The sequence below is a fragment of the Lepisma saccharinum genome, chromosome 27 (assembly GCF_977018435.1).
Source record: "Lepisma saccharinum chromosome 27, izLepSacc3.1, whole genome shotgun sequence".
In the NCBI taxonomy this organism is placed as follows: Eukaryota; Metazoa; Arthropoda; class Insecta; order Zygentoma; family Lepismatidae; genus Lepisma; species Lepisma saccharinum.
The window spans coordinates 36,803,176-37,091,533 of NC_139255.1; the positions used below are offsets into that span (position 1 = coordinate 36,803,176).

The 288,358-nt window shown below is 38.1% G+C and overlaps 5 protein-coding genes across 17 annotated transcripts in view; 3 read left to right on the plus strand and 2 right to left on the minus strand.

The window, feature by feature from the left end:
- Positions 1 to 6,534: 6,534 nt before the first annotated feature.
- On the plus strand, positions 6,535 to 135,427 carry Caper (RNA-binding protein 39-like protein Caper). 2 transcript variants are annotated; one of them, XM_083113007.1, is made up of 11 exons: positions 6,535 to 6,623; positions 48,720 to 48,775; positions 53,527 to 53,579; positions 87,662 to 88,102; positions 89,493 to 89,607; positions 108,535 to 108,627; positions 109,352 to 109,618; positions 111,492 to 111,696; positions 115,429 to 115,558; positions 129,162 to 129,346; positions 134,715 to 135,427. In XM_083113007.1, the coding sequence occupies exons 2-11, from the start codon at positions 48,722 to 48,724 to the stop codon at positions 134,825 to 134,827; spliced, it is 1,656 nt and encodes a 551-aa protein (XP_082969133.1). In that variant the 5' UTR covers positions 6,535 to 6,623; positions 48,720 to 48,721; the 3' UTR covers positions 134,828 to 135,427. The 2 variants fall into 2 exon arrangements, with proteins under 2 accessions (XP_082969133.1, XP_082969132.1); XM_083113006.1 differs by having other exon boundaries at positions 6,545 to 6,806.
- Positions 135,428 to 147,265: 11,838 nt separating this feature from the next.
- On the minus strand, positions 147,266 to 164,325 carry LOC145980406 (uncharacterized). 2 transcript variants are annotated; one of them, XM_083113481.1, is made up of 4 exons: positions 163,815 to 164,325; positions 158,058 to 158,165; positions 154,082 to 154,883; positions 147,266 to 148,633 (listed from the first exon to the last, which is right to left on the minus strand). In XM_083113481.1, exons 2-4 carry the CDS (start codon positions 158,161 to 158,163, stop codon positions 148,402 to 148,404), a joined length of 1,140 nt encoding a protein of 379 aa, XP_082969607.1. In that variant the 5' UTR covers positions 158,164 to 158,165; positions 163,815 to 164,325; the 3' UTR covers positions 147,266 to 148,401. The 2 variants fall into 2 exon arrangements, with proteins under 2 accessions (XP_082969607.1, XP_082969608.1); XM_083113482.1 differs by having other exon boundaries at positions 148,490 to 148,633; positions 154,386 to 154,883; positions 163,815 to 164,310.
- Positions 164,326 to 164,609: 284 nt separating this feature from the next.
- Positions 164,610 to 192,733, plus strand: LOC145980408 (uncharacterized). 2 transcript variants are annotated; one of them, XM_083113483.1, is made up of 5 exons: positions 164,610 to 164,791; positions 171,487 to 171,686; positions 179,334 to 179,448; positions 187,147 to 187,229; positions 192,524 to 192,733. In XM_083113483.1, exons 1-4 carry the CDS (start codon positions 164,740 to 164,742, stop codon positions 187,203 to 187,205), a joined length of 426 nt encoding a protein of 141 aa, XP_082969609.1. In that variant the 5' UTR covers positions 164,610 to 164,739; the 3' UTR covers positions 187,206 to 187,229; positions 192,524 to 192,733. The 2 variants fall into 2 exon arrangements, with proteins under 2 accessions (XP_082969609.1, XP_082969610.1); XM_083113484.1 differs by having other exon boundaries at positions 179,334 to 179,442.
- Positions 192,734 to 198,649: 5,916 nt separating this feature from the next.
- brn (beta-1,3-galactosyltransferase brn) lies at positions 198,650 to 230,003 on the minus strand. Of its 4 annotated transcripts, none has more exons than XM_083113392.1 (2): positions 229,900 to 230,003; positions 198,650 to 202,724 (listed from the first exon to the last, which is right to left on the minus strand). In XM_083113392.1, exon 2 carries the CDS (start codon positions 202,716 to 202,718, stop codon positions 201,444 to 201,446), a length of 1,275 nt encoding a protein of 424 aa, XP_082969518.1. In that variant the 5' UTR covers positions 202,719 to 202,724; positions 229,900 to 230,003; the 3' UTR covers positions 198,650 to 201,443. The 4 variants fall into 4 exon arrangements, with proteins under 4 accessions (XP_082969518.1, XP_082969517.1, XP_082969516.1 ...); XM_083113391.1 differs by lacking the exon at positions 229,900 to 230,003 and adding an exon at positions 206,336 to 206,431; XM_083113390.1 differs by lacking the exon at positions 229,900 to 230,003 and adding an exon at positions 205,958 to 206,321.
- usp (retinoid X receptor ultraspiracle) overlaps positions 206,346 to 288,358 on the plus strand; it is a 146,133-nt gene continuing 64,120 nt past the window's right edge. Inside the window, exons 1-3 of one of the 7 annotated variants that reach the window (XM_083113385.1) lie at positions 206,346 to 206,474; positions 257,408 to 257,461; positions 271,433 to 271,568. In XM_083113385.1, the coding sequence (XP_082969511.1) occupies positions 206,456 to 206,474; positions 257,408 to 257,461; positions 271,433 to 271,568 (209 nt within the window). In that variant the 5' untranslated portion in view covers positions 206,346 to 206,455. Of the gene's footprint in view, positions 206,475 to 238,532; positions 239,232 to 257,407; positions 257,482 to 271,432; positions 271,569 to 288,358 lie in introns of those variants that run through there. The other 6 variants (XM_083113382.1, XM_083113383.1, XM_083113387.1 and 3 more) reach the window with 6 other exon arrangements.

Below are 288,358 nucleotides of genomic sequence, written 5' to 3' on the forward strand. Positions count from 1 at the left end.
ATACTAATTACCATAAATAACTGTGACTGAAATTAAGTTATATGTAATATATAATTTTTGGTTGACATTCAATTTCCATGGGGGGGCGGCCCCCTTTTCCCCTTCCGGATGTCCATGCCGACTAATCAGAACTGGTCCTACATGTATTAAAGGGAAATGGCAACTAATGGCATGTGCATACTAGAAATCGAACCTGGGTGACAGTTTTGTTTGGGGCTGGTCGACCAGCACACGCTTTTTGTTCAGTGAACAAAGAAGTTTGTTTACATTAATTATGTGCATTTCTATCGGTCATTTCTTATCTGCACAGACAGCAACGCCTACACTGCATCAAATGACATAACCTAGGTAAAGTCCATCCCTCGCAGCATCACTTAATACTTTCCAACAAGGATCCAAAGACTTCAAAAACTAACAAACTTGAGACATTGACATCGAGCGACAGCGAGTCACGTCTTCGCACCATTCTTTCTCTTTCGCGAACCCGAAGTGTTTCCACCTTTAAGGAAAAACCTCTGAATGCATGCACGAGCTATTTTGCTAATGTATCTCCTTTATTTTAATTCATCGCATCTAATTCCAGCTTTTATTTGTTTCCACTCATCCATCTCTGCCACAATCTTGCATTTATTCCAAACAGTTCGGTGCAAAAATGATACAAAGAGAAGATTGAATATGTAATGTGTACGCTTCAAACTTGAACCCCACACAGCAACACTGGAAGGGAGGAAGAAGCGAGAATGGAGCCTTGTCCCACAGCTTCTGCGAGAGAACGAACTGCACATGAACGTTGGTTGGAGACATAGGTTCGCCAGTATCCTGTTCCATGTATTTTGCCCTATTCCCTCCTCGAGCTTCTGCTCCCGCACGAAGCTTTCACAACGGCACGAGCTGTCCTGTGGGGGTTCAACTGAGGGTCTGTATCAGGGCGGCCGATTCGCAGTTTCTTCTTCTCAGCAAAAGAGTTCGCCGTATTACAGACACAAATACATGACTTATTGTGTAGAAATTTTAGCGAAATAATGTGAAAATGAAAAGACATTGTTCTTTGTTCATTCTCGAGGTGATTATCATATATTACTGTGGGTTCACTGATCCTGTGCGCTATAGGGCCAACCGCACCTGGTATGTTCCATACATCATGTTGATATTGCTTCTGGTTGCTGGGATAGTAAAGGCATAGGTGATCCTCTGATTAGGGGGAGCAAAAGCCTTGATGAAAGTTCAGTCGGGAAAGAAAAACCTCATTTTGCCTCACTGTTTTAGTTTTATTGAATTGATGTGTGTGCGTATAATATATATATATATATAACATTTTATTTAAATACATTACAGAATCAATTCATCCGCCCATAAGAAACCAACAGCAAATGTTTCTGAAATGTGCACGCTCCTTTTCCTCCGAACAATTCTTCATGCATTTAAGAGAAAACTGTTCAGCAGCAACAGTTTGAAGTACCTAGTTGTTCCTAGTTCTCTCTTTGATAATTTACATTGCATTACAGATAACAATGAAATTGCAAGAAAATTTTTAGATCCAAATTCTTGCAAACTGAAAACAATAGTGATTTAATAGCAGTGGCGCAGGAACGGGGGGGGGGGGGTACAGGGGTACATTGTACCCCCGCAAATTTTTGAAGGGGGGTACTGTACCCCCCTAAATCCGTAAATCGAGTTGTACCCCCTGTACCCCCCTTTGGTAATTTGACAGCAGACGGAAGGTGCTACTGTTAAAATTACCTATTATCAATTCGCCCAATAAAAAATGTATTATTGTTTATAAATTTTAAGCATTATAGTCCTTACCACAGAAATTCAAAACATTTAATTGTAAACTTATTATACTACATTGTGCTTGCTAGTAGTTAGTTCATTGACCTATGTTCTTGGAAACCTCTTTAACGAGACGAAAATTGTTTAAAATGTGTGTGGAACGATGAAATCAGATTCACTCTCAGACAATTACGCTGCAGACGATTGCTGCTTTGCATAAGGGGGGGGTACACATTTCTAAAGCAGTGGTCGCGTCGATTCGAAGATAAGATACAAATCTTCATCAGAAGAGTATATGACTGACCCCATTTTCTTTTGAATATTTATAATGGAATTTTCCGAAACGAAACACTTTCACCATTCCTAGGTGAAATGAAATCTTTCCTAGACATTTAAACAGGGTGCAATTTGCGATTTTATCAGGGGGGGGACTATTTTTTACCTTTGTATTAGGTATACTTATAATTGGACATAAATTGCTTAAAATCTAATTGTGATATGGAATGCAACACAAAACACAACGCCATTTTATGTTAAACTCTAAAGTCAAATTGTAAGAAAATTACATTAGTCAGATGAATGTACGAGATAAATGAGACTCACTGCAGGTTCTATTGGTAGATTTTGGATTGGATTTACAAGGTCTCTGCGAGTAAGATGGGAATATTTGATTGATTGATTTGGTTTATTTTACTTCGCATTTCTGCCACTTTTGTCTAATCGCGAAGATGAAGATGAAATTGATGGACACTCAAAAATAACACCCATGGGCAGGCCAGGATTCGAACCTGGGACCTCAGGCGTCATAGCGCGCTATGCTAACCCCTCCGCCACGGAGTACGGCGAGGTGGGAATGTGTTTTGGATTTTCTTTGTAGATGCGAAAATCTTTAACTGTGACGCGCACATGCTTCTGCTTTGATTTGATTTTTGATTTGAATTTAAAATTTTGGGAGCGTCAGCACTTAGGCTATCTTGCTCCCGTCACATTATACGGGGGCCAGCCCCTTACCTTTACAAATAACAACTCTATCGTTGCAGAACTAAAATCATAAAATATTAAAATGTTCTGACTTCTGTTAAAAGCCGAGGCTGTATAGCAGCACTCAGCACAAATAAGGACAAAGAACAGGACAACACAAACAAAATTATACTGGCCATATTGCCAGTCGCCAGAGCCTCGTTAGTCTTCAGTCCAGGGTGTACTAACGTGGAAGTGAGGACATGCTTCTGCTTACATTAAAGTTTACATTTTCACATAAACGAGAAATTGACATGTCATCCTAAAACACACGCATGTATCTGCATTTAATACCACTACATACGAAAATAAACCTTGGCCGGCTCTTCACATTGTCCACCAAAAATTGAAAAGAAAGAATAAACTTTTGAGGGTATGGCTTTCCTTGCTACTTCGGTTTTGTAAATGAACCGAATGATATTACTTTCAGTACTTGAAGAGCGTCATTAGGTACAGCTAATTATATTACAAATAAATTATTTGTCATATTTTTCACAAATATTTCAAAGTTAGACTTCTTACGAGTTGATTGGGAACCATCTGAACTCATTTTTTTCTTTTTTAATACAACACCCTATAGATGTCTGAGAAAATACCAAATACATGGCTTCTAAAAGGCATTGGATATGGTACACACCTGCCATAAATTATTTAAAGATATTTTTATGCGTAGCTATGGGACTTTTAAAATTAGAAAGAACGGAACTGAAGTGGAACTCTATATACTGTAGTTTCTATATCCAGTGGGTGGGAGATGATTATTCCTGGTTGGGGTGGCTCAAGATTCCCCTCACTCCTGATTTTCTGTTCCGTGAAATCCAAATAAGCCCAGAATGAGGTCCAGAGCTTAGCCTTATATGTTTCAGAATTGTTATCCGATTTTAAAATCTGTTTTTTTTTTTAAACTTAAATTCTAACAAAAACAATGAAAAATATTTATGCATATTTTGCATTAAATAACAGGACATTCGTGTGTGCTGTTCTAAAAGAGAATATTTCTCATGGCTTCACATTACACCTAGGTATCAAGGACGTTTTTGTGGGGGTCCAGGGGGTCCGGACCCCTTCTCCCCAAAAGACTTACCAAATAGTAAAAGTAATTTATTAAAATATAATTGTTTAGAATTTGTTATACTCAATTTTCATCAATGCCAATACCATGCTTGAACAGCGTAACAATTAAAAGTTAGGGTGCGGCAGAAATATCTCCCGGATTTCATTTGTGAATAACAAAGCAACGATAGATCTTATGCAAAACTTTATTGCACAGTTGGAAAGAACAAGGTTCACCATTTTATTGCACATTTGCAAGATCAAAATGTTCCAATTATTTTTTACAAAATTGCCACAAGTCACCATTTTGGGTGACATAGTTGACTTTGTTTTAAAATGATATCGTCCAAATGCCGATGTGCACGGTGTACGCATTTCTATAATCTCGCCCTGAAGTTCTGCATTACCCTCTTAGTCATGCCTGGTCGGTATTGCCGCTCTTTCCTGTCTGATACCATCTTTCAGATCATTGGCTGTCCTCGGCCTTCCTTGGTAAACTTTAGCCTGCAGGTACTCCCACAGAAAGAAGTCGCAGGGTGCGAGCTCGGGGGAACGAGTTGGCCACGGAAGGTGACTTAAAAGTGAGATCAGACGCCCTGGAAACATTTCACGTAGCACGTTCATCGATACGCGTGCTGTGGCACCATCCTGTTGGAACCTCACAGCCAATTTGCCACGTTCATTCGATTGCGGCTGCAGGAAGTTGCGTAACATCCACACATAACGGTCAGACGTTACATTAACTGCGTGCCGTCTTCCTCAAAAAAGTAGGGGCATTCATGGAGTTGTCTCGGTACATATGGGAAACAAAATGGTAATCCTTGTTCTTTCCAACTGTGAAATAAAATTTTGCATAACATCTATCGTTGCTTTGTTATTCACGAATGAAATCCGGAAGTTATTTCTGCTGCGCCCTGTATACTCGATGGTTTTATCCGCTGAACTTATTGGAAGGCAAGGAATTTGGCTCAGACGGCTTTGAAGGTTTCCAAAGATTTATGCACACTACTAATGATAATATCCATAAAATATTAATCAGGAACTTTACTTTTCGTTAATTGGATCTAACTCCTTTTTTGTTATTCAATAAATATTCAATTCTTTTTCTATCTGACATTAAATTCCTTTCCAGGGCAGTTGTTTTTGTGCAAATCTTGGCGATCTTAACTACACGTACGCTAGATAATGAATACTTTCTGTTATATTTCTATTATTTTACTATCTTTTACCTATTCATGTAATAATAATACAATATTAATTAATGTACATATTTAATTAATTAATATATTAATTATTATTATTGCGACACTTGATTGGACATATATATATATATATATGGGAGGCTGAATTTTGTACCCCCCCAAATGAAAAACGTTCCTGCGCCACTGTTTAATAGGGTGCCATGGCATTCTCTTGCAATTTTTTTCATTTGGATCGTTCAGCGCCATGGGCCAACTTCAGATAAAATTTGATATCGAGAGCCAATTGCGCATCTGTGTCCCCTGCAGGATGCAGGCATCATCTTATGATATGCTACTGGGAACCACTAGATTTCTGTTTCAGATTGTTTTTTTGTTTTTTTACACGCGACACTTTCTTTTGAATATCTGGAAAATATATTAAAATTCAGGTGCAAAGAGAGAAAACATTGTAGTTCACCTACATTTCAAGGTATAAGGGGGGGGGGGGCGACCACTATTCCACTGCTGCTATTTAACCCTCCGGTAGCCTCACCTTTTTATGTAACATGAAGGGTCGTACTGCACACAAAGTGCGCCAGGTGTTATTTTTTATTAAAACATTTGATTTTTCATATTTGTATATGAATACCTTTACTTACATGAATATTAAATATTTCAGTTGTGCCTTTTAGAGTTTAAACATGTTTCATTTATTTATTTGTTTTCGCCATTCAATAGTAATGTAATGGGCAATGTATTACAACTTACAAAGGGGTGAAATTAAGGTGAAATGTATATGTAACAAGAGTAGTCAGGTGGCAATGTGCCTGAGGAAAATGTGTGGTATACCAAATGTGTTTCTACCAGTGGCGTACTCAGTACTTTTGATGAGGCTTGATAAATAAACCTTTTTTTCAGTAATCAGTTCTTATTTTGCCCTTTTCCCCTGACCTTCAAGTTTCTTTTAAGGAATACAACGCCAAAGGGGGGTCATGACCACCACCAACCCCCCTTGGGCATGCCACTTAGCACTGATTATGCCGACATCATACTTTCGACTGGACAGTGATAAAAATTTTAACAGACAAAAATAAGTCAAACATGACAGTTTCGTTTTCTTTCTTGACTGGTCGCGCGTCGCAAGTGCGCCAACGAAAGATTTTTTTTTTTTTTTTTTGCCTCGTTAGGAAATGGAGATATAACAAAAATGCCTTCAATACATGAAACTAGACATTCCAATGAAGGAATACAACTAGGAGGACGAAGAAAAATGTGGCGCGTATCACCTCTAAAAAAAATCTCCAAAGTTCTCGCCAGGGTTAACATAGAAATATTCTATTATTTTACCGTACACGGAATTTTCCTTTAATTTTAGATGAAAGCAAATTATATCCCGTGAATACAATATACATGTATTTTAATAATCGTTGATTTGCGATTTTATATGCCGCTCAATTTCCTCCCTCGGTAATACCAATTTGGCAACAGTGAACATGATTCTCTGCTGCGTAGAGTAGATGTCGCCACTCGCTTTCTGTGGTGATGTATTTAGAACTGAGGAAATAGTTCTATTTATCTAAAGTAACTTGTCTTAAGGTACGAAATTGTGTTATTATTAAATAATTTTGTTTAAAAATAATTATTTCCAGTGTAGTGGCTTGTATGTTATAAACAGTTAAAAAGAGCACTGGAAAGAAAGACTGGTGCAAAGTACATATTCGATCTTTTGTCGAGCTGACTTCGTAGAGGAGAAGCCATTTTGGTGTCGAAAAGAAATAGGTGAGTTCGATTTTCTAATTATTCCTTTGCATTTATGTCAAATGGTTCTTTCAACAGGAATAGATTTTACTGCTAAACAATGGGCGCAACCATTTCAGATCTGGGATTCCTGCAGCAACCCGTTGTTTATTTTATTGTATTCCAAGTATAGTGCATTTTCTACAGGTGGCAGGAAGTATTGCAATGCAGTTTTTGCGGTGAATTGCCGTCCTTGAAACATATACAGTAAAGATTTAATCACAGTGAGTGTTATTGCACAATGCTCTGCAAAGAGTGAATGCTGAATATAAACCATTATTGTTTTCGATGAAGTACTTAACACGTTTCTTGATTGTAGTGGTCTAGCGTACTGATTTGCATGAAGACCATTTAATCTCCACCCCCCCCCCCTAAAGAGAAGGAGGGGGCTTATTTTCACTTTCAAACCAGTTTTACAATGTAGATATCATGATAGCATAGGCCTATTCACAAAAGTGGGGTTGGATGACGATAATTTTTTTAACCCAAAACCCTGGAGACTAATCACGGTGCCTCCCACTTGAAGAACTTAAGGACGTCCAATTGTGAGCAAACTTGTTTTTGGAGTACCAGTTTCGGTAACAATTGACAATATAGAGAAAGTTTGTAATTTTGTTAATTTTCAGTATACTAACAGCCATTCTTTTTTAACGGACGTGACATGTACACAACGTAAAAGTATTAAAAAATACACTAAGATTTGTATCCATTTTAATTATTGAGAAAGGTTGTAGAGTCCAGCGCAGATAATTCTGCCGTGCGATGCGCGAAACAACTAAAGAAGCAGTGTTGCTAATGGAGCAGATAGAAAAATCGCTGCAGTGCGCCGATGCACAGCTGTTACGTACAACAATAAAATTAGAGAATTCAGGTCTATCTAACGTTGAGTTTTAAACGTCATGCATTATACCAGGACTAGGATTAATATGTACTAACAAGTGGCTTTGTATGTAGCTACATACATATGGACTAAAAATTCGCAAAATATGAACTAACACACAAGTAAAATTACCAAAAATGCTGCAAAGAAGACTTCTTCATACAATTCCTTATTTGAGTGATTTCAAACAAAATAAAAAATATATATATTATTTTTCATTGCATTAATGCACTGGTGGCGTTCTAACTTTTCACTCCCAAAACCCGTATACACTGGTATGGAACTGCAACGGCAGATAATAACATGCCAACGTGTTAAACCGCTACAATTGCACCATAACACTCCTCCTGAAGCAGTATTATTATTTCCTCTCTGAGATCGGAGACAGTCGGTTGCCTTTGTTGTACATTTACAAAGGATGCCGGCTTCCACAACAATAACAAGTACATATACTGCCACTAGACGATAAGCTGCACGGCTTTTTCTTTTGTTATGGACCAGGGCCGGCGCTAGTCATTTTGCCTCCCTGGGAGGTGGCGGCAGATGCCGCTCTACCCCCCCCCCCCCCTGGTCATTACGCAGCAACGGAAAATTGAAAATCAATATATTCCTAACGAAAACCTCAAAATATAAAATAAATAATAAGACTTCTTATGCTATTTTAATACTATTCAGCGCAAAAGAATATCTCGCTCGATCACAGTTTTCAATAGGCTTATTTTTTTCTTCTCTTCAAATTTTGCCGCTCTGGGCGATGGGACGGTTCGCCCTCCCCTTCCGCCGGCCCTGCTATGAACTTGGTCACCCATCAAAGCATGGCAATTTTAACACAGAAAACAATATGTATCGCATTAAGCAGCAAAAATGACAGCCTCCTCTATGCAATTTCTACAAGAACACGTGCCGGAGCCAGAGTTGAAATGATGTTGAAGCCACATAATTTATTTATTTTGAATAATTCCAAAATTATGAAATATGAACAATTTGTTGCTGCTGTTCGCTTCTCTCTTGCCAAAATGCTTTATTGGGTTGCTAACACCATGACTGGCTTCCTCCTTCATGAACTCGTGCACGTTGCTTAGAATTTCCCGAGCTTGGCTATGCAAGGTTTTTGATTTCAACTTCGACAGAACTGGAAGCATTATGGAATTTAACGTTCATTAGCAAACACACACTTTTACATACACACACGCAATACACGCACACAACGTCAAACCGGTCAAATACTTAGTATAAAATAAAAATATCGTGCTTCCAATCCAACAAAACTCACCGCCACTTTACCTGCCTTTTCCCCTTCCGTGACAGAAATAGTGCTTCATTATTACAGTTGGCAACACTAGTTACTAGCTAGCCAATGAACATGCACTGCATAAAAGAAGCAAGCACTACGCCGTGCTATATTGCCACATTAGCGTCCCTACCGAACGGTGGGAACCGCGAGCTGGAGTGCTATTCAATTGTTTTCAATGATGTTTGCGCGAGTGTGTCCAGGAATGGAATGACAATGTGGCAACAATAGTGAAGGTTTTTCGAGCAGGGTAGAACACATGATGCTAAGAGAGAGGGAGACGAAACGATAATTCGTTTCTACGCAACGGCAAATTTACGTGTGTGGCACTCTACTCACTGAAATGTACACTCACAAAAATTGTCATGCCAAATACTTAACTGCATTTGATTTTATCTGATATGAAAGAGGTGTAACGGACGTGACGTGTAAAACACCCTGTAATGAACATAGGGTTGGGTTTTCCATAGTTTCTGTTAATTGGACAGACAAATTAACTGGTAAATATTTGTTATAGTAATGTTAATATATGCTCTTTTAAGACTATAAAGTATGACCTGTTAAAAGTTTTGATGTCTTATTGAAAAATGTTTAACTTTGTAACGGACGTGACAAAAAAGTGCATCATTTATAATGACAGTTTTTATTTGAAAAAAAACCACTAATATTATGTAATACAACCTTGTATATAATAATAATATAGTTATACATAGTTACAAAAGTTTAATATTACAATTCTAGTGAATTAACATTAATTAACATAAAAGAAACAGGTCTGGGAAAGAGATTAGGCTACATTCTGCTAGTTATGGACTAATTCTGATTTAATAAGCAGGTTGAGTAACAAAAAAGACATTACACCTTTGTGGACACTAGGTCTTTAGACTATTTATGTTTTTCTCAGCACAGGTCGTAAATTATCACTTTTCTAAAATCTTAATTCTGCTTGAAAATTGGTACATAATTCTGTCTCCAACTTTCTTTATTTTGTGGTTCAGGCAGTATTTTGATTATATCCTTGAAAAGGATAATTTTGTCACCTTCATCACTGATTTTCAAAACTTTGCCTCGATTGTCATATGTTTTTAAGAAAGTTACATTAACATCACCATCTTTCACACTGCTTTGGCAAACAGCCACATAGAGACATTCATTTTTTTATATGACTAGTGAGTTTGACCAGCACATAAACTCCTGGAAAGATTTTATCATGAGAAAAAGAATCACTGTATTGTAAAATACTCAGATTAGTTTCATTGTCATACTCCATTTCATTGTCCAAGTCATTATTTCCAAAGCTTTCTTCAGTGTCAGATTCGTCACTGTATACATCACTGTATCTTCAACAGTTTGGCAGTTTTTTACTACTTTTTTCACACTCATCAGGCTTCAAAATATACACTTTTGTCATCAGGTCACCACTAGTTTTACCAATGAGGATGTTTTTGTTGTCATATGCCTGGAAATGGTGCATTGAATTGATAACAGTTATTTCAACCTTCTTAGTAGGACTGTTAGGTAATGCATTTTTTATTCTCTTTACTGCTTTGCCATTTGTTCTTGGACTTTTGTATGAACAGAGCTCACTCTGACCACCATTTTCAATCACCTTCTTTCTTGCTCTATACAACCGCTGTCGTTCTTTATCTTTCTGCCTTTTTTCAGCTAACAGTTTTTTATCTTTGGTCAATTCATTTTTTTCCTTCTCTCTTACTTTCCTCTTCCTCAATTTATCTTTCTCCAAATAAGCCTTCCACTGCTCTTGATTCTTTTCTCTCTCTTCTATACATTTAGCCATTCTTGTCTTGTTGGGAGTGGGAGCCATAATCTGAAACAAAACAATAAATTTAGAGCTAAATAACCTAAAAGTAACATTTATATTATTGTCATGCCTTTGCTAATAAGTTTCTGTTAGAATTGTGAATAAACATGTTGAAGTTGGTCAGCTCCAGCTGGTTTTGTTTCAAATAGATTTTAAACATAATAAAAGGTTGTTTTATTATCAAAACATGTTAAAAATAGGTACTATTGCTTTTCATTAACAGTTTAATACCATTTTGAAGTATGTGGAAAGTTTTATTTCTTTGTAGCATAATGGAATCTGAAGCTCTGCTATTAGTTGCACATGGTGTTTATATCTGAGTGTTGTTAATTCAGCCTCATTAGTTCTTGTATCCGAGTCGTTCCATGTCAAATCACCCAGAGGTGGTTGCTTGACCATTTTGTTAATTTTTTATATTATCACCGTAGGTGGTCTTGCTAGTGACCTGCTCAAAAAGATTTTTTTTTAAAAAAAAATCTTCCGCCATCTTGGATTTCTGCTCATTTTTCGTCACTGCGGGAAGCAAAAATGGGTGTTTACAAGGGTTTTGAAAAAAGGTTGCTGTGTGATTTCTATTACAGGTGGAATGTTCTAGTTTTCACTGCCTGAAAGTAGAGATTCTGGCCTTTCAGAAAATGTATATGAGTCATTCCATGTGAAATCACCCAATTTTAAATCAATTGGTTGCTTGACCATTTTGCTATTTTTTATATTTTCACCATAGGTGGTCTTGCTAGTGACCTGCTCAAAAAGATTTTTTTAAAAAAAAAGTCTTCCGCCATCTTGGATTTCTGCTAATTTTTCATCACTGCGGGAAGCAAAAATGAGCGTTTACAAGGGTTTTGAAAAAATGTTGCTGTGTGATTTCTATTACAGATGGAATGTTCTAGTTTTCCCTGCCTGAAAGTAGAGATTCTGGCCTTTCAGAAAATGTATATATATGTAAGGTAAGAATTAAGTAACTGGGACTTTAATGGGTTCCAATATAGCCATCGTAACGGGAAATTTTGCCAGTTTTAAAGGTCTGTAAAATCAAAAGGGCTTGAAACCACAGGATGGAATTTTTTTTTGCAAGAACTATGAGTGGAAGGCTTTTCAGCCATAGTGAAACAAATCCGGGATTGTAAGCCCTTCTGTCCGATTTTTAGTTCCAAAATCTGAAAATTTCCAAAATTTGTGAATTTCAAGGTCAAATATCTCTAAAGGGGGACCTGCCAAAAATAAGAAATTTTGGCCATGGATACTCCTACTAGTACTTAGTAAAACCTGTGAATTTCATTTTGGGGTTCACACCGATGTTCATGTTACAGGCTGTCAAATATCTCTAAAAATGACATCGTGAAATCATAATAATAAATAGGCTTAAAGTGACCTGATTTCCATTATTTTATAATCTAGTAATTTTATAAGGGTAAACAGAAATTAAAATAGATAAACTGATTATTTTGTGTTAGGCCAGTTAGGCCATATGCATTTCTACCCATTATCACATTGCAACTTTTCTTACACAATTGTTTCTAAAATTATATTTGAATCAATATTATTCAGGATATGCTATAAAATAACTGTTACTCTAACTAAAAATAAACTAAGACATACCTTTGTGTTTCTTAATCAACAATCGTATATAAGATAACCCATTTCTTCCTATGTGCTTAGTGACAGTTTTGTGTTTTTCTATGTACAGGTGAAGGTAGTCAGAATGTGCATGGGCTGACAGGCACAGGCAGGCATGAAGCAGATTCTTGCAAGTTGTGACAAACTAAAACAAGAAGAATTGTAGCCAGCTAATCACTGTGTTGTCAACCTTCGGAGAGTAAACATGTGTTCTGGAAATACTTGCTAGCTTTAATAGTTTTTAAAAACATCGTGAGGATAATCATGGAGTGCTCTGTAGGCTGTTATGTTGGTGATAGTTGTGAAAATGATTCCTATGGAAAATCGATCATTAAATCATCCTCAGATATAACTGAATCAGAACTTTTTCTTGTGAGGAAGAGAGTTGGACTTGAAGAAATAAACAGCATTTGTACATTTCATTATAAGAAGTATATTGAAAAATACCAACATTTGTTTGGAAAATCATGTTGTGATCCATTTTCATTCCATAAAAAAGTCATTACAAAAAACTTGAGAGAAGTAACTGTGGGAATGTGTGAAAAGTGGCCCATGTTAAAACTTACACCAGGAAAGTCTGTCTGTTCTTCATGCCGTAAAAAACTTGCCAGCAGTAATGAGACTGATGATGATGATAGTGGTGAAGAAGCTCCTTTCACAGCTCCTGAGATAGTTGTGGGATCTTTAAATGAAGCAGCTGGAATATTAGGAGTTTCACCTATCAAAATCAGGAAACTTAGTGATAAGAAAAAACATGTTGGAGTCAGGCACACAGTGAAAAAGTTTTCTAGTGCAATAAAACAGAAACTGAGTCACTCGTTTAATGAACAGTATGAGTTGGAAGATGAAGAGGAGGACGAAGAAAAAAATATGAAAAGATTACATGTAGCTGCAAAAGATATAGAATATTTAACACAGAGTCTAAAAGAAAGGATTAAAAGTTGCACATCTAAAAGTGAAAGAATTAAAGTCATCAGTGTAGCCCCCAAGAGCTGGTCAAAAACAAAAACAGCACAGGAACTTGGTGTGAGCGAGTATCTGGTGAAGAGAACACGAGAACTTGTGGAAAAACATGGAGTCATTCCTGAAGTGAATTTGATAAAACAGGGCAGAAAAGTGCCAAAAGAAACTAAGGACTTGGTAGTAAAATTTTACAACAGTGACGAAGTAAGCAGAATGTGCCCTGGGATGAAGGATACAAAGTCCATTCGTCTGGAGGATGGAAGCAAGGAATTGAAACAGAAAAGACTGTGCCTATCTAATTTGAAACAGCTCTACCAAATGTTTAAACAAGAGCACCCATCATTAAAATTAGGATTTTCTAAATTCTGCGAGTTGAGACCTAAGTGGTGCATTCTGGCTGGAGCTAATGGCACTCATTCTGTGTGTGTGTGTATCAGTCATCAAAATGTCAAGTTGATGGCTTCAGCAGCAAGGATTAATGACTGGAAATCTCTGCTTCAAAAAGTAGTGTGTGATGTAAACAATGAGCTGTGCATGATAGGTGAGTGTCCCAATTGCCCTGATACACAAGACTTAAAATTACATGAAATGAATCCTGATTTGGACAATTCTGATGATGACGAGGAGAAAAAAAATTACTTACAAACAATGGATAACAACAGATCGTTGCAATTTGATCACTGTTGTAGAAACAATTTTAGAGTTTAAAGAAAATTTAGCTTCGAAGTTACTGCAATTAAAAAGTCACCACTTTATTGCTCAGAGTCAATCAGAATTTTGCAAAAGAACGAAAGAAAGTCTTTCTCCAGATGAATGTGTAGTGATTGGTGATTTCTCTGAAAACTTCACATTTGTTGTACAAGATGAAATCCAGAGTTACCATTGGATTAACGCTCAAGCTACTGTCCACCCCTTGTGTGTCTACTTTAAGACTAATTCTTCAGATGATCTATGCATCAAAAGTCTTTGTATTATAAGTGACTGCATTGTACACAACACAACTGCTGTTTACGCTTTCCAAAAGCAGCTGATTCCATTTGTTCAAATGTTCATCCCAAATCTAAAGAAAATTTATTATTTCTCAGATGGCTCAGGGGCCCAATATAAGAACAGAAAGAATTTTTCTAACTTATGTAAGCATAAACAGGACTTTGGTGTGGCTGCTGAGTGGCATTTTTTTGCCACAAGCCATGGCAAGGGTCCTTGTGATGGGATTGGTGGGACGGTAAAAAGACTTGTGGCAAAGGCAAGTCTGCAGCGACCAACTGAGGGCCATATTCTTACACCAAAGGACATGTATGAGTTTTGTGGGGAAAATATTAAAGGCATAAACTTCATCATGGTGACTGAAAGTGACATAAAAAATGAGCAAGAGTTTCTGAATGACCGCTTCAATGAAGCTCATAGATTTGAAGGAACAAGAGATCACCACTGCTACATACCCAAGGACTCTTCAACTCTTCTCATCAGTAGAATATCTGCATCATTTCAAATTAATCATGTACAGTTCAGAATTGATGACTCACCACAAATATTTCATTTTGATGAAATAATTGAAAATGACAATGTCGTTTGCATTTACAATAACAGGTGGTATGTAGGTAAAGTAATTGAAATGTCAAAAGAAAACAATGATGTTAAAGTGATGTTCTTCAATCCTGGTGGACCATCAACGAGCTTTACTTTACAAAGAAATGATGTTGCTTGGGTGAAGTTGAACAATATAATTGATGTTCTGACATCATGTGACTTCACCACTGTTACTGGGAGAACATACAACATTACTCAACACAAAAACACAGAACTGTCACTAAAGTTACAAGCACATAAGAAGAAATAGTCCGTTGATCAGTCATCTCCGTGCCAATTAGTGTTTTCGGGGCCACGCACCAGTCAGATATTTTTTATCTTTTTTTCATGGCTCCATGGATTGAGAGACAGACAAGATCCCCTGTAACTTTGATGTCCATGTGTAGATAGTGTATATATATTGATGTAATGTTGTATTATGTGTAGTGATATATGGAATTGAAAATGTCATTGTGATGTAATATATTGAATTGTAAACTGTGTATATCACAGTGGTATATGTAACTGGGATACAAAAATAGAGGAAGAACTTGAATACGTATATTCTCAAGCGTTTAAATGCTTGTCATATTTTACAGGTAGCTTATGTTATATTTCGCAGACAATTGTTGTATATATTATGTCATATTTCGCATACAATTGTTATGTACCAGAGTGGATGTATTGAGTAAGGTTTGATAGTATTGGATATTCATAAACCTTTAAGAAACATGTGCATGCAGCTTGTATATACTTACTGACATAATAGTACTCTTGTTTGTTTACTAACATTTGTCTTCTCAATCCAAAAAGCGATTTTGATTTGATTTGATTTTTATTAACAAAAGCATATTAAGTATATATTGAAATATATCAACTAGTAACTAACTAGTTTATCTATTTTAATTTCTGTTTACCCTTATAAAATTACTAGATTATAAAATAATGGAAATCAGGTCACTTTAAGCTTATTTATTATTATGATTTCACGATGTCATTTTTAGAGATATTTGACAGCCTGTAACATGAACATTGGTGTGAACCCCAAAATGAAATTCACAGGCTTTACTAAGTACTAGTAGGAGTATCCATGGCCAAAATTTCTTATTTTTGGCAGGTCCCCCTTTAGAGATATTTGACCTTGAAATTCACAAATTTTGGAAATTTTCAGATTTCGGAACTAAAAATCGGACAGAAGGGCTTACAATCCCGGATTTGTTTCACTATGGCTGAAAAGCCTTCCACTCATAGTTCTTGCAAAAAAAATTCCATCCTGTGGTTTCAAGCCCTTTTGATTTTACAGACCTTTAAAACTGGCAAAATTTCCCGTTACGATGGCTATATTGGAACCCATTAAAGTCCCAGTTACTTAATTCTTACCTTACATATATATACATTTTCTAAAAGGCCAGAATCTCTACTTTCAGGCAGGGAAAACTAGAACATTCCATCTGTAATAGAAATCACACAGCAACATTTTTTCAAAACCCTTGTAAACACTCATTTTTGCTTCCCGCAGTGATGAAAAATTAGCAGAAATCCAAGATGGCGGAAGATTTTTCAAAAAAAATAATTCTTTTTGAGCAGGTCACTAGCAAGACCACCTATGGTGAAAATATAAAAAATTAACAAAATGGTCAAGCAACCACCTCTGGGTGATTTGACATGGAACGACTCATATATATGTAAGGTAAGAATTCAGTAACTGGGACTTTAATGGGTTTCAATATAAACATCGTAACGGGAAATTTTGCCAATTTTAAAGGTCTGTAAAATCAAAAGGGCTTGAAACCACAGGATGGAATTATTTTTGCAAAAACTATGAGTGGAAGGCTTTTCAGCCATGGTGAAACAAATCAGGGGTTGTAAGCCCTTCTGTCCGATTTTTAGTTCCGAAATCCGAAAATTTCCAAAATTTGTGAATTTCAAGGTCAAATATCTCTAAAGGGGGACCTGCCAAAAATTAGAAATTTTGGCCATGGATACTCCTACTAGTACTTAGTAAAACCTGTGAATTTCATTTTGGGGTTCACTCCGATGTTCATGTTACAGGCTGTCAAATATCTCTAAAAATGACATCGTGAAAACATAATAATAAATAGGCTTAAAGTGACCTGATTTCCATTATTTTATAATCTAGTTATTTTATAAGGGTAAACAGAAATTAAAATAGATAAACTAGTTAGTTACTAGTTGATATATTTCAATATATACTTAGTGTGCTTTTGTTAATAAAAATCAAATCAATATCACTTTTTGGATTGAGAAGACAAATGTTAGTAAACAAACAAGAGTACTATTATGTCAGTAAGTATATACAAGTTGCATGCACATGTTTCTTAAAGGTTTATGAATATCCAATACTATCAAACCTTACTCAATACATTCACTCTGGTACATAACAATTGTATGCGAAATATAACATAATATATAAAACAATTGTCTTTGAAATATAACATAAGCTACCTGTAAAATATGACAAGCATTTAAACGCTTGAGAATATACGTATTCAAGTTCTTCCTCTTTTTTTTGTATCCCAGTTACATATACCACTATGATATACACAGATTACAATTACAATTACACAAGACTTAAAATTACATGAACTGAATCCTGATTTGGAAAATTCTGATGATGACGACGAGAAAAAAAAATACTTACAAACAATGGATAACAACAGATCGTTGCAATTTGATCACTGTTGTAGAAACAATTTCAGAGTTTAAAGACAATTTAGCTTCCAAGTTACTGCAATTAAAAAGTCACCACTTTATTGCTCAGAGTCAATCAGAATTTTGCAAAAGAACGAAAGAAAGTCTATCTCCGGATGAATGTGTAGTGATTGGTGATTTCTGTGAAAACTTCACATTTGTTGTACAAGATGAAATCCAGAGTTACCACTGGATTAATGCTCAAGTTATTGTCCACCCCTTTTGTGTCTACTTTAAGACTAATTCTTCAGATGATCTATGCATCAAACGTCTTTGTATTATAAGTGACTGCATTGTACACAACACAACTGCTGTTTACGATTTCCAAAAGCAGCTGATTCCATTTGTTCAAATGTTCATCCCAAATCTAAAGAAAATTTATTATTTCTCAGATGGCTCAGGAGCTCAATATAAGACCAGAAAGAAGTTTTCTAACTTATGTAAGCATAAACAGGACTTCGGCGTGGCTGCTGAGTGGCATTTTTTGCCACAAGCCATGGCAAGGGTCCTTGTGATGGGATTGGTGGGACGGTAAAATGACTTGTGGCAAAGTCAAGTCTGCAGCGACCAACTGAGGGCCATATTCTTACACCAAAGGACATGTATGAGTTTTGTGTGGAAAATATTAAAGGATAAACTTCATCATGGTGACTAAATTTTCTTTAAACTCTGAAATTGTTTCTACAACAGTGATCAAATTGCAACGATCTGTTGTTATCCATTGTTTGTAAGTAATTTTTTTCTCGTCATGATCAGAATTGTCCAAATCAGGATTCAGTTCATGTAATTTTAAGTCTTGTGTAATTGTAATTGTAAACTGTGTATATCATAGTGGTATATGTAACTGGAATACAAAAAAAAGAGGAAGAACTTGAATACGTATATTCTCAAGCGTTTAAATGCTTGTCATATTTTACAGGTAGCTTATGTTATATTTCACAGACAATTGTTTTATATATTATGTTATATTTCGCATACAATTGTTATGTACCAGAGTGAATGTATTGAGTAAGGTTTGATAGTATTGGATATTCATAAACCTTTAAGAAACATGTGCATGCAACTTGTATATACTTACTGACATAATAGTACTCTTGTTTGTTTACTAACATTTGTCTTCTCAATCCAAAAAGTGATATTGATTTGATTTTTATTAACAAAAGCACACTAAGTATATATTGAAATATATCAACTAGTAACTAACTAGTTTATCTATTTTAATTTCTGTTTACCCTTATAAAATAACTAGATTATAAAATAATGGAAATCAGGTCACTTTAAGCCTATTTATTATTATGTTTTCACGATGTCATTTTTAGAGATATTTGACAGCCTGTAACATGAACATCGGTGTGAACCCCAAAATGAAATTCACAGGTTTTACTAAGTACTAGTAGGAGTATCCATGGCCAAAATTTCTAATTTTTGGCAGGTCCCCCTTTAGAGATATTTGACCTTGAAATTCACAAATTTTGGAAATTTTCGGATTTCGGAACTAAAAATCGGACAGAAGGGCTTACAACCCCTGATTTGTTTCACCATGGCTGAAAAGCCTTCCACTCATAGTTTTTGCAAAAATAATTCCATCCTGTGGTTTCAAGCCCTTTTGATTTTACAGACCTTTAAAATTGGCAAAATTTCCCGTTACGATGTTTATATTGAAACCCATTAAAGTCCCAGTTACTGAATTCTTACCTTACATATATATACATTTTCTGAAAGGCCAGAATCTCTACTTTCAGGCAGTGAAAACTAGAACATTCCACCTGTAATAGAAATCACACAGCAACCTTTTTTCAAAACCCTTGTAAACACTCATTTTTGCTTCCCGCAGTGACGAAAAATGAGGAGAAATCCAAGATGGCGGAAGATTTTTTTAAAAAAAAATCTTTTTGAGCAGGTCAATAGCAAGACCACCTATGGTGAAAATATAAAAAATTAACAAAATAGTCAAGCAACCAATTGATTTAAATTTGGGTGATTTCACATGGAATGACTCATCCTTATTTATTAAACAACTTATAGTTTTGAGTATATAATTTCATTTTAATTTATAGAAATATTTTTTAGGTTAGGTAGGCCTACCTATTTTATGAGACATTTTAGTCCTATCTTGTATGGTCTGAAAACTGAATTAAATCTTATCTCCCAACAACAAATAAATTTTGAATTACATAAATAAAGGAAATTTAGTTCTACTGTTACAGAAATATGAAAATCAGGCCAGAAATATGGACCCTGCTCTAAAAGTAATTAAATGAGAGGAAAATGAATATGAAAAACAAGCAAGAAATATAGTATTGTTTCTTGTCACGTTCGTTACACTAAAGTTTGTCACGTCCGTTACAGGATTTTCACAGGTAATGCTATTTTATAGAAAACAGAAAACACTAGAAATCAATAAACAATGCACATAACCCCACTTCTACCAAGAGTCACTTACATCACATTATTATAGTGCGCGTCAAATCTCCTGCATATGGCGATAGCCAATAGCAGCGCACTGCAGCGGTGCCATGTCGAAATCTCACACGGAAAAGAGACAGCGTGGTTGAGCGAAACGCCTTGTCACGGAGAGCACGGTACATTAGATAATATAACATATAATAAACTTAATGGGAGAAAAGAACATACCTGATTATGCCAGAGGGACTGCATAATTGTTTCAAAATTCTCAAGGTGGAAGTTGTACAGCCTTTGTAAGATATTTTGTCCCGTAAAGAGTACGTTATCTTTTTGGCAGTAGAAAATTCGCCACAATCGTAAATTTCAAAGACGGTTCTACGAACTACGTCTTTTTCAAAGTTATCTAAGTTTGTCGTTCTTTTTTGGTACGTTAATGTGCTTTCTAGGTGATTGAAACATTGGAGCAGGCCCCGATCCACACTGTTTTGCCCCCGATCATATCCGAGAAACGGTAGCTTGATTCACTACACGCTCGAGCTGTCAGAGCCGGGCACTTCTTAAAGTCAATTTTACTGCTCTCTTCTTCACTCGAACATTTTTTTTTAAAAAATTGTACACCTGAAAAATCACCTGTCGTGCCTGGCTTCGTACAACACTGTATTGTTCTCTCTTCTCTCGCTATCACTACCACTTGGTTTACTCAACGACATGCTGCACACACACACACTAAAAACGTGGGAAAAACGAACAGTGACGGTATCCTCTTCGTCAATTTCTCCTTCTACCATCACTGGGAACGAACCTGCCCTGTTCCCTTCGCTAATCGGAAAGTTTCGGAATGCAACAGGAACGAAGGGAGAACAAAAACGATACAATGCAAATACGTTTATAATAACATTGCTTCTACAGAGGGAACGGTATAAGCTACAATCACGCTTGTTTTTCGTACATACTCGCAAATTCATTATCTTTCCATCTGTTGAACTACTGACACTTGAAATAATATATTTATATCCGAGCGCCAGGTACACGATTTAGTAGCGAGGTGAAACAGGTTCTGAACTAGGCAACGCCGCACGTCTGTGATTCGCTGGTGCTGTTCAGCAGTTCAAGGCCATATGCAGGAGATTTGACGCGCACTTTAGGGTTGGTGTGATATAAACTTATTCATGTTTTTTGTAACGGACGTGACATTTGTTCTTCCCCTTCTTAATAAACAAATAAACAGCTTAATACTTACATAAATCAATAACTCTTGAGTGTAAATAATACTCCAGACATCAATATTTCTTCATATAACTGAGAAGAACAGCTCACTGGATGATTTGATTATGTTCAGCTGTTTACAAAGCAGCTGATTTTAACTAACAACTGATCACATCTCAGTGTTCCAACTTCAATGTAAGGAAATGTGATGAAAAATAAAATTAAATAAGAAATAAATGCTTGAAATAGTTATTCTAGATTATTTGCTGCTTAGCTATGCAGTTTATATGATATTTTAAACAGTTTTCAATTTTCGCTATGAGGTGTATGTTATAAAAGAATGGCTGCTAACTAATTTTGGCCTCCTAATCACGAATCTGTAGTAGAAAAATGGGGTCACGTCTGGAAATTGTACATTTTGAAGAAACATTGCTGGTTGGCCCCAAAAACCATCCACGGGTAGCCCCACAAACCATTCACACAAGGTTAGGTTAGGCCTGTTAGGTTAGGTTCCATTAGCATTCATTTCACCCCTAAATTGATCGATAAAATAGGGTTCGTACTGAAATTGAACATCATAAATCATTTTCTTGTAAAACAAAGGCGTGGTTGGAAACAATGACAAGAGATTACATTTTCGTTCGTAAAACTACGCATATATACACCTATATATAAAAAAATCAATCTGCTTTTTTTCAAATTTCCAGACGTGACCCCCGGTTTTTTACAACAGATTCGTGGTTAGGAGGCCAAAATTAGTTAGTATACCGAAAATTAACTAAATTGTAGACTTTCTCTATATTGTCAATTCGCTTCCCAGTTTTGTAGATCGGAGACATGGTTTAGCATGTTGTTTTTTTTCTTACCAATTGTGTATTGCGAACATAGTTCAAGGTGCCATTATGCTTTTTACACAAAAACAAACTCAATTTTTCACATTCTGAATGCTTTTTTTATTCCTTTCTTCGCTTCCGGAACACACAATCTTGACTCAAGTTGTGGGTATGCAGTGTTTCAACTTTCTTCACCGAAAAGTACCTACTATCGTGTTCGTCACTGGTGGAAATTATACATTATGCACAGGTAGTTGACATATAGCCCCACAAACCATACACGGATAGCCCCACAAACCATTCACGGAAAATGCCATTTCCAATAAGGTTAGGTTACGTTAGGATATTGGAACAATATCATTAGTAATTTATTGCATCATTTAAAGTGACTCCTAACCTAATTTTCGGCATAATCATCACCTTTGTTCTGGCATTTGTCATAGCACTGCACTAAATTTTGTATGGCCATGGCATGTGTGTCTGACAGCAAAGGCTTGAGCTATCTGTACCCCAATGTAGCTGTCGTAACATTGTCCTGCCAGAAACCTCTTCAGCTGAGCAAAGATATGTAAGTTGGTACATGCAAGGCGGTGGCTATACAGGGAGTGGTCCAAGATATTTTACTTGAAGGTATGCAAAAGAACCTCCATGTAGTCAACTGTATGGGGTCGTGCACATTGAATTGACCATTGTCACAACGTCTGGTCTGTACACCTCACAAGGTTGCTTGCCAAATTCTGCATGTTACGCTCAAACTACTTGCACCTTGTACATGTGCCATTGGAACTTTTTCTAGATGCCCCTCGTATATGATCTTTCGGAAGCTGTTATCAACAGCATGTTCCTGTTTTAATATTTGGTAACTTTACTATACCGGAGACGGATTTCTTCAAATTTACAGGAGAAAGTACTTACGCAAATCATTTTCTGCAGCGTTGTTGATATTCGGGAATGTAGTTTTGATCCATTTTAATGCGAATGCATGTGGTTTTCTACGAAAATCTATTTCCGAAGTGCTATTGCTGCTGCCGCCATTTGCTTTCTGCACGAGAGCAAAATATGCGCTATTGCTGCTGCTACAAGCCGATGTTGTCCGTATATGCTAAATTGAACGAAAGGAGTGCTAATGGAACCTAACCTAACAGGCGTAACCTAACCTAGTAGGCATACCTCGTCCCCGTGATGGTTCGTGGGGCTATCGTGAATTTTTGGGCTAACGTCAATGGTTTTTTGGGCTACCCTTGGATGGTTTGTGGGAAATAAGGAACAACAGTAAGTACTCGTTAATGTAAGAAATAGACATTATTTTCGTTCTAAATTCATTATTTCACCTAAGGAAATGTTCCGCAATGCAGAATAGTACGTTAGCAATGTAGAAAATTGCGAAATCATTGATAGGTGTCTCCGGTATCGTAAAGTAGTACCTATAGCTCGACCACAAGGAAAAAAACCTTCCGTCCAAAGCGTTCGCGCAACTTCCCTGTCATTATCGGTGTTCGGGGCAGTGTTGCCAGGTCAGATTTGAAAAATTCTGGAGATTGTTCCTTGGGAAACCAGAAGATCTGCTACAAAATCCGATCTATTAGTAGCGGATGAACGACATTCTTGGGGGCGGAGGGGCGGCATAGTCGTGTGCTCTGGGGGGGGGGGCAAGGGGAGTGGCGTGCATTGTTTACCCAGCACCCTGTGTTTGGTGAAAATATACTGAAGATCTCCATTTCAGGAGTGGACATGTTTCAAACAAAAGAATGTAAACCGCCCGAGGGAACCGACCAACATCTTTCATCTCTTCCGCATTTTCCGGTTAGAGGGTGTGTGGAAAACACCCTCAAATTTGCCCTTTCTCAGCACAAGGGGTTTGCGATGCCTATATTATCACGAGGAATTTTTATGATAGGAAATGGTAGAAAGTTGTGTTCACAGATGAATCTAACGTGCCGCCTTTCGTTGTCGGCGATTTTCCACAATCTTTCAAGTCGAATGCTAACAATAACAAATCAATTTGCCTTCTCCTGGTGTTCGGTGTACAGTTATCGATAGGGGTGGGCACGCGTCCTGCACCATAATGAGAAATTGCATTACGTATGTGAAATATATTTGGTGAATTAGACAGCGTGTCTTCCTCAATAATTCAAGATAGCAACGCTTATGCTAGGGTGCCACCCATCCTCCCCATCTGCTAGAAATACACACACACACCTACAAACGTGTTTCTACCTCGTAAGGCAAGAACGTTTCACTGTGTTTGTGTCACATTATCCATTTCATCAGTTTTTCATTTATCCATATTGTCGTACTTACCCGTAGAGGCACAAAAGCGACGTAAAATAACTAAAATAGAGTTTAGGGTGGGATAAAATACAGCCATCTAAAAATAGTAATGTAGTAAAAGTAATAAAGTAATGTCCTAGCACAATTGAGTAGCGTTTGACATAATTTCACAGTTCAAACAGCACTTTTCACGGCTGAGTGGAGTTCCACTCCACATCTCACCTCCATGTTCAAGTAAGATGAGCAGGAAACGTGTTTTTAAGCTGGCCGTTGGAGGTTCCATAGCAATAGTTTATTAAGGAATTCTCCCGAGAAGTCAATAGGCCTGGCAACGCTGACGTGAGCCAGCGTGAATGTTGCTCCCCCCTGCCCTTTCTCGCACCTGCCGGCGCGATGTGCTTCTGCGCAGGTTTTTTTGCTTGTGATTCCACTATAATAACCTTTTCACCAGCCATAATGCTCCAACTGCATATTGTTAGTTTCACAGTACTTGAATATACTGTGTGTTTGTACTGAAGGAGTTCCATTGATAATAAGGAAATATGACACTTTGTTTTGTATGATTCAATTGTTTCACTTGTGTGCAAGGGCTAAGTTGTTTGCTTTACATAGGAAAAAAAGAAGTAGGTTTGTGCATTGAGAAATGAGTCTGCACTCATGGTTCTTGCAAATAGAGGGTTCCAAACCTCAGTGGAAATTAAAAAGAAAAGGTAAAGTGCTCCCCTGTGCTTAGCATCACGTCGTGAAGTCGTATAGGGGGGTTGGGGGTAAAGCCCCACACTTTCTTGATCCGGTCATGAGTGGGGGTGATGTGATCAGTATCATGCTCCTGACTGCCTTTACCCCCAGGGTTTCCCCCAGGTACCCATATTCGACGCTGGGTGGGCCAACTTTAGAAAAGTTCCCGGATTTGAACCGGCCGGGGATCGAACCTGGTACCTTGAGCATGGTAGTCAGATGCGTTACCGACTGAGCCACCGCGTCAACATATAATAACAAGAAAGGCTAAAGAGATTGAAGAACTACAAAATTCCTTTTTGCATATTCAGGGTGGCGACACCTGGAAAACCGGGAAAAGTCAGGGAATTTGAGGTGTCAAAAAAAGTCAGGGAATTTTGTCTTCATTGACTTTTTTATTTTTTTTCATTTATTTAAAGATATCCTTATGGAACTCTGCACGGGAACAGGGTATCTCATTCATAAGTTTCGGCCTCAACTTTTAGGCTCCTTTTATGCGCAACACAACCACGGCGTCAGAAACCAGTGATGTCAGGAGGAGAGAGAGAGAGAGAGTGAGAGAGAGAGATCTTTCTCTCGCCTAGGCTTCTCGGCGGGAATTTAAAATTCAAACACTCTTTAGAGGAAAATTGTTATAACTCTGGCACTATGTGAGCAATCTACTTCGGATAACTTTTTTTTGCAGCTAAAACATCAGCGCATGCAACCGTGTACAATTCAGAACGCCGGACCAAGGGATAGGGGCTTCGGGAGGTGGGGGGGGGGGGGCAACCCCGAATTTCAAAGAAAAAATCTGGTGTTTGCTACCTCATCTCCAGATATTGTTTGTAGAAGGCGCAAACCTTAGTGTTCTCTTCAAAGAATGGACGTTTCCAAAGAGGATGAAACATATTTTATGTTCTTGGGTGCCATTCAAGTTGAATAATAAGCCAAAATGTGAAACTGTTTTTTACGAAAAATAGGTAATTTGCATATTGCTCAGAAAATTGTTATATCTCTGGCACTATAGAAGCAATCTACTTCGAATAAGTTTTGTATTGCAGCTAAAAAATCAGAGCATGCAACCGTGTACAATTCAGAACGCTGAACCGAGGAAAGGGGTTTGGGGGGCACGACCCCCGAATTTCAATGGAAAAAACAAAAAATCTGGAGTTTGCGCCCTCTTCTCCAGCTATTTTGGGGAGATTGTGCAAAATTTAGTATTATTCTCAAAGAATGGGCATTTTGCAAGAGAACGTAACATGTTTCATGTTCTTGGGTGCCATACAAGTTGAATAATAAGCCAAAATGTGATTTTTTTTTTTTTTACGAAAAATAGGTAATTGGCATTTTTGGAGGAAACTTGTTATAACTCGGACACTATGCACTATGGGAGCAATCTACTTCGGAGAAGTTTTGTTTTGCAGCTAAAACATCATAGCATGCAACCGTGTATAATTCAGAACGCCGAACTGAGGAAGGGGGGTTTGGGGGCGCGACCACCGAATTTCAATGAAGAAAACATAAAAATCTGAAGTTTGGCCTCTCTTCTCCCGCTATTTTGGGGAGAAGGCACAAACCTTAGTATTCTCTTCAAAGAATGGACGTTTCCAAAGAGATTGAAACATGTTTCATGTTCCTGGGTGCCATACAAGTTGAATAATGAGCCAAAATGTGAAACTCTGTTCGGAAATGTGGCATGGATATGTTGCGGAGAGGTGGGGGAGGTTGGTAATCAATATGAATTTCCGAGGCTTGCTCCAGACCTGTGTCAGAGTTTCCACCCAAACATAAGAGTATGAAGGTCCAAAAAGCACATTCATTTCGTAATCAGCACCATGATACCATATGGTATCATCGGAGGAGTAAAGGTTAAGCCTCTAAATATTACGTGGAAAATGCATTGAATTATCATTTTTTTCTTGTCCGTATGGGAGTAGTAAGGGGACTTGTCAACAGATGGAGGGGATAAGAGTGGGTGGCGCCGTCCGATAGTTGACTATTTTAAGTAGAAGTTTAAAAGCACAATGGAGTATTACATTTCGGTATATTTGACAGATAAATGTTCTAAAACAAAAATGCGAATTTTGGGAAACGTAACACTAACAAGTCAAAAAAAGATAATGCCAATTTTTGGTGCCATAATATATCGGTATCTGTCACTTGAGATTGATTTTTGGGTGCGTCGCCACTTATGGTCATTATGCACCCTTCAGTATATACGGGGAAAATTCCATTATCTAAAATCCTTACCTTAAAAATAAAAAAGGGGCATGGAAAATCTTTCCCAAAATAACTTTCAAGATATCAAACTCTCAGGAAGATGCGTAGGCCATGTTACTTACAATTTGAAACAGTAGTTTAAAAACACCATGAAGGTATAATTTCAGATATTTGCCAGAAAATGCGCTAAAATGAAAATGTGAATTTTGGGAAAAATATCCTGTATAAAAATTTTTTACTGTATAGTAAAAAATTAAAAAATAAGAAAATACACCAATTTAAAAAAAAAACAACAAAATATCAAGGTCCCTACCTATTAGGCATAAATAAAACAAGAATATCAGTTGTAATTTATTGCATTAGCAACAGTGAGTCCTAACCTAATTTTCGGCATAATCACCACCGTTGTTCTGGCATTTGTCATAGCATGGTACGACATGTATGCCCATGTTATGTGTGTGTGACAGCAAAGACCGGAACTATCTCTACCGCAGTGTAGCTGTCAAATCCTTGCCCTGCCAGAAACCTCTTCAGTTAAACAAAGATATGAAAGTCTGTACATTCAAGATGTGGTCCAAGATCTCTCACCTGAAGTGATGCAAAGGACCGTGTGTACTCAGCTGTATGGGGTTGTGCACATTCGATTGGCCTTCCGTGAATTGTCTGCACCATCGTCTGACCATACTATCACTCACAACGTCCAGTCTGCACACCTCACACGATTGCTGGTGGCTCTGTGCCAAATCTGAGCGTGCAATGTAGGCTACATCGCAGTCGGTGGGAGACTGTATGAGAGCTGAAATGTTTAACCTAGAACTGTCCTAAAATGGCTGCATTGCAACTGTACCAGATTACAGCTACATGCCACTTCTTCCTGCCTGCATGTGTGTGTGTCGCTCTCCGACCACTAGTGCTGCGTATAGACACCATTGGAGCTTTTTTCAGGATGCCCCTCGTATATGAACTTTCAGAAGCTTTTATTATTAAAGTGTTCCTGTTTTAATGTGTGGTTAGCTAAATCAGGTACCTATACAATGCAATTCTATAAATTCCTTGCATCAAATTTCTAATACCTACATACCCTTTTCGTCAGCATTAATGGTATAACTGCATGTTGTCAGTTTCACAGTACTTCACTTGGATATACTGTACTGAAGCAGAAATCCCATTGATAATGTAAGGAAATATGACACTTTATTTTGTTCGATTCAGTTGTTTCACTTATATGCAAGAGTTAAGTTGTTTGCTTTACAGAGAAGAGAGAAGTAGCTTTATGCATTGAGAAATGAGTCTGCACTCATGGTTCTTGAAAGCAGAGGGTTCCAAACCTCAGTGGAAATATCAACATATAATACCGAGAATGTATAAGGATACTGATAAATTACAAGTTGCATTTCTTAATCTTAATCTTCACTCTTATCTCATTTAGTCTTAACTTTAAAAATAATCAAGTATTTTTTTTAAAACTTACTGCGTATGACAAAATTCCGTAATCCTTCCCTAGCTTGTGAATTGTAATAATTTTCCAAATTCACTATTTTGTAGTTTGAATTCAAATCATAGCGAATAGAGAAATTAAGTCAATTTCATAGAAGATAATATTGGTACTTAACAAAACCATACATGGATCAGTGTGAGTTTATTATTTCTATTTGCAAAAACATAGATTTAGTTTAGTTTGTAATTGTCAGGGAAAAATGTAAATTTTGTCCTGGAAAACCTGGAAATGTCAGGGAATTTCATTTCTGCTTGTTTGTAGCCACCCTGATATTGAAGAATTACAAAATTCCTTTTTGCATCAATCAATTCATTCTAATCTCATTTAGTCGTAACTTTAAAAATAATCAAATTTTACTGAAAAACTGGTTCCTCTCAGGCTTGTGAATAGTAATAATTTTCCAAATTCATTGTTTTGAATGCAAAGGATAGAGAAATGAAGTCAATATATGCACTTAAAGCAATACATAGCTAGAATTTCTCATTTCCATTTGCAAGACATGGATTTAGTTTACGATTGTCAGGAAAAAATTGAAATTTTGTCCTGGAAAACCTGAAAAAGTCGGGGAATTTCATTTCTGCTTGTTTGTAGCCACCGTGTCAATGCACTTTTCCAATCGCTGCTCTAGGGCTTCAGTTCCAGGGTGGAAAATATCTTCAGACTACTGCTGAAACTATATGATTACAGTATCCATCCAATACTGTTTACAAATTATGTAAATAATATTTTTTTTAAAATTCTAACATGTGAAAGGAGTGTATTTATAAGTGGTTCAATTTCATATTTCCTTTCCATTGGTATAGAACCAGCCAAATACTATGAAAGGTTTTTAAAAGGTTTTTGTTTTTAAAAACAAATAATGCAAAGATTACATTATGGGTCAACATAATTAATATAAATGTTATTTTGGACATACATGTTTATTTATTAACCTGTAGCCTTACATGACTGTTTTTTTTTCTTGCCCTTTACTTATACGAGGGCCACTATTTATATTTTGAGCCTTGGCAACACTGATTGAAGTTAGGCGCAATTTCACGTTTGCACGGAATCGTCTGGCATTATTGACCATAACGTACTTCAAATGTTTTGTCAATAGCTTGATTTGTGTTGTTTATGTTGCCTTGGAGATTGCGCGACAACAATAAAATGGAATTAACTCGTGAACATTTTCGTGCGATGATTTTTTATGATTTTCGATGTGGATCATCAAAACAAGAGTGCATCGATCAACTTACTTCCACATTTGGCGATGAAGCCCCATCCTTTGCCACTGTGAAACACTGGTATAACGAATTTAATCGTGGTCGCCATTCGCTCACCGACGAGATTCGCGAAGGTCGTCCAAAATCAGTTGTTGTTCAAGAAAACATTGATGCTGTGCAAAACCTAATACTGCAAGATCGTCATGTGACATACTGTGAGATTGAGGCAACCATAGGCATTAGTTCCACCAGCATATATAAAATATTACATGATCCTTTAGCTGTGAGAAAGGTATGTTCTCGTTGGATATCACACAATTTGACAAAAACTCACAAAGACGCTCGCTCGGGTCAATTGGTGCAAACAAATGCTCAATAAATACAATCATGGTGCTTCAAAAGACGTATATAAGATTGTAACAGGTGAGGAATCATGGATATATGCATATGATGCGGAACGTAAACAGCAGTCGACTGTATGGGTGTTTCAAGATGAACCCAATGCAACAAAAGTTGTTCGCGCTCGAAGCACATCGAAACAAATGGTCGCCTGTTTTTTCGGGAAAACTGGTCATGTGGCAACTGTGCCCTTAGAGGAATGTAGAACGGTCAACTCTGAATGGTACAGAACAATTTGTTTGCCAGAGGTCTTTGGTCAAATACGGAAAGCAAACAAACACCGTCGGATCATTCTTCATCAAGACAATGCCAGCTGTCACACATCTCGTCTAACAACCGACTTTATGAACAGTCAAAAAATCGAATTGATGGGTCATCCGCCGTACAGTCCTGATTTGTCACCCAATGACTTCTTCTTGTTTCCGAATGTCAAGAATAAATTGCGTGGACAACGATTTTCATCGGCGGAAGATACCGTTGATGCATTCAAAAACCATATTATGGAGGTGTCTCAAGAAGATTGGAAAAACTGCTTTGACAAATGGTTCGAACGAATGCAAAAGTGTATTGACCATAAAGGAGAATACTTCGAAAAACAATAAAGCAGTTTTCAATGCCAAATTCCTGTTTTTTCATTGTTAGACTCAAAATATAAATAGTGACCCTCGTACGACCCCTACGTAGGTATATAAATAGTGACCCTCGTAGCCTACGACCCCTACGTAGGTAAAGTTGGAAATTAGCAATTAAAAAAATAAATATTTATTTAATAAGAAACCTCTACCAAAAGGCCAGTTCAGATGAAAACTGAAGCTTTATTTAAGGGCATGCGATACAATTTCCACGGAGTCTTCCCAAGCCCTTCGGTCCATGGCAGCTCTCTTGGAGTCAGATCTGGCTCTTTCGTGCACTCTAGCCGGAACCTGTGACAAAGGAAAAGAAGAAAAATGTTCTTCTTCCTTCATGCTCTCTCTCTATTCTTTCTCTTCCTCTCACACACTCTCTCTCTCTCTCTCTCTTTGTCTATCCACTGTTTCTTCTCTCCTTTAGTTAGAGAGAGATATGGGGGAGGGGGAGTCTTCCCCTCTTTCTCTATCTCTCTTACTTTCTTTTGGGGAGGGGCTGCAGATGAGAGAGAGAGGGTGGAGGTGAGGGGGAGAGTGGAGCTCCCTCTCTTTCTCCTCTCTTTCTGAGGAAAAAGATAATAAAGAAAGAAGGAAGGAAGGGAGAAGAAGGAAACAAGAGAGAGGGAGAGAAAGAGAAAAGGAGAACGGCAGGGGTGCCCAGAGGGAGGGGATGGGCGGGGAGAGGGGGCTTGACTTCTCCCTCTTTTCGACTAAAGAGAGAAGGATTGAAAGTTTTTCCTTTATTTTCTCCTCCTATCTGTACTCTCCCGTTCCAGAGAGGGAGAAAGAGAGGTTAGCACATCACGCTGCGATGCCAAGGGTCCCGGGTTCGAATCCCGTTCGGGCTTGGTTGTTTGCAAATGTCCATTCGTCAGTTTCATCACTCATCCCTATCTTCACAAATTAGCCAAGAGGCACAAAACGCGAAGTAAAATAAACTAAATCAATCAAGCAATCTTTCGTGCACTCGTTCGGCTGTGAACTGGGACGCCGACCCCCCGTGCCCCACTAAGATGCCATCTCTGGTTCCGACCCACATAGATCACCTTTCGTCATAATTATTCATTTTGCACGTGACGTGATATTGTTATATTGGCTGCGTTGCCCCACTCTCTTATCTCCCCAGCTACTTCTTTATAGCAATGTTAGATGTGAAATTGACAAAATATTGTCGTCAGGGAACTCTATACTTTCGATTTCATACCACCATCGGTGGATTATTGAGATGGGCGATGCCGCCGGATCTAGATGTTGAAAACTAAGAGTAAATTGTCATCAATTTAAAGTTAACGATAATAGCAGTCCCCCACCCCTTTGACAACTAACATTACACTAGAAGGCACTTTATCCAGCCATCGTAAATCTAGCTCCATGAGAGTCAGTTTTAACTCCATTTAAGGTGAAATTTAGTTCTTTTATGTGCATCAGGTTTGGCAACACTGCCAGGAGTCAAGGAAAAAAGCATTGATCATATGGGAGTATGATTTGATTTATTCTCTTGTGAATATAAAACTTCCGATGGAATAGAGAGATGTCAACGGGAAGAGAGCAGTTTGAAGATGAATTTCACCAGCGGAAAAGTCGAAACTTCCATTTGATTAGCCGTAACTTGATATTTTTCTATGTTATTGCAATATAAATATGCGGTGTATTATTTAAGTAAGTACCGTTTTGATACGTACAAGAGACAAGTAAACTTCTTGTAACAATTTTATTGTTACATGAAAGACCACGCTTTTTATCTACTTTTCCACATAATTGACACCAATATTAAGGCACTTATCATATCGAACAACAAGCTTTTGTATTCCATAGTCATAGAAGTTTGCCGCCTGAATTGACAGCCACTGCAACACGGTCGTCATCGTGGTGCTGACCTCCGAGATGCTTCTTCAGTTGCAGGAACACGTGGTAGTCACTTGGTGCTAGATCGGGGCTGTATGGAGGATGATCAAATTGTTCCCAGCCAAATGATGCGATGAGATCTTGACAAGAAAAGTCAAGGCGCTACCTAAATGTTTGCTTTTATGTGCCTCAGTTCACATTTTTGGTATAGTCGAACCACGAGCAAAACAACCTGCACAGGCCCGCGAGTCCTGTGCACCGTAGCCCCACGAGTAGGGGGAGGGGGAGAGTGGACTATGTTTCCTTATGGCCGGAGGTGGAGGGAAGAAGTGGAAAGTTGCACGGGGACTTTTCGTCCGAAGGTTTTTTTCCTTGTGGTCGATCTATACCCATGTTGAGCACAATTTTCGATAGTTTAAGCGTTCGGTAACAATTTTGTAGCTAACACTTCTTGAAACTTCAGGGAACTCCTCTGATAACGAAGAAATCGTGAAGCCTCTGTTCTCTTTCACTTTTTCGTCGACTTTCTGCACCAAATTGACAGTGATCACTGAGGGTTGCCCATTCCGTTCCTAGTCATGAACATTCTTTCGGCCATCTTTGAAAGCTCTTACAAATTTGCATACCATTCAGTACCATTCCATCACTCATAATGTTTTGTCCGTACACTTCACAAAACTGACAGTGAATTTCAACTGCTTTCACGCCTTTAGCTCTAAGAAAATGAATAACAGCGTGTATTTCACAGTCGGCGGAGGCATTTTAAATACGCAAAAGCAAATGTATACACAATCGATTGTTTCCGCAGTTGCATCTGTGGCTTGCCAATAGGTGTAGGTACACAGTGCGCATGCACAGGACACCGACTGCAGCGCTGCAGCGGTGGAATTTCAGAACAGTACTTTAAAAATATGCCTTGTAGTATCCTGAGAGATATTTCATACCGATGTGACAAACCACAAGTTTGGAAGCGAGCAGTCTGTAATCAATGCAGCCTTTCAAACTCTAGGAACACGAGCTCTGACTGCACAGTGTCCCCAAGGAGATATTAGACTAAAGCGGCATGCAATAAATTATATGGGGATTTCATGCCAAAGCGACCCGGGTTATTCAGTTCAAGGCAACTTTCAGACTGAAGTGACATGCGACCAAGTTAACATGTGTACATGTTAACGAGCCAATTGAGAGCAATGTTTCACACTGTAGCATCATGATGGGCAGCACAGGCCAGCGTTCAGTTGGTGAAATCCTCATGCGATAAGTTTTGCGTGCCACTTGTTACTTTGCTGCACAATCTCCCTAAACCAAGACACTCATTGCATCACGCAGGCATGAGCAACAAGCCACGGCAACACGTTGCAAGCTATTGAGGAAATTGCCCAGTTTGAGCAACATGCAAGCGACATGTGCAGCTTATCATGTCGCCTAGATGTGTTGTTGTAACGTGTAGTTTTTCATGTTGCCTAGATTTATTTGTTGTAACGTGCAGTTTATCTTGTTGCCTAGATCTGTTGTTCGGACAATTAGGAGCAAAACCTAGCTAATTGACTGAAGGCACCATGTCGATTGTCACTTCATTGGGAACTTACCCTGTGGTGCGACGTTTCATTCTGAGTACTCTTCCTTTAAGCAGCTTTCCGACCGAAGTAACAAATAGCATGCAAATACGATATATGAACATGTGCTGAAAGTGTCGCTTGCTGAACATTTTGCTGTTGGACCCTCATGCGCAATGAATGCTATTTTACAGTCTGGAAGTGTCTGTGTCACTACTCACATCAGTATGAACATCCCGTGTAACTTCTCCCATTGGTCTGAAACTATCCTTACACTCAGGTCGATGGCACTAAGGAAGTTTTGTGGGTTTCCCTTTTGCCATTTCAAGCAATCATCAGTTATCATCATCGCTGTGATGGTTTTCAAGTGGAAGAAAGAGTCAGTAAATATCAAAAATACAAATGCTTCAGGGTGTATATCTTTAAATGACATGATGATAATAATAATAATGAACTTAATTCATACACAAAAATTTAGTTACCAAGAGCATTCCACGTGTATATTTTTTCCCGTATTATTAATGAAAGTCACGATAACAGGATGTGGTCGACTGTCTAGAATGTTCATTAATATCTTCACGACCACTGTACCTGCCTCATGTAAAAGAAACAGCCGTTGCACCGAAAAGTCCATTTACTTCCATTATCAGCAGATGAATACTACATAGCGGGGCTGACACCAGCACCTGTTACGGTATCATATTCAAGTGGAACCTGCCAGAGAGCCCAGAACAGTACCGTTTTGCACACTACATATTCAAGGTGCTGTAACAGGTATGTCCAAAGCATAGCCTGCTACGATCCTTCCAGCCTCGGCACTCGACTAGCTCTCATGTTATTCCAAGAACTTACAATGTATGCCACATGGCGCTGATGTCGGACCAGTCTGCTTCTACCAAGAAACATCTAAAGCAAGTGAACTTTATGACTGAGGGACGTGTGAATTAAGTATTTGGATGTTTCAAACACTTTTGGAATGAAGAATCTGCAGAAAAGTTTACTTATGACTTGAGAATGGTCATTATTCGTGGAATGGAACAAGACTGTCTTAAAACCAGTAGTAGGCTCTATATTTTCTTGTAGCTTTCGCTTCCAAAATACCGGGTAAGGAGGCACAGCATTCCGAAAGATTTTTTTAAATGCCCACGAAACACCTATAAAGCTGGTCGATGCATAGCACATCATTCGATTTTTTGTTATTTTTTATAAATTAGATCCCTATAAATGCCGAACTACAGGATGGGGAAGATATTTGTGCAATGCATTTGAAGAAAATCTAGTTTACATCAGGGTGCAAAATCCTGGAAGGCGGGAGGTGGAATTCCACCCCACCAAACTTTTCTGTAGGGAGAATTTTTGTTCTAACAACAAACATAAACAATTATTTATTTATTGAGAAAATTTCAGATACAACACAGTTGGCCATTTTACACTGAAATTGTCAACAATGAAAATGCAAAGATGATGATGATAATAATAAGCAAAACTTATTTAAGAAATAATAAAAGTAACAAAATAACACAAAAGTGAGTAGCAAATTAACAAAAAAAAAAGTAAAAGATGGCACTATTTGATATTATTTTCAAACATTTCTTCTAATAGATGACCGAAAGGCAAACTCTGAGGAAAATATATCGATTCTTGATGATACATCATTGTATTGTGTGGGAAGTCTGTAAAGGATAGATCTTTTTTGAATTTCAAGTATAGTTCTTTCTGTATAAAATAATCTTGTATTAGGAGTTGAACGCATAGTTACTCTAAAGTGGAATTCCTCACGAAGTGTGTTGCAGCGAATTTTGCCATTCACAATTTTGTATAAATAACTGAAATCATTCTGCAAACGTCGCTGATAAGCAATTTGTAAGTTTAGAAAAGACAAGAGATGCGGAGATGAAAAATTGCATAATGAGGGAACCCTGTATCGAACTACGAGGACGTATCAAAAAGTTTCAAGACTAGTTCTGTAACATGCCAACAGATGGCAGCACAAGGCTGCATGCACAGGTACAGGGAGCACCAACCTTCATAAGTCAGTGTGCCAAGAGACATCATCCTGTGTACATCGTGAGCTGTGCAGCTGGTGCTCTTCTGACCATGTGCGTTACCACGTCTGCGATTTCATCATGGACAGCAAGTTAGAACAGAGCAAACGTGAAATTCTGTGTGAAACTGGGCAAATCCGCCACAGAGAGACATGTGCTTCTAGACTGGAAGAACATCACTGGAAGAGGGCATGCTGACGGAATTCTTGGCAGACTTGGACGCGGTGTTCCTTCTGCTCATGGGTACGAACTTGGCAGCAACACGGTGCATGTTCAAATCACACGTGAGGATTGCCTTCACTGTTCCGTATGACACACCAACAATGGCAGCAATGTTGTGGATTGTTCCCCGATGATCCTAATGCACAAGTTGCCGAATGGTTTCAACATTTTTGGCTGTTGTTGCTCGTTGAAGGTCGTCCTGATCTCTCGTCATCTTCCAGTGATGTTCTTCCACTCTTGAAGCATGCACACAAGTCAATACACCTCACACGACTCATTGCAGCATTGCCGTACACTTGCCGAATAATGTCGAACGTCTCTGTGGCGGATTTGCCCAGTTTGACACAGAATTTCACGTTTACTCGTTGTTCTAACTTGCTGTCCATGATGAAATCCCAGATGTGGTAACTCACATGGTCAGAAGAGCACCAGCTTGTTACGTCATTCTGAAGAAGATGAGTATCATTGGAAGTGGAGTTGAATATACTTTACTGGAATAAGATCTAAAGCACACAAAGAATGGACAACAAAGAGCCTAATCTCTAAGTACATTGAACCCAGCAATCCAACGAACAGAAGTTAGCCCTACTTGTTATTTCTTTTCCATTTCTCATAGCCTTTCGTCAGCTACCACAATATACAGGGTGTATCAAAAAGAATCATCCAATTTGTCAAGTCTATATATCTGAAACAAATAAACATATACAAATATTTTTTTTTGACCATGAAAGTGAAAGTCAAAAAGTTTTTGTTGCCTCTTCATAGGTGTTCAATATGCCCCCCGTGAGATACACGGCATATGTCCATACGGTATTCAAATTGTTCCCAAACTGCAGCTAGCATGTCTTCAGTTACAGCTTCCACAGCTGCTGTTATGCGATGTCTCAGTTCATTCATTGTTCTTGGTAACGGAGTCTTTTAGAAACCCCCACAAGAAATAATCACAGACAGTCATGTCAGGTGACCTTGGAGGCCAGTAATGTAACGCTGCATCATTTGGTCAAGTGCGACCGATCCATCGTTGTGGAATTTTTCGATTTAAAGATCCCCACACTTCCCGATGCCAGTGTGGCGGTGCACCATCCTGTTGGTAGATGAAGTCATTCGAATCAGTCTCCAACTGTGGGAAAAGATAGTACTCAAGCATATCAAGGTAGGTTATTCCCGTCACAGTGTTCTCTGCCATGAAAAATCAACCGTACACCTTGGTTCGGGAAACTGCACAAAACACATTCAATTTTGGAGAGTCCCTCTCATGTTGTACAACTTCATGTGGTTGTTCCGTTCCCCATATTCTCACATTATGGCGTTTGACCTTTCCACTCAAATGGAAGGTTGCCTCGTCACTAAACACTAAGCGTTGAACAAAACTGTCATTGTCTTCAATCTTGCCAAGAATGAAATTACAAAACTCCATACGTAGTTCCTTGTCGCCTTCACAAAGAGCTTGTAGTAGCTGAATTCTGTATGGTTTCATGTGTAAACGACGACGCAACACACACCAGACAGACATCGGGGGCATGTTGAGCTGTCGACCTGCACGACGAACAGATTTATGCGGACTTCGTGTAAAACGTTGACGGATGCGCTCCACGTCTACGTCGGACACTCGGGGGCGGCCCGGTGATTTTCCCTTACACAAACAGCCTGTTTCTCGGAATTGTGCATGCCATCGTCTAATGCTCTGTTCAGTAGGAGGGTCCACACCATACCTAGTACGAAAGTCACCTTGAACAGTTATCACTGACTCGCACTGCGCAAGACGTAATACACAAAACGCTTTCTGTTGTCCAGATGCCATTTTCACCAGAACTGAAGTGGGCGTTCACCGTGTAAAACTTGAGATATTCTTCTTTCCAACATTACGTTGTTCACTCACATATCTGAAAAGACAGAAAAGATATTATTGTTTAAAATCGGATGATTCTTTTTGGTACACCCTGTATTAATAAAACACGCAATATCATTTAGATGTGATTTTTAGAAAGAAAACAATTATCTTCTTAATGTATCTTAATTTTAGCCCCTCTCCCTTAGTCACAGAAATCATTGTTCATGGCATTAGTAGCATATTAAAATCTTCTTTGCAATCAAATTTTAAATGAAGGACAATCAATATAATATATTGTATAACATAATTTGATTATTTAATAATTGATATATTTAATGGCATTATAAATAGTGTGTATGTGTGTGTGTCTGTTCCTTCCCCCCTCCCCCCACCAAACTGCATGGTTTGCATGAAGGTACCTTAGGGTATGCAGTTAGGGTTACATACATTCTCGATATCAGATGTAGTGTAAGTGATGTGATCAGCACCATGCTCCATCTGAATTTTTGTCACCAAGGTCTTCCCTTATGTACCCACTGTTGTAAACCTGGGTGAGACCATGACCATCTTATGCAGGAACACCAATGGACAATTTTACATGAGATGATCAAACAGGGAATCAATCCAGGTCCCCCATGTGTTAGTCTGAAACCCTAATGACTAGACCACTGTGATTTCTACTTCCCTTAATTAATGTAATCGAAATTCACACTAAAGGGATAGAATTCTCTTACTTTTAAAAGAATACACAGGAATAGCAGCATGTAAGTGGCAAAGAATTTCATGTTTCTTTCGACATGCTATGAAAACCCGAACCATTGTTGCCTAGCCAACTTCCAGATGCAAAAGTTTGATATAAATATTCGAAGTTTCTTTGGGAACATATCGTTAACAGTATTATTCATTCGTGATAAGAACATGCACTTTGCAGCGTTTTACCGCTACATTCAAAATTAAACTACTGTTTCTAAATAGCTTACCTTTTACAGCTGTTCTTGTTTTAAGAACTTCGAATGTACACAACATAATTAATAAACATCTACTCACTACCAGTGTAAGTGCAAACAGGTAAGCATGCAAAGTCCGCTCATCATTGGTCAGAGTTGGGTGCCTCTAGCGGAGGAAAGTGGATTTTCAGTGAGCACACAAAATTGCATATGCAAGGGCGAAGCATCAAGGCTGGAAGAATCGTAACGGGCTATAGTCCAAAGTAACATTTACAGGGGATGGACAAAAATATGGATACACCTGCAGAAATGCACATTACCTTTATTAATATCGAGTAGGACCACCTTTGGCACGCAGAATGGCCTGCAGTCGACGTGGAATGGACAAATACAGGTCTCATATGGTTGTCAACGGGATGTTGTACCATTCTTCCTCCAGAGCAGCTGCAAGTTGTTGTAGAGACAATGGTGGTGGGTAGCAGGCTCGCACCTTGTCTCCAAAACCGACCACAGGGGATCAATAATATTGAGGTCTGGTGATTGTGGAGGCTATGGCAGATGTGACACTTCATCCTCGTGCTCATCAAACCAGTCCTGGACGATGTGAGCTGTATGAACAGGGGCTCTGTCATCTTGAAACATGGCATCACCATCTGGGAACAGAGTTTGCACCATGGGATGCAGCTGGTCACTCAAAATGGTTCTGTAGTCCCTGGCAGTGACATGTCCATGCAGGGTGATGATGGGTCCGGCAGAATACCAGGAGATGGCTGCGCAAATCATCACTGAACCACCACCATGCTTCACTCTCAGTAACAGACAGTCTGTATCGTACGCTTGTGCTGGTGTTCTCCACACGTACACTCGGCCAGCAGTTGGAAAGGATTACTCATCCGACCAGATTACAGTCTTCCACTGCTCCATTGTCCAGTTTTTATGGGTGTTGCACCACTGTCTCCATCTAGCAGCATGGTCAACAGTCACGAGTGGTTTGGGAATTGCAGATCTGCCATGAATACCCTGCTTGTTAATCCAGTCCCTGTAATAGAGTCCCGTAAAAATTTAGTTATGATTTGTCTAACCAATAGAACCTAGTAGAATACATGTAGGAGAGTCAGAAAAACTTGGGTAGACATCACCATATTCTGGACCGGGTGTTTTAGACGCCATTTTCCAAAATGGCCGACAGCGACAATATTTTGCTTTTATTTCCGCTCCTGAAACCATTTAAGTCATAATTTTGGTGTCTAAATATATGTTTTGAAGGGTGAGGAATCGAATAAAATGGTTCCTGAAGTTGTCTGGTTGTTATTTATTTCAGAAAATCTGTTTTTTTTCTGCATCTATAAAGGATAATATGAACAAAAACTGACTACAATTATTTGGAAAGTTACATTTACACAACATAAAAGATTTGAAAAAATATATATAATAAAATAAAGCACACATCAAAAAAATTATATTCCAATAAAGCACACATGATAATTATGAAAACTCTGAAGTTACAAGTTATTGCAACAAACTGCAAAATAATATGATAATTTCTTATTTTTCTCCTACACTATCTTTTACATTCTTCGCCGCATTTGCAATACTCAGTGCATGGTAAATATTTCATACGACATTTACATATACTAGTAGCACATGCTTTACAAGTACACTGTATTAGTAGCTAAGAAGGCATTTCATGAAGGCAGATATCAGGCTTTAGCATGCCATTTGCATCTTTGCACCACCCATAATCGGTTGGTTGCAGGGTTCCATCAGGAAAGTAGCTTCGTGAAAGTTTTAAGCATTCCTGCAGAACAGAAAAACTTCTTCTCAAATGTCCATTTCTTATTGAGAAAGATGAGGGTGGTAGCTCAGATATGTGCTTCTGTTTGTGTAATGAATAACGAAGCTCATCAAATGTCTTATACTTTGAGGATGGATATTAAACTTGTACAAGATATTCCTCTGCTTTATCAAAGGCTTCTTCAGACAGAGTATTTTCTTCTGCAAATCCAATTAGTAATGTTTCTGGTGATGCTTTCAGTGAAGATGGCTTTGTTCCTATCTTGCTTGTAACATCAGTACCTGTAACAATGTGTGCCTTAATTAAAGTTCTGCAAAGAGTAGCTCCCAGTTTTCTGTGTAGCGTGTGTAGAGGCACATAACGCACTTTGTCACCCACTCCCACTTTAATCCACATTTCTTCCAATCCTTTCGTGAATAGTTCAAATAGATATCGAAGGACGAGAACAACTACATCAGTGTCATTAGATAATACTATGAGGTATGTTATGTCTGACTGAACAGCATCGAATATATGGAGTATCATTCTGGAATCTGCTTCTTCTACAAAGGTCTGAAGGTCAGAGCAAGTTCGAAGTTCCTTGTTCATAACTATGAAGGCATCTCTGGTATCATTGTCTCCTGTGATGGTTCCACTTATCACTGTAGTGAAGTTAGTCCTTTTTTCATGTTCAATAAAACCGGTAGCAGTTGTTTGTTTTTACTTGAAGACCAGAATCCGTCCATCTGTATAGGAATAAGTGTGTCCCATTCGATTGTCATCATTTCAATTGGATAAGCAGGTCTCAGTCTTTCTCTTTCACCTTCGTTTAGTGACTGCTCGATGTAGCTGTCAAATACAAAATCCACTCTTTTAGTTCCGTGGTACTGAGTTGCATTAGTCCAGACTTTATCAAATATACTTTTAAAAGTTCCCATACACTTAGTTCTGAGTTGACGAACTTGTGACATAAAATCAACTATGACAGCAGTATTCAGGACTTCATGTTCTTGAAAACAGTAATCAGTTGGATCTAGTTTTTTCTCCAATGTGAAACAGTAGATACTTTAGATACTTTTGGTTGTATAGCCATTATCATCTAATAACATATTAGTTGGCAGCAGATCATATTTCAAAATATCTTTCATTGTTTCCCCTCGTGCTTTAGCTATGTGTATACTTCTATCAGCTGCAGCAATATTATTCTTTTGGGAAGCAAGTGTTGTCTTCGATTTCGGAGCAGGCACTACGGTTTCACCCATCATTGTTGGGAGTCTTACCTTCGTGATGACACCAGAAAGTTTTGTAGTTTTCTTAACGAAACGTTCACTTCTGAATAGTTCATTACTCTATTCTCCATGCTCTCTCACATTACTCTATTCTCCATGCTCTCTCACTTTCATCAGGCGGGTAGCATCCTCTCTAGGTACACATTGTTTACTGATAAAATTATGAAGTTGGGTCTGGCTGGATGTTTCATATGGATTGCCTCTACTGTTCATAAATTCAAATACTGCATTCACAAACATTAACATCTTGGAACTCAAGTTTCCTGATAATTCATGATGAAGAGTTACCTCACTGTAACTGGTATCATCAGCACCAAGTATTTCTCGGAAACAGTTGGTTATTCCTAGTAGCTTGTGATATACCAACTCCCATTCAGTGACACACATTTGTTGCTTTCTTTGTCCAATTATTCCTTTAGAGCTCTTTCGAGATCGTTGGATAGTTTGCTCCAATTTCATGACCCGTGACACAGCACTAAATGATCGATTGGTTTGCCTCACTACAAAATGGCCTGTTTGAAATTTCTGATACACTTCAGGATGCTGTTCCTCTAACCATCGCATTTTTTCCAGATACCATGATGCATTCCTTAAATAGTTAATGCTGTCAAATTCACAGAATATAGGTTGAAGGTTCTGAATAGCTTGAAGGTGGCTATTCCAATCGCCATCTCTGTCAGACGCTATGAGAAATTTCAACAAGTTTACAAGGTAAAGGAATGTATCCTAGTATCGCCACATTTTGAACTTAGTGGCACAATCATTGGAAAATTTCTGAAAGTTATTGTACAAAACTGCTAAGGTTGCTATAAGTTCATTAAACTCTGTTGGGCTTGTTTTCACATTCTTAGTTGAAATACTTATTTCCAATTTCTGGGCTTGTTGAATGGTAATAGCATATTTTTCCTTGGGGTTACATTTCCAAAATGCTGACCATTTCATCTTCAATATAGCTTCTTCAAGAATCAGTAAGCCCTTGAGCGATCTGACATAATGACTTCCATTCATTACTGATTCTGCAGTTTTAACACCAAACACTTTGCACTCAATAAGTGCATCCTTTGCACTACTGCCATACAGATATTTTCCAATAATGTGCCGGACGAGCTTTGCGCAATTGAAGTTTCCAATCATTGGAATAATGTCAAGAAACTCAGAAGGGCTACTCATCATAATATCAGCAATGATATGGAATACACCCTCATCTGAAAATACTGGTAAAACTGATTGTTTTAACTGTGAGCAAACATTCTGCAAACTTTTCAATGATAAGAAAACTGTAGCATGTTCTGTAACCGGCCTGGGGATGCATGGAAGAAATCCCACATCCATGGCAGGTGGTGTTGCTGTTGATACCAAAGCACGACATCCAGCCCATGTTGGAACAATTAGATCATCAGTTGTATCTTCAGGAATCCCATGTTTAATTAAAGTGATTGCAAATTCAGTTTCAGCATGTCTCTTTTCAGTGCTCTCATTACAGAGCAGGTCTTCCTTAACTTAGAAACTTTCATGAAAACATGGTTTGCTGTCTGGTCTCTTGTAATGTAGAAATCCAACTTTAGGAATCATTTTATTCGATTCCTCACCCTTCAAAACATATATTTAGACACCAAAATTATGACTTTAACGGTTTCAGGAGCGGAAATAAAAGCAAAATATTGTCGCTGTCGGCCATTTTGGAAAATGGCGTCTAAAACACCCGGTCCAGAATATGGTGATGTCTACCCAAGTTTTTCTGACTCTCCTACATGTATTGTCCATTGGTTAGACAAATCATAACTAAAATTTTTACGGGACTATTACAGGGACAGGAGTATGTGCAGTTCTCTTCAGACTGTTTTGACGCTAACAGGGTTTGTAAACACTGTATTCAGCTCAGCAGTGACTTTTGGAGCCGTGGTGATGATCTTCTGCTTGGTCACAATCCTACCCAATGTGCGTCTGACTCTGTCATGCAACACACAGTTGCGTCCACGCTGGTGCTTCGCTGATGCTGATTTTCCGGAAGTCTCGTGGGCAGTCATGATCTTCGAGACTGTGCCTCTTGATACACCAAACATTTCCACTACTTTCGTCACGGAAGCTCCCACCATACGCGCACCCACAATTTGCCCTCTTTGAAACTCTGTCAGCTCAGACATAATTCACGATAACCTGCACGGACCGGTCGCTGAACTGTAACTGGCCCATCTGTTAGATTGGCCAGGGTGTATACCTCGCAGGAAGTGCCAGTGACCACAGTGCCATCTACCATTCAGACGCAAATCATGTTTGAAATGTTTACCTGTTTTATACCAGGTGTTTCCATATTTTTTTCCATCCCCTGTATATTAATAATATTGACCTGTAATGTAAGCCTTGCATTATTTATATATTATCAACTTTACTTTTAAAAACCTTTCATAGTATTTGGCTGCCGATGGTCCTGTACCATTGGAAAGGAAATATGAAATTGAACCACTTGTAAATACACTCCTTTTATATGTTAGAATTTTAAAAAAATAATCTTTACTTAATTTTTAATTTAACCCTGAAATAGAAATAGTTTGGCTTCAGCTGCAAACTGAACTTCCCCAACCTCACATGACTAGGTAACTCTAGTCGGCATTGTGGTTTATGTTATGGGCTAATGAACCCAATATTTTACTTCATACTATTTGTATTGAAATACAGGTTTTCTTTATTCCTAGATCTCAACATAAAAGAATATTTGATATACAATTATCGAGGTTTGTACGAGGGCCACTATTTATATTTTGAGCCTTGGCAACACTGATTGAAGTGAGGTGCGATTTGACGTTTGTACGGAATCATCTGGCATTATTGACCATAACATACTTCAAATGTTTTGTCAATAGCTTGATTTGTGTTGTTTATGTTGCCTTGGAGATTGCGCGACAACAATAAAATGAAATTAACTCGTGAACATTTTCGTGCGATGATTTTTTTACGATTTTCAACATGGATTATCAAGACAAGAGTGCATCGATCAACTTACTTCCACATTTGGCGATGAAGCCCCATCCTTTGCCACTGTGAAACGCTGGTATAACGAATTTAATCGTGACCGCCATTCGCTCACAGACGAGATTCGCGAAGGTCGTCCAAAATCAGTTGTTCAAGAAAACATTGATGCTGTGCAAAACCTAATACTGCAAGATCGTCATGTGACATACTGTGAGATTGAGGCAACCATAGGCATTAGTTCCACCAGCATATATAAAATATTACGTGATCCTTTAGCTGTGAGAAAGGTATGTTCTCGTTGGATCCCACACAATTTGACAAAAACTCAAAAAGACGCTCGCTCGCGTCAATTGGTGCAAACAAATGCTCAATAAATACAATCATGGTGCTTCAAAAGACGTATATAAGATTGTAACAGGTGAGGAATCATGGATATATGCATATGATCCGGAACGTAAACAGCAGTCGACTGTATGGGTGTTTCAAGATGAACCCAATGCAACAAAAGTTGTTCGCGCTCGAAGCACATCGAAACAAATGGTCGCCTGTTTTTTCGGGAAAACTGGTCATGTGGCAACTGTGCCTTTAGAGGAACGTAGAACGGTCAACTCTGAATGGTACAGAACAATTTGTTTGCCAGAGGTCTTTGGTCAAATACGGAAAACAAACAAACGCCGTCGGATCATTCTTCATCAAGACAATGCCAGCTGTCACACATCTCGTCTAACAACCGACTTTATGAACAGTCAAAAAATCGAATTGATGGGTCATCCGCCGTACAGTCCTGATTTGTCACCCAATGACTTCTTCTTGTTCCCGAATGTCAAGAATAAATTGCGTGGACAAGGATTTTCGTCGACGGAAGATACCGTTGATGCGTTCAAAAACCATATTATGGAGGTGTCTCAAGAAGATTGGAAAAACTGCTTTGACAAATGGTTCGAACGAATGCAAAAGTGTATTGACCATAAAGGAGAATACTTCGAAAAACAATAAAGCAGTTTTCAATGCCAAATTCCTGTTTTTTCATTGTTATGCTCAAAATATAAATAGTGACCCTCGTACCTGTGTGTTTTTAATTGTCCTCAGTATTGGTAGAATTGTTACTAGTATTTATTTAGCACATGAAAAATTAGACACTGTGATTCTCTATGCAGTTATTGAGATATGAAAAGATGAACCTAAGCTCTATCAACACTAAGATGCAAAAAAGTGTAAATCTGTTGCTCCAGGCTGTTGAGTAACATATTGTGTAATGAACCACAATTTCCTGCGTAAAGTGTTTTATTGCCATTTTTTAATTTTTAAAATATCACTTTTAAAAATCTGTTATTGTGTTGTGCTTTTCTACATTTGTATGCAAAAATTGAGAAGAACCATAGATGGAAGGCAAAATGTGCATTTTGGTACTACATTTTGTCTTAAATTGATATGCAATTACCTCTTAAACATGAAATTTGCAACTTATTCGTTAACACAACACTTGCAACCAAACTGCACACAGGAATTAAACATATTTGTATGTTTAACACTTAACTGATCATTGATCACTATAAGTAAAGAGCTGTCTCATATTTCAGGGCTCTAAGTCAAAGTAAATGAGATATATAAGCTCTACCAATTTGAACATCAGATCTTTAAAATTAGATACAATGAAAACCACAAGTGATAATGACATATATATTTTTTTTTTCTATTTTGAAGAGCCAACAATGGCATTATGTTTTGAACAATATGTCGTTCAAATGTGCTCCTCTGCTTCGGTGGGTGGAATGTATTCTGAATGTCCAATTTTCCAGCACGTCTGCACACATATTGAGTGGTATAGCCTCAATGGTTCGTTCGAGGCTCCGTTTCAGGTCACGAACTGTGTGTGGCTTAGTCTCATAGACCTTAGATTTGATATAACCACATGAAAAATAATCCAGGGGGGTTAGGTCACATGATCTTGGTGGCCAGTTCGTATCACCCTTTCTGAACAGAACTCGTCCGGGGAACTTTTCTTGCTATAATTCTATTGTTTGGCGAGCTGTGTGACAAGTTCCACTGTCCTGTTGGAAAAACACATTGTTGATGTCAAGATTTGCAAGTTTAGTCCCCCAAAATGCACCACCATATTCCTATATCGCTCCCCATTTACAGTCATGTGATTTCCATGTTGGTCCTCAAAAAATAAGGCCCGATCATGCCATTGGCCCAGAAACCACACCACGCAGTCACTTTCTTAGGATGAAGGAGTACGTCCAGAATCACTTGCTGATTTTCATCTGCCCAAGTCCTACAGTTTTGTTTGTTAACGTAGCCATAAAAAAAATGTGCTTTATCGGAAAAGATGATTTTTACGGCCAAAATCTGAATCGGTATCAAACTGCTGTAGAGCCCAATTAGCGAATTCCCAATGCAGACGATGATCATTAGGCTTAAGTTCTTGAGCCGAGATGCAAAATTTGCCATGTTGTCATCTGTGAAATGCCGAGTTGTTGTAAACGCCGTGAAACAGAGATTTTGATCGTCCACCTCGCTCTGGCTTACTGAATCTATGTTCTCAGCTGAAGGACCGACTCGGCAATGGACTATGTTGGCTCCTTTGCTACTGAGCCTGTTCCTTCAAATTTCTCTACGAGGCGGTAACTGAGGGTCGATTATGTTGACCATAAATTCCTCTCAATGCCCAAAATGTCTGTCAAACTGAACACGAATTTTGATAATAAATTTGAATAATTTCTATGCGTTGTTGCATTGTGTATCTCTCCATGATAACTTGCCACAGACTACTGCACACAGATGTTACATTTCCATCTCGTCATTCCAGTCAGTGTTGCCATAACACTCTTTCAAAGTTCTGATGTTCAAATTGGTAGGCCTTTTATATAATTTAATCATGCAAGTTGTGTAAAATCTAGAACTTCTAATTTCTGCAGGATATAGGTGATAGAAGGTGAAGATTTTGAATATAGAAATTTCAATTGTGTGTAATAAGTGTCTATTTTTCAAAACAACTTGGAGAATTCATTCACCATAACACTGAAATGTTATTTTATGTACCAAATATGAAGCTGAAATTCAATCCATTTTTATACTGAAATTTTTATTTCTTATGTACCAATGTGTGTGCTAATAAACTGTTATGCAATTAGTTATGAATATGTTGTAAAATGGCATTTTCTTTTCCTTGCAGAAATGGCTGAGGATCTGGATGTGGAGGCTATGCTAGAAGCACCTTATAGGAAAGGAGTAAGTATTTTTAAAAGAAAATCATAAAATTTAGTTGTTAATTTTTTTTTTGCTTGCCACAAAAACATTCCATGTAAGTGTACCAAAATGAAAGGTACCTACTCGCTAAGTTAATTTCATATAACAGCTTTTATCAAAGTGCATGATGCTAAATGTAAAATGAATACTGTAGTTTTATATTTTGTTTTTTATTTTAGTAGAAAGGATATAATTTTCGAAAGACCTCATACTACTGTTGTCTTATATGATGCCCCATTTCTGTATCTTGTAGAACTTTACATGTCACAGTCTCCAGCTCTGAATTCTTCACTGTTCCAGCTCCATCGCAAGAGGTATTACACGAGGATATGTTTGGTACTGTAAAATTTTGAGCAAACTCATTCTTGTATGGGTTGTACATTTTGTTTTTGTATATTTACTTGTGTTGATAGTGTAGTTATACTACAGATATTTAATCATAATTTCTTCCAGTTGTGTTTCATTTGACATTCATCTGGATTCATGCGTTAACGTACAGAAATCTCTTGCTTTGTTCCTGTCTGTTAGATTTGTTCACATTTCATTAAAGAAATGCATATAGAAATTCACTAACATAAAACGTATTAACAGGAATTGTAAGTGCCAGTATAAAAACAGTGCAGGTTATTGTCATTGTTGACATATGATAATGTTATAGCTCCTATTAACTTCGAACTTTGTGTTCATGTGACCCCTTACATTTTGGAAAGGTTCTGAAATGTCCCCTTCTATTATCTCAGGGCCGCCCCAGATGGGTTTGCAAGCATCAGTCTTGTCCAAGTGTCTCCCAGGAATATGGCTATGAAGAATTCAAGGACATAGTTCAAGAGCAGAAGGCTGCCGTTGTGAAAAAAAATCCATATAAAATTGATAGCTGAAAGTGAAACATTTGTTCTGTATGCATGTATTGTCTTTTTTTTTTAAAGTTTAGTGCAGTTGACTGAACTGGTGTTCAAGTATGTATGAGTGGACGTATGTGCGTGTGTAAGAGAGAGGAAGTGATTGAATGTAACTGTGTAATTAGTTTTTCCTAACATATTGGGTCATCAGTGGGCTATGTTTGATGATTTGGCAGTTTTTTATCAACACTGGAGAACTCTACCACATCAGTGTACCAGAGTTTTTATGTGAAATGTTCATAATTTCAAATATGAAGAAATCACAGTATTAAAAGAACCTTGGCATGCCATAGGCATAATTTTCATTCATATCCACCAGCATCATGTGAAAAAATAGATTGTCTGACTGGTGCACCTTTTTATTAATCAAAATAGTAAAATGTCTAGTGTCTATACTCTGTTCTGTGTATCTCTGGAGGAAGCAAATGAATACAAGTGTCTCCGCAAGTAGTGACGCGAGTGTTCCACCAATGAACACTTGAGAGGGAATGGGATTGTGTTGAGGAGGAAAGCAAATGCAGTACCAGCCTTATAAGCATCGCTCTGGCCAGTCAACCCCCGTGGCCTTGCTCCACACATTCTGGGGATAGAGTATTGACACATATCTTCAACGTAAGATCTAAATTTTAAACAATTTTCAAACTTCTTTCCTATTCTAACTTGCATGTATTGCTTTTTCCTATCCTGCCACTAACGAGGAACCCAAACAGATTCAAATATTTGGATGTAAATTGAAGGTACATGTCTAGACATTAGTCATTTTGCTATTCATGGTTAATAAAGCTGTCGTGTAATCACAAAATCCATATCCTTTAACAATACTGGTGCAATATTAATGAAAATTATGCCTTTTGCATAATTTACAGAATGGTCAAATTTGGCAAAAGTGCCATGTAACATTCCGTGGAACTTGGGAGATATCCAGAAAAGTATAGGCTGGTGTCAGTGATTACATTCCTCCGCTACTTCCCAATTTTATCACTATTTGTATTGACCGAGCCCTATTTTATATGCCTATAAAAATTAATGGTGCAGTTACTGTTTTGAATGTAGATCCGGCAAATTAATGTTGCATCTTAGTTTTTGCAGTTTAAATTAAATTTCAAGTTTGACTTAATCATAATTTGCAAACTCTCCTCTCTTAAGATGAATCCCAGAAAATATATTGGTAAGTGTAACATTTTTTTATCCAATTCACTGTTTCGAATCTTTTTTATTTTCATAACTTCATTTTTCATTGCTAATGTTAATAGTAATTTCAAATGCACTAAATAACATATTTCAAATTATCTTTTTATCATATTTCATAGTAATCTTGAGGAAATAGGTCTTGAAACGGCATATATTTGATCATTTGTGCCTCAGACATTGGAGAAGCATGTACAGAGGCTGTTCAGCGTATATTTGACCAAACGCGATTCCTTCCCCTCGTGCTCAGAATGGACTCGCCCAACCTTGGTCGGGCACGTTTGTAAGTGTAGTGTGTGAGCTGTAAAAGAGTGGTTGTGTTTTCTCACTGGGCTGAAAATCCTGCCCAAACTGAGCCACTTTTGGGAGGAGTACGTTGTATAACTTTCCAAGTGTTTGTGTTTTCTTGCTTGGCCGAAAATTCTGCCAAAACTGAGTTGCTTTTGTGAAGGTTATGTTGTAGCCCTTTATGATGCAAAGTTCAGTGTGTCAATGTTCTGGAAGTAGTGTAAGAGCAAGGATTGTGACGTTCGTTTGACTTTATTCAAGAATGTGATCGGCAAGTATAAGGATTGCATGGTCCCAGCGTTCGGTTCTCCAACAAAGGGGACGAGAACAGGGCCGTGCACACAAGCCACCACCAGTATGCAGCTGCAAGGTGCGGTTAACAGTTTCCAAAGACATAGTTAGATGATTCGCCATTTGTCTTTGGGTTGGTGGATTCTTTTGCATGGCCATTTTGCGAAGTTTTGCCTGCATACTGGTGGTGGCTTGTGTGCACGGCCGTGTTCTCGTCCCCTTTGTTGGAGAACCGAACGCTGGGACCATGCAATCCTTATACTTGCCGATCACATTCTTGAATAAAGTCAAACGAACGTCACAATCCTTGCTCTTACACTACTTCCTGATCATTGACACACTGAACTTTGCATCATAAAGGGCTACAACATAACCTTCCCAAAAGCAACTCAGTTTTGGCAGCATTTTCGGCCCAGCCAGAACGCACTCCTCCCAAAAAGCAACTCAGTTTGGGTGGGATTTTTGGCCCAGTGAGAAAACACAACCACTCTTTTACAGCTCACACACTACACTGACAAACATGCCCGACCAAGGTTGGGTGAGTTAATTCTGAGTGCAGGGAGAAGGAAACTCGTTTGGTCACATATATGCTGAACAGCCTCTGTATATATTAATCTGTAAGATATCCAGAGAGTTTCTGTGTAATTTTTTTTTACCAAAATTCATATAGGTGGTTAGGGTAATGCAACTCACATGTGTAAATCTTCTGTACATGTCAGCGAGGAAATATACATTTCTGTGTAGGTTTAACATGATGGTCTGAGGAGATTTGTGGTTTTGGGACAAACCAAATTATAAACCATTCTGTAGGAGGCTTTGGGTATCTCATTTAAACTTTCCCAACTCTGAGAGAGTGCCTGCTTCTATTTATAAACTGATGAGTTTATGCTCTAAATACTGTGATTGTCGTTTCATTCTCTTCATTATCAATGATCATTGACACAGTCAAGAAATGTGCGAAACATAAAAGTTATAAACTTTCAGTTGATTTGAAGACATATAAAGTGTGCAGTAGAAGAATAAATTATTGCTAGCTTCCATTATAGCTGTAATATTGATTAAATTTCAGAGAAATATCTGATTAAGGAAGTGGGTTTCCTCCTGAAACACAGAACACCATACATTACATCAAGAAACAAGCCTCTTGGGTGGTGTAGTGGTTTCATTGTTGCAATGTAATCATGGGGTGCTGGGTTTGATCCCGTTAAACCATTGGACCAATCTCAACGTAAAGTGGCCTCAACACAAACTTTTCAGATCAAGGAGCATGTTAACTTTCTTGTTACAACCGTAAATTAGAGTAATGAAGCTTTCTGATGCAAGCATGTTTGCTTGCATACATTAAACACATTAATTGATTGAACTGTTGAGAATTTAGATGCAACATTTAGAATTTTGAAATGAAAGTAGCCCATTGATGATCCAGGTGTGAGAGTAAACATGACCCTTTTTTTTAATGAGTGACCATTTGAACAGACATACAAACTCTCATGCTGTATCTTTCCAGAAATAGAATGTGATGACTAGGTATTGGGACCTGAGGACGTAAGATTTGGTAGGTGAGTATTTCTGAATGCAGCTTTCCTGACAAAGGGTGGTGCTGAGGTCGGGCTGTTTTTCTACTCCTGCTCTCGTAACAGAGTAGAAGAACTTTCCCCAGAAAGGGACCTAATGTAACAGTAGAAGCAAGAAAGTGTTAGCACTTTTCATAAAAAGAGATCATTCCTTTCTTGCAAGATATGTATTTCCATGCTTCAAGCTATGAGTTCATTCCATGCAGTAGTTGTCTTCAATCTGCTGTAATGTACATGTAGCCTAAATTTGGGTGTGCTTCAAGGAGAGAGTGAGTGTGCGTGAATGTGTGTGGCTCGTGAATAATTTTAATGTAAGAAGGAGGAAGAAGAGAAAATTTTGAGACTTCTGAATTTCAGCTTATTTAACATGCTATACTTAAGTTTATTTTAAAATATTAAAAATGAGAAATTAATGGTTTACCATCATTTTTCCTCTCTTCCCCTTCTTCACCTGATGATGCTGCGTGTTACCAACCTTTCTGCTGTTTCGTAGGATGAGTCCGGTAGACCCAGGGAGAATGGAGTTGTCAGCCACAGGTCATCTGGGTAAGTTTTGCTTTGGTTTTAATTCGAGATATATGTCAATGGAATCTACCAATTCTAGTCAATTATTATACACTGAGTGATCATATTATTAGGAACACCTACCTAATAACAGGCTGGTCCCCCTTTGTGGGTGATTACAGCTTGCAGACGTAGGGGACAGATTCCACAAGATGGTGCACATCTTTCATTTTTCAACTCAAGCCATGCCTGGTGCTGTTTGATGATACATTGTGCGGAGGAGTGGGAGCAGCTATCACAGCCTGTTCCAGCATATCCCAAACATGTTCGATGGGGTTACCATCTGGTGACTTTGGAGGCCAGGGCAGAGTGGAGAATTCATTGTCATGTTCCTCCAACCATTGTCTAGTGACCTGAGCCCAGTGACATGATGCCTTGTCCTGTTGAAATGTGGCATTGTTGTGGGAAAAGCCTGCCTGAAAAAAGCCATGTCAGCTAACATGTTTCTGTACCCTTCACCAGTCAAGGGCATGTCAGGAGAATGCTCTCCAGACCACGACAACACCATCACCAATCTGTTGGACCCCCCACGGTGCAATCAGGGGATGCGGCCTCATGCTGTTTACGTCAGATGCAGGCATGCCCGGCAGCGTGGTACAACAGAAATGTGACTCCTCACTCGAGACAACCTTCCTCCATCTGTCCAAGGTCCATTGTTGCCTTTCTGTAGCCCACGTGAAGCATTGCTGCCGATGATGTAGGGTCGACAGGGGCACCCTTGTTGGTCTATGACTCTGGAACCAGAGTCGATGCAAGATACGTTTCATGGTTATTGTGGAAATTGACGTACCTGCCCACTGTTGTACTGGCAGATCAAGTGTTCCACTGTGGAGTGTCGTTGCTGTAATATCAGTCGTAAAACCTGATGCCTGTCTATGATTCATCCACTCTTGGTACACCCCTGATAGTGTGGGACAGGAACAGCTAACAAGAGCGGCTACTGCCAAGATACTGTCACTGTGACCACACCTCTGAGCCCCAATTATCTGCCCACAGTCAAAGTCTCTTAAGTCACCACATTTACCCACAAGTACTGAATGTCACCATCTGCAGTACAGAGGAGAGGTCAACATGTTATCTGTGAGCTGCTCGTGATGTGTTCACCACTTGGTATCATAGCATTGGTCACGGAATGTTACGCACCAGGTGTTCCTAATAATATGATCATTCAACGTATATGTAGATAGAATATACAATCTGTCAAGGAAGCATACGTGCCTAAATAATATGTGTTGTTTACTCCTTTCTAGAATCTATAAACTATTATCATTCCTGAAATTTAAAACAAGCATGCATTTTACATTTTCCCAAATTGGAAATTTTAGTAATAGTTTTTGATGAAAAGTAAGATTTTTAAAATGAAGCGTTTATGACACTGACATTCAAATCAACCCATGAATAAGAAAGTTTTTGAAGGTAGGCAGGAAATTTTAAATATGTTTGTTATACTTACAGTGAACGTGGACTTCACACATATTTATTAATCCAGATGTGACATATGGAAAAAAAAATAATTAGAAATATGTTGTGTGTTTCAAAACGTGAGCTATTGCTCTTGTAAAGTGAGTTAAATTATTTGCAATGGTTTGGAAATTCATTTTTAAATCTGGAAGAATTTTTGTTTGAACAGAATTATTGTTTATGTGCTCTTGTGCTTCTTTGTCAGAAATGAATGTGTGTGTTATAGTAATGATTTCGGTACAAATCAGTCTATCCTTATAAAATGAGGATAGGATGAGAAATATTTTACGAAGGTAGAATCCAGTGATTACTGCAGCATTGATTGTCACCATTAATTAAATGTAAAATCATGCTGTACAAACTTGAAATTTTAAAATGTACTGAGATGTCAAAAAAGAGATGAAACTTTCATTAGCTGTTTCTTACTCTTCGTCCAATAAAAGAAACTAGAGCATACGAAGGTAAGTAATCTTTTCATTCCTGTTTCTACAAGGAAATAAAACTAATTAATGAAGTTCAGTTATAAGTGTGAAGTTGTATAATTTTTTTCTGCATCATGTAGCGATTAATTTTAAATATTGTGACATTGTACAGAAAGTAGTCCTACTCCATGTAAGTAACAAAATTAATCAATCAGGAAATTATTGTTTTCAATTGCATTAAGGTTTAAATGTGTGTGAATACATATAATTTGCATATTTCACCAACAAAAAATACATGCTTCACAGAAAAATACAGACAAACATTGTTGTATTTTTAAAGCATCGTACACATAACACTTTTTTGTGTCATGATACTAAAATTTTGCATTTGTTAGACACAACAAAGTACTTCATAATTCAGTTTATTGTGATTATTTTAATCCAATCGCATGTCTAGACCCTTACATTATGTGTGTCATTGTCACACACAATGCTGGAATGCTCCAGCTGAAATTACTACTTTCCTGTGTGTAATTATAAATGTGCCTAAGGTAAGCTATTCTTCAGTTGGTGTAAATGTGGAGAAAATTTGAGTACGTCTTTGAAATTTGGAAAAATGCACTTTACTTACTGAAACTGTTGTTTCACGGAATTATTCTCAATTTTTTATTAACTTATCCATTCTTAATAGGGCCATAATTTGAACAGTCCCGGTTTACTATATATATATGTCCTAATTCCACATTTTCATTTCTGCTGACATGTCCATTAAGTCCAAACTTGAAGCAACCAATTTCGTCATCGTTAGGAAGGAAACTGCAGAGATCTGGAATCAAAACATGCTACTTTTTGGGCACCCTGCACCACCATAAATGACCCCCACCAGCATAAAGTTAGACAAGTATGATTCACCTAATCTAACAAACCAGGTAACCCTGCATCACAGGTGAATTTCTCCCATGAAGCATAATTATTAAATATTAAAATCATATTACTTTTTTTTTTCAATTCACTACTCAAATTTGTAGTAGTAGTGTTGATTTTAGAGAAAAAGTAAGAACAACAATCTGAGATATTATTTAAGAGTATTCAAATTCAAAAAAGAAAACTGAAGTCTTTTGATAAGTAGCCGAGAAAGAAGCAATATAAAAATACAAATTCCACTAATTTGAACCCAATATGGCAGCTTGAAACACAAGGTTTGTAGACAACGTGGATATTCTCCCTCCAGTGATGCTAACAATAATCAAATTAGAAGTGTCAGTTTTGTGAGTGGGTTCGAATTTATGAACTAAATTTTGGGAGAGGGGGTGGATAACTCAATAAATATTTGAGCAAGCAGGACACCATTTAAATAGCTTTACGACATGCCCATAGCCCATGAACTGAGAAATACCAGCCTCTCAAAGCAATTTATTCAGTAGTTACAGCTTGCTAAAGTTTGGGACTAATTCCAATTTAACATTAAGTATTATATAATTTTGGTTATTAGCTCCTGTGTACCAATGTGAAATGTTCGTGACACTCGTCTCTTGTGATTAATCACTGGCTATTAGAAAGTTTTGTATAATGGCTCAAATAATCGTGTATTCATATTTTTTGACCATTTTAAAATTAAGCGTGCACATTGATGCATGATTACGTATTCTTTGTTTAAGAAAATATCAGTGTATTCAGTGTCGTGTTTCGATGTTGTGGTAATGAAGAAGGAAACTGCTTACCTCCGGGTATATGAAAAGCAGTGTGAATGGCTTAACCATTTGGCAATTACCTTTTCTCCAAGATATTGGGGAATCTTACCTTCCTAACTTGATTTCAACGTCCAGTGCTTTCCAGAAATAGTAAATGTCAGGCTGAGATCATACTTTCTAGCCAGATGATCTTGTTTTAGTCACAACAAAGGAAAAAAACTTGCAGCTGCATACTTCCACCTGGGGTCTAACGAAAGTTCCCACAATGAAGGTTGATCCGAAGCCAATCTAAGCCCCGCGACAGGTTAAGTTTGCAGCAGGTTTTATGTATCAATCCACTCTAGAGCGGCACTCAGCATCTCCTGTGCTGGTCTCACCTTAACCGCCGAGCTGTTCATATCACAGACAGTGAGAAAATCCACAGTATTGCAGCGGAACTATTTTCTGCGCGCACGTTTGGGTCTATATATGTGAAAAGTTGCTGCAAGGTTAACCTGTCGCGGGGCTTAGTTCAATTTAGAGAAAAGGTCAAAATTATGATTTCTGTAGTTAAACAATATTAGCATCTTACAACAACAATATGTTTACACCATGTTATAATTCGTTATGTTGCAATGTTAGTTTAAATAATCAATCATTCACATCTTATTAGTGAGGATAAAACATCCCTAAACACACGTGACATCTAGTGACGAACTCGAGAATTATTCAAACTTAGATTCTAGTGTACACTATATTCATTCACCACCTATTGTGATTCTTGCACACATATTCCCTAGTCTAGTTGGACTAAATGCTCTCCATGAATATATCACAAATGTTCACAAATATCGAAGTAGGTAAACATCTTGTTATGCAGTGGACTTTATGACAGATTCGTCATGTTTACTGCCAGCTTCCGTGGCAGAGTGATTAGCACATTGGGTTTGTGAGTGTTCTTTCATCAATTTCATCATATCTTGACTCATCCCCATCTTCATGATTAACCAAAAATGGAATAAAAGTAAAGTAAAATAAACCAAATCAATAAATCATCATATTTACTGTAATATAAAAGTGTTCTTTTTTCAACATCCGTTAAGCTTCAGCAAACATCAGCAATTAACATACCATTTATTAAAAGCTGCACATGATATTTAGTATACCCATAAAGATCAGTCAGTGGGTAGCAGGCCACCCTGTATAACTATGAAACTATGTGCTAACCATAAAAGTAACCCCTGTAAGCATTTTTCCCATCCTGGCAGAAGGTCAATTCCAGCCCTGTAGACGTTAACAACCAATCGCTCACTGCATCCTTCACCTCAGCGTTCAAATTGAACTGGCGACCACACAATGCCCGTTTCATCTCACCAATGTTAGTATAATCACAAGGGGACATGTCTGGGATGTAGGGTGGTTGCTGATGTGTTTGCCACTGAAATCTGTATAACAGGTCCCGGATAACATTGGCCGTATGCAGAAGTGCATTATCATGCAACACCACCAACCCGGATGACAGCATACGTGGTCTGACGATGGCCTGACACAGGCATGTCAAAGTTTCTGTATGGCGCATGCCACGGTTCCACCTTTCACACAAAATTCTATAATAAGGGGCGCATTGTGGTCAAAGAACAATGTGAGAAGCACGTGACCGCCGAGAGACTGCATAGCCTTCAATTTCTTTGGTGGTGGCGACTGGTGCTGCCACTGCTAACTTTGCCACTTGGTTTCTGGTTCAAACAGAAGGCACACAGATCCCCCCCAACCCCACCGTGACAGTTAAACAGAGGAAATCACTGCCTTCCTAGTTGTATCAGAGAAGCAGCTTAAGTGCCATTTGCATGTGAAACAGCTCCGCGACAGAGATAAACAATGTTTCCCATACACTGTCGTCATTCAGTGGTGAATGTCTTGCATACTAGCACATTCCAGCACCAGGAAACACACGACTGCTCCCTGCTCTTCTTACTGGCCTCCATGGTATGCCAGATGGCAAGTCTCTGCATGTCTCCACTTCACATGGCTCACATGCACTTCTTCACACAAGTCTGCAACTTGACTGCAATCTACCGGCTGACAACAGAACCTCCAGTAGCAGGAGTTTTGTGGAGCCGTGGTATCTACATGTCTAGATATTCGACGTAGTCTACCTTCTATTGACTGACCCTTATATGATGGTAAAACAATATATCCATTGTTACTACTATTATTAAGAAGCGAAGTTTGAAAAAGTCCTTATTTCCCCTTCGTAACCCCTGTATTATTATGGGATGGATTTATGAAAGTTGCTGTAACTTCTAAATACTGCATCTTTTTTTAAAAAATTAAGTTCTACAATGAAAAATGCAACATTTTAAGGAACTTCAACAATTAAGGATTCACTGGAGACACTGGAATGTCCCACTTCTTGAAAACTATAAACTATATTTCAGTTCATTAGTATACATGTAAAGGTGTTATATACTCGAATTACAAAACAATACATCCATTGTTACTATTATTAACAAACACCATTTGAGAGAGACATTTGTTTCCTTATGGGAAGAAGATAAAAGGCTGTAACTTCTCAACCACTGCATCATTTTGAACAATTTAAATTCTAATGTAAGAATGAGCAAAAAGCAACATTTTAAGTAACATCTGGCAATTACAGATCTAGGGGAAAAAGTGAGGGCAAAGGCCAAAAGTGTGAAATTTTCCCCAATATGCAAAATAGAGTGATCTTTTGTACTGCTTTACTCCAATTTGGTCCATCCAGCATCAATAGGGTCGATGCTAAAGCAAAATTCCGGATATTGTCCCAAACCTGGCCACACTACGTGCGCCATAAAATGAGAAAGTTTGGGAACCCCTGCGCTAGGGTCGTTCCATACCAAATCATCATTTTAATACATATGGTGGGTGGTACATGTTTTTAGATATCAAAACCAATGTTTAAAAAAAAAAAAAAAAATTACTGTCCTTGTTTGTCCTGGGGTGGCCTTTTTCCAACATTGTGCATGTTTTTTCTTGCTCATGTAGCAGTTTACAAAAATCTTAATATCTCGAAAACCATTAGAGCTAAAGACCTGAAAGAAAATTAATTTTGTAGCTAATGAAGTATACTTTTTATGATATTCAAGTGTGTGCCACACAAAATTGCATCCTAAGTAAGAAAATTATGGTGGAAATTTGGGTGACAATAGTTAAAAAATTGGAATTTTAGGGCAGATTTTATTAATGAAGGGGTTTAGTCTAAGGCGATTTTTTTTTACGAGTAAACTTACCTGCAGGGTGTCTGCAAATAAAATATCAGTGCTTAGAAATGAAGCCCCTTTTTTGAGCATGCGTTCAAACACGTCTGTTATGGAATTTTGACAGTTTTCGGGATTAAATATCTCAGATGGGTCCTCATGAAAAAATATGAAATTTGACACAAAGGAACTACATGAATCTGACTCACAGTACTAATAATCTCAACTTTTGGACTCAACTCGTTTGATCAATATGAGGTAGCGTATGAGACCTAGTTTGTGGCATTGCGGAGTAAGATTAAGATGCATACCTAGAATAATACACTCCCCTATAGATCTTCATGGTGTGGTGCAAAGCACAGTGGAGCACTTTACCTAGAATAATTAATGTTAGTTTTTCTTTTTTAAAATAGGGTTAGAAAAGCATCAGAAAATTTAGTAACAGGAAAAATTGAAATTACAGATTATTGTGACAATTGAAGATCTGCAAAATCTCATTGCAAAAGGTTTGATTTATTTCGTACCCACGTCCAGTTGGTGTTGTCAGCTTCAAAACTGTGAGTTTCCTCAACATTCTATTTACTGGAACCCAAGTGTCAGGAGGTAATTTTTTAAACGTAGCAGTTCATGCTGCCTAAAAATAGGTTATTTATTTCGGAGGTCAAAGGTGGTAGAAGATATTATTCTATTGAGTCTGTACTTTCCACTTATTTTTACAAGAAAAGCATTTGCAGAACCTAGATATGAGTTGTGCAACAGAATTTCAAAGACATGTTTTGATAGGATGTCAGGCAAGCCTGGAGTTGATCTGTACTGAGAAGTAGTGACTTATTAATGTTTTGTTATTTGTAACTGGAAATGGGGTGTGTTCTGTAGGCTTTTTAAATGGAGAGGACTGTCATAAAGACACTTTTGGTAAAGTAGCCAAAGACCTAATTAATCTTAACAAATTTAGTAGATATGTTAAAACACTTGTTAGGTCAAGGCTACAGGTGGATGACTTAAAGAGACAATATGCAAATTCCATTCAAAAGTTTTTGAATATAATTTTTTAGCTGGTAAAATGTGTTGTGATCTGAAATACCACTAAAAGAAAAGTTAAGTAAAGACATTTTTGAAAATCAAATTGCGTTACATGGCAAGGCCAAAAAAGTGTCAAGTAAGGTTTAGACCAGTAAATCAATATATGCCCAACATGTTTTAGTAAAATTCTCTGGAGAAAGTAGGTCACATAAATCCCAGGATGGAAATGATGTCTTTGTGCCATCCCAAGAATCACAAGGAAATGGATGAAGTCTGTTCTGTTTTTTTGATGTATCTCCTGTTTCAAAACTGAGGAGGCTGATTGTAGAAAAAGCAATTCAGTGCTCTTGATCGCAAAACTATTCTCATCAAACAAGGAGTGCAAGAGAAACTGGAAGGTAGTTTTTCAGAAAGTATTGGAACTGAAGAAAAGGAAGACAATTCTTTGCATGGCCAGTACAATCATATAATGGAAATTACAAGAAGAAAAATGTAAACTAGCAAAAACTAATGTTTAAAAGGTCAGAATCATCAGTTTGATTGCTACCACTTGCACGAAAAGGCAGAACAAAACCTTCCAAAATACAGTCCCGATACGTGACAGCATTCATAGACCCTTGGACAGCAACCAGTGGCGTGCGACAGCTCATGATACCACCCCAAAACATTACTGAGCCACCTCCTTGTTGATGCCGCTCCACCACATACCGAGCTTGAGCAATGCTACCTGACTCGCCACACACGTACTCTACCATTATCAGGTTGCAAACACAGGTGGCATTCATCAGTAAAGAGAACACTGGACCATCGCTGAATGTCTCAGTCGTGGTGTTGTTGAGCGCACCAATATCGCACACTACGGCATTTCCTGGTTAACGGGGGCGCTCTCCTTGGATGACGTGCATGCAACCATGCATTATGGAGCCAATTGCGAATGGTTTGTGTGGTCACGTGTACACCTGTAGCTCCGAACATGTCATTTCTGAGGTCTGCAGCTCTTCATTCGGGGTTTCTCCAGGCAAGAATTCGGGACATAGCGGTCCTGTGCTAGAGTGTGGACAAATTGGGTCGACCACTGTGAGGATGATCGATGATGCCTCCAGTCTCCATGTTTTGGACATGGCAGATACACTCACACCCACTCGTTGTGCAACTTGACGATAAGAATAACCTTCCTCCACTAAGGTGACAATTCGAACACGATGGTATTCTGATATCGTTACTGGAGGCATTTTTCTACCCAGGCAGGTGCATTTCACTCACTGCAACACACGGAAATACAATGCATCTTACAGTACTGACAGCTTGGAGTGGTTGTGAGTTGCACTATTCCCCCCACGCCCCACGTTGGTGCTGCTATTTCTGTCTGCTCTGCTGGTAACGTCTCGACTGACATCTACCATGAGTCACATGCCAGGGACCAGTCCATATTTTACAGTTTCACTGGTCAACTCTGGTGTTACCAAACTTTCTGGTGTGTAATGTGGTTGGTTAAATCATGGTCTGACTTGCAAAGCTTTTTACAATTGTCCATTTCATAAGGAGTCAGAAAGATCATGGAGTAACATATTACCTACTGTAATTTTATCCTTACTCTCAAGTTCTACATTATTTTGTCAAGTCATTAATGGCCCCACATATTTGAAGTTTTCAACTCTTCCCCATAAGGGTCACACCAATCTAAACCTGTTGTCTCACGTGGGTTCGTTACTTGTCAGTTTCATGTAGGAATGTGAAGAACCCAATTACTGATGCATGAAGATTGACCATAATTTGCATATCAGAACCAGTGTCAGTGTGGTTAAAAATTGAATTTTGAGACCAATAACAAATTTCTTGCTTTTGAAAGTTTTATAATAGTCCAGAGGATTTTGTAATCCTGTGGGTTTTTGAATGAAGGGTATATATGACTACCGGTAATATGTTGCTAGTGTGGTACACAATAACGTACTACCAGGTGTTTTGCCCGCAATTGTGGCAGAAGGCCTGTGTGATGTCATAAATCCAAGATGAACGCTTCATGCACTAACTAAGAAAATCCATAATAACTCCTTTAATAGTGGTTTGGAAATTTTTTTATAGATACATGTTTTGTTCAGAATTGAAAAAGGAACAAAATTGATTCTTAGTTTTTTTCACATCTCTCGCACATATATTATGGAAATATATCTAGTGAAACTATTTTGTGCCCTTTTCTGCAAGAATTTATGCATATTTTACACTTTACTTGACATTCTGGCATATAGAGGTGGAAAATTACTGCCTGTGATATTTTGTTGATGCCTACTATTGTGGTGTATTGCCTGTGAGACATCATACATCCAAGATGGCTGCCTCTGCAGACATTAACAAACAAAAATGACCTTATCTCCTTAACTTTAACTCCTTTAGGAGTAATTTTGACCTTTGTAAGATTGTTGGGTTTTTACGCGAAGGGAAGACATGTGTATGGAAGATGCTTTCATTTGGAGGCATGCAATCATGTATTACAATGTGTCAGAAACCATACATGACGTCCGAAATCCAAGAGGGCCGCTGGAGCTTCTGCACATGATATACTGTTCATATCCTGATTTAGAGTTCGATTATCAGATTTTTCCACAAACATTTTCTGTTAATAATTAGAAAGTGAAAAATATTATAATAATTTTTATAACTACAGTAGTGTCCAAAAGTTAAGCATAACTAAGATATGAGAAAATGTTTTATTAATTAAGTGACAGAACTACTTAAAACATATTGAAAATTAATCGAAACGTTATATGTTATACAATAGAGTAATAAATAAATAATCCGTCGCGCAACGGCCCATGAAGGGCCTAGGCATACCTACCGACTGCCGGTCTCCCTCCCACGCTTTCCTTCGTCACCTCTAAGCGTGGAGATCTGCAACCAGTATTGGAATAGTCGGGGGGGTCAGCCTGACGTATCCCCAGCCGTTATAGTAGGTCTCCGTGACCGGATTACGCTCACTCACTTGGAGCTCCCCAATTTCCTCACGATGGTGGGTTGCCACCGGCCCTATACGTGGGCCGAATAAATTCCGACCAGAGCCGGATTCGAACCTACGCCGTCCCGCAGCAAGCGATCTCAAGACGAGTGAACGCCTTAACCCGCTCGGCTACGGAGGAGGACTATACAATAGAGTAGGATGCATGAAATTAACAATTGTATTTAGTGCAAAGACACACATGCAAAAAATAAGAAAATAGAAGATATTTCCTTCTGTAAAATGACTTACAACACCATTAAGCCTTGTTTCCATGATATGAAAAACTCAATATGCTGACCAAGGCAGTAATTTATATTATTATAAAACATAAACTAAATGTAACGTTTCAACCTTCTAGCAAGGTCTTCTTCAGACTCTGCACCAAGTACAAATGTAACAAGGTACAAAAACAGGACGATATATATACACAAACATTACTCCCCTCCAGACTATTAGAAAGTTGTTCTGGAACATTCTAGCAGGTGGCTTTTCCTTGTCAACTACTTTCACCTAAAAGGCTAAACATATTTACTTCCATCTAGAATGTGGTTGGACTCTTTATTTCATGCTTTTTTCTTCATTCTTCCTTTTGTCTTCTTTCTAATTGAAAAATAAAAGTTTGTTTTTTAGCATAGGCTTGTAGCCTGTATTGAAAAGACGAACTAAAATTTTGAAATCTACCGTTTGTGGTTACTGAGATACATGTTTTTATTTAGAATGTTGTCTAATTTTAAACTTCACACTGAAAACATGCTTTGCTTGGGGGTCTTATTATATAAAACTGAGCCTCTGCATTTAAGGGTTATGGGGTTATACAGGTGAAAGTTGCTTCAAGTAAGGTCTGGATTGTTGGGAGGAGGGGGAAGTTTATGGTTGGTAGTAAGTTTTGCATGATCTTGCAGAAACAGAAGACCTTTAGTGATCATTCCAGGCTGTTCTTACGTTGAGAGTGTTAGACACATCTTCGAGAACCAGATAGTAGTAAACGCTATTATGGTTACACCACTTTTGTACAAAAAAATTACTGCTGATGCAATTGCTTGAAGCTTTTTAGGTGGTGGTTAGTCCACAGGTTTTCATGATGTACATTTTGATATCAGGGTGTTTCCTAGCAGGTAATGATCTGATCAAGAAAAGACTCACCCTCCTGTCAAAAGGTTCCTGTAACTCGAAAATTTACTATCTTCTGTGCCAGTCAAAGGCAGAGAACTCTCTTGGTATCTAACATGCACCACATTTCTAGAACTGTTCTCACATAAAAATGTGTGTGTTCTGTAAGTTGGCAACATGTTGTTCATCGATTTTCACGGACCAAGTGTTCCACTTGCAGGATATTCACGGGAACGACTGCAAGGGCTCCAAGCCACCTCGTAGCTCCCCAATTTCCTCAGGATGGTGAGTGGCCACTGGATCCATTTCAGACGTCCACTGATCACAATGGGAAGATTTCTCCTTAATATTCCTTTTGTGGCTTGTAACTAGAGCCTGGATATGTAGATAGTAACAGGATGAGGGTAAAGCACCCCCTTGCACCACCCTGAGGACATACCTGGAAAACCGGGAAATGTCAGGGAATTTTGTCTTTATTGACAAATTTTCTTTGTGAAATCTTATTTCCAGCCCTTGCGTAAACTTTTAGGTACCTATTATGCTCAGACACAACAATGGTGCTAGAAACAAATAACGGAGGGGAGGGGAAGGTGCGGGAAGAGAAATTTCCAGAGACACACAATTGATGACCCTCTAAATATTCGTAAATTGTTTTGAATTATATTTTTTTCTTGTCTGTATCGGAGCAATAAGGGGGCAAAGCTGCCGACCAGAAGGGGGTGGGGATGCCTCCACTTGGGCATCGCCCAACATATGTCAGACATGGTAGAATGGCATTTTGTTGGACATTCTGAAGGAACATGGAAACAAATGAGGGCTCTCATGCAACCTGATTTTTTTTTTGGTCAAATGCCGTAGTATGACATTTTGTCAACGAACATTCAAACTCTATTGATGCATAAGCCGGCTCCCATGGCAGAGTGGTTAGCACATCCCTCTAAGATGCCAGGAGTCCCGGGTTCGAATCTCTACCTGGGCATCGGTTTGTGAGTGCCCATTCAACAATTGCATCATATCTCATTGCCATTTTCGCAAAATAGCCAAAAGTGGCACAGAAAGCGAAGTAAAATAAATCAAATCAATAACACTAACAAAGTCTCCATGAACTAGTGAATTGGTTGGTGCAGTGGTGCAAGAACATTTTACATTTTATTTCTTTAGTTTTTAGAATTTATTGCTATTTTGAAAACTGATAATTCCTTCCGAAACATGTAAAGCTCTAAACCTCGTTTTGGGCTTATTTTGAATGTGATGGAACGAAAAATTAGAAGTTTTTCATTTGAAAGTGGTGAGAAACCTGCATCTATTCATTTTAATGCAGGATGCGATTTGACGATTTTAAAGGGAGGAATTTATTCCCTGCTTTGAACCATCAAATCTTGGTTATGAATGACACATCTCAACCAGGGGTCATTATTTCCAACCCACTTGCAAACTACAGTGCTCAAAAAAAGTTTTGCATATTTTATATATTGAAGTGAAAGTACAGTAATAAGTATGAACATCTGCAGTTCACTTGAAAAATAAATAGAAACTCACCTAATAGTTTTTTATCACACACATCTGTCCATTTACATTCCTCAACCTTTCGTTTTTTTCCTGCCACAGCCACCTCTTCCTCACTTTCCCTAACACAAAATGAATCGCTGTGTTCATCTTCACTTCCAAAATCCACATTTTCCTCTTCATCGCTATCGAAAAGCAACTTTTCAATCGCAAGATCTTTTACAACATTGTTACGCAGCATATTTGCAAGACGTAACAAATGAAGGTTTGTTTACATGAGGAATTACTGAACAAAACACGCTTGAAATGGTATGAAAACTTGGCAGCACAAACATACAGGTCATAGATTCGAAAGATCATACAACCTCTGCCATCTATTGACAGAAAAAGAAATTATGTGATGAAAATCGGGAACCTGTCGATTCGACGACTAGGTATGGCAAGCGAACGTCCAGACAGGCCGTCGATTCGACGACTAGGTATGCAGATGGGTTAACGGGTGCAAACTGATGGTGACCTCGTCTGTAAAGAGCGTGTGCTCCCACCGTTCCTGACTCCATTCACTGTGCATTGTTGCCCACCTTACACGGTCTCTCTTATGGTGTGGTTTCAGAGGAACCTTGGGTATGGGTCATCTTGATGTCAATACTTCCTCATGAAGTCGATTCCGCACTGTCTGATTGGAAACATTCATTCCTGAGGCCCTTCACAGATCCTGACACAAACTGGTAGCAGTTGCAGTGGGTCTACGACGTGCCGAAATCACCACGTACCGATCTTCCCTGTGTGTTGTTTTGCGTGGTCGTCCTGTCCTTGGTCGATCAGCAACTAATTGTCTCCCTGAACTTTTTCCACACTTGAGAGACATCACTTTGGCTCACTCCAACACGGGCATCGACGTCCACTTGGCGATATCCCTCTTGCAGCAGCGTTACAATTCAAATGGTTGCTCGAGGCATGTTGCCCCTTGTTTTCCACCCGCTCTCTGTACAGTTTCCAACTAACAAGTGTGGATAAGACACGGACAATGCCTCCCATCTGGCTGCTTTCAAATCTGCTCAGGGATCATGTGGCAACTACTGCCCTCTATCTGCTGAATATCAAACTCACTTGTGGCATTATGTCAGTTTCTGTCTTGGGGATTGCTCACATAATGAACATTGTATACCTTTTGGGGATATCGCGACTCAAACCGCATGCAATCATAATTTGCAAAACTTTTGAGCTCACCCAATGTTTTTGAAAAGTTGGCACCCCTGGCTGTCTCTCATTAAGATGCCATGTATTTAGTATTTTTTCAGACTTCCGGCGTTTCACAAGTCTACTTTTGTGTGGAATACTAAAACTGGGCTGATTTTTGACTTGTTTGATGTATGTTTGGTCACTTCATCATTTAATCCTGTTCGAGCGCTTGTTGAGATCAGTAGTGTTTTGTTGTGTTAAAAAAAATAAGTCGAGATGGTCCGAGATTGACTCGTGGGAGGTTCAGGTTTGAAGGATTGGTAACACATTTGACAAAGTAGTTATTTATGATGGGCTCCCACGTAGCGAAGTGGTTAGAGCTCTTGTCTTTGGTGCGAGAGGTCCCGGGTTCGATTCACTTTGGGTGCCTCCCAAAATTTCGGCGTTGACCCAGCATCGTGAGAACCATTGGGAAGCTACTACAAGAAGTAACAGGCTTCGGTCACGAAAACCAGAAAACAGTGGCGATGGGATCCGATGCGCTGACCACGTGTTACCCAATGAAAAGCTGCTCTGGTAGACCCTGGCCCTTCAAGGGCTGTTGTGTCATGAAGTTTAGTTTAGTTTTTAGTTTTTTTATGATGGAATTTGCAGATACTAAAAACCATGTACTGTATATGCAAAACCGAATTCCTTCAGTTCTTAGAGTGAAGTAAGAAATTGACATCTGGAAACATTGAAAATGATTGATTTGCCATGTAGGACGGTAAATCAGGTGTTAGAGGAAAGCCATACACGTTCGAAAGCAATTTTTTTAAATATTTGGTGGACAATATGAATAGTCAGTTTGAATACTTTGGTTTATTTTCGCATGTAGTCCTATTAATGCACACAAATGACATTTAGATGATTAAGACGTGTTTTATGGTGACATGTCAGGTGAACTTTAATGTAAGCGAAACCATGTGTGCGTCACTAGTGTACGTTAAAGATTTTAAAGATTTTCACATCTACAAAGAAATTCCAAGACACATTTCCACCTCACTCGAGAATTATGTAAATTGAATTAAAATTGTACCAATATTTATAGCTCAATGTGAATGTGAGTTCAGTGTCATGAATCTAACCTTTATTGAACAGTGAGTCACCAATCCAAGGTGAATTCAACTTCCACCTTCGTGACTTTCCTAACATCAGGGGTAACATGGAAGCCCATCTCGGCTCTATTCTCCTTGGTTTTATCCCATTTTAAAAAAAAGTTTATCCAGCCGTCTTCCAAGTTTCCGTCATCCATATTGGGTTTATTCCAATTATCCACGCATATACAGGGTGTCATTTTAATGGCGCCCATGGACCACGGAAACGTATAGAGGACATCAAAACAAACAACTTTTTTCAGTAACATTTTTCTCGTTGGAGCGTCGTTTCGGCGCTACAGTCGTTCAAAAAAGCCCGTTTTGCCACCTGAATGCTGGCAACCACACACAACATTTGATTGCATTTGTGACGTCATATCCCGTCGTGAAGCGATGCGTTACAGGGTTGCCAGGAACACACATATTCTGTGAAAAATGACATAGCTACAATCAGCCACATTATGTACCGTAAAACAAAACGAGAAAACACGTTCTGTAACCTAACAGGAAGTAAGCAAACGATACGAGAAATGGTAGAAAGAAAATTGAATTCAAGTGGAAGTGGTCATATCGAATTTTGTATCAGCTTGCATGTCAAGTATTTGCAAATCTAGTTACCAAGTTGGCATCTACAATTTAGTCTATCCACTTCGTCCTTCTGATACTAGTTGTCTGTGACACACTGAACAGATGACAAAATAGAAATGAGAGAACTCAAAATTCCAAAGGTAATCAACACATAATATAATGTATATTCAGGGCATTATGAGGCAAGTGACAAAAATGGTTGAAAATACAGGGATAAAAATAGTAGTAAAACAAACTCTCCGACGACTGTGTTTATCTACACACCGGATACACATATAATAGTTTGCAACTGTGAACAGGGCAGTGTATTCGCTACTGATTCATCATTAGATTGTTACTGTGGTTGTACGTGTTTTAGCCGTAATGTAACAACGTGAACCTCAGATACTTCCGTTATCAGCACAATGTACCACAAGGCATCTGGACACAAACCTGTAGATATCAGCCTTGCAACGAGATTTGCAAATATAATTGACATGTAGCTGGGCGTAAACAGCCATATGTAAGCTGTAAGTCCAATAAAAGTTATTGTTATTGATATTTGATATGTAGGCTGAGACAAAGTCCGATATTGACTCTTCATTTTGAATACGTTTTTACCATTTCTTATACCGTTGGTTCACTTCCCCCTTCCCCTGAGATGACTGCTGATCTTCTGGCTGGTAGGTTATGATGTTCGGTCTACTGGACGCGTTTCTCGCTTCGTTTTACAGCTAATAATGTGGTTGGTAGTTTGTAATTTTTCACAAAATTTGTGTGTTCCTTGCAACCCTACCGTGCGCTGTTTTGCCGCAGGAAATGACGTCACAGATACGATCAAATGTTGTGTTGGGTTGCCAGCATCCAGGCGGCAAAACGGTCTTTTTTGAACGGCTGTAGCGTCGAATTGACGCACCAACGTGAAGAATGTTACTGAGAAAAGTTGTTTGTTTTGATGTCCTCTACACGAATCTGTGGTCCGTGGGCGCCATTAAAATGACACCCTGTATATGCCTCATACACATTCCTATCCAATTTATTGTTAATTTTCCTGATGACTTCTTTTTTTTCCGATCTTATGCTGGTTAACTAATACATGCTCAAATAATCCTGTCTTGGGTATACCCTCCTTTACATCTTTATCGTGCTCACTCCACCTAAGTTGCATACTCCTCCACGTCTGTCCCACATATTCCTTTCCGCATTCACATACTGTCCTATACCCTCCCTTTTGCTCTTCAGGGTTATCGCACCTATCTCCCCTCCCTTTCTTATAAGACGTGGAAGTGTTTTTCAATGCTCCAAGATGCTCTCACCCCACATTTTATCCCGTATCCCTTTACGGATTTTTCAATTTTCTCGGAAACACCCTTAACTTACGGAATCCCGACAAAATAAGTGTTATTTTCATATTTTCTTACCTCTATTTTATCTTCATCTTCCTCTTTATCATTTTGTGATAGTTCTTGCCTAACTATCTTCTTTGCTTTCATAGCTACTTTTTCCATGTCACGGATCATATATCCACCTTCTTTTTCTTTCTCTTTTTTGTCATTGCACAGCCTTTTGGCAGTTAAGAAAAATGTTTAACTTAGTTCTATTCGAATGTTGGGATCTCTTATGGAGGTACAGCTCGCCAGCCAACGGTTTATGAAAGATGCCGGTTACAATCAGTTGTCCGGTTTTAGTAAGGCACAAGTCTAGAAAGTGAATCTTTCCGTTAGCCAGATCTTCTCTGGTAAAACCAATTCTGGGGGTCTTGCTTGCCCAACTGGTTGAAAATGCTATCAAGTTTAGTTTCATTCCCTATGATGAGGATGTCATCTACGTATCTCCCATATCACCGTATCACCTAAGCATAAGAAAACAAGGCCCACCCACAACCAACCATAGGACACCAAAAGAGAAAATGGAAAGTGAGCTTAGGAGGAGTCTTCACAATGTGAAAAAATGGGTTAAGGATAACGATGTGTATTTCATTAGGTCAGATAAAGAAAACAAAATGGGTATCATCGGAAAAGAGGAATACCATAGCAAATTGGAAGATAGTTTTAGAAGTAAAGACTACGAAGAAACCAGAGTGAACCCCATCAATAAGATTAAGCATGAACTTAAAAAAGGCATTGAAACCAGTTTTACTTTAGGAACTGAAAAAAAAAAACTACTTAAGGGTGTTAAAGAAGGGAATAATCCCACGACCTTTGGGATACCAAATAAATACTCATTAGGAAGGGATACCCCTCAGACCCATCATCCCCATGTATGCACATCCGGGTTATGGTCTAGCTAAAGAAATTAGTAAGAAGATGGGGAACATTAATATGGATACCCAGTTTAGTATCAAAAACTCCCTTATGGTCAAAGAAACCATTGAGAAACTTGCCATAGAAGAATCTTCCGACAAAAAGAAGGTTTGGCCATGGGTTACCCCATTTCCGGCCTTGTGGCCAACATCTTCATGCACTATGTCGAAAAAGCCGCCATGGAGCATGTGGGGGGAAGGAGTAAAATACTATGGGAGATACGTAGGTGACATCCTCATCATAGGGAATGAAACGAAACTTGATAGCATTTTCAACCAATTGGGCAAGCAAGACCCCAGAATTGTTTTACCAGAGAAGATGTGGCTAACTGAAAGCTTCACTTTCTAGACTTGTGCCTTACTAAAACAGGACAACGGATTGTAACCAGCATCTTTCATAAACAGTTGGCTGGCGAGCTGTACCTCCATAAGAGATCCCAACATTAGAATAGAACTAAGTTAAACATTTTTCTTAACTTTTTCATTCGTGCCGAAAGGCTGTGGAATGACGGGAAAGAGAAAGAAAAAGAAGAAAGGATAAGGAAGGTGGGTATACGATCCGTGACATGGAAAAAGTGGTTACGAAAGCAAAGAAGATAGTTAGGCAAGAACTATCACAAAATGATAAAGAGGAAGATGAAGATAAAATAAAGGTAAGAAAATATGAAAATAACACTTATTTTGTCGGGATTCCGTAAGTTAAGGTTGTTTCCGAGAAAATTGAAAAATCCATAAAGGGATACGGGATAAAATGTTGGGTGAGAGCACCTTGGAGCATTGAAAAACACTTCACGTCTTATAAGAAAGGGAGGGGAGATAGGCACGATAACCCTGAAGAGCAAAAGGGAGGGTATAGGACAGTATGTGAATGCGGAAAGGAATATGTGGGACAGATGGGAAGGAGTATGCAAATTAGGTGGAGTGAGCACGATAAAGATGTAAAGGAGGGTATACCCAAGACAGGATTATCTGAACATGTATTAGTTAACCAGCATAAGATCGCCAAAAGAGAAGTCATCAGGAAAATTAGCAATAAATTGGATGGAAATGTGTATGAGGCATATATATGCGTGGATAATTGGAATAAACTCAATAGGGATGACGGAAACTTGGAAGATGGCTGGATAAACTTTTTTTAAAAATGGGATAAAGGCACCGAGAATAGAGCTGAGATGGGCTTCCATGTTACCCCTGATGTTAGGAAAGCCGCCAAGGTGGAAGTTGAATTCACCTTGGATTGGTGACTCACGATCCCCAGTTGGGGAAAGGCTAGAGGGGAGGAGTTTTCCTTCTCCAAACATGAGTTGACACCGTACATTCGCCTACCCTGAGCACCGATCAGCAGTTCACCTTCAGCAGCTTTGATCGTTCTTTTGTTTAATAGAGTATTGCGCTGTTTTAGTATGTGTGGTTTACATCATCTTTTGAGTAAGTGTCATTTCCTATACCTTTTGACCTAAATCCTCTTAACACATTCTCGACGAGGCACCATGTCAGGTGTCTGAAAACATCGCTTCAACCTGAAGAAGAAGGTAGTATAACCTTCGTAACGTAGTTCAAATAATCTCATGCTCACACACGTAAGTTACTGATTTTCAATCTTTTAACCTTTGGTTGACAAAAATGGTTATCGGAGGTAATTTTAAGTTGGTTTTTTTTTTCCAACTTTATTACTGCTTTCATTTGATTTTTTTTAATTTCTAAAAGGTTTGGGGGAGGGTGTTTGCTGTAGCTCCTTCAGAGAACTGTCATCTTTCTCCTAGCACTGTTCTAAATCTACTTGCTTCACAGCACTTCAACTGCACCAGATTACATCCACATACCACCTCTTCGTATCTGCATATGTATGTCATGCTTCAATATGACACTTCGTTTTGTACGATTCCATTGCTTCACTATCAGAACATGTCCTGGTATGCAGTTTTAAGGGATTTTAGGGTTTTTGGTGCCAAGCAGATGCTATGTGTTGCATGTGTGCATCTAACAAGCCGTAAATTCAACATGCCAATATCTTGCTGATGTATGCAAGGCTTAAATTGTTTTGTTTGCTTTATATAGAGAAGAGAAGTACAATACAAGTGTTAATTAATTAATTGAAAATGAGTCTGTAGCCATGGTTCTTACAAGCAGAGGTTAAGAATAACAAGAGCTTGAAATCCCCAAATCAGTCGAAATAACATAAAAAAATGGAAAAGTCTAAGAAGAATGAGAAATTACAAGTTCTTAGTTAGAAACAACTAATTGAAGTCTTAACTTAAAAACAGTAAATTATTTTATTTAAACTTGCTTGCAAATAAAAAGAATCTCTTCCTAGATTGTGAATTGTAATAATTTTCAAAATTCACTATTTTTCCAGTTTGAATATAAATTGTAGAGAAAAATCAATTTTTTGTAAAGTAATATATGAGAATACAATCCATTCCTGAGAGCTGTATAAGTTTATTATTTCCATGAACAAATACGTGGATTTAGTGCAAAATTATTGGGGAAAAAATGCTAAATTTGTTCTGAAAAACCTGGAATAGTCATGGAATTTGATTTCTGCTTGTCTGTAGCCTCCCGGACTAACTGACGAAATGGGCAGAAAAAGGCATTGACTGGCATGGAAAAATGAAAAAGCAGAATTTCATATCTAATCCAAAACATAATACTTGATGTGGCAAAGGCAAAGTTGTGTCCTGCTCACTCGCTCAACAACTGCCATTCAAAATGTGTGTGGTTTTAACCCTCCCATTTTAGTACACTGCACTTTTGACACTAGATATAGTGTAGGTGTGTCCCAGTGGTAGGCTGGTCCAGGAATTGAGTAGTTACTGTACGCAAGAATAGTGGTGGTCAAGTTTAGAACATTCAACCAGGGGGGTGAATTTGATGTTCTGCAAGAAATTGCAAGAACAATGGAGGAAGAAAAGATAAACAAGGCAAACATATAAGTTTCTTCCGCTTCCCAAAATACCCAGAAAGGTAAATTTCCTTCATATATTCATACACAGAACAGCATGTTTTTGTTCGTCAATAACATGGAAACGGTTTGAAATATCCTCACCTTTTTTTTTAACATAAAGATCCGTCCACTGAAGTGTTTTTAAAATCATTTTCCCTTGTTTGTTAATGTCATATAATGTCAAGAAATTAATAAATATCGCATCCAGAAGTGTATATTGATACTTTATATTTCGCAAATTGACAAAACTAGATCTAACAAACTGTTGCCGTGGTGTAATTTATTGTCTGTGATGATGTGAAACACCTGATTTATGACTACGGAGCGGAAGTTTATGAAATTACATATTTTTTCTGACATCTCGGACATGATGCCCATTAAATATACACAATATTACACTTCGTCTAGAACCCAAAGAAGTAAATTTTAAATTGCATTTTTTTTTTGCATTTTTTTGCAAATTTTCAGGTTTTAGGTCATTTTCGACATTTTTCTGTCATTTTTTGCAATATTCGGCATATTGTATCGTCATATTTTGTAACTTCTCTCATTTTGGTAATATTCTTGAATCTTTTCACCAAGGTGAACATAGATCTATATACCTAGTTTGGCCATAAATACTGTTACAAACTTTCGGCTTGGACTCTACATCCGGTTGTCAGGCTCATGAACCATGCTTGTACTGAAGTTCACTCCTGACCATTGTGTGTTCAGCTGTGAAAGATCAAGCGTGTATCGTCTTGTGCTTAGCATGGAGTGGGGCAAATATGAAAACAGAGTAGCCGTAATTGCTCTACATGTGGTTGGGAAGTCACTCACAGAGATTTTCCAGCCCCTAAAAATCCTGAATATCAGCAAAAGGTGTGTGTATCAGACAATCCAGAGATTCACTGAGACTGGTAGTATGAAAGATCGTCAAGAGTTGGTCAACTTCACACTGTATGAACAGCGGCGGTTGTTAAAGCAGTGGTGGCTCGCATCCGCCGAAATCCCATCCGGAAGCAAGTGATAATGGCACAGGAGCTGAATATTTCACAACAATCAATGTTCAGGGCACTTAATGAAGACCTTGGAATTGGAGCTTACCAGTGGAGTACTAGAAATTTCCTGACAACACATGTGAAGAAGCAGAGGGAACTGAAATCGAGATGGCTCCTGTAGCGGTAGGTTGCCAATGGGCATTGCAGGAGACTCTTCACTGATAAGAAATTGTTCACCACTGAATAAAGTTTTAACCGCCAAAATGAAGGGGTGTATGCTTCAAACTCTCGACAAGTTTGTGAGAGAGTTCCCAAAAATGAGAGATGCCACCAGCCCTCCTCAGTTATGGTTTGGTGGGGGGTGAGCCATGAGAGTTCCACCAGGCCTCATTTTTGAGGAAGGGGCTTAAAAGCCATGCGAAAGTGTATGTGGAATGTGTCCTGTTGAACCAATCAATGTTTCAGAAACAATCCTGGATGCTCGAGAAATATTTTTCCCCAGCTCGTAAGGACAGGATGATGTTACGGCAACTGGAGACCAGTGTACTCGATTTCATCTCAACTTTTAATTGGCCATCTGATAGCCATGATCTCAGTACCTTGGACTGAGTGTTGTCTGTGATTCTTAATTCCGTCGCTGGATGGTGCTGGAAGCAAGGGTTGGTGCACAGTCTCAACTGTTACGTCAGTGTGTTGCCAGGACAGTATCTGTCAAAATGCCGTGGATGTGCAACCGAGTGCGAGTGATTGTGATATTGGGTTTGTGTGGGAAACATGTGTGGCACGTTCTGCTTTTCTTGTTCAATCAAAAGAAAAACGTGAGTGAAAGCCATCGTATCCTTGTGGAAACGTACGGTGACAATGTCCTAACGCAAGATGCATGTGTGCGTTGGTTTTGACAATTCAAAAGTGGTGATTTCGACTTGAAAGACAAAGATCGCCTAGGCCAGCCGAAAAAATTCCAAGATGCCGAATTGCAAGCACTGTTGGACGAAGAAGATACGCAAATGCAACAACTTGCAGAGAAGTTAAAGTTTATTCACCAAACCATATCTGATCGTCTTCATGCCATGGGAAAGATCCAGAAGGCAGGAAAATGGGTACCATATCATCAGAACGACAGACAAATGGGAAAGCGAAAAACTGTGTGTGAAGTGTTGCTTTCTCGCCATGAAAGAAAGTCTTTCTTGCATCGGATAGTGACTGGGGACGAAAAATGGGTCTACTTCGAGAACCCAAAATGCAAAAAGTCATGGGTTGACCCAGGACAACCTTCAACATCGACCGCAAAACCGAATCGCTTCTGAAGGAAGACAATGCTGTGCATTTGGTGGGATCAGAAGGGTGTAGTGTACCATGAGCTTCTGAAACCAGGTGAAACAGTGAATGCCGTTCGCTACTGTCAACAACTCATCAATTTGAACCATGCATTGATCGAAAAGTGCCCATATTGGGTGACAAGACACGGAAAAGTTAATTTGCAGCACGACAACGCCTCATCACACACAGCAAAAGGCATCAGACACACCATTTCTGCACTTGGCTGGGAATTCTTGCCCCACCTGCCATACTCACCAGACTTTGCCCCTTCGGACTACCACTTGTTTTCATCGATGTCTCACTCACTTTCCCAGCAACACTTCAACAATTATGAAGATGTCGAACAATGGCTTGCTGACTGGATCACCTCAAAATTTGAACATTTTTTTTCTGGAAGGGCATCCACAATTTGACGGACAGATGGGCACAATGTATAGCTAGCGATGGCACATACTTTGAATAAAGCATTTGTTACCTTTCTCCCCAGATACACTTGTTTTCTTTCGGATCAATCAAGAATTATTAACCAGCACACCTGGTACAAACTGTGCCCAGTGGTAGAGGGGACTGTCTGCAAGATTAGGCACCCTATAATTGAAAATTAAAAGCACTCCTTGATAGCAGCAGGGGTGGACTTTCCTATCAAAACCATCTGCGCTGCAATAGATGTCTGGCGAGGGAGACTTCGAACCTGTGAGACAGCAAAAAGTGTACATTTTGAAAACTGATTGGTGCTATTTGTGTGTAATATATGTAAGTGTAACATACTAAAAGAACATTTAAAAATCTGAAACCATATTAAATTTATTCACAAAATAGTGTGTAAACAGTATTTATGGCCAGACTAGGTATATCTCGCAGGATTGCAATTTACGAGCAAAAGAAATGCTGAACTGTTGAAAGTCTTTGTTGTTTCGGTGAAATCACCAGGTATATCCTCGTTGCATATTTTAATTGAATGTGCATGTGGTATCATTTGTTGCTTTTTTTTATCAGCAAGATTGCCTTTTGTTTTATTTCCTTTTCATTTCAACCTGATACTAACAAATTTAATGGTCATTTTTTAAGTCATTTTTTCCCATTTTTGTGGACATCACCTCCAAAATGTCTGAGATCGAAAATTTGTGGAGCCCTGTACCCACATCTTTTAAATGTGCCCTTTATGGTATGATGCTATATGCATGTACATTATTTACATTGCAATTAGTATTATTATTAACATTGTTGTTAGTGTTTTGATTACCATTATTAGGGAAAATTAGTTCACAAAAGCATCTGCATTGCGAGAGGAGCGAGTAAGGAAAGTTGAAAATTATATTTGCAAAATGGTAAATCATTATTATTTAATAAGGCCCAATATTTTCATTGTAATGTGAAGAATTTCTGTTGTGGTCAAAATGAGCTTCAAAATGGTTACTATATATTTTTTTTATTTTTTCAAACTGAAAATTATATCAATTTAAGAGATCGTGAACGCTTCCAAAATATTATTAACTTAAATTGTGCAAAGATACAAACATAAAAGGCATGAGCGTAGCGAGCAACATCAAATTACCAAATTTTAGGTAAAAATTGTGAATTTTGACCCAACTTATTAGTGTGTGTTTGGAATTAGACGGGAGAAATTTACCCTTTCTTTTCCTTCCCTGCAGATGCCCTTGGGAGGATGAGTACTGGTATCTGTAATAGCGGATAACAATCAGTAAGCATGTAGTATACACGATTATATTTAAAGGCAAAAAATTATAATTAAAAATCAAGAATTGTCTACCAGAAAATGAAATACGCAAATATGAAACTACCACACATGTAGAAATTATAAGAAATAGTAAATATCATATATAATTAAAACAATGAAGAGAATGATAAAAATGCTTGTATAAAATTCGAAGCTTGTTCCTCTACGAGTTTGTCTTTGTTCAGTGAATGGTGCAAATCAAGTTGCACTTAGTCCTATGGAAGAGACAGTCGTATGATTTCAAGACCACAGTCGATATTCAGCGCATGGGCGAAGATTGAGCTTTTGCTTTTGGGGGCTAGCCTCTGGGAGTAGCATATGATTTACCTGAGGGTTATTGAATATCCCCTAGTTTATAAGGGATTCGGAGGGCTTCCCCCGGAAATTAAAAAACAACAACTTAAAAACACTTAGTTTTAGGTTTTTTAGATTTGAAAATGTTAAATTTCCTCGCTTAAGTAAACAAATATTAATTAGTATATTGGTTGTCAGTTTTAAAAGAAGCAAAATTGTACGATTATTGCATCTTTCATTTCATTAATTTTTTATTGATACATTACTCGTATTAGTTTAAAAAAGTTACGGTACGGTACAATAGTAAGTTTCAGAAATTTTAGAAAAAATAAATTTAAAAGTTCTTTTGATACCCAAGCAGTAACTGTTGACTCAACACAAACAAACTGAACACGTCAATCAAATCGTCTAAGACCCGCTATTGCGGCAAAATTACCGCACATACCAACATGCCAAAAGTCAAGATTTGCAGTATGGCATCATAACAAAAATGTAGTAACTGAACTTAATCATGTTATTTTTTTATAGTATTTTTTAAAGTTGGGGGCGGGGGCGGCAGGCCCCCCCTGGCCCCTCCAGAACTCCGCCTATGATTCAGCATCAGTTTTCCCTAAAACTAGTTCCATCTCAAATAGCCTCTTTCGTGAGGCTATTATTTATTCTTAGATTTTGTTAGTCCTACTTCTTACTTCAATAGTTTCCCCCACTTGACTGTTCTCCCGATAAATTATTTCCATCTAAGGTTAAGGGCCAATGCCCACTCACTCCACTCATTCAATCATACTTTGCAATTGCTATAAGCTGTAGTTATTAGTCCACCGAATGTCATATTTTTATTCTTATTATTCTTTTTCTTCCAATAAGAATCATTTGTAGGAAATGCATAGGTCAGAATTTGCAAATGCATTCGAGAATATTACTCATTTTCATGGTCACGATATTTCCGCACATTTTGAAGAACATATCAAGCAATTTAGTGAAAGGAAAAGGTAAAAAAATGTATGCAAATCACAACACAAAGTATTACATGTATGCTTTAACATTATGGGCAAGTGGGATGCACATGCCAAACTTTGGGGACGCTGCTGGATCTAGGGTTCCCAGACATTCCTCTTTTATCTTTAACTTCGCTGCTTCTAATTGAAGTAATATCCAACATTAAACCATCTAGTTTATGAACTTAATAGTTAGTTTACACTTTTAAAATGAAACCTGTTTTGTTACAACTCCCGTCAAGCATTGTTGAAACAAGTCTGGAGTCTATTTTCTAGGTTCTCTTCCGACTGTGGCAAACATACGAATCAGATGCAGTGGTAGCCATGCTAGCACAAGCTCAGCCTGCCGGGGGACAGAAGCTCTCCCCAGTTAGCACCCCATCATCACAATGTAATCAAGGGGTCTGGGTTTGATACCCGGTGGAGGTACATAGTGGTTCTAATCCCACTTTAAACTGTAGATCCAGCCCCAGTTAGTCTTACTGTGCATAGAGTGAACTTAAAACACCAAATCAATCAATCAACTAAAGGTGCAGGTTATAACCCCATCAATCCCCTCCCCCTCCTTTGGACACGTTACTGTGTAACAACAGAAAATAAGGTCGTGAAGAGATTTTGTGTTGGTCACATCGCATGTAGGTTGATCTCTTGTTATTGAGGGGAGGCGCATGCAGGTTTTGGCAGAGAAGGGGGAGCCACAACAGCAAGAAATTTGAATACCCCTGATGTAGAGTAGGACAGTCCTAACAGCAAATAACTGTGTTACCACTCTTACCTGCTCAGAAAGTAGAAAAATCTTTAAAGAAATTAATATGTTTTGATGAAAAAGACCCTCCACTTTGGGTGGGTAATTGTTTCATAGGGAATTCCAGTTTTTTCCGCAAGGAATTTGGTACACAGCATAATACATGTTCAACATAATATTAAAAAACCAGAAAGGTAATATTGTAGATGATAAATAATATCACAGGTTTCAGTATTCAATGGATGAACCATTGTTTCCACTGGCACATACTGTTTGGCTGCATTAGCTGAGACAATGGACGGAAGTGCGCCTGCATCAACTAGACGTGTTCATTTGCAAAATAGGGGATGACGGCATTTTGGTCAGAAAGCGAGTTCCGTGAAAATGGTCTGCTGTGAAAACAACAATGACGTTTGTAACATATTAACATCACCACCAAAATACATAGAGATGTTATACGTAAGGGTACAGAATGAAAAAAAATAGCCATCCATATAATAAATAAGCAAACAGAATGCAGGTAAGTATTCATCACGTCACATTAGTAGATAAACTTGTTTGTAAACCAGTACTTTATTTTGGATCATTCAATTAAATTAATCTCCTTAGTAAATATTATAATTATCACAAATGTACACAGCATTAATGAGGATAGTATTCACTAATAATAATATTATTATACTTAATATTATAAATATCATAAAGAAAGTGTGGTAACTGAATGGTTTGTAGCATTGTGTATTGTATCGAGGACGTTTTGTAGAATATGCAACAGGGACGACAACAACACAGTTTTCTTTGTTCCACTTCGAATCAGTTTGTGAATATTCCCAGAATTAGCAGGGAAATATGCAAGATATGGCAGTAGTGAAGAACAAAGTTTACATGTAGCCTTCATTTCTACAGTATGACCTTATTACTTGAAACAAGAGTAAGTGAAATTAACATGATAAGCTTGCTATATCATATATTAATCAACAAGTGTAAAAAAAACAAAGTGCTTAGCACTACGATATGAAGGCATGGGAGGGGGGGTTGATGTGATCAGCATCATGCCCCTTAACTGCCTTTACTCCCCAGGGTTTCCCCGAGGTACCCATGTCATTCCACGCTGGGTGGGTGCCGGGGCCACTTCCAACATTAGAAAAGTTCCCGGATGGGGACTGAACCCGGGATGGGACCTTTAGCATGGTAGTCAGATGTGTTACCGACTAAGCCACCGCGCCACAAGTGTTGATATTTTAAATGTGTGTCCAACAAGTATATCTGCATTACTTAATTTATTTATTTATTCCTTGTTTTGGATGGCGAAGTTAAGGCAGAAGCCTTTTCTTCCACTTAACCATCTCTATTTTACATTTTATAAATTGATTTTTGTAGCTAACTGTTTGTGAAATATATAAAAACAAAAAACCTTAAGATACCAAATAATTAAATATATAGAAACTAAGAATATTAAGATATCAAAAAAGATAAAAATAAAAGAAAAACATGCCAAAAAAACAACAGAAAAATACATACACACTAAGAAAAGTAAAAAAAAATACATGTAAAACATAAACACCCACACAACAAACATACTCAAATTCCAGAAAAAGTCGCTGGGTGTTGGTCCTACAAGTTTACACCAAGGTTTAATTTTATTTCCCTGTTTTCAGTACTGGTAAGTTGACTCCAGAAGATGATTCTTCAATTTTGAATTGAATTGGCCGAGGGAAGATGAGTTTCTTATGTCATTGGGGAGGTCGTTCCACGCTCTGGTAGCAGTGACCGTTAAGGAATTTCCATAAAACATTGTCTTGTGGGAGGGGATTGCCAGCAGAGAGTTGTCTCGAACAGGTGGTAAAGGTGTGCTGCACTTAGGAGTTGAAACCGAGTTTCGTGAGTTTACTATTTTGTAGAGCGCTGTAAGAGCGTGGAAGTGGCGGCGAGTGGAAAGATCGAACCAGCCTAGCTCCTTGAAAGCCGGGGTAAGGTGGTCAAAATATTTGATATTATAAATGTAGCGCACACATGCATTTTGTACTCACTGTAGAAGTCTTGCTAGTTCACAGTTGAGGTCAATATACGTCATGTCACAGTAGTCTATTTGAGACAGAACTAACGACTCCACGAGTGTTTTCTTTACCTCTTGCGGTAAAATGTTTTTATGGCGATACAGCGAGTGTAATGCTGCGTAGGATTTTTTGCATATGGCCTTCACATGGTCACTCCAAGTGAGGTTTTTGTCCACGATGACTCCCATGTCTTTGACCGAAACCGACAATGAAATGGGGTTTCCTTCGACAAGAATATCAGGGATGGAGGACTTCTCTGTTGTGAAAATGAGCTGATGAGAGCCAATGAAAAAACATTAGTTTTCTGAGCATTTACTCACAGACCGTTTGCCTGACACCACTTGCAGACATTCATAATATCAGCGTTTAGGGCTTTTTATAGCCATATTCATGCTTGTTTTAGGGAACGACAAGTAACATTGGGAAGGTTTCAGATATATCATTTACGTACGTGGAGAACAGCAGCGGAGAAGGAATGCTACCTTGGGGTTCACCGCAATTCGTCGGCAACCATGACGACTTATTGTCTGAAACGAGCGTGCATTGCTGTCTGGCTGCTAAATATGAGCGAGTCCAGTCAACAGCGGGTTGGGAAAAGTTGAAATAAGATGACAACTTCGCCAGAAGGATATCGTGGTCTACGGTTAGTAAGGCTTTGCTGTAATCGAGGAGAACTAGCTTTGTCAGATATCTCTTATCCATCGCCGACCTTACATCATCCACCACTTCAATGAGCGCTGTGCTGGTGCTGTGTTCTGGGTGGAAACCGGACTGGAAGGGATTTAACGTTTTTTTGATTGCACATAGTTAAAAACTTTGCTTGTGAATGATTATTTTCAAATACTTTTGACAAAGTGGGGAGAATACTGATCGGACGGAAATCTTCAGCGCTTACTGGGTTGGTGATTTTAGCCAGAGGGCATATGAAAATGAGTTTCCAAATGCTTGGGAATGTGCCAGTGTACAGAGATGTGTTGAAAATATCTGCAATTGCGGCTGAGATGTGGGTAGCGATATATTTTAACATGTTAATAGAAATTTCATCTGCTCCGGTTGCATTTTATTTTATTTTATTAATTGTAGTTTGAACCTTTGCATGTGTTATAAAAGAGAAATCGAAACTATTGTTGTTGTTGCTTGTATGGCCACTTATGGAGTCGATTGTATGTTTCTTAATTTCAGGATTTATACATGATACGTTTTGGAAGTGGCCATTTAGTTCTTCTGTGGAGATGCCAACAATTTCATTACTATCATATTTTTTTCCCAACACCGAACATTTTAAGTTTATTCCACAGGGATTTCTGCTGCATCTGTAGTTTAATAGTTGTCCCGCAAAGGAAAACTTTCTTTTTCGTATTTCCTGAGTGCACAGATTCCGAAGAATGCGGTATTCTTCGAAATAATCATGTACTGATTGCAGGTTTGCCTTGAGTGCAGACTTATACTGCCTGTAAGCTGCAACCCTATGGGACATCAGCTGCAGAATCTCGGTGGTGATCCATGGGCTGGGAGGTCTCGAAACTCTCTCTATTTTTACGGGTGCGTGCTTGTTGTAAATATGAAGGATGAGGGAGTTTAAGTGAAAACAAGATGACTGTATAAAATCTCGAAATGAAATACAGTTGAATGTGAGTTATACGTATGTCAATGTGAAGAGATAATAACACGTTTAACTGAGAATTATTTACATTATTTACAAATCAGATGCCATGTCCTATCATTATCAAAAGACTGTATTTATATCAATTTTTAGGAACAATATATACGTAATACAGGTTATTTCTGTCATAAAGTGGTAAATTAGTGAATTTAAAAATTTTGATTCTTAAATACATTATACAGAGATTGATTGGGTTATATCTGACAGATCCTATGAGAAGCTGTACCGCCACCACCGGTTGTGTTCTATGGGACCACCAGCATTATGGACTATTGCCAAACATTGTAATTTTCACTGCAACAAAGTACGTTGAAACACATGCATAGGAATTCCATCCCATTCCTCCTTACAGGCTTTCCATATGCCAGTAAGGGTGCAGGGGCGGCGATGTAGATGTTTTAACAGTCCAAATGTGCAGAAATCCATTGGACTGGCATCAGGGCTTTTGGCAGGAATGTCATGCAGGGAATAAATTGGATTCCTGTTTCCTGCTCCATGTCCTGATAAAACCTTAGGGATGATCTAGCTTTGTGGCTGTACGCTTTGTCCATGTGGATCCACACGTCGTTCTTGTTGGCTCCGTACAAACAAGGGATGTCTGTCCGATAGATTGGATCCATAATGGATTCCTGGAATTAGGCAGCATTCATCTTTGTTTCTCTCCACTTTACGCATCTCCAACTGACCCTCGTAACCGTATCCGGCAACAATCATGATTTCCTGCGGGAAACTTTATCGGCACTGGTGGTAAAAAAGTTCGTCCCTTGCCAAAGGTTTCAGGTACGTAATTGCCCTAATGTTACCATTACACATAAGATAAATGCAGGCCTTATCCAATGTGACAACTGTCTTCCATTTTGACCCCTTCAAGTGTCTTTCGTACAGTTTGCGTCAGTTGGTCTTGCGTTCTGGAAATGTGGCATGGGAGGAGGTTGTGAATCTGGCCCTTACGTACACACTTTGCAGGCCAAGACTTTGACGAATGATGTAGCTGACAGTGGACTGCGCCACATTGAACCTCTGGACCATGTCACGTTGGGGTGGTGGATTCACCGAATTCCGTTAAGACCCTCAGGTGACACTTTTGCTGGCAACCTTGAACGGTCCCCTTTTGTTGGCGAATGTTTCTGCATGAGCACCATTTGTGTTTTGCGTGGCCATGATATCTTTAGTTGTGGTCACTCTGATGGTTAAACCATTTTCCCAACACTTTCACTATTCAGAGATACGAAAAATGTGCGTGGAGAAGACCCATGATGTACCCTTCCCAAATACGGTTCATTTTCGGCGGCATTTCACTAGCACGAACATGACGCTCCGGGAACTGCAAGCTCAGATACAATAATGGTTTAAAGGTTCTGGTGCTACTCCATATGTGGCAGCAGCATTGTCAAATCGGTCGGATATAGACCGATCAGCCTTCTGATACTGAAATACTGCAGTAAACACTGTACTTCTATAGTTTTACTACCCAATTTTATAAAATTGTCTAAAATAGCATTGCTTTTACTAATGACTGTGGAGAGGTATAATTGATGCCTAAAACTGCAGCTATTTTAGTTTTTGTTTTATGTGGATTAGCATCCACTTCCCGTATAAATTATACTTCGTGGTCAAGCATGTAACTTTTCCTCTTTCTGTACTCCATGGCCGACCATTAGTAACTGAAAACTGTCACTTTTGAGACATTGTTGTAGTTTGTCCAAATCAACTACATTTTGTGAAAAGTAGTACGTATAACCAGGGCTTGAAAAGTCCTGTTCTCCATGGCGACTAAAAATTGTGATATTTTTCTGTAATATTGCCAATTTTTTTTTCAGTTTGCATGTACGAAATTTTGATGATTCTTAAGTTCAAATTGCAGTACAGCGTAAGTTAGCAAATGATTTTTTTTACAAACGTTGTGAACATTCCATAGAATCAGTAACAATTTCTTACTCTTTGTCCCCCAACCCCCAATTTCCTGCTCCAACCCCCTATTTCCTGCTTTCTCACATGATATAGCGATATTTTGAATACGGTGATGCTCAGCTTCTTATAGATTGATTGATTTGCTTTATTTTACTTCGCTTTTTGTGCCACTTTTGGCTAATTTGCGAAGATGGGGATGAGATGGGGTTACGAACCCATAACCCCTGGTGTCATAGCAGGATGTGGTAACCACTCCCCTATCGGGGCTGGCTCATTTTCGTATAGTAGGCACAATTGGTAGTAGGTGGTTTCCTGGTGCCTGATTTTCAGAGCGGCTGCCTAGCTCTGAAGAAGATTTTTTGAGCACCTGCATATAACACCGAATTACGTACAAATAACATTTAATCAACAAGTTTCTAAATTATATTTTGCCTGGACCTACAGTAATTTACGTACAAAGCAGTCTCAACTGTATATGTAATAGGAAATTTGTGTGTATTGTTCCTATTATTGGTATTCTCAGTTTGTCAATTTTACGTGGCTACACACAAAGGAAAATTATTTAATTGCATAAAAGCCAGGCTCTTCTTGTAACTGTGATGTACTGCCAGGGTCACTATATGTTTCAAATTGGACATTTGAAGAAAAGTATTTATTTATTTTAATGGACATTCTCTTGGTGTGGCATTTTCCTCCAATAGCCAATTATTTTTAACTTCTGAGCATGAGTGTGATTGAACATATTGGATGCTTTTTCAATGTGATACTAACTTGCATAGGTTTTATAAGTTCTTTTTTTCCTTTCAGGAAAGGCAAGCACAGGAGCCGCAGTAGGTCCAGGGAGAGGGAGCGAGAAAAGGAGAGATTCAGGGAGAAAGACAGGATCAGAGAAAGAGATCGTGAGCGGGAGCGGGAGAGGCGAAGGAGCAGGAGCAGGGAAAAAAGAAGCCGAAGCCGAGAGGAGAAGAGAGACAGGAGGAGAAGCCTTAGTCGTGAAAAGTTAAGAAGACGCAGCAGGAGTCGAGAAAGAGAACTGCGTATAAAAAGCAGAGAAAGGGAGAGGGAACGTCGTCCCCGTAGCAGAAGTCCACGTGAGAGAGTGGTGGAGAGAAGAAGAGAAAGTAAAGAAAGACACCATACAAGGAGTAGAAGCAAGGAGAAACGAAGATCGCCGACGCCGGTTCGAAAGTCAAAATCTCCAAAACGAGAAAAATTCATCTTCAAAAAGGGATCGCCATCGCCTCTTAGGTAATTAATGAGATACTCAGTATTCATGAAGGTGTTCACAAAGTGTTGAATAATTAATCTCGCATACAGGGTTTACAAGAAATTCAAACTCACGAGGCTTGATTTATTTGGTGCTTTATGAAGATTAAAAATTTGAAAGTAAAATGTTCAAATTAAAAATTTATTTAACACAGCCAAAGATACTAGAGTTAAAGTTGAACCTTTATCAGATTATAGCCTCTCCTACCTGTTAACATCTCAGGATAGGAACTTTTCAGGTGCACGCTTTAAAACTTGCCATGTTGTACAAAAAAATAAATCTTAGCAAGAGAACGGATTGTTGTAGAGAGATGTAATCTGTAACAGGATTCTTAGATTTTTATTTTTTACCTCCCGATAATGGAAATTCCAAAAAGATGAGAAAGGGAAATCAAAATTTTATGCAAAAATGTATATTTGTCACCCCTCTACAGCCACTCTTATAGACCAAAATGAATGCAAGAATGCAGTATGTAGCAGAGGTATATTCATACATCCATGCCTTGTCATGTTGAAAATACAGTGTGTCCGGATGAAAATTTACTAATAAGAAATTTGAATAACTCAGCATGTGTTGGTGATAGAAATGTCCGGTTACGTTTATTTGGAAGAGAGAATCAGAGAATTTTATGATAAGCAAAAGAAAATTGCAGTACTTGCCTTAGTAGATTTCAATATGATCTCCTTTGGTGGCTCGACAAACATCAAGTCTGTACACAACCTCAATCCATACATTGCACAACGTTTGATGTGTCACAGATGCACATGCATTGATAATTCTCTCTAGTAGATCGTTCAACCCTTGCACAGGTGTTCGGTAGACAATAGTCTTGATATACCCCCACAGAAAGAAGTCCAGAGGCCTCCAAGGTTGCCCGATTTGACTATCGATCTACGAGAGAGAATTATCAATGCATGTGCATCTGTGACACGTCAAACGTTGCACAATGTATGGATTGAGATTGTGTACCGACTTGATGTTTGTCGAGCCACCAAAGGAGCTCACATTGAAATCTACTAAGGCAAGTACTGCAATTTTCTTTTGCTTATCATAAAATTCTCTGATTCTCTCTTCCAAATAAACGTAACCGGACATGCACTTGGAACCTCCAATCCTGAGATATATCCAGACAGTAGAGGCTCCTCTAAGGTTAATAATAGTCGGAACAATGGGACAAAGTAGTATGTGTCAGTAGTGTGTGACACATTTCACCTCACCTATTATCACAAGAAAATATAAAGGAATTCACATATATTCAATCTCAAGGAGTACTATTTGCATTAGTGTTAAGTTACATCATTCTCGAATAAAAACAATTTCATTGCCTTCCTGCATTAAAATGCAATATAACTGTGGTGTTCTTTTCAACAGGCCCTCAGATGAACTTTCCCCAGAGGAAAGGGATGCCAGGACAGTATTTTGCATGCAACTCTCGGCCAGGGTGAGGGGAAGAGATTTGGAAGAGTTTTTCTCATCCGTCGGTAAGGTAAGTGCAGTCTTAGACATAGGAAGGAAGGATTATGGATAAGCAGGAATAATCTACTTCTTATTTTCAGAGGTTGTTCAATCACCATTCTGTACTTGGAGGAGTTGCATTGTACAGAATAGAATGGCATGTGGGGAATACGTTCGGGATGTTGAGCTAATTGAGCAGTTGTGACTCATCATAAAATTTTGCATGCTTTTATATTCTGATTCATATGATTCCTTCAGCTCCATTTTCATTGTGTGTTTGTGTGTGTGTGAGAGAGAGTGAGAGTGTGAATGAATGGAATGACATTTAATTATGCAAGACTTGCATACCACCTTGTTAACATGTATAACACACAATAGTTTTCTTGTGTAACGTGTAAGTCTCAAAACAGAATTTGGAGTTTGCTGTGCTTCGTTCGCACATGGAAGGGAGGGGTAGAGCAGAGCATGCTTCCTTATGGTTCGAGTTGAACGGATTGAGGAGAAGGTGCATGGAGACTTTTGGCTGTAGGTTCTTTCTCGCCGCTCTGTACAATTTCCAATGTTTAATTCAACCTTTTCTCAAATATATTTTGGCAACTCTATGCTTAGAGAAATATTTTGACCGTTGGAGCATTGTCTAATAACTTTGTCAAGGCAGATTCGTTGTCTCCTTTGGAGAACTTTGTATTTGTGCCTCAAGGCAGGGCTGACCAACTGTGGCACATCTAGCAGTAGTTAAGTCGGTCACATTCTGAGTGCAGAAAGTTACTTCCTCTACCCAAACCCTCCCCCAGTTTGTCTGGTCAATGGTTGATTGCTCTATTTTATTCATTTATTTTTCTAGGTGTGCCTTTATTTCTCCATCTCTTAGTTTATTTTGACTATGGGAGAGGGTGATGAAATAAAGAAATAGTGTTTGGAACTTTGAAGCTGAAATCTGCTCTGATATAAAAACTTGCTGTATGGTTTATACAGAAGGTTGTTTCACGTTGATGGTAACAATTTCGATCACCAAGGAGCAGCACGTAGGCACAGCACAGAGCAGCCAGAGGCAGTAGGACGAAAGTACTGTGTGTTGACTTGCAAAAACGATAGTTGGTGTGTGAGTGAGTGTTTATATGGCACCAAAAATTCCAGTCTTTTGGGAGGAGTACATCTGTGGCCTTTCCGACGTTGGTTATAGTTATGGCCAGATAATTAAACAGTGCCACATGAAAGCATTCCATGTGTCAAAGAAGGGCATCAATGCAGTATTGAATCGCCATAAATCTTGCACTGTACCTGTTGCTGGAACCAGTCAAAGTGGGCCTCGGACATATCATAAGCCCAAGCGTTCATCCGATGTTGTGCGGAAAGTGAGATCCTTGGTGCGATGTGAAAACCCTGCAACGCAAAGAGTGATTGCACAGGCAGTGCAATGTTTCCCTGCAACTGTAAATCGCATCATAGCCCAAGATTTACAACTTGTGCGGAAGCACAAGGCTCAAGTTCATAAGTTGCGTGCCTCACATGTCCAGGAGAGGAAAGACTAACAGTCGGAAGCACTACGAACGACATCTGGCAGGGGACCGCTGGAAGTATGTGGTGTCCCTGGATGAAGCATGGATGTATCTGTCGGGATGTGGTAAAAAAAGGGCCATCTACTATCGTCCACGTGATGCAAGAGGTCGATCTGAGTGGGTACGTGAATGTGCTGAAAGTTTTCCACGCGGGTTCATGGTTGTTGGTGGTTACTGCCATAACGGCAAACTTTCGCCGCGCAGAGTGGTAAAAAAGGCTAAAATAAATGCAGCCTATTACCAGACGAATATTTTGGAGCCACTTTACAGACATGAAATTACTTCTCTCTATGGCAGCGACACATCTCGTGTTGTCATCCACCTAGACAAGGCTTCCAGTCATTCGACAAAGTCCACGCTGGCATACATGGATCGGATGGCACGTGAAACGGGCATTCATGCAATCCCCTTTACGGACATCCCTGTGAAATCCCCCGATGCCTCTTCCATGGATTTTTGTGGGTTTCCGTTGTTGAAACGAGCCTTGGGAAGCAGACGGCCCCGTACAATTGAGGGTCTTTGGAAAGCTTGTCAGGAGGAATATGATCTTTTGGACCAATCTGTTCTTCGAGGCAGTCTCCTCCAATGGTAACTCCGCTGCAGGGCCATTGCTGCAAGACAGGGGTATCACGTGGAGCACCACCGCTCGTGGCGTCATGGTTTTTCTTAAGGTCAGGTGGGTTCTAACTTTGTTACCATGGACATGAAACGACCTTCTGTAGAAATGATCCTCTTGGCTTTGTATTCCCTGAACAGTTATAAAAATCAACTCAAGCCAGCCTCACATTGTACTTAATCAAGCCTCACTTCCCGATAGACCTTCGGCTTCCATACTTGGGAATTGTGGGAGAATTTCCTTGCCTCCCCTGTTCCCAAAAGAATTAGAAACAGTCTTTATAAAAGCATCCTCAAGTTCGTTTAACTATCAATCAGAATTATGAAGTGCGCTGGTCAACTGGTTGACTAATTGGTTGGGTGAGAGACCTGGGTTCGATTCCCGGGGTGGCTGATCTAATGTCGAAATTTTTCCAGCCTGAAATCAATGGGTACCTGGGGCAACCCTGGGGGGGGGGGGGGTCGTCAAGATAGCCAGATCATGGTTCTGATCACATCACCTCCAAAATGCCCAAGATTGAAATGTGTGGTGCTCTACCTCCACATCCCCTTAATATGCCTTCATGGCACAGTGCTATATGCACAGGGAACTTTACCTTACCTTACTGGTTAGCCAAAGACAGGAAAAATGTTTGGCTTGGTGCGTAGTCTTTTTACATATGACTGAGGGGAAGGAAAAAAAATTGATTGAAGAGTGCTAATTATGATATTTTTATTCAAATGGTCTACCTGTCTCTATTCCGTACTGTCATATTGATATTTTATTTTCACAGTAGCATACAAATATTTTTAACTGATCACACCTGTTTGTTGTTGTTCCTATATATTCATACTTTTGATCCACTAGGATAATTATTATAATAGCCACAATGTCAACAGACTTTGTGGATCATGTACTACCTTGGCACCAAATATCCTATCTTTTATCCCAGGCCTAGGTAATACTCTAGTCAAATCAAATTAATTTGAAGAGAATTCACAGTCAGTAGTACCATTCTTATTCGATTCTTTGCCTTTCATTTATTGCGGGAAATAAATCTGTAATGTTAGTTACATAATAATTGTTTTTAAATTATGAATTGTAAATACTGCTTTATAGCTTTCGAAGTAAATAGTAAATTAGGTTCTTTTATAAACCAAAGAGATGTCAGTGTAGTGTAAATGTGATAATCCAATGTGAACACTACAGTTTTCATATTTTGAATATTGTAGTTTATTTAGTTAATTTGGTTAGTTAGCATCAGGAAAGAAATACAGAGAAACTAGTACTCACTTTTTCACAGATAAAGTGAGTACTAGTTTCTCTGAATTTATCTACTACCGCGTCTCTCCTTTCCCAATTACGAATCAGGAAATAAGTTTCAAAACTATTCAAAGGGATTCATTAGAAGCTATGTAACGTGGGTAATGCAACTGATACTAGAATGTCCGTAAAATGGTACATAATTGTGGCAAGAAATGTTATGCTCACAGTAATTGCTATGATCTACATATGCTGCATTTTTCAATAGTGTCTGTGTTGTTCTTTGTTGAAGAAAGCCTTATTTTCCCTTTCCGTCAACAGTTATTAGTAATTACACCTGTGAAGTGATATATCCACCATTTTTAAGGCTGTAATTTAATCACTGTGTGAGACCCTCTTGCTACGTTTCTGAACCGAGGCCATAAAAAATCTAATGGAAGTTTCAAGCTGGAAGTGAGAACATGCATAAGTACCATGTGAGACTGCCAATCGAAACAACATGGAACTAAATGTGAAGATCAATAAATGGCATGTACAGGGAATGGACAAAAATATGGAAACACCTGCGAAGAAAAGCTGGAATGCTGTAGCTAATAAGGTGCAGGACCACCTTTAGCTTCCAAGACAGCCTGCAGTCTCTGCAGAATGGACAAATACAAGTCGTGGATAATGGGATCTTGCACCATTCTTCTGTCTCTGTCACTCAGTGTACGTTTTCGTCCACGCAGGTGTTTATCTGATGATGTCTTTCCGGACACACTATTATGTTATCATGATCTTGGATAGAGTCCCTCTCGATAGGCCAAATAACATGGCTACTTTGGTAACAGAATGATTTGCCCTGTTTGAAACACTGTCAGCTTGGACATGATTCAGTATCAACTCCATTGCACACTATCTACATTGCAACTGTCAACTCCTTCCAGTCCGACAGGTTCCTATCTCACAGCGCAAAACAAAAGAATGTCGCACCACATCCGATTTCAAGTAGAAAATTGTGTCTATCACCAGTTCCAATGTCGTGACGACACCCTGATGGTGAGGTAAAACCCAAACCCACAGCAATTACGAGAAACTCCCTATCCAAACACCAACCTCCCAAACTGACCCAATCTTGGATTATCCTCTACTAAACGGTTTCTCGCACGTCTCCCTCGTTAGCTTGAGGAGTGCAGACTGGAGGGTTACAATCTTTGGGAATTTGAGATATATATATATATATACACTATTGATAGACCAAAGAACAATTTCCCTTAAAAATAATAAAATATGTCTTTGATGTTGACTTGCTGAAACTAGAAAGATTGTGGACCAATTATTTTTTTGAACACCCTGTTCGTACACAGTAGGAAGGAGCGAGTAACCTTCCTCCCACTACCCACAATGAGACTACTTAAGAATTATACAGAGAAAATTCCCAAAACGGTTTGAACTACAAATTTTGCCCCCTTGCCCTTTTAAGGTTAAGCAAACAGTGAGACATCCCCTCTTATATTCACCAATGGCTATTAACCCAGAACACGCATGAGAATCCCCACGCTGCAAGAGAATTCACAAATTGTACACAAGCAACAATAGATGCAAACACCTGGGTAATGAATAGGTTAAATTATTGAAATTATGTACTCAGGTATACAAACAACAACGTTTTATTATAAACCCCTAAATAAGTGAAATTCTACTGGAGCATGAAAGTTAATTTTAAACATAGCAAATACTAACATGTGTAAACATCTTGACATGTACTCAAGTGATTTGGCAACTGAGTGTATGATATACAGATAATTGTCACATGACTAATTTCCAAAAGTTAATCTACCCAAACTCAATTAAGGTTGTGACAAGTAATTTGCGTAGAATGCAATTGCTCTTTGCAAATAAAAATAACGACCTAACGGTGCACCATATTGACTCTATGATCAAAATTTAGTGTCATATAATTCAAGTTACATTTGCTCTAAACAGTTTGCACTGTACCGTACCACAACATAAGCTCGTCAAATTATTCCAACCCAACTGATACAGCATGAACAAAGCTATTTACACATATTTTGCCACATCAAGAATCGTGACTGTGATTGATTACTTGTAGCAAATTATACTACCATGTGTTTACATTTAATAATCAGTTTTGCATTAATGGCAGAACAAATGATTTGGTTGGATTTCAAATCTTTGACGACAAATATCCAGACGTCAACTTCGTCTACATGTAGCAGATAGCAATTCACTATGCTAACGGAATAGCGTCACCCGATGTACGTATATTATTCTTTACAATAAGTGTTTTAATTATTTCTTCTCTGAATACCTAATATTTCTCCTTGGAACTAATCTGGATATATCTTACTTCTTAATCTCGATTTCGTGCACCTTATGACACTCGAAAGTTTAACTAGAATATATATCACATCAAATACTCATTTTTCGAAGATGGCTGAGTCACCCATTTTGTAAAAATGCATGCTTTACCGGAATCTTTGTATGTTGACCTCGGCCAAACTGCACCAAAATTCACGTTAAAATCTGAATTATTTCACAATTGACAAGTGTACAACTTACTGTGACCATTCCCGGATCACTTCAGTCGATCTTCCAGATGCGAATCCAGGTGTCGGTGAACAAGCAGAGGAACTCTCACTGCCTTTTTACTGCAGGGTATCATGGCGATCAGAATCCTTGACCCACCATAATATCACCAAAACTTGGTGAATCGGACCTTCATCAAAGACGCACCGCTGTAGATACTTCCCGCAATGATATCTTTCTGATCAAAATCACTTTTCGTCGACCAGACGATACCAAAACCCACACAAAGTCTCGAAAACTAGAGGGCACACCTCACTTGCAACTTCAAGCATCCATTTCTCCACCACCAACCCCAAACCAGTTTCATCCAGTTTGCATGCAGCATCAGCTGTTTCCCACTCGAGACCACTACGCTCTTTTAGTTCGGAGACTACACGCTGAGGACATCTGTTGACGACCAGGCAAACAAAATGAACTTATCCTTCGTAATCAACTCGTAATAATAAAATAAATATAACAGAATCCATACGATTATTTTTGTCATCACAATTTTGTTTTTCGCAATGGATATTATGTCGACCTTTCGCCATATTGTGGTGTTTCCATATTTTTGTCCACCGATCTAAAATCTAACTATTTGGGAAGATTCTTGTGACATTGAAGAGCAAATGTTTCATCCATTGCTTCAAGTATAAGAATATGTACAACACAGAAACCACAGGGAAAGAAAATCCATAAGGAGCTTACATCGTATCGGAGATATCCCCAATGTCAAAGTCAAAATAAAAGGAAGGGAGTGAGAAGAGGTTAAAGTACATGCACTAGAATGGCTCTTTCAAATCTCATCTGCTAATGCTTTGATTGGACCAGATTCAGCATTTTATTCATTCTTTTATCATGGTGATATGATATCCCTAAACATTGTTTAGTTCCATGTTTTTCTATTAACAGATGGCGCAAAAGTCAGTTTACCCATACACAAATTCAAGTATACATACAAAATACAAGTAGATACACGAAATTCCAGTTTCAGTGGTTTTGTTCAGAGTGCCCACCATTGTTTGCAATACATTGTGTGCAATGATCAACAACAGAATTGCAAATATGATGCTGTAAACTTGTATCATTGTTGATGACATGAAAGGCATTGATAATCGAGTCTTTCAGTGCATCCAAATCTGCCGGTGATGATGAGTATACCATATCCTTAACAATTCCCGACAAAGCAAAATTGCATGGCGTCAAATCACAAGAACGCGCAGGCATCCACTCTTCAAATGTGTCGTCTAACAACAAACAACCACACTACAACAAGCCAGAGTCTCAACTGGCGACAAAAGAATAATGAGTGCACTGTTGCCGGTGTCGCACGACAATGTTACCAACCGTATACCTAAAAAATATTACTTAGCACAAGAAGCACATACACTATTGTAATACTATTATTAGAGGCACATATTTTTGGTAAATAAAAAAAGCAAAATTTCGGTACAAAAAATGAGTCAATTTCGGGTTCAAAAGCGGTAAATAAAATAAAATATCGGTGTTATAGCGGTGAAAAATTGGATGAAAAGTGGTATATAAAAATACATTTTGGTTTTAAAATTGTGAATATAATCCTAAATTTGATTTAAAAACTACTTATTCCACAGAATTAACATTTCACTTCTAATAGCACATTTATGTAGTTATCAAGAGTATTAAGTTTATTTCTGTGTAAAGGGGTCCATTTTTTTCTTTTCCAATATCAACAGCAGAATTAATCAATTCTCTGGGAATTGCATAACTCTCAGGATAATTCAGACCTCAGAAGGTGTCGCATCGGTGAATAAAACCTAAATTTCGTGTTTGAGTTAATTTCGCTTTTTGCAGTTCATTTCACATTATTTCGTGACAAAACATGGTCACAAAATACATCTCACAACTTTCTAAAACATGAAAAATTAACACTACAATGTGTTTTTTCAAATTTCGTTTTTTCGTCAAAAACGAAATATGCATGCCCCTAACTATTATCAATGTGCTTTTTGGGTAAACTGACTTTTGCGCCACCCTGTATATTTTTTGCTGGTACTGATGAAGTACCAACATAATATTTAACAATACTGATATTCTAACAATTTGATTGAAAAGGAAACTGTGTATTTAGACATTTACTACATAAGTTTCGTATGTATTCAAACTCAGCCTACTTATAAATACATCAGGAGGTAAATTTATCAATAAACTGCTATGTGCACTGAATACATTCTCATTTTGTAGGTGTATCAGTTTGCAAAAGCATTTTGCAAGCAATTTAGTTACTATGCAGTGTGCCACCATTGATCAGACTGACAATGTGAACACCTTTATGAAGCAGGAATACAGTTCCTTGGTGCCTTGAGATCCTAATAGAGCACATTGCCACATGGTTGGAGGGGGGGAGGGTTGGGGCCAGAATTAGGAGATCCACTCCTCTCTGAATATGATGGATTTTTCTGTCATGTCTCCATGAGTGATCAATTTGCCATTAAAACCTCACAATTTTTGTTGAAAGTGTACCAAAACCAAATGGAAAAGATAAGTTCAGTTTCAAACAATAGTTCTGTTAAAGGTCCTTATGAACTAACCTGACATGTTGCATGGTAGATGTGTTGAGACTATTGAAAATATAGGGCTGGGTTTCTTAGAGTTCTTTGATATCAGTGCCCAAGTGAGCTACTATTGGATGCCATTTATGTAATCTGGTTACATGCTGATGTTCAATCGTGGGAACCTTTAGTTGTTGAAGGAAATCCAAAAATTGAGATTGCATATTGTAATGTTCATTTTAGATTTCAAATTGTGGGTAGTACTTTTTCTACCATATTTTGTCAGAATAGTGCAAATATTGAATGCAAAATAAAATTTAAAACTTATGTAACAATTATTTATATAGTATCTGCAAATCAGACTATTTATGGAGTGCGCATCTTATCCTTTTGTGTTCAAAGTACTGAAATCTTGATAAATTAATATTCCAATAATCACATAAATAATTTAAAATATTTAAGAACAGAACTCTTGCATTAACATTCTAAAATTGCTAGTGTGTGTGTCTAGTGAGCCTAATTTAAAGTTAAAATTTATTTTTCTGCTGTTGCACATGATTGTTCAGTCTCCTATAGTCAGTTCCCCAAATTTCACACAGATGATGGAAGTTGGAAATTTTAATTTCAATAATAATTGCGCAGTTTTCAGATCAAATTTGAGATTTTGTTAGAACAGAATGCTTTTTCATATACTGATTTTGAACCAGAAATGTAGGTCTTTTTGTACCAAAGTTTTTATCTTTTATTTAGCACAAGTATGTGTCTATAAGCTATGAGTGTTTTCATTTTTGTAGATTTCAATCGTGCTGTGAGAGTAGATGACCTCATTCTCATATTGTTTGTAAATGTATATTAATCCCAATATGTAGAGTTTTGTGTGCCTTTCTCTTTGTTTAAAAATTCTGACCGGAGCCTTAATCTTCTAGGTGGTTGCAAATAGATCATAGTCTGTGTGGTATGAGAAAAGTGCTGAGCCCACTTCTTCCAGCAGAGTAAGAATACATCATGAAAGTAAACACTTTAAAGATATCTCTGTGTGTAGTGTTGATTTACATAATTCAATGGGTCGCAACTTGTTGGAAGGTATGAAATCACATTAAATTCTTTCTTTATTTGGCAGATCTGCGGAATCAAATCTGAATGCAAAGGCACATTTTATGTATATATACATGAAGGAAGCTTTTTATATGTTTCTTTCCAGGTACCTTTGTGTGTACAACTTGTAATGCAGGAATGGTTATACATATTATATCCTGCTTTATTGGTACCAGGAATGTTCAGACAAGGTGATGCTCAGATGTCTTCCTCAATTGAGTGTACCAGTTTGTCTGAATAGAAGTGTACAATAAAGGAAATGCAAGAACCAGAAGTAATAATAAATCTGTGTTCCATTGTGTATATCCACTCATTTCATTAAATGATATTGATGCATTTTGCGGTCAATTCCTGGAATCGTTGAACTTAACTTTTCATGTCACATCTCAACACTTTCTTGAATGTTCTCGATGTCACTACATAGAAATTATTATTCTTTTTAATTATACAAGTGGCTTCTTGCAGATGCAGTTCTGGCTCTGGAATTAAAACATTTTTTAAAAAAAAAGTTAAAAGAGGAAGGATAAAAATAAGAAAAAGTTTGCAATATTTTAAAATAATACAGAAATTCTATCAATAAAAATACTTTGCAATTGTCTACATTACTTGAACAAAGGGTGTCCCAATATAATTACTCTGATTCTAGACATGTATGTTTTAATACAGCCACTAGCTGGCAAGTTTCTGAGGCAGAATGTGTCGGTTCCCAACTCCACTGCTGAGCATAGAATGCATGACAGTCATTGAACCTATCCCACAGTCTGCAACATCACATAGCAATACTCCAGTGGATTTTTCTTTGGAGATACATACATTGTTGTGGTGTCATGCTGGATATGGACATGTTGTGCAATGCTGATGTAACTCTCCAAATATTGCACAGTACGTGGTGCAAGTGTACCATTCAGATGTTTTCTTTGCCACTAGAGGCACCCATATTGAAGTGAATGTTCTTAGGGTATGACTGTAAAACTGTAAAAACCCTAGTAAAATGTACACCCCTATTCATTACAAGGTTGTGACCAATTGAAATCAGGGTAATAATTTTGGGAACACCCTGCATAATTGAAGGGCTCGGGTGGAAAACATGGTAAGTCACATTTTGTTCATTTCTGAGTTCATTAAGAAAAAAGGTTATTAGAAGCTATACTGTAGATAAATTGTTTTCGTGTTGTGTTTACGAATTTCACTGAGTCCAATGCAAACTGTATGACATGGTAATTTCACTTGAAAATTGAAGGATGGCACAGTTTACTTTGTAACTAAAATGTCACCATGTTTTACACCTGATCTCTTCAATTAGTCTGTGGCAGAGGTTTTGTCTCTTTACTCAAAGCTACATAACCGTAAACAACCATCTTTCTGAAGACTGGCTTTTCCTTTATTGTTTGTAATTCAATGCAAAGTGGGTTTTAGTCTCGGAATAGGAACAGTTGAAAATTTCATATTGTTGCACAATGCACACGTTGAGTGGAAGGGCATATGTTGAAAGATTCGGCATTTACTTCTATGATCAGTTTCATTTTTGAACAAATGATATACACCCTAATAGGGGATATGTGGTTTGTAACCAGTGTACTAATTGAAGTTATTTTTCTTCTGTAACATCCACTGACACAAGTAATAAAGTACTATATCGCACTACCTGCTTTGTAGAAATTTAAAGAATATTTTTTCTGAAGTACACTGTGCTATCCCACAGAAGCAATGATATTTGTAACAAAATTGTTTTATCATTTCATTGATGTGGAATGAAACCCTGATTTGAAGTTTTAAGCCTGCTTTATGCACAAAAAGGCTAATCAGGTTACATTTTAAAGTGGGATCCGAACCACTATGTGCCTCCAAAAAAAAAAAACGATCTGAGTTCCCAGATTTGACATTTTTCACATAATGCATTTCATTTTCCCAGACTCACATTTCCACTGTTGTGTTCTCGTAGATATGGACGTGAAAGGCCTAATTCTAGGTCATATTTGTTTTCTCTGGTTTTCAGTTGACAGTAAATGGCGACATATGGCAAGAGGAGGAGGTACTACTTGATGCACACAATCACAGCATGTACTTTTCTTCTAGTATGATGTCTTGTATTTTCCTCTAGGTTTTGCCAGACCAGTTTGTATTTTTTTAAAGGAATTCAACTTTGGATTCAATGTTGATGAACTACATGAGCAAGAAGAGAGGTCTATTCCATTTCAGAGGAAATTAACTAGTAGAATATCTGTCATAATTTCACTTTATTCAGCAAAGTGTTCCATTATTGAACAGCACTTTCATTTTCTTTCGATAGGCAAAGGAGCGTGCATGATGGTGATCTGTATGTAGTGTGTTTCACCCTGTTTGTATACTAGATACAATGAGGATAGTTTTCAAATGTATTATGATCATAAAGATGTACACTGGACTTGAAAATCACAGAACATTTTATTATACATAGCCAGGAGATTCAGAATACTTCGTAGTGTGTTAGGAACCCATTTCTGTAATAATCATCAAGTATGTCCATATTGAAATTTGATGAGATTTTTCTCCTATATTTCATCAATGGATGGTTGTTGCTAGATCAAATAACATAATGATGATCATGTTGCATCAAGTAAAAACTGTAAAATCTAAATCATATTTGTGATTACTACATGATTCAATTCTTTTCCTCTTGTCATTTTCTTTGAAGTTTGAAGAAGGGTACTTTCCCAGTTAATTCAGTTTCATTCATACATGCACATAATCAGTTTTGCAATTTCTTCTGCATACTGTAACAAACTGGTTTGTTTTCACTCCCGCTCTCTCTATTTGCATGAAAGAAAATACACACTTGTCTCGCTCATACATGAACAGATGCATTCCCATTCTTTTCTGACTTCCATTTCTGGTTTTGTTTTTATTTTCCCAAGTTTGTCCCTCGTGATATTTTCTTCTTACTACAGTTGCTGAAGTGCTGCTCCGCATTTCATAATACACAGTGGAACCTTGATTTTACGTTTTTCAGGGGACCAAGCTGAGAAACTTATGTGGGAAATTGTAATACCAAGGAAAATTGTACAACATTTTGCTATGTTGGGACCTGCAAGACTTAATGTACGGGGTGATCACAAAGTAGGCATACCCCCGTTTGTTTCTGATACTAGAGTGGTTGTTGTTATAGCGATGTGATCACGTACCTGATAGTTCAAATGTCCAGGACATCGGTATGGACACCATCAAGATCGTAGCACAGCTGAATTCTGCTGCCATGTCCTGGCAGATGTTTTGCGGAGATATTCCGGCATCCCGTCCTATCAGCATCAGAGAGTTCATTAACGTGACAAAGCTTGCACTTTAAATCAAGTTCCATGTGTTTCATCATGGTCGAACAATTGCAAATCAACAACAATTAAACACACTTTCCGATGAAAAACCAGGTGTACGCCCACTTTATGGCCACCGTCTATAATGCGGGAAAATGTAAAATCCAAGAACGTTAAATCGGGGTTCCACTGTACTAAGTTAGGTTGGTTTTGTACTTGTGACAGTCCTTTCCCTCTCTGCACTCCATGTAGCATACAAAATTCCAAACTGTGCTCACCATCAACATCAAGCTGGCCCCATCCCATGGCAGAGTGGTTAGCATATCATGCCACATTTCCAGGGGTCCCAGGTTCGAATCCCAGCATGGATGTTTGCGAGTGTCCGTTCATCATATCATCACTCATCCCCATCTTCACAAATTAGCCAAAAGTGAAGTAAAATAAAGCAAATCAAATTAAATGTACTCCCCATCACAAGTGAATTACAAAAGAGGAAAATTCTGAGGCTGGTGATGTAACAGATGTGTATGTGTGGATACTTTGGAAAATCCTTTGCATTGAAAATGTAACAATTAGGACTGAACCAATGTTGATACCAGTCAATACTTACCTAGTCTAAATATCTTGGAAATTCTGCAAAATTCATCATTATTGTGTGCAAGTATTATGCCTAAAATAATTTTTTGATTAAAGCAAAGCTATTTTAATATTTTCATTAGGAACCACACAGATTACTTTGTATACAGGCATATTATTAGGATTTCTGATAATTTTATCGATCAGATATTTATATAATTAACCCATAACCCTTAACTTAATCTTTTCTAATCCACTCACTGTTCATTTTCCTTAACTTAGTGCAAAATTTTGCTAATTTTTAAAATTAATATAAGGGTATAAGTCACGTACGCTTGTTTTGCAAAGTAAATATCTAAATATTAATTTTCCTTTACTAGAGGAGAACCTGTTGATGTCTCAAGTTTACATACATTAATGCAAATAGTAAATGAACCTTCTGGCTGTTCATGGAGCATTTGCGATATTTTTATCAGGCTAGTAGAATATCAATTGTTCACATTGGCCAATTCGTAATCAGTACTTACCAATAGCTGCAATTTCATGTTGACCCTTTCCTAATTTTGATTGTCTTGCATGTGACCTTATAAATATTTTTAAAATAAAACTGCTGAATTCATAAGGTATAGTTCCAATGCAAATTTAAAATACTATAATGTATTGGTGCATATCGACATGCCTATTACTACTGGTTCCAAATTTTTCAACCCTAGTAAGAATACTATTTATATTTTTTGTTGCTGCATATATTTTTTAGAATCCTAAAGTTAATTTATATAAGAGAGATGCACTGGAAATCTGACATACATACCTTTCTCAATTTATTTGTTGTGTCTGAAAAAATATGATTGAATTTCTAAAAGAAACTTCGTTACAGTTGTGGATGGGTATATTTTAGAGATGGACTAATATGAAATTTTGGATGATGATAAAATACTGATATAAAATTTACCAATACTGATAACTGATATTCCACTATATTCTACTTCAAAAACAAGTAGGGAATGAAGATTATATGTTTATATGCGTAAAAATTATAACATGGCAGAATGTTGCACTAAATTATAAGATATTTATCGATATATTGGATCATTAATTATATCAATATACACATATGCCTATATCAGCTGATACTGATAAAAGAGTACCGATTAATACTGTCCTATCCATAGTATATTTGCTGATCGATCCATTAGGATTATGCACCTTTTCATAAATATTTCCCATAAGTAGGGGTAGAAAACTCACACTTTCAAAAACTATGATTGATGGGAGCACATATGTCACTTAGAGAAATTGAATTATATTGAAAGGAAATCACTTGTAATTAGAGTTGTGCTAATTTTATGTGGAGACTTCACAGTGTAGAGATTGCCACCAAACAACATAGATAAAGCTTTTTACTAAGATGTGCATTATTAAAGCTTATATCTAGTTTATCTGTGATATTTCTGAATTCTTTAGTTTATTGCATGCATCATCATCCTGACCTTAACTACTATAATTTCATTAATTCTACTATAATTTCATTGCATTTTGGAATCGTGGTTTAATCTGATTTTCTTCTTTACTTCATACTTGAATTAGTCATCTTCATTGTTTATCTTTGTCAGGTAAAAACGGAATCCAAATTTTGCCTCACTTTTTTCGTTCTAGTACTGTGTTCCTGGCTGAAGCTTACGTGTGCGCGCTAAGTACACAAAGAGGTAACATTTGTGGGGATCCTCCTTTTATTTTTATATACTTCATGGAGTGCTATTTATTTTAGAGAAACTGTGCAACAAATAAATAAATAATTCAATTATGGAAGAATATTTTCTCAACAAATACTCTCTGCATTTTACAGATTCCCCCTGTTTGAAACTTGGATGACACTCATAGTGGAATTACGCTGGAGCAGTTTTCTTGTAATGAAGTTGGACAGGCACTTTGTAATAAGGTGCTGTAGGTGGAGCTCTGTTTCAGTGATAATATGTGTACCTATTGAGATATTAGAGGTTCTGCCTATAGTTTGCTGTCACTCTTTCTTACTCTTCGTATTATTCCCACTTTAAATTTCTTAAAGAGTTTAAACATTCCTGTAGGGATGCAATGCAATTACACATTCTTTTAAAGGTGGTCGTCTGGGCTGCTGCCAGTAATTCAATGCACATGTGCCGTTTTCCGAACTCAATCGGGGCAACATCATAGTGCATGGGATTTCACCAATATGGTATTGTTTTTACATTGTGTGTTTAATGTAGGTATACTTTTAAAATATTAGAATGTCTTGGATAATAACAGTTCAACCGTAAAGATCAGCAGAACGTAATAAGTTAATGAGCCTACTGAATTGTTTTGATGCCCAAATCATTTTTAGTGTTACTATTTCGATTTGATCAACACATTTCAAAATTCAAATCCAATACTTGTTCCAAGTGGTAGGATTTACTTATGCACTAGTGTAAAAAGTGCATACTGAAGGGGTTATATGTTAGGTCAGTTACAAGTCCTGAAAAATTACATCTGTTTAGATTACTTTTAAAGCATCCACTTGAGTCTTCATGTGGTTTGCTTACCAATTGTATAGATATCTGTAATAGTTTTTTTTATGACGAAAGCATACTTTTTATCACAGATTTCAAGGAAACCAGGAAAGAAAACCACAAAGATTCACTTGATGTTTAGTAGGAATTTTAAACATTTGTAATTTTTTCAGAATTTGAAATATCAGTGTGATTTTGTGAAATAGAAATTTATGAAAAAGATTTTGCTGGAACAGGTCAAATGTCCAGCATCACCTTAAATGCAGATGCCAAAGTCAATAATGCTATTACACTCTATATTAACATATATTTCATAAAGTTCAAATGTAACTAAGTTAATTACATTAAAAAAAGAGAGAAATTACAAAGCCATGGAAGGTTCTTAGAAATCATCATGAAAGTACTTTGGAGACACATTTTATTAGTACATATTAATGCTTGTTACGGAGGGAAAAAAAACAAAAAAGTATGGTTTACATGTGTGGTGCTAGCAAAATGACGAAACACACACGTTATTGGTTTCAAAATGCAAGAAGAATTGAACGTGATATTGACACATGCATACTGAGATAGATATGTACACTAAATGGGATGAGATACAGTTTCAAGCGAGACCAATCCAAATTCTTCTTTGTCTTCTAGGAGCAAAATTTAAAAGCGGACCTGAAACTGTATGTTCTGTCGTGGTGACAGTTGAACAAGTTTTTAAAAATAAAAAAAGGAAGCAATACTAAAGTAATGCTACCTTAGGTATGTTAAGCAGTTTAAGAACTTTTCTGATTATTACAAGTACATAGAAAAACACTATAGGCATCAAAGCAACTTCATGAAGATATGGGACGTCTAGTATTGTTTTCACCATTGCAAAAGCTTCGTCCCTTGCAGTGGAATTATTCTTTGTAATTTGATAAAATAATGCATGAAAAATGTCAAAATTTGTTAAGCTCAAAGCTCTGCCAAGATAATATAATGGGCTACAAGAATATAATAAGGTTTTTAATACAGTCATTCTTGAGGTGACCAATTACCAATCTCATTGTGAGTTCCCTGTTGAGAGAATTTTTATTCTGATAGAAAACCAGTTGAAACTTGATGATAGTGTCTACGGTATCTTTCAGTAAATCATTTCTATCAACTGCACATGTAACAAACATGCTTGCTTAAGGGTCTGTGATAAATGGGAAATTATATCAAAATGCAATCTCAGTGTAACATGAACCTTTCAGAATCATCTCATTCAATCAAGAAGATGCTTCATATTTCATTTGATTGTAGTTCTTATAACTGTTAAGTAAATAAAATCGAGAGAAAATTATACTTTATTTGTCCAATGTTACCAATAAATAATAGCAGAGCTTTTACAGCAAGCCATCTTCCATGATGTGACAAATAAATGGCACCAAATGCCATTGCGTCGTATATTTTTCTTATTATGTCTACTGATGAATAGCATATTCATAGCCTACATAAGATAATGTATAATGGTTTTAAAATAATGTTGATACCAAATGCGTGAAAGTAAATATTTTAAAGCTTCATATGTTTCGATGTACACGTGTTTTGGTATGTAAGCCCTGTATCCCATTACGTTCAGTGCCTAGCAAATATGAATCATATTGTAAAACATGAACAAATATAAATGCATAACCAGTGACATTCTCAGCATCTTGGTAGTTTGTGTATGGAAGCTACAGGAATTACACTAAGCATAGATCATTGCAGGATTGAAACACGTTTCTGAAGAATATGAATATGAGATGATCACTACATTAATATCTGAGAATTTCATTTCATGGCAGATATGGTATGGAAAAGTTGTTATTTCACAGCCATAACATACATGCACATATATAGTAAATGAGATTCCTTCAGGCACATATTTATATTCTGTTTTTTATTAACGCTTGTCCTATCTCCAAATATCAGAGTGGATCAATGGTTAGATGATGGAACATAAATAACATTTGCATATATTATATATATTCCACAGGAACTGCTGCATTCATAGTCATTTCATCGTAGAATTAGACTTCTCTGTTGTCAAGATTTATACAATGTGTGTAACATTGGGGAACCAGTTATCTGCCTCCTGGTATTGATGGTAAAATATATGTGTGATTAATGCCATACATTTGATGTAGCTATTTTTTCAATATTTTTGGTGTCCTGAAATTTACTATGATTTAACGGGAAATGCATTTGAAGAATTCCCACAGTTTATCTTAAAAGTAATATCCAGAGCCATTGATATCTGCAGTTAAATGTCCGTTTTTAATACAAGCCTTTACGCTAACCCCTAAACATATGTGGGCACAGTGTGAGGCCATTCTAGTGGGGAAGGAGGGGGGGAGAGAAATTGGGGAAGTACAGGTAGCATGTTAGACTCCATTCAAATGAGCAACCTGATTGCATGCATGGTTTTACCACAGTTGCAAAATTGCATATATGATCGTGGGAGGTTACAATCTGGGGCATCTTGTCTACAGACTGTACACACAAAGTTTACAAAGGCAGGGTGCTAGATTGAAGTAAGTATCCAGCATGACCTGTGCAGAACTTTGAATGTTCTTCTCTTTTTACAAATTGTAATATAATTTTAAATATATTTTTTAATATTTATTAAATGAGAAATTGTAAGTTGACAGGCACTGTGGAATGGATAATAGTCCAATACATGTGTATGAGGAACAAATAAAATCACACAATTTTTTAATCTGCTCTAATGTGAGATTGAGTTGCGTGCAACCAGGTTGCCCATCTAAACGTACCCTTTGATGAATCTATTAGGATAGTATATGTTTTTAAATTAAAAAAATCAAGGGGCAATTTTTTTTTTTTATTTGCTCTTTAAAATCCTATGTTGCCAGAGATATAGTGGATTTTAGGACACCATTAATATAAATTAATATTAGATGCATAATTTGTGCAATATAAATCTATAGCGTGTATTGTTTTACAGGTCAGAGATGTTCGACTGATCACATGTAACAAAACAAGGCGCTTCAAGGGCATTTCATATGTTGAATTCAAGGATCCAGAGTCAGTTCCTTTGGTGAGTATAATAATGTTATTCTAATTTCACTTTTGTCAGTTTATGTATTTCTTATGAAAGAAATGCATTAACAGTATTTTTGTAAACCCGAATATTCAATAAAATTTTGTTTAAGTCCACTTCCTGCACGTATAGGCCAATTTGGAATGAACATACAGTTTAAGGTGGGTCCTGAATCAACTTGTGCTTCAACCAGGAATCGTACCAAAGACACTTCGATTACATACAAGGTGACAATGTTACTTACCACTATGCCATCAGGCTGACCTCCATAGCAGAGTGGTTAGCATGGGATGCTATGATGCCAGGGGTTCCAGGTTCAAATCCTTGCGTGGGCATGGCTGTTCTATGTGAGTGTCCCTTTGACAGTTTCATCATATCACTCCTCATCATTGCCTTGTAATCAAGGAGTCCCAGGTTCGATTCCTGGTGGAGGCACATAGTGGTTCCGATTTTGTGCAAAAAGTGGACTTAAAACACCTAATCAGTCAATCAATCATCCTCATCATGATTAGCCAAAAAGTGGAAGAAATGCAACATAAAAAAAACCTGAAGTCACACTTAGGATATGTTGCAGGGATGGGACATTCATCGGCACATATCAGCCAACATGGGCATACTGGTCTATAAATGTGTAACAAAAATGTATAATCGTGGTATTTCTGTACATATAATAACATACATATCACGATATTTATAACATGTGCACTTTACTTCTTTGTAGGCTTTGGGTCTTAGCGGTCAGAGGTTGCTTGGTGTCCCTATAATTGTTCAGCACACACAGGCAGAGAAGAACAGGGCAGGCAATGCTGTAACCTCCATTGTGGAGAAAGGAAACACAGGGCCCATGAGATTATATGTTGGCTCACTTCACTTCAACATCACAGAAGATATGTTGCGTGGCATTTTTGAACCTTTTGGTAAAATTGACAATATTCAGCTAATAATGGATCCAGAAACAGGAAGGTCCAAAGGCTATGGTTTTATTACAGTAAGTTAACTTTCTTTGTTATTTGTTTCTATGTATTATTTTGACAGGGAATGCAACTGATATTTGCAATACATATTTCACACAATAATTGAGTGATTTTTGGATATTTGCTGATAGACTAACACGCAATTATATCAGTTGACACTGTTAATTTGTCAGTGTTTTAAATTAAAATCTGTCATTAAAGTGAAGTATTTTTTTTTGTTCTTGGCTCTAATTTGTTTTTTTCTTCGTTTTTGCATTTTGGGGGAATGCATGATAATTCTTCAGTGAGATGACAGATGTTCTCAGTTTTTTTTAGCAAATACAACAATAACAATTATTGTACTGGCAAAGCAGCCTAGTTAGTAGTGTTTCTCAAGCATTAGATTCCCATGATTACAGTGTGAGGACCATATTTTCATCTTTGCCCCAGTATTATGTTATTCACCATGTTAACTTACCAATTCATCTTTGTTTACAGTGCATTAATCGTGATTATTTAAGAACAAAATGTAACATTTTGATGAAAATACAGTGGAACACTTATTTTATATTCCTGTATTTTACATTTCTCCCCATTAGACATTCAATCTTCATTGACCCAACATAGCAAAGTATTATCAAATTTTCCTGCATTTTAACTTTTTTGACTATGGCACCCTGAAAAATGTAACATCAAGGTTTCACTGTATTAATTTTGTGCTGAATGAAGTGGTGTGCCATGACTACCTATGTTGGATGCCTAATAATAGTTTTTTTTAAAAAAAAAAAAAAAAAAAAAAAAAGGAAATCCCAGTTTCAATTTTTAAAATTCAAATTTATCTATAGGCTGTAATTAAATTGCTCCAGTTTTTAGGAATTCGGTTAGTTAAGTAAGTAATTTTAACCCTTCAACTAGTTTTCACCACTGAAAAATATTTTCATACTCGTGCAAAATACACAAAAATGTTAACATATTTAGATTTATCACTATTAATTGTGATTGCATCCAAAATTACACACAAAAAATCTTGATCCAGTAGAACTCCAATTTTATATTTCCAGATTTTACACCTTGGTTCCCTGAAAAATGTAAAATTGAGGTTCGCTGTGGTTAGAGTAGCTAATCACTGGGAATTCTGCGTGAATTATTGGCTCCGGGACTTATGCGTGAATTCAGCTTGGATTTTTCTCCGTAGATGTGAAAAATTGCAACTCTTATTTAATCCAAATCCTATTGAATTTATTCATATTTATAAATGCCCTGAGGCAAGTTTTCATAGTTTACCTTTTATTTTTATCGAGGAAGGAAGAGAAAGCTGTGTTAAAAATAAACAGCATTCTCTTGGTCTGTTACTTCGTTAGTGTCCTTTGCAGACTAATCTATCTGATAGACGGAAGATTATTACAAGATACGATATCTTGAAGATGATTAGGTAAATGTTAGCTTAAAATTCGTATCCAATTAACAATTTGTTGTAGATTTTAGAATATAGAACCGTAAAATTTTTGACTTATGTTTGTAGATGTATTTCGAGTATGTGTATGTGAAATGGCATATGTAAACTCTGCACCTTTGATTAAATATACATACCGTTTAATTGAATTTGAATTTTTGGATACATTGGAATCTCACAGACCCTTCATATTGTTAATATATTTGTGTGTGTGTGTTGGTGGGTGGTGAGGGGCAATAATATGTAAGGTTGAAATAGAGAAAACATGTTCTTGTAGCCTTGAAATTTTGCCTTGAAAACTGGGAATTACACTTGAACTTTATCATGGTTCTAGAGTGGCCACCCTGCTGTACAAGAATGACTGTGTGTAGATTTTTGCACTCAAGCACAATTAGTTTCACTACATTATTTGGTATAACATTGTAATGTCGCAACATTTTCCTGCTTTATTTCAGTTCCATGATTCTGAAGATGCGAAAAAAGCACTGGAACAATTAAATGGGTTTGAATTAGCAGGGAGACCTATGAAAGTGGGCCATGTTACAGAGCGGTCTGATTCCACTTCAGGCCCTTCTATTTTGGACAGTGATGAACTGGATCGCACTGGTATAGATTTGGGTGCCACAGGAAGACTACAGCTCATGTTCAAGCTGGCAGAAGGTATTCATGTGTAATGTATATATTTATTTCAGCACGTACCATCGTTCTTCATTTGTTTTTTCTTTGTGTGGTGTGCTCATTCTTTTTTTCTTTCCTTTTTCAAATGCCTGCTATGTCTTTTGTTGAACCTAATAGTAAGAGACTTGAAGATCGACCACACCGGATGTTGACTTGGATGCTAGCTGCGACTGTGGAGACGGGTCCCTGGAAAAGTTAGAGAAAAAGGAAAGTCCCAAGGTTGAGAGGCCCTGTTCCCTCAGATACCCCTATATGGGATCCAATTGGAGAAGTGTTGAAATAACGGGTGTCCCGCTCGAAGGAAGCCCCAGAAAATGTTGGTTGAAATGAAAAGGTTCAAGAGGAAATAAAGCAATTGCATGGCATACCTGTATGTATCTGAAATGAGGTTGCCACATGAGGAGCTGGAAATATCCTCTCTGAGCTTCCAAACACAACTGAACACGACGTTGCATGTTTCGGCGACTAACTAACAACATTAAAGCACGATTGCCCAACCATCTCTGTTCGTGTTGCCAACTTCCTTCATCCACGGCTATGGAGCTCAGTGTTGCCGCCGCCTCTACTTTCTGTCTCGTGGACTCACTCATTCTGTACAAATGTCAACAAAATGCTTGCAATATTTACAACAGGAAATGGATATTACGGGGGCTACCTTCGAGTGAGACACCTGGTAGCTATAACATATCTTCTGAACAATATCGTTTTTCATTAGAGTTTAACGTTTAAGTCCACTTTATGCACAGATGGGCTAATCAGGGATGGGCCGCCACAAGTTAGCGAACCTGGGACCCTGTGATTACAAGGCAACAATTTTCCACAACTCCATCAGGGAAGCCCTCATTAGTGTTCATTATATATTGTAATTTCTAATATGCATGAGATTTTTGGATGTACAGGTGGTGAGTATGTGGATTGAGTTATTTATTTGCACTTGCACCCATTCTGGTGTGTATGATTTGACGGCAATGTAAATATTAGGTGTTCATATGAAGCTCCCAATATTTCAGTCAACCACTCCAAACAAATGACAGGAGTTAATTCATGCCAGAGAATAGAATGTTATTAGATCACTACGACAAACATGTGCTCCTACTTATTAAGAAGCAGCAATGCTGCTTGAAAGAAAATGGTGACTGAATGTATTCTGAAACAATCTCTAGGTGCAGGCCAGAGAACTTTCCAAGGGGAAACCTGGGTAAATCAATTCACCAAGTTTTGATTGTCCACCGTAGTGTATCGAGTACTGGGGAAGCAGATTAGTTTGTTCACTATTGCCAACTTGATCTTTTGTACTGTAACTTGGCTCACGAAATGGCAAAGTGCTGCATTTATAACACTCCCTGATATGTAGTTCTCTGAAGTGAAATTATTGATTTTATTTTCGCTTACCTCATGAGCACTTGCATTTGCAGTTGTGGAGTTGCTATTTTGCTCCATTTGACTTTTGTACTATATATTGTATAGGGGCATAACTTCGAAATCTTAGAAATATTTTTTCTTCCTTCTGGTGCGAATTGTAGTTTTCCAGATTTCATAATTACTTCATACTGATTGAGTGAAATTTGATTGGATCGTTAATAATGTGGTGAAGTGTAAGTTTATTCCCGCATTTGTGGTAGTCAAAGAAATGGTAGAGAATGAATATGTCAGTCAAGTAGTGCATTTTTTCCATTGCACATTGTAAATTCATTAGACATGCATGGTTAATTTCTTTTGCTTGTTCAGTAAGTGAATTGTTGAGCAAATTCATCTTGTACATAAATGTATTGGGAGTTAGCCTTCTAGCCTAGTTCAATATTCACAAAGCAACTTATCCATCTTTCTTATGTCGTAATGCCAAAACAATTGAAGACTGTGCAAGTAAATGTAATTGAAAGAAATCAGCAATATACAGTTGTCACAATTTTATGCTCCTGGATTTTAAATTTTCCCAGATTCTACACACTTTCCACTTTTTATAAGTTCTTCAGCCACAGTCTACTGAAAAACATATACAGTGAAACCTCGATTTTATGTTCTTCAGGGGATCAAGATGAAGGAACTTAAAATGCAGGAAAATGTAAAATCGGGGAACGTAAAATCTGGGTTCCACTGTAATTGAGGTTCCATTGTCATCACCAATCTTCAGTGAAAAAAGAAATAACTTTTATGTGGTTTCTTCGACTCATCCCAAATTCTGTATATGAATATTGCATATAAACTGATTCACTTGTTTTATTATATTTGCTCTTCTGCTACTTTTGGTTAATTACGAAGATTAGAATGAAAGGTTAGAAGATAAAAATTGATGAAATATATAAACTCCAAATTAAAGATTGCAATATTCTAAATGCAGGCTAAAGAAGATTGGTACAGGTTATTTTTTGTGTTTGAGATTTACATGCATTTCATCTGCAGCAGCCACTTACCAGGTACAAAATACAGGAGAGGACTATGCAGAGAAGAGATGCTCCGCAATGTTGATTGTCCAAGTTTCAGAAGTCTGCTGGTGAAGTATACAGAAGAAGCTTTAACATGAAGTAACCTGAAGTATTTACATTACCAGAGACTTAAGCCATTGGAATAAACTGAATACTTTTGCCAGTGTAGAGATATGCATACAGTGTTCTGCATAGTAATCTGCCATGTATTCACCACATCTAGAACGTGTGGACCAAGGTGGTGAAATTGTTCGTTTGGGGCACTTGTTATGCCTTGATGAAGATACCTCTCTTCCACCTTACTCCATGGTGCACAACCTACAAAACTTCATTTCACGTAATAAGATCTAGTAATATAACAATTCTAAACTTTTGATGATCAAAGACTTTATTTTTAAAAAATAGCCATCATATCTTAATGCATTTTTGAAAAATTGTTTTTTGTAACCAAGTTAACATTACACATGAAAACATACATATAGAAGCTGGAACCAATGATTGGAAATTACAAATCATATAATCTTAATTTGAAAGTTAATTTATTTGGGAAACAAGTAGCCATTAGATAGATTGCATTTATCAAACTGTAATAGTTGGAGTTTTTGTCTTTACAAATTACTCTACATTCATTAAAAATTAATTCAGCCTTCAGCAGTGGTCAACATGCAAGCTCTGGGCCTCCCTCATGGCGCAGTGGTAGCATCATTGCCTTGTAATCAAGGGGTCCCGGGTTCGATCCCCGGTGGAGGCACAAGTGGTTCGGATCCCACTTTAAACAGTAGGTCCAGTCCCGATTAGCCTTACTGTGCATAAAGTGGACTTAAAACACCAACTCAAACCAACATGCAAGCTCTGAAATCCTGGATGTGGCATGGCTGTTTCATTGTTTATTTCTATTAATATTTTATTAACCTCATTAAATAACCCAGATAAATAGAAAATAACCAGAAAGAAATAAAATTTTAAAAATAATAAAACTTTCTATTATAAACATAAAATGACAGGTACCCACAATAATGCTAAGTACGTTGTGCCAACAGTTTGAAATGTTTGCCTTTGTGTATTAAAGGATCTAGAAAAGTTCACCTCCTATATCTTCACATGCTTCTAGTGAGAATGCGGGAAGTTGTAGGAATTACTTCCACACACACGTGCACACATTTGCATATTTTATGCACGTTCTGAAACCCCAGTACTTTTCGCTATCTTTCTGTCATGCTTGTGTTTGAATGTCAATGAATACTAAAATATTTGTTTGTTTCTGGTTTCTTATTAGACTTTGCCGTTGCAGGAACGGGTATGCAGATTCCTCCAGCAGCTGCAAATGCTCTCAACTTGAATCCAGGACTGCCAGCCCAACAGTCAACACCACCTATAGCTACTCAGTGCTTTATGTTATCCAATATGTTTGATCCGACACAGTAAGTAATTTTTTCCATAATTTATACAGGGTTGGTCATGAAACACCGGCCTGCCTCATCTCGCTGAAATTAAACTTTTCCCTAAGTTAGTGTGCTTAAAAAACAAAATCAGGTGCAGCTACAGGAGGAAGGGTGACCTGACGTGGCCAGATGTGAAGAGGAGTGGAATTACAGAATGTAGAAGAAATAATAGTTTGAGAATGTCCGAGATGAGGGAGGTCGGTTTTTTGTACCCAACCCTGTGTAAGTAAATGTAATTTTCCTTAGTAATTAATATGCCAGACCTGTCAAATTATAGGAATATACAGGAAAATCTCGTTAATACGATATTGGTTAATACGAAGTACCCTTTAATCCGAAGTTCTTCCCATTCCCCAGCCGATAAGATAGGATTTATAATGTATTTCAGTACGGATAAATCGAAATACGGATAATTTTTAATACGAAGTTGTTTACAAGACCCTTCCGCAAAACTGGTTTCACTTAATTCGAAGTAGACACCTGCGTAAGTCGACAAGAGAAGATCGAATGTGGAGAGAGCTTGGACGTTATTTTAACTTGACCTTGACATGTTTCCTTGTCCTAAGAGCTGCTGACAACCCGAGGGAAGTGGCCCGAAATGCCCACTGGACATTGACATTCTTTGTCAATGTGCATGGGAGGTCAAGCTCTTTCCCCGCTGAATGCGCCACCTTGGAAATATTCACCAGTGCTAGATGAGAAATGCGAGATAAGATCGCACGAATGTTCCAAAATACAAGACGCGTGGCACCTGGAAGTCTCACCCATCTGTCTAGCTCTGAGCTCGAGATACAGCAATTTCCCGTGAGCGAGCAACTTTTGGCCTGGTAGCCGACAACTTCCGGTAACCACTTTCATTAAAAGCATGTTCTTTGTGCCCTGTAGAACTTCATTAAAAAAAGGGAAACTATTCAACCCGCTTAATGCGTTGTCATCTAGGTTTCCCGCAAAAGTTGACGTCGATCTTGTTACAACTCCAGTTTCCCGTTTCATACGTTTCCCAACTGTGCCGGTCATAAAATTAGCCAAAACAGTGTTTTGTTGTCTGCGTGACTTCTCCCCTTTTGCTATCAGCAAACGGGGGGGGGGGGGGGGGGTCCGTTGCTAATTGTTTCGGCCACAATTTTCTTGCTCGTGTGCGCACACTGGCTCCTTTCCTTTGGCGTCTAAAAAAAAGCAAACAGTTCTGAATACCTTCTTCAAAACGAACAAAAACAGCATGATAAGTAAAAGAAAAGTGACCCCCTTCATTCTCCTACAACAGCTCATTATCCGCCACTGGTGTGCATGGTAATGCGATAATTGCAGAATTCAGGTCCCTCTTTCTTGTTTGAATGCAGCTGTCTGGATAGGAAATATTGCCCGAATTATTGTCTGTTGCATGGTAAAAGGTAAAACAAGGATCATTTTTTTTTTCACACTGCTGATAAAAGTTCGATCTTCGACAACTTTAAAATGCCCATGATTTCCCTTCTGCCACCTGCTGCTCTAACTTCCAGCCGGTCTCATTGTGTTTACGCTGCAGCTGGCGCCAGTGTTTAGTCTAGCGTGTGGAAAGCTCTCGCTTGCCGGTAACTGCAATAACTCATCCAGTGCGAAGGAAAGGAATAAGCGTCATTGTTTTGAATCTCGCAAAGCCATATAATCCCCACTTTTCTTCAGAACCATTAGCGTGCTGCTGTTAAAAAAAAAAAAAAACAAAAAAAAAACGCAATGGTCAATGTAGGAATACGAGAGGAAAAGTTAGTTTTCGCGGAGCGAGTGTTTGACCTCCAGAATACTCCTGAAACCTACAATAAATTGTCGATTAATCTGAAAATACGCAAGTTTCGTAAAGCTTGTTTTTAGTTCATTTTATGCTGATGAACTAAGCGGGATTAAATATACAGTTTGAAGTGGGATCCAAACCAGAGTGATTATCGAGTGCGGCACGTGTTCTAGGATACACATTCCTGCAAACAGATCGCAAGTTATGTGTTTACCTTTTCAGAGTGGATTACAATGCAAGTTGAGGAAGAGTTTAAACTGATCCCTGCAAAGGGGGAGGGGGGGCGATTATGAAGTTAACTGAAGCAAAGAATACCTGACTTTTTTACGATGTCTTTTTAACAGCCGAACCAGAACGAAATTTACAGCCCCGATTTTTTTGTTTTTTGCCAGGGAAAGGTTGTGTTCTCTCCCAACAGAATCTTCTCTTACCAGTTAATCCTGTAACGGACAATGTTCTAGTGAACGCACATAAAATCCAATATTCATTCTGTCCGATTATCTCCCGTCTCTTGCTTGCGCCAGTGACTACCGTCAAGATTCTTCCGAGTTTCACTTCTTGCAGTAAACGAGATTGTTTTCCTTTCCCTAGATCTCCGTGCAAACGGGTTTCTTATGAACTAAAATTGTAAGAATTTCGTGGAAGAGCAACGACTTTGCACAATTAAAAGAAAATACCATTTGTTAAAAGACTTTTTGTCACAACATGCATCCCGTGCATAACCGGTTGTATAACTAGGCAGGATAAATGGTGTTAACCGTCTCCTTGGAATCTTTGTGTTCGCGTTAAGCTCCTTGTTCTCATTTTGTGTAACATTTTTTACACTTTCTTTAAAACGTACAATATTATTATATAGTACTTATAAAGCTTATTTTCTGAGCTACCACCAAGTATAAAACATCCTTTGTGGGGGGAATTTATACTCTACTTTATTTACACCTGAAAACAGGCGCCATCTTGAAAAGTTTGGATAACTCGAAGTTGTTTAATACGAAGTTGACATTTTTTGGTCCCTTGAACTTCGTATTAACGAGGTTTTCCTGTAGGTGAATAATGTATATTTATGACAGTAGAAAACTTCTTACGTCACATGCTGGTAACATATGTGTTAAAAACACTAAAATACACACAAACAGCATGATTAAAAACACTAGCAGTTCTGCAGAGCTTTCGATTCCATCTCAGGATCATCCTCAGGGCTGGTCGAAGTGCGACGGAAGGGACGTGGTTGAAGTTCAGCTACTCACAGTGAAAGCTCGGCAGAACTGCTAAAGTGTTTTTTATGATGCTGTTTGTGTGTTTTTTTAGTGGTTTTTAGGGATGGGTCGATATGAAATTCTGGCCGATACTGATAGAGTACCAATATAAAATTTACCGATACTGATAACCGATATTCTACCGATCCGAAATAAAATTAGAAATGGTCCTTGAAGAACCTGAAAGGTTCACTGACCTCTTTAATAAATGTGTGTTTCAAGGTGACTGCAGTGCAAGATAAATTGCATATTTACACATTTACTTTTTTAGAAAGTAGGGCATGGCTATTATCCATAAAAAATACAACAAAATGGCAGAATTTTGCACTAAATTATGAGATAATAATCGATATATCGGATCGGTAAAATAATCTGTAATTTTACCGATACACCGATATGCCTATATTGGCCAATACCGATAGAGTACAGATTAATCGGTCCCATCCCTAGTGTTTTTAACAAAACCATATATTTATTGAGTATCCACACCCTCAAATAAGCAACACACCTGGTTTTGAAGGAAGTTAAATGTGGATTTTTTAATCAATACCACTACCAATCTTGCACTTTCACTACTGAAGTTATATTGCTGCATTTTGCAGCAACTAATTCGTGCAATATTATTATTATTATTATTAATTGGTATCAAGTGGCATTTCAAAATACAAATGAAGTTGAGTGGCATCTCTGATTTGCAATAGAAAATAGGAATGTTTCTTCTTGGTATCTACTTTGTAATTTCAGTTGCCTCCACACCTGGGCACCATGTCATATTTTTAGTAAGGGAAAGAAGTGCACGGGGTACTCTAGTAGACTAATTTCTTATGGATAGCTTATGCAAAACGTCTGTTGCAAGTCACGTACTTTAAATTTTAATTTATATGAAAGTATGTGTTGGGCAGATACCATTCATATTTTGAGTCCACAGTTATCCTGCAAAGTATGCTAAGAACCAACAGATCATGTTGTGGAAATTGCGCAAATTGCTGTTTTCATAATACCTCGAAGAAATTCTGTAATATCAACACAAATGTTTTAGAAATGGGGCTGACATTCTAGGAATTTTTGTCACAACATGAGTTTCAGTACTGTTCCTGCATCATCATTTCTACCCATGCAGTACTCTACTGTCACTGCATGCATTTATAATTGTTAGATATATCATTCGTTGTTTTTGTTAAAAATGATTACAAAGGTGAATAGACAGATTATAGAAATTAAGTAAAACAATTTAGGGATAGGACAGCAGCTGATATAGGCATATCAGACTATCGGCAAAATTACGAATAGAATGCCTTTATTGAGCAGGCGTGTTTCGGCCTCACGGGCAGCTTTTATCTAAAATCTCCTACAGTTTAGTGCAATATTCTGTCACTTTGTGATAATTGTATTGCAAAATCAGCAAGCTTTTCTAAAGCATTACCAGGCAAATAACTTGAATTAATCTCATGTGTATTATATATATATATATATATATATATATATATATATATATAAAAAGGATATCGGTGCTTTATCAATACATATAGCCCAAAATTTCATACCAGTTCATCCTTACAAAATAGTAACCATACGTGTTGTTGTTGAATGTTATCTAATTATTTACAAAAAAATCTGATGGCAAGCATGGTGTTGCCCACATGTGTAATGGCATTTTAAAAAAATCATGGATGATGGAAAAAAGGAATTAGTTCTGTGCATCAGTTGACATTAATGGATAGATAATATATGCATATTTAGTTTCTGATGAAAACACGAAATGTGAAATAACACATTGTAACATTAATTTTTCATGTTTCTGAAAGGTGTGAGGTGCATTTTCGTACCCTGTTTTGTCACGAAATAATGCGAAATGACTGCAAAATGCGAAATAGACTCTTAAACACGAAATTTAGAGTTTATTTACCGAAGCAACACTTTCTGAAATCAGAATTATCCTGTGAGTTATACAATTCACGGAAAATTGATAAATTTTGCTGTAAATATTTGAGAAGCAAAAATGGACCCCTTTATACAGAATAAACTTAACCCTTTCGGTGGGTATGGATATAATTGGAAAGCTCACAGCCAACGTATGATTTTTGGCCCTTTTGTGAAAATTAATTGCTCTGTTGCTATTTGCTATATAGACATGAAATTTTGTACACTGATTCAAAATACTAAGGGATAGAAGTTATCGTACAGAAACGTTATGTATATTTCCTCAAACGTCAGTGTTGCCATCCCAAAATATATTTCAAAATAAAAAAAAAATGTTCGTACATATCTCTTTATTTTTCCAAGTATCCAGTGGATTATGGAAATTCATTACAGTAAGGTAACATTTTTATTTATTATTTATCAGTTACTATTTATTATTAAGGACAATTACATTGACATCGGACACGTTAAGCGGTTTCAACATCACGAGAAATAGTAAATTTACCATTCATCTGGGAAAAGAAAGATGGCATGAAGCATACATGAAATAAAGTTGACATCGGCATACAAATATATCATCAGACCCTCAATTTTGTGTTGGAATACAAAATACTAAAGTTTACAAAATAATTTACAAAAGAGTATGACATTTTCTTCAAGCATCAGTGCTGCCATCTCATAATAATAATTTTAAAAATTTTCAACCTATGATACATATTCATCCAAATAAGGTATTTTTTTATATTATTATGTGGTAAAATTTTATAATTTCGTCAGTGTTGCAAACCAAAAACAATTACAATATGAGTAAGAAATGTAAAAATCAGCTCATCATAAAAGCAAATATGTGGTATGTAGAAATGAGGAGTTCAGTTTACTATGGCATCCAAACATATCCTACGTTCACTTTCAAAGCATTCTATGAGGCACAAAGGAACTAATGATTTGTGAAATTTCAGACAGAGGTGTAAATTGCCAAAATATTATGTTGGTAAATAGTGGTAGTGTATGAGGTTTCTGATGTCTAATGTAAGTGTCTAAGCCAAGCGTCAAGCTAAGTTTGCAGCAGGTTTTATGTATCAATCCGTGCGAGAACAGAGCTCAGAATCTTCCGTGCCAGTCTTGCCTCAACCGCCGAGCTGCTTACATCGCAGACACTGAGAAAATCCACAGTATTGCCAACCGCAGAACACATCAAAACCCGCATGCATGTCAAGCGAAATGTATTTTTGTTTCTTTTTGTCTCCTGAAACAACATTTTAGAAGTACTTTCGGCGCATAAATTATTTAAAAAATGTGTCATTACTTAATCAGGGTGGCGACAGACCTGGAAAACCTGGAAAACTGGGAAAAGTCAGGGAATTTGAGGTGTCAAAAAGAAGTCGGGGAAATGTCAGGGAATTTCGTCTTCATTGACTTTTTTTTATTTATTCATTTATTTATTTAAATATATCTTTATGGAACTCTGCACGGGAACAGGAAATCTCGTTCGCAAGTTTCGGCCTCAATTTTTAGACCCCTTTTATGCGCAACACAACCACGCCGCCAGAAACCAGTGATGGCAGGAGGAGGAGTAGAGAGAGAGAGAAATTTCTCTCGCCCGGGCTTCTCGGCGGGAATTTTAAATTCGAACACTCTTTGGAGGAATATTGTTATAACTCGGGCACTACGGGAGCAATCTACTTCGGATAACTTTTGTTTTGCAGCTAGAACATCAGCGCATGCAACCGTGTACAATTCAGAACATCGGACCGAAGAAGGGGGTGGGGGTGGGGGCACGTCCCCCGAATTTCAATGGAAAAAAACATAAAAATCTGGAGTTCGCCCTCCTCTTCTCCCGCTATTTTGGGGAGAAGGCGTGAACTTTAGTATTCCCTTCAAAGAATGGACGTTTCCAAAGAGAATGAAACATGTTTCAAGTTCTTTGATGCCATACAAATTTAATAATAAGCCAAAATGTGAAACTCTGTCCTGTTTTTTACGAAAAATAGGTAAAAAGCATATTGCTCAGTGTTATAACTCTGGCACTATGGGAGCAATCTACTTCGGATAGGTTTTGTTCTGCAGCTAAAACATCAGAGCATGCAACCGTGTATAATTCAGAACGCCGAACCGACAAAGGGGGTTTTGGGGGCGCGACCCCCGAATTTCAATGAAAAAAACATAAAAATCTGGAGTTTGCCCCTCTTCTCCCGCTATTTGTAAAGAAGGCGCGAACTTTAGTATTCTTTCAAAGAATAGACATTTCGTAAGAGAATAAAACATGTTTGATGTTTTTGGGTGCCATACAAGTTGAATAATAAGCCAAAATGTGAGTTTCCACCCAAACATAAGAGTATGAAGGTCCAAAAAGCACATTCATTTCGTAATCAGCACCATGATACCATATGGTATCATCGTGGGAGTAAAGGTTAAGCTTCTAAATATTATGTGGAAAATGCATTGAATTATCATTTTTTTCTTGTCCTTATGGGAGTAGTAAGGGGACTTGTCAACAGATGGCGGGGATAAGAGCAGGTGGCGCCGTCCGATAGTTGTCGGACGTCGTAGTAAGGCATTTTGTTGGGCAAACTGAAGGAACATGGAAACAAATGGGTTCCATTGATACATACGATTTTTGTCGAATATCGCCACCCGACAAAGTATGTCACTACAACATGCGACAGAAATTGCATGGACTGCAACATCCAACCAAAATCGCATGCATAAACAAGAAGAGCTTTAGACCGGAAATATGCTGCTGGAATTTTATTACTCTTCTGGCTCACTTCACCTTATTTAATGTAGAAGTGCTTACGAAGGTTTTCGTTCATCATCCTGACGTATTACTGGTTTCGCACAAGTTAACATACGTTTACAATGACATTGCTCTATTCTTAGATATCAAGAAAAATCCAACCAAACGGGATATATATTAAATACTATCACGAAAAAGTGAAACATAAATCTGCATTGGTGAACGTTTTAAAAATTGGCAAGTGCATGCTCCCAACCTCAAATTTACTGCAACACTAGTATTGCAATGAAATTAACGCCACTCTCTGTCCTGTCTGTTTAAACTCGTGAGAGATTAATCTCTCACTGAGTAAGGTTAATGTCCAATATTATGAAATAAAATACTAATAATAAATACGTAAATATTTTAATATCATATTTACTCGAATCATTCAATCATAAAAGCAAATCTCTTTCTTCAAGAATTGACTTTTCTCTGCCAGCCCTGCTAAATTTTCACTTTCCATCTACTGATTTATACGAAGGGTGGCCAGAAAGTAATTTACAATTAGTAGGGACATTGATTTTTCGCAAACGCGAAAACCGTGAAAAATGGTAATTACTGCGATGTTATGTTTAGGAATGTGCAGTGATGTCTGGACACATTTTTCGCCTGTTCGAAATAGCGAAATAATGCGAATTGTTGGCATTTTTAGCGATTTTTTTTAAAAGAAATGTCCTAAAACAACGAAAAATTCCATGAAATCCAACATTCTTGTCTTTTCTAGGCCATGTTTGTGTACATAGAACATGCAAGTTTTCCAACATTTTACTCAAGAGTAAACTATAGAGTTACACGTACATGGAATAATTCCGACAGCAACATTAAATCATGTATTTCCCACGATTTATTCAACTTCTATCAAAACCATTTGCATCACAGAGCAAAGTGGCAGGGTTCTAACAGGAGATCGAGTGCGTATCTACCGTCACACGGGAGGTTTTGAATTACCAAGCTAAGTGCGCACCATTAGCATTTGTCGAGCGAGTAATAATGGAGCTCAGTCGTTAGGGCATCTGACTACTATGCGAGAGACCCGGGATCGATCCCCTACGGGGGAGAACCGGCATGTTTTCCACCTAATCAAACTACTCCGGTACCCACCCAGCATTATTTGAAGCTGGTACCTTGAGGAAACTTTGAGGGATAAAGGTAACCAGGAGCGTGGTGCTGATCACATCACCCCCACCTCAGCCGTCATCAAGAAAGTGTGGGGCGCTAACTCCACACCACTATACACCTTCATGGAAAAGTGCAGGGGAGCACTTTACTTTTACTTCCTCAAAAATCTGTTCCAACATATCAAACTGTCACGAAAATACATAGACCATGTGACCTACAATTTAAAATAATAGTTTAAAAGCACAGTGAAGTATTAAGTTTCGGTATATTTGGCAGATAAATGTTCTAAAACAAAAATGCGAATTTTGGGAAACGTAACACTAAAAAGTCAAAAAAAAGATAATGCCAATTTTTGGTGCCATAATATATCTGTATCTGTCACGTGAGATTGATTGATTTAAATTTCTTGGGTGCATCGCCACTTATGGTCATTATGCACCCTTCAGTATATACGAGGAAAATTCCATTATCTAAAATCCTTACCTTAAAATTAAGAAAAGGGTTATGAAAAATAACTTTCCCAAAATAACTTTCAAGATATCAAACTCTCACGAAGAGTCGTAAGCCACGTGCCTTACAATTTGAAATAGTAGTTTAAAAACACCATGAAGGTATAATTTCAGATATTTGCCAGAAAATGCGCTAAAATGAAAATGTGAATTTCGGGAAAAATGACACAGTATAGTAAAAAATAAGAAAATACACCAATTTGAAAAAATAATAACAAAATATCAAGGTCCCTACCGATTAGGCATAAATAAAACAAGAATATCAGTTGTAATTTATCGCATTAGTAACAGAGAGTCCTAACCTAATTTTCGGCATAATCACCACCGTTGTTCTGGCATTTGTCGTAGCATGGCACTAAATTTTGTATGCCCATGGCATATGTGTATGACAGCAGAGACTGGAACTATCTCTACCGCAGTGTAGCTGTCAAATCCTTGCCCTGCCAGAAACCTCTTCAGTTAAACAAAGATATGAAAGTCTGTACATTCAAGGCCAGGGCTGTACAGGGAGTGGTCCAAGATCTCTCACCTGAAGTGATGCAAAGGACCGTGTGTACTCAGCTGTATGGGGTTGTGCACATTCGATTGGCCTTCCGTGAATTGTCTGCACCATCGTCTGACCATACTATCACTCACGACGTCCGGTCTGCACACCTCACACAATTGCTGGTGGCTCTGTGCCAAATTCTGAGCGTGCAATGTAGGCTACATCGCAGTCGGTGGGAGACTGTATGAGAGCTGCAATCTTTAACCTAGAACTTTCATAAAACGGCTGCATTGCAACTGTACCAGATTACAGCTACATGCCACTTCTTCCTGCCTGCATGTGTGTGCGTCGTTCTCCGGCCACTAGTGCTGCGTATAGGCACCATTGGAGCTTTTTTCAGGGTGGCCCTCGTATATGAACTTTCAGAAGTTTTTATTATTAGAGTGTTCCTGTTTTAATGTGTGGTTAGCTAAATCCGGTACCTATACACTGCAATTCTAAAAATTCCTTTCGTTAAATTTCTAATACCTACATACCCTTTTCGTCAGCATTAATGGTATAACTGCATGTTGTCAGTTTCACAGTACTTCACTTGGATATACCGTACTGAAGCAGAAATCCCATTGATAATGTAAGGAAATATGACACTTTATTTTGTTCGATTCAATTGTTTCACTTGTATGCAAGAGTTAAGTTGTTTGCTTTACAGAGAAGAGAGAAGTAGCTTGATGCATTGAAAAATGAGTCAGCATTCATGGTTTTTGCAAGCAGAGGGTTCCAAACCTCAGTGGAAATATCAACATATAATACCGAGAATGTATAAGGAGACTGATAAATTACAAATTGTATTTCTTAATCAATCACTCTTCACTCTTATCTCATTTAGTCGTAACTTTAAAAATAATCAAGTATTTTATTTTAAACTTACTGCGTATGACAAAATTCCGTAATCCTTCCCTAGCTTGTGAATTGTAATAATTTTCCAAATTTATTATTTTGCAGTTTGAATTCAAATCATAGAGAATATAGAAATTAAGTCAATTTCATAGAAGATAATATTGGTACTTAACAAAACCATACCTGGATCTGTATGAGTTTATTATTTCCACTTGCAAAAACATCGATTTAGTTTAGTTTGTAATTGTCAGGGAAAAATGTAAATTTTATTCCTCGAAAAGTCAGGGAATTTCATTTCTGCTTGTTTGTAGCCACCCTGTTAATATAAATGCGAAATATCTTCGAAACATGAGAGCATGTGCATGGATTTTTTTCAGGGAGGGGCAAGGAAGGTATTTTTTTCCAGGGGGGCAAACAAGTCACATTTTCCCCCAAAAGAGTGTAGTTCCCTAAAAAAAACATTGCTTAAATTTGAATTTATTGTGTTAATGCAATAATTAACACATATTATTGTGGCTAAAATGAAATTGTGTGTGTGAAATACATAATTTTTGGTTGACTTTCATTTTCCAGGGGGGCCACGGCCCCCTTGCCCCTTGCCGCCCATGAACATGTGTGTATATTTCGAGCACGCAAAAATAAAAATAAACAAATATATATATATATATATATATATAAGTAAACAACGATAGGCCCTCTTGAATTTAGTGACAAATTATTGTTTTTTGTTTATAAAAAAATACATTTATGAAAAACTTGGTCACTGTAAGCTACATGCACTTCAAGTTATACCAGCAAAAAAAAAGCATGATTTGTTATTGGTGATATATACAATCACGTGCATTGTCTGCTGCTATTACTCTGGTTTCAATTTATGAATCACTTCACTAAACCAGGATTCAAATCTTGTTCTGTCCATTTCTTGCTAATCATCCTTCCCTCTCTTTGCACGGAACAGTAAATATGCACCTTCAACAAAGATTTCATTGCTGCCAGTGGGTTAAACAATAAGTCTCCCCCTTCCCCTCTCCCTTTCTCGTCAGTTTCTTCAGCCCTGGCGGGCCTCCCCCATGGTGCAGTGGTAGCGTCATTACCTTGTAATCAAGGGGTCCCGGGTTCGATACCCGGTGGAGGCACAAGTGGTTCGGATCCCACTTTAAACTGTAGGTCCAGTCCCGATTACCCTTACTGTGCATAAAGTGGACTTAAAACACCAACTCAAACCAAACTCTTCAGCCCTGGCGGTGGTTTTGCACGGTAGTATATAAAAAAAAATTCCATGTACGCCCCTGCCCCTCCCCTCACCGAGTTAAAGCACATCTGGTCAAAATAATAAACATGTTTCTTCTCACGGGGTTATCTTTTAATACGGCGGACATTCTTTTGTCGTCAAACAGCAAACAATCAAACAGCAAACAAACAAACACCCAGGATACAGTTCGTGCGCACATTGACAGCAAATCACTTCACACCCTGTTTTACTTTGATCATGTTGTCCTGAGGAGGATTATGTATTTTAAACAACTTGCTTGATTTGAAGAGCTTTTCCCTTTGGATGAAGCCCACAATAACACTCGCTGAAGAGACCTCCATTCAGCCATTCTCGCCGCTGTATAGCACGATTATTAATCACAATAAACATAGGGTTAAAATAGTGGGATGTGCAACACTGGTATCACGGATTCCACGCGCTCTGCAACGTATTCAGTCTTACTCGACTCGCACTTAGGCTACAGCGATTCCTCAGCGCAATACAAACTCCAGTTGTCGAATCTGTGGATCCAAGTTCGTCTGCACAGTGATTGCAACCGATCAAGTCCACACCTGCTAATGGATGTATTATTTTCTCTGTATTGTACAAATTAAATAACTGTTTTCTTGCAAGTATGAAGTTGTGTCGGAATATAACCCGTCTCAGTGGAACTATGTTCTGCGCGCACGTTTGGATCTACATATGCGAAAACCTTCTGCAAGGTTAACCTGACGCTTGGCTTAGATGCTTGATGTATATTGTGAAAGGTGGTGTATATGTGAATGGGTTCAGCCCTTGTTGGGTGCCATTAGTGGCATACACCTATGGCTGATTAGTTTTAGCTGCTTTTTTTAAAATGAAAATCATGCTAGATGTCTCTTTTGCAGAATACCTTTGCTTTGTATTGATCAAATTACATTTTTTTACACATATATCCGTCGGGAACAACCTGGGACATCATTGTCGGCCATTGTGCAAACTCAACAAAAAGCACAGACAGAGGCGTCCCTCGTAAACAAATAAGAAAAACAAAGAAACCACACTTGTGCTGCAACGTATATATCCACAATTTGGGCGCAAAAGGGGAAAACTTTTATATACGTTCTCCGCACTGAAAGGGTTAATATTCTGGTAACGACATAGATGTGCTATTAGAAGAGAGATGTTTATTTTGTGTAGTAAGAGCAGTTTTTAAATCTAATTTGGGATTATATTCGCATTTTTAAAACTAAAGTGTAATTTTATATACTGGTTTTTCACCGCTATAACAGCGAAATTTTATTTTATAACCACTTTTGAACCTGAAATTGACTCTGTTTTTGAACTGAAATTTTGCATTTTTATTTACCAAAAATATGTGCCTCTAATAATATATGAAGCAATTGGTATGATTGTTTAGCCAAATCTTCCATTAGGTGCACAGTAACTAATTGCAATATTGTTGCTGAAAACTAATACAATATTCAGAAAAATATGTCTGTGAGTAACATGAAAGGAATGAAGTATACATACTATAGTTTAATAGTTAAAATATTTAGCTGTATTATGATGTTATGAAAGAATTTCCTAATGTGGGTTCTTTTTAATCTTAATAGGGAGACGAATCCAACATGGGACATAGAGATCAGGGATGATGTTATAGAGGAATGCAATAAGCATGGAGGAGTGCTACATGTTTATGTCGACAAGGCTTCTCTTCAGGGAAATGTATATGTTAAGTGCCCTAGTATTGCTACAGCTGTAGCAGCAGTCAATTCCTTACATGGAAGGTGGTTTGCAGGTATGTAGTTGTGTTTGTGTTAGAAGCTTCCAGACCAAAATGTCACTTAGAAAGAATCTTTAGAAATAGATGCAACCCCTGTGTACCTTGTGATACAAGCTAGATATGTTTCTTGCGAGTCACTTGGACTAGGTCATTTTCTCAATAGTGTGCATCATGTCAGTTTGGTGATTGCACATGTGCAGTGAATGTCTTTTATACACTGGACAGCCCATGTCATTTTCATCTGAAAGCTACCATAATGAACAGGGCTGACTTTTGTTTGTTTCTGTTGTTGATGACAACTGTCACAGAGTCACCACGTCTCGTGTCCTGTACCATTGCAATCAGGCTTTCTAAACCATAGCCTACGGCTGTTTCTTTATAATAATCAGTGAATGGATTTATTAGGTAAAAACTTTTTTTTGTTTTGGAAGTAGGCCATACTCGGTAGGAGTGCCAACCATATGACTGCAATATGTCTCCGAATTCTTTATGTAAATGCATATTTTGGAGTTAATGCATGAAATATACAAACTATGTGTAAATTAGTAAATTACTATCCTATTCAGGACTCCACACAACACACTGGTCACTACTGCTACGGCACTTACAATGGTGCTGTACTACTGACGTACAGTATAATACAATTCAAACCACTATGTGCCTTCACCGAGTGTCAAACCTGGGACAGCTTGTTACCTGAACATGCAAATGAAATTGCTGGTGTAAGTGTGCACTTCTAATATGCATGTCTACGTGTGATGTAGAAAGGTCATTTTCACAATACAAGTCATTGTTCAGATATAATTGGCATGCATTTTCAATGGACAATTTGGAAATATGCTTTTTTGTTCATTGTAATCAACAGAATGCAACAAGCAACCAATGTCCTGCTGTCTCTGCTGAGTATATATGTATTATTAGTTTGACAGAATTTTGAATGAAAATATTTTTTTACCATTAGCCACATGTTTCTGCTGTTTTTGTCCCTGACACATTTATTCAGGGCATAGATGAAAACATTTCCCACCTGAGACCAATCCAGGTTTTCTGTGGGATACTCCTTACTGACTGGGCCACAATGTTGAAACAACAAAAATGCTTGGAAAGGAAGGGAATTTTAAGCAAAATGGGACTCCTCCTGTTTTCAGATCAGCTAATGAATAGGGTGGTATTTCTGTGAATCCCTTACTGCATAATACATATATACCATTGCTGAGTGCCATTTTTATTATCCACTGTCATGGTCAATGTTTAACAATGACTTGTCATCAACATAGAAAATTAGCAATGTGAGAAGGTGTGTCCATGTGCCACCACTGCTTCTCAAAGAGCAGTTGCATACCTTAGTTGAAGAAAGCAGTAATACACAGTTCAGTAAAATATTTGTAATTCGGTGGCTCGGGAGTAAAAGATGGTGATATTTGGTCTATACAAACTACATTGTATAGAAATTGTTTGCATGTTGTCTTTACCAATTTCAGAAGGGTTCAGCGAGTCCAATGCCATTGACAAAACTTGGCAATTACATGTGAAAATTGAAGGATGGCACTTTTCGCTTTGGAACTCAGTAATGACCAAAATGTCACTTACCATGCTTAAACCCGAGCCCTTCAATTAGCAATTGAAAGTTACAAAACTGTAGTATTTTATTTGGAATCTCTTATACTGCTAGCTTACTACACTGGTTACTAACCTGTTGTTATGGTTATAAATAGTATGCAAAATGTGCATATCTTGGTTCATTTTAGATGCAAACAGCATTGATTTTTTAATGTTTTCAGATAACTCAACTAACTAACTCCCTAGCCTTCTTAAACCCGAAGGTTCATGGCTGCAGCAACACAGGCCTTCCATCTTTCCCTATCTTGAGCAAGTTCTATATACTCTTTTCCATCCCTACCGATTTCCTTTAGGTCCATCTCAACGTTGTCCCTCCATCTTCGTCTTGGCCTTCCTACAGGTCTCTTACCATCAGGTTTCCCAACAAGAATCTTGTAAACTCCTCTTTCCTCTCCCATTCGTGCCACATGGCCTGCCCACCTAAGTCTTCTTGATTTAATTATTCTAATAATATCTGGACATGAATACAAATTATGTAGTTCTAAATTATGTAACCTTCTCCACTCACCTGTCTCCTCATCCCTTTTAGGTCCAAAGATTTTCCTAAGGATCTTATTTTCAAATACTCTCAATTTATTTTCCTCTTTCAATGTAAGGGACCAAGTTTCACATCCATATAATACTACAGGCAAAATTACTGTTTTGTATATTTTAACTTTTAGTTTCTTATAGTATATTAAATGAGAAGACAAAAGTTTATGAAGAGAGAAGTAACATGCATTTCCTGAATTAAGCCTGCTTTTTATTTCCTCTTTAATATAATTTTCATTTGTTAATATTACTCCTAAGTATTTGAATTTGGAAACTGGTTCAAACTAGTTGTTATCAATAATTAGATTTGGATTATTACCTAACACTTGGTTTCGGCCTGTAAGCATATATTTAGTTTTTTCTTTGTTAACTTCCAAACCTATCTCTTTAGCAGTTTTCAAAAATATTTTAGCATTATTCTTAATTGTATTCACATCATCCCCTAATAAGTCTACATCATCTGCATATGCTAACAACTGAGTCACACCATTTAATTTTAGTCCTTCTTTAGTTTCTTTTACCTTTCTAACAGCATATTCTAAGGAAAAATTAAAGAGCAATGGAGATAATGCATCTCCTTGTTTTAACCCATCATGAATTGTAAATTTGTCAGACATATTAATACCCACACGAATTTTACTTTCTGTTTCACTGGTGCATATTTTTATCATACTAACAAGCTTCTTAGGTATTCCAAACTCTACTAATATATTATATAATTTATCTCTTTTGACCGAATCATGTGCTTTTTTGAAATCAATGAATAGCTGATGGACATTTTGATTATATTCCCACTTTTTTTCAAGTGTCTGTCTGATGTGAAAAATTTGATCTGTAGTTGATCTGTTATGTTTAAATCCACATTGATAATCACCTATAATTTCATTAGCATATGGGGTTAGTCTTGTTAAAATAATGTTAGACAATATTTTGTACGTTGTTGAGAGTAGAGAAATTCCACGGTAATTATTGCAGTTCATTTTATCACCTTTTTTAAACACAGGAACAATTATGGATTCTTTCCACTGTTGAGGGATTTCTTCTTTATTCCATATTAAACAAATTAATTTATGAATTTGACATATTAATGAATTTCCACCATATTTAATTAACTCAGCTGGTATTAAATCAATGCCAGGTGCTTTGTTATTCTTTAGCCTTTTAATAGCATCTTTAACTTCAGTCAAGTTAGGTTCTGGAACTAAAGGTTCTGCTGTGTGGACTTCATTTACTTCTGATTTATCTCCTACATGGACATTTAAAAGGTCATTAAAGTAGTTCTACCATCTATTTAGAATATCGCTTGGGTCAGCTAGAAAATCACCGTCTTTATTTTTTATCAAGTTTACTTTAGGTTGCCACCCCTTTCTAAACTCATTTACACCTTTATATAAATCTCTGATATTTTTATTTTTGCCGTTTGTTTCAATATCGTTAATTTTGCTTTTCAAGTAATCTCTTTTTTTACTTTAAACGTGCGGTTAACTTCTCGCTTTATTCTATTATAATTGTTTAGATTTGTATCATCAGAGTTATTTAACCACCTAAGTCTAGCCTTATTTCTTATTTCTATTAGATTATGACATTCATTATCAAACCATGGCTTACTTTTTCTTGGTTTATGGTATCCTATACTTTCTTTAGCTGCTGATTCTATTGCATTACGTATGTGCTCCCAATTCTTATTTACGTCTGTGTCATTTATATTTTCATCATTTAAATCCTGCAAAACATCAAATCTATTTGACAGTTTAATTTGGTAATCGTTCTTAATTCTTTCATCAGTAAACTTTCCTGTATCAAATTTTATAACTTTTAGATTTTGTTGCTTATGATTATCACTGAGAGTCTCTCTTAATTTAGCAATTACTAAATAATGGTCACTGGCACAGTCAGCACCTCTATGTGTACGAACGTCAATTATACTAGTATGCCTTCTCTTATCAATGAGAATATGATCTATCTGATTATGAGTTTTTTACCATCTGGAGAAGACCAGGTATATTTATGGGTATCTTTATGTTTAAAAGTGGTACTTTTAACAATTAAATTCTTTGAGGTTGCAAAAGTAATCAATCTTATACCATTATTTTCACCTGTCCAGATAACTCAACAAAATGGTTAATTTACATTTCTTTATTAGAAAAATTGCATTATTCACAGTGTCCAATTAAAAAAAAATAATCATATATTTCCTAGCAGTCTACCTATACAGTAATTCAAACTCAAAATGTTTTTCTAACACATAAATCATCTCAATAGGCATGGTAACAGACATTCAACCTATAGTAGCACAAGTTTGATGGTGCTCATGAAGATAATGTACTAGCGAATCAAGAGAGATGATGTCAGGGAATTTGTGGGATTCCACATTACTATGTATGATGCAATTGCTCTCCTGAAAACACTGTAGTTACATGCTTGTGCAAAGCAATGTGTCATGAATAACATTTTAAGATTATCTTTAACACCATGTATTGGTTCTTGTACTGCTGGTTAATTACTGGACATTCTGAATTTTTCTTTTATATTTTTAAGCCGGACTTAACTGTATTTAGTTATTTTTGTGTTCTTTGTCTCCTGTAGCTGATACACAGTGAACAAAGTCCATTCAGCAACCATTAATTTGCATAAACATATAGGAAGATCTGTGTAATACATAAAGCCACAATGCAATGGACGGACTCTCACTTGCATTTTTCTGTTCCATACTTTTGTGGACTATTAAGTTTTGCTCCCGGACCACTCATTCAGAACGTTAAAAAAATTATCAACACATCGTACATCAGAGAGCCGAAGTAGCTCAGTCGTTATGGCATCTGACTACCATGCGAGAGACCCGGGTTCTATCCCCGGCAGGATTTTTCCACCTGTTCAAGCGGCTCCGGCACCCACCTAGCGTCGTACCTGGAGGAAACTCTGGGAGGTAAAGGCAGCCAGGGGTGTGGTGCTGTGATCAAGCAAGTGTGGGGCCCTAACCCCACATCCCCTATACACCATCATGGCATGGTGCATAGCACAAGGGAGTACTTTACCTTTACCTTTTTACATCGTACATCAGAATCTGAAAATTTCATGCTTTATCATCACTATTTTGATATTTAAGTGCCATTTGATAACTTGTGCCTAATATTTAGATGCAGGTTTTGAAATCATGATGAAAAATGCACAGAATTAAAAATAGCCATAATGTTTTCATGAGTAACATATTGACCCTTGCTTTTTCTTTCAGGTCGTGTGATTACCGCAGCATATGTTCCACTGATCAATTACCACAGCTTGTTCCCCGATGCAATGACAGCCATGCAGTTGCTGGCTCCATCTGCATCCAGAAGGCCACAGTAGTGGGCTGAAGGTAGTGAGTGCTTGTTGAATGAATTGGCTGCCTGTAGCAGCCCTTGTCGTTAGTGCATATGGTGTGTACTCTTGAGTGGATGTAAGTGAGTGAAAAAGTGGGGGGAAAATGAATTGCGTAGCTGTAACAAAAGTTCTATCTAGAACAAACCTTTTTTGCAGTCACCTGCCATGTCGTATGCTATCTCAATGTACTGTAAGTTGTGTAATTAGCTGTTTTTCACATCATGTGGAGGAGACATTGTGACTGTAGGAGCTGCAATATTTAGGGGGAAAACAGTAGGGTTAAACATTTAGATTCATTCATTTAAAAATAAATGAAAATAATGTGTATATATGTAGTTTTCATTTTGTGTTGATTTTTGTCTTGAATTCAAGTTATATTTGCAACAGAATATTTTTCATTTCTTCTTTTTTACAGACTTGAGTAAAAAAAAATCAATTCATCCCATGTACAGATCATACCCACCCTCATTGTCACCATAGACACTTTTATAAGAAAAGTCACTGAGTTTATATCTGCTACTACTGTGTATGTGCAGTTGTTTTGACAAATAAAATTTGTATAAATAAAACACCTTTTTTAATCGATTTTGTTTTGATTATATCTTCCTATCTTTCTCCACATTTTTTCTAGGTATATGTATGTGATTTCGAAGTGCATGTGTGTATCACTTAGGAGAAATCTAGAATATTGGTAGCAATCTGCAGAACAAGAAGCTGAATGGTGAACTACAATCTAGAACGGAAATTTGCATATGTGCCTCTCCAGCATTCTCATTGCCCTCTAAATGTTTAAATATGACACGTTTTGCAGACTTCTGGTTTTGAATGAAACCACCCAAATTATGGCATTCCAGATGGCTGGTTTAGATCTAAATCACCTCCATGTGGCAGCAATTAACGTAGGGCCGAGAATGAAATTCAGTTGTTTTTTTCCACCCATAAAGTAGGCCTCCTCTATGGCGCAGTGGTAGCGTCGTCGCTTTGTAATCAAGGGGTCCCGGGTTCGATACCCGGTGGAGGCACAAGTGGTTCGGATCCCACTTTAAACTGTAGGTCCAGTCCCGATTAGCCTCACTGTGCATAAAGTGGACTTAAAACTCCAACTCAATCAAAACCACCCATAAAGTGGCAAAACTACCAAGGCGGGCCACAGGATTTTTCTCAGGGGGCAGCAGTGCTTAACCTTTTGAATCCCAAGGCCATTTTTACATGTAACCCCCTTGGTCCCGATCCGATTTTGAGGAAATGCAGAGTTTCAATTAAATGAGTGTAGCTCGGACGCTAATTGCCCTAGAGAGATGAGTGATATACCGTAGTACGCGGAATGAACCAGAGATTCAGACTATATCAAATTTTTGCAAATTCGACTTATATGGGGCAGGGGGAGGGGGCTAACTCTCAAAATTACGAAAAAAAAATTGGGTCCCTCCCCTCCTCCCAAAGAAAAAAGTACATGACAGTGTCGATATGCACATGGAAATGATCGCTGACATGTAAGGAACACAAAAACATTTGCATTATTATCAATGACCAATGCAACTAGCTTCAAAATGCAGTTGTACCTTGAAATGACTTTAGTTCAGAGACTATTTGCCCTGGAGATATGAACGATATACCGTTGTACGCAGAATGAATCACAGATTCAGACGATATATATTTTATGCACATTCGGCATACATACGGAGGGGGAAATCCACTAAAAAACTTTTTTTTTTAATAAAAAAAATGGGGTTTCTCCCCCGTGCCCCCCCAAAAAAAGGATATGAAAAGTTCAAAATGCACATAAAAATTATCACTGGCATATAAGAAACAGAAAAAATGTTTGCATCATTGTCATATGACCAATGTAAGGCGAGTTGTACCCCTGAAACGAAAGGCTTGTGAGTCATTCCATGCCAAATCAACACAGATACGTGCAATTTCCAACCTGACCATCTCAGATTTTTATGAAACTTGGGGAGTTGAAACTATACATAGAACTTAGTAACTATGAAAATTTTTAGTCTCGTGCGTCTTGTAATTGTTAAATTATTCAGGTCAAAGTTTGCATAAATTGCCCTTTTTGAGCCCACTTAGCTATACTAAATCTGCTGGAACTCCGCCCCTATTTCACCTAGAAAGCTCAAATAAAGCTTATTGTACAGGGAATTGAACAAGCTTTTCAGTGATATATAACAAGCCTACCTTTGGATAAAAATACAATTTTGTCACGAGACCTTGACCTTGAATATCTCAAAACATGTCATCAAAAATCGTGAAAAAAATATATTTGGTCCCTCATTCCATACTATAAAACATAACAAAAAATCATTCTGGGACTGCAATGGGATCAGAAGATACAAAATAATATTTGTAACTATGTGACTGAAAAAAGCCTCATTACATGAACTATGACGAGTCAGTCCTTTAACACCCCCTACAACATGCAATGGAGTTATCCTGGTCCTGAAAAAAATAGGTTAGGCACAGGGAGATCCCTAGCTGCGTGTGTCATGCGCAGGTCCGGCTCATTGTTGACGCCATATTGAATTCAACGCAAAAATTTCAAAGGAAAGGGTGTGGAGTGATATACAAATCAGGCTAGAACTTCACAAGAAGTGAAACGGCGTAAGTTTTTCCAAAGTATCTTGAACCAGCAAAAAGTTATTACTGCATGCTTGTAACCATTTTCTCCTTTTCGAGGTGTTAAAAACAAAGTATTAAGAATGCTCCTAACGTGTTAGAAACTCGTCGAGATCACACTGACATCTTGGAAGAGAAAGAAGTATACCCACCATTGCATATGATTTTAATCAGCAACATTCACCAAATACTTGAATAGTGGAGAATATTGGGAAAAGTATCTCAAACAATTACGTGACACTTCCTTTGGAAAAAAACCTTCAGTGATGAGGCTAATTTTTATGTTCACGGTCAAGTTAATAAAAATTATATGCAATACCTGTGATTTCATAATCTACAGTAGACAGATCCCAGCCGAATGGTTGTTGCTGGTAAGCTAATGATGTGTGGTATAGTGTATGGAGAACGTGAATGGTTGGTCCATATTCAACAACGGAACCTTAAATGGCGAGGGCTTCTTGGATGTGTTAAGTAAACATGTTTTTCACCCTTGCTTACGGGATATGGCACTTTACCAGAGTTTTGAAACAGGACAGTGTGTGACCACACTATATGAACATTTTTGGCAATTTCTTCATGGTAAATTTCTAGGTAGATTGATGGGCAGACAGGGATCTATTAAAAGGCCTGCACATTTCCCAGATCTAACATCTTAGGAGGACTTTTACCTTCAGAAACATTTGAAGAGAATGGTGCATGCACTAAAAGTCCCTGATATTGACCATCTGACAGAAGGCATAGTGCTGCTTGCGATGATATTGCACCTGCTACATTGCCAAATGTTCTATGGGAGTGTGAGAGACGTCAACGAGTGTGCTCAGGAATATTAACAACAATATAATGTGCACATATCGTAAGTGAAAGATATGCGTATAACGTTTTGCTGCCTACAAATAACTTGGAAAAACCTTCGCTGCTTCATTTCTCGTGAAATTCTAGCCTGATTTGATATATCACATCCCACCCTTTCCTTTGCAATTTTTGCGTGGAAATTCAATATGGCGGTCAACAATGAGCCGGACCTGCGCTTGACACACACAGCTAGAGATCTCATTGTGCTTAACCTATTTCTTTCATGACCAGGATAACTCCTTTACATTTTGTAGAGGATGTTAAAGTGACTTTTGACTCGTCATAGTTCATGTAATGAGCAGTGGCGGATTAAGCTTCTCGCCGCCCCTAGGCACAAACTTAATATGCGCCCTTCTCAAAAGAAAAATAGTAACGTATTTGCAGTATTTTTACAGGTTAATATAAAAATTAGTGAACATACTGAAATAAAAAACAAAGGATAAAAATCAATATCACACAATTCATTTTCCGTATGTGCTATACCTAAAATTATGTAATGTATTTAGAAATTAAATTCACACTCACCACTTTTCGTGTGATGCTAGAATATTTGATATGCTTTTCCAGTCTGAAATGCCGTGAGATGCAATGTTTGTCTTGCCCTTGAACAACCAGCACAATAAACGGCACCAGTGCTGCACGAATATACCAAATAATTCTGCAGAATTGATTCGCCATTTACAAGTTTACGAAAAAAAACACTAATATTTAAAAATCTTGTCTTACCTGCTATGAGGCTTTGCGATTTAGAAAAATCGTTTTCAGCATTCTGATTAATTCCACGTCTTAGAAGAATGTCAATTGTAGACTCATTCAGACACCACTCGGCAGGATCGTCACTAACGAAATTTGCACTCTCACTGTCACAACTAGAAACTCCTACGAACTGAGGGGACACTACCTAAGGTGCACTTTCTTCCTCCACTAAACCCACAATATTTTCGACATTTTACGTTTCACAGAGTTCACTCGATGTAGCCGCTTCCACTTCAATTTTTGAACTGCTTTCGGAAATAACTTGTTCCTTTCGCCTAAAAAACGTGTCCACTGTACAAAGCTTTTTCTGTAAGGTTGCTGTTCTTTCATGCTTTTCATTTGCAAGTTTACGATAAGCCGCCCCACTTAACTTTGTTCGCTTCATGCTGCCTGCTGCATAAAAAAAAAAGAAAAACCACCAAATCACAAACGCACTAGCAACAAACTGAATGCACCAGCCAGAGAATACAGTAAGACAAAAACTAGTTGCTGTCCACGCGAAAGCTGCACTCACTCACTTATCAGCAGTGTTTATTTTTTTAAGACTGGCATTGTTACAGGTATGAGTTTCAAGCAATCAGTCTTCTTTCCTGCCTGGCCATTAACAAAAGCTTAGTGGAAGATCGAGGGGTATGTATTTACAAAAACAAACCAACAAAGGCTGGGTGGCTTGCATTGTATTGTAAGTGATAAAAGCCACAGCAAGGGTTAAAAACAAATTGATTGTCGGAGACAGAGCAGAGGAAACATTTCTTGATAACACATAAATCCGATACATCAAGGTTTCTTTCGTATGAAGCGAAAGTGTTGCAAACCGTTGATTTGAAACATTGGTTTCATAGGTCTAAATTGTCACTGTGTACGTAAGACACTTTTTATTCTTCGTGATATTCTGGAAAAAAGATTTGCCGCCCCTAGGCACGTGCCTAGCGGGCCTATTTGGTAATCCGCCACTGGTAATGAGGCTTTTATCAGTCACATAGTTACACATTATTTTGTATCTTCTGATCCCATTGCAGTCCCAGAATGATTTTTTGATATGTTTTATAGTATGGAATGAGGGACCAAATATATTTTTTTTCACGATTTTTGGTGATGACATGTTTTGAGATATTCAAGGTCAAAGGTCAAGGTCACGTGACAAAATTGTATTTTTATCCAAAGGTAGGCTTGTTATATATCGCTGGAAAGCTTGTTCAATTCCCTGTACAATAAGCTTTATTTGAGCTTCCTATGCAAAATAGGGTCGGAGTTACAGCAGATTTAGTATATCTAAGTGAGCTCAGAAAGGGCAATTTATGCGAACTTTGACCTTGAATAATTTAACAATTACAAGACGCATGAGACTAAAAATTTTCATAGCTACTAGTTCCATGCATACTTTCAACTCCCCAAATTTCATGAAAATCGGAGATGGTCAGGTTGGGGGATGTGTTGATTTCGCATGGAATGACTATTGTTGTACGCCACTGTCTCAAGCTTCGGAATTGAGCGAAATGCAGAGTTACATTGGAATGACTATAGCTCAGAAAATAAATGCCCCTAGAGATATGAAAGTTACACCGTTGTACGCAGAATGAATCACAGATTCGGGCGATATATAATTTATGCACATTCGGTGTACATATGGAGGGGAAAGGGGGGAAATCCCCTGATTTTTTTTTAAAAAATGGGGTTTTCCCCTGCCCCCCCCCCCCCGAAAAAGATTTCAAAATGCAAAATTTATGCAAATTCGGTGTATATATGGAGGGGGAAGGGAGGAAACCCCCCAAAAACACGTAGATGACAAAAAGTCCTTGGAAGTCCCATCACTTCACTCAAGAAATATCCTCGCAAAACGACACACCTACGCACAACTTTCACGGATGAAAGTTCGTATTCAGGGCTGTGCTGAACATTTTTTTTTTGTAAAATTTCTATTTTTCTTTTAACTTGCATCATTGCGAGGCACAATGTATAAATTTGACATCCGCTGAAAGCTCTTTCACTTGAAAGAAAACAAAACCGATTTCATCTCTCTACGACACTTAGTTCTTGAGCTACATTTTTTTTTTTTATTGAAGTTTGAAAAGTTCCTGTCTAGAGGCGCTCCCATCCGCTAAAGAGGAATGCCAATGCTGTGGGACCTTGATTCTCAGGGGACCAACATGAAAAACTTGGAAAAAAAATATTGTGTTGCTCTACTGGAACCATGAAGTTTGAATATGTAAGTCAATGTAATTACATTTTCACTTTTATGTGGCAGCAGGCCTTGGAAGTGGAAAATGTAGGTTTGGAGATGTTTGCTTGAACTTTGAGGATGTTCTTCGTAAATTTTCCTAGCGGGGGGAGTAGCATCCTCCTCCACTGAGAGCACTGTGCAGCAGAATTGAGTATAAAATTCAATGGTTGTCCTACTGCAGTCTTTCATGGGATTAATTAAACACAACACTTTGTGTCGCATTACATTACTTTTTTGTTTTTTTTTTGTTTTGCAATTTGTTTGACTCAGTGATTTATCCACACACCCCCCCCAACACCCTCCCAAATTTTGGTGAACACCCCCCCAAGCAGAAAAGTGGAACACTCCCCTACAGGGGGGTGTAAATATGGATGTTTATATCAACAATACAATGACAATACTTCAACATTAACAGAAAGAAATCATTTGTAGCTGAAGAAGCATAGTCCAATGGACCTTTCGATCAACTAAAACCAAAGTGTCAAGGAAGGAGGGTGGAATGTGCAGCATGGCCAATTCTTGGAAACCGCAGCTCCCTTGACAAGGCTTCGGTCAGCTCTAGGGAAGGGACACTGCCATCTGGAAAATGTCAAACTGACCTCTCGCCCTCCTTCCAGGGAGCACATTCCGTGCACAGTGTTGACAGTTCAGCGTTTGAATACCTTTATATTTCTTAAATACGTTACAGATTCATAAATGCAATTATTCAACCCCTGAGTCAATGAGATTTACATCTTGTTGAATTTTCCTTTCGATTCTTCCATGTGAAAAATGTACGATAAAAGTAAGGGAAGAAATTCAAAGATACAGGTTTGACTCCTTGTAGTGAATTCTGTTACTATGGTTAGCAACACTATTTTCTGTAACTTGGCGAGATGAATGATTTTGGAGTGGTAGAGAAAAGAACAGTCAAATGCTCAAATGCCTTAGGTCAGTCTCAGTGTAGCATCTCCGTTCGTGTGTTGTCATTCTGTTTAGTGTATAACAATGTCTGAAACTTTACTGCAAAACTGTCGAAGAAGATAGAGAAAATGAAAAACCAGACAGAAAGAAACCGAAAGTGGTGAGTAGAAAATCAGTGACACTATATGTAGGTATAATTTCTTCCAACCGATATTCATAAGTACCAATATAAAATTTACTGACCGAGTATTCGATATAAAATGGTAAGTATTTCATGAAGAACCTAAGTGATTCATTCACGTCTATAGTTGATGACCATTTTTGTGGTCATTAGAAAGAGAGTTGTAAAAGGGGGAGGGTCCACGTGTGGTGCTTGCCTGGGCGCTAAGTACAAATGAGGTGCCGAACAAGCAAAACTGATAAAAATAGAAAAACGTTAACGTCGTGGTGCCCTGTGAAATTACTGGCACCCTATTAAATTATAAAGTTATTGTCAGTTTGCAAAGATATAGCTTTAGTAGAAATTGTCTTTCTCTTTGTATCTAGTCGGTCCCTGCCAGAATGACATGTTTAAGTTTATTCAACTTTTCAGAGGAAGCAATGGAAGTGTAAGCAGGCCCGTAGCTAGAGGGGACAGGGGACAACTGCCCACCTGAGAGCCTGCTTTGCCCCCGCTGTGAAAAATACAGAACGCCTAGAATTCTCACTAATCTTTACAATTACTCTAGCAACATAACAGACACTTATTGATTTTGTGATTATTGAACGTGTGGGGGATTCAGTATAACGTCGTATCAGGATTGGGAGGGAAAAATTTCCTTTTTGGTAATAGTGATTCATGTGGTAGAGAGAGGGAGTGGATATTTGATTTTTGTTACTTAGTGTTGCTTTTCTGCCACTTATAGTTAATCGCACCCTCCTTACCTTGGAAGGAAGTCCATTCTAGGGGAAACAAACATTGAAGTAAAAGAAAAACAAGACTAGGAGAATCTAAGAATAGCAGGACACTTGGATACTCATGATGGAGTTAGTTTTTACGAGATCCTTGCATTTTTCTTCGAGACGGCCAAGGGCACTTGCAAGGGGCAATTACCCCCTATAGATTTCAAATTTTTATACAAATAAAAATACATTTTGTAAAATTTTCTTGCTCGCTTCGCTCGCAATGTCTTCTATTCTTATAGTCCCAAGTTCACAGCCATAGCTATATGGGACGGTGGGAGTCGGCCCTGGGAGCCAAACGATCTATATGAAAAAAATGTCAAAGAGAATGCCATGGTGCCCCGTAAAATTATTAGTGCCCTATTAAAACAATTTCTTTCTATGAAACTTAATATGAAATATTAATGATGACACTGTAATCCAAGAAGTCATTGATCAATCAAGGGATTCCCATTTGTTTGTCAAGTGTCAAAACATGTATTTCAACTATAATATAATTCACACAATATTTTGCAAAATGGTTAACGTAACCAGTAGGCAAACATTGTCTGTAATGATGCAAGAGTCTCTCCTTTGAAGGAAATAGAGTCCGTGGTGGACACCCATATTTTAGCAAGTACAAAAAAAATGTATTACAAATTTTTACATAGTTCATCAAAGTGTAGATAATATGTAACCATTATTATTTAATTAATTTGATTTATCTTGCATAACAGAACACAATGGTGTTGTTGGATTCTCGTTAGATTCCTTTGTGCGGAAAAATCTTGCATACTGGAAATTAGAGGGAATCATTATGAAGCATGATTTATAAAGGGCTCCCTTAATCAGTTCTTCAGAGAGGCCCATTAATCGTCTATTCCTATTAACATTATCAACTTGTAAATATCAAGTAGTTACAGTCCCTATTAGCCTATTTATGTTAAACTTTATATTCTTTGCAAATCTGGAAAGGTCATTATCGAAAAAAGCAATTTGATGCTGCTCGAAGTTTTTTTTTGTCCGTTGCAGTTTCAAGATATCATCCCTTTTCTGTTACTTATCTCTTTTGGGGGAGGTGTCAAGTGTCTCTGTGTACCCTGCTATAGCTATCTGCCAATGCGACACAACATATTAAAAATTTGCCCCCTCTAGGATTGACTTTGCCCCCCCCCCCTACAAAGAATTCCTGGCTACGGGCCTGAGTGTAAGGAATTAAACATAAAAGAAATTTAATTTACATTCAGTCCCAAATATATATCTGACCATAGGCGCACCAGTGAGGGCACGACGACACTTGCCACTGCCTGCTGGAAAACGTGGAGAGAGAAAATTTGTTTGGTTCATTGTGCCCTTTGTGTTGGATAGTGAAAGAAATGCTATTCAATTTTTAAATAAAGAAATGCTATTCAATTTTTAAATAATTGAAAATAAAATTAAGCATTGCCTCAATTTAGAAGTGAAAATTCCTTGCCTTCCTTTTGCAGTTAACATGCCATGCGTTTATTTGCACATGTTATTTTGTTTTCTTTTAAGGCAAAGAGGCACGTGTCTCCTAATTCCCTGGAGTCTCTCATTTAGTATTTGAAAGATAAACTCTTAAAAGCACCAAGCGTATTTTCCAAAGTTTTGTAAGGGTATAATGCATATGCATATTATTAATTAAACATAGCGACAGTATCCCATGATGTTTACTCTTACAATCTTGCTTTGCTCGTTCGGCATCCTCTTTACCTCACCACATGCCCCCTGCCCCCTCCTGTTCTAACAGAAAATATGCATGTATAATTTTAATAGTTCTATGTAGCGAGTGAGTTCCAAATTCTGCTGGTGTTTTCAAATCTCTGTTTAAACGATGATTCACAAACTGAAATAAAGTAATGAAACTCGATATATTTAGAGCATGGCCATGAAGACGTTAAAATATAGTGGGAAGTTGGGATGCACGATTGATGGATACCTGATATTGCTTTTGAATGAAATCGGTCAAGGAATTTCATATTGAAGTCTTCAACGAACGAGCAAGGCAAGATTGTAAAGAGTAAACATCATGGGATACTGTCACTATGTTTAACTAATCTAACTAACTAACTCTCTAGCCTTCTTAAACCCGAAGGTTCATGGCTGCAGCAACACAGGCCTTCCATCTTTCCCTATCTTGAGCAAGATGTATATACTCTTTTCCATCCCTACCGATTTCCCTTAGGTCCATCTCAACGTTGTCCCTCCATCTTCGTCTTGGCCTTCCTACAGGTCTCTTACCATCAGGTTTCCCAACAAGAATCCTGTAAACTCCTCTTTCCTCTCCCATTCGTGCCACATGGCCTGCCCACCTAAGTCTTCTTGATTTAATTATTCTAATAATATCTGGACATGAATACAAATTATGTACTTCTAAATTATGTAACCTTCTCCACTCACCTGTCTCCTCATCCCTTTTAGGTCCAAATATTTTCCTAAGGATCTTATTTTCAAATACTCTCAATTTATGTTCCTCTTTCAATGTAAGGGACCACGTTTCACATCCATATAATACTACAGGCAAAATTACTGTTTTGTATATTTTAACTTTTAGTTTCTTAGATATTAAACGAGAAGACAAAATTTTATGAAGAGAGAAGTAACATGCATTTCCTGAATTAAGCCTACTTTTTATTTCCTCTTTAATATAATTTTCATTTGTTAATATTACTCCTAAGTATTTGAATTTGGAAACTGGTTCAAACGAGTTGTTATCAATAATTAGATTTTGATTATTACCTAACACTTGCTTTCGGCCTGTAAGCATATATTTAGTTTTCTCTTTGTTAACTTCCAAACCTATCTCTTTAGCAGTTTTGAAAAATATTTTAGCATTATTCTTAATTGTATTCACATCATCCCCCAGTAAGTCTACATCATCTGCATATGCTAACAACTGAGTCACACCATTTAATTTTAGTCCTTCTTTAGTTTCTTTTACCTTCCTTACAGCATATTCTAAGGCAAAATTAAAGAGCAATGGAGATAATGCATCTCCTTGTTTTAACCCATCATGAATTGTAAATTTTTCAGACATATTAATACCCACACGAATTTTACTTTCTGTTTCACTGGTGCATACTTTTATCATACTAACAAGCTTCTTAGGTATTCCAAACTCTACTAATATATTATATAGTTTATCTCTTTTGACTGAATCATATGCTTTTTTAAAATCAATGAATAGCTGATGGACATTTTGATTATATTCCCACTTTTTTTCAAGTGTCTGTCTGATGTGAAAAATTTGATCAGTAGTTGATCTGTTACGTTTAAATCCACATTGATAATCACCTATAATTTCATTAGCATATGTTTAACTAATAATATGCATAATCAGTTTGCAAAGAAATTGTTCTAAAAATTTCTTTGCTCATTTTGCTGACAGTGTCATAATTTATTTAAGTCATATTATATCTGCATTTATTACTACTACTTCAGACAGGCAAGTGCGCGCACACCCATGCAATGCATTCTCACTGATATTTCAATTGGGCAGCCCCAAGTTGAACTCCGAGTTACACCTACTGCAAGAACGATACAAATACAGTTAAAATATTGCGCAAGTGTTCCTAATTTCTTTATAACTAGCTTAAGAATTGCATGAAATGATTCCTGGTAATAACATTTTAAAATTTTGTGTTTTTAATGTCATCCCTTCTATTTTGTCCAACGATTGATTAAATGAAATACTAAACATTATCGGAAGGAAAGCAATACTCGAAACGATAAACTGAAATGTTAACATTAATCTATTTTACATCTTTTCCTGTATTTGACATCTTTTTTCTTCTGAAATGTTACGTGAAGGGAAAAGGGGGGGGGGGTTAATCTCTAGAAACATCCTTGAAGAAATTGAATGAGGGCGAACATTTTTAAAATGGTCCAAAATATGCACTTAATTTCCCCAAACTTACACCCCCCCAAAATTTTCCAGCACCCCCCAAGGAAAAAATCCTGGATAAACCCCTGGTTTGACTATCATTACAACTAGTTGACACAAATGGCCATGGCAGTGGGAACTAAAAATTAGATACTTGAATAAAATTTTAGTAAGGTGCACAACTGCCACAGGAATATTCTACACTGTATGACATGGAAAGTAGAAATGAAAACCTTCCTGTTAGTATCTTGTAAAGCAATATATTCTGATTTATTATAATACATAACAAAGCATTGTCAACAACCATACAATATCACTGGTATATCAAAGTATAAAATACATGCCAGTTTAAAAATCATAGCAAAAGATTACAATGTCATGTGCAAATTGGAACGTTAATGTTACATGGTATTAAATATGAGGTAAATGTTAATAAAATTAATGCCAAGTTGAAGCTATAATCGATCACCAATGAAAAAAATACAAATTGGAGTAAAGTGGTAGCTGATACATTATTATTTACAGATCTCTTGAAATTGTCTTGTTGCTAACAATATTACAACAGAGAAGATGATGCGATATTTATTTGCAAGTGGCTGTTGCAGATCCTATGTATTTAGATTTTTGTTTGGTTTGATAGTAAGTCAACTATATACAGTCCATAACAACATGATTATATTTTTCCAGTGAGATGCGTTAATCCTAAATTTATTCAGAATTAGGCAACACACTGTTAACGTAACATAAAAAAGGCACTATTTACATAGGTTGATTGATTGTTCAGTTATTGTCTTACATGATTCAAAATACACAAATAAGAACTTGCATGTACCTAAGCAAATACTGCCTTTGTTGTTCCCATGCCACATGATGGAATATAATACTGGAAATATATTCTGTTATCACTGAATTGCCTCGAGAGGACAAAATAACCATATAAAAATATTATATTCGCTTTTGAGCAGCATTTACAAAGATTAAATCATATTACAAATCGATGGTACTACGTACATAGGTTTTTATATTTATGATAAATGATCTTAGCTGGGTTATCTGTAAATATTGTAACCCCTAAGAACCACTAATACAAGTATAATTAATTCAGTTCCAAAAGTTGGCGAAAATTCAGCATGTACGAGTTCAACAATCTTCTGCTATTAAATTTCAAGCTACAAATGACAAGACCAAGAGTGAGTATATTTACAAATGAAAATGGTAAAAGACAATTAACTTGCAAGTTCAGTTGATTATGTCTTAATATTGGTTTTTAGAATGATGTAATTGCAGGTTTTGGAAACTTCAAAATCATTCCTTAAAAAAATTAATGTTTTGTGGTTGACCAACCAAAGCTGATTATGGAACTAGTACATGCATTACACACTAGTTTTCAGTGCTCTTTAGAGCTGCTTTTGGCACTTTCAGTATCCCAATCCTACGTAAATAATGCACAATGACTGGGGTGGCCATAAGAGTGATTGCTATTCTAACTGGTGCAAATACCTTGTGAATTGCATATGCCACCATAAAGGTACTTGCTCCAACTGCCATCTGCTTGGTTTCAATACTTCCTGTTAGTCCAATGGAGCTCAGAATAGCAGGTATGTCTACTCCACTGCAAGAGAAGGAAAAGATGTTTGCTAAAAGTTTTACCATTAACTTATTACTAGATCTCTGATTTGTAGGTTCGTAAAATTGGTTTTATAAATCTTAGATAGGCTCAAAAAATACAGAAGTAGGTTCCAGAAATCTTAAAGTGGTTCAAAATTCCTGGAAAATACGGATTACCTACAATCGTTAAAAATAAAATCTCAGAAGAACCGTAAGAAATTATCATAAGTATGTATAAGAAACAAATATTAATTTTCTAACCAAATTTCCATTTGTATTAATTTTCAAAATTATCCACAAATTATTGTAATACTATACTTGTGCTGTTAGCAAAGTTACTTGTTGATATGAAAAATGAAATACGTATGTATAATTTGCTGCACAATACGAGGGTGGCTTGAATTTATACATATTTAGAAATGCCCTGAGGTAAGGTTCTCCAGTACAGCTTTTTTTTATCGAGGAAGGAAAAGAAAGCTGCATAGAAAATAAAACAGAATTCTCTCAATCTGTTTACTTTGTTTATCTGACAAATGGAAGATTATTGCAAGATAAGATACATTGAAGTTGATTAGGTAAATATGAATGAAATTCTAATACAATTAACACATTTTTGTAGATATCCTGTAACTTTGTGACTTGTGTTTGTGCATGGTATTTAGAGTTTTGAGTATGTGAAATGGCAAATATAAATTCTGCAAACTTAAATTAAATATTTTAAATATATAAACCGTCTAATTGAATTGAATTAGAATTTTGGATATGTTGGAATCACACAGACCCTTTATATTCTTAATATATTTGTGTGTGTGGGTGGTGAGATGTGGAAATATGTAAGGTTCAAAAAAAAAAAAAAAAAAAATGCTTGTATCCTTGAATTTTTTGAAAGTTCACTTTGCAAACTGGTAATTATACTTGAATTTTATCATGGTCCTACAGTAGCCACTCAGAATATATAACAATCTTTTTCATGTTATCAACAGTCAAACTCCACCTTTGTCGGTGAGGATCATCTCATATGCTGAAAATGATCTTTTAACAGAAACACAGTGAGTGGTGCAAATTTGAAAACCAAAAATGCTAATTTGCAAGACGTGAATGCCACAAAACATCTAACTGAAGCAAAAGTAAGCAAGATCACACCGGATCAGAAGTTTGCACTTTGAACTCTGAAGGTAATAGTGGCGCCAGACATTTTACTATGTGTAGAGCTTTTAAAAAAGATCATGGACTTGGAGAAATCAACAAAGTATGTTTGAAACAAGTGTCATTGAATTTTTTCATCACCAGACAGAGTAAATACCCCTGTGTGATATAAAAATCCTGTAAAACCTTAAAAAACATAAAAACCGGTTTGATTTAGGTGCTTAAGCAAAATTGGTTATTTTAGGCATTATATAACTTCACCAGTTGTGTGACATAACTTGTTATTTCCTGTTTACCTACAAAGGAAAAAAATAGGTTGAAAACCTAAAATCCGAGGTATACTTATTAGTTATTACATTGCACAAGCTCTTGCATAGTAAAAGGAAAGGGAATATCAGCATGTGGCTGAAAGGAGTAACCAATAGAACACTTTGCATATATCTGGCAGCTGACCTTAACCTGTAACGGACGTGGCCCCTACGACAATCAGCGTAGAACAACGCTTTCGTTCTCGGAAGCAATAATACACACTTCCCTTTTCTTTTCAGTAGCTTCATATTTTGGAATATCACATAATCCCCCCCCCCCTTCACTCGGTGTGCTTTAGTTTCGGAACAATAGGCACTCGTGGGTCTCTTGGACCACGCGACGCCCTTTACATAAGTCTTTCAGTAAGGAACCTGATGCAAGAATCGGAGTTGATGATCCGTCTTTTAGTGGAAATGCCCTTGCCACACTTGAAGAAGTTGGAAGCAGAAGTGAATTATTACATTTGGATTCTTATAAAAGTGATAATAAAACTTATTTCCACGGACTATCGTTCTGATCATAGAGCTTTTCCCCTCATTTTGACATTGTGCAGAATTTTTTTTGCGTGCGACCGGGACCTTGAGCATGGTAGTCAGACGCGTTACCGACTGAGGCCGCGGTGGCTCAGTCGGTAACACGTCTGACTACCATGCTCAAGGTCCCGGGTTCGATCCCCGGCCGGTTCAAATCCGGGAACTTTTCTAACGGTAAAAGCGGCCCCGGCGCCCACCCAGTGTTGAATAACATGGGTACCTGGGGGAAACCCTGGGGGGTAAAGGCGGTCAGGGGCGTGATGCTGATCACATCACCCCCACTCACGACCGGATCTAGAAAGTGTGGGGCGTTACCCCCACACCCCCTATACGCCTTCATGGCGTGGTGCTATGCACAGGGGAACACTTTTACTTTTTTATATTTGGGTAACTGGATGTATGTTCTTTGATAATTGACTAATGAAGGCATTTTTTGTATCTTACAGTCATATTTATTGAGCCGTTTACGAATATGTCGCCAATTTTTCTAGCGTTAGGTAAATTGTGTAATTAACATGGCAATAGTTGAGGTCTTCCTATTAACTGTGAAGGTGGTGCGCGGACTCTCGTTTTAAATAAGTTGTTATGTTGGGTTATGCACTGCCTACAAGCGTGCATAACCCAACAAATTATAACTTTTAACTTGTGCGAATCAGTATGTACGCGTGCGATTCGTGATTAAAGATTTGGCGCCCACCCAGTGTCGAATAACATGGGTACCTGGGGGAAACCCTGGGGGGTAAAGGCGGTCAGGGGCGTGATGCTGATCACATCACCCCCACTCACGACCGGATCAAGAAAGTGTGGGGCGTTACCCCCACACCCCCTATACGCCTTCATGGCGTGGTGCTATGCACAGGGGAACACTTTTACTTTTTTATATTTGGGTAACTGGATGTATGTTCTTTGATAATTGACTAATGAAGGCATTTTTTGTATCTTACAGTCATATTTATTGAGCCGTTTACGAATATGTCGCCGATTTTTCTAGCGTTAGGTAAATTGTGTAATTAACATGGCAATAGTTGAGGTCTTCCTATTAACTGTGAAGGTGGTGCGCGGACTCTCGTTTTAAATAAGTTGTTATGTTGGGTTATGCACTGCCTACAAGCGTGCATAACCCAACAAATTATAACTTTTAACTTGTGCGAATCAGTATGTACGCGCGCGATTCGTGATTAAAGATTTTGGACATTTTAATTATAAAGTATTTGGAATTTTATTTACTGTCACGTGTCACAATTCGGTGGTTTCCTTCCTGGAGGAAGGGTGGATAGTCTTAATCCCGATCCCTGGGTGAGAACTGGTGCTCCCAACTGACCAGCTGGAGCAAGGAGCGATGTGTTGCCAATTTGGATCTCCATACCCTGGAGTTACGAGTGGTGTGTGGCCGTGGTGGCTCAGTCGGTAACGTGTCTGACTACCATGCTCAAGGTCCCAGGTTTGATCCCCGGCCGGTTCAAATCCGGGAACTTTTCTAACGTTGGAAGCGGCCCCGGTGCCCAATAACATGGGTACCTGGGGGAAACCCTGGGAGGTAAAGGCGGTCAGGGCACTCATGACCGGATCAAGAAAGTGTGGGGCGTTACCCCCACACCCTCTATACGCCTTCATGGTGTGGTGCTAAGCACAGGGAAGCACTTTACCTTTTTTATAGTGGATAAACGTTTATCATAATTCCATAAAGAATGCCCAAAATACATGATAATTTGTGAAAAATGTGGCTAATATTTCGATAACTCTTAGAAATGGTAAATTCAATTTGGTGGAACGAAGGCCCACACGATGTCCTTTGTGTTACAATCTGGCACCATGCCCATTACGGGTGAAGTGCCATTATTTCTGATCATCTTCATGGGTGTGTGAAATCTCGGTCCTAAAGTAAACTCTGAGTAATATTGCCTATCATGTAGTATAGTTGTCAAGCATTATTCTATCTTTGCATGTTTTTCTCATCGTGCTTCAAAGCAAACTATGTGACTATGGTAGGGTTGGCATTTAAGTATGTCTAACTTGTTGGTTATGTCTGGTGAGCAACATTGCACACAAATAAGCAACATTGGGGGAACACAAGTGAACCCATAGCTTATTCTAGTTTTGCAGTTACCAGTTGAGAAGTTGGCCACTACAAATTACATCTTGCTTTCTAAATTTGAAATGTAATTGGTGTTGCCACTAAAGTTCACATTAACCTTTTAGCAAATGGAGCCTTGTTAAAGTGTTTTTTGTTCTCAATTTTACATGTAAAAGTGAAATATAACAGAATGGTTGAGAAGTTATAAGCCCATTTTATAAGATCTATCCCATAATACCAAGGAAAACAAAGGACTTTTTTAAACTGCTATATTGTTTTGAAATTTGAGTATGTCATACCTTCGCATGTATACAAATGAACAAAAATGAGAGCACTGAAATATCTTGTCGTTTTTCAAGAAATGGCATGTTAATGCTGCCATGTGATGCTGGGAAAAACCTTTTATCGTTCATCCACAACTGTTTTACAGCAGATGTGAAGACCTTTTCCTGTCCATCCGCTAAAGCTGGATTGCTTTGCATTGTTTGTGGTTATGATCAAACTTATCTTTGCACTTTTCAAGGGTTGGTTTATGCGATCGAACCAGCAACCTTAGATGTCCCTCGGGTGGTGATAGCTCATTTCATCATTCATACTCACTTGGCGTTCTTAACCTATCTCTTGCGAGAGGCAAAGAGTGAATAGCTTGGCATACCAAATGAACACATAAATTGGATTTTAGTCTCCCTAAGATTGTCTCGGCACGGTGATTGGAAAATTACCTGTTTCAACTAGGTGCTGAAGTTCCCAGCATATGTTGGATTTACTGAATGAATCACCCAGACAACACTATTTATCCTCCAAGGATTGCTGCCGTAAATTCCGGGTCGATATATCTGTTTACTTCCTTGAATTGTTTATTTCATCAAGACTGTTGTACCTTCTTTACTCAGCAATCCTTAGATTCCAGTGTCTGTTTCCTGACTGGTATTCCGATAGCCAAGTATCAAGAGCAATTGTCTTTCTATTTTAATAAAATATATGGGTGCTATACGATACAATCCAATGTTCTTTCATACTTCTTTTCAGACACTCTCACCTTGTGCATGTTGCCTTGTACATCTTTCTGTTCAAATTATATTGTATCTTCCAAATCAGTGCAGTTTGAAGCAGAAATGTACATACATGGTCTGAAATTAGCAGACAATTTTTAACGGAACAAACCAACCTTCCAGATTGCATGGAAAGCAACTTTAGAAATGCTATTTATGATAATGAACTTTTACGGGAGGACTTTAGGAATTATCAGTTTCTATAACTTGTTTAATTCAAGCAATTTTCAGAATGTGAATATAGCATTCTCCTTAAGAGAAGAAATACCATTTCACTGTCTTGAAGAAGTGGAAAATTATGAGTAGGGAAGGTAAAGATCATAAAATTGGGAACATACCTGGATACAGCCATGTAGCAACCACCCAATGATATCAATGAAATACCAACATGAAATATTACAACAGTCGCTCCATAATCCTTCACAGCTTTTTTCAGTTTCTCCTTGCGGGTTAAGGGATTGTTGTCACCGTGCATTGAGGTACTGTATGCAGATGCAAAGTTGTTCAAGTGTGACGAAAAATGTCCCAAAGCAGTAAGCGTGGAGTACGATACACTCTGAATTGGGGAGAACTTGAGGGGAGCTGAGTTAGTAAGCAAATGATTAGAAATTCTATGCCTCAATCTTGTATTATTTCTCATACCTTCATCTTCATCTCCTTCCACCGCTTTTTCCATTGACCTGGGGTGCGTCTTTTGCAAATCTTCCGCCAGGTACTTGTGACCTTGGCCCCATCCTCCACCAGGCATATTGAGGTGCGAAGGTGCTTTACCCCTTACTTTGAATGGATTGGGAACATTTGTTTGCATTACGGAATGAAGGCTGACCATCCCAAAGCAATCGTAGCTATCGACGTGGGTGTCTAAGCATGGCGGCAAAGACTGCGTAGGCTGTGCTGTGCAATGGTTCACTTGATCGCTCATGAACCGACTTCCGAACACCCCTGATTGTTGAGAAAGCACCATTGGTGCTGCAAGATCCCTAATACGTTGACGGGAAAACAGAACTTTCTGTCCTGCATTCAATTCCTCCACATTCGCCGGCAGAGGGATGGTTCCCACTTGTGGTAAAGTTGCTGTGGCTGTTACGTGTAGTTGGGACTTCCTGGAAATGGTACAACTTTCTTCATTATTATCAGAATCTGAAATGAAAAGGAGTTTGCAATCAACAACCCACAAATTAACATTTTTTGATAGGTTTTACAATGAACAAGGAAAGGACACAAAGAATAAACAGAGTAATACACACTGACAACAAGAATATTGAGTAAAATTTATTGTTGCACCAAATGTTGACACATCCACCCTGTTCAGTCTTATTGAACACCTAATACTTTCAAAATACGTATTACTCTTAATGTACAGGGTGGGCCAGAAGTCATCATCAGATATTGAAATGCAGAAACTACTGAACAAGATACATTAAAGAGTGACATAGGACAAGAGTCAGTGCTGCTCACAATTGTCATTTTATCCTTGCAAATCCTCGACAGAGTTCATACGAATTCTGCTATTATTTTCCTTTAGAAAGTACCTCAGCTAATTGTGACATGTTGTTATGTCTGAATTGGACTTTTGGACCCCTGGGAGGCCAGGTGAGAGGTCCACCTTAGCCAACCCATGCTGGAAACTGGTTGCTTAGAACTCCAGTAATGCGTTTCACCAATTTCATGCACCCATGGCCTAACGAGATATTGCTCATCCAAAATTTAAATTCATTCGAATATAATGCGAGTTTGGCGAGCCATACAAAGCAATTAATTATGATTATACAAGGTAACCAAAAAAGTTCTTGCCGTTCTAGAGCAGTGATAAACAAAGAGCAATACAGTGGACGGTACGTACCTTTAGGTTTCGAAGTAATCTCCTTCAGCATCCAACACCTTTTGCCAACGTTCCTGCAGCTGCACAATACCCTGGTGATAAAACTCGGCGGGCTTGGTTCGTGAGTGTGTTCCGCAGGTCTCCCTCATTTGTGAAGGATCTCCCACGGAGGTGGGTGTTGAGGGAATGAAACAGGTGGTAATCTGTTGGTGCAAGGTCCGGTGAATATGGTGGATGGCACAGTGTCTCCCAGCCACGTTGCTGAAGGGTCTCCCAGGTCCTCTTTGCCACATGTGGCTTGGCATTGTCGTGCAGGAACAGCACACCCTTGAGATTCACCAATGCCGGCTCCTTCTGCCGCAATGCACGGGTCACCCTTTGCAACTGCTGAGAGTAGAGGTCAGCAGTGATGGTCTGACCAGGTGGAAGGAGCTCGTAATGCACCACTTGCCGACAATTCCACCATACAGAGAGCATAACCTTTCGTGGGTGCAGAGGTGGTCTTGAGGTATGAGGAACAGGATCATGTGGCGACAACCAATGTTTGGTACGCTTGGGAGTGTCATAGAGGACCCACTTTTCATCACCAGTGAGCAAGCGATCACATATGAGTGTGTTCAGAGTGAGCAAGGACAAACAGGCTGTCACTTTTTGTTCCTTGTTGGCTGCCGACAATGTGTGAGGTACCCACTTGCTTAACTTGTATGACTCCCCTATCCCATGCAGGTGCAGTCTGACTGTTTCAGCGGAAACATGGAACCTTTCTGCAAGTTCATCACACGTTAGACCACTGTCCTCCTCGATGGCTGCTTTCAGAGTTTCATCATCCAACACATGTGGTCGTCCACTGCAAGGTTCATCCAAAAGGCTCACATCTCCCGAACGGAATTTCTGGAACGAATGCCTGGCGGTGCATTTGTTCACGGCATTCTCCCCAAATGCCTGGCAAATGCGGCGACTTGATGCAGCAGCTGACAGGCCCACTTTAAAGTCATACAACAAACGCACGCGAACAAGCTGCTTCGATACCTCCATTTCTCTTCGACACTGGATGAGCTATGACTGCTGTATGTGCGCAACGTGCCTGTATTACTGACAGTCGATGGTCAGACTAACTCCCGATCACTTGGCAGGCATGTGCGACATTTCGTTTCCTCTCTGTGAGCGCATGATTAATGGGACGTCAAAAACGGCAAGAACTTTTTTGGTTACCTTGTAGTTTTAAAGAGTTTTTGAAATTTGCACAAGATAAGAAAAATACTTGGTTCTGCAGTAGACAAATACATACAGGTCAGGACTAAGAAATATGCAAATTTGTAAGTATTTATTTTGTTTTATAAAACATGTAAATTAATTATTTTGTTTAACATTATCCATCTCAATAACATCTGCTGGACTGAGCTAAAATTTGTTGTCACTAAATCTCCCATAAATTCAATGCCAAAAGTTGGAAATCTGCCATAAATTCAATGCCAAATTTTGGAAATCTCCCATACATTCAATGGCAAAAGTTGGAAATCTATAAATTCAATGCCAAAATTTGGAAATCTCCCATACATTCAATGGAAAAAGTTGGAAATCTCCCATAAATTCAATGCCAAAAGTTGGAAATCTCCCCTAAATTCATCATCGAAAGTTGGTCACCTAATCAACTATCCAACATGTTTGACCATCAAGTTGGCTAATCTTATTTATCTTGTAAGAGGGAAGGATACAGATTTTAAATTTGAAGGGCAACAAATCCTAGACATGAGATGGTACAAGTTGAGTAAAAAATGTTTCATTACTAAAACAATTAATTGGAACAAGCTATTTTTATTCATGATAGAGTCTCAAACTTGACTATAGTTTCATGATGATGAATCTATGACAAATCATGTAATACAAATTATATAACAGAAAAGAAGAACATATTAGCTATTATGAAATATTACGAATATGTAATTTATTCGTTCTGAATAGTGTAATTGAATTAGGGTATAAGTACACAAAAATACATAAAGTGTTTAGTTATTGTCATATTTCAATTAATTTGCATGGGACTGTACGTGTGTGTGAATTCGCCCACTAATAAATGTATGAACGTTGAGAAAATATTTCAAATAAAGTAGGCCACTCAGAAATGAGGTCTACAGTCCCGTGCGAATTAATTGAAATACGACAATAACTACACAAGTTATGTATTTTTTTCTACTTATATCCTAATTCATCAATTACACTATTCAGAAACAATAAATTACATATTCGTAATATTTCTTAATAGCTAATATGTTCTTCTTTCTGTTATATAATTTGTATTACACGATTTGTCATAGATTCATCATCATGAAACCATAGTCAAGTTTGACTCTTATCATGCATAAAAATATCTTGTTCCGATTAATTCGCACGGAACTGTAATTCTCCTACTTACCACATGTGCATAGTACACACATAACGCACTGCATAAAGACTTACACCAAGTTCATTATAACCTAACAGATCATACATACCTCCTAGTTTTCGTTTTAGTTTGTCATGTGACCATCTCATAGAGCTGCAGCTCCCTAATGCACACATTCCATTGCAGCTCAGCCTTTGAACTTGTAGGGTTAACATCTCTGAAAGTATACCGTATTTGTAAAATGAACATTGCCACATTTACATACATATTATCTTATTTAGAGAAAAATAAAAACATTCTGGTTAGAAGAAAGTTCAATATGTGGAATTATAACTGTAATTACATAAAGCCATGCATTTATATTTTAATATTTATTAATCTTGCTTAATGATTTTTGTGGTACAACATTCCTGCATGACTTATTGTCTCCTCTATTATCACATTTCTTCTACCTATTATATGATGGGAGATTTTCACAAGCAAGGATGTGGCAACAATTCGTAAAATAGCAATTGAGTTTTTCATTATTTCTAAAACTTTTGTGTTTGTAAGTCACAGATGGTTTCAAAGGTAGGCTGTGGAAGTTCTGGCATTACAGCTGTTCAGTATGTGTGTGTGTTTTTAATGCTGTGTACAGGGTCAACGAAATTAGTAGTAAGTTGTGTTTTATACAGCATATATTGATGCACTTGTATTTTCGGTAACAGTTTCATAGATCGGAGACACATTAAAATTGGATATTTTGTGTTTCGCATGGTTCGTACTTACCAATTTTGTATTGCGGAACATAGTTCAAGGTGCCATTATGCTTTTTTACATGAAAACAAATGCATTTTTTCACATTTTTAATTATATTTTTTTTTCTTTCTTTCTTCGTTTCCGTAACACACAATTTGGCGGGCACATCTTGACTCACGTGGGTATGCAGTGTTTCAAGCTTATGCACCGATAAATACCTACTATCTTGTTCATCACCGGTGGAAATTATACATTATGCACAGGTAGCTGACGGATAGCCCCATGAACCATACATGGATAGCCCCACGAACCATTCACGGGTAGCTCCACGAACCATTATACACGGTAGCTGACCGATAGCCCCACGAACCATTTCCGATAAGGTTAGGTTTGGTTACGTTAGGCAAACATAGTAAAAAAAAGGGGGGGTTGAAACATTGACAGGGGCTTACGTCATCAAACGTACGCAGCATCCAGTTGTTGTAAGGCAAGCAAATGAAAGCAATGGCAATTTTGCATCGGTGAGATATTTCTCTTGAAAAATACATCATTTCCCGGTCAAATATATTCCACGATGAAAGAAAATATCTCGATGAACGTTGTAAACCTTGGAGAAACTCATTTCCGTAAGTAGTTTCTTGTGTAAAATTGAAGAAATATGTCTCCTACGTATGCAACTGTTACCGTATTTTCAATTGTATCTTCTGCAAATATGTGTATAAAGAAACAAACTGCCGGAGTACTAATTGAGGCAAGTGTACAAGTACAGGAGAAGACTACATGTGAGGAAATAATACACGAACCAAAATATTACCAGCAGAGTGTACTCATACACATATAGGACCAAGACAAATGCACATGAGGCAAAAAGTATTTTACACGGAAAACAGAGCATTGGGTTTTCCTCACACAAGTGTGCATGTAGGCACGTAATGAATTTATGCCATATACAGTCATGGACTCTTTTAGGTTGTAACAATCCCTTTGACAAGACCTTCAATGGGATCATTACAATTAAGAAATGTCCATGACCAGGCAACGTGTGCATGCATAATAATAAGGTTTTTTTTGTTTTGTTTTTTAACTGTCAGATTGAATTTTCTCATGACTAAAAAAAATCTGGGGTAAATATGCGATAACACCCGGACACCTTTCACTCATTTATTTCCTTAATTTTACCACTGGTACTTACCTATTTTGCCTTGCGGAACATTCTTTAAGGTGAAGTTATGCCTTTTTAAATAAAATACTGTCCACTTTTCATATTACAATTGATTATTTGTCTTACTTGTTCCGCCTCTGTAATAGACAATATGGCGTGTACTCGTAATGGATCATCGTACGTCATGACGCGCCAGCTTGTGTTTTGTCGATTTTCAGTGCGCAAGCAGTATTTCAAACCTTCATGATGGAAAATTACGTACCATTTCAATTTTTTTTTCATGTTTACTTCCACAAACCATGCACGTTAGACCCAAAAACCATCCACGGGTAGCCCAACAAACCATTGACGTTAGCCCCAAAATCCATCCATGGGTAAACCAACAAACCATTGACGTTAGCCCCAAAATCCATCTACGGGTAGCCCAACAAACCATTGACGTTAGCCCCAAAAACCATCCACGGCTAGCCCCACAAACCATTCACACAAGGTTATGTTAGGCCTGTTAGGTTAGGTTTTCGTTAAAAGAAGGCACGTTTGGAAACACTGCAGAGATCGCGTGACTTTCAACGTTCTTGCCATCTGTACACACACAATGGAAACAAGGACATAATGTGGCAGGCAATGCCAATTTCTTACGTAAAAAGTGATTAATTCTTGTTCGGCAGCATTAAACTATGAAGTTTTTACTTTCCGTGAAAGAAAATACCTCCAAGAATGTCCAGAATGCTAAAGAAACTCATTTCAGTAAGTACTTTCTCCTGTAAATTTGAAGAAATCCGTCTGGGCGATATCACAGATTTACCAAATCTGGACTTGTATGCTTATAATCATAACTTTAATCCAGGCATAGCTTATAATTTACATGAAATCAAAAATGCAAAACAAGCATCTGCTCTTGATTATACTCCCACTTTTCTCAGTAATTCTCACAACTATATATCATGTGTCAAGAGCATGTACATTTGTTTATATTGAAAAACTCCAGAATATTATCATTTTCCTTGACTTCCTGGAAATAATAATTAGAGAGTACGTACCTATAATTATGTCTTAGACTATTAGACTACATGTATTAACAACAGAAGTGTCTCAGAAGATCCCACACAGAAAGGTAACTGTAACCTCAGAATTTTGTTTGTTGCTTGACTACATCCATTCCTACAATTGTTCACTTTGTGGTCCATGGTGGTATGTCTGACCACAATTTATCTGATGGGATATTTGGCAAAGGTATGTGAAAGTGATGGAACATGATGATACCTGAATAAAGTAAGACTTCAATAGCATAAAGGAAGTTGGATATGTATCTGCCTTTCCAGATAGACAAACATTGATTTAGTTTATTTTACTTTGATTTTCTGCCACTTTTAGCTAATCGCGAAAATGAGGATTTGATTAAATTGATGAAGAGAAGACACGCTGGGATTCGACTTCCAGACCCCTTCTAACTACTCTGACATAGAGGCTGGTCAGATAGGCGTACGCAAGAAGGGGGTTACGGGGTTTAACCCCCCCCCTTGAGCTTTTGAAATATTGTGAAAAATGCTGTGTAACAAAATTTAAATGGCCAATTTATCACAGTCAAAGATCTTGGACAATAGTCTTACTATTACTACTACTACAACTACTACCACTAATAATAATAATTTGAATTATTATTTCCATGCAGCATGGAGAAAAGCACAGCATTCCAATCACACGCATCTTTCAGAGTGATGCCTTGAAAATAAAACCGAATTCTTGAAAATAAAATATGAGAGCAACTATGATTCAAAAAAGAAAAAAAGTTGTTTTGTATCTCAGTTGCAAACATGTTCAATACACTGGCGAACGCAGGATTTTTTTTTAGGAAGGGGGTGGAATAGTAAATGTGGATAGCACATGGCTTCGTTTTGGAGGGCAGGATGCATAATTAATTATTTCGTATTGTTGGAGCTTTTCAGTCTACGTAAACCAAATGTTTCTTGTGTTCAATGACTGGTACTACTTTACTATACCAGAGACACCTATCAATGATTTATTTTGCAATTTTTTACATTGCTAATATACTATTCTGCATTGCGGAACATTTATTTAGGTGAAATAATGAATTTCTAACGAAAATAATGCATATTTCTTACATTAACGAGTACTTACTGTTGTTCCTTATTTCCCACAAACTATCCACGGGTAGCCCCAAAAACCATTGACATTAGCCCAAAAATTCACGATAGCCCCACAAACCATCACGTGGACGAGGTATGCCTACTAGGTTAGGTTAGGCCTGTTAGGTTAGGTTCCATTAGCACTCCTTTCGCTCAATTTAGCAAATACAGACAATACGGAGCGTATTGTGCTCTAGTGCAGAAAGCAAATAGCGGCAGCAGCAATCAGCAGCAATAGCGCATCGGAAATAGATTTTCATACAAAACCACATGCATTCGCATTAAAATGGATCAAAACTACATTCCCGAACATCAACAACACTACAGAAAATGATTTGCGTAAGTACTTTCTCCTGTAAATTTGAAGAAATCCGTCTCTGGTATAGTAAAGTGTTACCCAATGACGTAACCCCCGGTCAGTTTCCAAACTCGCCATTGTTTTGCCAGAACATGACAATTTTAACTATGTTTGCCTAACCTCACAGAACCTAACCTAACCTTGCGTGCATGGTTCGTGGGGCTATTTATGAATGGTTTGTGTATTTATGATTGGTTTGTGGGGTTTTCGGACCCGGAAAAAAATACAAAATGAGTAATACAAAAGTAGGTATTTTTCGGTGAACAAGGTTGCAACTCTGCAAACCCACTTATCATCGACAACGCTAGTCAAGATTTCTCCGCCATATTGTATGTGGGAGGAACCTACAATAATTACTTGATATGTGGAAAATGGAAGCTATTTTCGTGAAAAAAGCGAAATCCCACCTTAAACAATGTTTCGCAATGCATAATAGGTAAGTACAATGTAAAAAATGACGAAATGAACGAGTGAAATGTGTTTTCCCTATACCATACTGTTACCAAAAGGGAAGACCTCCGTGGCAGTGGTCCTGGGGTCAAATCCCAGCCTGGGCATGGATGTTCTTTGTGAGTGTCCATTCATGAATTTAATCATGTCATCACTCACATTCATTGACACAATTAGCCAAAAGTAAGGGGAAGGCAACATTAAATAACACAAATCAAGAAGAAAACAGATTTAAGAGAACTGTGGGAGAGTCCACTTCATCCTATGCTCTTTTAATTACTGCAATGTACGCATCCATGGATGTCCTACTTTTCGTTTCAAAAAATATGGTCACCCTACTTTGGGGATGTGTCTCTCAAGTGGCTTCAATGGAGTTTCATGCTTGATGTTATGTGATCAGGTCTTGGTAGCATTTAGGAATGTTATTTTAATGCTAACAGCCATAACCCTGACCTACCTAACCTAATAATGAAGACATTTCTTCATCCTGTAGGAGTATACGGGAAGTGATAAAACCGTTCTCCAGAAAATACGCAGTAAGCAATCACTAAGACTCTGCAGTATGTGTCAACAGACAAACATAATCCGAACAATGTATAAAATACATGTGTACCAAGATCAATTCAATTGGAACTTTAGTCTTTTCTAGATTTACAATAGTAAAACTTTTTTTATGAGGTTAAGATAAGTTAGTTATGAAAATCACATACGCATGCATAAACATATGAAGACATATTATTCTCAGAGAATCTATTATTCACAACAGCTACTATTTTATCCCTTGTACTAATTTGCTGTATGCTAGTTTCTTAATACTGATGTCGTCGCCTTGTAATCAAGGGGTCCCAGGCTAGATACCCGGTGGAGGCTTATAGTAGTTCGGATCCCACTTCAAAATGTACATCCAGTCCCGATTATCCTTTCTGTGCATAAAGTCGACTTAAATTCAAGGAAACACTTCTTACTACGAAAAAATATATAGCTGCAAGACTACAAATAACTATTACTCACTCGATGCCCAACAAAATATAGGCTTCAGTTTCAAGTTTTCCCCACAGATTGCTTTTCCGTTCTTATGGAATGGGAGTACGGTGAACACGGATCAAGGTTGTTCAGCATCCACCTAACAGTGTTTCCAAGAGTACTTGGTAAACTGCTGTCAATGCAAGGTCAAGAAGGAAGGCCACACAGTATTCTACAGCATATTTGCAAATAATGCAAGTCAACAAATTTATTCGATTTGATTTAAATCGTACTCTCTATTTCGTCCAATCAGTTCGATTTCGTTATCATTGCAGAGGGTGGACAAACAAATGTTTATTGCTTCATTAGATAATTACTTCAGGGTGGAAACACTGAATGTCTGTCAGCTGCAAGAAACGTGATTCCGACACCAATCAAGGCCATCTACTTTAGTTCGTATACTTTATCTTCATTCTAGTAATAATTTACGAAAATAGTAAAGTACAATGTAATTAATGCCATCTACATCGAACTGGGCATGTAATCTAAAAATTCTCCTTTCGCTCTAAGGATATAAGTAATAAATTCCTTGCATATATACACACCACAGATTACTACCAATGGCAGTTTCTTAAGGGTTGCTTCGGCTGCTTCGGCTTCTCTAGTTCTGTATATTTATTGACAGGTAATACTTGATGCGGTCTGATTATGATGATGGTATGTGCTACTATTTTACCTTAATTTTTTTTTTAATGTAAACAAAAAAATCTGTCTGGCGTGCCCCTAACGCGGTGTATAAATAAATATACGAAAAGAAGAAGTGATTGAGATGGATCTAGTCTGTGGTCACTGTTCTGTGCAGCAGATTGTTGATGAATTTGAATCAGCGTTCAGATTCGTCAGTGCACTCACTTTTGGGAATTATGGATTAATTAAAATTATTTACGTGTGAACTTTCTACACATCGTGAAAGATGTCGCAACAAGGCGCAGCTATGCAGAATTGCAATCAAGAATTGGTTCGATGTATGTATACTCATTGTTTTAGGCTGATAGTAAGCACCAGTGTTTAGCTGTGAAATTATTCCAGTTTAAAAAAAATATATTTTCATGCAGAAATGCTATGTATACACAAAATATGGATATAAAATATGTTATTTGACATTTTGTATTACACGGCAACAGGAGTAAGATAGGGTGACAAGATATTTGTTGACCAAAAAGAGTATAGTCTATAGGTTGAAGGTGCGCATGCACAAAACATAATAAGAAAACGAAAATAAGGGTGGTTATTTGTTATTGCTTCTATTATAGCCCCTATAAAATAGGCCTACATTCTACAGATCCAAATTACTTATGGGTCTAATGTAATTGGCAAATTACAAATACTTACTCACCAATGGCACCATTATTCATACTTCTGGGATGATTTTTCTTTCTTGAGTATGTTTAAGTCGTCCTTTATTGCCAGTCCAAACTCTTCACAGGTCATGTCCACATTGAATTTCACTTTCATTATTTGTTCAAGTGTTGACACCAGGAGTGTACTTTTTTCCTCTCGCCAATAAGTTTTAATAATACTGAAGAGTCTTTCACAATCAACATTTGTACCAGGCAGAGTAAAGAAGAATTTTATAAAAGGCACAATCACTTTTAAATTTGACCCAGCCTGTACTAAATCTTTGCACACTTACCTCCACTTACCCATCATTGATTCTTTTCTTTCCCCCTATCTTCAAGATGTTTTTCAATGGCTTTTGAAATTGAACAGTAAGTGTCAAAAATATCATTATCATTAAATTCCAATGAATTTGAAATATGTTTTGCTGGTTGATGGAATATGAAAATGACTTGAAATTGTTCATTGGAAATTCTTGAGTCAAGGAGTAAATACCTCAGTTTGTTGACATCTTGACGTTTTCTGTTCTGTGGATTTTAACACATATTTACGCGTAAAATAATGAATGAAATTAAATAGCAAGGAAAAGAATATATTTGAGGATTTTTGCAAATTGAAAAGAGTATAGAGTGTATGAACCTCTAAAAGAGTATAATACTCTTAAAAAGAGTATGTCTGGTCACCCTAAGTAAGAGACACATTGATACCATAGAGTAAAAATAAAGTAGGTTTAAATTTTTCATGCAGGCTTCAATTTTCAATACAATTTTTATTTTTCATGATACATGTTATGTAGAGTGTTTTTGAAAAGAATTAACGGTAAATATGCGATATAGCCCGAACGGATTTCTTCAAATTTACAGGAGAAACTACTTACTGAAATCAGTTTCTGTATCATTGTCGGAGTTCTTCGAGGTATTTTCTTTTGCGGAAACTGAAAACTTCACCATAGAACAAGAAATTATCACTTTTTATGGAAGGAACTTGCATTTTCTGTAAAGCGATAACATTTTGCCGTTGTTTCCATTATGTACCTGCAGATGGTGCGAGCGTCGAAAGTCACACAGTCTCGGCAGTGTTTCCAAACGTGCCTTTTGGTAAGAATTGACAATATAGAGAAAGTCTCCAATTTTGTTAATTTTCGGTATGCTAATTACAGGGTTCCCACACACCTGGAAAACCTGGAAATCTCAGGGAATTTGAAAAAAATACAAATCTCAGGGAAAATCTTGTAATTGATTAATGGTTCCCAATGAAGCAAAACTGAGGGATTATAATATGCTCCTCTCTGTGGATAATCCAGGCTGTTGTAGCATTTCTCTTTCAGCAAGGAACTCATATCTATTTGTTTGTCTGTTTCTTGTTTTTAAATGTGATTCCAGGGCTGGTGACCAAGTGAATACCCTCATAAATTTTGTGCTTTTTAAAATTTTATAAACCGATTTCGATCTTTTACATGACGTAAAATATATGCGATGTGCTCAGCGCATGGAAGACCTGATACAGGGACTTCTCAGGAGAAAGAGAATGAAGGCTGTAACTGGTGAGAAAGTAAATCACTAGTTTATTACATTGTTGCACAATGTCAGTAGTGAAAAGGAATTGAAAGAGAGGTTTTGTAACTTTTCAATCAAAGCTGATACACTAGATTCTTTTTTTCACAGGTGTCATGAAGGGCAACGAGCACTGTTAATTTGGTTTTGATTTTATCACGTGACAATGCATATGTGGAAAGTGGGTTTTCTGTAAGTAAGCAGGTTTTAAAAGAAAACTTGAAAGAAGAGTCTGTTGTTGCTATTCGGCAAGTTTATGATGCAGTGAAAGTGGTAGGAGTAGTGTCAAATGTAGAAGTAAGCCAAGATATGATCCAGAGTGTTCCAGGTGCACATATTAGATACGAAGAAGCATTGCAGAAGATGAGAAAGAAATGTGATCACAAAGAAGACAAAAGGAAAGAAATGAAATGTAAAGCAAGTGAGATTCGTGCTTTACAAGCCAAACAACAAAAAATGCAAGAAGCAGCAAAGGCTATTGCAGAACAATTAAAGAAAGCAACTTGAAACTTCTGAGAAGTAAAGTTTCTTAATTTGCTGTATCAGACATTAAGTACATTTCTTGTTTTATATTTCAGTCTCAGTAACTTATTATTCCTTTTTACATCGGTAGTAATAATTGTCACTTCATTTTTATATGTTTTAAAAATTCCAATAATTTGTTTGTCTTAACTATTATTGTACGCATTACAGATTAATTGATATTGTATCTATTTATAAACATCTATGAAAAGTGTGAAAATATTTCAATGTTCTGTATCAGATATGTTAGAATTTGTTTCAGAGTTGTTTATAGTTCTGGAAAACTGGTCATCTTTGTTCTTAATTACATGCAAAGAAGTGTAATTTTATTTTATTATTGAACTAGTTTTGTTATTTGCATCAGAAAACAACAGTAATAAAGAAGGTGAGGATGGTATGGCTATGAGGGGAAATGGAGGAGGCCATTGTAAAATTATAGTATTCTTTTACTGTGCATTCAATACTCTGGAAAAAATATCAGGATTGTGGAAAACTCAGGAAAATCTCAGGGAAAATGGATTTGGAGTTTGCGTGGGAACTGTGTAACTAATTTTGGCCTCCTAATCACAAATCGGTTGTAAAAAACTGGGGGTCACGTCTGGAAATTGTACATTTTGATGAAATATTGTTCGTTAGCCCCAAAACCATCCTCTGGTAGCCCAAAAACCACCCACAGGTAGCCCCAAAAACCATCCACGGATAGCCCCATGAACCCTTCACACGAGGTTAGGTTAGGTTCCATTAGTACTCATTTCACCCCTAAATTCATCGAAAAAATAGGGTTCGTACTAAAATTGAACTTCATAAATCATTTTCTTGTAAAACAACAGCGTGATTGGAAACAACGATAGGAGATTACATTTTCGTACGTAAAACTACGCATATACTCCTATATATATATAAAAAATTCAATCAGCTCTTTTTTTTTCAAATTTCCAGACGTGACCTCCGGTTTTTTACAACAGATTCGTGATTAGGAGGCCAAAATGAGTTAGTATACCGAAAATTAACAAAATTGGAGACTCTCTCTATATTGTCAATTTGCTCCACCTTTTTTTTACGAGTTTTTTTTTTTTTTGACACTATTTTATGGAAAAAGTCATAATTTTACCTCAAAGAATCTTCCGCAATGCTAAAATGAACAAAATGAACGAGTGAGAGGTGTTCGGGCTATATTACCAAATTAACATACATTTACCAATTCAAGTTTTTTAATATTAATAAATGATAATTTCACCTGGAATCTCTGTGTGCTCTAAATTACATAATAAATCTCATGAAAATAGTAATGGAAATGTCAGAAAAATTTCATAATCAAAAAATCGTAGCAATCCTGATTATTTTTAGTTCTGTACACCCCTGTTCTTCACTCCATGTGTGTTTTGGTGTAATTGTTTCAATGCTTCTCATACCTGTCCATGGCTACACTGAATCCAGAAAAAAGGGAGCATGTAATTATTGTCGCCAGGAAGTAAGTCAAATCACTCACATTAACCATAAAGCTAAAGATGGGTGTTAATGACTACTAATAATAATTAATGTGGAGTGATTAGCTTAACTACTTCACCTACACACTAGAAATTTCCGATTATTTTTTTGTAGAGAGGTGAATGGAACCCAGCTGTCTAACCCAGGGGTTCCCAAACTTTTTCGTTTCATGGTGCTCTTAGTGGTTCAAGTTTTTTGCACGGTGCCCAAGTCAGAATCCAAGCCTATGTAACACTTGCAACGCTCAGTTAGTGTGGTTAGGTTGTTTTCCTTAAGTGAAAAGATAAACGGTACTGGTGTGGTCTCGCACAAACACTTTTCACTAGTTTCTTTCGTCATTTTTAACATTCGTACTTACCGATTATGCATTGCGAAAGGTTCTTGAAGGTGAGATTTTGCTCTTGTGAAGAAAATAACTTCAATTTATCACATTAACAGTAATTATTGTTCTTGCTTTCTTCGCTTGCGTACCACCAGATGGCGGCCACATCTTGAGTAATGTGGTGAATCATCAGTGGGTATGCAGTGTTTCCAACCTTCTTAATCGAAAAATGCCTACTTTGGTGTTACTGATTTTGGATTTTTCCCGGGTTTGAACCCCAAAGAACCATTGAGGGATAACCCCACGAACAATTTCTGGCAAGTTTATGTTCGGTTAGGCAAGCATAGTTAAAATTTTGTTGGTAGCACAATGCGAGACAGCTTTAGAAAATCAAAAAAGAATCTTGCAAAACAACCGCATGGTTGGAAACACTTCAAGGGGGTTACATCATGAAACGTATGCTTCATCTGGTTACCATAGAGCATCGAAAAGATACTTTTCTTGAAATATATATGAATTTGTGGTCAAATATATTGTACGATGGAAAAAATACATCCACGGCCTTTCAACAATTTATAGAAACTCAATTCCATAAGTAATTTCTCCTGTAAAAATGAAGAAATTCGTTTGTGCGAGATCGCACCATTTCCAGATAAACACATATTTCAAATTCAGAAACATTTTATGTGTAAAAATTACTAAATAACCACATATTTGGAATAAGTCTCATTTCAGTGAAAATATTGGAACATTTCACAGTGCCCCTGTAAGATTGCCAAGGCATGTCGAGGTGCACACTTTGGGAGCCACTGATCTAACCTAACAAGCAGCAGGAAAAATGGAGAAATAACTTAGAAGCAAATGTGTATGATTTATAAAAGAAATGCCAACAAAGTGACATGCACAATGTAAAATTAATAACAGAATATAATTAAGTGGGTCAATAATTAGTATTTGATAAAGGTAGTTTTTATTTAAGTTGGTAATTTTGACCCTTTGAATAGTTTCCTCCCCTGTCCTGTAACTGGAACACTGTTATAAATTTGCCTTCCAGCAGCCTTATTAATTGTTCATGTTTGGGGACTGAAAGATGCAGTATTATAATTAATACATGTAAGCAAATTACTAATTTCTTTCTGCTAGACTAGTAGGGGCATTCCACGAAATGTGGTCCTACTCCATGGAAATAAGAAAATGAATTAACATGGAAATTATTATTGTTTTTAATTGCATATAATTTGCACATTTCACCAATAAAAGTTACTAGTATCTGCTGCTTATATGCCTCACAGACAAATGAAGTGAACATTTACTACATTTTTAATGTGTCGCACACTTTCGTTAATGCTTTTCTTGCATTCAGGCTTTGTCGTCAAACTCAAGATTGTTTCATTTGTTAGCAGACACCACAAAGTACTTCATAATTTTATGAAATCAGTTCATTATGAATATTTTAATGTAATATCATGTCTGGAACTTTAAATTTTGTGTGTAAAATATGACATGTAACTCTAGAATGCCCCTGTAATGGTTCTTACTTGTAATCCCAAAGCCAATTTTTTGGGACATTTTTCACCTAAAGATAATATTGCAGTGTTCCTCCCCTTTCAATTTGTAAACATTTTTACAAGGGTATCAGGACTCAATGAGAAAATTTAATACATAACAGAAAATAACGAGTGAAGTTTTAATTTACAATGCTCTGCTTTAATCACCTTGGATATACATATTACAATATCATTGCTATGATTTGACATTAATTTGGACAAAATACACTTGTGTAAAATTTAACAAGAAAATATATCAGTGTTAAACAATGCTTTTGAACTTATACATTTTTAATAATTTTAGCTCACCTTCATGAATGTTGAGAATATTTATTTCATGTGGAAATTAATATAACAATTACGCTCTGATGAACAGCAGAGAATCAATTTCCTTGTACCACACTGTACAAAAGTTAGACCTTTACATCCAAGATTGCAACATTTTAACCTATTCTTTTCTTCTTTGTTTACATACCATGGTAAGTGTGTGGCTGAAAATTGCCTGGCTTGCAGAGGTGGCAATTGTGTTGGTGTTCGAGGTCTTTATTCCTGTGAAGAGTCATCATCTTCACTTTCATCATCATGCTGCATATTATTGCCATCATTGTCATTAGAAATCTTTTTTTTAGGCAGTGTCCAACTTGAAGTAATTTGAAATATCCATCTTAGCTGACACATTATTCTTTGTAGCTTTACGATTTTTAATGCAGGAATCAGCTTGGGCAAAATCGATGAAGTGATGAATCAATCTGATTTGTGCATGGTGGCAGGGGCCACTGAAATTAATAGCACCATTACAAGTAAGTCTCATAGAGAGAAGTTAGTAATTCACTTACATGCATTTATTAATTGTTGCTATTTCTACATGTTTTCAAAAATATTTTACAAAGGCATTGAAGATTTGAGAAGGAAGAGAGTTGAAGTCCAAAAGCAGATAGACACCTATGATGAAGAGAAATTGAGGCTCCAGACAGAGATTGAGAAGCTTACTCGACGGCTGACACTAGTGAGCGACGCTTTAGCAAAGTTTATGCTTACCCGTTCAGAATATGACAAAACAATTGAGGACACAGAGGCCGCATTCGATAAGGTAATGAGGCATGTGTTCGCTTTTGTGTATCAACATTTGATGTAGAAGTGTAGTATTTTATCAACCATTTGTACGTCTTGTTATGTGCAAATATTTTATTTTCATTTCACAATTGCCCTTCAAGAAGCAAGGTCTGATAGGTGACTTGTCAATCAGTCAGCACACTGTGTCCTGCTTGGCTTTCTACACTGAAGTTCGTTACTATTCCCTAGTGTTCTCTCAATGTTAATGTGAATACAAGTTCCCATCATGCATCAACCCAACACCTCTGACACTGAAGGTCTGGGTGCTAACCTGTCAGTTATGAGTAGACCTCGTATTTTAGGTTTTTGCCTAAAATAACCTTTTTTGCTTGTTAGAACCTATTTTAGATTTATGTGCCTAAATTAAACTTTTTTTATTTTAGGTTTTTATATATTTTTTAGATTTTACAGGATTTTTATTTCTCTCAGAGGTATTTACTCGGTTTGGTGACGATACAATTCAATAACTGGCATGTTTGAAACATGTTGTGTGTCGATTTCCCTCCCTCCAAGTTTATGGTGTTCTACAAAGCTCCAAACAAGACAAGAAAGTAAACTGTCCTTACACCCCCCCACCTTTCTCCTTTTTCCAGTTTTGGAACCCAATTGACTATGTTTCTGTTGAAAGATTATTTTCAGCATGTAAAATGATCCTCACACACAAAAGGCGAAGTTTGACTGGATAACATGAGAAAAGATTCAGGGTGGTCACTAGGACCTTGATAAAACTCAAGTATAATTCCAGGTTTTCAAGGCAAACTTTCAAAAAATTCAAGAGTACAAGCAGATATATTCCAACGATACGTATTACCGACTTTCACCACCCACACACACACAAATACTATATTAAAGGGTCTGTGTGATTCCAATGTACCCAAAAATTTATCTAATTAACTTCAATGTATCTTGTTTTGCAATAATCTTCCATGTGTCAGATAAATTGTTCTGCAAAAGACACACACAAAGTAAACTGATTCAGAAAATTCTGTTTTATTTTCCATGAAGCATTCTTTTTCTTCCTCGATAAAAATGCTTCAGGGCATTTATAAATATGCACAAATTTAATGGGATTTACAAGAGCCAATAATTCAGGCATAATTCCTGAAGCCAATAATTCACATATAATTCCTGGAATTCAAGAAATTCCGAGTAGCTACCCTATTATTGTGCAGCAAATTGTCAGTTGTCAGTTGACGCGCACAGACCGGTTTCGAAGATGCTCCTGGGTGACCCACATTCACCATGGGGATATAGGCGTGGAATCCTACAGAGCCCGCATAGGACTTTTCAACGCTTCTAAATGGAAGAAAATTACAGGAAACGGGGCTGGTAACGGGCAATGGCTTTCGTAATGTGTTTTGTGTTTCGGAGTTCTCTGCACGCTGCTCATCATCGGAGGAATAGAGCAAAACCCGGGTCCAGACTCTGAGAAGATGACGATCGAGAATCTGTATAGGTTGCTGAAGGAAGGTCAGGAACAGTTATCGTCCCGAGTGAACGAGATAAATAAGAATGTGCTGTGTTTCCGGGAAGAACTGTCGTCTTTCAAGAAGGACGTGAAGGCCATTAAGCAAGAAATGGACTTCTTAAAAGAAGAGAACGCCAGGTTAAATGATCAAGTATCCTACCTTGAGTCCCAATCTAAAAGGAACAACCTCGTTTTTTACAACGTCCAGGAGGAAGAACGGGAAACATGGGAGAGGACTGAGGAAATACTATGCCAAATGATAGAAAAGAATACAGGCATCGCGCTAGGAGGAAATTCGTTCGAGAGGGGTCCATCGCTTTGGCTCAAGAAGAGGCTGCCGTCCGATTGTAGCCAAGTTTCTCTCGTTCAAAGACAGGACGAAAATACTGATGAAATCTAAAAGTTTCAAACAGTGCGGTGTAGCGGTTTCGGAGCATTACTCTGATCGTGTGCGTCACATTAGAAACGAGCTAAAACCTCATCTCGAAGAAGCCAGGAAGTGCGGTGACAGTGCGTTCCTTCGTTACGATCATCTCGTTGTTAACGGTGTGCGTTATTCCTTGCAACAGTGCGAAGAATATGCAAGATCGCGTTCCGTTGAAAGAAATATGGCAACGCAGGAAATTCCTGGAAATGCATCTGTGAATGAGAATACTAGTGTCGAACGTGAATCACGAGTGTCTGCTGCTACCCCCACCCCCACCCCACGTCACCCCCGGCTATCGAACTCCGAGGATTCCAGGATGCAGCTGAGGAACCGAAACAAGTGAGTCCTGTGGAGTGGGAGATCGGGTCAAAGGGGAGGTAAGAATCCGTCGAGCAGTGACCTAGCATTAGAAACTATCACCATATTTCATAGCAACGTTCAAGGGTTGACATTAAAAGCGTCAGAGATAGATATATTTTTCGAGGAACAAAAAGAAAACAACAATGAAATTAGTTTTTTTTGTTGCACTGAACACTGGTTAGTGAAAGATGAAACAAAGTTTAATTATATTGATAATTTATGTATTGCATCTAGTTACAGTAGGCCAAATATAATAAGAGGCGGGTATTTAATTTTCACTCAGAATGAACTTAAAAGTAACGTAGTTGAAATAAAACAAGCTGTTGAGTTGTCTGTAGTACAAGACTTCGAATGCGCAGCAATTGAAATAGCTATTTACAACTTATGCGTAATATCCATATATAGAATGCCTAGTGGAAATATGGATGTCTTCTTAAACAAGTTAACATTATTACTAGATCTCGTAACAAAAAGCTCCAAAAAGAATATTGTTGTTTGTGGAGATTTTAACATTGATGTAGCTAAAGACACAGCAGAAAAAAATAGTTTTCTGGATGTAATGAACTCTTTTGGTCTGTTTCATACAATTACAACTCCAACTAGAATCACCAAAAAAACAAAAAGTACAATAGACAATATTTTTACCAATATAAACGTTAATAAATATTCAGTAGAAACTTGCATAGGATTTTCTGACCATGATTCTCAGCTTATTAAGGTAAACGTAATAGAAGACAAGCGAAATCATAAACCACGCGCAAAATTCAGATTTGTCAGACCCACAAACAATGATGAGAACATTTCAAAATTCAGAAACGCGCTTATGTCAGAAACATGGGATTTTATAAACAATATGGCTGTTCGCGTAAACGAGAAATTCGAAAAATTTCTTGATACTGTAAGAAACCATTTTAATAAATGTTTTCCCATAAAAAAAGTACGAGTTCACAACAAAAACAATTGCCTATGGATAACCAAGGAAATTAAAAATCTTAGCAAATTAAAGCGATCATTGCATAAACAGAGTAAATATGCAAACAGCCCTACCCTTAAGGATCATTACAAACAGTTCAACAAAAATTACAAGAAAACATTAAAACATTGCAAACAATTGTATGTTGATAAAAAGTTGAATAATTCAGAAAACAAAACTGCAGAACTATGGAAAATAGTTAATCATATTACAGGTAAAAAAACGGACACGAATCAAGATATCATATTAGAAACAGGTAATGTAATAGAGACAGATCCGCAAAATATAGCTAATACTTTTAATAATTATTTTGTTAATGTAGCACTTAACCTGCAACGTAACATCAGCGTAACGGACACATACAAAGAAAAGTTAAATAACGTGAAAAGATCTTTCACGCATTCTTTTTATATGACCCCTACTACAGACGAAGAAATTTCCAACATAATTCGAAATATGAAAAACAAAAAGTCAACATGGCTAGATTCAATGCCGATTAACGTGATCAAAGAGGTTTGCACGTACATTAACAAGCCATTGGCTAAATTAATTAACGAGTGTATGGAAAATGGCAGCTTTCCAGATTGTCTAAAAATATCAAAAGTAATACCCTTGTATAAGAAAGGAAATAAAACAAAAATTGAAAACTACAGACCAATTTCCTTATTGTCAATTTTTTCAAAAATTTTCAAAAAATTAATCTATAATAGGATAATAAAGTATGCAGAAGATAAAAAGATACTCATAAAGCAACAAAATGGGTTTGTGAAATCGAAAACAACAAAAAAATGCCATTTTTGATGTAATTGATAATATTCTTTCCGCCATAAACAAAACGTATTCTGTTGTTGCAATTTTTTGTGATTTATCAAAAGTGTTTGACTGTGTGAATCATCACTTACTACGGAATCCGCGGTCTATCAAACAAATTAATAGAATCCTATATCGAATAGAAAACAGAGCGTTGCAATAAATAGCTTATCCAATAATGGGACGCAAACAACATATTACTCCGAATTGAAAGATGTGGTTATTGGAATCCCCCAAGGATCGATACTAGGACCTCTATTGTTTTTATTGTTCATAAATGACCTTCCAGCAAATGTTGAAACTGCCCAAGTTACTCTTTTCGCTGATGATACTACGGCTTTGGTAGATTCTGTTAACGATGTAACTTTAATTCAAAAAACGGAAGAAGCTCTTACTGAACTACAAAGCTGGTTTTCAGCAAACAAACTTTCTATGAACAACGAAAAAACTAATATAATAAAATTTGGTGTATCTAGAGCCAAAAATTCTTCTATTAAGCAATATAATTTCACAGTAGGGCATGCCGTTATAACAGCTACTAACAATACAAAATTTCTTGGAATATTTATAGACGAGTGTCTAAACTGGAAAGTTCACATAGATCATTTATGCAAAAGGATAAACACTGTATGTTACCAATTAAGAACCAGTTTCAATACAGTATGTTTGCTAAATATCTATTTCTCAAACTTCAAAAGTATTTTGAGGTATGGTATCCAATTTTGGGGGAACTCGGCTCAATCGCAGAGGATTTTTAAAATTTAAAAAAGAGCATTGCGTATTTTGGCAAATGCACATAAAACTGATACATGTAAACCGCTTTTCAAAAAATTACGTATATTAACACTTCCAAGTTTGTACATACTTGAATCACTTACTTTCATACACGAAACAAAATCGAACTATCCAAGGATTACAATACCAAACAATAACTTCCACATTCCCAAAGTGCGGCTAACTGCATTCCAAACAGGACCTTTTTACTCAGGCATCCAGTTATACAATATATACAATATACCAAAAAGTTACAAAAATTTTGAGAGAACCACAATCTTTAAAAGTAAAGTGAAAAAATTGTTATTGGAATACACATTATATTCAGTTCAAGAATTTCAAGAATTAAATAACTTGATAAAATAAATTTAGATTGTATACACTATATAACATGTACTTTTACAGCACCAGTTCACTTCAACAAAAAATTTGTCATTGTGTGTTTTACTATTATATTATGTTATATTATTATAAAAAAAATTCTGCCAAATTGATGTATAGATATATATTATGTGCGATGTCAACATGTTGTAGTTTTGTAATGTACATGCACCAATGCCCCCAGGGGTACTTTCGGTGTGAAAATTGCTCAATAAACATACGTAATTCATTTTTCATATCAAAAATCAACTTTTGCTAACAGCACAAGTATAGCATTACAGTAATGTGTGGATAATTTTGAAAATGAAGTAAAGAAATGAAAGTTCGGTTAGAAAATTAATATTTGGTAGTTATATATACCTATTAAAATTTCTTAACGATTCTTGTGAAATTTTGTTTTTAACGATTGTATCTAATCAGTATTTTCAGGAATTTTGTACCATTTTAAGTTTTTTAGAACCTAAAAATCCAAGGTCTAGTTATGAGAGACTACATACACAAATGAAGCTTCTGTGTAGCCAAATGATTAGTGCTCTGGTCTTTGGTGCAAGTGGACCTCAGTTCGGTCTCATGTGTAAGCTACCTGAAAACAATGGTAACGACTCCAATAATATAAATATACAGGGTGTCTCAAAAGTAATAGTGGAAACTGACACAGGTGAAAGTACACGATAATAGAAGCAAAAAAAGTCTCAGTATACATGGATCTGGAAATGAGCTGTTTTTGAGATAATCGTGAATGTGTTATTACAAGCCACCACTGACTTCATTGTTTGTAAATATCGTCCTAGTTGGTAAAATGCTAATAATGTGTACAAATGTGTGGGTACAAGCCATCACTGACTTCAGTGTTTGTAAACGTCGTCCTAGTTGGTAAAATACGAATACAGTTCTTTGAGGTGCTGATGTACCCTAGTAAATATGCGACTCTCAGGGTGCTTTCGAGGAAGATATTTTTCTTGGTACAAGCATGTAGCCTCCTGTGCATTGCCGTTAGCCAAACCATACACAAAATGCATATCCGCATACTCTTCATTGATGTAAGGTTCCATTTTCACTACGCAGTCCAACACAACTGACGTGACTCCCACAGTATGATTAGGCTATGTACTGATTGTATCCATACAACGCCACCTCTCGGAAATGTTCTGTTTTGTAAACAAAGAGCAAACCTCGGACCGCACAAGGAGTAAAGCACTCAGTGTTTACAAAATGCAATCAATGACTTCTTGTAACCACACATCGCACACATTATTAGCATTTTACCAACTAGGACGATGTTTACAAACAATGAAGTCAGTGGCAGCTTGTAATCACATATTCCCGATTATCTCGAAAATGGCTCGTTTGCAGACCCATGTTTACCGAGACACTTTTGCTTCTATTATTGTGTACTTTCATCTGTGTCAGTTTGCGCTATTACTTATGAGACACCCCTGTATAAAGAAAAATCAATGATACTCCATCTACTGACAATGCTTCACCCAAAACCCATTTTGTGCTCAAATGACTGTTGCCCCATGGATATTAATTCATACAGAAAGATTACTCACTTGATACTGAAATTGTTTCTGGTGCATGTTAATACAGGGTGATTCTGAACAATACCGACCAACTTCAGAATTAGATTCCTGACGGGACAAAGCACAAAAAGTTCATGTAAACATATGCCAGAAATGCATCTGTTCCAAGATAGATGGCACCACCTGTTGTTATGCTGGGAGTCCATTGAAAACTAAAATATGAGAGTGTGTGCATTTGTGGGTGTATTTTTTTTCTTCAATGAGAGGGGAAACCTTAAATCCAACAACGCACAAGGAATTTGTCATTTCTGATTTATATAACTAATACAAATTTTGCATGGAGTTTACAAAGTAATTTTTTTTCCAAAACATTTTAAACATTTCATCATTATTTTCAGTATAAAAAGTAGATTTTTGTTGATGTATCATTAATCATAGTTATCACAGGACACCTCTATATCTAGAACAGTAAATGCAAACTTTTGAAATTCACTTACTATCAGGTTTGAAGAATTTTGTAATACAGTAAAACCTCGTTAATTCAGACTAATGGGGTGGGGATATTATTAATTATATTGACCGGTTTAACGAAAGTCCGGGTTAACTGAAATAACCTAAAAGAACAGTTGAAAGTGCATTAAAACTCCGTTTATAGCAACAAAACATGTTTATTATGGTGTATTTAAAGGGTATAGGCCTAAATACACTATACAGTAAAGTAAAATGTAAAGCAATACGACAATGCAGTGCTCCTAGCCACATTTAAAACCTTGCATTCTGCTTTTTTTTTTCCTTTTGCCTGTTCGGATTAATTGAAGTCCGTATTAATGAGGTTTTACTGTATATGAAGAAAAAACATGGTTAGGATGTATTTTATTTTTAATTTCTTCCTTTCTTCTATTTAAAAGATCTTAGAAAGCTCCAATGTGTTGCTCACCATGGTGAAGAGTGAATCTCAAACTCTGGAAGAAACCACCAAGAAGCATATGCCTAACCATCATCGAAAGGACAGATCAGGTTCAAGTTAGTTATTATTCACATACAAATGTTAAAATTACATTTATCTCCGAGCATGTGAAGGGATATGTGGAATATTGCCACTGATGGCCCCTAGTTTAAATTAAGCCTTTGTTTTCCTTCATCGATTTCATGTGATCATCAGTATCTTCTTGTTGATATAGGGTTAATGCTGTCGCCTTGTAATCTAGGGGTCACTCTTTCGGTTCCTGCTGGACGCACATTTCACAGTGGTTCAGATCCCTTTGAATTGTACATCAAGTCCCGATTAGCCTGCCTGAGCATAAAAAGAACTTAAAAGAAACTTTGACAGAACTTTTCATCTGGTTATCATTCATCCTTATCGTCAGAATTTACCTAGAGATGCAGAAAAATAATAACAAAATACACTTTAACCTCTGGACTACCACTATGTAGGCCCGTACGTAGCTGGTACTATTGGCCCACAAGGAAATATTCTTGCATGGTAATGGCCAAGAAAACGTACGAATGCCTCTGGTAAGGAAGGACTGAAGTCTACATGTTGCTGTACGTCATTTGAACACGTGACTATCGCAAGCAATGAGCAAAACACGCTCGTTACGCCATCTGTTGCTGAAAGTATGTAACTGTGCTATTGAGGAAACCTGTGTGTTTTTGTTTTGTTGCATATTTTGTAAAACAAAAGCATAAAAATATGGAAGAGTAGGATAGTAGTTCATCGGATTATGTTCCGGAAGAAGAGGAAAGTGACTGGAGTGAGTCTGAATATTCAGATATATCTGATATGGAAGATGAGGAAAATTCTGTCGGAGATTGGACATACGTGAACGATCCTTTCAAGTGATGCACATGAGAATTCATCGTGTGTTTTTTTTAAAAAAAGAGGAATTAAATGAATAATATAGTTAAAAAGAAATAATTGATTGATAGATTGTTTATTTTACTTGCCATTTTAGGCCAATTGCGAAAATGAGGAGGAGCGATGATATGATGATATTGAAGAAGGAACGCTCACAAGGAGCAGTGGCAGCGATTTGGTTCCAAGGGGAGCAAGGTGGCAAAACTGGAGGGGGGGGCAAAGACAGTATATTTCCCTTTGTATATAAGATTTAGCATAGTGGTTCGGAGAAAGTGGTGAAAGTGTGGGGGGGACAAGTGTTTCCCCTTAAATGCCACTACTGCCCAGGTGGGGATTCAAACCTGGGCCCCTTGTCATCTTAGCGCGCTGTTATAAACAATCCGCAATGGAGGTCAGCATTAAAAAGAAAGAAATACTAAGTGACGATCATGTTATCCCATAATGTCAGAATGTGAAAAACATTTACAAGATTGTTATTGAATTATCATGGTCGTGGGATCCTGCTCTCTATCTACAGGCTGGTATTCAAGGGGTTAAGGGGGCATTTTACTAGTTATTATTGTGATTTTCCTTTTGGGTGAGCACCACTGGATTACTATGTCATGGTAGATACCCAATCTCCCTGTTCGGCATGAGACTCTCCTGTATGTTGTTGCTACACTGAGCATCCTCAGGACGTGCAATGAGAAAAATAAGTAGCTTTTTGTCATGGTACAAGTTTAATAAAATCTTTTAACTTTAAACATTCACTGGAAAATAACACAACTATACTTACAAATACAATCACATTACAGTAAGTTGTGGCTTTTCCTTTTATAACAGTATTTTTCACACAATTCACAATATCTCCTGAATCGAACAACGTTCAATCTTCTGACATTTCGCTATCTTGACAACGGATTCAATAAAAGATGAGACAGTTGTACAAATGTCTAGAAACCGGAAATAACTTCGTCTTCCGTTATCACTTTAATCGCACATAAATCCAGAAACTATAAATTTGATAACACAAACAACAACATTACAGCAAAGAAATAAATGAGACACATTAATGGTAAAAAACCTAACCAACAAGACATATACATGTTCGAAATAGACAAGGCATATCATTATTTTGGGCCATTTATCCACTGTACCCCCTTGAGAATTACATCTAATTTTTTTTAATCGACAAATTGCAATGTTTTACATAGTGTAAAAGTGGTTTGAACGTTAGGAATGCACAAATAACAGAGATATTTGATTCCAAAGTATGGCCCACGTAAATTAAAACCTGCAAATTCAGAGTATTTTCGCAGCTTTTTGCTAATAAAATCTGGTTGTATGAGGGTCACTATTTATATTTTGAGCCTAACAATGAAAAAACAGGAATTTGGCATTGAAAACTGCTTTATTGTTTTTCAAAGTCAATACACTTTTGCATTCATTCGAACCATTTGACAAAGCAGTTTTTCCAATCTTCTTGAGACACCTCCATAATATGGTTTTTGAACGCATCAACGGCGTCTTCCGCCGACGAAAATCGTTGTCCACGCAATTTATTCTTCACATTCGGGAACAAGAATAAGTCATTGGGTGCCAAATCAGGACTGTATGACGGATGACCCATCAATTCGATTTTTTGACTGTTCATAAAGCCGGTTGTTAGACGAGATGTGTGACAGCTGGCATTGTCTTGATGAAGAATGATCCGACGGCGTTTGTTTGTTTTCCGTATTTGACCGAAGACTTCTGGCAAACAAATTGTTGTGTACCATTCAGAGTTGACCGTTCTACGTTCCTCTAAAGGCACAGTTGCCACATGACCAGTTTTCCCGAAAAAACAGGCGACCATTTGTTTCGATGTGCTTCGAGCGCGAACAACTTTTGTTGGATTGGGTTCATCTTGAAACACCCATACAGTCGACTGCTGTTTACGTTCCGGCTCATATGCATATATCCATGATTCGTCACCTGTTACAATCTTATATACGTCTTTTGAAGCACCACGATTGTATTTATTGAGCATTTGTTTGCACCAATTGACGCGAGCATCTTTTTGAGTTTTTGTCAAATTGTGTGGGATCCAACGAGAACATACCTTCCTCACAGCTAAATCATGTAATATTTTATATATGCTGGTGGAACTAATGCCTATGGTTGCCTCAATCTCACAGTATGTCACATGACGATCTTGCAGTATTAGGTTTTGCACAGCATCAATGTTTTCTTGAACAGCAACTGATTTTGGACGACCTTCGCGAATCTCGTCGGTGAACGAATGGCGGCCACGATTAAATTCGTTATACTAGCTTTTCACAGTGGCAAAGGATGGGGCTTCATCGCCAAATGTGGAAGTAAGTTGATCGATGCACTCTCGTCTTGATAATCCACGTCGAAAATCGTAAAAAATCATCGCAAGAAAATGTTCACGAGTTAATTCCATTTTATTGTTGTCGCACAATCTCCAAGGCAACATAAACAACACAAATCAAGCTATTGACAAAACATTTGAAGTACGTTATGGTCAATAATGCCAGACGATTCTGTGCAAACGTCAAATCGCACCTAACTTCAATGAGTGTTGCCAAGGCTCAAAATATAAATAGTGGCCCTCGTATGTATACTAAAATAGCGAAAGAACACGTCGAAAATAACTAGCAGTACCAAACCTAACAATCCTAACCTAAGTACGTAAAATTATAGCTGCTGTTGAGGAAAGTCGTTTTGGGTGCTATATTGACTTGCACAAGTCTTCGGGCTGTTGTGCTACATGGTAAAGTAACATGCTAAGGGAACAGACTTACTTTACTTCACAATAATACATTTCCGCGAACAAAAATCAACTGAAAAAGTTCGTAAACAACAAAATCTTCATAAACCATGCAAAATATTTCACTTTCTCCAGGGGGATACAGAGGGTCAAGAGTACTATTATTTTTAATACTATTATACTATTTTAGTGCTATTTTACTTGGAAGTGTGAGTTTTTCTCAATCATCAATAAAACAACACAGTGGCAAAACTAAAAAAAAATCAATCTGCAAAATGGAGTTCAAATTTTCTGTGTTTTCTTGATAATTACGTAAGGTGTGTTTTATTTCTTCAATGAGATGGGCTGGAAAATTCTAATTGGGCAAACTGCAGTTGTGTGTTGTCTTTTAGTCTTTAAAACGTCAGCTTTCATCATTAACATCGGGATTTTAGTTCTTGGCAATGATCTCAGCTTTTATCAATGGCATAATGAACCGTGACTAGTGGCCAGCATAGTCTGCCTTTTACCTACCCACTGCCCGCTTGCACGCGATAACAGGTTTACCTGCTCGCCTGCCCACTGCAACGAGTCGACTTGCGTCTTTACCCAGGTTCTTGGTCTTCAAGGCGCTCTGCACTTACAAGGTACCTGGGCATTCATCAAGACCCGGGCGCCTGCAAAACCTGCTGGAAGGAAACAGCCCTCCGGCAACGTGTCGCTCCAGGTGTTTCATCACCAAGTGGACCGCTGCAGCCAGTGTTGCCTACTTACGTAGCTACTAAATCCTACGAAGTCCTAGGAGGAGCTTCTTCTCCAAGGATAATTTATATACTTAGCAATTTCAGTTCAGCGTAAGCAGTTTTTATCTTATTGCCAGGAAATGCACGCAGTATTACAGCTTCATTTATCTAAATGAATGATCGAGCAAACAAAAATCTCCTCACTGAAAACTAATTGTTTTTCATTGCATGATGCCTTAACCAGGCACGCAGTGGCGCAACCAGAGGGGGCAGGGCGCATTGCTCACAACTTTGGACAGAAATTGTCTAGCGGAGGGGCCAGGGTGGGGGTCAAACATTAAAGTACAAGTCTCATCAAGTTCAATGCCGTAGCAAAGGGGTAGCGGGAGTCAGCCCTGAGCGCCGAACGATCTAAGTGAGAAAAGTTTTAAAACAGAGAATGCTATGGCGGCCCGTGATATTATTTGCTATTAATGTTGGTTTGTTACGAGTTGGATGAATTAATTATGTAATACGTCGCTCCATGTGAAAAGAAAATATTGTAGATGGAAATTTTACATGCCATATGTATGTACATTCGGAATGCATTTATCATGCACTTTCTTTCTTTCAAAAATAGTTTGTGTGCTTGTTTTCCATTATTAGCTAACGTGAAATTGATGTGTTGAAAAAAAATATTTCTAATCCTCTGTTTCAACACAAATGCGTGAGAACCGACTTCTACCCCCTTTTTGCGTGATTTATGAGGATAATAATGCCTTTCATGCTACTTTATTACTATTATTGTGATTGTTGTTGTTGTTACGTTTATCCAAGTACTTGACCCCCCCCCCCCCAAACGAGGGTAACGGCAATGCCCCTGGCTGGCTACGGCCCTGGTGTTCGCAGTAGAACAGTGTGTTGTTTGACTCGCGACCTCAGCGTCGAACGTGACATGTTTCAGTCCTGCCCTATATCACTATATATATGTATATTGGTTATTTACGACATATACTTATGGATCCTGTGCCACGGAAAACCTATTTCAATGTGTGTGTGTGTGGGGGGGGGTAGCAATATTCGTAAATCTGATTTCATTGGTGATGTGGCTTACGATGCTTTGAGTTCCCTTTTTTAAGTAGTGAAAATCTATTGCAGTTGGCAACACTGCAGAACGGTGTGGGCCCGGTACAGTTTCTACTCGAAGCAACTACGTCATGCAGAGGGAGGGGTCTGCAGTTGATGGAAAGAACGAACTGAGACCTACTAGGTATTGTAAGACTGCGGGTACCCGACGGGTCTACAATGCCTGCCAGGAACGATCTGGGGAGGTGGGCATACAAGCTGCTCAAGCGAGGGTGTTGCGCAGGTTGCATGGCATTTCAGGAGCGATGTCTCGCGAACGGGTCTGCTCCAGGTCTTGTGCAGGCCTCTGACCGTGACCTTCATGCTATTTATAAATGGTGTAAACGTAATGGTCTTGTAATCAACCCCTCTAAATGCTGCTTTACATTAATTGGTTCTAGCGCTGCCTTAAATAAAATTCAAATAAATGGGTTATCAATTAATATTAATGATCAGAGGGTCCCACACTGCACAACTGTTAAGAACTTAGGTGTGATATTTAATGAGAAACTTGACTGGCAAAACCACGTAATGTCTCAGAGTTCAAAAGCTTATGGTATACTTAGATCACTCTATAAATCATCGCACTTACTTTCGACTGATGTTAAATTTCGCCTTATGCAAGCTCTAGTTCTTCCAATTTTCGATTACTGTGACGTTGTTTACGGTGTTAATTTAACAAAAAAGAATGCTAAAGTTGCACAAAAAGTACAGAATTCTTGTATAAGTTTTGCATTTAGCTTGAAACGAAGGGATCACATACTGCCTTACTTAAATGACGTTAATTGGCTGAATATGACACGATGCAGAAAACTACATCTGGCCTGCACAATATTCAAAATTCTGCAAACAAAAACACCCACATACTTATACGACAGACTCCAATTTAGACACGACATACACAACTACACGACTCGACACTCTAAGAAACTTAATCTGGACAGATTCTCAAAATCCATATTCCTGTCATCCTTCAAAGCTGCTTCTGCATATTGTTGGAATGCGCTGCCACCAGATGTTACCTCGTGTGCGACATATAACAGCTTTAAAAGGGCAGTAACAAAAGTACTTCTACATGAGCAAGGACAAATCATCAGTACACATAACTAGATTCAGCATGCTTACGTTGAAATCAAAACAAAAAATGAGCAGATTCGAACCCAAGATGAACATTTTGATGTGTGTGAATGAGAAAAATTGTTTTATCTTTTTAGTGTGTTAATTACTGAAATATTTAGAAGTGAAAATGTAATGGAATTCGTATGTTATAGTAGTAATTGTATTTTGTCTGTTTTATTGTAGTAGATTTTGCGGGTTAAACTTCGCACATGGATAAAGAAATTCTAATTCTAATTCTAATTAATGTCCATAATATTACAGTAAAACCTCATTAATCCAGACTAATGAGGGAATAAGTTGACCAGTTTAATGAAAGTCTAGATTAACTGAAATAACATAAAAGAACAGTAGAAAGTGCATTAAAACTTGGTTTATAGCAACACGACACGTTTATTATGTGTTATTTAAAGGGCATAGGCCTAAATACACTATACAGTACAGTGCAAAGTCTGCGGGAAACCGAATTTCATCAGTGGTTGACTGCTTTTCTTTTGGAAGTTCTGTTGCCACATTTAAAACCTTGCATTCTGCTTTTTTTTTGTTGTTGCTGTCCGGCTTATCAGGGTTCGGATTAACGAACTTTTACTGTACTTTTTAATTCGCTGACTTCCGTTAGTTATGTTTTTGCTAAGGTATTAGAAAACGGTGCAAGTAGCCTCAGTCAATCAGCCAATCTCAAATTGCAAGCTTACTCTGGTACAAATTCAATACATTTAATTGCATTAAAAACACTGAAAATCATTAATGAACATAATATTCCAACCTGCAAATTATTGTAAAGGATATGTGAGCATGCGTGTGTGTAGACCAGTGCATGTAGGTTAGACGTTTATTTTTGTATGTAACTTTTTCTTGGTAATTCTTTCATATTGATTTTTTTTTTGTTCTAAATTTTATGTACAAAAAGTGTATGAAACCATGGTTAAGTGGAAAGAGATGCTTCACAGCTTTACTTTCCCGCAAAAACAAGATGAAATTAATAAATGGCCAGTAGAAAGTTTGAAGCTACTATTCATGAGCTACTTGTTCTACAAAAATAAAAGTTATGGTTTAAATGAAAGTAGTTTAATGTATTTAGAGGAAACTGAAATAAATGGTGAAATATTCATTATCTTGTTATATTTTTACACATTGTGTACTCATTGTCGTTCTGGTTGGATTTGCAGATCAGTCCTTGGAGAATAAAGAACGTGGGATGCTGAAGCATAAAGACATACATGTGTAAATTTTTGAGCAGATATTTCTGTTGGTGAGTTATGCTTTACATTTTTTAGCTACTTGGTGGTTTTAAAATGTGCCCAGTGTGACCTGCAGAGAGATACATTGTCTTAATACATATACAGTTCAGTTAAGAGGATAGGTTTTTTAGGTTTTTAACCTATTTTTCTCTTTACAGGTATGTAAGAAATAAGTTATGTCAACGTTTCGTTAAAAAACGCAACAACGGATGAAGTTTTATAGTACCTAAAAACCTATTTTGCTTGTTAGTAACTATTTGAGGTTCATGCACCTAAATCAACAACCTTTTTTTTTAGGTTTTTATATATTTTTAAAGGTTTTACAGGATTTGTATGTCACACAGAGGCATTTGCTTTGTTTGATCACGAAATAATTCAATGACGAACATGTTTGAAACGTTGATTTCCCTTCCTCTAAGCCCATGGTGATTTTTCAAAGCTCAAATATTTGATGCCACTGTTACCTGTACAATCCAAAGTGGTCTGATCTATGTGGTTTTGCTGACTTTCGCATCACTTCGGTGCTTTGTAGCACTCACGCCTTGCAAACTAACATTTCAGCATTGAAGTTTGCACCACTGACTATGTTTTTGTTGAAAGATTATTTTCAGCACTTAAGATGATCCTCACAGACAAAATTGCGGAGTTTGACTGTGGATAACATGAAAAAAGATTTTTGCTTAATTATGCAACAAAGAATAGTAAGTTCTGCCATCACCATAGGGTTAGGCAACACACACAACATTATGCAAGATAGTGCATATTTCAGGATATAGGTGCCCCATTTTCGTTGCCGGTGACTATACCTAATCAGTATTTTTCAGAAATTTTGAACTGTTTTTAAGTTTTTTTTGTAACCTACTTTAAGATTTTTCGAGCCTAATTTAAGACTTTTTGGACCTATTTTTGAATTTCTATAACCTATTTTAGGGTTTTACGAACCTATTTTAGGATTTTTAGAGCCTATTTTACAAACCTAAAAGCACAGTTTTTAGAACGTAAAAATCCGAGGTCTGGTGATTATACATAAGGTGCACATTTATTTCAGTTCTGTCAAAATGATTTAAAAAAAAGCTAGGTTATGTATTTCTCCTAGTGTGGCAGTTGTAAGTGGATTTTTAAGCCGATTATATACTAGATAAAGCTTATTCATAGGATTGGGCCAATATCCATACTCATACCGATGGTTGAAAATTGTAACAATTAAGTTGTTCACAGTAGTATTAATTAGTATTAATGGGTGAACATTCCACTCCAATCATTAGCATTAATTTACCAGACTTTTGCATTAAAATATTGGATAATATTTCATAAAATTCAGGATAATTAGACTCCATGAAAGTGTCACGTGGCTTTTTGCTGCAAAGTACTAATCTTTGAAAATGTATCTATTGGTTTCGGTAAATATATATATATATATATTGGCCCTGTATCGGCTCAGCTCTGATTAAGAATGTAATTAATAAATGTGTATGGAGAATAAAGTATCTCTCTCATTTGAAAGTTTTCACTAATCACATCCATGTTTTGGCATTTTTTGGAACCGTCAGTTCAACCTTAATTCATTCAGTTCATGAGCTTCATGCACTTGTATTAAGCAACATGTAATATTTCCAAAAAAAATTTAGCTTCCATCCACCCTGCACCTGTGCCTTCCACTCGTGCTTCAAGAATGAACTGTAGCTGGCCCCCGTGGCAGAGTGGTTAGCACATAGCGCTACGATGCCAGTAGTCCCGGGTTCAAATCCCAGCATGTGCATGGTGTTTATGAGTCCATTCGTCATATCATCAATCATCCCCATCTTCACAATTAGCCAACAGTGGCTCAAAAGTGAAGTAAAATAAAGCAAATTTATCAATGAATGAACTGTACCCAACCCAATTTAAGCATCATCATTTCCCAGATAAAACTTATCAAGAGTTTTGGTATTTTCACAGTGAACTAATCCCTTAAAACACATATAATTTGTCATTTCCTCCTGAGACAAGTTACAGATCAGGTAAGCACAATGCTTGTAAGGAGTACCCATTTGTGCTGCACTGTGCAGGGTCATGTTGTCATTTGATTATGGGAACTCAACATGTTAGGCATATGTTTTCACTAGCTTTACATTACCCACCAGTCAGGAACACCTGAAAAATATTTTTGGAAATATCAGCGAAATTTACTAGGTTTTTGGAAAAATCAACATTTTTGTAGTGCACTAAAAGTAGATTTTTGAAAAAATGAAAGAAAGATGCAAAAAATTAAAAAATTGTTGTAAACAAAGTATACTTCCATTAGATGTACTGTCGGTAGTTACAGTAGAAATTGTATGTTAAATGCTCCAGAAAAAGGTCATGTTTTGAACCATTTTCATGTAGAAACCCCCTTTCCAACAGTCAATTTCTATTCAGTTTATATGTGAAGTGAATGTACTAAAACTTTGTTAAGTGGCATTCTAAGTGTGGTGTTAGCTAAAATATAGTGACATTCTTACACTCATGTTTAAATTCATGAATTGTCCTAATGGCCTTAGTCTGGAAAATGTTGGTTCTTGGTCTTGAAAAGTCAGTGAATTTTGTTTTTACGAAATTGTAGACACTCGGATCCAGCATTTTAAGTTTTTCACCTCAGTTCCCTTAAAAAAAATTTAAGTCACAGTCCCACTTTATCTGTGGATACAGTAATGCTGTAGGCACTATACTAAAGTCGTTTTCACGTTCAGAAGACACAATGGGCTCTTATGGGCAATGCTTTTCTTATGGGAAATATGAGCGTGCTGTTGTGAAATTTCTGGATTTACAATTTTAGCTTAAGTAAAATCGGTACCTGCAGTTTTGCAGGAAATTTTGTAGAGAATACGATGGTGAACACAAAAAACTGGTAACTTGCTTACATAATTTTAGATAAATTAAAAATGCAAATTTTCTGTGAAAACACAATTTTTACATTGTTTTCATTCCTAACGTTGAAACATGCCGTAAAATTGAAGCATTCATTATTAAAAAAAATTGACACTTTTTTTTAATTGTCATAGGTGACGGTGGTACTCAGAATTTATCAATACTTTAAAGCATATTTGCATTAAAAAATATTCAAATAAAGTATGTGGATTTTTTATATTCGTGCAGTAGAAAATGTCGTCGCTGGCCATTTTTTGTTCTGTAATTCCAAGTAAAAACTTCCAGCGACAAAGTTGTGGAGAAAATAATGAAATTATTTTTTATAACCAGTCAAAGGTTCCCAGAAATATTACTTCCATGCATTTCGAGTTTCTTTTTAACCCGAACCGCACGCGAAGTAAGGAGACGTTGTCTGGCCATCTTGAGCTGACTCACCTCAGCATTCCGGCTAATCACCACCAAGTTTTCGAGATATTTTATTTCCATTCAGTAAAGATATGAACTTCATGTAGTTTGTTATAATAGAATTGAAATTACTTAAATTTAATAATTGACAAATATTTCCAATGCTGCTGTTTTGAGCAACATTAGTGCTGTCGCAAATACACGTTGTTTTTGTTTACATTACTGTCGACATTAATACTGAAATGAAGATCACCTTTCAGTTTCCAATGTACACATAAATTCATAGACACCATATTAACCTTTGAAAGGCTTTCCAACATGTGACAAAATATGGGGCTTCAAGATAGAAACATGACATGCCTTGCTTGAGTCATTCATGTCTTATTAGTTCACGTGGGCCATAACTCATTTGTTTGTTTGGGTTGCAACTTGAACCTAACCCATGTGCCAGGTTCCCCTTACTTGAGTGAGAGATCTGCTTTGGTCTGTTTAGACTTTTTTCCTCTCTCGAAAAAGTGTTTTCAGTTGTGTGAGCTCTCAGTGATTTTTACTTTTTTAAGTGATTTCTGAAGTGTCATATTCGTGCATTACACTTGCGTGTGTAGTGATCGCAATGGATCATAGTAAAAAGGGTAACTGTAACGTTCACAGTATAATATTAATATTAATAATTACATATAATTATCATTATATATACAAAATATGTAACACCTGCATTGTGAAGGAAGGTCATCATTTCCCGGTGACATGAGCTAGCGCTGTATTGGCAACACTGTGCAGTTTCTCCATAAGCGCCGTTGTGTCTTCTGAACGTGAAAACGACTTTAGCTAGCGATGCTTATTATTTCAGTACGGTGCAGCATGAATTTTTGTGTTGAGTAAGTTTATATAAAAATGTCTGAACAGGTTGGAAATTTAATAGTGGCAACTATTTATTCTCAAATAATACAAAGAGATACCTCTGTGAAAGTTTCACAGCCTTTCGATGTAGTCACCAGCATCGTGTACAACCGTTGCCAGATGTGGAAGTCTTAGTATTTTTGTTCTGTTGATGGTTTGAATGGAACGGTCTATTGCCTGAAGAATCTCTGGAACAGTTCAGAAGCTTCATCTTAGGGATCAAATCCCGTCTGCCAGTTCTATCGAGCTAACAAATCAGCCACAGGTTGGGCTACATGCACCCGAGTATTATCCTGCAAAATGATGGGAGGATTCAGCAGAAAGTGTCCCCTCTTCTTTCACAACGCAGGTTGTTCCAAAAAATGAACAGTAATACTGCACATTGACGATCTGTCCTGGAGGTACAGAGAGAATCACCAGAACTTTCACTCACATTAATGGGGTTCTGACTACATAACTTTAGACAGTCAACTCCAACGATAATCTATTCCTCTTGTCACTGCACATGCACCTAGTGTTGGAAGGAAGAGTCCATTTACTGGGAGTAGCTTAGGTATCAAACTAACATGTGGTATAAGTGAGAAGCACCAGTTCTGCTTCATGGTGTATATACAGCAGTGTTGCCACTTTTAAATTTCCAACCAACGTATATCTTCTTTCAGTACTAATTTTTATATACATGAATACATGATGAAGGTTGTGCAAATTACAAGTTTAATATATATATAATATTAACTTACGTTTTGCGAGTATCGAGGTAACTCCTGCGACGTTTTGGAGTATTTGCAGTGCACGTAGACCGTGGCTATTCACAGTTTTAAAGTTTTAACATTCCAAGGAGCAGTTTCTAGTTGGGAAATGACATGGTAGTTTGACGTGTACCTGTAATTGGTTTTAAATTTTTACTGTTTTTTAACCATACACCTTTTACCAATCCTATATCCTGAACCTATGGAGAGTTCGACTTGGTTATGATTTATACATAACCTTAACGTGAGCAGCCTGAGGAAGGGAGCAGTTGCACCCCGAAACGTCGCAGGAGTTACCTCGATACTCGCAAAACGTAAGTTAATATTATATATATATACTGATTTTTATCTTCATTTATTTGCAGATGTAATCCATATTGTACCTGAATAATAAATGAAGCTGTGTTGGCTAACCTTTCATTCTTTATATTGAACATGGCAGCAGAGCAAGAAATCCCTGGGAAATTTGTATTTATATTTATCCGTTCTGTGTAAATATGGCTTCAGAATGTATGGAAATTGAAATTCTTTAATTTGTACAGGTCTTTTTACAATAAAGTTAATTTTATATAGTACACATGTCTTTCAGAGCTCTAAAGTCAGTGCAGTCATTTTTCAAAATGTAATACTAACTTTTTATATTCTTCTTATTAAAAATGTATACAGAAATGTAGATAGTACTCTGGAATATGAAACTGTTCCTTAAAAAAAAAATCTTGTTTACTGAAGATTATTTTTCTTCTTCAGCGAAATGCCATATTCTTTTCTTTGTGACCGTGGTGCTCACCCATGTATTTATGTATTTGTAATGATTTAGTTTGATAAATTTGACTAAGATCAGTAAGTTTATGCAATATATGTATATTCGGTTTGTGAATAATATACATTTTAATTCTGGTTTCATAAGATCCCCAGTTGTTTCATCAATGGCAGGAGACTTATGCATACTGGTAATCAATATAATGTTTCTGTTCTTTTTACAATGCTCACCAAAAACAAAAAGGCTCAAAGCCTGGATCAAGTGTTGACTATTTCTGGTGGAATCTCCCTCTTATTTTTCTTTAGTGTTGTGACCATTGTCAGATTTTTCTCCCTTGCAAGCTCATTCACTATTCCAATAGAAGAGAACCAATTGTCGACAGTCATTTTCCGGTCACTCTATACTATTGGCTGAACCATTCTTCTGACGACACTGTTGGGACTATTGTCTAATAAAAAGAGCCCCGTAGGCTATTTTCTTGCATATATATATATATATATATATATATATATATATATATATATATATATATATATCTATCTCTTCACAAAAAGTCACACGGTTGCTCCCGGGTGAGCGATGTGCTCCCTTCTGCGACAGGACTGAAACAAAGGTGGCTCAGAGAGTGTTAGTGATGACCCATATTTTGGACTGTGGTATCTTATTGAAAGGGATAATCAGAAAGGAAGGTAGACGAGAGCTGGCTCACACACTTCCATGAAGATTGAATTAAAAGCGTCTGAAAATGAAAAAGAGTGCAGCGCTCACCGGTGAGTAACCAGGTTAAAAGAATCAAATTTCAAGCAGTGTGTGATAATAGGTACTTGGGAATATGTGTTAAATTGTAAATGGTAGTTTACTGTTAACAGGATTTCAATTACAGACCTCACATCTCTCAATCAATTCTGCAATCAACTTCAACTTCTCCAGAATGTTGACTTGATTTCAACTTCTCCAGAATGTTGACTTGATTTTTCTATATTGACTTGATTTTTCTACATGGGGTTTTGACAAGTCATATCTCCAGATTACGATTACAGTACCAGTACATGGTGTCTGTCTACTGTAGTGAGAACAAATCATTGTAATGGCCAAGCATGTTGTATCTCATGTTATGATGTCATTTCACCAAATGACAGTTAGCTACTAACCTTTGTGTTTCACTAGCAATTATCTTAATTGATTTTTGTTCCCATGAACAATACTAAAATTACTACTATGGAAGAATGCATTATTTGAAGATTCTAGTTGGAAATGCACCTTCTGCTGGGAACCTGGTAAATCATGACTACTGTAATAAACTCAGGGCTGTAAGGTACTTGTCAGCGACAGTATAATACCTAATGTATAGCCTGTTGTCTATAAAAAAAAGTTTTATGAAGCAGAGAGGAAAGTAAATATTTCCTTCAAGATAATCGTAAATTTCCGGAATGGATGATAGATAAGCTAAAAGGAGATACTCCTGCTTCTAGCCTAGACAGAAGCTAATGTAGAGTATAATTTATACAGCTAACCCATTTACAAAGATTGCACAAGGTGAATGACGTGTTAGGGCTAGATAGGTGATATGTCAGCAATGCCTTCTACCATGGGTCTATTTGTCATATACAATGATAAGCCTACTAGTAGCAGTATTGCTGTAAACATTTTTAGGGTCCAAGTTCTAGTGTTGTTGATTCTAGTTAGTTAATCTGAGGACATCAACTGCTGTAAAATCTCTACAGGGTGAGTCATAAGTCTCCATACAAATGGTGAAAACTGTGACTAATGTTTATTTTTCCTTTTCAGGCAGGCAAACCAATGTAAAAGAGATGCCACTAACGAAGGAAGAACGGACTGACATCATTCTGTTGGCTGGGAGTGGTACCACCCTTCATGTAGCACGTACATTCAATGCAACCAACAGAACGCAGATAACCCATGACACTGTGGCCAAACTTATCAAGAAATTCAGAAGGACAGATTCTGTTGCCAATGAAAGCAGGCCTGTCAGACCAAAGACAGCAACAGATGAAAGGAGGGTAATGCAGGTGCTGACAGCGATGACCAGGAGTCCGATAAAGGGGACCCGACACCTCTCTGCGGAAATTGGAATCAGGCGAAGCAGTGTCATGTGCATTTTTCAAGTGAACAAGTGGCACCCATACAAGCTGCAGCTCTTGCAACATCTTACAGAGGACAATCCCGACAGTAGAGCACAGTTCTGATAAGTTTGGCCACGGTGTAATGGGTTATCTGCGTTCTGTGAGTTGCATTGAATGCAGGTGCTACATGACGGGTGGTACCACTCCCAGCCAACAGAATGATGTCAATCCGTTCTTCCTGCGTTAGTGGCATATCTTTTTCATTGGTTCACCTGCCTGAAAAGGAAAAATAAACATTAGTCACAGTTTTCACCATTTGTATGGAGACTTATGACTCACCCTGTACAGTTGCTAAGCATGGTCAGAATAAGGATAAGAAGCTATAGGCAATGGAAAGATTTTAATTTTGGCAATGATTGTAGTGTTCTTTAGTTGGTTTTTTTTTGTATATTTGGTTTTCAAAATTATATTAGGTCACCATATTGTTTTACAAAAAATAATAAAATTTTCCACTTTATGTTTGTATTTCTGTACAACTGCATAACTAAATACGAGGGTGAATCAAATATGAATGAGCCTTGTGCGGAAAAACAAAATTGATTGAAGGAAACAGAGACATTGCAACATTCTATTTTTCTACATAGTCTCCGCCCTTAGTGATACATTTTTCCCAACGTTGTGGTAGGTTCTTGATGCTGTTCTCGTAGAATGAAGCTGGGTGGGTAGCCAACCAGTTGCGCACAAAGGTTTCCACCTGATCCTTGGTCGCAAATCGCTCACCCCCAAGTGCTTCTTTGAGGGGTCCGAACAGGTGAAAATCACATAGTGAAAGGTCTGGGCTGTACGGTGAATTTGGAAGCGGTTCCCAGTGCATTTCCACCAGTTTCTGCCACGTAACACCTGCTGTATGAGGTCTGGCGTTGTTGTGGAGGAACAAGACCTGGCGGATGGGACAGCCTCGTCGTTTGCATCGATACTGCACCTTAACTTGATCCAGGAGGCCGCAGTAGTAGGGTGCGGTGCATTGATGGTCGGACGTTTGTGTAAGAAATCCACCAGTAGGATCCCTCTCCAGTCCCAAAACACCGTGGCCAACACCTTCACCGCAGACAACCGAACTTTGGCCTTCATGGGGTTTCCTTCGCCTTTCCTCCTCCACTCCATGCTGGCACGCTTGGATGCTGGGGTGTAATGATGCACCCATGTCTCGTCACAGGTAACGATGCGATGCAAAAACACTTCCCCTTCCACGTCAAAACGAGTGTTAAGCTGGCGAGCAATGGGAACTCGGTCATCTTTTTGAGCAACATTCAGCAGCTTGGGAACCCACCGAGCTGTGATTTTGCAGAAGCCCAAGTGCTTTGTGATGATTGATTGGACACTTCCATAGCTCTCACCAAGTTCTGCCACAATTTGCTTCACAGTGACTCGGCAATCCTGTTCGACAAGCTCACGAACACGAGCCATGTTGTCATTCGTTACACTGGCGCGAGGACGACGGTGCACTTCATTTGCAACACGTTCATGGCCTTACTGGAATTCCTTACACCACACCTTCACTCTTGCCTACGAGAAGGTACCATTCCCAAACTGGGCCTGCAGTCTCCGGTAAATTTTAGCCGGTTTGACGTTTTCCTGGGGGAGGAACTTGATGATTATGCATTGCGCAACAGACACTGGCACACACTGCTCACTCATCGTGAGAGCTACTAAACGAAGCATGCAACACGCCCGCTGTTCTGGTTCCTGACTCACAACAGCCCCACCTACCGACTGCACATGCCCAATCACACCCTGCTACCCATTCCGATGCTTATCCAATCAAGGCTCGTTCATAGTTGATTCACCCTCGTATCCAGAGGTCCTATGAATTTTAAATATACCTGTTTATGCACATATAAATCAATGACAAAATTGTTACAAAAGCAACAAGCAATCCCAGGTTTTAAAAAAACACTTATGTAAATGAGCATCATAATTACTCATGGATATGGAACTTTTTCCTCTTATCTACAGAGTGTCCGAAAAGTCACGCAACCCGGTGTTTACGACCGTATAACGGAATAGCCAAACGGAATGAAAAGAAACGCTTTCTGCCAAGAGAATATCCTGTATATTGGGAAAATTTAGAGAGACAAACATATGTAAGAACATGCATGTTTTAATAACAACTAAGCAAAGTGTTGCCAAAGGCGGAAAAAAAATATTTGCAAATCGTGTGTATTGATGCACAGAACTCATTGAGGTAAATTATTACAACATCTCACAATCCCAACGAACAATTTGGATGGCCATCTAATGAATTTGACAGAAAAAGAACTTTGACGAAGTTTCAAAAACATTGCAGAAGGGAATAAATGGGCTGTTCCAAAAATCGATGTTTTCACAATATTATGCAGGACACTGGCAACACTGTTGGTGTTACGTGTCAGTAACAGATGTGTTTCACCTCAGGCTATCACACTAAGGCACTTTTAACGACAATGGAGAATGTTGGTTATTCTCGAACATATGCAATAAATTACGTACACCTTGCAACCCTGAAATGTGGGTACAGAAGAACGTGTATCAATTGTTATGTTTTCTGTGCCTTAGGTGGTTGCTGTTTGCCGCAAACGGCATTCCAGATTGTGTCTACTTATGCTGACGTCCTGTGTGTGTTTTTAAAATGTCATATTCTACACAGGAAAGAGTGTTTATTGTTGAAGAATATATCCGAACATCCTCATATTCTTGTGTAAGAGAAGCATTTAGGGATACCCACATTTCAGGGTTGCAAGGTGTATGTAATTTATTGCATATGTTCGAGAATAACCAACTTTATCCTTTGTCGTTAAAAGTGCCTTAGTGTGATAGCCTGAGGTGAAACACGTCTGTTAGTGACACGTAACACCAACAGTGTTGCCAGTGTCCCTCGTAATATTGTGAAAACATCGATTTTTGGAACAGCCCATTTATTCCCTTCTGCAATGTTTTTAAAACTTCGTCAAAGTTCTTTTTCTGTCAAATTCATTAGATGGCTATCCAAATTGTTCGTTGGTATTGTGAAATGTTGCAATAATTTACCTCAGTGAGTTCTGCGCATCAATATACACGATTTGCAAATATTTTTTTTCCGCCTTTGGCAACACTTTGCTTATTTGTTATTAAAACATGCATGTTCTTACATATGTTTGTCTCTCTAAATTTTCCCAATATACAGGGCATTCTCTTGGCAGAAAGCATTTCTTCTCATTCCGTTTCGCTATTCCGTTATACGGTCGTAAACACCAGGTTGCGTGACTTTTCGGACACTCTGTATATTGAAACTTGTAATAATTAGTTCACCCATGATTTTTTTTTTTTTTTTTTTTTAAATGTGGCAGGTCCATTCAAAGTTTTAAAACCAGTTAACACTGGACCCAAATATAGCAATACAGTTACTGACCACTCATTTTTCATTCCTTCAGTACATCTCTCAGATAATATGTTAACATGGTGCCATTTCTGAAAATGTTTTAATTGCAGGCAAAGTTATTTACATACCAACAGTAGATGGCATAGAATTAAAAAAAAAAAAAATTCTCTTGCATCATTATGTCTGCCTCAATATTTGTTAATCAGACATTTCACAGAAAGTCAGCAACACTTTATATACAGTAGTCCACTATATGCAACAGTGTCAAATTTGTGGGAGAGGTTTGAGTTACATTGAGTTAATTATGAAATGTTGTATAATCAAAAATTATTATTTGTGTCACTAGTTGATTCTTAATAATCTATATTCAAATTTTTCAAAATGCATTTTGAATGCATATTTCTGAAACATGGCTTAAAATGTAAGCTGTGTAAAATTGGAAAAGTCGAGTGATTTATGCAAGATTATAGAATGAACGTGACTACTATCCTTTGGGTGTTTGTCATTTTATGTTGCTCTTCTGCTCTTTAGGCAAATTGCAACACTGATGAAGGGGTGCACAGAAAGGAACAGGCATATGCATGCCAGGATTTGATCCTGGAATATTTGGTGTCTAGATCAAGAGTTGACCACTGAACAAACTTAATTACCAAGGTGGTCAAAGTATTTATTCTTGGAGGTTGATTTGATTCTTAACCTGGGTTTAGTCGTGCATGCTCTAGTCATGCCGTTAGGCATAATTCACCGAATTTTTTATTATTATTATTTTTTGTACTTCCAATGATCTGTTTGTTATATCCCTTTTTTTACATTTTTCTTTCAAAATGTTTATTTGGTTTCAAACAGCTTGATACATGGTCGAAGTAAACAACTCTTAGTGCTAACAAAAAGTGAATGTTCCTCAAAGCTGCCCTGAAGAACTCTGATATAATACAAAATCACTTATACACTTACAATGTTCATAACATGATAAAACATATACCATATTTACTCATGTATAATGCGCACTTTTTTACTAAATTTTTGCCCCCAATAAGTGTGGTGCGTATTGTGCAAGGAATAATTTGTAATGTTTATGAAACCCTATCATGTTATATATTGTTGTAAAGCTTGAATTCTGCAGTTTCTGAATATGGCAAGAGTATTCCATTCACTTGTTTGCAATGCAGTTGAAATAAGCTCATTACAAAATGAAGGAACGTTCTGATTTTTATGGTACTTTGTATGAAAAAAAAGATTAAAAAAAAGAAAATAATTAAAATGTATTACTGGCCAAATAATATGACATACATGGAGTGTGTAAATGCTTTGATGGGGGAATTCTTGTGCTGCTAGCTGCTAACTTGAGGGTCTTGAATGTGCCTCCTATAAATGTTTCGTTGGTCATAGAAAAAGTATATATTTTGAAGTTTTTCTAGAAAAAGTAAAGAGGAAATGAGCAAAACCACTTATAAAAGTTTAAAAGCCATGTGCCACAATTTTTCACTTTGTAATGTAATGTCCTTCTCTTGGTCCAGGCAGTGACAGCTTTACGACCTACAACTAAGAGAGCCATTTCTTGAACCTGAATTCTACTGTGCATTCTATACGAGATACAATTGTTTGTCACATTTCCCTATCAAAAACCAAGGGTGCATTATACATGCGTAAATACGGTAGGTATGAAAACTCACTAGAAACAGCATAGACTTAGTGACAATGCACAAATCTAAAAAAATAAAAAATGTAATGTCGCGAGTGAGCTCTGTTCTCAGTCTGACAACACTCCTTCCACAGAATGTGATCAGGTCACTCGTGACACACTAAAAGTCAGCTAGAGAGCACAACTGGACAATATTTTAAATACTGTTAAAATGGCACTTCATTAAAATTGGAAGTGAGCACCCATGACCAATTGTGGGTTAAAGAAGACAACTGCAGGTAAAGGCATCCTAATAAATCTAGAAATAAAAAAAAAGTATTCAGTGTTGTTCACAATTTCAAGTTAACCAATTGCAAGGATATGGAAAGAGGGGGGGCTAATTTGAGGAAATGTAACACCCTTCTGAAATGATATAAATGTGGCAGTGTTGCAAACAAACAAACAAACATTTACTAGAACAATTTCATAAGCTGCCTTGATGAACATCCACATTACAAAATGGAATGTGAAACATATTGAAGACTAGAAGTGAGATCTTTTTTTTATTAGCTTTAAGACTGCAATCTTTGCTTGGGGGAGCCAATCTTCAGTAAATTTCTCGTTTCGGACAAACGGCTTAAATTTGCTAGTTCATTAAATTTGAATATTCGTACTTACGTATTCTGCATTGAGAAACATTGCTGAAGATGGCATTTCGCTTATTTCATGGAAATAAGCTCTATTTGCAACATATCGAGTAACTTTTCTTCGTTTATTTTGCCTTCGGTAACACGCAAAATGGCGGTCACAGTTTCACTACTGTACTCGACATGCAGTGTTTCCACCCCACTGCACCCAAAAATACCTATGTAGCCCCACAAACCATTGATGCATAGCCCCACGAACCATTTCCAGTAAGGTTAGGTCACGTTTAGTTCTTCAGTTACAAAAACACGTGTTGGAAACACTGACCAGGATTATGTCATCACACACAGGCTACATCCACCTGGAAGTACATGGATGCAAGAGCTTTTGTGCATTGGTCATACATTTATACCGAAAAATAGATGATTTACTGGCAAAATTCAATGAACGATGAGAGAAAACACTTCCCCAAACTTCCACAAGTATAAAGAAACTGCATTCGGTAAGTAATTTCTCCTGTAAATTTGAAGAAATCCGTTTGTCCGATACGAGAAATTTACCCAATCTTCTTCCTACAGTGTTCACATTGAAACTGCTCTGAATCTGATCACCCACCAGATCTGGCTTTTAGTGTAATAGTGTAGCAGATCTTTCCACCGGTTTGGAGTTCACTTCTTAGTATAAGCTCTATATTGAGTAACACTTTAAAATTAAATTTTGCCCAAGTGGAAGTAATCTACTCAACAGACAAATTATACCACCACACACTGCCTATACATTAAGCATTTCCTGCACTTTTTTGTTCATTCCACACCTCAGTTAATTCTTTTGGATTACCATAGCCATGTGATGCAATTACATAATGATATCCTAGCACATCATATTCTTTTTTGTAAAAATAAAACTCATCACAATGAAATGGTTCAATGTCAATTTTTTTTGCAAGAAGTCCAAGATATATATCATCAAATCTAAAATGTTTTGTGTAGAAACTTGCATAGTGCATATCAACTAATGCATCTTTGGAAAGAATGTAAGCGCCTGCGGTAACATATGGGGGCCACATATGAAAAGGGTATTCTGCTAGAGGCGTGTACCATTTGCTAGTCTTGTGCCTATGGGGAGATGAAACAAACACATATCCAGCAAATAGCTTCACATCATCAGGCAGTTCGAAGTCTAAAACCTGGTTCAACTTTCTTCCAGTATGGTTCAATGTTTTGACATAACTTTGATATGGTATACGATCAGTGACTAGAAACTGGGAATTATTATGTCGATCAGAAGTCAGCGAGTTGTGTTGGGAGTCAACCTTAAGTGATCTTCTGTTCTTTAAACTTGTTTTGCCCTTCAAACTAAACACAGGATCTTCTAAATAGCCTGGATAATGAGTAGGATTTCTCAAAAAATAAAGTACATTTTTTGTTGAAACGTACATGTCATCATCAGAAAACATGTAAAACTTGGCATCCGGACAAAACTCCATGACCCATCTAAATCCCATCATTGTCTTAATTGTGTTGTTGAAATAACTATCAATAAAATCGGCCTGTACAATATCACCATATTTCTTCTGTTCTTCAGCAATTCTTCCTTCAAGTTCGGGATCTTCGTGCACACTAACCCCAAGAACAAACACCCTCCTAATAGGAACATCAGAAAATCTCTTCTCAAATCCCCAAGAATACCTAATTGCATGCCGACGTTCAAAATGATGCATTGCAGATTTTATTACATACACAAGTCTAAGTTTAGAAAAGCTGCCATCTTCAACACACTTTTCCTTGCAATTGCTCACGAATGTATAGTTATAATAATTAATTGGAGGAACATCAGGCTTTTCCTTGTTTTTAAGCTGCTCTACATACTGTCTTATGTCACCCTCCAGTGGGTAGTTAAAACTGGATTCATAATCAGCTTCAAATATATGTGTGAATGCTCCAAAAAAGTCTAGTATCAAAACAACAATTATTCCTCCTATCAAATATTTTATCTTCACTTTTGATCCTATTGAGCAAACCATCCTGGTCATTTTCAGGATGGGGCTTAACATGGTTACCTATAAAGAAAGAGAAAAACACTTATTACAAATCACACAAAAAATATTACAAATATACGAGGGTTATTTTTTAAGTAAGGTCAGTTTTGCAATAAAAACGAAGCTCACAGAAGCCGAGTTAATTGATGTTCCTTGCTGCAAAAAGTCCACTAACAAAACACCCTGCCTGTCCCAAAACACAGTTGCCATGATGATGCTCAAAGAATGCCGGGAGCCTGCGTGCGCACGTGCAATTTCAAACTGTATTCACAAACAGACCTTGCGCCTAGCGACTACCACCTCTTCTGCCATCTGAAGACCTTCCTGGGCAGCAAGCGTTTAGATACTGATGAAGAAGTGAAAACGACTGTGAGTAACTGGCTATCATCACAGGTGGCACAGTTCTATGAGGAGGGAATCCAAAAACTCGTAGCTTGTTACGATAAATGATTAAACTGGCAAGGAAATTATGTAGAAATATAGAGAAGTGTATGTAAATTCAGAAAATAAATTTTCGTTTTTAATGCAAAACGAACCTTACTTAAAAATAACCCTTGTAATTAAAATTATGTTTGGCTCTTTTTATGATAACAAAATTTACTCTTGCTTGATAAACAAATTTGACCAGATGTTGGAACTCCCAACCAGGGCCAGATTAAGACGAAATTGGGCCTAATGCTTGAAATCTTCGGTGAGCAATACAACAATGTTATAGTTACGTCACAGCGCAAAGAATAATAGTAACTGTATAATAAGTAACGCTGTGTCTAGGCATCCAAAATTGGGGCTCCAAATTTCATTCTAAAATTTATTTTCAGGTTAATATAGCAAAAGAAAACTCTTCAGCTTCGGAAAATTCTCATCTGTTTTCATCTGGGCCTATTTCAGGAACAGGCCTAATGCTGCAGCATCAATAGCACCCACCTTCATCCGGCCCCGCCCCCAATGATCCAATGCGGTCACCTTGCAATAAAAGGGGTCCCAGCCTTGATCCCCAGTGGAAGCACATTCCACAGAGGTGTGGATCCCATTTAACTGTAGGTCCAGTCACTGGTATATGCAGGAGGAGCTGATGGGGTTACAGCCACTCCCAAACTTTTGAGAAACTTTTAAAACAAAGGTTAATTACAAAACATTTCTTTGTGTATTCCACCCCCACCTCCTAGAATGCAGCTAAGTAATACCCACCTTTAGAATTACAGCTCCCTTCCCCCTGAAAAGAAATTCTATATATAGCTACACCAGTGGGTACAGTCCTGATTATCTGAGCATAAAATTGACTACACAAATTAACTTGTTATTTTAAACTTCTTTTCATAGTAATGGTGCAAAGTTACATGCTCATTAAAAAAAATAATAACTTAAGATCACATCCTCCAGTTTTGAAACTTCTGGGCACCACTGCAGCTTTTCAACTTTTCATGCTTACTGTAGTCCTGTATATGCTGAGAGGGATGCAGAGAGGAAAGGTCAGGTTATGGGACATCATGACGAGCACTTGCAGTTATATGCAATCACCTGTGATGGGGAGACTACTACTACATTATGCATGTTTTCAATGGGAAATTCGGACTCAAAAATTTCGGAGCGATTTTACAATACCGGGAATTTCTCCATTTTGTTTGAAATTCGGCATACTTACTAAATTAGGGCTCCTAATCACGAATCTGAAGTTAAAATTTGGCGTTCACGTGTCAAACTTGCAAAATAAGAGGGTCAGTCATCGCAACCGACAATGCACAATTGCTCATTATTTATCGCAAGATTTTCAGTTTCGAATACTTAAAGAACGAAATATATATATATTCCTGATATTACTACGACCCTAAAATTTAACTATGTTTCCTAACCTAACCACGTGCCAATGGTTCGTGGGGCTAGCGCCATGGACCATTGGCGCTAGCCATAATTCAGGAATTTCTATACGTGAGCACCAGATTTTAAGTGCAGATTCGTGATTAGGAGACCCAAATTAGTAAGTATCCGAAATTTCAAACAAATTGGAGAAATTCCCTGTATTGTTAAATTATACCTCGCAATAAAACAAAAGGAACTTGGGCTGTAGTTTCTTGTGTAAAAATGAAGAAATGTGTCTCCGATATACCAAACTTTTACCCAAAACTTGTGTTTCAAGTGCTACATCTTTGTCAAGAGTTGACAACTTTTTTGCAATCTAAAAATGTCCTCTTTTTTTAAAGTTTGTCGTCTGGTAACCCTAACTCTATTCCAAAATACATTTCTCGGTATTACTTTACTATACCGGAGACACCTATCAATGATTTATTTCGCAATTTTTTACATTGCTAACGTACTATTCTGCATTGCGGAACATTTCTTTAGGTGAAATAATGAATTTCTAACGAAAATAATGTCTTATTTCTTACATTAACGAGTACTGTTGTTCCTTATTTCCCACAAACCATCCACGGGTAGCCCTAAAAACCATTGACGATAGCCCCACGAACCATCACAGGGACGAGGTATGCCTACTAGGTTAGGTTAGGTTCCATTAGCACTCCTTTCCTTCAATTTAGCATATACGGACAATACGAGAGCGTATTGTGCTATCGTGCAGAAAGCAAATGGCGGCAGCAGCAATAGCGCGTCGGAAATAGATTTTCGTAGAAAACCACATGCATTCCCATTAAAATGAATCAAAACTACATTTCCGAACATCAACAACGCTACAGAAAATGATTTGCGTAAGTACTTTCTCTTGTAAATTTGAAGAAATCCGTCTCCGGTAAAGTGTTACCCATTTCTCTCCACCCAAACAACGCATACAAATAAACAGCTTTAATAATAATCACTATTTCATGAACAAAATTGAAAATAGCATAGTGACAAACCAGTGCCAGTGCACAAGGAAGCATTTTTGTATTAGCATGCAATTGCAACTATTCCCTTCAAATTTAAACAAAATTCCGAGTATGTGTTTTTAGCATTACACACGTCACAAATAAATGTCATCGAGAAGGCACTTGCACACTAACATATAGCGCACTACTTTTGCTGCGAATTTTATCTACTGAACGAATAAATATATTTCATACAACACAAAATTCAATGTGTTGATTACTACCATGCTTTCTGAACGAAGTAACTTTTAAGTACAAGGGTATATCTTTGGCCTCTTCATTAGCTTTTGCTCATCACAAATATGCTTTCTTGGGAAAATAACAATTGCTAATTTTTGTTTTGCAGCTTACGATAAGCATAAACAACATCATGTATTTATTATTAAAACTACTTACCTGATAATGTTTTAGTAATTCTTCATTTAGTGCGATAACAAAAATGACGTTGAAATTTACAAATCATCTTTATTATGTACAAATGAATTTTCAGCAGTTACATTCGTTTATCAGAGTAAATACAGTATTTGCAGTAGTACATTCACGTATGATTTTGAAGGGAAAAAATATACGGTAATAAATAATCTTTAGGATCATTGCTCTCTACTGATGGACTCCATTACTAGTCACCTGAAAGCCCAACAACATAAAACAACGGATGTGCATAAAAATTAAGATATCTAAGGTGATTTGAAATTGTTATTATATAAAACATCAGTAATACAAAATATGGACCGATTCGAGAGACGCAGAACAGCGTTAAAGAAATAACCTTACAGTTCAACGACCTTGAAGTTGTGTGCTAGATCCGGCCATGTTTGGTGAAATTGAGGTGGGTTCCGTAAAGCAAGAAGTTTAAGACTAAGTAAAAAGTTTCTGGTAAAATTTGGTACTGCTATGGAAGGAAGAGAAAGAGGTAAGTTAATAGACAGAACTTAATTGAAGAACTTTAGTTTCATAAATGATTTGTTAGATATAAGCTGATTTTGTGACAGAATTGGCCAGTTCAGTGACCGCTCTGAAGCCTGTAAATGCACGCTACAGGTTGCAATTCAATAATTAGTAATTTTTCTGAAATAGAATAAATTTTTAGGTTTCGCAACTAATTTGTAACATTATGTTATATTTCGTTTATAGAACTAAAGTACTTTTATTTTGAAGCAGTCAAGCTATTAAGCAAACATGAAATGTAGGTTAACGCAAGTGAGGCTTTTATGTGTGTTTGAAGTGATGCAACTACTAAATTGTTATTTCAGATATTTTTTAAATGCGGACGACATACCTGAAAACTGAATTATGCGGAAAAATTTAGGTCAACCTAAATTTTGAATATGATCATTTTAGTTTTAAACTAAGTGAGAAAATACGAACAATCATCTACTCAACTTTCTTTAGAAAGGAGTATGTTTTTCTCCACTACTCATCTTCTCAAAGTCCCCAATGTTTTCATTCATCAGTGCCCTTACCTTTAAGTTATTCGAGGTACATGCCGTATAATCATACATTAACATTATGCATGTACGTAATACCCCAATAACGACGCTCGTGTTTTCAATCCGATATCGATGCACAAAATATTTGTTTTAAAAATAATTCCGCTTCCAAAGCATTTTATTCTTGTTTCAAGATTCGCTCATAAATAGAGACCGGATGTTTAGGCACTAAAACATCTAAAATAGGCAGGCAAATAAGCACTTATAATTTTCAAAATAGGCATTAAAATACAAATAGGCAATAAAAGGCATTTAAATTTAACTCAAAATTATGAAGTTAGACATACAAAAATAAATAGGTGTTTAAAAAATATAGAAACATACCTGTACATTCTATATAGTTGCTTAAAATAAACCAGGAGCTCATCATTAGAGACAGCAGTCCAATATTGTACTAAATAAATCACTGCAAACAGGAGTCACGTCAGGCAAAAAATTTCCATTGTATGTAATGGCTACACACAATAGTCTGACAAAAGAAATTGGTGGCTACTTCCAACCAGTACACAAATTATTTAAATATACACTTTATCACTGCACACAGGGTTATTTCAGTTTAAAAATTTACACTATATATTCCACACAGCAGTTCGAACTAAGAAACTGTTTAAATGCATTTCAAGTTTGTACTGTACGGTTCGGCAGTCTCTGAATAAGAAGCACTAATTGTGGTTGCACATCACAGCAAGGTATTTCTTCAGGTGATCAACCGACAAGTTATGTCTGCGATCGGACAACACATTTTTTAGAATTGAAAAAGATCTTTCAACCTTCACAGATGTTACCGGAGCATACTTAAAGCACGCGAGAACATGTGGATCTAACTCAGTTTTATATTTTCACCTTTCACAAATTTTTGAATTTGTTAATTTGTCCAAGTCCTTATTAGCTGCAATAACTCGCTAACTGTTAATTTTAAACTTCTTGGAAAGATCGGAAACTAATGCTGGGAACAGGAAATTGTATGCACCGAGTTCAGTCATGTCCCAATTTTAAAGAAAATGCCTAAAATAGGCAATATCTGGCATTTATGAAATAATATAGGCAATATCGTATGAAATAGGCAAAATTAAATTGCCTTTAAATGAAGCTAATCCTTCCCCTCTGGCCTTCGGAACATTCGTTTTCATCATATCTCTAACAGGAAAGAATAGGCATTTTGCCTAACATCCGGTCTCTACTCATAAATAATAAATAATTTAGGGGCAACATTTCGATCTCCGCAAAATGGATTTCTTCATTTTTACAGAAGAAACTACTTACGAAAATGAGTATCTGAATTTTGTTGAAGGTCGTGCAGGTGTTTTCTTTCATCGTGGAATGTATTTTTCAAGATAAATATCTCTCCGACGCACCATTGCTGTTGCTTTCATTTCATTCCTGTACGTGAACCTGATGTTGCGTACGTTTGATGACGTAACCCCTTGGCAGTGTTTCCAACTGCGCCGTTGTTTTGCAAGTAGATGACAATTTTAACTGTTTGCCAAACCTAATGTAACCTAACCTAACCTTCTTGTGCATAGTTCATGGGCCTATTTATGAATGGTTTGTGGGGCTACGCGTGCATGGTTCGTAGGGCTATTCATGAATTGTTTGTCTGGCTACGTGTGCATGGTTCGTGGTGCTATTCATCCTAACCTAAGCGTAACCTAAGTATGTTAACGTAAAGGGTAAGAATCTGATATTCCCCGGACACCTATAATTTCTTCGTTTTTGTCAATTTTTGACATTTGTACTTACCTATCTGGGTAAGAGTCTAGTTTACGTCCTTTTCCTAAGGAATACGTGTAATATATCGTTGGAAAGGTTATTTTATAAGGAATTCAACAAAGTAAATCCCAAGGCGAGGAAAAATTTCTTGGAGGAGAAAATCGAGAAAAACCGATGTTGTCCGGATATGCGTGATTGAACGTACTGAGGACATTTTTCGATGATGAAGCACATATTTAGGGGTGAAATGAGTGCTAATGGAACCTAACCTAACCTCGTTCCCGTGAATGGTTAGTGACAGAAAGTGTAAAAAGAAAAACTTACTAACCCTAGCACGGGTTAGCATGGTTTTGTAAACGGGCAAGAAGGAGTGCGCAAGAAAGACATAAACGGGTAAGAAGAAGTGGGTAAGAAGGACGTAAACTAGACTCTAGCCCCTATCTGCTTCGCAGAACATTGTTTAAGGTGTATTCACGTTTTTCGTCCCGGAATCGTTGGGAAATTTAAACTAAAAAAATATTTTTGTTTGAAATTTTTGAGTCCAAATTTCCCACTGATTCCGGACTCCGCCCCTGGGGTAATTGCCCTACCGCCCTCAACCGCTAACTCGGCCCTGCCTCTGCTTCGGCTCCCCGGCTTTATCTATAGAGTCCCTGTTAAAGGCATGTTAGAAATTGGCCGGAGACACCTGCCCCCAAATGGCCCCAAACTTTTAAATTTGAAGAAATCCGTTACATCACACAAAACACCTTCCAGCCAGATGTTCGACAATGCTACAGGAACTTATTACCGTAAGTAGTTTCATCTGTAAAAATGAAGAAATCTGTCCGGGGAATATCAGATTAGTACCACGTAAAGAACACAATCAGTAACACGGATGTAGGTTTTTTTGGTTAAGAAGGTTGGAATCACTGCATACCCACTGATGATCCACAACGCTAGTCAAGCTGTCCCTGCCATATTGTGTGTTACGGAAGCGAAAAAAGGAAAAAACATTAATTACTGTAAATTTGAAACATTGAAATTATTTTCATGGGAAAAACAAAATGCCACCTTAAACAATGTTTCGCAATGCAGAATAGGTAAGTAGGAATGTTAAAAATGACTAAATAAAAGAATCAGAGGTGTTTTGCGGAGATCGAACTGGTAATTCATAGTATACAGTTATAGAGGGTCAAAATATTCAGGAATTGCTTCATGTCGCTCCTGACACTTTGTTACAGGGATGTATTAGATAATAAAAATATTATATTTCAGCATACAACCTTCATAGCTCCATGATATTTTTTCGGTTCCACCTGGAAAACTAAAAACATTGGTTGTTCTGTACCTCTGAGATACTAGTACGGGGTCATTCCATGCCAAACCATCCAATGGTGGTTGATTTAGAAAAAAATCATTTTTAGTACATAGGTTTGTACATGTGTCTAGATATCAAAACCAATGTTCAAAGAAAAATATTGTCTTTATTTCTGGGGCAGCCATTTTTCCAACATGGCGCATGGCTTTTTTTGCTTAATATCAAAAACCATTAAAGCTAGAGACCTGAAACAAAATTCATTTTGTAGCTAATGAAGTATACTTCCTATGATATTCAGGTATGTTTTGCTTGAAATTGCATCGTAAGTACAAAAATTATGGTGGAAAATGGGATAACAATAGTTAAAAAATTGCATTTTTAAGCCCGATTTTTTTAATGAAGGGGTTTAGTCTAAGGCTTGATTTTTTTTTCATGTGTAGACCTACCTGCAGGGTGTCTGTAAATAAAATATCAGTGCTTAGAAATGCACCCTGTTTTTACAGCATGGGCTCAAACATGGCCGTTCATTGAATTTTGACAGTTTTCGGGGTTAAATGTCTCAGATGGGTCCCCTTTAAAAAGTCTGAAATTTGGCACACAGGAAGCCCTTCATGAACCTAACTCACAGTAAAAATCTCAACTTTTAGATTCAACTCGTTTTACTTAGAATAATGAAGTCTTTTCTTTTTCTTTTTTAAATGTGGGTTAAATAAAGGCTCAGAAAATATAGTAACATAAGGTTTTAATACTTGACTTACCAGAAATTGAAATTACAAGGTATGACAATTGAAAATCTGCGAAATTTCATTGCAAAATGTTTGATTTATTAGGTACCCACGACCAGTTGGTATTGTCAGCTCCAGTTTCCTATTCATTCTCTTTGTTAAATCAGGCAGGATTCTTTGTTCTTTCACTAAGTTCCTAAGTAAATTATCAGAAACCTTCAGTTCATCACATATTTTTTTCTTGACCAATTGGTAGCAATCAAACTGATGATTCTTATCTTTTCAACATTAGTTTTTTGCTCATTTACATTTTTCTTCTTATAATTTCAATTATATGATTGTACTGGCCACGCAAAGGATTGTCACACTTGCTTTTCTTTTCTTCAGTTTTAATACTTAGTGAAAAGCAACTTTCCAGTTTCCTTTGCACTCCTTGTAGGATGTGAATAGTTTTTCGAACAAGATCACTGTACTGTTTTTCTGCAATCAGCCTCCTCAGTTTTGAAACAGGAGATGCATAAAAAACAGAACAGACTTCATGCATTTCCTTTAGTTTACCTTGGCTTGGCACAAAGACATGATTTCAATTCTGGCATTTAAGTGAGTCACTTTCTCCACATATGAAACTTTTACTCCAACATATCAGGCATATTGATTTAACTGGTATAATGCTTTCTTGATGCTTTTTTTACCTTACCTTGCTTAACCTTTTCTTTAAGGTACTTCTGAAGCTCACAACATACTTTACCATATAAAAAGCTATATTTAATGGTATTTGCATATTGTCTCTAAACCATACACCTGTAGTCTTGACCTAAGAAGTGTTATTATTTTCACTGACTTTGTTAAGATTAGTTAGGTCTTTTGGAACCTTACCAAAGGGGTATTTATGACAGTCCTCTCCAGTTAAAAATATTACAGAACACTCGCCCTTTCCTGTCACAGATAATGGACATTCACAAGTCACTACTCTCGGCACATTAGGCAAAGGAAGAATGACAGCAGAGATTGTACATGCACAGATCAATTCGAGGCTTGCCTCACATCCTATCAAAACATGTCTCCGAATTTTCTGCTGTGCATGACTTACATCTATTTCAATGAATGTCTTTTCTTGGAAGAAGAAAAAAAGTGGAAAATAAAGGAAACAAAAGATAATATATTCTACCAGTTTTGACACTCCAAAATAAATAGCCTACTTTCAGTGGAGTGCCCAAGGAGGGGTTTGTGGGGGTCATAACCCAATACCTTTGGCCTAGTATTCCATAATCAATTACGTCAAAGGCAGGATAATGTGGCAAAAACAGAGCTGTATACTAAAAAAGTATATGTAACCCCATTTCCCTCCCTTTCGAAATTCCTGGGCATGCCACTGCCTATCTTAAGCTGCATGTACTGCTACATTGATAAAAATATGGTTGAAGCTCAATTTCGGAGCTGACAATATCAACTGGTCATGAGTACCTCATAAATCAAACCTTTTGCAATGAAATTTCGCAGATTTTCAATTGTCATACCTTGTAATTTCAATTTCTGGTAAGTCAAGTATTAAAATCTTATGTTACTATTTTTTCTGAGCCTTTATTTAACCCAAATTTAAAAAAGAAAAAGAAAAGACTTCATTATTCTAAGTATGGAATGTAGTTTAACCTTACTTTGCAACGTCAGAAATTAGGTGACATACGTTACCTCATATTGACCAAAACGAGTTGAATCTAAAAGTTGAAATTTTTACTGTGAGTTAGGTTCATGAAGGGCTTCCTATGTGCCAAATTTCAGACTTTTTAAAGGGGACCCATCTGAGATATTTAGAGCCATGCACGATGTTGGAAAAATGGCTACCCCAGGAGAACTAAAGACAATTTTTTTTTTTGAACATTGGTTTTGATATCTAGACACATGTACAAACCTATGTACTAAAAATGATTTTTTTTTTTTTAATTGTCATGCAACCACTTTTTAAAAAATTGGTTGATTTGGCATGGAATGACCCTACGATTTTGTAATACACTCATCATTACTTCTTAATTACCACCTTTTTTTAGTGTAGTACTACATAGTATAATGATTCTTAGGCACCTTAAAATCATTTTCACCAGACGACAAATTTATGTGTACACTCTGATCTTCATCGCAATCGTCTTCACTAGAGACCGGATTTTAAAGGAAAAATTTTACTCTAAATAGGACAAAAGTAGGGGGAAAAAAGGAAATTAAAAAGGGCTATAGTTTATTTGTGCACTCCACTAAATGTGATTTTAAATGAAAGCGTAATAGATAGGCTTCCCATATGTCCGGGATTAGCCCAGACAGTCCTGTTTTATTTAGTGCTGTCTGGGGTTTTGAGAATCTGAACATGAAAATAGCTACCGGTATTGAATATTCACGACCAGAATTTATGACCGGCAAGGATCGATTGATTATACCTTTTCTCTCTCTTCGAGATATCGACTCCTGAGCAGTTCAGTTTCCATACTTCGATGAGCGTCTTGGTGGTCTTGCAAGTGTGTGAAGTAACTCATCAACTGGCTATTATAACTATTTACAAGGGCTTTGCATTTGGCAATGGACAAAAGAAAGTGTGTATTTAACGTTAACAAAAAAGTATTATCCCAAAGCAGCACAAGGTTCCTTAGTTTGTCATCTGCAATACAAAGAATTCTTGCCATTTTTGATGGGCTAAGCTCATAGTTCCTGTCTTTGTGACAAATGCCAAAAATTATTATTTGATTTTTTTGAAAATCCAGAAAGTGAATTGTATTTGAAATTTTTGTATGATTCTCTACAGTTATTTAATAATGTATTTTTGAAATTGGAAGCTAATTCTATCACAGCAACGGAAGCATAACAGACATATTCTCAAGTAATTTGTCAACTTCAGGAAAGAAAAACTCATAAATTTATACCATCTTCTGCCAAAGAATTGCTTTGCACTCTAAAAGAAAATAATGCTGTTCAGGAACAAAAATCCTTCTCAAGCGTAGACAATTTTCATAATTCTAGTATCCAATACTTAGGAGTAATGGAGAAACAATATTAATAACATTAATAATGTTCCAATAAAATGTTAAGGCTTTTAAGTCATTTCAATTTATTTTCGTACAAGAAACTGGAATTCAGCAATAATGAGTTGATTGCGAATATGTCCTGGGTTGGACACACAAAAAATATGGTAAGCCTACTAATAGATACCAAAAAGGGATACATTAAATTTTGGGTACTACTTAACTATACCGGCGACACCTATCAATGATTTATTTCGCAATTTTTTTACATTGCTAACGTACTATTCTGCATTGCGGAACAAGGTATGCCTACTAGGTTAGGTTCCATTAGCACTCCTTTCGTTCAAGTTAGCATGTACGGACTACATCAGTTTTTCTCCATGACGTGCAGAAAGCTAATGGCGGCAGCAGCAATAGCACGTCGGAAATAGATTTTCGTAGAAAACCACATGCATTCGCATTAAAAATGGATCAAAACTACATTCCCAAACATCAACAACGCTACAGAAAATGATTTACGTAAGTACTTTCTCCTGTAAATTTGAAGAAATCCGTCTCCGGTATAGTAAAGTGTTACCAAATTTTGTATGAAGTAAAGTAAAAATTGCAAGACATTTTATGTATCCCTTTTATATGCAAATGGCATATAGTGTGCTTTCATTTTAAATAATGTTTTTAGTGGAGTGCGAAGATAAACTGTAGGTAGTCCTTTTTCATTTCCTTTTTTTGAAGGTAAAGTACAGCAATTAATCTTACCACCTGTTTTGGTGAAATCTTTCTTGAAACAGCTTACCACATTCCATAGCTTTCTGCCACTTGTACCTGTCTTCGCCATTTGACTGATGCTCAATACCGTCGTCACTGTCACACAGTAAATAATAATAATAGGATTTTATTGTCATTAAGCTTGTACAGCAATAGACAACGTCAAAAAATTTGTGAATTCAGTAAAATGATGTGGCAACTAACAGTCATATAGTTTATGTTTAAATATATTCACAGGCAGATGTGTCACATGAAGAGGTAGATTATTAAATAGTCTTAATCCTAGAGCTTCAAAACTGTTCATGGATTTTGAGAACGTTTAATATGCCTGCTGTTCCTAGTAGTGTACGAATGTATATCTTGTCTACTTTGTAGTTGTGGCAATTTTTTTTTTATATTAATACAACAGAACAGTACAAAAGGGTGAAGGGCGAAGTTCCTTTTGTTTTATTGCAATTTCATCATGCTACGAATACAATTTTTACATGGTTCGATTTCGATGTACGTCTGTTAACACATACTGTTTTAGCGATTACTTAAGGTTTTGTGCAATATATGCTGTCGTGGTTAGGTTTGGTTCCCTTAGCATTAAAATAAAGTCCCTAAATGCATTCTACTAAGGTTCCGATTTACTTCTACATTCATTCCCACACTTCTACGATAGTTACTGTCTACTGAGAATATCTTGTCCATGAGAAGTGCGTAAGGTAATTTTCAAGTTGTTTTTTTCAACATAAATAACTTTTTTTTTTCGAGTCCAAACGGTGCTCATTACCTTAAGGAAGGTTCAAATTTCGTGTGACAATGATTTCCAAAATTCTACGATAGTTAGTCTTTGTGCTAGGAGAAATCATAAAACAATCTGAACCGTTACCGTATGAATATATAGATTTATCACAGTCATAAATTATAACTTAATGAACAGTGTTGTACAATGAACTAATTTGTGTGAGTTGGTAATTATTCTAACTGTTTTTTTCTGCAGTATTAAAATTTTCTATACATAACTGCAGTTTCCCCAAAGTAAAATTCCATACAAAATAATGCTAGGAACGAAAGCAAAGTAAGCTGATCTTACATAATTTTCAGGTACATGACTTTTTAAGTTCCTTAACAAATATATAACCCTGGAGAGCTTAGCAGTTATGTATTTAATATGTGGCTCCCATGTTAGTTTATTATCAATGACAATACCTAGAAATTGCACATTGGTTGAGCTATTATCCATTGGTGTGTCTCCAAGACTGAAAAAAGACATGTGTTGGGTTTTACTTTCATTCAGCAAAATTACATTAGCTCTGAACCACAATGAAGAATGATACAGGGTATTTTCAGTTGTGGGTTTAAGAGTGTTAAAGTCAGAGCTGACATTATAGAAAGTGGTATCATCTGAATACAGTATTGTGTGAGCAGTGATGCAAAATGGTAAACCATTCATCATGGTAGCAGACAATCAAGGTCCAAGGACCGAACCTTGAGGTACACCGCATTTGACCTTGGCTACATTTGACCTCTCCATTCCTATACAGACAATGTGACTATGGTTCTGAAGGTATGAATGAAACAGTTTAAGATCTGTACCACCAATGCCATAGTACATCATATTTTTCAAAAGTAAAGTGTGTTCTACATAATCAAAAGCCCTGCTCAGGTCACAGAAAGTGGCGCGAGCAAAGTCCTTAGTTTCGAAAGCCATAAGTACATTTTTGACTAAAGAGTCTTATGGCATCAACAATTGACTTACCATTCCTAAAACCAAACTGTGATTCACAAATTAAATTATTATGGTCCAAGTAATTGCATAATTGAGAATACATATTTGATTCTAAAACTTTGGAGATGGGAAGTTAAAACTATTCTAAAAATCTTCAAAAATCCAGCAGATAAGTACACCTTAAACTCAACAGGCATGCCACTTACAATGCATTAGTAGGGACATTGAATTTTCGTGATGCGCGAAATCGCGATGAAAAAAGATGCAACTTTGAACATTCTGCACGTAACTACACCCCCAATGGTGAAATATGCATGAGTTTTATTCGTGAAGTAATCTGAAATGTGTGCTTTTGCACAAAATGAATGCTTTTTTGCGAAATAACCATGAAATATCATCAAATTAAGTAGAAAACATGCAAAAACCGGCAATCGAGGTTTTACGCACAAACTGTCGATTTGTAATGAAATGTTTGCCTAAGATTCCTACCACTTGCAGCTGAAGAACATTTTATCTTCAATCACATCAGGAAGACTCTTTCTTCCACTCACAGGTGAATGTGAATGTGAAAGAGTGAGTAAAAATATATACGTGTATATGCACAGCGAGACTAAGAACTGTGGTTAAGTGAAATTCTTCTCTTTTTTTTCAGTGCAATTATCAGTGGTGGCGATTCGGGGGGGGGGGGGGGGGGCACTGCTCTATGGCCTCTAAATACTAAGCCTTGTCTAGCAAGAAAAGTAAACTATCCTTGTCCCACCCAATCGCCGCTACTGGCAATTACAGTTGAAATCTAAGTACTTGTGTATGTGTACATTATATAAAAATGAAGTAGTTTATCAATTTATAGCTCTTTTGTATGTTGTTTCCTCTCATGATGAAAAAGTGAGTGCCATTTTTTTTCCCCCCCTGGTGTATACCGCTGATCTAACATTTTATTTACCGCTCTCCTCAGTTTTTATTTACCATAAATTTGTCTTCCTATGCATTAGTAACACTGTTACTAAGAGAAGGTAATTGTTACTAAAACATTTAAATGCAGACCAAGGCAAAATATATAGTATAAAAATATACACTAAAAACTTATTCTTCTGAAGAAGACCCTGTTAGAGGGTGGAAACGTTACGTTTTTAGTGTATATTTTTATAGTATAAATTTTGTCTTGGTCAGCATTTTAATGTTTTATTACAATGCATTAGGTACTGCTTAAGCTCACAATCGCTGCAACATACTCCCAACACTCATGGAGGGAAGGTAAGGTAGAAAGTGCTTGTTCTTTCTTTCCTCTAAGCTGCACCAAATAGACAATTGTTGAATGTTTTCTTTATGGAAAATACAGTTGTACAAAATATTTGATATCTTATCAATAAAGAGACCAAGGAAGATGTTTTTATAAAGGAGAAAAAGGAAATGTAGGCTGAGAACTAGTCAATGACGGGACTAGAAAGGGAAATGTTTTAAAAAGGGATTGTGGGCTTAAAAAGGAAGTCCAAACCATTTAATCTTGTTGCTGGAAGATAGATTATCAACACTGTTGTTATTTATTCCATGATCCATGTTGAAAAATAAATTCCCTTTATAATCCCAGTTCAGTCTCCAAATTACCTTCTCTTATCTCTGCATTATCACAATTTGTGACAGACCCTTATCACTGATTGTATCGTATTTGTTGCATTCAACATCAGTGTTGCAGAGCATAGAACTATTCCAAATTCTAATGGTAAATGCTACAAGTTACCATTACCCCAAACAAGATTCGTCTCTCTGTATCTCACAGATACAAACAGCCTACTAAACCCAGACACGAAGGGGTACCAGGAGGAGACTGTGATCATCTGTATTCAGACAAGGAGGGAAGAAGCTTAGAACAGCATGCCTAATCCTTTCCGAGAAAATTAACAATTTTAGTTGTACGTATCTCACAGATCCAGTCCGACCAATGGAAGGTTAACTTGTGTTCTAACATTTGTGGGTTTTCAATGGTTAATGTATAAAATTTACTGTACAAAATGAAATCAACTGTGTACAATTTTAGCTTCCGTCCAACACCAAGTGGCATAGATCTTCCTCTCATGTGGTTCTTTGAGTTTCTTTAAGAGGAAAGCCAATATTGAAATTTGTAGAGATGAAAGTGATTTTAGAATATTTTAACACCTATAGAATTATTGAGGATATTGTTTTTTTTTTGTTTTTTTTTTTTGAGGAGGTTCCTTGGGGTGTTCCAAGAAAGATACAAAATTGAGAATGCAGTAATTTTCTGATAACAAATCTCTCCATTGTATAGAGGAGTCTTCCATGATCAGTGCTTTCTGCAATAGCAGCAGTAATTTGTTCAAAAGTTTTCTTACCTTAAGGAAGGTGCATTTTGAAGATTGTACTGTAAAGAATCAGTAGCTTGCCTGGGATTCTTGTAAAGGGGCTATTTTTTCTTTTTTACTAGTCAGTCTTATATTTTGCAATATTTGCATTTGACATACTTTTTTTAGGGGTGGTGATCAAGGGGGTATAACTAACAATGCCCCCTCTTGAGCACTCCATTCTGAAAAATCCGGAGCCAATGGCGAGGAGCCATTTGTGGCGTCCTTGTGACGTCACGGTGGCTTCCAAGCCAGTTGAGCTTGGGATTCTGGATGGATCAGGTGGGTGCGCGATGCGCTTGATTGATTCTGCCTGGCCTCCAGAGTATGTCCGCTGAGTCTTCGCATTCGGGCGATACGATACCTGTTTCCCAGGACTCTGACGCTTCTTCCGACACGTTAGAACCAGTGGCGGACACACCCCGAGCTCTGAATTCACCTGTTTTCGTCTCGATTGCGTGCAATTGTACGCCGCGCTCGGCTTTTCGCACGCCAATTACGGCACGCCAAGTTACTCTCGACACTCTGTGGAACATTACCCCACAGACTTCAGGGGCGGACCAGGACCCTGTCTGCAAGATGGAAGAATTCCGGCAGATGCTACAAGATGCACTTCGCCCACTTCAGCAAGAGGTTCAAGAACTTCGCCGCAAGGTTGATACAGCACCTCCAGCACGAGCAGCCCCGACGGTGGAACCAGGCCCGGAGTTTGATGTCGATGCGGCAGTGGCGTTCCTGCGCAGTCGGCATACCGACCCTGCGATGCCCACCAGAGACTATTGGGAAATTGCACATCTCCTGCTCGAAGCCAAGTACCGTGAGCACTTCACACCCGAGGACCTACAGCTCTTCACTCGCCGCTTGCGTATTCTCGTCATTGCAGTTTCCAGAGGATGGAAGGTTGCCGCCTACAACGACACAGCTTGTGCTATCCTGGGCATCACCATACAAGAGCCGCCGCCTCCACCGCCGGTGTACCGGCAACAACCAGCCCCCAGAGGACGTCGGGGAACACGGGGCCCCTTTCATCCAGCCAAAGCAGAGGCGAATGCGACGTAGTCTGCCGCTTCGCCCCATCGCCCCGCGTCTCCTGCCGGTAGTTCATCAGCCGCCGGACCCGGACCCTCGACTCATCTTCGATCGCCTCATGACCCAACTACAGTATGACGAAGTGGTTATCGAAGACGATGTTCGAGACATTGAAGACTGGGACTTCTGGCGACCTCTCATCGATATGTTATCCCAACATATCCACGATGCAGGAGACGGCGACGACGAGGATGGCAACAAAGATGGGGACAATCCACCGGAACAACAACCTGGACAACCTGCCGAACGCGATGAAGAGGACGACGACGCTAGCCTAGCTCCGCCCGTGATCCACAGACTTCGTCTGAATCCAGCAGATCTTCCAGTGTGGAAATTCGCCACGCCGGGGTCATTTCAGGCCCCGCCACTAGTGCACACTCCGCCCCGGGACTGCCCTTTGCGCGCAAGAAGAACGCATCCTGCGTTTCTCCCGGCTATTCGGTCCATGACCGACGCGGGAATCCTGGAATCGTGCGACACTGTTCGTAATGCCTTTGCCCTACACGCGGTCCCAAAACAAGGATCCAGCACACCCCGTCTCATCTATGACTGCAGTGAGTGGACAGCTTTTTACCCTAAACTCCCCTTTCATCTTCCGACAATTTACGGCCTCCAAGAACGACTTCGTCCGGACGACTTTCTGGTGAAAATTGATCTCGTCGACGGCTTCTATCACGTGGATGTGGCACCCGTCCTGGCCCAATACTTCGGAGTCCGATGTGATGGACAGTGCTTTCGATTCCGGAAACTTCCCATGGGCTGGACTTGGAGCCCCTTTCACATGCAACGACTGGCTTCAAAATTCTTCGACCAGTGGCAATCAGATACGATCCACATTTGGGTGTATTACGACGATATTCTCATCGCAGGCCCTCCACAGGAATTGCAGCGAGTGGTGCGTGAAATTTGTGCTTCGAGTGTACGTGTGAACACAGTTAAAAGTGTCCTTTCCCCAGTTCGAGCTTTAATATATCTCGGCCTGCAAGTGAACCTCGATGCAAACCACATAAGTGCCCCGGATAAGTATTTACATATTGTTCAAACAGTGCCTAAGGAGCTAGTGCATCTTAAACGTGTGCATCAGGCCCTAGCGGGCTACATAGCCTGGGCCGGGCCCATTCTGAACTTGTCTTTATGTGTGGCGTTTGCATTAGTGCAAAAAGACCCCCTTCTGTGGGAATGGGCTCTTGCAAGGCTTCGCCGAGCCAAAAACACCCCAACTCCGGTGTTCCGAGAACATTTAGCGTTCGCAATACTGTACTCGGACGCTACTACCTCCTCCATCGCCGCGGCATGGAATGATGGGACAATTTTGTTTCAAATGTTGAACCTCCCCGAGGATCAGGTGTTTTATTATGAGTTTCTAGCCGCATTGGGGGCGATTTGTCTTTTTCCAGGTGGTATTAAGGACATGCGATACAGTCTCCAAGGGGACTGTTCCCAAGCTCTTCCGTCCATGCCAACTTAGCTCTCTTGGAGCCAGATCTGGCTCTTTCGTGCACTCGTTCGTCTGTGAACTGGGATGCCCAACCCTGTGCCCCATTATGATGCCATTACTGGTTCCGGCCCACATAGACCAACTTTTGTCATATTTATACATTTTGCATGTGACGTGTATTGTTATATTCACTGCGTTGCCCCACTTCCCAGCTACTTCTCTATGGTGCCGTGTTTGAGGTAATATTGTTATCAGGGAATTCTTTATTTTCAATTTCATACGACCATCAGTGGATTATTGAGATGGCCGATGCCGCCGGATCTAGATGTTGAAAACTAAGAATAAATTGTCATCAATTTAGAGTTAACAATAATAGCAGTGCCCCCACCCCTTTGACAACTAACATTACCCTAGGAGGCACTTTATCCAGCCTTCGTTAACCTAACTCATGAAAGTCAGTTTTAACTCCATTTAAGGTGAAATTTAGTTCTTTTATGTGCATCCGGTTTGGCAACACTGCCAGGAGGCAAGGAGAAATGCATTGATCATATGGGAGTATGATTTGATTCCTCCCATGAGTTTTTAGTAAGATATGTAAGGGACTATTCGTTTTGATTTGATTTATGTTATTTAGTATTGCTTTTCTGCCACTTTTGGCTAATATATGAGGATAAGTGACATGAGGGACACTCACAAAGAACACCAATACTCATCCAGGCTGGGATTTGAACTTGGTACCCCTAACATTGTAGTGTGCTGAGATAACCACTCCACAGTCATCATCTTCATCCTTCGCTGTTTCCTACCTTTGTCTGGATCAGCATAGAAGTCAAGCCTCCATTTTCTTCTGGTCTTCCATGACATTTCAATCTTGTCCTCTAACACACTCCAATATCTGCTCTTTCCACCAACATCTTGGTCTCCCCCTTGGCCTTATTCCCACTCCTTGTGCATTGTAAGCTCTTAATGGCAGTCTTTCTGCATCCATCCTCTTCATGTGTCCAAAACATCTCATCTGTGCCTGATCTATTCTGTCCTGAAGCTTCACCACTCCCACTGTATGTCAGGTCTCCACATTCCTTATTCTGTCCCTTCTAGTCTTCCCCAATATACTTGTTAAGAATTTCATCTCCACTGTCTGCATCTCTGTCATTGTCAAGTCTCTGCTTCGTACATAATTATTGGTACATAGTATGTGTTACATATTACCTTCTTGCATTTCATTGGGGCATTCCTGTTCTATATTAATCTTTGAACAATTCAATAGAGTCCACCACCCATTTGTCCTCTTCTGTTTACCTCCTCATCTATTCTTCCTCTTCTCTCAATTATGCTTCCTAGATATTTGAAACTCTCCACTATCCTCAACTCTTCCATGTCCACCTTTATTCGTGTTACATCTCTGGCTCTGTTTCTTGTTGTTATTAGCACCTCACTCTTTTCTGCACTGAATTTTCATTCCTTCTCTTCTAATTTCCTTATTCCAACTATCAAGCTTCTCTGTACTACGTCTACACTGTTTCGCCATGTTACTAAGTCATCAGGGAACAACAGGACCTTCATCTCTCCCTCTCCTATCTTCTTCCTCACCTTTTCTTTAATTGTATTCATTGTAATTATGAAGAGCAGTGGGGAAAGAGCACTTCCCTGTTTTAGTCCATTACTTATCCTGAACCTCTCTGTTCTTCCCACTGGTGTCTGCACACAGCTCTGGTCGGCTTTGTATGTGCTCTGCACTCTACACATTATCTTTTCCTCGACTCCTTTCTCTCTTAAAGCCTTCCAAATCTTTGTTCTGCCCATACTATCATATTCCTTTTCTATATCTAGAATATCATAATCAAATCATTTCCATACTTGTAATACCTTTGCTGGAGTTGGCTTATAGTGAATGTCAGATCTACTGTTGATCTGTCTCTTTTAAATCCATGCTGTTCCTCTCATGTTCAGCTCCTCTGTTACTTCTCATATTCTTTTCTCTAATATTTTCTCATACACCTTTGCTGCATGGCAAATTAGTGTTATTCCTCTATAAATTTTACATTCCTTTCTGTCCCCCTTCTTGAATATGGGAACTATTAGTCCCTTTGTCCAATCTCTTGGCACTTCTCTCTCTTGTCATACTGTTTTCATTACTCTGTACAGCCACTGCTCACCAATCACTCCTGCTCTAGTATAATTTCCACTGGCACTTATCTATTCCAGGTGCTCTACCTTTCTTCATTCTCTTCAGTGCTTCCTTCACGTCCTTCCACATGAGATTAATTTTCCCTTCCTTTTTTCCCCTTCACATATAAATACGTAGCGAAGTATGTTGGCCAGTCTCTGGCTTTTTTTTTTGCCTGTTCTTCACTGTCATAAGGAAATTCGAGTGGCCCCTTCTAGTTTTCTACACTTTAGGACACTGGATGTAGTGTAGGTGTATCCCAGTGAGTGTCAGGCTGGTGGAAGGAAATTATGTTTGACCAAGTAGACGCTGCATGTAAGAATAGTGGTGTTCAAGTTCTGAAGGTTCAACAGACACTTGTCTGTTAATTTAAATGTTCATATGATTGGTTAACATGAAACGCATTACCATACACTACACTGTCACTGCTCCAGAACGTGGTGCAAATGGTGCCGACACCAAATCGACAAAGTAGATGTCGCGGTGTTGCACTTTGAAACCAATTAGGTGTGTGAGTGGAGAGAGTCAAAAGGGGCTATAGTTTTCAACCTTTTTAAATGTCCTCCATTTGACGAACCTGAGAGAAAACCATAGCCACATATCTTGGGGTGCGGTACACACAGACAATGGAAGGCTAATTTGGAGTTGTCTAGCATCTTGCTACTCCCTTCCCCCCCAGCCTGCTCCCCCGTAAAAAAAGGACAGGAAGAGGATGGCGTCAGTGAATGTACTTCCCTTGTTCTGAGTGTTTTTTCAAGGATAGTGAAACATTTAGTCTACTCCCTTTCTTTTTCACCTCAGTCTAGGAATAATCATACAATGGAGGCCTCGCTTGAATAGCTATGTTTTTGCTGTTTGAGAGGCAATTAATTAATGTTATAATGAAAACAAACTATAAATACAACATGAAACAAAGCTACACAACAGATTACTCATTTCATCACACAAGAAATATGTTTCCAAAGCTTCAATGGCTTTACTGAAATTACATGTTTTCACATATATGTTATTGATTTTTTGTTATGCAACATATTTAGTCCTTGTACAAACAAAATATCAAAATTAAATTTTCATATTTACATATAACATACTAATAATGATACAGGGATAGAAACATCCCTGGTAGTAATGAGAATTTACTTTTGTTGCCAGGAAAAATTGTCTCCTATGGGGTTATCCCTGATGCCCCCTTCCCCGTTTCCTTGCACTGTTGTGTTACACCCTTCCCAACTTCATTTTTGTTAACAATTTGTAAAGTTATGTTGTCATGGAACACTGCCATGGCTGGAATTAAAGTAATCAACAACTAACTCTTTTGCACTCTCGTTCTTGTATGAAGATCACTCGTATTGCCTCACTTTATCACTTTGTGTATCGTCGTGTTTTCTTGTTTCGTCTGGTGTGTGGCCACCCACAAGAGCCTCATGTTAAACTTTCCCTGAGTCGTTTGCAACAAAAATGATGCATCGTGTTGGGTCCAGCGTGCAGCTTGCCTAACATCCCTTAAGGCTACACGGTGGAGATGTTGGGTATGGATCCCAGTACCTCTCGCAGGCTACGGTAGTGTTTTGCAGGGTACTTAATTTCTGTGTATAAGTGCATGTTTGTGGGGTTGATGGTAAAGTGCATGCATTGAATGATGTTCCTCCAAATAGTTTTTTCTGTCAAATAGAATGTCATCTATCCATTTGGGTACCTTCATAATCTCAGACTTCTATATTGTATTTCAACCATCATCTTGAAAAAGCTCCTGTGGCAGAAGGGTAACCTGATTCGAACTTCCCATGAATATACCTAACAGGCATGGCTTGGATGATCCCGGCTCTGTTTTCCTCACCTGAGTTTTTATTTTTTAGAAAAAACTAAAAAAACATCAAAAGTGTTTTTTTGGTCAAAATTTTGAAAATTAATGTTTTAAATACTTATGAGGGTCAACTATTGTGACCAGTTGGAGAAAAATTGTAGAATAAAATGCTTAGTATATCTTATAATACTCCAAATAATTAATATAGTACAACTCTCAGTGGGTTTTACAGAGGCAGAAAAATGACGTAAAAATATATACAAATACAGTTATTAAAATAACATCTCTTTGTAGTATGCTCCCCATCATTCTCTGCCATTTTCAATTAAACAGATGGCTGCGGTATAGGCCAATACCAACAGTCACATAAAAGACTTGCACTGGACATGCAGATTTTTTTTTTTTTTTTTTTTTTTTTTTTGTGGAGTGGCTGGAATTATAAAGGCATATAGAGCATAGCTGCTTTGTATGGGTTGGGGGGTTGGGACATGCCATAAAATCTTTATTATAAGATTTCCACTAGCAAAAATGGCATTCGGGAATAATTTTAAGGTGACTTTGCATTTACCACACTGGTTTATCGAGAGCTTTTCAGTGCTTGTATTTGATACTATTGATTTTCTCACAATTTCGGAGGGAGCTGTAGCCCCTTAAGTCCCCCTTTGTGTGTGCCAATGCACAGAAGAGAAGAGTACAAGAAGAAATTGTTGAATCCACAACCCTCACTTCCCACTTGAATGTTGATAAACCTAATTCCACAGCGACCTTCACCAGTCTATCCAAAGAAGCCCGCAATCAACTGGCCCAGAAACAGCCCAGCATGGTAGTAATGCTGGTTTTAAAAACATTCACATTTCTTACCCCATGAGTCTGCGAGCAGGATGTGGAAATGAATGGTTTCTTTTATTTCCACACAATCTTTACCAGGTAGTTACATGCCTTTGAGAAGTTTGGGTGCACCTTTCCCTTTACCAATGTCTTACATCATGCCAATCATCTGCTTCCGAGGAGGGTGCGGGTTTGTTCAGTAATTCTTGGAAAACTAACTTTTGAAAAGGACCAATGTTACTCTTGGCATCGCTTGTAGCAACTCAAAAACAATGGTATCTGAAGGTATTGGTGGGAAAATTTTAACCGATACTTACTGATACCAATACCACTGACATCGGTCGATACCAATAAGAGAGCAGAAGTGAAAAGTCAAGCAAAGCCTGATCTGGCAGAGTGCCTAAGCTTCTAGAGCGATGGCACAGTATGCTGGAGACCAGGACTCAACTTCTGGTGAAGCCTGCACATTTCTCTTAATTTTCAGGTTTTGTTTTGCTCAGTTATTTTGAATTATGTTGAATGAATTTTAGTAGGATTCACAATTGATAATTCATCAGTTTATTGAAAATAATATAAGTACGTGTGTGTGTGTTGAAAAGTTGGGAAAGCCGGGGAAGTTAATTTGACACCCTGTAAGCCTCATCACATTTTTATTTAAAAGTGGCTGAATCTCTGTGCAAAATAAAATTTGTGAAAGCATTCTTCCTACGTAATGGTTGGACACCAAGCATGATGAAGTTTCAAAACATTCATTCTGAGTGGCAAAAGGCTGCAGATTCTTGAAAGTACAGAAAACAAATTTTATCCAAAATGATTGTTATAGTTTCAATATTTTTTTCTGGGTAGCTCATGAAACATATGGTATTTATGGCCATGTTAATTGATGGAGACACTCTCAAAGTTACAGATAGTTGCTTGTTGATATGTATTTGACCATTAGGAATGCAGGTTGTACAATATGGTGGGTCACTGCTCTGAGAAGCATTTTTTTTGTGCTCAATCAAAGTCTGTCATTTACCATTATCCAATAAAACTTCTCAGAAAGCCTTCCTTCAATTGTGATCATCAGGTGTTAAAGACTCAAAGCAGCGTGTGGCTTAATTAGTCGCTTCCACAAAATACACCACACTGAAGGTTGTGGCATGCCGAGTGGCCCCTGATTTTTTGGAATATGTTGAAAAGCCTCTCTAAGCTGGTCCACTTGTGTTTCTGTTTGTTTTTTTTCCTTTGTGCAGGCACCCTGTTTTTTGAAACTGCCACTTCTGAATAGAGTTCGTCATTGAACAGTGGTACCTGAGTGTGATGAAATTCGAGGACAAAACACCTTCTCACTGCTGCCATCTTCCAAAAATTGCCTCCAGTGGCCAAATGCATAACTACAGGACACTGTCTTTTATGAAATTATAGGGTTATAAACGCCAAATGTTTCATGACCTGCCCAGAGAATTTAAAATCCTGAAATTAATTTAAATATCCCTGTATAACATTCTGAAAGTCATCCATGTTTGGAGGGTTAGAATTTGAATAACTATAAGAAACAAGAAGTTCTACAGTAAATAATCTTCAGCTCCTTTTAAGTTATATTGCAGTACTGGTTTTATAAATGAAGCTAAATAAATTTAGGTTAATTTCTTTTTTCTTTCTCCTGTCGCAGTGTATTCTTTTACACAGATAGGTATTTCATACAGTGGGATGAGTAAATGTTACCAGCCAAATTGTCCATTCATTATTTTCTTATGTCAAGCTTGTTTTTAAAGAATGAATTGCACTGATGCTGGTGTATGTGCTGTCAGTGGGTTCATTGGAATTTTGTTCTTAATCCTTATAAGGCCGGTCTCAAAATTATTACATGAATTATGTAAAAATGATGAAAGTGAATGCTGATTTTGAATTATTTTGAATTAAAAAATTTGTTTCTTGGAAAAAATACATCATTTTACATCCCAAGATGACTGCAATATGCATGAGATGATTCTCATTTAAACCGTGCACGAGTGTCGGTTAAAGGTTCAATATTCACTTTTGTATGCAATGTAGTTAACAAATGATAAAATAATTTTCATACATTTTAATTTTGATATAAAAAATGAGAGGTGGAACTATGAGATGATTGCCATTTACCCTATCTAGCATTTCAGATTTTAAATGTTCAGTATTCACTTTTGTATGGAGTGGAGCTTACAAATGTAACAATCGTTTGAATGCATTCTAATTGAAGGAAAACCGTGGAACAAACCAGGAATTACTGTGATGTAACATGCAATGCAGTTAATTCGATTCACCCTTATTCTCGCATGTGTCACAAGAAATGACCATGTTCATATTGTCCACATTCTTTTCACACATACTGCAGGGCCTCCTCGTGGTGTAGTGGTAACGTCGTTGCCTTGTAATAATAATAATAATAATAATAATAATAATAATAATATATCTTTATTGAGCGGGCGAGGTTCAGCGTACGCTGTTCTCCCACCTAACCCTTGTCAGAATACAGTCTACAGTTACGAACGGTATATATATCCAATAAGAAAAAAAGAAAAGAGAACAAAATAATAATAATAATAATAATAGTAAATAAGTAAGAAAGATGGAAGAAAAAAACGCATGGACAATTTGAAATCAAATAAGAACTGTAAAGATACAATTAATGAGTATATGTATACACAAAAAAATACATAAAACTACATTCTAAATACAATTTTAAGTATATATATAGGCACACACACATGTACACATAAATGCATATTTGTTAATGTTTGATGGTGCAAGAATAGAAATATTTGACATGAAGTAATATTAAATTCTTACATTGACATTAATACATTGTGGGATGTATTTTTATTCGTGTGTGCTTCTAGATTCAAACTGTTTACATAGTAGATAGTCCTTTGCTGTGGATTTAAGAGCATGCAGTGTTGATTGGTTAGTTATTCTTATGGGCAATTTATTCCAGGTTGAAACTGCATTTACCGAGAATGATGATTTGAAGGAGGTGTTACTGTGATGACATGTAAAAATTTTGTTATGCCCTCGCGTGAAGTGTGAGTGTATTTGAGTGCCTACAAGGGGTCCCAGGTTCGATACCCAGTGGAAGCTCATAGTGGTTCTGATCCAACTGTAAGCTGTAGGTTCAGACCCGATTAGCCTATCTGTGCATAAAGTGGACTTAAAACAACAACTCAACAACAGCACACATACTGTGTTTGGTTTCTCTACTCCTGTCACAGACATGACAGTGCCATCCTTCCTTGATACTGCCTCATAGTTCTCAGAGTGGTGCATGGTGTATCCCGCTGAAGCGAATCTGCACATTGCTGTTGCTGGATTTTGTACAGCTGTGCTGCAAATGGTATCACCAGTTCACATGCAATACACTATAAAAATTCCTTTCTTTTTTATCTTTCTCTCAGGGTGATCTTTGCGGATCATATGTGCTGTATAACAAGTATCAGCAAAACTCTAAACAGTCAGCATCAGGAGAAGAATATTTCTCTACAATGTCTTCTTCATCTTCTGAACCGCTGTCTCTTAACAGTATCACCATAATTGTAATGTTGAATTGAAACATGCACATGTATGCACAGGATTTTTTGTGCAAATGCTTTAAGGAACCAGTATAAACTGTAGGTTCAGTCGCGATTAACCTCTAAGAGCAGGGTTGGTTCAAGTGACCAACTATTTTTTTTCCCACATCCATGTTCAATGAATGTGTTGTAATCAGTGTCATAACGATTTTTCTTCATCTTCTACAGCGTAAGGTGTTTTTTTTTTGGGGGGGAGGAGGAGACCGAATCTGCCTGTCTAACCTGACTACCAACGTGCATAAGCAAGTGTATGAATATGTAGATTATTCATTTTGAGAGACACGCCCATTTATGATGCCACAACCAATCAGATTACTTAAAACATGACAATAATCACAACGGTACTAATAATCTGTACTTACTTTTGAAACATCCTGTAGTAGCTCATGCCCTTACGGGCCTGAACATATCACGTGCATGGACTGTACTTGTTTGGGGAAGCATGTTTGCGCGCACTCAAAAGCAACTTGGATGTTGCATTCTGCCCTGTCATTATTCTCTCGGCATAGCGTTCTTTTTAATGTCCGTAATTAGTTTTCATGAAGTAAATGGGCCCCGTTGAGGAGAAACAAGTTGGTGCCCTTGAGAGAGGAAAGCATATTTTATTGTAGTTACAAGGTCGTCGGACTGGTTCATTGTTTCCAGCAGGATGGGAAAAGTTGCTTCGGTTTTCCTAATTGCGGCGTTTCTAGTAGTTGCAAATATTTGTCTTTGTGCGCCAAAGTTTAGCTCCAAACCAAGCAGGCGCGCTTTGTCTTCTTTTTAGGGGCTCAGGTCCGAGGTCGGTTTGTTCGTTCTGTTTTAAGTTTTGCCCTCACAAAGGTTACCTTTTTCCAACCATTCTGCGTATTTTTCTTTCTTTCATTATTTTTTTTTTCAGGGCTCGAAACTAGGCAAGGACTTTGAATTTGAATGAGTCAATAGCAAAGTCAAAAGACCATAAGTAATGTGCATGGAAACACGTACGATGGAATAAAATCTTCACAGTATATATTTCTTTAAACTGCTTTTCAGCTTTTCTTGAAAGGTGAGACCTATTTGCCGATCTCCGTGGCGAAGTGATTAGCACATCGCGCTACGTCGCCAGGGGTCCCGGTTCGAATCCCGGCCTGGACATGAATGTACTTCATCCTTCATCATTTTCATCGTATCACTCATCTCCATCGTCGCGATTAACCAAAAGTGACAGGAAAGCGTCGCTAAATAACTAAGATCAAATCAAATGAAACCTGGTATGGCTTGAAAATCCGTCATTGTGTCACATTTCAATGTTTGACAGTGCAAGGCAGGATAGCATTTGTAGGAAGAACATTATTTTTAATAAGAATATTCTCAACTTCGTGGCCACAGACCGATATCAGGTAAAATGATGTACACTTTACAGTTTCGCAATTAAACTAGTAAAGTTTAAAAATTAATCAGGCAAGGAAATGTGAACGAAATTGTCCATGAAAACCTAAACTATTCAATGTTCCTGTATTGAAAAGATTCAAGATAACATACAGATATTCCATTGTGTTTATAAGCATTCGAATTCCATAATCGCAGGAGATGGCAACCTGATAGATTTAATTAGGCGCCAGACTTGAAATTATACCCGTCTTAACTAAAGTCTTAGTTTCATCAACTTTTGCAGGTTGGGGATTTGTTTGATGTGCGATTTGACTATTTTCCCCGAATATTCTTCCTTCGTTTAATCTTTTCAGCATTCCTTCATCCTGCTTTTTTTCCCCCCACAGTCATGTCTTGCCATGTGTGGTTTAGGGTATTTTTGTACTTAACTTTTATTGCAAGGTGAAATGATGTCCTAGAACAGATATTTGATACATAATGCATTCGCCCACCGTTGACAGTTCTTTCTTTTCAAATTTTAGTGGAACATTTAATTACGAAGTGGTTGAGTGAATGTGCCGAGTTGGCGGAGCGTGGAAGATATACACCTAAAAAACGGATTTTGAGAACGAATGGTGGAATTTTCCCGAAATTCTGTATTATTAGTCCATTGCAACTGGAAATACTTCTGTTACTAAGAATGACTGTTCGTGAGAGGTCTAGCCTAACCTGACCGCCATCGCACATGAGAACAAATTGATCACCCAGCCTACAGTAACCCCTCAGATGTTCAGACCACAAATTAGTATACATCTTCCAAGTATCCATACTGATAGTACAGTGACTATCGTTATGCTATTGTGAAACTGTCGACAGTATTGGAAACCGGCTACCATTGAAATAGATATCCTATTGATTGATTTGGTTTATTTTACTTCACTTTTCTGCTACTTTTGGTGAATCACGAAGATGAGGATGAGTGATATGATGAAACTTATGAAGACACACTCACGAAGAACACTCATACCCAAGCCGGGATTCGAATCCGGGACCCCTGGCGTCTTAGCGTGCTGTGAAAGCCACTCTTACCCCGATATAGATGTTCGAATTTTCAAATTCAAATTTTCTTTATTTAAGGGCGAGGTTCAGCCTGTGGCTTAAGTCGTATATGTTGTGTATAGTTATTACACAATGCCAATCCATTAGTGACAATTGTAAAGTTGTGCTGCGTTGTTGGATATATTCAGGGTAAAATATATTTTCGTCGCGTCAAACAGGACAACGTTATCAAGAAAAGTTGTTTTGCTTGATAACCTCTATACGCCGCGAAACTTGCTGCAGTAACACTGTGTGTGTGTTGTTTATACGATAAATTTCGGGACAAGAACGGGTTGAACCGAGACTCAGCCAAGTTTTCTGGATACCATCTAGTTCTCTAAAAACTGGCTGTAGCGTTGTGGGGTTTTCCCGGGATCCTACGAAGTTTTTACAAATATATGCACATTGTGTATGTATTTTTTCTAGAAAAGAACGTTGTTTTAATTCATTCCACGTTGTTACTTTGTGACCATCTCACGAAAATGACAAAAGGCCTCCCGACTTTCCGCTCTATCTCATCGATTTTTCGGTCCTTTTCCCGACGAGCCTGAAATCTGCGGTATGGAGTTTGCGTCATTAGTCCCCCTGAATTCATTCGGCACGTGTGGTCGGGTGCCGCTGGATGAGGAATATGGGTCACCGCTGTTTACATTACAGAGAGTACATCACAACAACCACGCTGCTGATGTTTTCGAAATTGTGGACAGGACTAGTTTCCGCTTCCGACTGAGTTGTTTGATTGTGAGAGATCCATTCATAGTAATCTGATGGGTGTCGGTAGTTTGGAGATAATTACAAACTTTCAAAATTTATGTAAGCAGTACAATATACGAAGATTGGCCGGCTTACTTTCTCATTTCTAGTTAATGTCACGGCTTCTTAATATCGTTGTGCATTGAGTAAAACATTAAACCAATCGTAAGTTGGAAACTTGTTAAAAATTGTTCGAGATTGTTCCTTTAAACGTGAAACCTTTATCACACCCAAGTTACACAACTCTAATTTGTTTATTTGTAACAGTTGGGCTGAAAAGTTCATAGGCTGACTCATAGATGGCGTTACTAGAATTAAATCCATGTGATTTTTACTTAGTACTAACCTTCAAAAGATACGTGTATAAATTTCACAGCTGCCGGATAATTAGTTCGTGAGATACAGCATTGTGAGTGAAGCAGCTTTTGTTATTGTGAAAAAATGGATAAAAAAGAATTTCGTGTGTTAATAAAGCATTGCTTTTTGGCGAAAAAAAATACTGTTGAAGCCAAGGCTTGGCTTGATAAACATTATTCGGACTCTGCACCAGGAAAATCAATCGTTGAGAAGTGGTTTGCTAAATTTAAACGAGGCGAAATGAGCATCGAAGATGATGCACGCAGTGGACGCCCCAAAGAGGCTGTTACCGACGAAAACATCAAAAAAGTCCACAAAATAATTTTAAATGATCGTAAAGTGAAGTTGATCGAGATAGCTGAGACTTTAAAAATATCAAAGGAACATGTTGGACATATTGTGCATGAATATTTGAACATGCGAAAGCTGTGTGCAAAATGGGTGCCGCGCGTGTTCACAATCGATCAAAAGCAACAACGTTTTGATGATTCGGAGCAATGTTTAGCGATATTCAACCGTAATAAACACGAATTTTTCCGTCGATATATTACAATGGATGAAACATGGCTCCATAACTACACTCCAGAGTCCAATCGACAGTCAGCCGAGTGGACTGCACGTGATGAACCGAATCCAAAGCGTGGAAAGACGCAACAGTAGGCTGGCAAGGTTATGGCATCAGTATTCTGGGATGCGCATGGTATTATATTCATCGATTACCTCAAAAAGGGCCAGACCATCAACAGTGATTATTACATAGCGTTGTTGGAGCGTTTAAAGGATGAAATCACGAAAAAACGGCCCCATTTGAAGAAGAAAAAAGTGCTGTTTCATCAAGACAATGCACCGTGTCACAAATCAATGAAAACGATGGCAAAATTATATGAATTAGACTACGAATTGCTTCCCCATCCACCATATTCTCCAGATCTGGCCCCCAGTGACTTTTCCCTGTTTTCAGACCTTAAAAGAATGCTCGCTGGAAAGAAATTTAGCACTGATGAAGAGGTAATCGCCGAAACTGAGGCCTATTTTGAGGCTAAAGAGAAATCGTACTATAAAAATGGCATCGAAAAATTGTATGACCGCTATAATCGTTGTATCGCCCTCAAAGGCAACTATATTGAATAATAAAATCGAATTTTGTCAAAAAAATATTTTTTACTATGTTAGCCTACGAACTTTTCAGCCCAACTGTTATTGCTCCTTAGACTGGTATTTAAATGTTTATATTTAGACTGCATACATATGTGCAATAAAATGCAATGCTGTGATTTATATAAATGTATATTCAGATAATGTATTTGCAATGCTCTAGGTAGATACAGTATGTAACATTCTTATTCGTACACACAGATTTTAAAGGAAAATGCATTAATATCTGAAAGAAAATACACTCTTTTGAAATTGTTTCTTTACAATTCAATAACTAATATCATTAGGAACATAAAATCTTACCCAAGTTCTGTATAACCAATGACAATAATAAATTAAATGAAACTGAAAGAGAAACATGATATTTTTTGTACAACTTTTCTATTCGTACACTTAATAATATAAAAGAAAAAGGATATTCAGAGCAAATTGACTGACAGTTCTAATACTTTGATGCGTATCCTTTGGCTTTAATTACTGCTTGACACCTGTTCTTCATAGAATTAACCAGTTTCCGACATGTTCCAGAGCTTATTTTATTCCACTCGGCTTGCTCAACAGTTTTCAATTCTTGTTTGGACTTGGCGCCTGCTTTACGAACTCGCTTCTTCAAAATTGCCTATAAATGCTCAATGGGATTTAAGTCTGGACTTTGAGCTGGTGTTTGTAGTAGTTTGGACACATTCCATATTAGCCAATTCATGTTAACTCGAGCCTTATGCTTACTGTCATTGTCTTGTTGGAATCTGTAGATAGGCGGCATGTCCATTTTTTGGGCACTCTGCTTTACATTGTTCTTCAATATGTCCAAATAGACATATGCATCCATGATACCATCAATAAACTGGATGATACCAACACCTTTGGACGACATACAGCCCCAAATCATTAATGACCCACCACCGTGTTTAACTGTTGGAACTGTGTTAATGTGATCATTGTCTTTATTTGATTTTCTCCAGACCCTATTTATCCCATCTGACCCGTATATATTAATCTTGGACTCGTCTGACCATATGACACTATCCAAAAATTCCTGGTCCTTGTGGATGTGCTCTTTCGCGAATGAAAGTCTATTCCTGCGATTCACCTTATTTACATACGGCCTCTTTCGTGGTATTCTGGCATGATATCCATGCTTCCACAAGGCACATCGGACAGTTTGATCGGACATCATCTTGCCAGCAACATTTTCTACTAACGGTCGTAACTGAGGAATACTTAGTCGGGGGTTTTCTCGCACTGTTTTTAAAATAAAGCGTTCATCACGTTTATTCAACCGTCTCTCTTTTGGTTTTCTCGGCACATTCTGTGTTGAACCTTCCTCTCTAAATTTGTTTACTATGTATTGAACTGTGGAGTGTGATTTATTGACTGTTTTTTCAATTTTTCTTAACGAATAACCTCTAAGGGCCAAATTTATAAAAACATCCTTCAGATCGGAACTAAGTTCCTTCACCTTGCCCATTTCGAACACGCTGATAGATAGACGATAGGCCTACAACAATACCTACGCCAGCATTCCGCTTGACGGGGAGCGCGTCTGCATGTTCAAACTTGTTACGAAGTTGCAAACTGCACGAAATCGCCCGAATAACGGTGGCGCTCTATGCAAGGAAGATTGAAACTCTTGCCTGTACGAATAACAATGTTGCATGAAACAGCGTGTTTTTCTCTTTTCACACAAATTATATGCTCTGTTTATACACTTTGAACATACATTTTTATTGACATTTGTTGGTGAAACCTTCATTAACATTAATTTCCAGATACATATGAAAATGATTATATTTGCTAGTAGATATGACATTTTTTCCTCGGAAATTCTATGTGTACGAATAACAATGTTACATACTGTAGATCAAAGGAGCAAAAACTAGTTTGTATGCAACGGAGAATTGCAAGTTTACTTCGTAGTGGAAGCTTTTCGGAACTCGGATTATTTCTATGAATTTCAAGCATTCTCTATGATATTGCTTCTCCTATATAGCAACACGTCAGAAAAGACTAGGACAGTAGAAGGTTACACAAAATATTGCATGAGGATTTTATTCTATATGTGTGTATAAAAGAATAGTGTTTCTCTTAACCAGTTTTAGTAAAATACATGAAATGTGCAAAATATAGTTGGATTGATTAGAACCCGCTAAAGATGATATGCAAGAAATATGCAAACTTTCACATTCTATGTGTACATTCTGTTTCCAGAGGCTAAGTTCGAATATTGTCTCAGCCCCAATCTTTGACTCAACGTCGCCCTTAACACGTTACTTTTATCCGTTTAACGCCCTTGCATCCAACGTTTTAGAAAATGCCCAAGTTCGTGTTAGTTTTTTACGTTATCAGCTTTCACTGTTTTAAATTTTTAAATTCTAACTCAGAATAAAACTACGGAAATGTACAAGAAAACTATTGGTTCTTGTATGATTTATTACACCTTTTTTAAAAAAACGTACTCGCATTGAAAATTTGGAGCATTATATATACGTTTAGCTTTTCACAGTACATTATTGTGTTTTTTTTACCTTTAAGCCGCGGTGCACAGTAAAAAGAAAACGTGTTTAAGATTATGGTTTTCATTAATTTCCAATGCTTATACTTCTCGCACAGAATTAATTCTCGTCTATACGTGAGGAGCACAAATACTTCATAGCACAGATTTGTATCGGTTGAAACTTGACCACAGCTTGTGTGCCGAAACTACTTTGTTTGTCTGCATGTTGGAGTTAGGCTGACATCAATAACTGAATCAACGCCAGAACTATTTACTAGTGGGCCCGTTTATCGGCAATTCTATCTGTCGCTCTCCCGCGGTGATCTGACGGAGTTTTTGTACACGTGAAAACAACATTGAATCGATTACCGGGAAGGCGAGCGAACCATTTAACCTCGTACGAAACGGTGTTACAAGATCCGAAACGCCAAGTTCCATCGCTGCTTTTGTTTGTATGTATGTGTGTGTGTGTGTGTGTGTGTGTGTGTGTGTGTACACACCAGAAATGCAAGCAAGAATTTTGCAAGATAGGAGTTCGACAACTAAAATAATGTTTTCATTGGATTTATGAATAGGAAAGTAGATCTTATGAATAATGCCCCTTTAATTAGTTAAATAGTCCAAAAGAGGGGTTCTGCCCCCATAACTTCCCTTTGGATGCGCCCCTAGTCCTAACCCAAACATATTTGCATATAACTTTGATAATGGATTGTATATTTTGATTCTTGTTTCTGTACCTCCTCAACTTGCTCGCAACGATAAGGATAATGATAATTAGAGGTGGAAAACACAAAGAAAATGTCCCATGTCCTAGGTGTTGAATCTAGTTTCTGGATTTTCGGTGCAATGCTTTAACCACTGACTAATAAGGTCTGCTACGTCGTATGCATAATACCACACACCAAATAAGTTTCGTGAGTGAATGGAGTAAGGGGTGACCTTTCGGAAGCACCCAAATGTCATTCTCTTCCACACACTGGGCTTCATTTGCATACTTAACGAGGCTCTGGCGCCTGAATCTCAGCCAGGGTAGGAATTGTGTTGTTTCGTCCGTATATGTGTTTCTGACTGTCCCTTCATAAATTTAATTGCATCCCCATAATCGCGATTAGCCAAAAATCGAAGAAATGCGACGTAAAATAACCTAATAAATCAATCATTTCGTGAGTGGTTATTACTGGTCGACCGCCGAAAACGCTCGAGTGGAAGAATCTAAACGCAAAAGGGGAAGCAGTTAGAAAACGTGCAGAAACTATGCTGTATGTTTCAGATCGGCATTTCTCTTGCACGCGCGTGGTTGTTTATGATCTCTCCATTTTTCGTCTTTACGATGGGTGCTAAAAATCCTATCACACCCTTTCGAAGCGGTACACAGGATTTTCACCACACCTGATTCCCCTTTTGCATTCCACTTGCAGCCGTCACCCCTATTTTGCCACTGGACTCGTCAAGTTAACGCATGCGCAGCGTGTTATTACTTTCCTGTCCTCACGTCGCGACGAACGTAATGGTATAAATGAGCGACACGTTGATAAATCATCGAACATGCGTGCAAGCACAGCGGAATGTCGTTTCAGAAAGATCAAATAATCAGGTATTTAAAGCCTCCGCGGGAGGGGATCTTGATCCTTTTTAGATCTTGTGCGTGGCTGTTACATAATCCTACAGCAACAGACACTGACCATGAAAAGTGTAGTGGTAGGATCTCCTTGTGTTGAGGAATCAACGAAGCCGGTTGTCTTCTTCCACTCTTTCGATTGAGTAAGGACGTTCCTCCATGGCGATGGCTCCCGGAATATAAAAAAGAAAGAAAGAAGAAAAAGAATTGTTTTCGTGTGAGAAAAATACTTTTCCCCGGCCAACAGGCAAAAGGATGAACCGAAGTCCAAGTTCAAGGTTGTCGCTTTTCGGGCGATCCTAGATCCTGCAACCCTGCGCGCGCTGCGTGTGTTTCGGAAGCAGAAGAAGGCGCGCCAGGCACACTGCGGGGCTCAGTCCAGGAAAGTGTGTCACGCGAATAGGGCTGGGCGAGCGAGATCTTTGCAGTGACGACCGAGACACCGTGCCCCAATTTCCAAAAAAAAAAAATGACAGCGAATTTTAAACGTTTCGCTTGAAATCGAAAGCGTTTGGCGTCATTAACACTGAAAGTGATTTTGGTTGTCCTAAGAAACCGTTGCATAACAGCCTTCTGCTTGGTTGTCTCAACCAAGAAACGCTGAAGTGTCAATTTACCCACTGCGGGACACATTAAGGATTTACTTTCGTGCGGAAACATAAAGAGGAAGCGCTTCCCTAATCTAAGCAGGTAGTGCAGAAGCCCACCTATCTGATTTGTTGGCAAGTGCAAGGTTATCCGGTTGTCAAGGAGAAGGAGTGTGTTGGAAGACATATCGCAAACGACGTGCGTGTGAAAAGTCACGATGCTGAAGAAGGAGAAGCCGATGATGTCTGTGACGGCAATCATCCAAGGAGCCCAGGCGCACAACCCCGCATGGGGTAGAGGTATGACATACACCAATCACTTCTTCGTACCTATTTTTATAGTTTTCCCAGGCTTTATTAACTGGTTTGGCCGCTGACACGTTGCCAGGGACGACGGGAGCTGGGGGCGACCCTGAAGAAGAGACAAGGTTAATTGGCGGGGCACATCCATCAATGGATCTTGTCCCAGTGGATCGGCTTCGAGATGCCGGTTCAGAACCATATTTAGATATTTTTCCACGTGCGGTTTGAGAAGTGCATCTAGACATTATTGGCGAAACTATTACTGTTGATTTATCAGATGACTGCTAAGCATAATATTTAGAATGCTTTTCTGCACATTAGTTGACTCGTGTCACAACTCAAGCTTTAAAAAATTCATTCCTTCGCGGTCAGTCTCTTCTTGCAACATTAATATGTAAATGTTGAAATGTCACACATTGATTTGATTTTTAGTTACACATTTTAAAATTTGAAGATTTGTATTACTAAATGTCGTACTTTTCTGCCACAGCGGGCCTTCCCGATGGCGCAATGGTAGCGTCGTCGCCTTGTAATCAAGGGGTCCCGGGTTCGATACCCAGTGGAGGCACATGGAACAGTGGTTCGGATCCCACTTTAAAACCGTAGGTCCAGTCCGGGTTAGCCTTACTGTGCATAAAGTGGACTTAAAACACCAACTCAACATTTTCTGCCACAGCATCAGCATTTTATGTTCAGGTGAGAACGGGGTGGAGCGATACAAGACTTCTTCCAGTCTACCGATGTCACATCTCTGCACTACCGAACCCTACCCCCATCGTCCTGAAGTTGGGGTAATTTAGTTGAAAATGTAGATGGTTTTCTTGAGTAATATTCAGGATTACTTGTTGATAGAAATATTGTAACTAGATTTTTTCTGTACACAATGAATACTGAATTTCATAATTATTTTATCGGCACACACTCACACTCGAAATCTACTCTAGCTACGTTGCTAACCAGAATATTTTTGACACTTCCAGAATGGCATTCATCTACTAATCGCTTCTCTCGGAGAAATACGGGGTTACACGGGTTTGAGAAGTCATGACTATAAGTACGTACATGCAACCTTTCATAATCTCGAGCCGGGTACGAGATTCGTGACAAGTTTTTCAATTTTATAAGGAAAAGTAAGATGCAATAATATTTTTATATTGAAAGTATAGTTTTGCGCATGCTCAGAGAGCAAGATAAATGGGGAAGCTAATATAAAGGTGTGAGGTTTCCGATAAAACGTAAAAGGTTGGAAGGGATTTAAGTTAATCTCGTAGTCTTAATGTGAAATGTGACGAAGGACCTACATAGAGTTCGGTTCTCTGAGGTGTAAGGTCCGGAGAACCCAAAGACAACCTCATTTCCTAGATGCGAACTAGGAGGAGTTTGTGTCCCCCCATTTAAAGTCGCGATTAGCCAAATGTGGCGGAATAGAAAGGTAACACATTCCCAATCAGTTTGGAGAAGAATTCAGGACAATTTTTACCAAGATCACATCATAGTAGAGCTCCTAGGATGGCTGACGAGACGGCACATAGAATGTTCGATGAAGAGCAATTAAGAAGTTAAGTGTCGCACGATACATTGTGCGATGACTTCATCTGGGCGTGGTTACAATTTGCACCTGTTGACTGTCCGGCGCTGGCTGGGTTGTTTTAGTTAAAAGATCGTGACGTTTCATGTTTGCCTTTCGTTGTGGTCCGTCAACATGCTCAGTACTTAGTGTTTTAATTGTGACTCATGTCCATAAGATACTGGATGATTTCATGCATGTGGCTTCATTCAAAATCCATACAAAGAGATTCTGGGAGTGGGAAAAAATTCATTTTTTCTGCGTTGCATTCGTTAACATTCTTATCCGATTGTAAATCATATTTTAATGATTTAAATTGGCGCGTTTAATTTCGTCCGTTTTTTTTAGTGAGCGCAACTTGCAAGCTAGAACAGCTTTGTGAGCACTTACCGTATTGTTTCGTTATAATGGGGAAGCCATATTTTTTTGTACATACATTTCTGTATAGGCAATGCCATGGGTTTAACACCCCGCATTATATATTTATATTATTGTAATATAGATTACAATCTGAAAGCAAATATTAACAACTGATATTCTTTGCAAATGCTTTACATAAATAAGATACAAATAGGGGCACAATACATACATAAATAAGAGGGAACTGGTGGGACTTATCAAGGACCGAAGCAAAACAAGCAGATATGAATAAGCAAAAGAGAATTAAAATATGAGAATGTAAGAAGCATGATAACAACAAATTAGTCTTGGAGGATATGAGCGGGCACTGGATGCTTTCTATTTAACACCTCCGCGGTGACGTAGTTGCTAACGTTATCGCATTGCAATCCAGGGATTTGTGGTTGAGTTCCAATTTCCCGTCAGGGCACATTTCGGTTCGGATCATACTTTAAACCGTAGATCTAGATTTTCCCCCTTTTTATCCAAGGATGAACAGGCGTCAGATTTTCAAATGATTTTTTTAATATACGGAAACAACAGGAACGATTGTAATCTGTGAACAAACATCACGTCCGTGCTTGGGATATAAAAATATATTTACTTTAGTGTGGAGCTAGATTGAACATAGTTGGTTACCGAGCACCTTTTTGTACACCCAACAGCAAAAGGAACAGTAGGCGAATTGTCCTTCATTAATTTCATTCGATCTGTATTACACAATGTGATGATGATGAATTGAAATAATGACGTCAATAAGCAGAGGGCAATGCCTGCTTCGAACCAACATAGTTTCATTCCTTAAAATAACATAGAATGTAGAGTAAAAGAGTAATGAAAATAGCGGTGGACAATTTGCCTACCATTATCTTTGCCGTTGACTGTACATAATGTGTTTAGAATATAATATGTAAATGGAAAATAATAATACTCTAATTACATTGTTGCTTCTGGTGTAATCAAGAGGTCCCTGGTTCGATACCCAGTGGAGGCATACAGTGGTTTGGATCCTACTTTAAAACTGTAGGTCCATTCCCTGTTAGCCTTACTGTGCATAAAGTGAACATTAAACAACAATCAATAATTTCAAGACGCGGCGAAAGAACGTCAGGAGAGAAAAGTAGAATAATATGTGATTAAGCTTGCCGCAGATTACATAATTGTTACCATTCATGCATCGGTTCAACAGATTATATTTTATACCAAATACGCCACTTATATCCGTGGAAGAGCCTTGGAGGAGTTTTCTTTCGATTCAAACCCTGTTTACCGGACAATACTGACCAGTGTTTCCACAACCATGAAACACTGTTTTCCTATTAAAGATTCAAATTTTCTCTTCATCCTGAAAGAATTGAAATTACAGATCACGACATGTTACCAGCTGACTCATAGGAACAAGTAATTCATAGAAATATTAGGATTGATTGAATGGATTAAAATAAGTAGGGAATAATTTACAGAAAATTGTTCATTTCATCTAAAATGTAATAATTTTCCATAAGAATTAGGTTTATACGAGCCAGATTATCACAGTTATTTTAAAATATTACATTATTCCCAAGCCAATTTTTTTTGTTGTATTATGGTTTATTTTTTTTTTTATTTAAGCAGAAATAATTTACGCGGCGAAAGGAAGGAAAATTTATTTTACACTTTATAATGATTTTGGATTTAAAATATGAGCAGGATATCTTCGAATATCCCTGCAACTTTTCATGAACTTGCATATTTAACGTAAACTTTCTTCCGGCAAGGGAAATTTCCTTTCATGTGGCGACCCTGTGCTGAAATGTGGACTTTGTGAGCGTCAGTCGAAGTATTAAATAATACTGAAAGGCATTACACTATTTAATTATATCTTGTAACTGACTCCCCTAGGTAGTAATGTGGCGTTTTTAATGTTGTGGTTAGTTTAACTGCTGCGAAGTTAAAGCTCTAGGTTTGTGTTCGTCGTTGTTACTGCCATGGTAGGTAACGTTAAGTAACGGAGAAAGAAAACTCATCTGCGAATCTGACTTGGCATTCTCAAATTGCTAGGAACGGTTGACAAAGTGGATTGTGCAAGATCGTTGAAGTGACATGACCGAATGACTTCAAAATTGTTTTCATTCAAAGGATACGCTGCTTCTCCGCATATTGAATAGTCTTCCTTTTGAGCACGTATGGTGAATAAGTGTTGGATTGATAAATGGAGGTGTGAGTTTCACAAGAATAGAGCAATGATCATTTTTTTCACAAGCTTTGAGGTAAAAATCGAAATTCATTGCCGATCCATGAGAATTCCCTATAGCAACGGAGGAAATATCGAACAAAGTTTTCTCAGATTGTCGTATGAAAATTGTTACTTTACACTCCGGTGTGAACTTGAATTGTCATTTGTCGTCAATAGAAAATCTTGTAAATGGGCATACTATAATAAAAAGAAAGCACAGTAAATAGTAATTTAGAATTACTGTGAAGGTTGCAGAACTGAAATCGGTCAACCTGCACGGCAGAATGTCGTTACGAAGCCAGAATCCTGGCAAGGAATGGGTTTTCGTTGTTTCTTCCTTCGCCCCAATCACCTTTATCGTTCCGATTATCGTAGAGCGATAGAAGAGCGATGTTAAGCAAACATAGAAATACAGCAAATATCGCAAGGTAGCACGTCAACTTTTTTTTCGTATGTGTTTGTGGTTTTATGGGGTTTTGCTTTACCTACCTGATTCTAGAATTCTTAAAAAATGTGTTACATACGCATACATGTATTATGATTTCTTACAAGAAAGTGATTCTATGTCGTCATGCTTTGATACAATAGTGGGAAGAGTTACAAAATGCGGACTCGTCTCATTTTGAAATTATGGGATGCAGTTTCGCATAAAGGTGTATTTCAATTGTGTCCAAAAGCACTCGAATATTGAAAAAAAATTAAGCGTCTTTTTTGTATTCTAGACTACGTATTTCTTGTCGTATGACAGTTGGGGCCTCCCTGATGGTGTAGCAGTAACATTGTCGCCTTGTAATCCATTGCTCACGGATCCGGTTAGCCTATCTATGCATAAAGTGGACGTGAACAAAACTCAAACTCATGTGGCAATTGCAAGAAACTATGTTGAATATTAAGTTAGAGTGCGCGTCAAATCTCCTGCATATGGCGATAGCCAATAGCAGCGCACTGCAGCGGTGTCATGTCGAAATCTCACACGGAAAGAAGACAGCGTGGTTGAGCGAAACGCCTTGTCACGGAACAAGGCAACGCCGCGTCTCTGTGATTCGCTCGTGCTGTTCAGCCGTTCAAGGCAATATGCAGGAGATTTGACGCGCACTCTAGGTAAAGTGTATTAAAAATATTTTGAAAAAATGTGTTTAGATTCCTTTGTATTTCTTATGGAGAATAATCAGAATATTGTTTTGGCACTTAGCTCTGTCATATTACTATACAAACATTATTCTTCCCGTTCATCGAGTTCTTAAAAAAAACAATACGTCCGTAAGCTACCTTGCGTCATACACGTTGTGAGGGACCCTGTACCACTTTCCTGCATGCTGAAAGGAAACGTGCCTCTAATGATGGAAAATTGTTAGGCACATTCAAGCAGTCAAATTTACAAATACCGTTGATGCCGAAACGCTTATTCCAGTACTCAAGAAGAACTTGATCTAAAAATGGCGGTTTGCACAAGATTAAAAATCGAGATATTTGCCGACATTTATGATATGGTGGCGTATGATTTATCGTTCTATCGCACACTCTTCATAAGTGATCTAATGAACATATTGTTCAGTAAATGTGGCAAGTTTGTAGACACAGTAAAGATAAGATAAAAATCATATCGTCTTGGCAATCTCCGGGTTAATGACCTTGTTATACAAATGAATGCAATTAATTATGTGCTAAGTGACACATCTTCATCCACTGCTGCTCGTTTAGGGAATCCTGAATTCATTTATTTCAAGTGAGCCCAATTTCGCAAAAAGAGCAAAGTTAATGTTGCCTGTTAAAGAAAAATCGTCACATTCTTAGTAATTTGATTTAAACTGATAAGAAACCTTCTCTTGTATTTTTTTGTTCTTGCCTGCGATTACGAAATATATTTCGTATAGGGCCACTTATTATATGATTTGTAGAATAAAGTGTGCCTTATTAGGAGCACACAAATGGCAGACATTTTCCATGGCGGAGATCAGTTTCGAACCCTGGTATATTGTGCAGCGTCTGGAGCGTGCGTGTTTCCTATATCCGCGTGAGTCATACCCTAGCGTGGCGTTCCTGGAACAAAATTGATTCTGCACCTTCTCAAATCATCCTAGGTTAGTGCCATTAAGTGATGGTCAAAATATTCTAGACCATTACTACATGTGCTCAGCCGATTCTCATTGACACAGATGCTTGAAAATTGTAACATTTAGAAGTTTGTTGAAAATATTGATTAATATTAGTGGAGTGTTCCACTCCGATTACAAGCATCAATTTACCAAAGTTTTGCTTTGAAATATTTAAAAAATACACCAGAATATAAGAAGAGTACGTGTTATGTAATCACAATACAGTTTCTTCACATAATGATGGTACAAAATCAAAGGTACTTTCGAATTTTTCATGACTTCCAGGGTATAGACTCCAAGAAAGTGTTGCGCGGCATTTGTGGCGATCACGTAAACGATCAAAATGCAGGAAAACGTATCGGCCGGTATTGGTAAATAAAATCTAATCGATACTTTCCAATGCCGATACCAGTGGAATCGGCTCAACCGTAGTATTGATGTCATACAGGCATGACAATGCGAGAAGGTAAATACTTGTAAAAATACAGGGAAAGAAGATACATGTAGGGATGTAAGATAGACAGTAATGTTCAGACTGGTCAATAAAAGAAGATAAGGTTTTAAGAGGGGGAGGTTGGTTTATACCATTACGACAAGATGGAAATATTAGGGTTCGGTATACCGACCAACGACCATGTCAGGCAGAATCTCATAACTGACTGGAATTCATGAACATCGCCGTCAACGTGGTAGAACTGCGTCCTCATGAATTCTATCATTTTCTCACCGGACCTTATGTACAGTCTGAGAAAAAAATACCTGGGCCACGGGACGTAGAATTTCGTAACGTCTTAAAGCCTGTTGTTTATGCAACCCAAATAACAAAATATTCGCTTAAGTTTGCCTGGTGATTCTGACTTCTCGGGAAGGATTGAGCTTTGATAGCATGAGTCACATGACTCGTGCCCCAGCCACAACAAACAGCTGGGTGCTACGATGCCTCCAGAAGAAAATTTCAGGAACTGGTTTCTTGACAAGAGCTACTCGTAAGGAAATACTATTCTATCAAGTGATATTAGAGTCATTGTCAAGAAGGTTCGCTGAAATGATGGTTCTCATCACAGACCACATGCCACACGTTAATTGTTTAAGTCTAGTTCATGCACTGGACCTACAGATTAAAATGGGATTCGAACCAAAGCCTCTCTACTTGGTATTGAATTCGGAAGCCTTTCATTACATGGCGAAGACGTTACTACTACGACATCAGAGAGGCAATGGAACCCCTTGAGAAAGAGATAAGCGAAAATTGCTACCTGACAAACCATATTTGCCCGTAAATTTTAAATATAAGACAATATTTTGTACTGACAGTTTCGAACCGTGGGAGAGGCATATATTTTTTTGTACCATCGTCCATTTCACGAGTTTATAATTCTTCCTCACCGACACGAGTAACGCGAGTGGTAGAAGAAAAGCGAAGTAAAATAACTGAAACAGAAATAAAAGGAAAAAGCAAAATAAATTTTATTCATAATATTCTGCAGTCACTTGAGTTGTATTCACGGGATGCTATCTTTAAAGAAAGCCGTGGTCTCTTCCTTGTCTCTTTCGCTTTCTTTGTGCTCTTGCTTCCCCCGTCACGATTGGTCTAAAACTAATTAATGCGACGTTAATTAAACAATCCAAACAACGAAACAATGCACAATCAACTGCACAAGACAACATTCCAAATGTTTTCGAATCGGAAAACAATTGAGATGCTGTAAAATGACTTAAGATGCAGTAATAAAGTGGGAATTCGGTACCGTATAGAATTAAATCGGTAGAGATGTTCGATTTGATTGGATGTTTGTTATTTAGATTTGCTATTCTTTCACTTTTGGCAAATAGCGACGATGAAGATGAGTGATGCTATGATGAAATTGATGAAGGGACACTTACCAAGGACACCCACGCCCAAGTCGAGATTCTAACCAGGGACCCATGGCATCGTAGCGCGCTGTGCTAACCACTCCTCCATGGAGTGGACATTATAGCATATTTTGTGTGCTCAATTGGGATCAATCAATGGAATGAATAGGCATATTATATGATTAATAAATTCATATCATAATACCACGTCATATTATTCGGCACGAAGTAACATCAGAGACATTCAATCTTGCATTTTTGCCTTTCAACTAATTCTTTGAATTCAGGTTAATCACAACAATAAGATAAATTATGAAGAAAATGATAGTGAATGTGGGATATTGACAGTTATTACGAATTTCCTGAGAGAAACAACATTAAGCAGGCTCGGTGGTCAAGCTCATTAAGTGATTGACATTCGATATCGTCGCCAAAGTTCCCGGTTTTGAGTACCGTCCTTGTCGGGGGTGTTTGACTATTTCGTCATCAATTTCGTGTAATGGTCACTCGTCCTTATCGTCGCGATCATCGAACAGGGAATAAAAATTATAAAAATAAATACGATGGAAGAGTACTTATTTCATCTCTCACGAAATCTCCTACAAAACCGGAATATATAAAATACATGTATATTCATTCACATACATTTTCGATTTCTATATTTAACTAGTCGAGACCGAGAACGGGACAGCAATTTTCAATTCGACAAACCGAGAGGCGGAGAAACTGTCAAGTCTCGTTTCTTCTTGGCACCTCCGTAATCGAGTTGTTCTGTTTGTCATTGGCTTTGTATTGGCAATTATTGTCATTATTCTTCCCCTGCAGGTAAACCATAACGATGAATTATGATGAAATGAAGCAGATAAAAGGGCAAGAACAAGAAAGTCATGCCTGTTCGGGACTCCAACCCAGAACCTTATGTAACGAGATTTGAAATTCTGGAGAAGGCGTCCGTGTTTCGCTTGGTTTTCTCTTTCCTCTACTTCTCTTATATTATCATACATGTATAATAAAAATGGATCTCATACGATATGTTGCGATTCATAATTGTGCTGGTTAGATGCTACAGATGTGAACTCCAACCTGGAATATGTTATTCCCTTTTGTTTCGTATCTGGTTGAACATGAAATTTTCTTACACTGTGACAATTTCTTTCTTAGTTTTGGTTTGGTGCACAGATATGCTAATCTGGACTCGACCTTCAGTTTAAAGTGGGATACTAACCACTATGTGCATCCATCGTGTATCAAACCCGGGATCCACTGATTACAAGGCGACGACGTTATCACTACTCCATCGAGGAGGCCCCATGACAAAATGTTATTCACTCGATCTCTACCATAATTTATTTCAGCATTTACATTTTCGTTTTCTTCTTCTTTTTTCCTTTTGTTAACTACTCTTATACAACTCTTTTTGCGTCTTCGAATTTCTTCTTGTTTCAGGAAAAAATAATACATGCAGGCTCTATAAAAATCCCCCGTTCAAATAGATAAAACGTTCACTCTCGAGAACTAATTTACATGTTTATCACTAACGTAACCATTAGGAAACTATTGAAATGTTAACTGATATAACTGCAGATGAAACAATACTTACAGCCACTAACAAAATATCTATTCTTGTGTAGCCTCACAGACAACAAGTATCTGGTGAGTCATTCACTCTTGCTGACTACGGGCGAAGGTCACTGAACTAAAGGGTGGTGGCAAGCAAGCAGGCTTGTGCTCTACCAAAGACGAGGTCACGTGTTCCAGTTATCAATGGCGTACGAAATAAGGAGGAACACAGCTATCTGACGTATGTTTTGGTCCCGTCATTGCACGTAGACAGTGGCGTATGCTGGTTCTAACGAGTGGGTAATCTCCGACCTTTTGATCCTCAAACTCCAAAAGTTTCCGTGCAATTTATGTCACGCTCCATATTGGATTTAGGAATATTGTGTCGGAATGTTTGTCTTATTGCTACGATCACAATCAATTAATTCTCGTTATTGCAGTTTACTATACGCGTAGAATTTCAAATAATAAAACAAGACAGTATTATAAAGCTATAAAAAAACAGCCTGTGAAATATAAAAATGAAAGACGTGCACTAGTGAAATAAAAACCCGCAATATTAATTTAAGTGCAAAATTCAACTTACTCCAGGACCCGATTACTTGTGCTGTACTACATCCAAAGCACGCTGTTTGTCCAGTTGCACGTCAATACGTGTCTGGGCGAAAGATTGCAGCTTAACAAAGGAAGTTATGTGACTTTTGGATTTTTCATGTTTGGCACAAGTGTTGCAAAGATTACAGTCACGCGTCCATACATTCTTTTCAGCCCCGAAAAGTAAGCACGGCGAACAAAAATGCAAAGCTTATTAACACTTATACTTCCTGTCAACCATGGTGTTTTGTCATAATTTGCTTGCGAAAATGCCTCACATATTCCCGATTTTGTCTTTGTGTGTAGAAATAAGTTCAAGCGATGACACTGGCCTACCTGTATTAACAATTTGCAACTTCTCCTGAAAAGATCTTGTTCCAAAAGGTTTCACCAGCAAATCTTGTATCACATCCATTACCCTTTAACACAGCACTATCACGACAAACACTAACACCTAAATAAATAATAAACACGAAGCACAGCACGAAGCCAACGACTACACGCATTCAGTTTCACGCGCCAAACTTCTGTTGTTGTGTTCCTGGCTCAGAATGAAATTCCCTATGAATAATAAAAAAAATCCCTTTCCGAGCTCGAATTGACAGGTTTTTAAAAGTTCGAATCATTGCAGGTCAGAGTCAGAATTTTAATTCGGGATGAGGATCATCCCTTATTATCAGCCGCCACATAAATTTGAAACAGTGGGGTTAGAAGTCCTGAAGATGAATCTCAGATTATTAGAACGTATTAAGCAAAGTGTTTAATCCTGCTAATGAAGTAAAATGAATTACCACTATACACTTTTTAAATTAGATATTTGTAGGATTTCGGGGAGGGGGGTTTCCCTTTAAAAAAATATTCAGTTCGGTGAGATAAGTATTCTCGCTGCTTTTGAAGATTAGAGAGGAGAAACAATCACTATTTTTGTAAATACAAGGATGGGGGGAGTCAGCAAATAGGTGCTTTAATTGCTTAAGCCTTGAATTTTAATTCAGTTTGCTTCATCTTCAATATTTAAGCTTTTCCCTTTTGATAAATTTATGTTCAAGTAACAGAAATCAGCAAGACAGAAGCAAATGTAAAGTGAAAATTAGCGTAGAATTGGTTTGCCCATGTTATTCAGTTTTCCTGTTCTTCGCACTCTACCGGGTATGTTTTCCCTAGTTGAAGCGGAGGGAACGGAAAAGGCTCTCAAGGTTGAGAGTGCGACCGGTGGACTCTCACAAGAAGGAGCTTACCCTGGGCACGGAATCACCGCGCCTGAAAAGCAGTGTTTCCTCCCCCTCTTTCCTTTCTCCTCCCTCCTCGCCAAGGGTTGTAAGGAAAGCGGGAGGAATGACGTCAGGGTGAGATTCCCTGAAGTCATTCCACCGGCTGGAGAAAGGTTCCCGGACATTCGGTGGCAAACGATTGGAAGTATTCGCGCGCTGGAAGCAAGGAAATGTATGCATCGAAATTGGTTTGGAAGAATATTGCGAGGAAATGTATATATATATATATATATATATATATATATATATTAAAAAAAAGAAATACAGCCGGGTCATCTGCGATTACCTAGATGACCCAGAGTATACGCCGCTGCACGTAGAACACTTTATCGTAGTGGCCTTGAAGTTCCCTCAGGGCACTCCTACGTAAAGGCTTCTGAGCTAGAAGGATATCTTCCCCATTGAGTGGAGGAAAAGTGGGTGCGTATAGAGGTCCCTCAACTTTCGTATTCTGTTTCATTTCAGAACCCGTGCTGTATCGTCGACTTAATCCAATCTATCCGATGTAGGTTTTAGGTTCTGTTTCTGTTCGGTTATTTCATGTTGTCTTCCTGCTTATGTTATTCGCGACGAAGGCTCTGGATTCGATAATCTGGACAATAACGGGATTGTGTTGGTTGCTTGATTTGGTGTCTTAAGTTCACTTTATGTCCTGTTAGGCTAATCGTGAATGGACCTACAGTTTAAAGGGGGATCCGAACCACTATGTTCCTCCACCGAGTATCGAACCCGGGATCCCTTAATTACAAGGCGCCCACGATCCCACTCCGCCATCGGGGATTGTGTTCGCAACGAATGAATCAAATTTGAGTGATATGATATGCAACCATTGGAAGACTATTGAAAGAAAAGCTACGGGAACCTGCCAGTTTTTCTACTGCAGACAGGAAACCATAAACATGCAAGAGAAGCTTATATTCTATGAAACCTGACGCTATGTGCTCGAATACTGGCTATATATAATCCATAGAGGCATAGCAACGTTAAACAACCTCTTATATGATACATATAGGTTTAAAAAGGTCGAAATACAAAGATTGTGTGCGCCTCACTGATCGCGTAGTGGTAAGGCCTTGTAATCAAGGGGTCTCGGGTACGATACCAGGTGATCGCACATAGTGGTTCGGATCCCACTTTAAACTGTATGCATTTCAGATTAGTCTATCTGTGCCGGTGACTCAGTCGGTAACGCGTCTGACTACCATGCTATAGGCCCCGGGTTCGATCCCCGGCCGGTTCAAGCCCGGGAACTTTTCTAACGTTGGAAGCGGCCCCGGCGCCCACCCAGCGTCGAATGACATGGATACCTGGGGGAAACCCTGGGGGTAAAGGCGGTCAGGGGCGTGATGCTGATCACATCACCCCCCACTCACGAACGAATCAAGAAAGTATGGGGCGGCGTGATGCTGATCACATCACCCCCACTCACGAACGAATCAAGAAAGTGTGGGGCGTTACCCCCACACCCCCTATACGCCTTCATGGCGTAGCGCTAAGCACAGGTGAGAACTTTACCTTTTTTTTTTGCATAAAGTGGACTTACAACAAAATTTAAAATTGCGATAAAGATTATGATAAGGTATTAAAGAATTGGGTCTAACACATTTTTTTATTGTTTACCAATGACCTTGTTAACGGTGGAAGCGGTCCCGGCGTCTACCCAGCGTCGAATAACATGGGTACCTGGGGGAAACCCTGTGGGGTAAAGGCGGCAGGGGCGTGATGCTGATCACATCACCCCCACTCACGACCGGATCAAGAAAGTGTGGGGCGTTACCCCCACACCCCCTATACGCCTTCATGGCGTGGTGCTATGCACAGGGGAACACTTTACCTTTTTACCTTGTTAACTAATATTCTTAATTTCAGTTTCAAGATGAAATCGGCTACGAAATAAAAGGAGTGGGTTCATATTTCTGTTACGAAATTCCACTTTTGTAGTAGACCTGTGCCACACTAAGATGTGACATAATAAACAAATCTGAGACACTTTCAAAGTATTAAATTGCTATCTACGTATTTGGGAACAATCTTTCAATATAATACTTTTTTTGGACGCGTCAAATCATAGTATTTAATTCCTGTTTTAGCAGCTTTAAGAAACCTGATTTTGGGGGGGGGGGTTACAAATGCCCTTTCTGCTCCCGTCAAGTTACGCCTATGAAAAAACAGGAATTCAAAGTAAAAGACTGTCCCGACTAAATCGGGAGACACGTCTGATAGATTTACAATTGGGAAAATCATAATTAAGCGTGTAGTTGAAAACAACCTATTTTCATATATTGCATGCAGCTCTACTTTTTCTGCAATGTGGATCAAGAACTGGGGACGTGGAGAAGCACAACACTCCACGTAACCAATAGTCACGTGACCCTCTTTGCTTTCCTGTCATGTTGACCTTCGCGTGGAACACATTTCTCTGTGTTAAGACAGGCAAAATCACCCGATCATCGAAGGGTGCAATATGTGTTGCCTACCCTCCTGCATTACTTGCTCCTATTAAAGCCTTATGGGGAAGAACTTTTTTCCATGACTGTACATGACCTGTGTTTGGCACTTAGTCCGGAGGTGCCGGGCCCAGCTAAACGGTTTGATTCCAGGGTACGTGTGACCGGATCGGTTTTTACCCCCGACGAATAGCCGACTCGTGCATAAAGTGACGTTGAATAGTAATAATAATAATAATCAATAATAATAATAATTGATGTTAGCCAGCAGAAATGCTTTGCTGACTTAACGTTGAACTAAAATATAAATACCAACAGTTATGAGGATTAGTATACTATTTGTATAAACACAAATCATAGTCAAACATAGATAACAAAAATGTATATTATATAACACACAAAAATAGACGGATTACACAACCCCTCGCTATCACTCAGCATTCACACACGCATTCAAACCTCAGGGGTAAAATTACATTAATATAAATACATTGGCCCTTTTTTAGACACCATGCAATATTTAGTTTTTCTTATGAATATTAAACTGCGCCCGAAGACGTTAATGTGCTTAGAATTCAAGGTACTAAACTTTCATCTGCGCGTGCTCATTACATTCTGCCAACGGGCATGACACGTAAACTTTTATATTTTTGCAATTTAGTAAAAACATTTAAATAATTGTTGTAGAATTATCAATAATGCGCCTTGGAACTTCAATAACATTAGGCTTAGATATCAGCTGCAAGGCATACATGTTTACAGACTGAAAAATGAAGACACTTATGTATGAATATATTAAAAATAGCACGAAGTTAACTTACTTCCTCACTTAGCAAACTAGAGAGATGATCTCTGCAAGAGATACACGATTTATGCCGTTTTAAACAAATATTTACCGAGTAAAGCATATAAGGTGACACAAATAAACATTATTACTCAACAGTTCGGCGCAGAGCGTGGAAAAACAACAGTATGCTGTGAATATATCTTCCGAATTAGCAATTGTCGTGAAATTTAGATGATGCTGGCGAGAAATAATTATAATCAATACCTTCGCGACTTTTAATTTTTAATACTGGTATCTTTTCGTCCGACGGCCGATGTTTGGAGGCTTGGGTAGATGATCACTCACACATATAGAAAATTAACAGTAGTATACTATACCATCTCGGCGTTCTAGACGTTTCAGCGACGTTTACCGTAGTCCTCTAGACGGCGGCGGGACGTCGATCCGCGGTCCTCTTTGCAACACTAACACTTCCTCACATTACTTCTTTGTAGCGGCACTTCGCAATCTTCTTGGACACACCTTCCTTCTACGCTTCAACATCACGGCGATAATCTTCGCTTCCTGATTTTTGCTTGATACTGAGAGTCAGAGCTGGTGCTGGAAGAGGAGGAACTGCGATCTTTCTTCCTTTCTAGACGTCGGCCTCGTAATGGAGCGATTAATTGCTTCGCATCGTCTCTCTCTCTCTCTCTCTCTTCCTGGGGGGACGGCGAAAAGGGGCGAAGTTTCTTTACCGGGGTTACTCGTGGATTCTCGCTGCTAATCTCACGCGGGACGTCGGCGTCGTCTCAAGACGCAGTAGGTGTCGCTTCATTATCTCTTCCAGACGATAGGTCTAAGTGTGGGCTGGTGTCGCTTCATCTTCCCATTTCTCTCTCTCTCCGTAGAATTCTCGTCGGACGTCGGCGTCGAAGTACTCAGGAATGCTGATTCGACTGGCGGCTTTCGGCGGTATCATTTCATGGCTTCTAATCGGGCTGGGGGCGTCATTTGTGGCGACGTGGCGTTTGTGGCTTTTGTAGCGCTTGTGGCGGCGTTTTAGTGGTGTGACGTCGCGACGCTGAGCGATGATCTGCTGCGTTGTCGGCTTCATGCAGGCTAGGAAGACCCAAGGCCCCCCTTCTCTCGTGATTACCCCGCCATAGTGGTATTAATGTTCCTCTTCACAAAACGAATAACACGAATCCAGCGGACAGGTCACTAATTAACACTGCGTATTCGTACACCTAGTCACTGTCACTCACTCACGCAGGATAAAATACACGGCGCGGTAGAAAAAAGACAAAGTCCCGAATCTTTACTCCGACTGTCGCAGAGGTGTTGTCGGTTCAAAAACTGGCGGTAGACTGTACGTGTTTGTTCGTTCTGCCACTATTTAAAGACGACTTGAAATTTCGAATACAACAGACTGACTTTTAGGCGCAGAAATCTGAAGTTACGACGTTGGTGGTCAGGCGTCCCTTTTTTGCCTGGTCCAGCTTCTTCAAGCACACGTGTTGCGTTAGAATGGGGTGAAAAGAATAGTTCTACCCTCATCCGGTACGTAACATGTTCCTCCAGTAATTGGCCTCCCAAGTTGACTTTCCGTCGCCAAATGCACAAAAGTCGCTCAAAAACAGTGAAAGATTTATCACAGCACATTGTTGGTTCCGAGCTCCTACGACCGAAAGGGGAAAAGTCGACAAAAGCAGAGAAACACAAAAGGTTCAGAAACGTGGTGTTTTTCTACCGAAGCTTCCAGAGGATACGAAGGTTACAGAACATATAAAATAGCGAAAACCTAGCATATAGAATAATAAAAAAAAGTAGGTGACAAAAACTGATTGTCATAATTTGATATACTACCTCTCTTTTAGAACTTTTTTAAGTCTCCATATCGCCCCGTGCATGCGAGATAGAAGCTTTCCACAGATAACACCTAAGTAAATAGCTTTCTAGAAAATAAATTCCATCAGCGAAATATGGGTTATGCCAACACTAATATGAGATGAATGTTCCATTGACAAAATTTCTCCCCAGGATCTTCAAATGCGTAACTTCACTGATAAAACTATGAACCGAATATAGTCAAGCGTTAATCGCATTTGAAACAGATGAACCCACAGATGTTTTTACCAGGTTTTATTCCCTCCAGGATATTTTCTCTTTTATTTGTATCGTATTGCTTTTGGCTATTCCGTCGTTTTTCTATTTTTTTTTAAGGGGATGCACGTATAGAACTAATTGTCAACGTCACTTCCACGTAGTACACCCTGGACTGCATTTTTGCAGACTATCAAGGCTGTAAATCAATCAATGAATCTAATATTTATGCTAATGGCGACGTTGAGGAAGGATGGCATAGATGAAAGAAAAAGAAACAATATGTTAATCCTTTGATGACAGGAGGTGAAATGTGAGGTATTTTCGAGAAGCGTGATGCATGGCAAAACGGATGCGAGGGTTACGTTCCAGTGATGAATATAGACTGATCTAAAATGATAATCTGTTTGTTTCATAAGTACTGTGTTAGGACTCGAACAATGAACATCGTTATGCTCTTAGTGAAATAGCTTTGTGGTGTTACTTTGTGATGACTCACTCGTTCTTATTTGTTTAATCGATATTTCAACATGCAGTCAATTTGTGCGTATGTTGTCTGCTTTCTCGCCTGGATGTCCGAGTATCCCTTGTAAACATGGGGGTTCGGATTCGGTTCCTGTGGAGGCGCATTACAAGTGGTACGACGACTTCAAAGTGTTTCCCCCAGTCCCGATGGCCCATCTGAGCATAAAAGTGGGCTTAAAACGTTGATGATCAATTGACGATCTCGCCACCGAAAGAAATGGGTTCGAATCCCGGCTGCGCATTTCATCTTAACAGTCGTCACAAAGTGGCCGAAAAGCGATGCAAACGAACCAATTACGAACAAACCCATCGTATATTACGGACGAGTGCCTTACAAATACCTTAGGATCAAAGTACGTATTATATCCAAAGCGATTGAATGTTCAGAGAATTACACGGCTTTCACAAGGGAAGAAATAGCGACACATATGTTATTCAGTCATAGAAGCTTTCCATTATTATTTTTTGTAATGAGCCTGTCGTTGACAAAGAACTTCCAGCAAACTGATCAATTTAACAATCTCTTTTGTGTTTGTTTTGAAAACAAAATATTTTAGTTTTTTATATACGTCGTAAAGAACAACCCTTAGTATTCTTTACAAAATGTATTATGTTTTTGGTGAGCGAGTTTTGGTTACTAAACCCTACGTCTATTGCGAATAATTCTAGGACTTAGGAAAGCAGGAAGACTTTTTTTTTCTGTGTGCATGGCGTTTGACTATACTTTACTATTTTATTTTTTTTTACTTACCCTCGCGTACTTTTTTTTCTAGATTTTGCCTCGCGGTTGGAGCAGTTAGTTAGGTATAGCGCCTTACAACAGAGAAGTACGTGCTGTATTTTTACGGTTAGTCATTTGCATATGGTGGAGGGGAATTTTTAGGTATAATCTCCCCTGCCTTGAAGGCAAGCTATGCATGAACATTGGTCGGTATTAATTTGTAGTTTTACTTTCAAGTTCATGCAATAGTTCTGATTTCGCAACACTATTTGGGAAAGTAGAAGATAACTTTGGATTGCTAGATATTCGACTAACTTGTTTACGCATGTTTATACAGCTTGCCATATACGATGGCACATGAAACTGTGTACGCGGTGCACAGTGTGGAGAGTCACATGACTGCGGCAGCCAATCCGTTTCCCTTGTATTGAAGCTGCTTCTGGCAACGTCGTTGGTCTGTCTCCAGTGTTTCTGTGCCTGCGCGACCATCATATTTGGCAACATGTATAGTATCAAAAGAGTAGAAAAATGTCCTTGAACGTGAATGTAGATAGGAAAGGGTAGTGGTGAACGTAGTATTTAGTTTATCTCTGGGGAAGTTAAGTAGCAATATGGTTGTAGTATTTTGTTTCGTTGCTGTGAAGATCAGTTGCACAAATGCATATGTACGGAGCGGAGATATGTGTCAAGTGCAGTAATGGTGTTCACGCGCGCCGTAGATAATGCATATTTTCATGGAAAATATAAAGAAATAAAAAGTTAAGTCATAATTTGAAACCATTATAATCGGACAACACGATTGTACAACAAATTGGTGCATTGCATTAAAATATATATGTTAGTGTGGATAACGTCTATGGAAGTACACACTGACAATGCCCATTTACCCGACATCATTTCTCCTACAGTTGACTTATTGAAAGTGAACGAACCATATGGAATAGCGTATGGCACACAGCGTATATGTTCTAACTTATTACGTATAGAGGAATGTCGTGTAATGCTAAAGGCCCGTTTGAACCAAATTTTTCACATATATTTTCAAATAAGTTATAATATCAAATACGTTATTATTCTCGTACATCACGGAAAAAGGGAAGAAGTCGGTGCTAAAGCATTTGTGTTGGACAAACGATTTGAAATATTTTTTCTACATGTTCAATTTTACATTAGCTAATAATTGAAAACAAGCACACAAACTGTATTTTTGAAAAACTGAAAATACGTGACGAATATAATTATTTTTGTACATATGACATGTCCAAATTTTCATGTACAACGTATGTTTTACGCATATGCAACATGTTTACACTGAATTGTGTATGTTATCAAAGTTTATTTATTTTACGTAGATTTCTCACCGAAAAAGCTTGACTTTCAATGCTTGACTGTTGAATACAATAACATCAGCGGTCTCACTACAATACCTAACATTCGGACGCTCAATGTGACTACGACATTTGACACTGTAGAAGTTAATGTTTTCAACGTGGATTTTGAATAGGGGGTTCGCAAGCGCGTCCCTGGCGCCGCCCCTGCTTGATACCGTAAACGTGGTTTCTTATGTTGATACTGATTAACTCTTCTAACTTCAGTTCTGCGTAGTCACAGCGAAGTCGCATACTGTTTGAACATTCTTCATTTCTGTATGCAGTTTCGGTAGTTTTTAAAAATGACTGGCCTGCAACTTGCTTGCAGTCATATCGATTCAAGGTGAACGCTGGTTTGCAGTTTTTAACATGCAAGAGCTGTATTTGTGTAATCAGGTTGTAGTTAGTTTGAATGTGCGAATTTCTAATGCACACATACATATATGGTAAGTTCACACGCTCCTAGAAAAATGAATACCAGACATATACGAATTTTCATAAGATTCTTATACAATTATCCACTATTTCGTATACATCATACTTAATAATGGATTAATACAGTCAGGTCAACAAAATTATATGAGATGTCACCCTCTCGGCTTCCTAGATTTCCTGCTTCTGTAAAAGCTAAAGAAGGTAAAAGTAATCAATTGATGCAGACTTCTATTTTAAAATGCGTAATTATTGTAACAGAGGCTTCCGCGTAGCGCTCTTGCCTTTGGTGCGAGCGGCCCCGAGTTCGATTCCAGGTGGTAGACCCCAAAGATTTCGGCGTTCACGCAGCATCGTGAGGACAATTGGGAAGCTACTTGAAAAGAGGAAGTACCTGGCTCCGGCCACGAAAGCCAGAAAACAGCGGCGATGGGACACGATGCGTTGACCACGCATCACCCAATGAAAAAGTCGCTCGGGCAGTCCCTGGCTCGGACTAGCGTCAATGGTTCGCAATTATTTTGCAATTTCTAGACGTTTCCGACAAATTTTAACTTCAGATTCGTCATTATCAGGCCTCAGTTAGTAAGTATGCCAAATATGAAGAAAATCTGAGAGGGGTCCGGTCATCTTCAGTCATACCAAATTTCGTTTCCTTAAACTAAGCCTAAACAAATGTGAGTCAGAGTGAGGAAATTCCTGTCGACGACATTGACTATCACTTAATCATGAAGAAACGCCATCAGCCTGTGTGTAATATTGAATAATAGATCTTCCAAACTCATTTCTGCGAGTTCCTAATTTATCCGCTGACAATTGTCTCCGTTCACAAGCCCGCGGTGACAGTGGAAAATGAGAAACAAATGAAGAGCGATAAACTTCGTACTAAAATTTCACACTGGCAACATTATAATATAATGATTACCCATAACGCCACGGCTTGTGTGCTGAACGCTTTGAACAAGATCGAAGAAAGACCAATATATTGATTCAAGGTTAGCATGTTGAGCTTTCTGTGCCAGCGGTAACACTGCTCATGTTGGTAATTGTGATGTTTGTTGCGGCAGTCCTGTGAGCTGGGAGTGGGTGATTCTTCGGTCGCTCACATCGCTTGTTATCAACCTGTGGGCGGAGTATTAGCAATCAAAAAGGGGGCGGGGGGACAAACGACCTTGGGATGAGGACACGGAGGGGCTCTGTTGGGTCGCCCTGCAGCGCACGACAAAGATTGGCATTCCGGCACAAAATGAAACACATTACCAATGCACAACTGCAGCTTGCTTTGGTTTATGAGAAAAGGTGAACGGACGCTCTATTTTTCTCATGTCGATTTCAAAGTAAATTAGTTTTCTGGACCGAATCCAGTAGAACGAATCACGTCATCCAAAGGAGAAAAATAAGAGTTTTCCTCGTGAAATTTCTTTAGGGCAACTTAATCCTGCACCGAGCACAGAGTCCTACAATGCCAGGGATCTAGGGTTTGAATCCCGGCCTGGGCATGGCTGTTCTTTGTGTATGTCCCTTGACCAGTTTCATTACATTACTTATCCTCATTTTCGCGATTAGCCAAAAGTGGCAAGAAAGCTAAGTAAAATATACCAACACATTCGATCAATTATAATTGCCCTGGTAACATTTTGAAATGCGTATTTGAACCATCTAGTTCATAGTTTTTAATTCATAATTGAACTTCAGTATAATTTTAGTCCAAACCTATTGATATTGCAAAATGTTCAGGTGGACCTGAAGGAAATCGGTAAGGATGGAAGAGATTGGATTGTTTTTGCCCAGGATAGGGACAGATGGAAGGCTTGCGTTGCTGCAGCCATAAACCTTCGGGTTTGAGAAGGCTAGAGAGTTAATTAGTTAGGACGAAAGGTTCCGGTGTTTTTCAAAGTTAATCATAAGGGGCACTGAGAAATGCTGTTTTACATTTGTACAGTCACGGACACTGCCGGATTGTAACGATTCCGTTGAAAGTCAATGTATTCATTACAACCCGGCAGTGTCCGTGACTGTACGTTATTAGACATTTTACAGCTCATTATAGGACAAAAAGTACTGTGTTATATTTTCGAACATCCCATCATGTATGAATGTACCACAGTATTTGTTAGTAACCCTAATGATTAAGTTTCGAGTGTTTGTGTATTTCGATGCCTGTAACCTCGTAACTATCGATCTTTATCTGTAGGCTGTTCCCATTACACGTGGTTTGATTGTTAAACACACTTCAAGGAAAGAAAGGTATTTCAACCCTAAACCCCAACCAACCTAAATGCATGTGGCATTCAACTAATATTCGGTGCATAATTTCATTATCCTCATCATTTTGTTGCCCTGGGCCCTTTTAAACATCTAACCAAGATTTAAGTAGAATATACGGTTTGTACATTATGTGCGGATGAAACTTCTGTATCGAAAACAGTGATACAAGACTCCCATTTTTTTACATACCTATTACATTCGTTAAGATGTATTACAATGTCTAAGTTACGGAAGATAAAATATACACTAAAAATCATGATGTTTGCACATTACAAGGTAGCACGTTAAGTGGTCGACTCACTTTCTCGCCACCGAAGGTTGCTTAGGCTTTGTAAATTGTGGGCGTTTAATTTTATCTAATCATTCATGCTCATCGTCGCGATTGAAGAAAGTGACAGCAAAGGAAGAACAATTAGGAAATACAAGTACACGCTATAATACTTTTTGTTGTTCTGTGCGAAAAGTATAATTAAAAATCTTGGTGTAAAGAACACATTTTGACTTGCCTCTTCCTGTGCAGTATTATCAGTATTATCGTAATGGAAACTGGTTCGAATCCTGGGAGACATCATAGATATTTATTTGTGTATATTCTCTCATCACTCATCCATCCTCATTTTTGAGACGACTCAAAGTAAAAATAAAAATACCAACTTGGCATGAAACTCCGGGTTAACGGTACTAGTTGGTGGATTTAGAACAGAATTACAATCTTTGACACTTCTGAATCCACAATGCACTTAATGTGTAAGGCGAAATAACATTTTTTCCCCTTTCGTTTCCTTCTCAAATTCCCGCTAAGTAAGAGGCCTGAAGAACGGGTATTGGGCGAGGGTAAGGGTTTAGAAAGAAAGGTAAAGTTGCACACATTCTCGATCTCGCCACGCCTTGGCCTCCTTTGTCTCTCGCGGTCGCTCCAAGTACCAGTTGATGAGAGGGTGGATTAAGAACCACTGCTGCAGAGACACGGACAAGAAATGTTGCTAATCAAACACTCGAACCCAGGCGTTGCGCTTTAAAGTTAAACGCTTTTTTAGACCACCGTAACTTTCCGGGGAAGTAACTAAAGTTCTTGAATATGGTCATGTGTATTATTATTATAATACAGTGGACTCTAATTCGAATTACTGGGTAATTCAAACAGATGTTTATTCAACTTAAAATCATCTTTAATGATACATGTTTTTGTTAATTCGATTTTTTTGTTCGTGTCCCCCTGGAGTTAGAATTGAAAAGAGTAGTAACGGAATCATTCTCTTAAATTGAAGAATGCATGTTTCTATCCACCATATGCATTGAGAGATTTTGGAACTCCTTGTTTCATCCTTGAATTTTATGTGTGAGGAACCATATTGCCCGTGTCACCTTGCACAATTTCTCATCCATAACGCCCAAGCAAGAGGTCAACCGCGTGGCTTACCAGATGCAGCGTAGCGTGTCCGTCTTCTCACGATACATGGTTCTCTGTACACGCTATCCAAAAGAAGGCTTTTAAAAAATATTGTATGCAAATCCTCTTCGCCATAGCTTCAAGTCTAAAATTAGACTGTTCTTAAACATGGAGGTAATCATGCAACCCCACTCGATATTACGAAACCTATCAAAGTGTGTTCAATGCGGACGCTAAACCTGGTCCTGACGATGGCACGGATTTCCCGGAATTTTCACTCAATAACTAGAGTTGTGCAGGTTTTATTGAAGTGGAAACTACTGATATTCTGGGATAAACACTGTTTCGAGATCTAATTTAACAGATTGATTTGGTTTATTTTACTTCGCTTTTCTGCCACTTTTGGCTAATTGCGAAGATGGGGATGAATGATGATATGATGAAATTGATGAATTGACACTCACATACACCCTTGCCCAGGCCGGAATTCGAACCTGGGACAACTGGCGTCCTAGCGCGGTGTGCTAACCACTCCACCACGGAGGCCGGCGAGATATTATTTAATTCTTCTAATAGACGGCCGACTGATTAGCGGTCCTGATTTTGCTGAGTCCGGGTGCGGTGTAAGCCTTGTCCACAAAGTTTGTTTTAGTTGAATATCAACTAATTTCAATGTATTCAAGATATAGTTAAAATAATAATTATTCTAAGTTTAATAGTGTACTAAAAGAACATGCTGTGTGATCATTGCCACAAAATATTGTTTTACTCGATGTGGTATTTTTGAAAATGAAAAACAAAATATGTCTCTCTCTGATGGCGTAGTGCTAACTTCGTCGCATTGTAATCAAGGGGCCCCCGGTTCGATATCCAGTGGATGTACATACTGGTTCGGATATTTTATATAGTAGAACCACAGACAAAAGAGCTTGTGCAGACTCGCGACTCCTCTGCATCGTACTCCCGCCAGGAGGGGAGGGACAGAGTGGAGCATGCTTATGGCCCGAGTTGAACCGATGGAGGGGAAGGTGCGCGGAGACTTTTGGCTGAAGGTTCTTTTCCTTATGGGCGCTCTGTACCCGATCATCTTATGTGTGCATAAAGTGAACATAAAACGGCAATTTAAGAATAACAGCAAAACAAGGAGGTATAAATGCAAATGAATGTGCAATTGCGAACTAGAAAATCCTAAATACCTTACTGGAAAACCTGGAAGAATGTCAACCATGTATAATTTTATTTGTTTTATTTGTAACAGGAAGAAACAAAGAGGCTGCTGGTTTTGTTATGTCTTTAACATCGAATATTTCTTTTTCGTAAACTTTCCACCCTTACCTGCAACAAGAAACGTGCAACGACTGGTGGAATCTGTCTTATTGATGGATTCATTTTACATCCCTTTTCTGCCACTTTTTCCCATTCGCGAAGATGAGTTTATGATAATTGGTGAAAAGATGAAATTGATGAAAGAACAAGCACACAATTTGAGTCCCACATACAGTGTGTTTCAAAAGTCGCGCAACTCAAACTTTGAAAATGTATATAATAAAAACCGTAAGAGATATTTACACCGGGATTTCTGCATTATAAAGCCTCACCAATTGAGATATTTTTCAATGCTTAACATTATCACTTTGCTCCATACAGAAAATCAGATAAATTAATAACTGGCGGAGGGGAGCGTTAAATTTTTCCCAGAAATGCACTTCTGAGTGAGAAAAAAGATATAAGAAATTATCAAATGGCCATAATTAGACGTCTGATAACTGATGCCATGTCAATCTGTTATTTGCGACCAATAACGATCATGTGCAGCATTTGATGGATTTATGACTGGCGACTTTATGGGTTGAGTGAAAAATGCCATTGTTGGGACATATCTCTCCGTAGCTGGCAACACTAGCAGGTCCAAATTTTGTCAACAGACGCACGCAACATGTGCTTAAATATTAGCCATACATTTACGTGAAAAATCATAAATCATGATTTTGTGTCGAAATTGTACCACAAATTCATTCAGACTTTTGAAACACTCGTTATTATACTGCATGAGCCCAGACGCCAGAATCTCATTATTCTGCAAAATGCTGTCCAGTGTAGAAATGCATTATTCATCTAGAGCTCAAGCGTTGCGGATTTGACAGTGTTCAAATCACCTCATCGTCGTGTAAATCATTGAGTGATAAGAGCTGACTCTATCAATATTTTTGGCTGAAGTCCGACTTCAAGGGTGTTATGTAATCAATGAATTCACCATCCCAGAATTCTGCACTGGCAAGTTTGAATGAGATTTCCTGACAACAAGGAGAGCTTTCCACGGCGAGTTCGATTTGAGGGTGAAATTTTCTGTTACCCGTAAAGCATGGTTCAGTTGTGGGTGTAGTTTTCTTCTTATTTTTTTTTTTTCATACGAGCTTAGAATAATGAAGGGGATAATGCGGAAACTGGTTTGAACTGGCGATGTGCCTTGTCAATACAAATATGCTGTACCCGTCCAAGTGTATTTTGAGATTTCTTATTTCTCTTGTTAGTTCTCTTGTTGGTTCGTGAATCACAAATTCTGGAAGGAAGTCTGTATCACAGAATGAGCTAGTACATTTTAGCCTTTCATTATTGATCTTGTATACAGAAAGATTTTAAGTATTCATTGTGAACCAAACTTTTCTGTTTGATGGTGAGACGAGAGAGAGGGTGGAGTGTTGCAGCGGTATGTGAACTCAATCAACAGATTTACAAGTTAAGCACTTATCAATATGGTAGAGGAGGAAAACTTTGATAGCAGCTGTTAAGATTAGGTATTGTATACTAAACACCGTAATATACTACCTCTAGATATCTTTTAGGTAGGGCAAGGACAGATGGAACCGCTGCTAAGCGACTGGCAACACTACATAGTTTCAGGGGTCGAGAATAGCAATGTCGGTAAAGGCCAGTTCTTTCAGCTGAATCAATAAGTTGGAAATTTAAAAAAAATAAAAAAATTAAAGAATAGTATCAGTAAGCGCAGTCCGCTATTTGTGATTTCTTTTGTTCTTATTATTGGGTTTATGTGAACTTCCCAGTGAGATGACATTTTATTTCAGATTGATTAAAGACATTCTTCCGGTCATTTTTTCTAACCTTACTAGCAAAATTGACCAGTTATGAAGCGTTTCTTGAACTCTGAAAGGAAAAAAAAATAATATACAAGTTTGAGAACAATGTTTTCTTTACTTCCTACTTTGTTATTACAGTGTGTTTATCAGTCAAGACAGTCAAGAAATTATGCTTGTGGTCAAGAATTTTTGATATTTTTTTACAGTATAGTGAATTTACATTGTTATATACCTGTACTGAGATTTGATAAATTTGAATATTTGGAATTCTAAAATTGTATTTAGTTACGATTTGTTCACTTTGTTTCTGAAGAATTCATTCTTACGTGCATGAAGTTTTGTAAAAATATTAAATAAAGTAATGTGGCCATTCCCCATCCAAGATGAAGTCTGAAGCATTAATTTTTACATGCATTAATAATTAAAGCAAATCTAAATCTCTTGTTAAGTACAGCTTCAGTTTTCATCTTAACCGGCCTTGTGGTAAGGGTTTTTCATTTAATAAAAGTATCTATTTTCTTAACTTCCAACTATACTTAATTAGGGAGCGATTAAATAAATGTTAAGAAAAAAGGGAGTCAAGATATGTAAAGAAGGGCCAAGAAAAAGTCAAGAATTTTGGATGGTAGACATCCTGTATTACTACCCATCATCTTTGTCTTGATAATTATAAGTTTTGTCGTCAATAAAAAGTTGTCGCGACTGACTGTGGTGATATTGCATACTAAATAGTATTAGAATAGAAAGCCCAACTTTACTTTCAAAATGATAATTTATCAATAGGCCGTAATAAAATTAGACAATGTGTAAGTTTTTTAAAAAATATATTTTGCTCGGTTAAGGTATTTGACTAGTTTCTACCACTAGTCCCTTTCCCTACATTTGAGGCATTTTACACAAGTATTGCTTGCACTTTTTATTCTACCCTTATAGTCGCCAATATGGACCTATAGACAGTCCAGAGGATGTGGGGACAATGGACCGGCGCTCGGTTTTTCTTCGGCAAGAGAGAACGTGCAAGTAAGCAATCTTCTTCACTGGCGGTTTCCGCATGTGGAAATCCATTCGCCACGTTTCTGCGGCCCGTCCTTGGGTAAGCCAGGTTGTGGAGAAAGGATTTCGAGAGAAACCTTGAAGCATTCGTTCCGTTTCGCCAGGCAGATTTCTTTCCCTCCACTTGCAGTCTTTTGTACGCGGAAATCCATGGCGATCGCAGATGAGCAAGGACAAAATTTTCCACCGAGACATCAATTTCAAACCATAGAATTCCGATGCGTTAGTGGCAGCAGAAAAATTAGCGCCAAGTAATGTGCCGTTACAACTCGTGGTCTTCAAGAAACTTTACGTTTACATCTTGTTCGCTTGATTCTCCCATATTAAATATTCGAGCTTTGTATCAGTGCCTGAGCCGGAATCCTTGGCGGAGTGGTTAGCACAGCGTACTACGACCCCAGGGGTCCAGGGTTCGAATCCCGGCCTGGACATGAGTGTTCTTTGCAAGTGTCCCTTCAGCAATTTCATTACTCATCCTCATCTTCGTGATTAGGTAAAAGTGACAGAAAAGCGAAGTAATATAAACCAAATTAATCAATGCTTGATTAGAAGAGGTAATTAGAAATGGTAGTTTTCGAATGATGTTTACTACTAATTGTATTTCCATCATTTTTAAACGTCCATGTGATCTGCTCACTGAAAACGTATTTTCTGAGAAACAGGGTATTACAAATACAACCTTTAGTCGCAGGAATATAAATTCCAGAGTCCCTTGATAATCCCAAATTAGTTGGGCGTCAAAAATATTAATTTCATACATACATATATATGTGTGTGTGTGTGCGCGGTATGTACGTTTATCAAGTTGTCATTATTTGTATTAATACTAAACACCTCCATGGCCCAACAGCCCTCTAAGGGTCAGGCCGTGGCTGACGCGTGGTCTGCGCATCGTGTCCCATCGCCGCTGTTTTCTGACTTTCGAAGCAGCAGCCTGCCACTTCTTTTCGAGTAGCTCCAAAATTGTCCTAACGACGCTGGGTCAACTTAGAAATTTTGGGAGCTTCCACCAGGATTCGAACCTGGGACCGCTCACACTAAAGACGATAGCTTTGACTACACGAGAGCCCTTGTATTAATATTGCTTAAAGGATACACTGCATGGCCTAATTGTAACGCATTAAGATAGTAATTGGTTTGATTTGCTGTTTTAAGTCCACTTTATGCACAGTAAGGCTAATCGGGACTGGACCTACAGTTTAAAGTGGGATCCGAACCACTTGTGCCGCCATAAGATAGTAATTATACTCACACACATGTACATAACGTTAATCGCGACATGATGATGAAATTAATGGAAGGTCACTTACAAAGAAACACCCATGTCCAGGGCGGAATTCGAACTGGGACCCCTGGCGTCGTAGCGCGTTGTGCTAACCACTCGGCCACAGAGGTCTGAAAGACGAAGTGTCTTTGTTTTGCCAAAATTTGGTGATTGCAATAATTTCAACGTTTTCCTTGAACCTGGTTGCTGTTGGCAGATATTCTACATAAAAATGTTTTATAGTTTATTCTGAACTATGCTGAATAAACTTTATTCTCTTGAATAACAAGTGTAATTTAAGTCTTAAAACTTTTCTATTAGCATGTTTTAGATTGCTTTGCCCAAACGGTTGGGTTCCGGTACGGGGGCTGAGAACCACTATTTTAGAGGTTATGTTCGAGCAGGACTTGCTTTATGGAAACGTTTCGGAAAACCGTAGCTTCCTTCCACAAACACTTTGTTCGCGTGCCCGCCGCCATCCTCGGCGACAATGGCTGTGACCTTCACACGTGAGAGAGGGTGAAAACGTTGATTGACGTAAAGCGAATTATAATGGTTACGTGGTTTTTCCTGTTCTTTCTTTTGTGACAGCGAGGGTTCCGTAACGAGCTGAATGACCTCAACAAATAAAATTTGAAAGCAAAGAAAGTGAACTGTGCAAAAACGATCGTTAATTACTACACCATGGTCATATTTAAAAGGTGAGAGATTAAACGGAACTCACCCTACCTTTGGTATAATAAACTTTGGTAAATTAATTATAAACAAATCACTATAATTGAAAAGCATTTTTCCAATTCGCCTCGAAATAACAGTTCAGTACATAAATACTCATTAAAATAGATCACGAGCATTTGTTTTCGCACGCAAACTGCTACATAGAAGCAATCAACACAACCCTGAACAAGTTAAAAACTACAGCAATTTTAAGGGAGCTGGAATGTTTATAATCCTATCGTTCTAATTTATTAAAGTATCGATGGAGACGAGATTCTCGGAGACTAAATCTTGATCTCGTGTCGATTCTGCCGACCTCCACGGGGGAGTGGTTCGCACAGCGCGCTCCGACGCCAATGGCCCCAGGTTCGAATTTCATCATAACATTCTCATGGACGCGATTAGCCAAAAGTAGGAGAGAAGCTATTGCACATAACAAAAATCAAATCAAATCCTCTTCATTGTACAGACGTCTAGGGGTAGGTTCTTAGACGTGACCGAGACCGAGACGAGCCTCTGTACAATCGACACGAGAGGCAGTGGTCGAGACTGGATTTCGTTCGAGGCTTTCGTGACTACAATGGATTGCCCAGGATAGGGTCAGATGGTCAATGTGTATGTTTCCAACTTTAAAGATACTATCGAAGCCTGTAAAGAGAAACGGCGTGGAAAGGATTTCAGTGTGGGCTTTAAGCCGGGTTTTTCTAAGCACATGACCACCGTTTTAACTAACCTTCTAACTTGAAAAGGGGCACTGGTATTTCTGAATATGCAAACCCATTACCAAGGCGAAAATAAAAATTGAATTGCTAAAGTTGAATGAGAGGAAGTAATGTGTGTCAGACAGGTGTACCATAGCAGTCATGGATAACGTAACAGGTGGTGGTAGCAAGCGATTATTCGTAACTATGGACTTAGGAAAGCTCAATTTTTTTCCCCACCGTGCCAAACAAATTTTGCTGATGTCGATTCATGCCAGCGACAACGTCTTCCATTTGCGTATTTCGACTTCCTATGGAATAAGAGGTTGGGGTGGCTATCACGTGATACTTATGACGATGTAATATTAAATGGGAGCTTGCTATCTGTAGAAACCTTTGAGTGGGTAGCTAACATGTTTGCTTGGCCAATTTTAGCGCGAAGTGGACTTCTGCCAGATGTAAGCCGTACAGAAACAGTACAATTAACTGCGCCAACTTCAGAAATCCTTTTACCTTTGCTTGCCTTGAGGAGAAATACAATTATAGAAGTGGCATTTGAGCAGCAGTTTGGTTCCTATGCTAGTGTCTATAATTTTATAAATATTTCTTTCCAACGATATGGTTGTCTGCTACCACGCAAGGGATAAGCAAGCAGTGGTAATAAAATTGCTGAAATACTTGATCGTAAAATTTAAGCGAAGTTTCAAGTTCACTTTACGTGTAAATAAATCAATCGGAACGGATCCGACGGATTCGCATGGAATCCGAACCACTGTACAGTCACGGACACTGCCGGCTTGTAATGAATACATTGACTTTCGATGGAATCGTTACAAGCCGGCAGTGTCCGTGACTGTACATACATATATATATGCATCGGGAATAAACCTTAGACCCCTCAATTTCAAGTGTGTTTCACTTAGTATATAAACTTTTTGTTATTAACACTTGTGTGGTTTATTGAATTAAATCCGGTAGTATATTAATTTAAAACAGCAGTTCTTAACCTGTGGTCTGCGGACCCCCAGGCCTCGGCTTGCCCTCCCAGGGAATAAAGAAATGTTAACGATCTTTTATATTTGTCGCGAAGCTCAAGGAAAATCCCCAGGTAGATTGTCAATCATTGAATAAACAGATTTAAAAGTTAAACACTTTGCACGGCGTTAGACGTGGAAACTTGACAATATTTTTGTAGTTTTAATTCATATTAGACATTGTTTACAATTTAAAATATTAGGCCATCATTCACTGTCCACTATAAGGACTCTGGTGTATAACATGGCAAGTGACGTTTTGGTAATTTTTGAGTTACAAAGTAAAATGTGCTATCCCTCAATTTTCGAGTGAAATTGCCATGCCATACAATTTGCATTGGACTCAGTGAAGCCTTCTGAAATTGGTAAAGACAACACGAAAACAATTTATCTACAGTATGGCTTCTAATAACCTTCTCTCTTAATGAATTCAGAAATGACCAAAATGTCACTTACCATGGTTTGCACCAGAGCCCTTAATTAATATTTTACATTGTATAATTGTAATAAAAAGGTCCCTGTTAAGCAACATTTAGCATTTCAAAGTTTGGGCTGTCTTTTTGCCCGTAACATCACAAAGTTTGAGCTGAGGTCTTGCAGCCTGTAACAACAACATATGTAAAGGGTGTCGGTGCTAAATAAAAGGTTAACAACCTCTGTCTGGTTTAGACAATAGACCCTGCTGTTGATGTGCTAACGTACTTTAGCTTTCAACTGCATACGTATTTCATTTTGTTTATTTCTTTCTTACAGGAATGAGTGTGGAAAGCAACCTCTCGATGAATTCGGTGGGACCCCAGTCCCCACTTGACATGAAGCCCGATACAGCGAATCTCCTCAGTTCGGGAAGTTTTAGCCCGGGAGGTGGAGGAGGACCCAATAGTCCGAGGTAAGCATCCGTCGGGCACTAGCAGTAGAAATATTTTTATTAACTGAAAGAAACAAAACAAAAAAGGAACTATAGTTTGTGGTTTTCATAACCCTCTTGCAGGCTGATTAAAATTGTTCTATGTCCTGTGACAACCGCTGATGTAACTTCCATAGAGAGTAGCTATTTATACAAAATCGGTGGTAGAGAAAAAAATATTAAGAATGAAAATCTATCTAGTTCCATACGTATAGTGTATGGCACAGAAGTGTTTAAAGCAGATAGTTTTATTTTCTCATAGCCTTCTTCTCGTGGTCCAGATTTTTTTAAAAAAATGCAGGAGAACATGAGGAGATATAAGAATGATTTAAGAAGAGCATTCAAACACACTGCGCTCCCGTTGACGGGAGAGTGAACCGCGCGATGCTTGGTAGTCAATAGACGGGAAATGTCTTCATTTTTAATTTTTGATATCTTGATTCTACCAGCCATTTGCACGAGGATAATAGACAAGAAGCCGCTTGAAAACGAGCCAATCGACATCAGTGTTTCACATCGTAGCGGCATGACATGTGTTAGATTGGTGAAAACCTCAAGCGACGTGTGTCGCCTGTCGCTTCGGTGTGAATTCTCCGTAAGGCATACGCAATATTTTGAAGAGGTTTACAGCCCTAATAATAATAATAAATGTTTCCTATAAATCAAGAGACGTAAATATAACTAGCTATATTTAAATTTTTACGGATGTTTTTTATTTATAATGGTGTTTCTGTGTTTTTGCTGCTAGGAAATTATGTCGCATTTTTACGTCTTCAGGGTAATCGCGACAATAAAAAAATATGAAGTGCTAAATGGATGGAAGCAACTGCCCCAAAAGTATGAGGAAATTACCGAAATAATCTAAGCTGTTATATTTATGTAAGTCATTTAAAATATATATATTTAAAACATCCTAAAGTGTACAGAAATAATGTTAAAGAACCTAATACATGATTATCTTTTTTGCTCAATTCATCCTGAATTTCTCCGTTGTCGTCATTTCTTTTACAAATGTTATTTTGAGAAGAGACAGAAAAGCAACGGAAAGCAAATATGTGTTGTAAACATTGCTTCAGAAGTGTTATAATTGCATCCGTGAGGCGGTAAACTTTTATGCTTTTACGAGACCCTGGGAATGGCTACTATACTAAATAAAACGTTACCCCTTATGCTAAAAGTTTACATATTATGCTATCTGTAAAGGGCAAGATAAGGGTTATGCAACTTGTAAAAGGCGGGATAAGGTTTACACAGCACTGTAGCAACTTATCTTATTATTTTCCGCCACAGGATAGGATCTTCCCTAGAAGGCTACCCTTCAGCGAAGAAAACTAATTTCTTCCAGCACGAGACTTGTCTTTGCACGCTGGTGTCAATGATGTCACAGGGAAACAAACGACTTAGTGACGTCACACATAACTGTTTCGATCTTTTGTGTCCGACGCGTGAATGATCGCTATGCTCACCTCACAAGTCATGCTAAATAGCAGGTAGAGTTGATATTATGGATGACCAAAAATACCCGGATTCCGGAAAATTTTAAATCCGGATTCCCACCGAAGTCCGGATTGCCTTTGGAATCAGATTAATCCGGATAGTAAGAAGTCCGGATATGCCCATCCCTAGTTGATATCGGACGAAGATCATACTTTTAGAATTATATCCAAAAATAAGGCGAAAGTAATAGTTACAACTTGAAAAATTGAATTCGGAAAATGTTTCATTTCAAAGGTTTCATTATGTCATTCATAAGGATATTACGGATTCTGCTTACCGTTGTTCAAATCACCACGTATGTGCGTATCGGTTATTTTCCGGGGGCTTGACATGTAGTTCTTTGAAAGCCATTCTGGTACTGTAACATTGCTATCTACACTGGTCAAAAAAATTGGGGAGCAAGCAAGAAAAACCAAAGTTGGTAAGTCAAAAGTAGCAATGTATTTTGATTAGGTGAGTGTGTCCTCAACCAGTACAATACATGCCTATTGAGTCATTAGCACAACAGAGTTCTAGGGGTGATTTCTGCAAGGTAGTTCACAAAATCAGGAGAACAGCACGGTGATAAGACAACAGAAATGGACAGATACGCAACAGATCCATACCTCTAATAAGGCGTGTGGTCGCCATGAACTGCTATGACAGCTGCACATCTGTTTTGCATGGAACCAATAAGGTTATCAACGACAGCCTGCGGGATATTCACCCATTCTTCCAGAAGGGCCATTTCCAACTGTTGCAGAGTTGTAGGCGGCGCTGGCCGAGCAGCAATGCGTCTTCCGAGTGTGTCCCACACATGTTCAATGGGATTCAAGTCTGGGGAGGACGCTGGCCATACCATTCGTTCGATACCCTCATCTCGTAGCATGGCGTCAACCAGACGTGCTCGGTGAGGTCGGGCATTATCGTCCACAAAAATGAAACGATCACCGATATCTGCAGCCATTGGGACAACATGAGGCCTGAGGATCTCATCCCGGTACCGTAAGGCTGTCAAAGTACCGTTCCGGATAATGTGCAGGGGGGTACGTCGACCAACACTGATCCCTGCCCATACCATTAAGCCACCGCCACCATACTGAGACACTTCGCGCACATGTGCAGGATAATTGCGAGTCCCACGTTCCCTCCAGATGAGAATGTGTCGATTATCTGACTGGAGACTGAAACGCGACTCATCCGAGCAGAGAACTGAACTCCACTCTCCATGTCCCCACTCACGATGTTCCAGAGCACACTGTCTGCGGGCCCTACGGTGTTGGGCATTCAGAGGGACACACAGTGTTGCCACATGAAGGGAAATTCCCCTTTTGCAGGGAAATCCGGACCGAAATTTTAGCCAAAAGGGAAAATTTAATTTCAATGAAATTTTAAGGTCATCTGACTACATTATTACAGTTTATGTTAATTTTGAATTTCATATCCCCATTTTTATGTTATTTATTTATTTCACTATTCCTTCTTGTTTCTGCTCCTTTACGTTTATTGTACGTTGCTTTTATGCATCTTTGGATAAATAGTAACGATGAGGATTAACGATTAAATGGATTCCTGACCAGGATTCAAACCTGGGACATCTGGTCAGGAAGTGAGGAAACCGAAATGTGATTTGTTTCAAACGAATAACGAATTGAACGGAATACTTAACTACGTACTACTACTGCTTCCACCACCATCACTAATAATGCTGCTACTACCACCACTACTAATTATTATTATTATATAATCTGCTTAGGTGAAGGGAAAAATTGATTCAAAAAGGGAAATTTCGCCCCATGGAAAGGGAAATTGTGCTCTCATATTGTGGCAACACTGAATTCCCCCCTCCTCTAAGTCCCCTTTGCGACTTCCCTTGAGGGATGGTATATTTTGTATAATAACGCTCTGCCTCCAAATAAGTTACTGGTCCACTGCTCATAAAAAAGCAATGCTGATGCCTAAGGGGTGAAGAAAATATGACAATTTCAAAACGCTCGGCGGCTTCCGCTGTGGCCAGATTTCAACCCTTACAATTGCTCTGGGGTGACATATTCGACGGATCACTCAACACTGATCTGCGTGATGCCATACCAATCTCTATGTACACTCACCGGCAATACAAATGTGACCTCTAGATCCTGAAGTACTCGCTTCCCTGCAAGGAGTCATGTGTCTTGCCTAATTCTACGGCGAAAAGTGGAGTTTAATAGCAAATTTTCAATGGTTAGTTCTGCCACCACCGTCACTTTGCAGGGTCAAGAGTGTTTCAGGATCTAGGTGTCCCACTTTTATTGTCGTTGACTGTACAGCCTGGTAAAAGTGGCGTTGCTTGAGACATTATGAAAACACGCTGATATTCCTACCACGTAATCCAATCATTAAAAACAATCTTACACTGTGCATTGCCCGTTAATTGTAACCTTTCTACCGGCCTCCGTGTCGGAGTGGTTAGCACAGTGCTATGACGCCACGCCAGGGGTCCCCGATTCGAATCCCGTACTGTGTATGGGTGGTCATTGTTATCGGCTCTTCACCAATATCATCACATCCACATTTTGGCGATTAGCTAAACGTGGCAGATAAGCGAAGTAAAATAAACCAAATCAATCAGTCAGTTCTAATCTTTCTGAAAAGAAAACCGCTACGATAAACCAAATCCTGAAAGAAAAAAAAAATACATCTGTTTAGAATTTCTCTTTGGAAATACGAAGTGAATCTTCGTGTGGTTTGCTTTCGATAATATGAGATAGAAAATAGAGTTACGGTTCCACGAAACTATTACGGATGTCTAGGCAGCAGTGAAAAGAAACCACGCGAAGAATTACTTGAATGCTGTAGAAGGAATTTGCACAGATTAGATTTCTCAGAATTTGGAATATGACGATTTTTTTTAATGAAGAGGTATCTTCGAAAACATATTTACTGGCGTAGGGCAGGAGTCCTTCTCAACAATAATCTACTGGCTGCACAAGCATACAGAATTTTTCATATTGGGTTTAAGTTCGTATGTAGTGGTGAAAGGGTTAATTCGATGGGGAAAAAATAGAACTGGTGTGGTTCTTATTCTCAAAACGACAACTTTGGTACGGGATGAATTGAGAGTCCTACAAAATGGTGCAACAAGTGATAAATCCTGCCGTGTCGTTCCAAACAGTATCCTGTTATTTAAAAAATGACAGAAAAATTAGGAGTTTTCCACTATAAAATAGTGAGAAAAAGTCATTTTCTGTGTAACATGATGAAGGTGAGGTTCTGACCCCCATTACCCCCACTTCGGTGCGCCCATGATTGGGGGTTTACATGAGAATCTTGGAAGACGTATTGGGTCCCATATCTTTCTACGTGCCGACCTTTGTGGCAGAGTGGTTAGCACAGGACGCCAGACTGGACATGGATGGTCTCTTTGAGTGTCCATTCATCAATTTCATAACATCCTCATAATCGCGATTAGCTAAAATACGTAATCTTCACAATCAAGTGTGCCTGCACGTAAAATCTTTACGGTAAATCATCGTGGAAGTAGTGGCAAAAGGTTGATAGAGAACATGGAGACAGTTGATCCAAGCAGTAGCCGGCCACGTGACACAATCTCGGCGGTGACGTGGTCGCGGGACGCTTTGGTGACAGATCTCGTCGAGACCAGATGAACACTTGCCTCGTTGCCAAGGTTTCGGAGAGGAACGGCTTGACCTTGAGGTAAGACGTCACGTGAAGCACGCGAAAGTTTGCATTGCTTTACCCCGCCCCCTGGCTCGGTCCAATTCAATATAAGTAAACACAAGAGCCATGCTGCGGCAGGAATAAACGTCCTGCCCTTCAACCAGTGTTGCCACACGATGAGAAATTTCTTTTTTGCAGGGAAATTTAAAGCCAAAGGGGGAAATTCGATGAAAAATACCAAAATTTCAGGGGAATTTAAAGACATGAGGTCAAGCTTACTGTACATATTAAATTATGTTACTGTTTCGTATTCACATTGTTTCGTGTTACTTCTTGGTCCCACTTCTTTGAGTATAACCCAATAGGTCTATTTCTTTTATGTTCATTTTACAATCGCTTTTGTACTATTTCGGGTAATAGCGACGATAAAGATTTATGATGAACTTACGAAATGGAAGATTAAACACAGTTGTAAATTCATGCTTGACCAGGTTTTGAACCTGGGACATTGGCTGTATCGATGAGGCAGCGCTTAGCATGTATGTGAATAATTTATTTTAAGATTTTCGTATATACGAACATGGGTGATCGAAAATACTACAACTACTACTATTACTATAATTATTAAGATTATTTTTGTATGCTTTATATATGAAAAGGAAAATTATGCCAAAAAGGGAAATTTTGCCTTCAGCTCCCCGTTATGAAAGCGTCCCGTGCATGAGGCGCCTGTATTGCTTTTTAACCTCTTTGCTCCCCGTAACTGCCATAATTCATCATTTGGAGATTGCGGTGTAAACAGCTGCTCAGTTGGTTTCGTGTGCAGCTTTTGGTGAGCACAGGACGCCACCAACTGCGGAACTTCATGCAAAACAAATTTTATTACCAGTCGCGCCACCAAAGTTTCCAGGTTCGAGTGTAGGCATTGGTGTTCTTTGTGAGCGTCATCAATTTCAGATAATACTCATCCTCGTCGTTGCCGCCATTACCCAAAAAGCAGAAAGTGGCAAAAATACATTTTTATTAACATTTTGGTACATACTGCTGAATATCTTCGTCATAAGTAGATTCTTATGCAATACTTTTTTTTCTTTTTCATTGGGTGAAATTATTTAATGTATCATACAATAAAACAAGTAGTTACATAGCTTCAAACCTACAAAAGTAGTGCACGATTTCTAAAGTGAATTCAAACTTCAGTAATAAAATAATCTAAATAAATAACTATATGTATGCATAAGCACATACTAGTTTGTGTGATATTATTATAATTTCTTAAAGGGAGAACAGCAGTCACATTAAAATGCTGGGTGCTTTCAGAATGCCTTGTACTTTTTTTATATAATGTAGTTGCCTTTTATGATTTGTAAGTAACATTTCATCTCTTTAAAAATATGTATGTGCAGTACATCAAAACGATGAACACGTTAAAAAAAAACAGCCGTTGAAGAAATGAAGTTTTTATTAACTTATATTTCTGAACGGTACAATGTCTGTTACGTGTACACATGTGTAATTGTGCTGTACTTTATGGAATAATATAATAAAGGGAATTTTTCAGAATACAGACTGCCCATCTGGTATTCACTAATCCCCGATATTGGGTACTCCTATTTAGTGTTTCGCTTAGGTGCCTCCCAATTCTTTGTTTCCAGAAAGCTCCAGGAAGTAGCCGAATAAACACCTATAATGTTATCGCGCTTGGGGCCACTCTCTCTAAATGGTTAGCGCGTGTCAGTGATATTCACATAGAAATTTAATAAATCAGAATCCCACCAAAGGTTCCGGGTTCGAGTTCTATCATAATCCAGCAGGGGTGCCCCTTTTTCAATCTCCATATAATAAACATTGATCCTCGTCGTCGCCATCAGACAAGTGCAATAAATGTTACATAAAATACGGTAAAATGTTGTACGAGTATATGCCCAGCTTGTCATAGTCTTGATTACTGTAAGGTAGGCAATATTGACACTTTTTTTTGGAAACAGCATTTGTTTCACAAGTGTATCGGTATTATTAATGATTGTTATAATGTCACATATACACACGTATGTAAGTACGAGGGTTGTTCCGAAAGTTCGTGGACTGAGATCACTATTCGGAGTCCCGAGTCAGTACGAGGGTGGTGTGAGTTTCCTTTTCGAAATAGCGCCCTTCACACACTATACACCGATTCCAGCGATGCACTAGCTTCTCAAACACATATTGCAAACCATTTTCTGAGAGTCGGTGTAAGTTAGTGGATATGACAGCTGTTCCGTGCTAAACTTCCTTCCGCATAACTCTTACATAAGTGTAGAAAACGCTCATAAATCGCAAGGTGCGAGGTCTGGGCTGTATAGAGGATGGTCTAGAGACTGCCCACCAATTTTCTCCATAGCTTCCATAGCTTGCCGTGCTACATGTAGCTTAGCGTTATCCTGCAGGAGAAACCATTCTTCATGAAGCAGTTCAGTGAACGTGCACAAACACGAGACATTTTCAGGTGTTTCGTGACATCTTGCTATACCAACATTCAGTTTAGCTGCCACTTCACGAATCGATAAACGTCTATCTTCTTTCAACGATGTCTCTGCTTTCACAATGTTCTCATCGTTCACTGATGTTAATGGACGCCCACTTCTCGCCTTATCCTGCTCATTGCGTTTACCTTCCTTAAAATGCTTCCACCACTTGAATACGGCCGATCTGCCCATTGCTTCGTCACCGTAAGCGTGTGTTATCTTCTCAAACGTTTCCTGACCACTTTTGCGTAACTTTACACAAAATTCATTAGCGGTCCTTTGTCTGGTAATTATGGGTATATCATCTCATCCGCCATTGTAATACACTCTGCCGTTCGACTTTTATAGCGAGTAAACAAACAACAGCTGAGCTTTGGTTCACTCGTACATTAACAAAGCACACCACAGGTTATCTTCACGTGCAAGAATCACAGACTCGGCGCAGTGTTGCGAATCCACGAACTTTCGGAATTTCCCTCGTATATGTTGCAGATAACACACACGTTTTTCTGATTCTGAAATTTAAAATCTGGAGCATTTCTGATCAGCTACAATGTACTTAATTTTATTTATTAAATTTAATATAATGCCCCCTCTACCCAAGACGGTTAATTTAGTAATCTGCGTTTTTTTTCAAATTCAGAAGGGGCCTCCCTGTCGACGCAGTGGTAGCGTCTTGCCTTGTAATCAAGGGGTCCCGGGTTTCTATTCCCGGAGGAGGCACATGGTTGTTCGGATCCCACTTTAAACTGTAGGTCCAGTCCCGATTAGCCTTACTGTGCATAAAGTGAACTTAAAGCAACAAATCAATCATACTGGCATAAAGTGGACTTAAAACAAATCAATCAATCAAATGCAGAAATGGTTTCGATTCCCGGCCTGGGGAAGGGTGTTCTTTGCTAGTGTTCCTTCATCAATTTCATCGTATCATCACTCATCCTCATCTACGCGATTAGCCGAAATTGGAAGAAAAGGGAAGTAAAATAAACCAAATCAATCAATCAAATGTAAAACCTTTCTACATGTTACACCTGCAGAAGTGTTTCCGCCATGAGAAGTGATTAATTGTCTCTCGGAAATTGCATCGATCTGCACGTTCCTCGTAACCATATTTTTAGATCCATTTCGGTAGAATTGTTTTTCCTACGCCAACACGTAATGACTACTTTTTTGTATGTGTATGCTCTTTCATAGCAGAGCAACATTAGATTCGGAAAAACAGAAAGTGTCATTGTCTTTTGTTTTCGTGCAGTATGACAGCCAGTTCTTTAAGAGAGCATTGCGTGGAATTTCATACTTACCTTAAATTTGCGCGTGGAAATTCCTTTAAAATAATCACCGTTGAAAGGTTTCGAAATCCATCCCACTGGTGCAGAGGACCATATTTTACCTGGTATTTAGTTCATTGTGATTGACACAGTTCCAAAACTCAAAGATTCTCATAGTGTAATATCTTGAATGGTGAACAAAATTAAAAATAATTTAATTTACTTTATTGCTGGGCGTGGTTCAGCTTTTGCTGGTCTACCCACCTAACGCCAAAAGTACAGATCAAAATAATGATAAAATTAACTGACAAGAAAATACAATAAGAATAAAATCATAAGACTATAAAAACATTCTGAACAATAAATTAGAATATAAAAGTAATTAAATTGAAGGAAGTTAAAAGTGAACGAGAAATAATTTCTGGCAACTCACATTAGTGTAGGGAACTCAGCATCATCAAAAGGAGAGGGGTGCTCAGATTATCATTTCAAGAGGTGCTTTTCTTGTTCTTTCCGGAGTTACATGGTTCATTTTTGCTTATCATCTTAGTATTGTAATATTTTAGGGAGATGACGTCAAAGCAGAGCACTACAGGAAATTGCACATTACTCTTCAAGTGTTAGAGAGAGGTTCATATTCGGTTCGAGAAATTGTGGGAATAATTTTAGGAAAATTTCACAGCTTCCACCCCTTCTGAACCACGCGCATCTAATGACCAATTACGTCATACCCATGGTCATTTTTCGGTCTAACTTTCATGTAATGTGCGTTGATAGCTATCGTAAAAGGAAGACGCTTTTTTGTGTGAGGGAATGTACACACGCTTGTTCTGGCTTTAGTGCCTCGTAAATCGATATCATGTTGTAATCCTGCCAACCCCCAGCAGTAGTTTTTCTTCCATTTCGCTTTGTATTGATTTAAATACAACGTTAATGCTTTGTGCGTTGGTGATAGTCGCAAGAAGCGAGGACGTTACACCCCCCCCCCTCCCCGAAAGACTTAACCAAGTACTGAAATTAAATATAATTAATAAATGAAAATTGTGAAATTATAAAATTACTAAAATTAAATAGTGAAATAATAAAATAACTAAAATTAAATAATGAAAATATATTTGTTTTTTAATCGAGGGTTATTTATCTCCGCCGAACTTATTGGAAGGCAAGGATTATATTGCGGTCATATGACTTCGAATGACAGTACCCAAGAAGATTTATGCAAGATTTATTAGTACTTATAATAATATGCATAAAATATTACCAGGAACTTTATTTTTCGTCAACTGGATCTAAAATCCGTTTTTGATATTCAATATTTTTTTTGCCAGGTTTTTTTTATTTTTTTTTTTCAAATTGAGCCGACCTAACTATACGTAAGGTAGATAATAAATATCAATATCCTTATACTGTTTTGTTACCTATTCATGTAATAAAAATATTATTAATTAATTTGAATATTTTAATTAATACTATTTAATTTAATATTATTAATGTTCTTGTTGTAAGACACTTGGTTCGGACCCCCCCCCCTCCCCGAAATATATTTCTTCATACGTGCCTTGCAAGAAGGTATGTTTTGTTTGTTTACTAACAATACAGTTACGAAAAATGAAATCTCAATGTTAAGGACTGGAAATGGTCAGAATTTCCCCAGAAAAAACTCGAATTCTACAGTTCAACCAAGGGAAGAATCACCTCATGAAACTCGCGAACTAGTGTACAGGAATTTGTTTTCTCCTTTAACTTCCCCTTCGCTTGATCCCTAATGCCCCCGTGTTGCCTGACTTCCCTTCCTTGCTTGGTTGTTAAAAACTTCAACAACGTTAAATATTACGTCTCTACTTTCGCCGCGTAGGAGTTTCCCCCTCCATTATGACACAAACACGTGGCATTCAATAATGGTGACGACGGTGTGTTGAAGAATGCCGCTTATTTTGACAAGGAATGGGCAGAATTACATGGTAGTCAGCTGATTGCACCGCCCATGCTCCCTCCGCTCGCTTGAAAATTTGACCACGGTGCCAGAGGGTTTTCCAATCAATTTCCGGCACTTAACGGTAGTGTAAATCTTCTGGAGTTAAGTACTTTTTAAAATACTTGAGCAACCAAAATTTCCAGACTATTCGGAATTCCGAAAATTGGGAAATAATGTGCTGAAGTGAAGCCAAAACAAGAATTTTTATTCTCAAATTTCAGCCGCCGCCGTGGCGGAGTGGTTAGCACATCGCGCTACGACGCCAGGAGTCCCGGATTAGAATCCCGGCCTGGGCATGGATGTTTGTGAGTGTCCATTCATCAATTTCATCATATCATCACTCATCCCATCTTCGCAAATTAGCCAAAAGTGTCACAAGAAGCGAAGTAAAATAATGCAAATCAATCATTTTCCAATTTCAGTACCTAAATTCCCCTTTCCTTCCTATTTGTAGTAATAAAGGGTCTACCAATTTGAACGTCAAAACTTTGAGAGTGTGTTATGGCAACACTGGCTGGAATGACGAGATGGAACTGTGACATCTGTGTGCAGTAGTCTGTAGCAAATTATCATGGAGAGATACACAATGCAACAACGCATAGAAATTATTCGAATTTATTATCAAAATTCGTGTTCAGTTGGATAGACATTTCGAGCATTGAGAGGAACATAATCGACCGACAGAACAAACAAAACTGTAGGATTTGAACAGATGAAAATCAGCAAGTGATTCTGCACGTACCCCTTCATCCTAAGAAAGTGCCTGTGTGGTGTGGATTTTGGGCCAATGGCGTAATCGGGCCTTATTTTTTTTAGGAAATCACGTGACTGTCAATAGGGAGCGATACAGTACTATGGTGGTGCAGTGTTTGTGGCCTAAACTGGCAAATGTTGACATCAACAATGTGTTTTTCCAACAGGACGGTGCAACTTGCCACAGCTCGCTAAACAATGGAATTATTGCAGGAAAAGTTCCCCGGGCGAGTTCTGTCCAGAAAGGGTGATGTGAACTGGCCACCAAGATCATGTGACCTAAACCCCCTGGATTATTTTCTATGTGGTGTCAAATCTAAGGTCTATGAGACTAAGCCACGCACAATCCATGACCTGAAACGGAACATCGAACGAACCATTGAGGCTATACCACTCAATATGTGTGCAGACGTGCTGGAAAATTGGACATCAGAATCTATTCCACCCACCGAAGCAGAGGAGGACATTTTGTGACAGTCAGATTTACCGTCATTATTATTATTATTATTCATGTATGTAGCGGTAAAAAGACGTGTTGATTCAAAGTGTTAAGTGTTTTAATTTGTAAGATTACATATTTGATTTTTATTAAGCCGACGGGAGGAACGAGACATTCGCTTGTGTTAAGGGTGAGCACCTGAAGGGTCACGCTATGCGTCTAAAGCTTAGGAAATTCGACCGTAATGACAAACATTTAAATATCTCGGTTTCCAACGGTCCGATTCATGTGAAACTTATACCAGCGCAGCGGCATATGTGCAAGGACAGATGTGTGGAGTTTCGTCACGATCAAGCGACAATTACGGACGCCAGATCAAATCGGTTCTAATTGATCAGTTTGTGGACAGCGATTGCAATTGAGCTATGGGCGACAGCCAGGCGGAAGCTTAATCCGCGCAAGTCAACTTCGGACACGGTACGTCCTAGTTTGGAGACAATAGAGCAAAGTGGACTGACCTCTTCGGAAGCGTCGCTTCAACGATCGCCTAGCGTCGTTTTTCAAAATCTAAATAAAACGAAGGACATGGTTTTTCGACACACAGTCTTACCGCGATCCTGGTAGCGAGAGAAGCTCCGTGCTAGCTCTCCATATACAGTTTTGCCGCGATTCTTGGAACGAGAGCACCTTCGTGCTACCTTTCGTGTACAGTGGACTTTGTTGTGTTGTGCGAACACCAGTGTGTGTGATAGGCAGTAAGTCTACACGAGTGCGCCTACCTCAACCGCTGGGGGAAGTTGAAGCGAAACCGTGTTTCCGTGATTACCTTACGCCATTTATAATTTTTGAGAAACAAGGAACACCGGAAACTATGGCGGGCTAGAGGAAGAAAGGAGATGAGGGCGTTACGTCGATTCGCCCGACGTCAGAAGAAACTACGCCGATGATGCCTATCCGCCGCCATGGAGAGAGAGAGAACGTCGAACGCCGCCCTATTGATACGCCGACGATGCCTACCGTCCGCCACGTTGACGCCCCGGCGACGCCTACCAGCCGCGACAGAGAGACGTAGAGAGAGATGTTGACGCCCCGACGACGCCTACCAACCGCGACAGAGAGACGTAGAGAGAGATGTTGACGCCCCGACGACGCCGACGACGCCCGCTCAGATGCGACGTCCGAACCGCGCCATACCACGGAGATCCACCGATCCCGAGAGGAAGAGGAGCCGGGGAACTAGGTGTTTGAACCCTTTTTGCATCTTCATCGTCACGACCAAGGAAACCTTTCGCGTGGATACTATGTGTTTTCAATCGCCCGTAAAGACGCCAGGATGCACCCCGGAAGCTGAGAGATGGTAAAGTATTCATCTGTGTGAACCTTAACACGTGACGGCCCGATTGATTTAGAGAACGCCCTTGAAATTCGTCGACATTTTGAAAACGCCCACTCAACTCGAACTTCATACCAAACTCCCGTCGCGCTTGTCATTTGTAATCTATTCGTCTCAGGTCAATTTTTCGTATTCCTTGTGATATTTTTTTTATGATCTTAAATTCATTGTTGTTTGTGCTCCTTTGTATTTGTTTAAAGTGCGTACTATTAGAGTAAAGCGCCGCCCGCTTAATTGCATATTCTACTTGAGGTTTGTTCATTTTTATGTGTGAGCGCTGTGTCGCTGCTAGCTATGTCCGGTCGCATATGTGATTATTTGTTAAAGTATTTGCCTGGTAATGTGAATTGCTCGTCGCGGCGAAGTGTTTAAGTCCCGCCTGCTAGAGAGTATATGTTTGCGCCACTCAACGGAGGTTATTTGTTATGTTTGGAACCACGTGAGGTCTTGTAAAAGGAAAACGTCCGCCCACGTGAATGTAATTGCCGTTGGGACGCCTTTGTTTATACTGGTCAAGTAATGTATGGTCACCGCGCCGACTAGTTTCTTTTTTAAAAACAAAAGGTGAACTTAAGTAAGGGCTGGCTAGGATTTAAGTAGCACTGGAGCAAAATCACAAATGACCTGATTAGACAAAAAGTAAGATAAAATTAATTGAGAATGCAATAATTAGGGCTTGTCGTCATAAAACCTGTACATGTCATGTATAATTTCTTGTGTCGATGACCCCATGAGGATTGAATCTGAGAGAGAATGTGAGTGCAAGTGTGGGGACATGTAATAATTCCATTTTTGTTGGTTATGAATGGAATATACTTTTTATTTTCATGTTAATTTTGGGCTATATCATTTTCGTATACATGTCGCTACCCGTGATTTTCAGGTATGCAGCTAGCCGCTCCCCGGCTACAGGTAAAGAGGTGGTAATTTGAAAGTACATATGTCTTTGTTTTTATTCGATATGGCTTATTACTATGCACTGTTGGTCACCGGTTCCTACACACGAACTTAACCTGGACCGTAACGCTATTTCGCTTGTCCGAGGGAGATTTTGCCGCCTCTATCTAGGTAGTGGTAGCATTTGTTTTTCCCGGGCAAGGGAGGGCGTAGCATACATTTTTGGCGCCGCGAACACAGGGACCGGTATATTTTAAATCGAAAGCACTCTCAGTGCAGAGGTATATGTCGTTTTTGTAAGGGCTACGTCAGGCGTATTTTGGTGTCATGTAACTGTTTCATTGTGAGATTTTATTGTTTTATTTTGACGTGAGGTGGTAATTGAGATATTAGGCGTTTATTTTGTTAAGGCAATAGGGCAGCTACTTAAGGCGTTAGGCATTTTAAAATTTTTGTTTGGCAGATGGCATTAGGCGTTAAGTTGAGTTCTGGCAAAAGGGGAATCGACCGCCCTTATCTTTTTTCGTTTGTGAATTGTTTAAATATATATTGGTATATATTGTGAGCGCTCACGTTTACGCTTGTCAGCGAGCATTGAGAATCGACCGAGGGTTGAATATTTGATTTCATGAAATTGCGCAACCGCCGCATCGAGAACTTAAACATGAGTGACGTAAGGGTGATTTGCGATGTCTGCAGCGAGGAGTTCCCAGAAAGTGAAAACGTCGGTACAGCTAGACAGGTTTGTTCCCGATGCGATCTCCCGTTAAGTCCACGTGAAGAAACCAGTCTACCGAACAGCGGGGGGCAAGCCAATGAGACCAGCGCGCAACAGGTATCTCTGGGAGAAGCAGAACGGGTCAACGAAGCAGCTAGCCTCAGTGGTACCAACTCCCAACAGATCATCGAGATGCTACTGCGGATGGAAGCAAAGATGGAAGGTACGCGAAGCGGAATCGAAGCCTCGCTAAAATCAAAGATGGAAGCCACCCAAAGCAAGATAGAGGCCATCAGCACCCAGATGCGAGTGACGGAAGACCGCCTCCAGGAGACCATCCGTACTTCCGGTGAGGCGATTACGCAGGAACTCGTCACTCGGGTACAGGAATGCGAATCCCGTGTCGAAGCCAAAATCGCCGAAACCAACGTGCGGATCGACCGGCAAGAGAACCAGATGACAACACTGTCTCAGAGCGTGCGCGACCAGGAGGAAGGTATGCAGCACATGGCCCGACAATGCGTGCAGCTGGAAGCGACATGTGACCGTGGCATAGACACCCTGGGGCGACAAGTGAGAGAAATTTCAGTTAAAGCCGAAGGAAACTCCGAACGAATTGAGGACCTCGAGATGAAAGTGCGTCAACTGAGCATGACTAGCAGCGGCACTTCACAATCGTCGCGGGAGCCCAGATTGACGTCACCACCGGCAGCCGACGTCGCCACTTGTTCGAACGGGGAAAGCGACCAGCGAGCTCCAGGAACGCCCCGCCCCCTTCGAAGAGAAGACACTGCGTCACCACGGTTGAGTCCGCGCCGCGAGCAGAGGGACGAGGATTTACAACCGTCCGCCAGGAGGGCTCTGTTTCCGCCCGAATACCGGAAGCACTTCAAAAAATTTTCGGGTGCTGACAGAATTCTTCCTTCCACGTACCTCGAGGAATTTAATTCTACCGCCCGAGAGTTAGGTCTGACAGACGAGGATAGGCTTCTGATTCTGAAAGGTTTAATGCAGGACCGGGCCAAGAACTGGATGGACAGGAACGAGGGGAACTTCAATTCATATGAGGAGTTCAAGGAAGCGTTTCTCACTTATTTTCAACGTCCCCTGCAGGTCGAGAGGATGCTAATGCAGGTGCGAAACGAACGATACGACAGGGGCGGAGGACTCACGTATGCCCAGTACTTTTGGAAACGTTACAATGAGTTCAAGTCTCTGCAACCCCAAATGACCACGGCGGAGATAATAGCCGCTCTGGTGTACCATTTTCCACACGAGATTCGTCGTCACCTCAATGGAGCATGCGTGTTTGACGCCGACGCGATGTTCCTCACACTGGAAAACCTGTTTCAGTGCGAGGAGGAAAGGCAGAAAACCAGGGGTGAGAAGTTTAGCAAGCGGCGCCGACCGGAAGATGATTCGTCGCACCGGAATAAACACCCGCGCGTTCATCTAGTCCAGCAGGGATGGAGAGGACAGCACCACGCTCCAGGGGCTGAAAGGAACCGCCAGCTGCAAGATCCACCTTCACCGCAACGAAGACGCCCGTTCAGAGGCAGGAGACGGCGTGGAGGTCCGACTCATGCGTCGCCAAGGAGAAACGACGGCTTTTTTCAGAACGGCCAAGTCCGGGATGGATTCTATCAGCGCAACGCACATGGCAGATCGGTCAGCCCGGAGTCAGATCGG

Bases quoted from the DNA above. Each gene is read 5' to 3' on its own strand.
- Caper (XM_083113007.1), top strand. From the start codon at position 48,722: ATGGCTGAGGATCTGGATGTGGAGGCTATGCTAGAAGCACCTTATAGG. The intron at 88,103-89,492 runs GTAATTAATGAG...TCTTTTCAACAG, and splicing joins GGATCGCCATCGCCTCTTAG to GCCCTCAGATGAACTTTCCC. The intron at 108,628-109,351 runs GTGAGTATAATA...ACTTCTTTGTAG, and splicing joins ATCCAGAGTCAGTTCCTTTG to GCTTTGGGTCTTAGCGGTCA.
- LOC145980406 (XM_083113481.1), bottom strand. From the start codon at position 158,163: ATGTTAACCCTACAAGTTCAAAGGCTGAGCTGCAATGGAATGTGTGCA. The intron at 154,884-158,057 runs GTATGTATGATC...TTTTCATTTCAG, and splicing joins ACTAAAACGAAAACTAGGAG to ATTCTGATAATAATGAAGAA. The intron at 148,634-154,081 runs GTATGTTCCCAA...CTTCTCTTGCAG, and splicing joins TGCTACATGGCTGTATCCAG to TGGAGTAGACATACCTGCTA.
- LOC145980408 (XM_083113483.1), top strand. From the start codon at position 164,740: ATGTCGCAACAAGGCGCAGCTATGCAGAATTGCAATCAAGAATTGGTT. The intron at 164,792-171,486 runs GTATGTATACTC...TATTTTACAAAG, and splicing joins CAATCAAGAATTGGTTCGAT to GCATTGAAGATTTGAGAAGG. The intron at 179,449-187,146 runs GTTAGTTATTAT...TTGGATTTGCAG, and splicing joins AAAGGACAGATCAGGTTCAA to ATCAGTCCTTGGAGAATAAA.
- brn (XM_083113389.1), bottom strand. From the start codon at position 205,576: ATGCTTCCTTGTGCACTGGCACTG. The intron at 202,725-205,552 runs GTTTGTCACTAT...CTTTCTTTATAG, and splicing joins TTCCTTGTGCACTGGCACTG to GTAACCATGTTAAGCCCCAT.